Genomic DNA, 243,793 nt, shown 5'->3' with positions numbered 1-243,793 from the left:
GGGGTGTTACCCTTGTACTGTCAGTGTGACTGTCTTGGGCAGGGCAATCAGCTCCCACTCACGATCTATCTGACAGCCCACTGACCCTACTCAGCAATCTAACGCCGTACACCCATCACCACCTTCGGGAAGAAAGCTGGTCGCAGAACCGCACCTGGACTTGGACCCTTTGCTGTGACCTGAAACCCAATCTCCAAACCCCAGACCCTTCCCAAGACAAGAGCTCCTCTCCCTCGCAATGGCAGCCCCCGCTGTGTTTGAATCATGGGGAAAGCACACGAGACAAACAAGAACTTACAAATTTCAATAAAATTTGACACCTAGGGATTTGGATTCAAACTTTTAATAATAAATTGTGCCAGTAGAAGCTTTTCAAAGGCAATGATATATCAATAAATAATAGTTAAGTTGAGTTCCTGAGAAAGAACCTACCACATGAAGGCTGTCAAAGTGTAAATAACAACACAGCGTTACTGCAAAACTAGAGAAACACGGACAGTCACGACACAGCACAGCAGACTCAGAACCTGCCACTCATACACATGTAAACCAGTACACAGGAATCTTCTTCTTCAGTTTAGACATCCATAGACATGTGAGTGTTGCTGCCTAGAGATACACTAAGTAATGGATACATTATGCTAAAAACCTCAAGGAAAAATATGTGAATATAACAAAAAATATGATGCATCAGGTTTTTAAAAAGCAAAAAAGAAATTTAACTTTTTATTCAAATATAAATCACTTTAAATAGGAATCATACTAATTTGAAATAGGAATATTTTGTGTGTTTATCTATATAGTTATATATACATCTATACTCCTAAGAAAATATGTATGGCTTAATTATCTTTTTTTCCCCCTCCAACATCACTTTGAATAGTCCTTGCTGTTTCACAAAGATTAGAAAAATGTGCTTTTAAAACCGAGTTAAGTTGGATCCTTCAAAGCACACTAAAAGCACTGCAGAGAGAACCCTCCACAGGTCTGCACGGTGGGGCTCTGGCTCCCTGTGTCGGCTGGGCCACAGGACAGCATCCTGACTGGCGAGACAGACAGAGGTCCATGGCTAACTTACTTTTTTGGCAGAGCTAAGTGAATCCCTTTTGATGTACACAAGTTTAGTGTAGGACAAATGTCTTTGCCCCCTCAAAGAATCCAGTCACACCCACGACACATACAGTCACATCTCTCAGGTACACATGCATTTCTGCAATGAGAGAGGAGGGGGTGCAGTCACAGCGAGGAAGTCACTCACGATGCGGCATCAGCACACTGTCCAGAACGACTCATCCAAGGACACTCAGTAAAAACATATTCACAGAACCTGCTGTGAATGGCAAGACACGGTCACGTTATATTAATAATAGAAAAACCCTGTTCATGCTCTCTCCATACCTGATGTCTGAAGTCACACCCGCATGATCAACTGCTCACACTTCCTATTATGCTATAATATGCAAAAAGAGAACAGAACAAAACAACAAAAGCAGCTTTTAACATATATCACAATTTTGAAATGTGGGAAAAATATAAAACAAAAACTGTTGTGTGAATAAAATGGTTATCAGCAACATCAGGACATCAGGACAGTGTTATCTTTTTTTTTAAAACATTATTGCACAGAGATTTCTTATCACATGTTCTTCAATCCTTATGTCTTTCCCTAATGTGAGTTAAGTGCTGTGGATAAAATACAAACGTAGAAAATAACAGCAGCATGATTTGTCAAAATTAATCCCTATAATTTAATAAGAAAAATGGCTATAAACAAAATAAGTGCTCTTTCTACTGTACTGATTTAAAAAATATTGTTTTAATGTCGTGAAGGTCCTCAAAGCTAATTCCAGGCTGCGCTGACACCTCCTGCCTCCACCAGAACCTGGAGATGCAGACCTCAGAGGTGAGTCCTCTTTCAGAAGCTTTTCCACTTTGGTTTTGGGTGCAGACTAGACTTTGAGGGGCAACCAGCCAACTGACCTGACGGGCTGACCTCCCCGTCCACCAGTCTACACGTACACAGGCTGGCAGCCCCCAGCCTGCGCCCCCAGGGCCGGACCCACCGAAGTCGGCTGCTCAGCCTCGGTCACGGCTTCAGCCACTGCAGGCTTGGGGCAACGGAACGGGTGGCCGTTGTCATCAAAGAACCTCCGGAAGGTGAACTCGTAAAAGGCATGCTCAGGGTGCCGGCTGCCTGCAGGGCCCAGCGCATCCCAGGCTTTGGAGCTGTCCTCACTGCCATCCTGCCAGGGGCCCTCCTCATCCACTGGGTCAAAGTTGGATGTGTCCATGGGGTGGCTGATGGTGGGCACGTAGGGGGCCGGCTGCCTCCGGATGTCGCTGGAGAAGTCGATGGCGCCCAGGAATGGGTGGGCCTTCAGATCATCAGCCCCATTGCGGCCTAACCGGTGCTCAGCTGCACAGCACAGCTTGGCAATGAGGTCCCGGGCCTCGGGGCTCAGCTCCACCTGCGCAGGGATGTGCAGCGTGCTCTCCCAGTTAATCACCTGCGGGGACAACACACCCAGTGTTCCTTCCTTCTCACTCTCGAGGCCAAAGAGGGCCGTTATAGGACAGAGTGTTAAAGAACATGATTGTTTCTCAACATCACTAATCATTAGAGGAATGCAAATCAAAACCAAAATGAGCTATCACCTCACACAAGTCAGAATGACCATCATCAAAAAGCTGACAAATAATAAAGGCTGAAGAAGGTGTATGGAGAAAAGGGAACCCTCCTACACTGTTGGTGGGGATGTAAACTGGTGCACCACTCTGGAGAACAGTATAGAGGTTTCTTATAAAACTAAAATTAGACTTAGCATGTGACCCAGCAATCCCACTCCTGGGCATAAATCCAGACAAAACTCTAATTCAAAAAGAAACATGCACCTCTGTGTTCATAGCAGCTCTATTTACAATAGCCAAGAAGCAAACTAAATATCCATCAACAGATGAACTGATAAAAAATGTGGTCTATATATACAATGGAATTCTACTCAGCTATAAAAAAAGAACAAAATAATGCCATTTGCAGCAACATGGATGAACTTAGAGACTGTCATACGAAGAGAAGACAGACAAATACCATATGACATAGCTTATAGTGGAATCTAAAATACAAAATGAACTTAATTACAAAACAGAAATAGACTTACACTTGTGTAATTAAGTTCATTTTGTATTTTAGATTCCATACATAAAACAGATAACAACGGCTGACTGGATAGCACAGAGAATTATATTCAATATCACACAATAACCTATAATGGAAAAGAATCTGAAAATATAATCTGAATCACTTTGCTCTACACCTGAAACTAATACTGTAAATCAATTACACTTAAATAAAAATAATTTTAAAAAGATTTTGATAGTTTCAAAATAGGAGAACCAAACAGACATAGGAGGATCTGATGCAGCTACAAATGGCCAATGTGGTTTCAGCAGGAGCCCACAGTCTGAGGCACAGGGTAAGGAAGCCACCCCCAGACAGCAGTGATCAACAACACAAACCAGCCATCCAGATCCTTTATTAAGGGCTTATTTACTCCTGGAATCAGAACAAAGTAAGGTCAATGTAACTGGGAGTTGTGCGGAGGTGTAAGGGCTGGTGTGGGTTTCCTCAGTGGCCCAGCAATAAAGAATCTGTCTGCAATGCAGGAGACACAGGTCTGATCCCTGGGTTGGGAAGATCCCCTAGAGGAGGAAGACATGTCAACCCACTCCAGTATTCTTGCCTGGGAAATCCCATGGACAGAGGAGCCTGGTGGGCTACAGTCCATGGGGTTGCAAAGAGTTGGACACAACAGTGCACATGCACAACACAGATATAAAACTCAAAAGAAAAAAAACATAAGGCAAAAATCTTCATGAGGGACATCCCTGGTGGTCCAGTGGCTAAGACTGTGCTCCCAATGGAGGGGGCCCAGGTTCAATCCCTGGTCAGGGAACTAGATCCCACATGCTGTAACTGAGACCCAATGCAGCAAATAAAATAAATAAAATATATATATTAAAAAAAACTCTTCGTGACATTCAATTTGGCAATGATTTCCTGGATATGATACCTAAAAGCACAGGCAATAAAAGAAAAAAACACATAAAAGTCTTCATCAAAATTTAAAACTTTTGTACATCAAAGGACCCTATCAACAGAGTGAAAAGACAAACTTATGGAAAGGGAGAATGTATTTGCAAAGTATACATCTGATAAGGAATTAATAAGCAGAATACATAAAAAACTAAAACTCAATAACAATAACCCAAACAACCTAATTAAAAAAGGGCAAAGGATTTGAATAAACATTTCTCCAAAGAAGGTATCTACACATGCCCACATATGAAAAGAAATTCAACATCTGAACATCAGGGAAATACAAATCAAAATCACAATGAGACTGATACCATCTCACACCCACTAGGATAGCTACTATTAAAAAATAATAATAAATGTTGGCTAGGATATGGAGAAATAGGAGCTTCAGTATACTGTTGGTGGGAATGTAAAATGGTGCAGTCATATGAAAACAGTATGGAGGTTCCTCAAGAAGTTTCAACACAGAATGATCCTATGACCCAGCAATTTCACTCCTGGGTATATATCCAAAGGAACTGAAAGCAGGGAGCAAACAGATACATACATACTTATGTGCATAGCAGCACTACTCACAAGAGCCCGAAAGGTGCAAACAACCAAAACGTTCGTTGCCAGATGATGGATAAAGAAAATGGAATGTTATTTACATACAGTGGAGTATTTATTATTCAATATTACGTACAATGTAGCAGTATTTAGCCTTAGAAAGGAAGGACATTCTGACACAGGTTCTGACAGGGATGAACCTTGAGGATGTTATGCTGATGAAGTCAGTCAGTCACAAAAGGAAAAATACTGTATGATTCCACTTATATGAAGTTCCTAAGAATAGGCAATTCATAGAGACAGAAAGTAGAAGAGTGGTTACAGGAGCAAAGAGGAGGGAAGAATGGAGTTATCTTGTAGTGGGTGAAGTTCTGCTTGGGATGGTGAAAATGGCTGGAAATAAGTAGTAGTGAATATACTTAATGCCACTGATTGTACTATTAAGTGTAGTTAAAATGGTAAAATTCATCACAATTTTTAAAACTGGGTGATTATCCTGCTGGCAAATTACTAACTAGAAAAAAATTATTAACTAGTTCAGCAATTCAATTAGGATATAGATAATATCAAGTTCCAATTTCATTTTTACTGGAAACAGGGCCTTAATTGAGGATTTTTTAAATTAAGAGGCCATCACAGTAACTATTACTAACATTCCCGGGTCTACCTCGGACTCTGGTGTGTGAATACGTCCTAAAATAGTGTTACAAGAGCACTGTTCCAAGACGTTCCAAAGGTTTCATCAGATTCTCTAGTCAATCTTTCTTAAGGAATCAAATTAATTGCTTCAGAGAGTAAAAAGCCACCATTCTAAAACTGACTATTGAGTATTATTACTTGATAGGATAATCTTTCAATTAGTTGAAACACTGGAAATGTGTATCATAAGTGGCCGAGCCCACAGCTCTTATATTATGCCCACAGTACAGACATAACGTCCAAACCAACCAACTCATCTCCTCAAGGCCACACGGTTCAGACCGGGCTCTGCCTGCTGGCCCAAACGTGCGATCACGGTGCCTCCCCCGCGTCCAGGTCACACACACGCCACAGCTCAGCTCTGACCTTGGGCCTTTACTCACTCAAATTAAAAAACCTAATAGGAAGTAACAAAAATACCTGAAAACTCCTCACTTAATACAGCTGACACTCCTGCACTACCCGGAACCAAAGGCCCAGTGTCAGCCGGAGACCCCGGGGCTTCTCAGAGGCCCACGCCCTATTACCTTCAGCTGGGTCTCCGTGGGCGTCGGCGCCAGGAACGGCGGCTGCCCCACCAGCATCTCGAAGAGAATCACGCCGACACTCCACCAGTCGCAGAGCTGGGTGTAACCTGAAAGACAGCAGGGCTCAGCTCGCACCCGCGCGGCGGCCTCGGACGCACTGAGAGCGTGGCTCTGGTCAGCGAGGACGCCCCCAACGGCGCAAGTGGGAAAGAGCTGCCGCGACTCACGGGGCTCGCGCATCACGCTCCACCTCACGCCTCCGCGGCGCACACGTGACGTTACTGCTTCCTGCACAGGGGCCCGGAACAGACCACTGGAAAAAGGCTGCCGAAGGTCACAGCCTCCACGTGGCAGGAGTGTGGGCACGAGTGTTTTCTGATTTTACAGCATTAGTCTATGATAAACACAGAATGCTCTTATAATAACAGATCTTTTAAATTTAAAAAGTTACTGTTATTGTTAATAACAATACTAAACCAGGAATTTAAGTTCTTAAAGGACACAGACACAAATTAAAATCGTAGAAACTAAGGACTTCCCCGGTGGTCTGATGGTTAGGGTTGTGCGCCTGGCACAAGCTGGACCCCTAGTCAGAGAGCTAAGATTACACAGACTGTGATGCGGCCACAAAAAAAAAAAAAAAAAAACGTAGAAACTAAAAAGCAGAAACGCTGTGACCAGAGGTCACGTAAGGCCTGTGCCGAGGCTCCCTGGGGAGCTTTTGGGAGAAGAGGGGAGGAAACTGTGGCAAAGGTAATGGCTTCCCCTGCCCTGCCCCTTGGGGGCACGGAGGGAGCCAAGCTCCTCACCCCCTGCAGGGCTCCCACAGCTGGGGCTCCGGAAGGACAGCCTCGTAGGGGTGTCAGAGAAGGCTCATCTTTGATTCTGTCCCAAGTCCCAGTCCGAGCCCCGCTCTGGTCCCACTGTCACCGAATTCTTGTCAAATGTGACCTGTGGCCCCTATCTGCCTGGCCCTGGAGGCTCTGCTGGGCTACTGCCCATGGCAGGGTTGGGGGACACCAGTGAACCCCCTTGCAGACCAGCACCCACCCCCACTTTGAAAGGACAGAGTAGGCGTCCTGTACTGGGCAGTGAGGTCAACACGCCCAACAACCTCTGGAGGTACTGCCCTTATACGTGAGTCCCTAAGAGACTGGCAACCTGCCATGAGGCACACAGCTCACAGAAAACACGATGAGGACAGAGCCTGCTGGCTCCAACAGTGGAAACCACCGGTGAGGACAGACAGTCTGGCGCTGTTCAGGTTTCTTACAGGGAATAAGATCCACGCACACTGCCACTGGGGACCCCTACAACTGACCATCAGAGGTGCCTCTCATGTTGGTCAAGCACCTGCTGGATGGGTTGGAGCACCCCATCCCTGAGGCTTACCTTGAAGGGACCTCTGGACCAGTGGGGAGAACTAGAGACACAGAGAGAGAAGGTCTGCATCCTCACACCCACCGACCAGGGAAGATGGTGGGCCCCAGTGAGGACCCTGAACCCAGTCCTGACCCTCAAACAACTCCTCTGGGCTCTAGGGAGCAAGCCCACCATGCAGCCAGCTCATCAGTTTCAGCCTAAGGAGGAGCAAGTGGAGACGCCAGGCCAGCTCCCAAGCAGAGGGGGATACACTGGAGATTTGTCTGCTGACAGAACCCCACTCTCGGGCTCCCGTGGGGAGACAGATGGGGACACTGAGACTCTGACAGTGGGAGCTGGGACCCTCGGAGATCACCCAGCTTGGGTGCACAGCCAAAGCACGCACCTTTCCGGAGGAGCACTTCCGGGGCAATGTAGTTTGGGGTCCCAACCAGGGAGTGAGCCAGACATCGCTGGTGCTGCCTCCGCGCCCTCTGCTCCAGGGTCTTGAGCCGGTCTCCACACCGGCAGTTAGACACATCGTCCCAGAGGTCGCTAGGCTCCATGCTGTCCTGCCGGGAGTGACTCCCTGTCACCCAGGAAGCAGGGCGGGGAGAGAAGAGAACAGAAAACAAAGTCAATTTTCAGTCTTCAACAATGCAATAAACCCAGAGCTCCAAAAGGAAAAGTAACCTGACCCAGCTCCTCACACAGTGAGAGAGAGTCCCCTGGCAGCTCCCAGAATGGCTGTGGTCCCGGGCCTCAGACCCAAGCATGAAGTACACACACACCTCAGGACAGGAGCCACGGCAGGGACTGTGCCCTGTGCTGGGGGCTGTGCTGCTGCTAAGTCGCTTCAGTCGTGTCCAACTCTGTGTGACCCCACAGACGGCAGCCCACCAGACTTCGCCGTCCCTGGGATTCTCCAGGCAAGAACACTGGAGTGGGTTGCCATTTCCTTCTCCAATGCGTGAAAGTGAAAAGTGACAGTGAAGTCACTCAGTCATGTCCAACTCTTAGCGACCCCATGGACTGCAGCCTACCAGGCTCCTCCATCCATGGGATTTTCCAGGCAAGAGTACTGGAGCAAAGGCTAACACCATCTGTTTGTCAGACATGTTTTGAGACAGGCATGGAAAAGATTAAGGATTTCAAAAATATGGACACAGATGATTTCAATGCCAAAAAAAAAAGAATGAATCAAATGATTTATAACTAGTTTTGAGTTAAAAAATAGAAGTCTGAGCTATAGTAATAAAATAACTAGTTCAAAGGATTCAAGCCAGGGCTTCCCTGGTGGTTCAGTGGTTAAGAATCTGCCTGCCAATGCAGGGGACACAGGCTTGAACCCTGGCCAGAAAGATTCCACATGCTTCGGAGCAACTGAGCCTGTGCTCTAGAGACCATGCTCTGTAGAAGAGGCCACCGCAAGGAGAAGCCCATGCACTGCAAGGAAGGGTCGTCCCCACTCCTGGCAACTAGAGAAAAACCCTCACAGCAACAAAGACCCAGAACAGTAAAAAATAAATAAATAAATTTAAAAGGAAAAAAAAAAAAAAGAATTCAAGCTACAAATAAGATGATGACCAGCTACTTCTGGCCCCAAGATACCCTATGGCCTACTGTCCTTGAAACATTTTAGTAAAACTTGAAGCCACTAACTTAAAAACAAACACCTCACACATCATAGTACTTCTTCATGGAGAAAAGGGCATCACACCAAATTATGAAATCACACAGGGACAGGTGCACCACCCAGGATGGGGTGAGGAGGAGAGGCCGGAGGCAGTACCTTTCTGGTAGTATTTGGAGTTGTGGGTCCACCTGAATCCAGTGCAGAGGCCGAAGTCTGTCAGCTTGATGTGGCCGTCAAGGTCTATGAGGATGTTGTCAGGCTTGATGTCCCGGTGGATGAAGCCCATCCTGTGAACGCTCTCGACGGCCAGTGTCAGCTCAGCAATGTAGAAGCGTGCCAGGTGCTCAGGGAACACCTCCATGCGGATGAGCAGGCTCATCATGTCCCCACCTGGGATGTAGTCCATCACAAAGTACAGGCTGTCCTTGTCCTGGAAGGAGTAGTAGAGCTTGACCACCCATTCGTTGTCCGCCTCCGCCAGGATGTCCCGCTCTGCCTTGACGTGGGCCACCTGGTTGCGGTTCAGGACGTCCTTCTTTCTCAGGGTCTTCATGGCATACAGTGCGTGCGTGTCCACCTTGCAGGCCAGGCACACCTCCCCAAAGGCGCCAACGCCCAAGGTCTTCACCTTCACAAACATGGACTTGTCCATCTTGGCCCGCTTGAGCCTATTGTAATTAGACTCCTTCTGGTAGAGAATCTTCCTCATCTGCTCCTGCTCCGCCTCACAGAGCCCGGCCTGTGCAGGAGGAAACAGGACAGGGTCACACTGGACGGGCCCCATGGGGACGGGAGGCCCCAGAGTGGAGGGCACACCATGATCTGTGGAAAGGAGGGTGCAGAAGAACCCGGCCAATGCTACAAGTGAGAAAATGACTGTTGGTTCTCTACATCCACAGTCACAGATCTAGAATCAAAAGGGAAGATGTAAAAATAAGTTGTTCTTTCTCCGGGTTGACTTTTAGGCTCTAAAAACTAAAGACAACTTGTATTACTAAAAATTTGTGGGAAAGGGGACCATAAAATTTCTGGAACTCTTAAGAGCAATGTAATAATTTAATGACAGTTCGGGGAAAATGGGAAACCAAAAGAAAAGTCAAATGAAAATGGAACACCATTTTCACTGGGATCCGATCTTATTTTTAGAACTTTTTAGAATCTGAAATTACCATAGCATTTTAATATAAATAATTTCATTAATAATTAACATTCCTTAACAGCTTAGTGTCAACTAGCATATACTTCAAACATTATTTTAATAACTATAGACTTCATTAAGAATGAACTGAATCACTACTAGCTATACTTCTTTTTAAAATTCCCACAATGTCAATGTGTAAAACCTCAAGTTTCCTTTCTCCTCTTTCAAAGTGTTTCTTTACCAGTTGGAGAGCCTTGATGGATTTGCTCCCCGGAAAGGACACGCAGTAACAAGCAACGCGTTCGTTCACCCGGGGCACATCCGCACAGCCCTCCCCACCCCGAACTGGGACAGAGGACACGGTGCAGGGGGCTTCTCCCACTGGGACCCCAAAACCAGGCGTGCCCTGCGCCCACCTTCGCCATCTCCTGCTCCAGCTGCAGCCGGCGCGCCACCTTCTGCTGGTGGGTCTTGAGCACGTTCTCCACATGCTGCTCCATGAAGAACTTGAAGGCCGACGGCGAGTAGCTCTTGATGCGCGACTCGCGCCTGTCCTCGTCGCGGCCGCCCCTGCGCACGGGCACCGGGGATGTCTGGATCTGCTTCCGGTCTCTGCCCGCCCTGTCGGCCTTGGTGGCCCCGGGGCTCGCGGGGCTGCCATCGGGGGGCTCGGCGGTGCGGCCGCCCCGGAGCCCCTGCTGCAGGCCGGCGCACAGCCCGTCCACATCTAGCGGCTCGGCGCGGGCCTGTGGCCGCAGCAGGTGTCGCGGATAGGGCGGGGGCCGGCCCCGCGCCTCGGCGCCCCCTGCTAGCTCGTCCGCAGGCTCCGGGCCGTCGGGCGGGGGCGCCGGCGCCCAAGCGGGGTGCGAGGGCCCCACAGCCGTCTGGGGCTCAGGCCGCAGCACGCGCACGCTCCGCACCGGGTGCAGGATACGCGCGGCCGTCACTGCCGTGACGGCGTTGGGCGGGGCCGTGGCGCCGCTGAAGGAGCCAGTGCGGCTGGGGCCCGGCTTGGGCATCGAGTCCCGCCGGGCCAGGCCGGCGCCCGGCCAGGGCGGCGCGCCCGGCTCGAAGCGCTCGGCGCCCAGGCCAGTGCGCGCGGGGGCAGCCAGACCCGGCGGGGCGCTGTCGCCGGCGAACGCGGCGCCTCGGGGCCCCCCCGCGTGTCCCTGGTGCGGCGGCTTGGGGTGTGGGGCCGGAGCGTAAGCAGCGCTGGGGGCCGGGAAGGGAAGGCCGGCGGGTGGCACCGGCACGGTCGCACTCTTGGCGGCCAGCCCCGCATACGCGCCGGCCTCTGGGGCCGCCTTGCTTTGGAAGGAGGGGCTGCGCTGGACGCCATAGCTCAGGGGCTCCGCGGGCACCAGCAGCGGGGCTCTGTAGTGCGCGCCCCCGGGGCCCGCGAGGCCCATGCGGGCGGCCTCCCCGGTGGCCGTGTAGCCCTTGGGCGGGTGCGGACGACAAGGAGGCCCGATGCCAGCAAAGAGGAAGTCCGGGTACGGGCGGGGTGCTTCCTCCAGGGCGGCGGGGCCCTCGAAGGCCGGCCCGGCCACCTGCGCGAAGGGCGGGAAAGGCTCGCCCGCTGCTTCAAAGCTCGGCCTCCGCGGCCCGGGGGCTGGCGCCAGGCCCTTCCCTGGGGGCAGAGACAGAGGTGGCGTTAGAAGGCCGCGGGCAGAAGGCCCAGCGTGGCTGGTCGGTTCCCCCCCACCCCCGCCCCCCGCAGGCGTAGATGAAGCAGCAGCCAGGGCTGCCCCCAGGGCCTGGGAGGGGCAATGAGCTGCCACACAGACCCCGAGATCCCAAAGGTCTGGACGCTGTGGCAGCAAGGCACTGCTTAAGGGCGTTCCTCAGTCAAGAGCAGAGAAACGGGCAAAAGTCCGTGTTCTCACTGCTTTCACTCAGTCAGTGCCTGAGACAAGCGGTTAAATTCACCCACAGTGAAAATACATTTTTCTATTGTTCTTTTAATTCTGTCGATTTCTACTTTATATATTTTGAGGATATGTAGTAGATAAATACACTTTTGAAATGCTATGCCTTCAAAAAGAAGAAAAGGGAAACCTGTGTTCTCATCTCAAGGAAGTACAATGTATTTACTACAAAGCCCTTGCAAGTTCCTCACTCAGCAGATGAACTGGGTTTATCCAGGGTCTCCAGGGAAAACTCCTGGTCAATATCCCGAATCCCTTATTACCCCCCAGGGGCCTCAGGTCCCCAAAATGTCTCCATCTGCTCTACCGAGGAAGAGAACACCCACTGACTAGCAGGCAGGGGTGCTGAAGTGACTGCCCTCCCCCAGGGCATGGCGTGGGGGGGGTCCCTCCCTCCCCAGGGGTATGGGGGGGTGGGGGGGGGGTGGGGGGGCGCGGCTTTCCCACACCTCTGCCTGAGGCCCTGGACTCTGGAGCCACCTGCCAGTGCAGCCTGCTCTCTGAGCCCACAGGGTGGGAAACAAGTGTGTTTTAGAAATCCATGAAATAAGCCTCCCCTTAAGAATCCCTCACAAGTCCAGAAAGATCCTGCTGAGTGGCCTAATTTTCATTTTGAATTTTCCTTTTCATGAACAGAACAACTCCACAAACTCCCAGTAAGGAAGGACCCAGCTAAGTGTCAATCTGCCCCCACCCTGGGGGACAGGATGTTGGGCAGGGCAGGTTCAGTCCCCGTGCCCCCACTCCTGCAAGGGAGGTGGGCAGCACGATGGCCACAAGGCGCTCTCCCCAAAGCTGCCTCTCCATAGCCCCCAGCGCGCTCACCTGGAGAGGTCTGCTTGACGACCCGCACGATCTGCTCCTTGCCTGGCTCCAGGTAGCCCATCTTACTGATGAACTCCAGGGCGGCCTCGATGCTGCGGCTGCCGGTCTGCTTGAGGGCCCTGCCCGCCATCTCCTGGAGAGGAGAGCAGAGAGACATTAGCTGGAGGCCTGGGCATAGGTCACATGAAGCTACCAGGGACAGTCTTTCTGTCCTGCACCCGCCTCTGAGCCAGTGGAGCAAGAACTGCTGGGGACTTGTCTTGGGGCTGATGAACCTCACACACACTCAGTTCAGTCTCTCAATCGTGTCTGACTCTTTGTGAGCCCATGGGCTGCAGCATGCCAGGCTTCCCTGTCCTTCACCAACTCCTGAAACTTGCTCAAACTCATGTCCATCGAGTCAGTGATGCCATCCAACCATTTCATCCTCTGTCATCCCCTTCTCCTCCTGCCTTCAATCTTTCCCAGCATCAGGGTGTTTTCCAGTGAGTCAGTTCTTCGAATCAGGTGGCCAAAGTATTGGAGTTTCAGCTTCAGCATCAGTTCTTCCAATGAATATTCAGGACTGATTTCCTTTAGGATGGACTGGTTGGATCCCCTTGCAGTCCAAGGGACTCTCAAGAGTCTTCTCCACACCACAGTTCAAAAGCATCAATTCTTCAGTGCTCAGCTTTCTTTATAGTCCAACTCTCACATCCATACATGACTACTGGAAAAACCATAGTCTTGACCAGAGAGACTTTTGCTGGCAAAGTAATGTCTCTGCTTTTTAATATGCTGTTTAGGTTGGTCACAGCTTTTCTTCCAAACAGCAAGCATCTTTTAATTTCATGCCTGCAGTCACCATCTGTAGTGATTTTGGAGCCCCTCAAAAATTAAGTCTGTCAGTGTTTCCATTGTTTCCCATCTATTTGCCATGAAGTGATGGGACTGGATGCCATGATCTTAGTTTTGTGCATGTTGAGTTTTAAGCCATCTTTTTCACTGTCCTCTTTCACTTTCATCAAGAGGCTCTTTAGTTCTTCTTTGCTTTCTGCCATAAGGGTGGCATCATCTGTGTATCTGAGGTTATTGATATTTCTCCCTGCAATCTTGATTTCAGCTTGTGCTTCATCCAGCCTGGCATTTCGCATGATGTACTACTCTGAATGTAAGTTAAATAAGCAGGGTGACAATACACAGCCTTGATGTACTCCTTTCCCAATCTGGAACCAGTCCATTGTTCCATGTCCAGTTCTAACTGTTGCTTCTTGACCTGCATACAGATTTCTCAGGAGGCAGGTCAAGTGGTCTGGTATTCCCATCTCTTGAAGAAATTTCTACAGTTTGTTTTGATCCACACAGTCAAAGGCTTTGGCATAGTCAATAAAGAAGTAAATGTTTTTCTGGAACTCTCTTGCTTTTTCGATGATCCAAAGGATTTTGGCAATTTGATCTCTGGTTCTTCTGCCTCACACACACTGACCCCACCCAGATCTTTGATCTCTGTTTCCTCTTCCTCACACACACTGACCCCACCCAGATCTTGATGGTGGACCTCGAAGACTTTGTATAATGCTCCTCCTGAGAAAACCTCTGTGACTGGACTGAGACATTCCTCCCTGGTCTGTGGAAGTCAGAGAACCAGCCTTCCCCCACACCAGGGAGGGAGCCAGGGGAAGGGATACAGTGGGTGAGAGAGCATGGGCCCCCGGGACAGGCCCGGCAGGACAGCTCCCTGCCTCCCAAAACAGTCCCGGAAGGACAGGTGCCCCCCCGCCCCCGACCCCCCAGCACTGCTAGCAGGATGAGTTTCCGGGGAAGAGGGCCAGAGGAGGGAGAGGAACCAGGGACTGTCCTCAGGCTAGATGAGGGCACACAGCCGGCTCTTTAAGGACAGCAGGATGTGGGCAGATGGTGGAGAAAAGGTATTCTTGGCTGGTAGTCAGAGCAGGGTGGGGGGAACCATAGACCAGTCAACTGTCCTGAACCTTCTATTCTCTTCACATGTCCCTGTGTCCAGAAATGAGCATAACAATACCTGCAGTCTCATGTGCACAGGCTCAGCTCTGCCCCTAGAATGTTGGTGGCCTGCAGTCTGTTCCAGGGAGCAAGATCAGGCCAGTGCCAGCCGCCAGACTCAGCTGCAGTTCCAACATGTGAGCAAACAGCCTGGATGCTCAACCCCAGCAACATAGCTGGGCAGCCCACAGGATCATAATAAGTAATAAACTATGGTTGTTCTTCAGCTGCTAAAACTTCTGGGATGGTTTGTACAACAGTAGATAATGGGTAACTACTTTTACTGCAGGTATAATCTGAAAAATATGTCCACCTATTAATTTTACCTCAACTCTGAATGGTTGGGTTTGCTAAATAAACTCAATTTGTTAAGATCAGTTTTATGGAAAGTTAAATTTAACTTTAATATTTAATATTTATATTATTTAATATTTATTAATATATATTAAATATATTTATGATATATTTAATATAATCACAAACAGAGATTTAACAAAACACCAAGAAATAATATTTCACCAGAAAATGAGAACATTATCGCAATATTGATTATTAGTGTGAGGAGTGAAGCTTAAGAACCTTAAAAATGTATTTTTATTCCAGTATATCCCATAGATTATTCCAGTTGTCCTGTTAGGAGGCTGATAATAAAGCACGAGTTTTGCTTCTATTTGTCATAATCTGGCTGCACAGTCAGCAGGAAGTACTGCTTTCTACATCATCTTGCAACTTTACAGTCCCTCAAATAAGAATTTTGGTTGGATTCATATTTAACTACAAAACTATTCTTACATCTCCATGATTTGTTCTTAAGGAAGCACTACATTCTTGTATACGGTTGTTATGGTAACTTAGGTCCAACCTCTTTTGAAGAAAAACACATCTTTTTTTTCAGTAATGAATTCATGTGGAATTTGAATTCATTCTTTTTTTTTTTTTTGAATTCATTCTTGTTGGGAACTCTGGTTTTCATGACGCAGATTCAGTCTGTCTCAGCCCACAGTGCCGGAGGAAGAACTGGGAGGCGATGGGCCAGTGTGGGAGTAGCAGGACCCCAGGCCCAGGGCGCACGTGGGCGGCAGGGGATGGGGAGACAGGCCCCGTGGGGGGGGACCGCCTAACCGGCCGGGACAAGTCTGCACCGGGAGACGGGGGCAGCCGGCAGAACAGATGAACCACTGCAGGTTTCATCACCGGTGACGAGCCGGCGTCAGCTCCTGGGACTCAGTGGGCTGAGTGTGGGGGAACTCTCCTGGGCAGACAACTACTACCGTCCAGTCCTACCATTCAGACGTCTCCCTGCAAAGAGCACACAGGACTCCTCACCAAGCATCCTTGTCATAGACCTTCGAGCTCCAGTCCACACTTTTTAAATAAGCAGCTGCTGTGTCTCGTGTGTGTCCACAGTAGCCCCTGTGCAGCCGTGGTCCCACTGCGCAGGGGACAGTCAACTCATGGGCAACCAGGGGCAGGGATGTCAGGATGCAGATGTCATACAGATGCTTCCTTCCCTCCATCAAGACGGGCTTCCAGAGATTGTGCATGTGTGGGGGCTCCCGCTGCATGTCAGCATGTGTGTCCTTTTCTCGATCTACAGATACACGTGACACATGTGCTCTGCTGTGTGTGACCTGGCTACACAGATGCTCCTTGTCGCAGGGAAGCTGTGATCTCCGGCTGGTCCTGTGCCCACAGGTGGCGGGCTGAACCCTGGACAGTAACTGGTCATCCATGGCAGAGCATGGATGTTTTCTCTGAGAAAACCACCAAGTGACCCCATGTGGGGCAGTCTATACACCAGGAGGCTCGGCCCTAGGCCAAGAATTTCAAAATGTGGGCCACTGCAGAGTTAACAGAGTTCCAAAGATGACAGAGCATTCTATTTATTAACACCTGCCAAAGCTCCATGAGAAAATGTTCCAGTCAAACTTTCTACTAGCACTGCTCCCACTTTAAGATGCCCTTAGAAAGTGCCATTAACACCCCTGCTGGAGAGTCTGCATGGAGAGGCTGTTGGCAAGTTTGTAAAGAACTTGGCAGGATGCCAGTGGAGTGAAGGCATGCAGAGGCTCTGTACCTAAGCCCTGTCCTGCCTGCCAGTCACCCCGAGAAATGAGCGCCACCAGCCAAGTGTCAAAGATGGAAAAGCCGAGACTAAGATGGATGACTGCAGCCATGAAATTAAAAGATGCTTGCTCCCTGGAAGGAAAGCTATAACAAACCTAGACAGTGTATTAAAAAGCAGAGACATCACTTTGCCAACAAAGGTCCATGTAAGTCAAAGTCATCTATGGTTTTTCCAGTAATTACGTACATATGGGAGAGCTGGACCATAAAGAAGGCCGAGTGGCAAAGAATTGATGCCTTTGAATTGTACTGGAGAAGACTCTTGAGAGTCCCTTGGACAGCAAGGAGATCCAATCAGTCAATCCTAAAGGAAATCAACCCTGAATATTCATTGGAAGGACTGATGTTGAAGCTGAAGCTCCGATACTTTGGCCACCTGATTCGAAGAACTGACTCATTGAAAAAGACCCTGACGCTGGGAAAGGAGAAGAGGAGAAGAGGAGGACAGCAGAGGATTAGATGGTTGGATATCATCACCGACTCAATGAACGTAAGTCTGAGCAAACTCTGGGAGATAGTGAAGGACAGGGAAGCCTGGTGTGCTGCAGTCCATGTGGTAGCAGAGTCAGACACGACTTGGCAACTGAACAACAAGAAGGCAGATGAGCAATTTACTCAAAATCACAACGATGACAAGGACCGGATAGACGGAGAGGAGCTTGGAGAACTTGTGTCTGTTATAGAGCAATTGATGCCAGCACTGTCACGGTCCCCTCTCTGCTCTGGATGCTGGGGAGGAGTCCCCACCTGCAGGTTCTCACCACCCACCTGCACGCCACCTGGGCCAGTTACAGCAGCTGTGGTGGCAGGTAAAGCTGGGCTGCTCTGGGGCACCATGTCAGTCCCACCTGGACGGAATTAGTTGCTCTGACTTGAAGCCAAAGGATGTTCTCATTTCTTACACTGAGCAATGTGCTCGAGGGAATACTTATTACCTTATAAAAGCAAAAATTAGCGTGTGCTATGATTCTAAAATCTATGCAAAGAGGCTGATTTTCTGTAGACAAGCTCTAAAACAGGCAGGAAAGGTAATGAAAGGCTGTAAGTGACACAAGTCCTGACCTTGGTAAAGGCCATACCAGAATCCTGTCTCACAGATGCCCTTGCAAGTTGTGTTGGAATGTTCTGTTTAGTTACTCTTTGAAATGTCCCTTTCCCTGTCCTTCCACTAAATGTAAACAGATCATTTTAAAGTTAAATAAGGAAGTGGGATTAAAATGCTAGATAATTTAGAGGAAAAAACAGATGAGAAAACAACTATTTTTTTGTCCTCACCACAAAGAATCTTAACTACTGGACTTCCAGGGACGGTGGGGTCTGTGACATAGCCGCCCATCGCTGATGGATGGAGAGGCCTGCCAACCTTCGGAGCCCAGTGGGCAGTCTGCAGCACACAGATGCTGGGGCAGCAGCTAGAGGAGGGAGGCTGGCAGGCAGAGCGCCACCCAGCCCCCATGTGGGATACATGGGGCTCCAGTGCTGCGGTGTAAGCGCCCTGCTCCCTCAGCCAGCACTGCGCCATAAGTGTGCTTCTGAAGGAAAAGCAATTCGCTGGACACTTTCTCAAGTCACCTGCCAGGAAGGCTTTCCGGCAGCGTGAGAGGCTGAGATCCTTGGCAACAATGCACTTCCACCCCTGGGGCAGAGAAACATGAGCCCGGCAGTAACACGAACGCTGCAGGGACCCAGCATGACTGCTCTGAGCCGGAAGGTCCCATCAGAGCGGCAGACCAGACATTACCGGATCAATGAAGGAAGAGTATAGTACTCAAAAAAAAAAACACAGAATGTCTGCTGGGTGGCTTTACAAATTCAATCAAATGAAATCTCCTTTCTCAGAAATTCACAAGTAACACTTAATATTCTTTTTCTAGCTGAAAAACCTAAACTAAACAAAGATCCAATCTGTTTTATAACAATTTAGTTTTGGGAAAAGGGTAGTGAAAATGTAATTTTCGGTTTCAAAATCAGGGCTTCTCTCTCCTTTTCCGAGGAATGTGGAGCCTCCAGGAGTTACAGGTGGCCTGTCATCCTCCAGGCAGGAAAGGCTAGCAGTCCATCTACAGCACACGGCAGTTTTGTCTTCACTCTCACAATTTCATAAGAACAACACTTAACCTTATTTATGTGTGATCTGACTCTGCACTGTTATCAGAGCCCACAAAACCGATTATTCCACTCATTCAAGGATCCTGCTCTGTAGTTGGAAAAACACCTAACTAAAAATGCCTGAGTGCTGTCAGCAGGTGACACCTTATCAGAAGATAACTCCCTTCTTCACAGGAGCCACGAGGGGTTTGGGGAAGAGTCACCCCTCAAGTAGCCTCCCTCCTCTGGACCACCTCATTCACACAGGACCTCCCCACTCCCAGGCTAGCGCATATGTACACAGACACATCAGAAAGGTCTCTGAGGAACTTCCCTGGTAGTCCAATTGTTAAGAGTATCTTGCAGTGCAGAGGACACTGGTTTGAACCCCAGCCCAGGAAGATCGCACAGGCAGCAGAGCAACTAAGCCCATGTGCCACATATCCTTGAGCTCATGCTCCAGAGCCCCTAAGCCACAACTGTCATGCCCATGTGTCACAACTACTGAAACCTGCATGCTTTAGAGACACCACTGCATGAGATGCCCATGCACCCACAACGAAGAGTCGCCCCAGCTCGCCGCAACTAGAGAAAGCCTGCACACTGCAACAAACACCAAGCACAGCCAAAAATAAATAAATAAATATTATTTTAGGAAAAAGGTCTCTGAAACCTTAGACACTCCCTCAGCTCCTGTCAGGTGTGTGCAGAACCGTGTATCATCCAACAAGAAGGTGAGCAGTCAGTGTTATGTGGCAGCCTGGATAGGTGGGGAGTTTGGGGGAAGAATGGATACATGTACACGGCTGAGTCCCTTTGCTGTCCACCTGAAACTATCACAACGTTATTAACGAGCTATACCCCAATATAAAATGTTTTTGGTGAAAAAATAAATTTTACAAGTGAGTCACTGTCCTGATACTGTCACCCAGGTGCCCAAGTGGGACAGTCTGCTCCACACGAACTGTCCCAGGAAGCTACTGCGTGCCTCTGTTTTGTTTCCAACTATTTGTTTTTCCATATTTTGCTGCGCCGGTTCTTGAGCTGTGGCACTGGGCTCTTTCAGTTGTGGCATGTGTCTCTCTGCAGCCTGTGAACTCTTAGCGGTTGCACAGTGCTCAGTGTCCCAGGAGGGACGGAACCCATGGCCCTGTACTGGGAGCGGGGAGTCTCAGCCCCGGGCCTCCAGGGAGGTCCCACAGTCCCTGCGTGGCTGCCGGTCCCGGGTGCGCCCGCTGTGTTCTGGGGACTGGTCAGGAGGTTCAGCCTCCAGGCTGGAGGCAGGTCCCATCTGAGAACCGCCTGGGGCCAGCGGGCGCCCCCCGCGGGCGTAGAGGAATCGCATGTTTAGAAAAACAAAAGTGTGCGGTTTTGCTTGAAGTTTTGAATATTTTAAATAGCTCAAAAAACTAAGCTTGGTTGCCTTCTCATCGGCCCGTCGGCCGTGGGTTTCTCGTGAGCGGTGCCCTCGCTCCGACCCCGCCTCTCCGTCACGACGGCCCCGCCTGGACCTGCGGGCGGCGCTCCCACGGCCCACCGCCCTCCCCGCGGCTTCCTCAGCGGAGGCAACAGGCTGCGCGCCAGGCGCCCCTCACACGGCAGGGCGGGGCGTGGGGGTGCGGCCCGAGCTCGGCCCCACACACCCCTGGTCTTTGACTCAGAGGAACCACCTCACCCGGTGACCCTGCGGTGCCCCTCAGCCCCCCTCCGCCCAGGACCCCACACCCCACAGCGGAGCCTCCGCGCAGGCAGCTCGCATCCCCTTCTTCCGTGCAGCCTCCGAAGTCCGGAGGCACCGACCCGGACAGAAGACCACGGGGCCTCACTGCGTCCACAAGGGAAGCTTCCGGGAGAAAAACACAAGGCTCTGCTTTCAGAGAGGCAGTGGGACACAGCACTTTGACCACGTATTAAAAAATAAGTGATAAAACACTTGTGATAAGTGATAAAACATCAAGTTCCCTCTTGACTCTTCAGCTGGGTGCTTTGCCAAATAGCTGCCCTTTGGTATTCCTCCCACCTGGGCATCCTTTTTTTTCTTTCTTAATTGGAGTATCCTTGATTTATAATGTCGCATTAGTTTCAGGTGTACTGCGAAGTGATTCAATTATACATCTCTCTATTATTCTTTTTCAGACTTTCTCACACAGGTTATCACAGGATATTTAGTAGAGTTCCTTGTGCTATATGCTAAGTCCTTGGTTACCTATTTTACATAATAGTGTGTATATGTTACAAACTCTTGATTTATCCCTCCCCCACATTTTGCCTTTGGTAACCATAAGGTTGTTTTTGATATCTGTAAGTCTCTTTATTTTGTAAATAAATTCATTTGTATCTTTTAAAAAAATCAGATTCCACATATAACTAATGATTATCTTTCTCTGACTTGCTTCACTTAATATGACACTCTCTAAGTTGCATCTGTGTTGCTGCAAATGGCATTATTTCATTGTTTATGGTGGACACATATGCCATTGTGTGTGTATACACACACCACATCCTCTTTATCCATTCATTCACTGACGGACATTTAGGTTGCTGCCGTGTCTTGGCTATTGTAAACAATGCTGCTCTGAACACAGAGATGCATATATCTTTCTGAACTAGAGTTTTTATATTTTCTGGATTTATGCCCAGGAGTGGGATTGCTGGGTCATGCAGTAACTCTATGTTCAGTTTTTTAAGAAACCTCCATACTGTTCTCCATAGTGGCTGCACCAGTTTACATTCCTACCAACAGTGTAAGAGGATTCTGTTTTCTCCACACCCTCTCCAGCATTTATTTGTAGACTTTCTGATAACGGCCATTCTGACCTCTCTGAGGGGGTACCTCACTGTAGGTTTGATTTGCATTTCTCTATTAATTAGTGATGCTGAACATCCTTTCATGTGCCTTAGGAATCTTTTTAAAAATTCTTTTCCCCCGTTTTGGCCACACCTCACAGCATGTTGGATCTTAGTTCCCCAACTAGCGATTAGAGCCACACCTCCTGCATTGGAAGTGGGGAGTCTAAATCACTGGACCACCAGGGAAGTTTCCAGATAATAACTTTGGAACCAGATTTCTCTGAAAGCAAATGTACCCTCTAACCAGGCCAGAAAAAATCTGAGTTGGAAGGTCAGAGTGAAGGTACAGTTGTTTTAAGTCATAAAGTAACACTATACACCAAACTGATGGATTATTTCAGGAGCATTTAAATGTCGGTCCTTTCTGCTAGCAATTAACATAAATTAAATGCTGATGGGAACTTACAGGTACCCCAACACTTCATTTTACTATATTTGTGTTTTAATATATTGGAAACAGTACCCACTTCATTATTTCCTGCACTCCAATTATCACTAATGGATTTTACCACAATGAGATCCCACCTGAATTCTGGATCATTTGCCTGATTTGTTTCTTTATATCACAACTGCAACAACAGCTCTTTTGTTTGTAAGTGACTTCCAGGAGATTTTCAGCTCTGCAGTCATGACGGCTGAGTATCTGCACTCTCATCCACTATTTCCCTGGGATGGCTGGCTCCTTCTGACCACCACAACCATCTCACCTGTCTGTCAGGGGGCAGCAGCTGGCAGCGGATGTCGCTTCACATGATCACAGAGAACGGTTGGGCCTCTGCTGTCACGTGCACTAACCACTCTGCACTAGTTGCTCACAGCCCTGGGCTGGAGCAGAGCAGCTCTCAACACAACAAACCTCATCACCCACAGGAGGGTCCCCGCACCCACAGGAGAGTTCCCGCACGGCCCAGAGGCTCCAGGAAGCCTGCAAGCAGAACCACTAGTCTCACAAACAGATCATCTGGGAAATGTAGGTTCTCTGGTAAGAAACTACAAGAGGGTTGACGGAGCTTTTAGAAGTAAAAGGGGGAGTTGTTTCTTTTCTCCCAGGTCCCAGGACTCCGAGGCCAGGAGTGCATAATTAGGGTATTTCTAAGGAACTGAAGGTGCTTAAGCCCTCTTGAGATGCCCTGAGCACGAACCCTGCTCAGTTACCAAGGAGCAGAAGTGCCCGGCTTCTGTCCTCGTTCACCCAGCTCTGACTTCCACACAACAGGTGCTGGTAAAGCGCTTGCCTTCAGAAACCGTTTCATGAGGCAAGGGCATTTTTACTGGTTACGTGTCACTGATAGCCCATGCACAGCTCAGCATCGCTAGGTGCACCGTTCCCGTGTGTGTTTACGTGTATTTGGTGCCTCCTCCCTGATAGCTCAGTTGGCAAAGAATCCGCCTGCAATGCAGGAGACCCCAGTTCAATTCCTGGGTCGGGAAGATCCCCTGGAGAAGGGATAGGCTACCCACTCCAGATTCTTGGGCTTCCCTGTGGCTCAGCTGGTAAAGAATCTGCCTGCAATGTGGGAGACCTGGGTTCAACTGCTGGGTTGGGAAGAGCCCCTGGAGAAGGGAAAGGCTACCCACCGTATTCCTACCTAGAGAATTCCACAGGCTGTACAGTCCATGGGGTCACAAAGTGTCGGACACAACTGAGCGACTCTCACTTTCACACCACTAACTGGAGACGTCACGCTGTGTTGCACCATTCTGATGATTTCTGAAGCTTTTTATTCTAGTGTTTCTCCTTTCTTTAACATAGTTACATCTCCTCTAACAGCGTATGTGCTATCTTTTAAAACAGAAGGAAAAAGAGTCAAAGAGCCAATTCATGCTAATCAACCTTCCCCCTGAGCTAAAAAACGCACAGAACAAAAACAAGTTAAAGGAAGCCTGTCTCTTTCCCGTGACAGCCCAGAATAAGCCAAATAAACCTTAAAAAGGGCTATGTGGGAAAGCCTGCCAGTCCTCCCAGGGGCACCCTTTGGGGAGAGCTCAGATTTCTGGATCATGCTGGAGAAGGAAAATGGCTCACAGGACGGTTTTGGGGAGAAGGGGACTTGTAGCCCAGACACCCCTCTCCAGGGACATCTGCAGGGCTCTTCTGCACCCCAAATGGGCTATCCCTGGGCTGGGCCGCAAGCAGCCTCTGGGGCCTGTACCCACCTGGTCACAGCCTGCATCCACCAGCTCCTGCAGCATCTGTCGGTTCACTTCTGTGGCAGCCGAGGTGCCCGACTCGTTAGCAAAGGGGAGCAAGGAGTATCTGATCTCCCGCAGGGCTTTTTGATATGGCCCGAACTTCGGGGCACCCCTCATCTGCTGCTGCCGGGCGGTGTCCTTGCCCCCCAGGACCTTGCCCCCTAGGACCTTGGCGTCCAGGGTGGCGTCACTGCTCAGCCCCGCAGGCGGCTGCTTCAGGCCCTCCCGGATCTCCTGCAGCCGCTGCCGGCTGTTCCCCGAGTACGTGGTGGCGGGGAAAGTCTTCGGCCGCATGGTCGCCGCAGGTTCCTCTGACCATAAATACAATCTTCTTAAAGCGTTTTATTGTTTAAGAGACAAGACCAACAGTATCAGTTAGCTGTAAACACACTTTCACAACAGTTTCCTTTTGAAAGTGTCCTTTCCTTCCATTTTTGTAGTTCCTGCAGAGAACCAAACATTTTCCAGGGTCTTCATTTTGAAGATCATCTCCACCTGAAAAGGAAAATCAGAAGGTGTTCATTGGTGTTTCCCATATAATATTAGCAGTACTTTTTGGTGGTGGTTTAGTCACTAAGTTGTGTCCAACTCTTGCGACCCCGTGGACTGTAGTCCACTAGGCTCCTCTGTCAGTGGGATTCTCCAGGCAAGAATATTGGAGTGGATTGCCATTTCCTTCTCCAGGGGATCTTCCTGACCCAGGAATAGAACCCGGGTCTCCTGCATTGCAGGCAAATTCTTTACCAACTGAGCTATGAGGAAAGCCCCTTAGCAGCACTGCTGGTGTTTCCCACATAAAGTTAGCAGTACTTTTTAGGAATGAACAAACTCAACAACAACAAAAAACAAACAACCTAATCAAAAAATGGGCAGAAGACCTAAACAGACATTTCTCTAAAGAAGACATACAGATGGTCAACAGGTACATGTCAAGATGCTCAACATCACTAATTATTAGAGAAATGCAAATCAAAACCACAATGAGGTATCACCTCACACTGGTCAGAATGGCCAACATCAAAATGTCTACTAATAACAAATGCTAGAGTGGGTGTGGAGAAAAGGGAATGCTCCTACTCTGTTGATGGGAATGTAAATTGATACAGTCACTTTGCAGAATTGTATGGAGGTTCCCAGGAAAACTAAAAATAGAGTTAACACATGATCCGGCAATCCCACTCCTGGGCACATATCTGGAGAAAACTCTACTTCAAAACGATATATGCACTATGTTCATAGCAGCACTACTTATTAATACAACAGACAGAATATGGCAACAACCTAAATGTCCATCAACTGATGAGTGGATAAAGATGTGGTACATATACTCAATGAAATACTACTCAGCCATTAAAAAGAATGAAATGCCATTTGCAGCAACATGGATGGACTTAAAAAGATTACCGTACTAAGTGAAGTAAGTCAAACAGAGAAAGACTAATACCATGTAACATCACTTATATGTGGAATATAAAATATGACACAAAAGAGCTTATCTATAAAGCAGAAATAGACTCACAGGCATAGAGAACGGACTTGTGGTTGCCACAGGGGAAAGGTGGGAGGGGGCCTGTTGGGTTAGGAGTTTGAGGTTAGCAGATACAGACTATTTTATATATAGAATAGATAAAAAAGATCCTAATGTATAGCACAGGGAACTATATTCAATATCCTGCAATAAGCCACAATGGAAAACAATATGAAAAATAGTGTATATATGTGCATAACTGAGTCACTTTACTGAAGAGTCGAAATTAATACAACACTGTAAATCAGCTGTGCTTCAATGTCAAAAAATGAGTTTTTGATGACAACATTTAAAAAGTTAAAGCATCTTTCTTTTTAAAGAGAGAAAAGCTCAGACAGGGAAAGGCTGACACCATTAGACTCTGTGTGAACACAGCCTGAATCAGGCTGCACAGCTCTGAGGACCTGGTTCTTCCTCCAGCTGGAGCGTGGCAAGCCTGCCCTGTGTCCAGGGACAACCCCCTTCCACCTGCTCACCACGTGAACCTCAGGGCTCCCAGCTGTAAACCCCTCCAGAGCAGAGGGCCCCTCGCCCACCCAACCTCAGAGACCCTGCTGTTCACCCCCAGGCCCCAGCACCTGAACTGTGAGAACTGAGGGTGGGAGCCGCTGCCCACTGCCTGGAACTGCCTGGGTCTGGTGCTTCTCCTGGGCTGGAGCTGAAACCTGCCACCCGGGGGTCTCGGGAGAGCACTCAGCAGGGGCTGTGCCCCTTCTCCAAGCTCCAAGGCTTCAGATGCAATATTTCTGATGTTTACACAAAACCACTGTAAGAAGCTGCACAACTGCGCTATACTACTCAGCCAGAAAACGTAGTAAAGCTCTGACACAAGCTGGTGTTCAGTCACTAGGTTGTGCTGGAGTCTTTGCAACCCCAGGGACTAATACCCACCAGGCTCCTCTGTCCATGAGATTTTTCAGGCAAGTATACTGGAGTGAGTCACCACTTCCTTCTCCACGGGATGTTCCCGACCCAGGGATCGAACCCACGTCTCCTGGATGGCAGGCAGGTTCTTTACTGCTGAGCCACCAGGGAAGCCGACAGGCTACAATGCGGATGAACCTTGAGGACATTACGCTGCGTGAAGCAAGCCAGACACAGAAGGGAAGCACTATGTGACTCTCATGAGGCAAATCCAGAGACAAGGTGCACTGCAGTTACCAGGGCTGGGCCGAGAAGGTTATTACTTAATGGGTACAGAGCTTCTGTTTGGGACACTGAAAAAGTCCGGATTGTGGCAGTGACTGCAGTGACAGTGTGCATGTATTTACTGCCACTGAACTGTACACTCAGGAATGTTTAAAATGATAAGCATTACGCCAACTCATCTAATGTTCGTATCCAGCGGGCCAGGGTCTGACCATGCTCCCCCTCCAAACACAGCTGTGTTGGGAAAGGCTGGACCTCAGCACTGGTGCTGACACAAGTGCACCCCGCTCACAGACGGAGGTCTGAACCGCCTGGTACCCCCCACCCCACACAGAAGCACAATGGGGAGTGGCTTCCCAAGGCCACACACCCCCAGATACTTTTGAGTGCCTGTGGGTCACACAAACGTTCTGATTATAAAGCCTAGCAGTGCAGGAGAGACCAGACATGTGTGCATTTACACATGAACTTAGAAACACCGGGGGGGGCGTGGCTGAACGGAATCCAGGTCAGACATAGTAGTATCTGTCCTTTCTTTTCCTCCCCTTCAGCATTTCATTATGAAAATTTTCAAACATACAGAAAAGGTGACAGAGTTATTCAGTGACAGCCCCTCAAACTGCACCTAGAAAAGCTCCTTTGTGCAGAGGGAGTGGGAGGACCCCCCCTCCATCCTCTCATCCTCTTCCCACCGTGATCCCCTAGGCACACCTGGCTTCCTCAGTGATGGTGCCAGACACCTAGGGAAGGATGAAACTTTCCTTCAGTCGCACAAAGAATCCAAGTATTTTCTCAGCTTGAGACCTTGTATTTTAGACTTTAGTTTGACGACAGTTGATTTCATGGCAAAATTATGAACTTCTGAAAGCATTTTTCATGAGAATACTCATCAGTCAAATTACGATTGCAGCTGGAAATGAGCCCCTCTGACACACTACAGTATCATTTTAATAAGCTCTCTCATCCAGAATTTCAAAAGGCCCTAAGGGCCCTATGACCTAAGGTCTCAAGAGTCTTAAAAAAAAATGAGGGTGGGCCTCCCTGGTGGCTCAGTGGTAAAGAATCTGCCTGCCAATGCAGAAGACATGGGTTCGATCCCTGGTCTGGGAAGATCCCACATGCCTTGGAGCAACTAAACTGGTGCGCCACAACTACTGAGCCTGTGCTCTAGAGCCCGGGAGCCGCAACTACCAAGCCCGTGTGCTGTAACTACTGAGACCTTGTGCCCAGAGTTTGTGCTCCGTGACAAGAGAAGCCACCCGCACACCTCAACGACAGAGTAGCCCCCGCTCCCCACAACTAGAGAGAAAACCTGCACAGCGCCAAAGACCCATCACAGCCAAAAATAAATTAATAAAATTATACAGGCTTCCCAGGGGGCATTAGTGGTAAAGAACTGGCCTGCCAATGCAGGAAACATAAGAGACGCGGGTTCAATCCCTGGGTCAGGAAGATCCCCTGGAAGAGGGCATGGGAACCCACTCCAGTATTCCTGCCTGGAGAATCCCATGGACAGAGGAGCCTGGTGGGTACAGTCCATGGGGTTGCAAGAGTTGCACACAGCTGAAGCGACTTAGCATACATGCACACACGGGAAATCCCTGGTGGTGCAGTGGTTACAATTCTGTGTTTTCACTACTGAGGCCAGAGAACTAAGATCCCACAAGCCACAGTGCGCCAAAAAAAAAGGTGGGGTGGGTAGCAAACAAAGCAGTCTAATTTCTTAGGTATCATCAACTGACTTAAATATACTTCAAAAGAAACTATAAGACACTGGAAATTTAAAATTGCAATACAACACACAAAACAAAACTCATTTTCAAATCTGGGGCTGAGACGAAGGCTAAGGCCTATCCCGAGTACAGGCGGCTCTGCTAAAAACAATATGAGAGCAGTATTCTAAGCAAACCTTAACGTGGCCCTATCAAACTCAATTCTAGTCTTTCAACCAATCCTGGAAAATGTTATCAGATGTTCAAGAATTTTTATTCTAATTCCTCCAAGTGCTTCACAACCTCACTGGCTGCCAAATACACATTCAGCACCGACCAGGGAACCAATGAAACCCACGTTCTTTGGGATCCACACTATTGACATACGGCATTTTTTTTAAACAGTATTTCTTGGGCCTAAAATTCCAGTTATTATTTAAATTGTATCTTTACTATAATTAACTAGCAAAGCTGAAATGAGATCAAGCAGCCGGGCCAGGCCTCCAGCCAGGTGCTGAACACCAGAATCATAAACCACCACGCTGACGGCTGACTCCAGGGCTGCCCCGGCCAGGAGACCCCATGCCAGGGCGGAATGAGCAGGCCAGGGATAAAAGTATGATCCGTATTGTGCAGCACTCCTCACAGCAAGCAACCCAGCAAATGAGTCTCCTGTGTTCTTTCCACACCCCAGCAGGGCTTCCACTCTTTGAGAAGCCTTGCCTCCTTCCAACAACCCTCCCTTCCCATGGTCAGACACTTCCTGGCCAGGGCTCTGACCACCTGAGCCACTGCTGTGGACAGAGGTGATCGTGACTGTCCCCAGAATCCCAGTGCTCAGGCCTATTCAGAGAAGACCTCTCAGCGAAAGGGTCGTGTCACCAAAGCTGGAAAGGGGAAAGGGCTGACATTGGACGGAGGAAGTGTGAAGCTATTCCTGGAGCCTGGGACTTCCTGTGAAAAGGCTAAAACACAGAAGAGAAAGACCAACAGGGAGATAACTGTGGGTGTGTGTGTTGGGGGGAGGTACCCTCTGAGTCAATTTAATGAAAACACAGGAGTGGCACTCCTGTGAAGCAGGACAGGACTGAATTAATGAGTAAGGAAAAAGCCAGTCCTCAGCACTCCAGCTCAAGATCACCGCCTGGAGTCACTACCCCAAACGGAGACCCACTCCATCCAAAAGCCAACTTACATCCTCAGAAAGGTTCTCACCACCCTAACTGCATTTAGAGACTACAGGATCTGCCTGGCACCACAAAATCGGAACGGTTAATAGTAAATGCAAACCAATGCTACAAAATATGAGTTTTCACTTATCCTGCAGAAAAATTCCTATGAACGTCAAATATTAGCACACAGACAAAAATTAAGTAAAAAAAAAAAAACACCTGTCACTATTAGGTTGACAGATTGCAAGAGATACAAAGTTTTCCTAGAGTGAATGGAAAACATTGAACAATGTCAGAGTCAAATTCCCACCCTAATTTTAGCATTGTAACTGTTCTCTCTCTGTCCAAGGGTACCAACCTTTGTTGGCTTTAAAGCAACCAACATGGAAGTGAGCAGCAAAGCAGGCGACCTCCCTTCAGGCCCCAGCAGCCTCCACAGGTGCTGCTGTGATAAAACCCAACCCCATCTCCACAAAGAGCGGCAGCCGCCTGCACACAATGGGGCTGGGGACCCTGAACTGCCAAGGCTGGAGGCTGGACGGGGATTACCAAATACTCGGTTTCTTTAAAAAGGAAGGAGATTCACATAGTTTTTTTAGAGCAGATTTACAGTCAAAGCAAAGTAAATGCAGTGAATTGATCCTTCTTCAATCCCATCATTCTTTCAAAAATCAGTGAAGAACATTATTTAGAAGTTTCACATTATTATGACCATGAAATAAAATATAAAAGCAGCTTTTCAAAACTACGTTAATCTGTTTTTTCCAATACAAATCGGTACACCTCCCTGTAAAGTTCCCCACATCTTTCCTGTGAGTTTACCGGGTATTTATCAGCTTCAACACCTCTCCCCACCCCCAGCCCACACATGCAGTGAGGTTGAGGAGACCAGGGCTGGCTATTTACAACAAGATATTCAAAATAACAAGGCATCTTATTGTAAACATCCCCCCCCCCCGCCCCCACCAAAGGAAAGTCCCTCCCACCAACCCGGGGATTTGCTAAGGAAAGAAAGAAATATGTACAGCTAAGTCAAAACTACTTCAAGTCAGATGGAGAGCTGCAAGAACTCTCTCCAGTTCAAAAATTCCGAGATTCTAGTAATTCACCTTAATAATTTTTCAGGACAGCTTCTGCTCAGATACGTTATTCAATAAACTGATTGACTTTTTAAGATTTATTAAATGTTCAGCAATTTTAATTTCAAAGGAATGCTGGTATATTCACTAAACAGTGACCAAATTTTATGAGGCTGAATAACAGTTTCTTGTTAATTATAATTTAAAACAGACTTTCTTAAACAGTCTGTGCATTCTTATTTTGAAGATTTTCCTCTTACTGCCTTGTTAATACATTTGCTAAAGAAAAAAAAAAAAAAAAAAAAACTGAAAAGATACAAAGTAGCTTAGTCTCTAGATTGAGCGCTCAAAAATGGTGATCCATCGCAGGGAACGGAGCTTAAATTCAACTGAAAATATGGACCAAAGTCTCCTTAGTACAATTTTCCTAATAATGCGCCAGGAGTTACTTTCTCCATTACTAAGGGAAGGCCTGTCAACTCCTGGGTTAAAATTTAAACTGAACACCTGTGTGAACAACACGCATTTTGTGACTTTCCATTCAAGTTTCTTAGTAAAGTGTGGCCAAACTTTCCTCTGAAAACGTACGTATTTGCTGAGCACTTTGGGAAGAGAGCTGCCTGGCCACTGACTCTACCTGCCAGGTGCTGGACCCCGCGAGGCCCCGGGCGGGGGCTCCAGCCGGGATTCCAGCCCGGCGAGACCCCGGTCCCGCCGCCCGCGGACCGCACGCCCAGCTCACCGGCCTGGCCCGGCCGACGCCCGCGGGCCGGGCAGGTGTGCCACCCAGGCCCCGCCTGCCCCCGCCGGCGCCCCAGGACCGCGAGCCCGTCCCAGAGCCGGGGGGCCCGGGAGGCCCGGCTCCGGACCGGGTCAGGGTGGGGGGCAAGTGGGGGAGGGGGTTGCCCGGGGGGTGCGGCCCGGCCGGAGCGGGGCGAGACCTCGGCGGGGGACCACCGCCCGCGAGGCCGAGGGGCGGGGGCCGAGGCGGCCCGACGGCGCGGACACCCCCCCCGACCGAGCGCGCGGCCCCGCCCGCCGCCCCGTCCCGGGTCTGGACCCCACGGCCCCGCTCACCTCGCGCCGTCTACGCCGTCCGCGGCCGCCTGGCCCGCGGCTCCGGGGCCTCGCGGGGGACGCCGGGCCCGGGGGCGGCCAGCGGGCGGGGACACGGGGCGCCGGCGGGCTGGCGGGCGGGCGGCCCCATCTTCCGGCGCGAGCGCCGCGGCCCAGCGCGCAGCCCGAGCGGGACATTCGCTACATTGTTGGCATTCCTGGGCCGTCACGTGACCGTCGCGTCAGCGCCGCCCCGCCCCGCTCCCCGCGGCGGCGACAGCCACGCCTCTGCCCCGCCCCTCTCCGGCCCCGCCCCCACAGCCGGCCCAGTCCCGCCCCCCGCAGCGGCGGCCCCGCCCCACAGCCAGCCCGGTCCCGCCCCCAGCCGACCCGGTCCCGCCCACGCCGGCCCCGCCTCCCGCGCGTCAGGCCCCGGACTGTCCACGAGGGCCAGCCGGCCCCGCCCGGCCCTCCCGCTCAGCCCCCAGGGAGCGCCTGGATCCCTGCACCTGCGCCCCGCCCAGCCCCTCACCTGGACGCGGACCTCCGCCCTCACCTGTTCTCGGCCTGGGCCGGCCCCCTCCTGGCTTTGTGTGCGGGAGAAGGTCCTTCCCTTGCTCTGTCCTCGACGACAGAGACAGAACTAACCAAGACAGATAGGCTGTAAATAAAATGGACTTTACAATTTATGAGTAAGACACCTAATCAAATTTGGAATTGTTTGCAATAGTGAAAAATCAGGAAGAACCTAAAAGTCTAGCAATGGGGAACAGTGGGGAAATAAAATATGTAAAATAGATCAGTGAAACCTGAGTGTAGTTAGACTTCAAAAATCATTGCAGAGGGGAGAAAAGCGAGGTGCAGAACTATATATACATTACAACAGCATGTTTATAAAAAAACCAAATGTCACAGAGCCTATACTGATCAAGTACTGTATACTCGTACCCACAAGGACTGCAAGACACACACGCGGAAATCATGACAGCTGTGGCCGGGCAGCAGGGAGACTGGAAACTGGACTCAGGAGGAAACTGGGGGCATCATCTTTCTCTCCAGTCTTTCTTTATTTGGAAGAAACTGTCCGAACTTTAAAATTTGTTGATTCTCAGTGATTAGGTTCAATAATGTAAGCTGTGTTATTATTCTTTGTGCCTTTTTTAAAAACACCTTTTAAAATTTTTCACATATACAGGAAACAAATTGGAAACAAATTTCCAGATAGAGTCTCACTTGAGGAAACTGATACAGAATATAGGAGAACAGTTGTGTTTATTGACACAGAGTCAATCATTCTTTTAGGTTTTTGTTTTTGTTTTTTTTTTGCTTTTTGAGGACCTACCACGAACCATTGGAGAAAGCACTGGCAACCCACTCCAGTACTCTTGCCTGGAAAATCCCATGGATGGAGGAGCATGGTGGGCTGCTGTCTATGGGGTCGCACAGAGTCGGACACGACTGAAGCGATTTAGCAGCAGCAGCAGCCATGAACCATGGATTAAACCAAACACTGTTGGTACCATAGTGAGCAGAACTACTTCATTTACCCACTGGCAGAACTTACACTCTCATAGATGCATTCAAAAAACTTAAGTGACAGAATAGCATATAGGATCTAATTTGGTTAAATGATATATGCATTTACATTTAAGCTATTTACATAAAATATACATTATATATCATATAAAATATATAACAGTATATATGTGTGTGTGTATATATACATGTATATACACATACATATGTGTGTGTGATTTTAAGTTCAGAAAATTATCCTGCCAAATATTGAAAATGGTACTCTCTGGACATAACAGTTCTGGGTGACTTTTGTCTTAAATTCCTGATAACTCTACACAGGACAAGTTTAAAAAGACCTGTTTAAATAATCATCCATATAATGCATCCAGTTGAGAAGGGGAGAGAAGAGACAGGAAGCATAAGTTCTGCTGAGAACAAAGTCTGTGGCGGTGGCAACCTCGCTGGGTATAAGTTTGATTAACATATGTATATACTATGTGTGTATACCAGGTGTTGCCCTACACTTGTGTATTATCTCAGTTAATCCTCTGGCTTAAAACTCAACATTCAAAAAACTAAGATCATGGCTTCCAGTCCCATCATTTCATGGCAAATAGATGGGGAAACAATAGGAACAGTGACAGATTTTATTTTTTTGGGTTCCAAAATCACTGCAGATGGTGACTGCAGGCATGAAACTAAAAGACACTTGCTCCTTGGAAGAAAAGCTATGACCAACCTAAACAGCATATTAAAAAGCAGAGACTTGACTTTGCCAACAAAGTTCTGTCTAGTCAAAGCTGTGGCTTTTCTAGTAGTCATGTATGGATGTGAGAGTTGGACTATAAAGAAAGCTAAGTGCCAAAGAATTGATGCTTTTGAACTGTGGTGTTGGAGAAGACTCTTGAGAGTCCCTTGGACTGCAAGGAGATCCAACCAGTCCATCCTAAAGGAAATCAGTTCTGAATATTCATTGGAAGGACTGATGCTAAAGCTGAAACTCCAATACTTTGGCCACCTGGTGTGAAGAACTGACTCTTTGGAAAAGACCCTGATGCTGGGAAAGATTGAAGGCAGGAGGAGAAGGGGACAACAGAGGATGAGATGGTTGGATGGCATCACCAGCTCAATGGACATGAGTTTGAGGAAGCTCCAGGAAATGATGAAGGACAGGGAAGCCCAGTGTACAGCAAGCAGTCCATGGGGTCACAGTCAGACACGACTGAGCAACTGAATAACAACTGTGTTATTAACCCCATTTTATAGAAGACCCATTTTACAGAGAGCCCAACTAACTCACCAGAGATGAAGAGCTGGGAGTCCAGCCTTGGTGGATCTGACACCAGAGATTGGAAACACTGAATTATAAGGTGTATTCAGGTAATCTCAAACAGTCCTGACCTTTTCACTTTGTCCAAGGGGACAGGATTGGTCCCTGTGGAGTGAGCCGGGGGACCCGGGCCCAAGGTGTTTAAGGGGACCCCCCTGAGGCCACTGTGCAATGTGCCCCCCTCCCCCACCCTTTCCCACCTGTGAATGCAAGCAACCTGATTATGACTTAGCCTCTTATACCTTAGTGGCTGGAAAGCAGGCTCTGGTCTCAACACAATTTTTGGAAAGAAAAGTCCTTTTTGTTTGCAATCTGTGGCGGACACACAGCAAATCTGCCTAACTAAGAAGAATGTTCTCTATGGGGAGTAGTGAAAAAGCAGAGGGGTCAGATTTCGAAAGGCCTAGACAAGCAGAAAGAAGATGGGCTACACTGATTTAATTTGTTTCATACCCATGTAGTCTGTCTCCTTAATTAGATTATAAAATTCCTTAAGAACAGGGACCATTTTCTCTCCCTAAAGCTATAAATGGGGAATTTAACTGCTGGTTTGAATGTACTGAATGAAATTTTAAAGGCTGTTTTAACGTCTGAAATATAAAAATTTTAAATATCACCTTTTTCTCAGAATCAAGCACTCTGGGTCAGCCAGGGTGATCTCTTGGTCCACTGTTCTTTGGAGATCTCTGTTCTGCAAACCTGTAGGTACTTGTAGAAAGAGTTAGCAATACCAGGTTTATTAGTTGGGGTATCTACTTTAATGATGAACTGTTTTTTTAATTTCTTTTTATTGTGATAAAATATACATAATATAAAACTTACAAATTTTTCATCATCCAAGACTGACATTCTGTCCTCTTTAAATACTAACTCCCCATTTCCCTCCCCCACTTTTTTGTTCTTTTGAGGGACTTTTTTGTTGTTTTCCTCTGTTTGGTAATTTTCTGACTTTTTTTTTTTTTTTGGTCATGAGGCACAGCTTTTGGGATCTTAGTTCCCTGACCAGGGATCAAAGCCATCCCTCCTACAGTGGAAGCGCCAAGTCCTAACCACTGGACTACCAGGGAAGTCCCTAAAGTTCAATTCTTACATGTATTTTCCAATATTAAAGTCATGAGTGAGTAAATTTTCTCTGATTTTAATTTACTTCTAATTGTTTTGAGCCATTTTGGAAAACAGAGCTTCCTGGAAATTTTGATAAAAACCTCCAGGGCATTCTTAGGGGAAGGCCCAGGGACACAGCAGGGCTTACGGGCTGGCCACCTTGCCAGTCTCTGTAGACCTGCCTCTCCAGCAGCATCCAACACAGAACCCTGCTTCATCCTCTGGATAGCCGCTCTGCTTCTCAGATGAGTAATGAAGTATGTGGTTGCATAAGTCAGAATTGCTCAATAATTTAAGATGTGTTCCCAGAAGACCTCAAAGAAACACTATCAAGATAAAAATCACATTCTGCATTTAAAAAATTCTTAGGTTGACACTTTACGTTATTAAGAGACAATTGCTAAAACAAGTTTTCTTTTCCTACCACATCCTCCGTTTGTTTACCTTTCACGCTGAGTGAGCTGTGACAGCAACACTGGCGATCCACTTACTTTTCTCATTGCATTTATAGTTGGCTGCAACTTCTGTTTCCTTTGCAGACATAGGCAGAATGTTTTTGTGTCTGTAATTGAAAGAAAAATCCCACCATGAAGGTCTGGAAGCTCCTAGACGTTTTAAAACTTTCCTTTAAGATCTTAATCTGGTCATTTGCAGTAAATATTGGTAAAACTTGCTTTAGGGAGGAAGAACAGAGAACATAAGGCTCCAACTCTTGTCTCAAGGAAATCAATTTCTGTAACAAAATTAACACTAAATTTTTTCTGACAGATGATGTTGACCATTTTCGTTACATTTTATTTATTTATTACTGGCTGCTCTGGGACTTCCTTGGCACACTGAGGTTTTCTCTAGTTGCAGCGGAGCAGGAGCTACTCTCTCGTGGACCTAGAGCGTGGGCTTCGTGGTTGTGGTGCACGGGCTTAGCTACCCCACAGCACGTGGGATCTTACCTGACCAGGGATCCAACCTGTTCCCCCTGCTTTGGCAGGCAGATTCTCAACCACTGGAGCACCAGGAAAGTCCAAACCTAACACTTTCAAAGGAAAACAGCTGAGCCAATCTAAATTGACAAGAAATTCTTAATTGTGTAATTGCAAAAGGGACATTTTCACATTCTATTTTTAACTTTTAGTTTACAGTTAACTACTAAATGTCATTGGGGCCTCCCTGGTGGCCCAGTGGTAAAGAATCCAACTGCCAATGCAGGAGATGCAGGAGACGTGGATTCAGTTCCTGGGTTGGGAAGATCCTCTGAAGAAGGAAATAGCAACCCATTCCAGTATTCTTGCCTGGGAAATCCCATGGACAGAGGAACCTGGTGGGCTACGGTCCATAGGGTTGCAAGGGTTGAACACAACTCAGCGACTAAGCAACCACAAAAACAACTAAATGTCATTACGGTTGTTACTGAACATTTGCTTCTAAGACCACTGTGTTTTGCTTTATCAAAGAGATCTGAAAAGAAAACTGTGTGTTCCCTTCAGATGCTGGGTAAGTGGGTTTTGATCCTGAAAACTATGATGAGGTTATGATAAGGTGATTTCACATGCAGAAGTGGAAGACGGCCTATGGTAGACTGACAGGCTGCCCCACTTGAAAGAGCAAAGGGAAACCTATAAAAGTCAGGAAGCAGTCATGAAGGTTGTATCTGACGGCTGGTAACCCCAGGACAAGAAGAGTTTCTGGGCTTGAGGGTTGGAACTTGAAAAGTATTCCAGAGCTACTGGACTTCAGAAAGTCAGAGGTGAAAGGAGGAATTAGAGTTCAAGGTACAGGTATCAGAAGAAGGAGAGAGCAGAAACAAAGGTCTCGGCAGACGGGTGTTTAAGGCAGGTGGAGAACTGGCTCAGGCAATCCGGTGCTGTTGAGTCAACCCTGGTGGGTGGTGGTGGAGGGGGGCGGGAAATGGGCTGGAGATATATTCGGGAGCTCTCACAAGAGGTGAGGTTGGAGGTGAGACGGCTGCAGGGCGGTAGAAGGCATCTTTGTGCCTATGTTTCACAGGACAAAAGGGTGGAGCACGGTCGGTCGGTCGGTCGGTCGGTCGGTCGGTCGGTCGGTCGGTCGGTCGGTCGGTCATCTACAATGAAAGATGACCTCAGGGCAAAACAAGATCTTAAGTCTGTCCACCTTGTCTCTCTCTTATTTTGCATACATGAGACTTCTTGCTGTATTCGTGGGTTACAAAAGTTATAATCTGCATCACAAAATCCCAAGTTTTCATTTTCACTCTTCCAACCACTTACTGGACATTTTCCCTCTGGTCTCTTGATGACCTTTGAAAGTCAAAAGGAGAAATACTTAGTGAGAACTTACAACAGGCCAGGTTTGTCACCCGTTCTAGCAGCACTTAATTTGTTCAATATTATTGGAAACCCAGCTGCTGTCAGCTCTGGGGACACAACAGTGACAGCAAACATCACTGTGGTGCTGTGCTTAGTCGTGTCCAAATTTTTTCAACTTCATGGGCTGTAGCCCACCAAGAATACTGGAGCAAGTTGCCATTTCCTTCTCCAGGGGATCTTCCCAATGCGGACCCAAGGATCAAACCCATGTCTCTTACGTCCATCTCCTGCATTGGCAGGCAGATTCTTTACCACTAATGCCACCTAGGAATCCCCCCAAAGGAAAGACACTACAGCTCCTTGAGCTCTTATCATAGAAAGAGTATGACCTGGTTGGTCTAGGAAATGTGGGAAGCACTTTAGTTGAGATGCCAAAGTGGAGAAGAAATTAACAAGAAGAACTGGGAAAGTGTCAGAGAGCCAGTGAGCTGCATATGCAAAGACCCTGTGTGGGGAGGAACAGGACCCAGCATCTCAAATCCCGGGAGAAGACTCTTATGAATGGAATGCAGAGATGCGGGGAGAGATGGGAGGTGGGGAGGAGGAGGCAGGCATGTGGGGCCTTTAAGGGCACTTTAAGGATTTAAGTCTTAATACTCAGGACAGTGGGACTCATGGCCGTGGGGGGTGGGGGGAAGCAGAGGAACGGCAGGGTCCTGATCAGCTGTGGAGTGGCTGGGAGCTGGGAGGAAGGAGGGGGATGGGCCAGAAGGTTACTAGCTGCAGAGGGAGATGATGGGCTTGAGCCAAGATGGTAACAATGGACAAGGGAAAAGTGGCCGAAATGGAGAAATAATAGTGGTAACACTTTGAGATCCCAGTGGATTTGTTTCTGGAGGTATCTTCTGAGCTGGAGCAGAGTGCATGGACAGAGACCTTAGGAAGACCATGGTGGACACCAATCTGTAGCCAAGGTCTCTAAGTCGATCACAGATGCTATGGGTGAGGTGTGCAGGAAGGGGCCTGATGCTGAGGAAATGCACCATCCACGGTGAGTCTGCACAGGAAACATCAGCTGCAGGGGCCCAAGAAAAAATACGGCCTCTCAGAAACAGAAGGAAGAGTGCTTCTGGGGGGAGGGATCAATCACGGTGCAGGCTGCTAGGAAGCAAGTAAAAGGAAACACCCGCTGGATTGAAGCCCTGCAGCCACCGGAGCGTGGAGCCCACCGGGTGGAGGAGGTGGGAGGCATTGTGGTGAAGAACCAAGACAGCTCTGAGACCTGCCATTGGAAAGGGGCGGGCAGGGACAGGGCAGCAGCTGGAGGCACAGGAGGCCACTGCTGTCAGAATGTAAACAGCACGGGTTGTGGCCTGAAGGAGCCTCCGCTCATTCCATGACGGGAAGCTAGGTCAGAAGATGCCCCCTGCACCTCTGGAAGCTCTTGGCCTGCACCCAGCAGGAAAACAGGGTCCTGGGTCCCACAACCCCAGAGAGCCACGCAGAAGAATGGGAAGCAGAGTCTCCCTGGAGGTTCTAGGATGAAGGCCATCCTGCCAACACCTGGGTTTTAGCCGCGGAGGCTGCACATGGGTTTCTGGCCTCCACAACTGGAAGACAGTAAACCTGTGATGCTTCAGCGGCTGGCGGGGGCGTCGCCGCAGCAGGAAAGAAACCATCACACGCCCCACCGGGGCCTGGCTCTGCGGTGGCGTCTCCCAGAAGCCATCCTGGAGGGTCTCTGCTGGGAATGACCCCTTTCCTTTCCTATGAACTCCCAGCAGCACTGGCTGACGAGTGGTCATTTGAAGACTCGTCCTGGTTCTCTGGTGAGTCTGGCTTTCTGAGGTCAGGGCCCGGGGTCCAGATAGGTACAGTGGCTACCACACTATCTGGCCCCTGGCCTGGTACACAGAAGTCACCCGCTAATTTTTTTACATAATAAACAAGCACGTGGCATCCCCGTGGAGATGGCAAAACCAAAATAACCACAGTAAGTGGGCCTTCCTCACCTGGTTGCCCTCAAGTTGAAATAGAATCTCTCTGAAATTAGAAGCCATTCCTTTGTCAGTGGCCCCAAAATCATTGGAATATTTTCTGTTAACAGGAAATATTATTCTTGTCATGTAAGTAGTTTTAATTAGTTCTGTTTCACAGGGTTTCCTCAGAAGAGGACCTTGGAACTTTAAGGAATTAATAATAAATAAGAATGGATAGAGAGACACTTTCTCTTGTAAATGGCTGCTGACAACCAAGGAATTCTTTTTCTCAGCACTGCTGATAATAAGCTACATTCACACCAAACAGGACTTGGCTTATTATGAAGGACTACGTCTGCATTTTAATGTTTTTCTTCCAGGGTGGAATGATGATGGAGGGAAGATGATGGTGAAAGGAAGTTATGTTTAGATCTAGAAAGAGAAAACAAAACTTTTAAAAAAAGGTTCCCCCCAGATCAAGGGGCAGGTGCATACCCATCTACTGTACACACAACTGAACGTGTGGAGACGCAAAGCATCCTGACGATCCCTGTGATGAATGTATAACGACTCTAGTACTGAACAAAGCTGCAGAAATCTGGAGACACTTTAGATGAAATCTGGCCAGGAAGGGAAGAAGTGGCAGGAGACAGAGGGAGAAGCCAAAAAGCACAGCCGGTGGGGCGGAGGCTGGGAGGCAGACCGTCTGTGAGCGGCTGCAGGCCGGGAACATGGAACGCCGTGGAACACGCTCCCCAAACAGAGGCTGCTGGACACAGCCCCCACCACATACTGCGCACATTTATCAGTCTCTTCTCCAGACTACTTTTTATTCACTAAGTACAAGAAAAACAGTGCAGGATCGCAGAACCCAAACCTTTTTCATCAGCGGGCCCAAGACATCCCGGCCTGGTCCTCACCGGAGGAGACTGTTTCTCCATGCCCCACCTCTGGTCTCTTAGGAAGCCGCATCTGGCCCCTTCAGGGCTGTAGGTCCTTGTCACTGATAACCGCTGGGTACTTGTGCATGCATGCATTGGAGAAAGCAATGGCAACCCACCCCAGTAGTTTTGCCTGGAGAATCCCAGGGACAGAGAAGCCTGGTGGGCTGCCGTCTATGAGGTCGCACAGAGTCGGACACGACTGAAGCAACGCAGCAGCCGCACTTGTACTTTAGAGAGAGGCCAGGAGCGGGAAAACCCTTAAGGTTCACAAGACTGAATCTCCTTTGGTGGAATTTCAGGAATCATAAATATTTTTTTGTTCATTCATCCACCACATGTGTGTTGAATTCCAGGCACAGTGCTAGGCGTTGAGGTCATGACGGTGAGCAAACCAGACCAGATGGGACCCTGTCATCATGGAATTTATAGCCTCCAGGAGGCAAACTTTCCACCGAATCGCCTGGGGCTGGCCTTCCCCAGGAAGGGGCCCTTGCACGCTGAGGGATGATGGTAGCCAGTCCGGCACAGAGTGCGCACAGAGCCCCAGGCCTGAGGGGCAGGGAGCCTGGGAAGAGTTCATTGCTCACAGCCCTCCTTTAGGCAGCACTGACAGGGCCCCCACTGAGGGTGAGTGAGGGCGGGGACTTGTCCCAAGGTGCTTTTGCAGAGCAGCACTGTAGTAACTGAACTGCGTGTTTAGCTGGAGGGGCTAGGGACACGTGATGGCCTGGGTCCCTCTCACATCTCCCGTGAGCCTCAGCACCAGACCCAGCGGCCACAAAAATGTTTTCATTTTTTTTAAATCAGAAGAAAAGTGTGAATGTACTAACATTGAGTGTATAACAGCCAGTCCAGTCTGGATTATGCTGTCAGGTATAGACAGCATTTTAATTTTCATGGAAGAAGGGGACTATGAAGGCAGCACTCATCACACAGCCCCGGAAGAGCTGGTGGAGGAGGGCAGGGGTGGCCGGGCCCCAGGACTGGTAAGGCCTGTGGCTCATCTACCAGGAGCAGTGGGATCACTGAGAAGATCCACACAGAGTGGGGACAGCAGATGGCGGGGCCCAGGAAGGGACGGTCAGCCAGCAGGGTGGCTCTGAGGCCAGACACGTAATCATGTTGATTGCGGCCCACTCTAAGGATCTCATTGCAACTTGACTTCTTCCATGAAGACCCTCTCTCCAAATGGGGCCACAGCCCAAGGTCCTGGAGGTGGGGCTCCAGCAGCAGTTCTGGAGGATGGAGATTCACCCGGCCCAGGGCCAGGGCCCATCGAGCCCACCACCTGTTCTTTCGTGGTCCATGAGCTAAGAACGCTGTTGGCATTTCCAAATGATGAGGGAAAATCAGAAAACAAGTATTTCATGACTCATGAGAATCACATACAATCTGTGTCTCAGTGCCTGTGAGCAAAGCTTTTGGTGGACATGACATGCATCCACTTGCACACTGTCTGTGTTGCTATGACCCTGAAGCAGCTGCAGGCTCAGGAAGTCTGATGCGGGGCGGCAGGGGAGCGGGCTGCTGAGGAGGCATGGACCCAGCTTGGCCTCAGGTTAGGCTGGGTTGGGGAACACTGACAGAAACATGGATTGCCACCCCCCTCAACCAAACAGGTACCTGCAAGGACTACCAGGTGAGGCCCCAGCATGAGGGAGACTTGCCTGGATAGTCACAGAGTCAAAACACTTTCTCAAAGTGTTTTCTTAAGAAAGCACTTTGCTAATGAAACAAAACCCATCTGGAAACCAGACTTAGGTGGATTTGCTCACTGGAGGGGCAGGTGCATGGAGGCCAGAGAAGAAGGAGGCAGGAGACAGCCAGAGTTCTCCCGACCTGTTGTGGGCACCCCTTCCTCTTGTGGCCTGTGGCTCCTCAGGCTCTGTCCTCACCCTGGGGTGCCCATTCCCGCCCAAGTGGAGCTGAGGGCAGGTGGGGAGAGCCTTCCCCCAGCCCCAGGGATGCAGGCAAGGTGGGCGTGCAGAGGACCTGCAAGTACTGGTGTGGGTGTGGGGCGATGGGCAGGTACAGGTGTACCTGGCGGATTGGCGGGCCCAGGCAGTCATGCACAGATAACAGAGCAGTGGACCGGGGTCAGGTGCCAGTAGTAGGTCCCTTCCCATGACCCCCTTCACCCTCGGCCTGCGGCGACCCCACCCTCAGGCAGCTCAGGACAGACAAACCCTCCTCGCACTGCTCTGCAACCGATTCCAGGCTTCTGTCTGAGACTTGTCTTCCAGCCCCGCTTCTGAGGCTCCTGGAAAAGGCGGGGCAGATGGGTGGGTAGATGGAGGTTGTGGAAAGGAAGGCCTTACAGCACTGTTGCCCACGGGGCTGGACCCTCTCAGCCTGAGCCCCATCCTCTGGCCTGGAACAGGGACTGGCATGTGGGCGGTGATCAATAAATACAAGAGAAAGTTAAAGTTAACTGCTGTCAAAAGGGTGATTTTGGGTGCCCAGGAACGCTATGTGTACGCTGTATTTCCATTTATTTTGCTTATGGCTTTGATCCTTAATTCTTTTTCCTACTCACTGCTCTGAAAGTTCCATCCCCCTGATCTTAAATCAGCTCCCCATCCTGCCACCTCCTCCAGGAAGCCTTCCCTGATCCTGGCTTGCAAGCACACAATGTCTGGTCCAAGAGGCAACCAAAGGTACTGAAGAGACCCAACCAGTCTTTGGAGCCAGCTCATCTGGTTACTTGTGAGATTGTGACCAGGTTTCTCATAACTTTTCAGAGCCCTGGTTTCTGCCTTCACAGAGCAGGGATTCATGGCTGTCCCACGGTATCATGAGGACCCAGTGAGAGAGACACAGTTGTGACGTCTCCAGTACATGGTAGGTGTTCCTTGAACCTTTTATCTGAGAAAAAATTCTGAAGAGCTGGAGCTCACCAAATATCATGAGGGAAAACAAAGTTCTATTTAGAAGAAACGGTAAAGCTCATAATCTGTCAGTTTTCCACTTAATGATTAATGTCAAATCTGGGGAGGGAAATGAATTCCTATGGAAGATAACAACACCATCTGCTCCCCGTTAGAGCCTGTAGCTGCGTATTCCTAGGAATCAAGATCAGAAAATCTAAAGAAGTCATTTATGATGATTTTGTGACCAGCATCCTGGAGATAGTGAATTTTGTTTTGTAGAGCGATCTAGCCATATTAAATTTTACGGGCTAGACATACTGAAAAAAACTAGAAGAATTTGGGGACTTTGAATGGAATTTCCCTAACCTCAGGAAGGAACACCATAGGGCGAACACCATGACGGCCAGCCGTGGAGTTAATTCTAAGCCATTTTAAGGCATGACGAGTATTTTGTTTGGCAAGAGCAGAGTGGTGTGTTATGGGGGAAGGTCTCTGAAATTCAGGGTTCTGGTATAGGGATAGTCCTAGTTTTCCTTGAATGATGTTATACAAGGAGAAGAAGGTGGGATGTACAGGTTAGAGCTGGAAATATGCAGATGGCTTTGAACTTGCTGACATGCACAGGTATTATGTCACTACTCCACCTTTGAGTTTGTATTTACACTTATTGCATAATTAGCTGAAATGACCAAAGTTGAGCTCTGTCATTTTTTACACACACACACACACACACACACACACACAAAGGAGATGGCTCAGTTTCAGGAGCGGCCGCTGGTTCAGAGGGTTAGGACTGCGAGGCCACACCCGGTTGGCCTGTGTCAGTGAAAGACTCAGGAAGTTGCGACTGGGGGTGAAGAGCAACAGTCCAGTGATTTCAGCTCCTTCCCCGAGTGGAGTGGTCCCTCCCCCTAGGAGGAAGGTGCAGGGAATTTGCCGTCTCCCTTCCAGGAAGCGGCTCTCCTGTCTAAGAAGCTGATCTCGAGGGCCACAGGGCCCGGCCGGGCACGGCCCTGAGAATCCCCTGGCAGCTCTGGGCGTGACTGTGCTGTGAAGTCGTGACATGGAAGTGCGCAGGCAGGCACAGCGGGCCAAACACTGATGCTCAGACTGCGGTCGTGTGAAAAACAAGTGCTTGCGTCTGCTCAGCTGACAACACATTTCATGCGAGAAGTCAACTGCTGAGCGCTGAGCACAGTCCAGGGACCACACATCACTGCCTTGTTTAAAAGGCCCAGGATCCCACAGTCACGTACCACTCCATTTCCTCTGGTGCACTGCTGACCATGGCAGGACAGACCTGCGCGCCAGCTGAGCATGTCTGTGCCAAGGGGCTCAAGGAGAGCGGACAGAGAGGTGGATGAGAGACCCCCGCATGGGAGAGGAATCCTAATGCGAGGCAATTCATGGAGCAGTGTCACCACGGAAGTTCAAAGCGATGGCCCCGCAGAGTGAGGCTGAGGGTTCAGGGGGTGTCGCAGCTGGGATCTGAGGCTCACACACGGGCCCCTGTGGAGAGCACAGATGGGGTACCAGAGGCAGGGGGTGGGGCGCCCCATAGGCTGTGTGGTTTAAACACAGGCCCCGGGGCTTAGAAACTTGATTCTAAGATCGTTCCCAAGAATTAGGCTCAGAGAGCTTACCATTTCACCCCTCAAATCCGGAAGGCAGAATTAAATATTTTTTCTTGTTGTATTCTAACAAAGGTATCTTCTCCTACTGAATTGTTGTTTCCATGTAAAAAACAAACACACACGCAAAAAATGGTTTGTGTGACTTTGCACAGTTGACTGACATTTAGTTTGAAGACAATTTATACTTAAACATGTGGTACTTAATAGGACAAAAGGCATTAACAAGTGGATACTGGTTTAAAAACAGCATTGGTCCTTTATGCTTCACTTCACAGCCTTTTCTTGGTGGAAGTGGGGTAGATGAGCAGAAATTGGTGAAATTTAACATACTCAAACAACCGAAATACCCACTGATGAATGCATTTCACAGAGAGGAAAAGAAGGCTTAGAGACCTCAGTTTGCCCCTGATCTCCTGGTTACTACACAGCTAAGCCAGGTTTCAAATCCAGATCTGGTGACCGGTGCACGGTACCCAGAGCATGCTGGCCAGCAAGGGCCTGTCTTCTCAGTGTCTTTAAGAGACCTAACAGGGCTCTCCTCCCCCCTCTCCTCTCAATAAACATCGTCTTCCTACTGAGCTTGAAACAGCTTCCAGGTGGGTTTTACAGTCGGCAAAGCCAGGCTGTTTCATGCGTTTCTGAACAGGGGACCAGGTTGAGCTTCATGGAAGACTGTGTAGTCCATCCGTGGTGCATCTGCTCTTGTTCCGGTGCCACGGAAAAGCCCGAGGCTCTCACCAAAGTGAGGACTCTGAAGATGATTATTTTTAGGAGCAAAGGCTGTCTCCTTGATGATGAAATGCTGGCATGTCCCAGGCCCGGGGTGGGGGAGGGCCCTGGACCACTGATGGAGGGGCAGGAACCTGTTCTTCAGCCAGCACTGTCGCCACCTGCTTTTGCCATCCCCACTCCCACCAGTTCCTCTGAGTTCCAGTAATTGTTTAAGTCCCTCTGGCAGAGCCCTGAGAATGGGGTCGTGTGTAGGGGATGGGTTTCCAACCTTTACATGCTTCAGAAATAAACAACATCTCTCAATCTGGCTAAGCAAGATTTTTTTTTTCTTTACCTTTTCTGAGCCAAGAGCCTCTGTAATAGTCTGGGGAAGCCAGTGGACTTCTCAGATTATTTTCTAGGGCATAAAATAAAATACATATGATTCCAAAGCAACCTAGTTTTATTGAAATACAGTTATCAAATATTGTAGCCATCTGGTGATATAGTAATATTTTTTTTTTTATTCATGCATTAAAATCTATTGGCAGACCTAACAACTTCCCTAGTTTTGACGCAGTGGTGACCATAAGTGGTCTTTCAACTATAGGGGCTTCCCTAGTGGCTCAGTGGTAAAGAATCTGTCTGTCAGTGCAGGAGACACGGGTTCCATCCCTGATCTGAGAAGACCCCTTATGCCGTGGAGCAACTAAGCCCATGCACCACAACTACTGAGGCTGCTCTAGGGCCTGGGAGCTGCAATGACTGAGCCCAAGTGCCACAACTACTGAAGCCTGAGCACCCTAGAGCCCATGCTCCACAGCAAGAGAAGCCACTGCAGTGACAAGCCTGCGTGCTGTAACTGGAGAGGAACCCCTGCTCACTGAAACTAGACTTAAATTGAAGAAAGTAGGGAAAACCACTAGACCATTCAGCTATGATCTAAATTAAATCCCTTATCATTATACAGTGGAAGTGACAAATAGATTCAAGAGATTAGATCTGATAGAGTGCCTGAAGAACTATGGATGGAGGTTCATGACATCGTACAGGAGGCAAGGATCAAGACCATCCCCAAGAAGAAGAAATACAAAAAGGCAAAATGGTTGTCTGAGGAGGCCTTACAAATAACTGAGAAAAGAAGAGAAGTGAAAGGCAAAGGAGAAAAGGAAAGATATACCCATTTCAATGCAGAGTTCCAAAGAATAGCAAGGAGAAATAAGAACCTTTCTCAGTGATCAATGCAAAGAAAGAGAGGAAAGCAATAGGATGGGAAAGACTAGAGATCTCTTCAAGAAAATTAGAGATACCATGGGAACATTTCATGCAAAGATGGGCATGAAATGCCCAATAAACAACAGAAATGGTATAGACCTAATAGAAGCAGAAGATATTAAGAAGAGGTGGCACAAATACACAGAAGAACTATACAAAAAAGATCTTAATGACCTAGATAACCTCGATGGTGTGATTACTCACCTAGAGCCAGACATCCTGGAATGCGAAGTTAAGTGGGCCTTAGGAAGCGTCGCTATGAACAAGGTAGTGGAGGTGATGGAATTTCAGCTGAGCTATTTGAAATCCTAAAAGATGATGCTGTGAAAGTGCCGCACTCAATATGCCAGCAAGTTTGGAAAACTCAGCAGTGGCCACAGGACTGGAAAAGGTCAGTTTTCATTCCAGTCCCTAAGGAAGACAATGCCAAAGAATGCTCAAACTACTGCACAATTGCACTCAGCTCACACACGAACAAAGTAATATTCAAAATTCTCCAAGTCAGGCTTCAATAGTACGTTCATGAACTTCCAGATGTTCAAGCTGGATTTCGAAAAGGCAGAGGAACCAGAGACCAAATTTTCAACATCCGTTGGGTCATAGAAAAAGCAAGAGAATTCCAGAAAAACATCTACTTCTGCTTCATTGACCACAGAAGGAAATGCTAAGTTTCAGTTGCAAGTTGGAGAAGATAAAGACACAACTCTTCCCCATCCAAGTTCACAAGCCTCTTGAATTTGATCCACGGACTCCAGGATCTGTGACAACCAGGTGAAGAGCCCCAAGCAAGGGGCCAGCCTGAAAGAGGCATCGTTAATGTAGAATTGAATGTCAAGTCTGATCATATGGGCTTCCCTGGTGGCTCAGAGGTGAAGAACCTGCCTGCAATGCAGGAGCCACAGGAAATGCAGGTTCGATCCCTGGGTCAGGAAGATCCCCTGGAGAAGGGAATGGCAAGCCACTCCAGTGTTCTTGCCTAGAGAATCCCAGGAACAGAGGAGCCTGACGGGCTACAGTCTGTAGGGTCTCAAAGAATCAGACAGGACTGAAGTGACTTAGCATGCATGAAAACAATATACGGCCGGGTTAGACTTCCTTCCATGTAGAATGAACATCCTTGAGTAATCAGTAAATGTTTTGGAAAATCTGGGGGAAAAGGACATGTCCACCTAACAAAAGAAGGCTATGATGAAGCTAACCAGGATTTAAAGGAAGTCTAAAAGCCTTATGTGAATTGCAGTGAATACTCAGGAAAGAATTTTTAAAGTACTGACGGCAAACGGCTGAACTTCTGGTAAAGCACCCACGTGGAATTTCCTAAACTGCCTAGATATCAAGGAATCTGTTCCCTGCTGCTACAACTGGCCTGAGTTGATCTGGTCACGTGAGGCCCTGCTGTTCCTTTTAGGGGATGATGGCTGCCACAGAATTCTCAAGCGGTTGGGATTAGCTCCATGCCCCTCCCCCCAGCTCATTCCTGGGTCAAAAGGAAAGCGAGTCTCAGGCTGAATCCAGATACAAACAGGCATTTATGAGACATTTATTAGCAAAGTAGGCACAGAATAGTACGTACAACCTGCTCCGGAGGCTCAAAGAAGTTCCAGCTCTCGGTCCTCTGCCTGTAAGCACCTCCTTCCCCCCTACCCCCAGATGCAACATTCCTGAGAGATGAAGGCTGAGCCCCCACGAGGCCCCCACAGCCCAGGCCCGGTCCAAGGGGCACAGGCCACAGGCCTCCAAATTCCCATGCCTGCCCTGGCAGCTTGACCAATCTCTACTTAAATACCTTTAATTTCACCATTTTGGGCATTTATCATGCTAAATAACAAGACACCACTTTTCCCACAAAAACCCATTTTAGATAGGGTTATGAGAGAAGACAGGGCTATTGACAGAGACTGGGGGAACAGAAGGCTGAAAAGCCCCCTGCCCACCCCACCCTCCACAAAGGGCGTGCCTTCCTGAGGCAGTGCTGGGGGCTGGCTCCTGGGCTTACACGGGCTCTGCCCAAACATCTCATCATGAAGATTTTCAAACACACAGAAAACTCAGAACTATACAAGGAGCACCAACATACCAGCATCTAGTCAAGCATTCCCCGACTCCAGCCTGCGTTAGAGTCACTTCAAAGGCTTAACACACCGGGCAGGGCCTCCTCTAGCTCTGCCTCAGTGGGTCTGGCCTGAGAACATGCACGTCTAGCAAGTTTCCAGGTGAGGGTGACGCTGGGGGTTCTGGCACAGCACTTAGAGAACTGCAGACCTCGGTTCTCCCATGAACGTTTTACTACACTTTCTTTGTGGCACATCTGTGCACACCTGTGTCTGACTCTCCCTACATCTCACTTCTGATAGATTTCAGGGCAGGTTGCAGGACTCAGCGTGTCACCGCTAAACATACCAACAGGCACAACAACTAGATCCCAGTATTCCAATATGGATTTCTTTGAAGTAAAATTTATAGTAAAATGTGGACTGTGCATTCTTTTTTAAGTTTATGGCAATATAATTTACATACAGTAAAATTTCTTCTTTTCAGTATAGAGTTCTATGAGTTTTTGTTTTTTTTTTTAATCTTTTGGCCATGTGACTTGTGGGATCTCGGTTTCCCAATCAGGGATTGAATCCCAGCCCTTGGCAGTGAAGGCACCAAGTCCTAACCACTAGGCCACGAGAGGATTCTCCTCTGTAAGTGACTTCAGACAAATATCTAAGCTGGGTACCATTGTCAAGATACAGAACTTTTCCTATTTTTCCTATGATATAAAAAGTTCATCAAGCCCCTTTGTAGTAACTTTGAGCCCTGGGTGACCACTGATCAGTTTTTGTTTTTGCTTTCTTGAAATTTTATTGAGGTATATTTGCTTTACAATGTTGTGTTAATTTCTGCTGTATGGCAAAATGACTCAGTTATACATGTATATATATGTTCTTTGTAATGTAAGTTGGTGGAGCCACTATGGAGAACAGTATGGAGGTTCCTTAAAAAACTAAGAACAATAAATGGAAAAAAAAAAACAAAACTAAGAACAGAACTACCATATGATCTAGCAATCCCACTCCTGGGCATATATCTGGAGAAAACTCTAATTCAAAAAGATATTTGCACCTCTCATGATCATAGCAGCACTATTTACAATAGCCAAAAGACAAGGCAGCGGACTAAATGTCCATTGACAGGGGAATGGATAAAGAGGTGGTATGTCGTGTGCTCAGTCGCTCAGTTATATCTGACTCTTTGCGACCCCATGGACTGTAGCCCGCCAGATTATAGGGATTCTCCAGGCAAGAATACTGGAGTGAGTTGCCATGCCCTCTTCCAGGGGATCTTCCCAACCCAGGGATTGAACCCAGGTCTCTCGCATTGCAGGTGGATTCTTTACCACTGAGCCACAAGGAAAGCCCCAAAGATGTGGTATAGATATATAATGGAATACTACTTAGCCATAAAAAGAATGAAACAATGCTTTTCATAGCCATAGATAAACCTAAAGATTATCATACTATGTGAAGTCAGACAGACATGTTTCATGTATTGCTTATAGGTGGAATCTAAAAAAAAAAATAATGCAAATAAACTTATCTATGAAAAAGAAATCGATTCATAGACATAGAAAACAAACTTACCTTTCCAAAGGGGAAAGGCAGGGAGGGATAAACTGAGTTTGGAATTAACAGATATACACTACCATATATAAAACAGATAACCAACAAGGACCACTGTATAACACAGGGAACTATATTTAGTATCTTATAATAAACAATAAGTGGGCTTCCCTAGTGGCTCATTGGTGAAGTACCTACCTGAAAATGTAGGAGACATGGGTTCGATCTCCAGAGGAGGGCATGGCAACTCATTCCAGTATTCTTGCCTGGACCAACCCGTGGACAGAGGAGCCTGGTGGGCTATAGTCCATGGGGTCACAGAAGAGTCGGACACGACTTAGTGACTAAACAACAACAAATAACCCATAATGGAAAAGAATCTAAAAAACAACATACATGTATTATTTGTTTAACTAAATCACTTTGCTGTACACCCAAAAGTAACACAACATTGTAAATCAGCTATATTTCAATCAATGTTAAAAAATAAAACCTAATAATATTCAGACCTGTCACTTTTTTTTTTTTGGCCAATCTGTGTGGCTTGTGGGGTCTTAGTTCCCAGAGTAGGGATCAAACTGAGGGTCCCTGAAGTGGAAGCACAGAGTCCCAACCACTGGACCACCAGGGAATTCCCCAGACTAGCCACATTTTAAATGTTCAAAAGTCACATGTGGCTGCTATACAGGACATCACAGGTGTAAGAGCAACTGTTAACCAGGAGCCCCGCTATGGCTGAGAGGGAAAAGGGTGGAACTGTGGAGAATAATAATGGTAAAAAAAATTGTAGAGCAGGTTTTGTTTTGCAGAGACTTCTCAAACATTATCTCAAGCAGTCCTTGGAGCATCCCCAGGAGATAATTATCTTCGCCATCAACGTTTTGCAAGGAGGTAATCCAGGCTCTGAGGGTAAAAGTGGGTGAGCAGGTGATGGAGCCGGCTCGTCCCCTCTAAGGCATCTCATCTCCACACAACCTCCCACTAAGCAGAGACCCTACAATCTAGGAGCTATGGAAAAACACAAAGCTCCTTTCATGAAGAACATGAGGGCTACCTCCTCAACCAATCTGGAAAATGACACACCAAGAAGGAATGTTCACATTTAAAGTAGTGAAAGGCCAGGTTCTCTCAAATTTTAATGCTCACAAGACTTCCTAGATGGGCTTATGTAAAGTGAAGTTTCCTGGGCCCCAAACCCAGACATGCTTATTCAACAATGCTGACATACGAACTCAAGAATCTGCATTTTTAACCAAGAGCCTCAGGGTCCTGACACAGGTGGTCCTAAAGTCCACAGTTTCCAAGATGACCTGGGACAGTGTGCAGGATCTTGAAATAAGAGTCTTACTAGGGCTTCCCTGGTGACTTAGTGGTGAAGAATCTGCCTGCCAATTCAGGAAACATGGGTTCCATCCCTGATCTGGGAAGATCCCACACACCAAGGAGCAGCAAGGCCTGTGGGCCACAATTATTGAGTCTGTGCTCTAGAGCCCCGGAGCCACAACTACTGAGCCCACGTGCTGCAACTATGGAAGCCTGAGCACCCTAGAACCTGTGCCCCACAACAAGAGAAGCCATTGCAGTGAGAAGCCGGAGAACCACAAGAGAGTAGTCCCTGCTCTCCGCAACTAGAGAAAGCCTGAGCAGCAACTAGAGAAAGCCTGAGCAGCAACGAAAACCCAGCACAGCCAAAGGTAAATAGGTAAAAAAAGAAGTTCTACTGGGGAATTTCATGGCAGTCCAGTAATTAGGACTCTGTGCTTTCACTGCTGAGGTGCTGAGGGCGTGGGTTCAATCCCTGATCAGGGAACTAAGATCCTGCAAGCCATGCAGTACAGCTAAAAAAAGAGAGAGTCCTACTGAAGAGCTGAAATTCATATCAGAAAGTTATCTGACCGCAGGAAATTCCGGAATCCCAGAGAGTGGCAGGTTCACGGAGGAATGTTGCAGTTATCAAACACTCTGCTGCAGAAGAGGATATAATGATGGGTGAAGGTGATTGCTATATACTGGGTTAAAAAGGAGGTAGTGCATTTTTCTGGAGTGTATGTTGATGAAATGTTTAGAAGAAGATTATCAAATAAATGTAATAACGTCATTCCATATTTTCACATATTTAATATATGTGTATCCACACAAAATGAATGAAAAACACCAAAACAGTCACAGTGGTTATTACTATACCTGACAGGGTTATGGATAATTTTTAAAAATTCTTCTTTCACTTTGATATTTTCTTCTGAATTTTGTACAATTATTATTGTGATTTTAATAAAAAATAAAACATTTCAGGAAATAAGCAATCATAAAGAATGGTCTTGAAAGATCAGTCCAACCAGTGATCACTCCTCTGTATAGGTGAGGTCTGAGGAGAAGATGCTTTCTCACCTGGGTGATCCGTGAACATGACTCAGTGTACTTGCAAGTTGAGTGTAGAGCTGAAAATGTGGGATCTGGCCGCTCCTTCAAGGTGGGGAGCTCCTCAGAGGAGTTTGTGTCCTGGGCACTGAGCCACCTGAGCATTCTGCCTCTCATGCCAGGTAACCAGAGAGGGCGGTGCCGAGGCCTCAGGTCTGGCCACATGCCAGGCTGCTGGCACCTGAGGAAGGGAGAGGGCACCTCCAGATGACCTGACATCAAAGCCCAGGGAGCCTCGTGCATCACAGGGCCGAGCAGCTCTGAACCCTAAGGGCAGGCTCCTGAGCTGCACTGACAGGGATGTCAAGTGAAGGCGCCTTGAACCGCACTTGCTGGACCCACTTGCATCCCTGGGCTCCCAGCCGGCCTCAGGGTCTCCACACCTGAAAGAAGAAGAGTGGGACTTACTTCACCAGGTTTTTGTGAGCCTTCCACGCAATAATTCATGTGAAGCGCTAAGCACCCCCAGATGAGTAAAACGGAGAAAGCTTTGCCAGAAATCCCAGCCCTGTGGTTGCCTAAGCACCAACAGCTAAGAGGAGGGAGGGCCAAGCACAGGCCTGGGGGCTTGTCCCCACCCCCATCTCTCCCTGAAATTCACCTGCAGGTCCCAGCAGCGACTCCACTTCCAGCTTTTCTCCTTCTTCTTGGTGTCACCCCTCCTCCTAGGGAGGTTTCGTGGGAAGATGAGCATCCAAGATGATTCGGACGGGACCTCAGGGGCCTTTGCTCCCCTGCCGCCTGCAGTAGGTAGCACAGCTCGGGGAGCGAGCACAAGCCTGTCTCCTCCCACAGCCACGGAACTTGGGGACCACAGGAACCTGAGGCCTCAGGACAAAACAGGCGGAAAAAGAATGGGGAAGAGTTTTGTGAAAATGGCTAAGCCATGTCAACCACTGCAAAACTGCCAGAAAAACTCTAATTTGATGAAAAAGCAGAGCAACTATTCATTCTGTCCAGTGGGAAGGTGCATGTCACTCAACAGAACACAAATGAAACTTCAAAGAAGGAAAAAGACACTTTACAGCACTAAGGAGAGGCTTCTGAAGGAGGCCCCTTCTTCCGCAGCATCACCCATGGGACCCAAGAATTCACACTGCTGGGAAGCCTCGTTCCAGGGTCTTCCCCACTGACCTGCGGCAGCCTGCACCCCTCCCCAGCCCGCCTCCAGCGGGGCTCCAGCCCCAGCTTCACTAGTCTTGCTCTCGCTGCCACAGTCAGGTGTTTCAAGAAGGTGGTCTGAGGGCCCTCAGCAGACAGCATCTGTCTGACTTCGGGATCAGAGCAACACCAGCCTCACATGCTTTGGGAAGTGTTCCCCTTTCCCGCAGCATCTGTGTCAAGTTGGTCTTATCTCTCCCTTAAACAGATGGGAGAATACAGCGGTGGAGTCTCATAGGCCTAGAGCTGTCCACATGTAATAGGGCATTCCTTCTCCTGTAAAGAGGCCTTTAAGTCCTTCTGAGTGAGTGTCCATCTACTCACTTACACAGTGACTGAACTAGAAATGCTTGGGGCTGTAGTGAAGGTCTCCAACCCAACAGCATTAGAACAACAATTATAGGTGACATGGGCTCAACTTCTGAGGCACCTTAAAGATCTTATTGGTCTCTAGATGTTATGTAGTCTTATAAATGACTTGAGGATTGGCTGAAAACAGCTACAATTTTAGCACTGTATAACAGTTTAAAACCCAGATGCCTGGCCAAGAACCGTATGAAAAGATGCTCAATGTCACTAACCACTAGGCAAATGAAAATCTGAACCATAATGAGATATTGCTTTAATACTAGAAGGCCACTATTAACCAAAGTCAGATGGAATAAATGTGACCTGTGGACCATCTGGGTGCTCCCCCGCTGTCTTTCTCCAGCTCACTGGTATCTCCCAGAAAAGCTTCCATGTGTGTCTGGAGCCCCAGTTTTTACAACAGCCTGGCTCTGGCAGCCAATAGGGCTTACACTCACCCTCCCGCAGGCCTGTATATACGGCATTCTTTTAGAAGCTGCTGCCTGAGGGTCTGGCTAAATGGAAAGATATTCTATGCTTATGGATTAGAAGAATTAATATTGTTAAGATGTCCATACTACCCAAAACAATTTACAGATTAAAAGCAATTCTTACAAAAATTCCATAGCACTTTTCACAGAAATAGGAAAAACACAGTCCTAAACTTTCTATGGAACCACAAAAGAGTCCCAAGAGCCAAGCAATCTTAAGAAAGAAGGATGAAGCTGGGGGCATCATACTCCCTGAGTGGCCTATCTGGGACAAATTCCACTTGGTCATAATGTATGTTTTTTTTTATACATTGTTGAATTTGATGTGCTAATATGTGGTAAGTATTTTACATCTATGTTTATGAGAAATATCAATCTGTTGTTTTTCTTTCTTGTAATGTCTTTGTCTGGTTTGGGTATTAGAGTAACACTGGCCTTACAGAATGAGTTAAGAATTCTCTCTTCTATTTTCTGAAAGAGATTGTATAGCATTTGTATACTTTCTTCCTTAAGTGTTTGATAGAATTCACCAGTGAACCCACTGTTGCTTTCTGCTTTAGGTTATTAGTAATTGATTCAATTCCTTGTAATAGACAAAGGTCTATTCAGATCATCTATTTCTTCTAATGAGTTTTTTCAGAGATTTACTTTTTAAGCATTACTTTTGCATTTCTAGAAATCAGTATATACTTAGTATAAAAATGTGGAAAAATATGGAAAACAAAAAAGATGGAAATCACAACTCTCTACCATTACTTTCCAACTTAGAAGAATTTGTAAATTATTTTGAATTATTTCCTCCCCAAATGTTTGTGTATATATGTGCACATATTTTAAAAACATAATGGAATTAATTTATAATATTTGGGGAGAAGGCAATGGCAACCCACTCCAGTACTCTTGCCTGGAAAATCCCATGGATGGAGGAGCCTGGTAGGCTGCAGTCCATGGGGTCGCTAAGAGTCGGACATGACCGAGTGACTTCACTGTCACTTTTCACTTTCATGCATTGGAGAAGGAAATGGCAACCCACTCCAGTGTTCTTGCCTGGAGAATCCCAGGGATGGTGGAGCCTGGTGAGCTGCCGTCTATGGGGTCGCACAGAGTTGGAAACAGCTGAAGCGACTTAGCATCAGCAGAGCATATTTTGTCCTTCCTTTTGATCAAACCAGTCAATTCTAAAGGAAATCAACCCTGAATATTCATTGGAAGAACTGATGCTAAAGTTGAAGCTCCAATACTTTGGCCACCTGATGTGAAGAGCTGACTCATTAGAAAAGACCCTGATGGTGGGAAAAACTGAGGGCAAGGGAAGGGGCGACAGAGGATGAGATGGTTGGAAGGCATCACTGACTTTGAATGGACATGAGTTTGAGGAAACTCAGAGAGATAGTGCTAGACAGAAAAGCCTGGTGTGATGCAGTCCATGGGCTTGCAAAGAGTTGGGACATGACTTCGCGACTGAACAACAACAACGATTCTTCCTTTAAATATGACATTCTATTATTATTATAGTTTCAGTCATCAACAGCTGTTAATATTTTCTAGATTAGAAATGTTAAGTTACATAACATCCCAGTGTTTCCTTTCTCATCTGTAAATTAAGTTTAATAATTTACACATATCATAGGACACTTGTGAAAAATAAATGCGATAATGCATGAAAACATGTAAAAGTGCGTAGTATGTAGATTGTTAAAAAATGGACATAAATTCCTCCATCCTATGTGCATGCCCCTTTGTAGTGTGTCTCAGCTATAACTGGCCAGGAAGTGAAGTCTATTTCTCCACTTTCTTGATTCTTGGCATGGTTTTGTGACTCGCTTTGTCCAATAGAATGTGGCAAAAATGAAGTTGTGTAACTAATGAGTCGAGTGCTTAAGATGCCTTGAAGCTTCTGTTTTGACTCTACTGGTACTCCAGGACCATGATGGGAAAGACACATGGCTCAGACAACAGCCAGAGCCATCAGCTAGACAGAGAAGTGAAGTACCTACCCCACTTCCCCCAAGATGTGCTATCAGATAACCACAATTACATGAGGGAAACCAGGTGAGACCAGAAGAACTGCCTAGCTGAGGCCAGTCCAAATAAAATGGTTGTCTTAAGCTTCCATGTTTTCAGGTGGTTGTTACACAGCAATAAAAAGATAACTGATACAGTAATCATTAAATACTACTATTACTACTGTGACAAAAATCTAAAAGGTGAGAATATGATACTGAGATACTTATCTCAACACTTTAAAATGTCTTTAATCATTTAACGCATATTTTACTGTCTGATATATGTAAAGAAAAGACTTAATTTTTATTCATGCCATTGTGGACATCAATAACACAAATAAACCTATTCACATACATTTCCCAATCCTAAAGAAGCAACATATTATTGGAGATCTTTCTTCATGTGCAATCTTTTCTTTTAATACATATTTTTAAAACTTTATTTGTTATTCTTAGTTCCTTGACCAGGGATTGAACCTGTGCCCTCTACAGTGGAAATGTGGCATCTTAACCACTAGACCACCAGGGAAGCCCCCTCTTCATATGCAATCTTAGAATCAGAATCAGAAGAGCCACCCCAAGTCTCTCCCAAAAGGCACTCCTTACAGATTTTAAATAACTAAACAAAATAATTTCTGTAGCAACTTTTAAAAAAGAAAAAATTGAATAAGCATGCTCTCAGTATTTTGCGTGATTGAAGATTAGTACTCCACCTCCCCCAACCTTGCCGTGCTGTGTGGCTTGTGGGATCTTAGTTCCTGGATCAGGTATTGAACCTGGCCAAGGCATTGAAAGCGCCAACTTCTAGCCACTGGATTGTCAGGGAATTCCCAGGATTAGTACATTTTTATTTGAATGTGCATGGCAGTGAATTTGCAAAAATTTATAATTAAGTAATAATGGCAGCAATGCTATTTTTTTTCATGAAGTTTTCACGAAAACTTTCATGAAATCAGCTACCCTTGAGCAATAGAGGGAGCTGACAGGAAATTAGCCTCTTATTTTGCATCCCCCTTGCCTCACTGCAAAAGGAAACAGAATGGACAAGATGATGGTGGTGACTACCCTGACTCACATTTGTTGAGTGCTTCATACATAGCAGACATTATGCCAACTATTTTAGATGCACTTATTCTTCATAACAGGTTATTTGGTATTCTATTATCCTAATATAGATTACTTAATGGCAGATAGATGGGGAAAACTGGAACGGTGGCAGATTTTATTTTCTTGGACTCCAAAATCACTGTGGACAGTGACTGCAACCATGAAATTAAAAGATAATTGCTCCTTGGAAGGAAAGCTATGACAAACCTAGACAGCATATTAAAAAGCAGAGACATCACTTTGACAACAAAGGTCTATATAGTCAAAGCTGTGGTTTTTCCAGTAGTTGTGTACAAATGTGAGAGTTGGACCATAAAGAAGATTGAGCAATGAAGAACTGATGCTTTCAAACTGTGGTTGCTGGAGAAGACTCTTGAGAGTCTCTTGGACTGAAAGGAGATCAAACCAGTCAATCCTAAAGGAAATCAACCCTGAATATTCCATTGGAACGACTGATGCTAAAGTTGAAGCTCCAATACTCTGGCCACCTGATGCAAAGAACTGACTCACTGGAAAAGACCCTGATGCTGGGAAAGATTGAGGACAGGAAGAGATGAGGACGACAGAGGATAAGATGATTAGAAGGCATCACCAACTCAATGAACATGAGTTTGAGCAAAGTCTGGGACATAGTGAAGGACAGGAAAGCCTGGCGTGCTACAGTCCGTTGGGTTGCAGAAAGTCAGACACAACTTAGCAACTGAACAACAAAAACAACAGAGATCAGGAATCTGTGAGTCAGAGCAGTTAAATGATTCAAGATTAACCAGCTAGCAAGTGACTGTACTAAAGTTTAAGATCTATCTAACTTCAGAGCCTTAATCTTTTTAACTATTAATTAAGCTTTTTAAGTTGCCTTCTACAACTTGCTTCTAAGTTGTAAACACTGCAGACTCTTCAGGGATAGGGTATCTGTTTAAAAATCATTTTCAATCTAATCATTTAAATGCTTAAAATAAGGGGTCACTTTAAAAAGTGAGAGATATTTAAAATCTCTGAAAAGCAAATATGACTTATTCTGTTCCACTGGCTTAAAATGTACCATAAATGAGAAGGTTCTGAGAACCAGAAAAGGGGTTAATAAGCAGATTCCCAAACCCCATATCTCAGAGTGTGCTGTATTTTGAGCAGCCTTGAAAAATGCTACCAACCACCCTTAGCTGTCATGTGAAGAATGACTAGAGATGATGAAACAAGACCACTTAGGAATATCAGGACTGGCTCATAGCAGCACTGCTTGTAGTGCTAATGCCAAGCTGGCATGTATGCTCATTTGTAAAAAATACAGTTTTTAGGGTAATATAAAACAACGTACATTCTCAGTAATAATTATACTGCCTCTAGGCTAAATTCTTCTAGGAATGGTTATGGAAACACATGTATTTTATCTATTCCTGGAAACAAGCAGATGCTTTACTGAGAGTGTTTACATACACATTTTTCTGAAACAGAACCCCACAAATAAATGTTATGTTTACAAATTCCATACATCTGGTCTCCCACAGATAAACCTGAAAGAAAAATTTGATAAGGTTTAATAATGCCCCCAGAGAGGTTCAAATTTATAATCCACATTTATCAAGAGTCAGAAAATTCTATAAAAAATATATTCCATCAAATCTTTTACAGAAACATGTTCTGTATATATTCATGAATACCTATTTTCCTGCTGTCAGAAGCTGTCCTTCTTAATTTCAACAGCAGAAATAGCCAAGGAGCTATAGTCACTAAGAAGTATTCTATAAAACTTCACATTACATATTTCTGACTTTAATTAGGATAATTTACCTTTCTTTCAATTCAAAATGCTGGAATATGTTACAAGAAAAAGAGGGAGAAAAGAGTGAAGACACCTTGATGACCTATTTTCACATACCTCAAATGTTCACTCTTTAAAAAAGTTTTATTGTGGTAAAATATACATAACATAAAATATATGATTTTAACTATTTTAAGATGTTCAATTCAGTGACAGTAAGTGTATTCATAATGTTATGTAACCATCACCACTGTCCATTTCCAGAAATCTTCATCATCCCAAACAGAAACTCTGTACCCAATAAATAGTAACTCCCCATTCCCATCTCCTTCCAGGCCCAGGTAACCCCTATATTTTACTTTTTCTACCTATGAAATTGCCAATTATAGGTCCCTCATATAAGTGGAATCATACAATATTTGCTTTTTTATGCCTGGTTTATCTCACTGGGCATAATGTTTTCTAGGTTCATCCCTATGGTGGCAAGTAGCAATACATCATTCCTTTTTGGGGCAGAATAATAGTCCATAGCATTTATATCCATTCATCTGTCAACAGATACTTAGCTGTTTCCACTTATTATGGTGAACTATGCTGCTATGAACATTGGTGTTCAAACACCCATTTCAGTCCCTGCTGTCAACTCTTTTGAGTATATACCTAGAAGTGTAACACTCATTTGAGTAAATTCTAAAAAGAAAGAGAAAGGATACATACACTTTAATATTATAACGTGTTCAGATCTGAACCTTGAAGGTCAAGTTAGGTAGATTAAGGGATGCCTGAAGAGCTACCTTAAATGTTCTATAATAACGTTGCAGTTCCACTGACTCAAGATATTGGTAAATTCTGTTTTGATGAGACCTTATTATTCGGAAAGGTCCAAAATGGGAGCTTGTACCTAAAAGACTAAATCTACCCTGTATCACTAATTAAAGGTTGTGAGGTTCTTCCAGTTTCAATGTTTTCCACTCATTTCAAGTCTTCATGTTATTCCACTTTATGCTCTTGACATTCAGACTGTTTCTAGTTATTATGAATAAAGATGTTATAATAACATTATTCAGCACATTGCATGGTGCTCAGGTGTAAGTTTCCCTGGGTACAGTGGATGGGAGTCCGCCTGCCTAGTTTCCCTAGGGTATACTAATAGGAGTGGAATACATGCCTCTTAAGGTATTCACATATCCAATCTTTCTAGGTAATACTGGTTTTTCCAAAGTGGATGACAGTAGTCCATAATAATTCCCTTTTTGCCATATACATGTTAGCACTTGGTCATCAGACTTTTCCATTCTGGCCAATCTAGTCGAGTTGAAATGTTACTTCATTGTGGTTTAAATGTACATTATGATTATTTATAAGGTTGGGCATTTTTTCCATGTTTCCATGTAATTTGTATTTTCTCTCCTATGAAACACTTATCATGTCTTCCCCCACTTTTCTATTGGATTGTCTTTTTGTTATTGATTTACAGGCATTATTTAATTTAAAAAATAGCAAGAAATAACATTCATAGAGAACAGTATGTACAACATGAAAGCACTGTTTAAAGAATAATTTAAAATCAAACAGCTGTGTAACCACCACCAGCTCAAAAAATAAGTTGCTAACACTCTAGAAGCACCTCCTTTGCCCCTCCCTGATTACAGTCCCCTTCTTTGCTCAGAGGTAATTACCAGTCAGACTTTTGTGATAATTACTTCACTGCTTTTTTTTTTCTAGTTAAATCACCTGGAAATGCATCCTGAACAATATAGTCTAATACTGCCTGCTTTGGGATGTTATAAAAATGGATTCATACAGTAAATATTCCTTTGTCTTTTGCTTCTTACACCCAGCACCATGTTTGTGAATTTCATGCTATTTCATGTAGTTATTGGTTGGCCATAAAGTTCCTTTGGTTTTAAAGTAAAAATAAAAGACATATTTTTTCATTTTCACCAAGATCTTTATTGAACAACGTATTCATCATTTTGTTCCACTATCTTCTGCCATTTTTCAGGCAACTTCATAATTCCATCTTCCCAAAACATTTTATCTTTTTGGGCAAATAACTGTTCCAGGTGCCTTTTACAATCTTTCAGGAAGTTGAAATTTTTTCCATTAAGAGAATTTTGCAAAGACCAAAATAAATATAAATCTGTAGGTGCAATGTCTGGTGAATATAGCGGATAAATCAGAACCTCCCAGCCAAGCTATAACAGTTTTTGCCTGGTCATCAAAGAAACACTCAATTTGCATTATGCTGATGGAAGAGTATGCATTTTCTGTTGACTAATTCTGATGCTTTTCGTCCAGCGCTGCTTTCAACTGGTCTGACTGGGATCAGTACTTGTTGGAACCAACTACTTGGTTTTCCAAGGAAAGAGCTCATAATAGAGGACTCCCTTCCAATCCCACCATATACATATCACCTCTGCATGAAGATTGGCCTTTGGTGTGGTTGGTGGTGGCTCATTTCTTGTGCTGCAAGATGTCTTCTGTTCCACATGTGGCCAAGGTTTTTGTGGCTTAACTTATGGGGAACCTGAACATCAAAGCAACTAACATAACCAAACTTGATTGTTCTCAATTAATGTCTCCATCTCTACCAATGTCAACTGGTCTACCTGACCCTGGAGCATTGTACAGCAAGAAATCTTCTGCAAGAAACTTTGGAAACCACATCTTTTTAAAAATTTAAAAAAAGAAAAAGATTTTTTTCTGGCCATATTATGTGGCAAGTGGGACCTTAGTTCCCTGGTCAGGACTGAACCCACATCCTCTGCACTGGAAGAGTGTAGTCTTTACCACTGGACCACTAGGGAAGTCCCAAAAACCTCTTTTGACATGTTTGATCAGTTACAACACCTTCTCCATTCACTGCACAAATCTTTGTGTGTGTGTTTTATTTGCATTTTTACCTTTCTTGAAATAATAAAGCATAATATGCTGAAAATGTTGTTTTCCTTCCATCTTCAGGTAGACCAGTTGAAGTTGACAGAGATCCAGAGATGGAGACATTAGCTGAGAATAACCAAGCTTGGTTATATTAATGGGGCATGTTAATAGTTTTAAAATGGCTACACAAAATTCACCATTTTTAAGGTTTTTGTTTGTTTAAAAAAAATTCTGATATGACAACATAATCTAACAAAACTGTTTCAAATGAAGTTAAAGACAACTAAGTGCTGCTAGAGCCACCTTACAGGAAACACCTAACAAACTTTTGGCCCAACTCAATAGTGTGTTCCTTTTGGTTGAAGTATGCTGTCTACTGCTGTTGGGAGTTCTGCTGCTGCCTGGCCTACTACAACTCAGTGAGGTATCCAAGACTTGGACACTTGGGTGGTTTCAGACTTTTGTTCTCATGAAAAACCAGCCAGGATTATTCCTGTAACTTCTGAGAATGTCCTTGAGCCGGCTTTTCTCTAGAGTACACACCATAGAGCGCAACTGTTACATCTGGAGTACAGGCACCTTCACTGTTCCCATGCGACTCTCTGCCCAGGATGGGTGCCCAGTCTACACCGCAGCCAGCCTCAGACAGTCCCCTCAGTCTACCCACAACACAGGTCACGAGACTCACTTTTGTCAAGCCAGCGCGTGTAGTCTGTCTGAAGTGTTCAGTCGCTCAGTGGTGTCGGACTCTTTGCGACCCCATGGACTGCAGCACGCCAGGCTTCTCTGTCCTTCACCAACTCCCGGAACTTGCTCAAACTCATATCCATTGCATTGGTGATGCCATCCAACCATCTCATCCTGTTTTCTTCCCCTTCTCCTCCCGCCTTCAATCTTTCCCAGAATCAGGGTCTTTTCAAGTGAGTCAGTTCTTCGCAGGTGGCCAAAGTATTGGAGCTTCAGCATCAGTCTTTCCAATGGAATATTCAGGGTTGATTTCCTTTAGGATGGACCGGTTGGATCTCCTTGCAGTCCAAGGAACTCTCAAGAGTCTTCTCCAACACCACAGTTCAAAAGCATCAATTCTTCTGGGCTCAACTTTCTTTAAAGTCCAACTCTCACATCCATACACGACTACTGGAAAAATCATAGCTTTGACTAGACTGACCTTTGTTGGCAAAGGAATGTCTCTGCTTTTTAATATGCTGTCTAGGTTGGTCATAACTTTTCTTCCTGAAAAGCCAGTCCCTGTGGTTTTAGCGCGTCCGGGTTAGCCCTGCGCTCCAGAGCCTTCGGTGTTGACCGGCCTCCTGGACTTCTTCGTTTTAAAGCACCTTTCCAACTCTTTCCCCCACTTCCCACCGTGCTTTTCTCCAGGAGTCCAGGGACGCTCTGGACACCAGCTTTCCGGCCACCACACGCCTCTCGGTCGTTTCCTCCCAGTCGGTTTCTCTCTGAAGTTTTGTTTTGTTTTCCTCATTTTAATCTAATCAGGTCTACTCGCCTTTTCCGGTTAGCGATTGTAGTACACACAACACCGCCCCCACCTCCGCCTTGAGGGCCGCCCACTGCAATTCCGAGCGCCCGTTCACTTCACTCTCAGCTTCCTCAGTGCCGCGTCCGCGTCCCTCCGGCCGTCTTTCTGCGCGCGAGCCTCTCCTTCAGCGCCCCGCCCGCGACGTCAGTGCCCGCCCCTTTCCAGGAGCCAGCGCGCAGGCGCGCCGGCCGGGCTCGCGCTTAGCGTAGCTAGTGCGCCTGCGCTGGGAGACGCCCCGCCCTCGAGCCGGTCATATATAAAACCTCGAGCGTCTCCTCGCGAGATGCTTGGTTCTCATGCTCGCTGCCGGGGTCGGAGGTCAGATCGAGCGTCTCGCGGGCCGGAGAAGGAAGATGGCGGTGGAGTCGCGCGTTACCCAGGAGGAAATTAAGAAGGAGCCGGAAAAGCCTATCGATCGGGAGAAGGTGCGGGTCCGGAGAGATGCAGGGGTTCCTGGGGAGGTGGGGCGGCGGTGCGGGGCCGAAGGGAAGGGTAGGGGCCGCGCGTACAGCCTCCTGACTCTCGCCTGTCCCGCCCCCAGACCTGCCCGCTGCTCCTGCGCGTCTTCACCACCAACAACGGCCGCCACCACCGCATGGACGAGTTCTCCCGCGGAAACGTGCCGTCCAGCGAGCTGCAGATCTACACTTGGTGAGTCAGGGGGCCGGGGGCTCGCCTGCCGCCTTCGGGCTCTTCTCGGCTCGGGGCCTCTGGAGGCAGCTCGCGGGCAGTCGATGTTCGGTGAGGAAACGGTGTTGACTCGTCTTGTGGCGCTTTGACCGCTCACGGTGAAACTTCTGGGTTGTAAAGAATTGACCCAGGACTGCTGTCACTGTTGTGGCTGCTGGGTACGGAAGTGACACGTCGGTCGTCCAGTGCCGCAGCGGCTCCCAAGGGGCTCTTGGTAGAGGGTGGCGCTAGAATAATTTGGGGAGGGGAGTGGTGCCGTTGGGTGATACTCGTTGTCCTCATAGAGCACGTGTGCTAATATTAAGCTTTCGGTGCCCCAGCTTCAAACCGGGTGGATTTTGATGTGCTTACTGGAGAAGCTTTTGATGTGTTTATTGACGGTCTCTCCCTGAATGTTTTTGTATCTTCCCTACCCACGTCTGACTAGGGCTATTAGGTGCAGCAAGCCCTATGCAGTTCCTTGGTTTTACGTTACAGTGGCTTTATAGTAGCAGTAAAAGGTGTTTAGTTTTTAAAAATATGCCTAATGTAAAATATGTGACATTTGTCGTTTAGTTTCAGGGTACATTTCGGTGCAACCATTACTACTATCTATTTTTCAAAACTTTTAAATTCCCCACGACAGAAGGTCTGTACCCAGTAGGCAATAATATTAGGAATTTTTCATTGCCCCTGGTCGCCACTATGTATCTATGTGAATCTGCCTCTTCTAAGTATTTCATATGCTGCTGCTGCTAAGTCGCTTCAGTCGCGTCCGACTCTGTGCGACACCACAGAAGGCAGCCCACCAGGCTCCCCCGTCCCTGGGATTCTCCAGGCAAGAACACTGAAGTGGGTTGCCATTTCCTTCTCCAACGCGTGAAAGTGAAAAGTGAAAGGGAAATCACTCAGTCGTGTCTGACTCTCAGCGACCCCATGGACTGCAGCCTCCCAGGCTCCTCCATCCATGGGATTTTCGAGGCAAGAGTACTGGAATGGGTTGCCATTGTCTTCTCCAGTATTTCATATAAGTGCTCTTATATCCTATTTGTCTTATTGTGTCTGGCTTATTTCACTTACAATAATTTCAAGGTTTATTGATGGTTAAGGATATAAAAAAATGTGATTCTTTTTTATGACTGACTGAATAATGTTTCATTGGAAGTCTTTGCCACATCTTGTCTGTCAGTGAACACAGAGGGATTGGTTCCACCTCTCAGCTAAGTTTATGTAGTATGATTCTAGTTCAGTGTTATTCCAGGAAAACAGTTCAGGAAGGTCGATTTAACTTATAGAGAAGAACTTTTATTAACAGATTGATGAACACTTCTGTTCAGATTAGTCTATATTTCCTCCAATAAATTAAGAGTTCCTACTTGCTTTGACTGAAGAGTATAAAGAGGGTTCTGCCCCCTTTCTAGAGTAAATTCAATCTCCAAAAGAAAGCAGATGGAATAAATGGTAAGTAAGACTTTAGGGTGGAGACGGAGGGTGAGATTGTGCCACACTCGCTACTCTCAATCAAGGAGAGAAAAATTACAAAAAATTAAATCCTGTCCTCAATTGTCCTGTCCATAAACTGCAACCAAACAAGACAACCTTATCTTACACCTCAAAATCGTGGCCAAAGACAGACTGGATGTTGGTGAGGGACAGAACAGAACCCTCCTGCCATTCCAGAAGCAGCCATGAGGGAAGATTGGGGATTCTCAATTTGTAGAAATAGATTGAGGGGCCAAAGTAGGTGGCCTTGAGATAAGTCCAGGAAAGAGTAGTGAGGAGCCCAGCAGAAGCTAGTTGAATTGGCTAAAGTCCAAGGCACTGTGTGGAGCTGGGGGAACACCCCACCCCAGCAGTGATAGATCTTATGCCTAGATGGTCACTAAACAGGTTACTGGAAGAGAATTATCTCGATGACTGAAATAGGGTTCAGTGAGAAAGACCAATAGGAGATAGAAGAGCAAGAAATGGCTCACATAGTTTCGGGGACTCCCTAGGTCTGTGGTGCAGGCTGGAACTCTCCAGTATAAGCTGTTGGAATTTCTTCAGGGAAGACTTAGGTCCAGTAGGAAGCCTTTTCAACTGATTGAATGAGGCCCACAGATTGATTGAATGAGGTTTACTCAGATCATCTTGGATAATCACTTTAAAGTCAACTGATGATAGGTTTTTGATCCCATCTCCAAAACACCTACCTTAGTGTGTGTATTAGGAGCTGTAGTTTCCTAAATTGACATATAAAACTGACTCTTAGAGTCACCAGGAACTCTTGTAAAGATTTGAATAATGAGAGCTTAAGTACAGCCTGATGGTGGGGATGGAGAAAAAAATAGGTCTGTCTTTTGGCTGCGCGTCAGGACTTGGAAGATCTTAGTTCCCAAGCAGGGATGAAAACCTGTGCCCCCTGCAGTGGAATCCTGGAGTCAACCATGGGACCACCAGGGAAGTCCTACTTGATCTGTCTTTAGGAGGTAGAAGCAATAGGCTAGAGATGGAAGAACTTTACCACTCTTAGGTTTGTGGCCTGGGCATCTAAGAGGGTGATGGTCATATGGGAAGAAGGGCATGTTTGGGGGATACTATAGAGTTGTTTCAGGTGTATTGAGGATTCAGCAGCAGTAGAGAAGGAAAGGAGATGTGATCATTGTGGCCTTTTGCTCTCAGTGCAGCTGAAGCCATGGTTTTTTACCTGAGTGTGATGTAGTGGAGATGGTGTAAATAGGGAGCTGAGTTAAAACTAGATGACGACTTGGGTGTTTGAACCCCTGCTCGATGCTGTCCCTTAGGGCTCTTCACTGGTGCCTTGCATCCTGGGTCACTGTACAGCACCCTTCAACAGTGCTGCTGCCAAGTTCCTTTTCCTCCATTTCATGTTCCCGTGTCAGGGAAGAAGACAGTTCAAAAACTTAGACTGTTGCTCCTAATACCTGATGCTTATGTTTTAGAAGATTTTTCCAGATTGTGTCATATTGGCTCAAGGTCTATATAAAGTTCTCAGTTCAAATAGAAGTTGGCAAGGCAGGAATATATATTGTGAAAGGAGCCTATGCTTAGCCTTGAAAATTCCATGTGCTTTGTTGGCTTTTCCATCTATTGCAGAACTCATCAGAACATTCAGTCTTAGAAAGGAAAACAACGCACAATCTCAATGAAAATGCTTTCCTGACACATTGATTCTCAGATGCATTCCCATTTCAGAGATGCTAAAATGTAGAAAAGTATGCCTCTGAAATAATGAAAAATAATTAATTTGAGAATTTGGATTAATTTGGACTAGTTATCCTTAAGTGGATAAATCACTAGGCCAGTGAGATGTTACATAGCAGCAAAGGTAGTGGGGTAATTCTGAAATCCCTTTAGCACACTACCAGTCTAGCCTACCTTCATTCATGAAAATTTCAAACACAGGCTGGTAAGGGGAAATAGTGTTTGGGGGCAAATAGTATTATTAGGTGCTTTAAAATTAAGTCAGTTGTGAGACCTTGACAGTTTCTAACAAAGTTGCAATTGAGACACATGTAACTAATTCATTGTATGGCAGTATCCTTGTTACATTATTGCTGATTAATCAAGTGTCTTCTTTTTTTTTCCTTAAAAAAAAAAAAAAAATTCAGGATGGATGCAACCTTGAAAGAATTGACTAGTTTAGTAAAAGAAGTCTACCCAGAAGCCAGAAAAAAAGGCACACACTTCAATTTTGCAATTGTTTTTACGGATCTTAAAAGGCCTGGCTATCGGTAGGTATCTTTTCATTTTTAATTCCTTATAATCTCTTTGATTTCAGTATGTTTTAGCTGCTAGGGATAATCCATATTATCTTACTATCTAGTTTAGATTATTATGTATTACATTTTCATTGTGTTCTAAGATCATGGAGCAAATTCAGCTCCACATTCACTTTTTAGGACACACACAGTGTCATTGCTTAGCCACCCTGTAACAGTTGATCTCCTTTCCTGCAGAGTAAAGGAGATTGGCAGCACCATGTCTGGGAGAAAGGGGACTGATGACTCCATGACCCTGCAGTCACAGAAGTTCCAAATAGGAGACTATCTGGACATAGCGATCACCCCTCCAAATCGGGCACCACCTCCTTCAGGGCGCATGAGACCGTATTAAATTGTACTTGCTTTTTCTTGAATTTATTTTCCAGTCAGTTATGTAAAATAAACTTTCACTTCTTCCTCCCCTCCTTATTGCCATTAAGCCTTTAAACTCTATAAACAAATTGTAATGCATCTATTTAGGAATTAGATTTGGCTTTGTTATGGTATGAATATTAATAGAAAGTCCATATGTTTCAAGTTCTTCTGTAAAATATGAAAAGTGCTCTTAGCATTCTATGTAAAACTGTATTGTTAAATATATGTTGCAATCATCCTGAGTGTGAAAGTTAATGGGGCCTGGGTTTGGGGTTTAATATAATATTGGTTGTTTATATTAAATAATGGAGTTGCTGTGTTTTGGCCCAAATGGGGCAGAACAAGAAAGCCATATCATATCAAATGGAACAGGGGTTTGTCACCTAGAAGCTTGTATGGACTTGGGAAGAGGACCTGTGGGAATGAGGGGGTGCAGCTAGAGTGTTTTGGAACAGTCTGAGCTGAGGCAAGTTGAAGAAGCTGTTTGTGTTTGAAGAGAGTGGCCTGCCTGAATCAGGGTGTGATGACAAGTTAGAGAAAAGGACTTTTATGCTTTAAGATGGGGAAAATAGAGCATTCTGAGGACAGGAAGTAGTATAGAGGAGCAAGGGTTAGAACTTAGGATACGGATAGATTTACCTTGAAGATCTGAAAATGCAGGGAGAACGAAAGAGGAAACTTAAGAGCATGGGAAAAGGTCCGGGATGAGGTCAAGCTGAGTAAGCAAGGGATGTTCACACACCCTCTTCAGTGCTGGGGCTGACTCATGTCTGATTTGAGGCAGTATACAGAGTGGTTAAAACCAGGTGGGCTGAACATTTAAATCCTGGTTACGCTAGGAGCACCTTGGACAAGTTACCTGAATTTGTTTTTGTTTAAAATTTGTAAAATAGAAGTGACAGCCTACAGGACTGTGAAGACTAATAACAAAGCCATAAAGTAGGACTTTATAAAACATAAACAGAATGGGCGTTGTCTCGTCCACAGAACAGTTACGATCTCAGTGTGCAGCATGTGATTAAGGCCTATTACCTTCATTCTGTTGCATAGAAAACTTTGAAACTGTATATCCCCAAATGAAAAAATATATATTACTAGTGAAGTAAGATTGTAGTAATTTGATCTTATACAGACAAACCTTGGAAACCTAACACTTGTGGGATCGGGGTCAGTCAGCCAGCAGGTGACAGTCGTGGGCCTGGAGCCCAGACCTAGGGCTTCTTCTCCACTAAAGTTTGCCCCCAACCCCTCAGTCCTTTATAGAAAGGACTATAAAGACCAGCTAGGCTTGAGCTGAGTCATGAAATTAACTTAAACCTGATATTTTGGAGAAGAGGAACCATGATTAATTACCATCCTGTTTGTGGAGAAGATACAATGTACTCTGCAGATCAAGACAGGAAGTCAATATGGGACTTCCCAAGCCAACAGTGTGAACTCCTCCAGTGGGGCTTTCCTGTAATTATTCCAGGTTACTCTCCCACTGGCTGAAAATAAAGTGGTTTATTTGCTTTGTTCCAACATGGATTTTTTTTTTTTTTTTAGGTAAAATTTGTACATAACAATATATTAGTTTCAGGTATACAGCATAATTCATACACTACAAACGGATGACAAGTCTAGTTACCATGTATTGACCCGCTTTACCGTTTCTGCCCACCCCTCACCATTGATGACCAATCTGCTCTCTGTATCTACGAGTTGGGTCTTGTTGGGTATTCTTAGACTACATATAAGTGAGAGCATGTGGTATTTCTCTAATTTCACTCAGCATAAGCCATCCATGTTGTTGCTAATGGCAAGACTTCATTTTTTGGCTGACTAATATTCCATTGCATGTATGTGTGTGTGTTTGCATGTATGTGTGTGTGTGTAAGTGTATCTGTTGCACATTTTTTCATCCGTCCACCTACCAATGGACACTTAGTTATTTCCATACCATGGGTATTGTATCAATAAATAATGCTGTAGTGAACAGGTGGGTGCAGATAGCTTTTCTTCACACACTTGCCAACACTTATCTCTTGTCTTTTTGATGGTAACCATGCTGACAGGTGATTGTTAATCTCTGTGGGTTTGATTTGTATTTCCCTGATTAGCACTGTTGAGCACCATTCCATGTATCTGTTGGCTACCTGTGTGTCCCAACATGGAATTTTTCCTTTAAAGGTTGTGATCTTCCACCAAAAGTACAGTTAAACAATACCTAGTGAATTTATCATTGAATATAATGCTAAGACTCAAAAGACTTGTACTTAGTCCTTATTTACCTCTGGCTGTCCAAGTATGGCTTTGAGGTAGTAACTGAGCTATCTCATGGTCCCTGTGACAGCACCATGCTCGGCCTTCAGAGTCCTGACTACCTCATGCTCTTGTGGTTTCCCATCGTGGGGTGAACTAGAGAACGCTCATTGCCTGTGATACCTTTTCAGTTTTCTCACAGGGTTTAGGAGCTTGCCAGGGCTTTTTCAATGGCTCAGTGGGTGAAGAATCTGCCTGCCAATGCAGGAGATGCTTGTTGGATTCCAAGATCCTCTGGAGAAGGAACTGGCCACCCACTCCAGTGTTCTTGCTTGAAGAATCCCATGGACAGAGGAGCCTGGCAGGGGGAATCCATGGGTCATACAGAGTTGGACACGGCTGAGTGACTAAAGCAAGCAAGTACAGGAGCTTGGCATCTTCAGTTCCGTACCTCAGTAGGGAGTCAGTGCTAAGTTTATACTTATATTTTCATGCTCATAATGGTCACTGGCTGAGGTAATGTTTCAGATATCAACTCTGTGTTTGTGCCTATAGGGGTAGCTGTGAAGGGGAAAGCAGTTAAAACTGTTAGGCAAACTCTGTTACTCTTAAATAGAGCTGAACTCAGCCTGTTTCTATCACAAATTCCAAACTTAGTTTTAGTGTGACCAAGCAGTTATAATATGAATGCTGAGTGGTGCCCAATCTCATTTCACCTTCAGCACTGAGGTGTAGGCAGTGGCTATATCTTCACTTCAGCTGAAATGGAGGCCTGCTTTAAATAACAGCTCTCAATGTGGGCTGTGAAGCGAGGAGGCCAACAATGGATGACTGGAAACATGTTTCCAGAAATAGTGTGTTGTTGTCTTCAGCTCCCTGCAGGCTGGCGTCCACCCAGCTCCACCGGTCCTGCTCTGGCAGTGAAGCTGTTGTCTGTGAAGACTCTGCTAAGGGACGTCATCTGGAGCATGTGGACCTGGTTCAGTCTTTGTACAAACCAAAATGCCTCTTTAGAAGAAATAATATGGTCATGGCTTCCGGTTTTAGTATCAGAGCAGCCAATGAGGTCTTGTGTGTCCTTGTGTGTACTTTATTGCTTAGATTGTTTAGTTGCTCAGTCGTGTCCGATTCTTTGTGACCCCGTGGACTGTAGCCCTCCAGGCTCCTCTGTCTGTGGAATTTCCCAGGCAAGAATACTGGGAGTGGGTTGCCATTTCCTTCTCCAGGGGATTTTCTTGACCCATGGATCAAACCAGGGTCTCCTGTACTGGCAGGTGGGTTCTTTTACCGCTGAACCACTGGGGAAGCACCATTGCTTCAACAGGTTGTTCTTAAAAATTTCTGTAGTTTCTTGGAATCTGTAATGGAACAACCTTGAAGGAAGTCTATTCTGCTAGGATTAATCATGAACTAGCTAGGCAACTATTTTATGAGGACAGTTATTGATTCCGACCCCCAAATGACCCCTAGGAGGAATAAGCTAAAACCGATCCCTGGTGGCTTAGATGGTAAACAATCTGCCTGCAATGCAGGAGACCTGGGTTTGGAAGATCCCCTGGAGGACCAAATGGCAACTCACTCCACTATTTTTGTCTGGAGAATTCCATGGACAGAGGAGTCTGGCGGGCTATAGTCTATGGGATCATAAAGAGTCAGATGTGACCGAGGAACTAACACATACATACAAAAAGCAATTTTAATACTAAATACCAAAATAATTTTAATAAGAAAAACCTAAAAAGAAAAAGAAAAACCTGCCAGCCTGGGAATGTGAGGAGTTCATTGTATAAGGGTGTCCTAGTCACATGTCCACCTCACTGCATTGTTGGGAAGAGCCAGGGAAAGGGGCCTAGAGGGCCTGGTAGAGAGCGACTGTTCAGTAAATAGCTGTTTTAAACGCAAGATAAAAGGTGTTTGTAGCTCCTCCCTTGCTTCATGCCCTCAGTTGTCAGAATGTCCTACTCCACAGGCTCGCAGGCCAGCCCAGCTATAACCAACTCCTGAGACAGTGTCATGGATAGGATAAAATTAAAACAATTTAAACTGAATCCAAAGAACCATCTGAGGCACTTTCAAAATCTGCATACATTATTGAAAGCTGTCAGAAATTTTAATTATTACCAACTCTTTGCATACTTCCAGGGAAAAAGTATGTGGAATGAATGCTTATTACACACCAGGTACCCTGGGCCTGGGGTGCAGAAAAACCTGACATGCAGGTCCTTCCTCAGAAAGCCTTTGGTGACAGAGGGTATAAGTGCTCATGATCACAGGTGGATAGGAAGGGGGTGAGAGAGAAAGGTTATGCTGAAGATGGCAGGTGAGGTTGTTCAGCACCCACAGGGCTTGCGTTTAGGTTCCCAGTAGATTAAGGGTGTGGTGTCAACAAAGGCATTGAAGCATCAGGTGCTTTCCCGGAGTCTGGCTGGAGATGAAGGTGAGGAGGTTGGAGCATGGTGGAGAATGGAGGGGAAGGGGTACACCCCAGGTGCAGTCAGCAAGGCCTGGGGAGGGAAATGGGACATGGAAAGAAAAGTCCATCATTAAGGCCTTAGCATTCTCATGGGCCAAATGGAAATGCTAGCACCTATTCGCTAGGGGTTACTTTTAAAAAATTCAAAGGGTTGATGAATTTAATGAATGTACCACGCCTAGCCCAGTTAGGACCTTCCAGGCTGGCAGGTGCCAGTGTAACAGTGAACACGGGAGCCAGTGAGCTCCTTGTCCCCACTGAGCTTTGGTCTGGTGGGGCAAGGAACATTCTGTCACAGATTCTACCAAGTTCTATAAAGGATGAGAATGGGGTGCTGACTGGGAAAATGGTTAAAATCTTTGATAGAATGACTTTTAATCTGAGACCTGAAGCAGATAAGCCAACACTGGTAAGAGTTTCATGTAACAAGGAAACGGAGGTGCAGGGTGGGGGTGGAAGATGGATTTATGAACCACTTACCTGAGGAGGTGGAGTCACAAGTCTTCTGTGGGAGCTTTAGCAGCAGCCCCTCCTCAGGTGGACTCACCCCTTGCAGCTCTGGGTGTTCATCTCGGCACACCCAGAAAAGCATGCTGCTCTTCTGGCAAGTTCCCCAGAGGCCCAGAACTGGCTCTTAGATATCATGTCAGTCATGTGCCAGCCCTGACCTGTGTGGTCAGGGACTGTGGCCCTGCTTGTTAGACCTTTGCAAGAGGAGATGGAGAGTGACCGAGGGTCAGGCCACACACGGGCAGTCGTGGAGGCCACTGTGGGACCTTGGGTTCATCTTAGGAGCAATGGGAAAACACTGAAGGGTCATGTTTGAAGCCTGATAAGCCAGAAGTAGCCTAGTTCTAAGGAACAGAAATTAGGATCTCAGGAGGAGAGTGGTGAGAGCCAGGGAAAGAAAAATTCCAGACAAGCTCAATTTGCAAGGCCCTTACAAGACAAGTGGGGACAACCCAGGCCACTGGAAGTGTTTCATATAATGTTTTTTTTTTTTTTTTTTCATATAATGTTTTTTATGTCCCATCTCCAACATTCCTGTTTCACTCACACCCCCTCTGGTTGCCACACCATTTCTTCTCTCCCTTCTTGAATAAAACTCATGAAAAGAACCATCTCAGTTCACTGTCTTTGCTTCCTCACCTCCAACCTCTCTACCCAACTCCAGACACTCATCCTGAGCACTCTGTGAGAATTCATCAATGCTGTCAGTAACAGTGACTTTAACAAGTTCAGTGGTAATTCTGTCTTTTTTTACTTGGATTCTCAACAATACTGACAGAATTGATCACTCTCCTTGAAATACTTTATTCCTGTTTCCCTGGCTGCCTCTCCATCTCTTTTGCTAGATTTTTCTGCCTCTTTCCATCTTCTAAAATGAGAACTCCAGGATTCAGTCCTTAGGTACGTTGTGAATATACTCACTCCTCCTTAAGCAATCTTATCCACTCTGTGGACTTAAAAACACTGCCACAGTAAACAGTGTACAAAAGGTTGATACAGTTCGGGAGTTAGCCTCATATACTATAAGATTGACCAGAACTTACCTTGAAAAGCAAGATTAAGTATCTTGAATTTAACATTTTATTTAGCAAAATTTAAATTATAACTACTCAGTAGTTCCTAGAACAAAGAATAAGTTGTTCTTCAGTGACAATTTTCTGACGAAATGAAGAGACACAATGTGACGCGTCTTCCCATTTGACTTTCAAGGCACAACCATAAAAGAGGATAATCTTTGCTGAATCAGCTTGACTTCAATCATAATGCTCTTGAACTCCATGGACAGGGTAGCCTGGTGCTCTCAAGAGACAGGTCCACAGGCACAGCTGACAGTCCAGAGAGGAGCACCCACTCAGGAGAATGCCGAGCAGCTTCCAGAGGGTGAAGCTCGGGCTCTGCTGGGTGCTAAGCTAGATGGAGGTCTGGGGAGGTTGCAATCATGTACTGGGAAGAGCTGACTTGAGAGGATGAAACTGACAATTTAGAGGAAAACACCCATCCTGACACGACAGCAGGTGAGTGTCTTAATGATCCAAATGTTAGACACCCCCCTTCAGTATAGCTACCTAGGCCTATAAATTCCTTTATTCCTACATCAGTTTAGGCTGTCTTTTGTAAATCACAGTGTCTGAAAGAACATTGTTAAAATAAAAGATGTAGAAGACTTGGGACAGTCATGAGGAGACAGTGGGCAGAGCTAACCCCAAGGAAGAAGTCCAGCTCTAACAACAACTGTCCAGCCCCGAGAAGACTGAAGGTGGCCTCATTTGAGTGGCAAACAGTAATGTTTAAATTTCAAAAATTATTTATCCTGCTTCCTAATATTACTTAAACCACGCAGTTCCATGAGGCAGGGTAAACTTGAAATCAGTGAAATAGTAATGATCTTTCAAAACTGAGCAGCTGAACTGCACAGGTTAGATTAAATCAAACTTAATAAAAAGCACTTTATGCTATTAGTCTCCATACTCATCTTTAACATGAATTGGTTTTTCAAAAGGGGGATGACGTAGGGATGTTGAAAACAAAGTGAGACCAGATTTGCATTCATCTCATTCTGTTCAGTTTCCATAATGGAAGGATGGATCCACTATCATTTCTGTAGGAAGATACAATAAAAAAAAAAAATCAGTTGGATATAACCAGTAGCCTTCAACAAGGCAAATGACACGACACTGAAGACCTCTGTTTTCACACTCAGAATACAATTGGGAATGAACTCCCAGCGACATCGTCCAGGGGGCTAGTGTGGGAGCTGGAGACATAGGGATCACGAACTCTAGGTTGTGTCCTAAGCTGCAAGTGTCAACTCCAGATGTTTACTCACCATCCCAATGTGAACTTTTCAATGTTCTCCTCAGATAACATGGGAACATACTCACCTTCACCAGTTTTCTTTGTTGCTGGCATCTTGCACATTCTGTCCACGATGAGGAAGGAACATTTTGCTGGGTGGCACCGCTCTAACTGCTACTGGAGATGCTAGGTTTGAGTTGTATTTTGATAAAATCTAAAAGAAAGCAAACTCCTTTTACCATGTCATACAAACAACATAAATCTGAAGCCTTTATAAAACAGTCAGTAAAGGTCAAGGAAAATGTGAAAATAGGGGTTATTTGAAGCAGAATGTTTAGCAGCATAGACAATTCCACAGCACAGAAGAGATGGAGACATTAGAGGGTGAGCTTGGGCATACAGGCTGGAACGCTTCTGAATGTACCACAGGTCAAAGGAAGCAAGCACCAGGGCAGCCCCAAGAGCAAATCAAGCCTTACAAAGATGCTCAAAGGAAAGATCAGCAGATGCTGATAAAGATAGATAAAGATGCTCAAAGGAAAAATTATACAAAGAAGAACCTAAAGTATCAACTATGATTTTTCATAAAGAGCTGATAATGTTAAATACAACATTTCCCTCCTTTAACACAGAAATAGAGAGAAGGCACTATGGCAAAGTGGAGACTGTATGACGCTATAGACAGGAAATGCTCCTTCCTCAACTTATTATAATGCCAGGAAAGCAAATGCTTTACTGATATCTTTGCATGAGTCCCTTCCAATGGCATTTGGGTATTTCCCCAAGTATTCTCCTTCTCCATAAGCTAGAAAGGTTTCTAGAATGGTTATTAAGAATTCTATTTGCCTAAGCAATAACTGCTGAACACTAATCTTTATTAAGCAGGGATGCTCAAAGAATCAGAGAGGTTACTTGGTGGAGAAAGTAGTTGTTATAAACCAGCCCAACAGACTGCTGGTAAATTATGTTGTACTAAAGAATCAGATAAAAAAATAAAAAACAAAACAAATAAAGAATCAGATATTCTATGGGACTTCCCTGGCGGTCCATTGGTTAGGACTTAGCACTTCCACTGCTGGAGCTTGGGTTCAATCCCTGCTCAGGGAACTAAGATTCTGCAAGCCATGTGGAGGTCACAAAAAAAAGAATCAGATATTCTAACATATTTAAACAAGTGCTTCTCAAACTGAGGTCCAAGACATCTGGACATCTCAAGTTCCTGATTCAAGTTATTCAGAGTTCTCCAACAATGGAGAACCAAAGGGTAAATGACATTTCTGATCTTGCCAGAAACCTCAGAGGAGACATGGTTACCAAGGTGATCACATTTGAACAATCATTAGAAAATATTTTAAGAATACATTTAAGAACATTAAGGAGAAAATGCCTTATGAGGGCACAAAAGTATGGTGACATTACAGCTCAGCTCTGAAGAGCCTTAGCCAGCTTAGATGGGCTTAACAGGCCAGAATTAAGATTTAGATCCACACCAGCACATTAGCCTGATAAATAATACAGTTTATATCCATTTCAGGTGTTTTTGCAGGAAAAATAAACCAAAACAGTAGCCTAGAAAAATAACCTGACGAATATCTTCTGGAATCACAGTAACTTCTGGAGGTGTAGGTGTTTTGAGCAGATTCTCGTAAGAAGAAATTGTAGGAGAAGAGGGATCTGCAAAATTCTCAAAGCACTCGTCTGAATTTGAAACTAATGATGTACTTTCTTTCGTTTCTAAGTCATTCGATGAACTGTTTGTGGAAACCTATTGAATAAAAAGAAATCATTAAATTATGGGGGTATAAAGTAATATAGTGATAAAAACTGTTCATAGATTGTTAGCTCTGTTGGGATCTCTAAGGAAGCCCAAAGTGACCCCCTCTTCCCTGACTGAGAACTAAATACAATCAAGGACACAAAGAAAGGGCATGGGGAGGACAGAGTGCCATGTTCATTACTCAGGGCTGAGGGAGGATTGCATGTGCAGTCTAAGCAGACTGGCTGGTTGAGCCCCAGATTTAGATGGATTCACCACCTAGACTCGGGCAACTCTATACTGGCCAGGCCAGAGTCGTAGCGATGATGAGCTCTGCCAGGGAGGTAGTGGCCCATTCCCACTGACCTGGCCTGTCTCCCCAGGGGCAGAGGGAACACTGAGGGGGTGCCTTCCACATGGCCAGGAACACAGAGGATTACCACAAGGCACATGGTGCAATTATACATTAATAAAATTTAAAAAAACTGAAAGTGAGTGCCTCAGCTGCACTAGACACATTTCATGTGCTCAGTAGTTGACTCCCAGCTGGAGAGCACACAGTATAGACCATTTTCATCACTGCTGGAGGATCCGCTGACAGCCCCCTCTACCAGACTGGTTTTCTAAGTGTGTGTAACTTGACCCAGGGATGAGATTTTGCGTATGTAGTACATTTGTTCACTGGGAAAATTTTGGAATAAAAGGTACAAGAATCACCCATTTTGGTGTTTCTATCCAGTCTTCTTCCTTAAAATATATGTGTGTGTACGTGTGTACATACACATACATATCACTGTCCACATTGTTAAATTTTTCTTGAAGACATTCTATGTTCTTATCTGTTTTTCAAAAACATGCTTGCCACATGACACTGGATCTAATGGATTTCCTTAATGTGCTTTTTTCCCCTTTATCATTTGACATTTGTTCCCATGTTCTGCTCTTATGAATAATGCTATTACTTTACTGTTATAAATCTCTGCCCCAATATGCCTGAGAATAAATTCTGGTTAAAGGGTGTGAAAAAAATGGAAAGCTCTGGATACATGCTGCCAAATGATCCTCTGGAAATACTAAATACACTCCCTAAGGCTACTGCAGCCTATGTATTCTAAACAGACTGACTGAGTCTGGAAATAAGTGTGTCTGATTCACTAGGGATGGATGTTTACCATAGCTGTGCTGCTCTTTGTAGAAGGGACTTTCAAACCAGGAGTGCAGAATGTAGGTGCCAAGGGAGAATGTGTGTGCTCAGCATCTAGAAGACACAAGGGCATGAAAATACAGATCTAAAAGACTTTAACTTTTATAAAATTTGTCAGTATCAACTGTACACTTTATTTTTAATAACTTAAAATATTCTAACTTTAGTGTGTACTTGACTGGAAAAAAAACTGTCATGTTCACAATCTAATTATCATTCAAAGTTCAAAGTGTTAGTCGCTCAGTCGTGTCCAACTCTTTGCGACCCCATGGACTGTAGCCCGTCAGGCTCCTCTGTCCATGGAATTCTCCAGGCAAGAATACTGGAGTGGATTGCCACGCCCTCCTCCAGGGGATCTTCCTGACCCAGGGATCAAACCCATGTCTCCTGAATTACAAGCAGATTCTTTACCATCTGAGTCACCAGGGATTAGCACTAATAAAAGCTTAGCAAGGTTGCAAGGTGCAAGTGTAATACACAAAAATGAACAGTTCTAGTATAAGCTCTACAAACAATAAAAGCTATGTTTGAAAAAGAATATATTTTACAATAGCAACAAAACTATACCTACATATAAATTTATTAAAAACTGTGTAAGACCTTTATGGGAAAATCAAATTTCTGCAGATGAAACAGGAGGAGGAAGAGGTCAGGAAGGTCACTTGCCTTCCAAGATATTAGGGCTTACTCTAAAGCTATAGTAAGTAACTACAAGTTACTTGATTAGTCAGGGATGGAAAAACAGCCATTGGAACAAAAAAGAGATCCTAGAAGCCATGCATAAAGAGAGATTTGCTGTCTGTAACAAAGTGTGAAAGAAACCTTAAATATTAGAGAGAAAAGTAAATATGTTAGCAAAATGATTATACAGGCAAAATTTTACCTAGTCTAATCATCAAATGCTAGAAAAGATGGGAGACACAGGAATTCAAACAATGTTGGAGAGAGTAAACCAGAACAGCCACTCTATAGTATCATTTTAACATTTTCTAGACTAAGTAAGTGATTCCCAGGTAGCTCAGTGGTAAAGAATCTGGCTGCCAATGCAGGAGATGCAGGTTTGATCCCTGGGTCAGGAAGATCCCACAGAGGAGGAAATGGCAACCCACTCCAGTATTCTTGCCTAGAAAATCCTATGGACAGAGGAGCCTGGTGGGCTACAGTCCATGGGGTCACAAAGAGTTGGACATGACTTAATGACTAAACAACAACTATCCCTTAAGAAACAAATAAAATATGGCTCTATTAACAAGCTTACACTTAACCAACATGCTCTGTAAGTTGAGCTCAGTTTACTATGAGTCAGTTGTATTTTTTCAAACTTGTTTATGCCATCAGTACTTGTTAATTTAGTAAGAAGTCAGTGAAATTAGCACAGAAAGAGAACTTTTCTGAAAATATGTCCAAAACTTTAAAGACTTGACAGGATAGTTACCTTAAAAAGTTTCCCAATAAATTTGGTATAGATTAGATGATTATATATAATTATTCAAAATCATAAAACTCTAGGATTTTCAATTTTATATTTACATAAAAGCCAATGTTTTCATGTTTGCTGGGACAAATGTGAAAACACTAGATGAAAATATTTTTCTACTATTAAAAAAATCCAAAATCTGAAATGATAGCTGATGTATTCTGGGTGTGGTTTATGTAAGAAAGATAATCTAGAACTCTAATCAATCAGCTGAAGCTAAATTCAAACAAAAAATACTATTGGCTCTATATTAAAGATTGGTGAGTGAATATTTATATTTTAAGTTAAAATGTTAACAAACAAGCTCAAAAATACTGAATACAATCAGGAAGAGTGTGAAAAACAGAAAACTGTATTTCTCTTGTATGAAATCATACTGAACCTGAATGGAATGGTACTTTATATAATGGTACTTTATATAATTCAGTATTATGAACCGAGAAGATGCAGAAGGCTATTAGAATGTCTTAGGTGATAGCACCATTTATTGTACAAAGATAGTCTGGAAAGAGTATGGCTGAGAAATAACCTGAAATTCATACTTACCATTTTTTCCCAACGGCTGGGTTATGAGGCCAGGAGTGGCAAAGACATTATCACTGGGCACTGGTTCTGTTTCTATGGTATCACTGGTATGATTCATAGGGAAATATTAGAATTAAAAAAAGTTAATATTAAATCTCTGGAAAATTATTTAACCTTATTATATATCATTAAGTCTGGACATTCAATTATGTTTTATGGAAGATAAATTCCATGGAAATCTTTTTTCTTTTCTTTTTTAAAATGTATATCCATAGCTCAAAAAAGGTTAAGAACTATTTTGTATTGGCAGCTTTGACTTAAAAGTGTTTAAAAATCTTTGACTTAGGGAATTTCCTGGTGGTCCAGTGGTTGGGATTCTGCTTTTTCCACTGCAGGGGGCGCAAGTAAGGGAAGTAGGATCCTGCATGCCACACAGTCCAAAAAAAACACAAATAACTGACTTCAAGGAAAGCTGTGAGTTCAACTCCTTGGTTCAAATATAGAAACTGTTAGCTCTTGGTTTCAAAATCATAAAGTGGAGTTTTATACCAGTATACAGAGATTATGAACATTGTTTAGACTAAGACTGACCCTGCCATCTTATTAAAATTGTTCTAGCCAATTACCCAGATGTCTGAAATATAGTTATAAAAAAGAACATCACTGAATACAATAAAATAGTTCAATTAACAAACTGTCCTACTGTAATTTACTGAATAATCTTTACTTGAAAAACATCTTCAGTATATATTAAATTCTTAGGTAAATTAGAGGCTGTTTCTGGGCTATTCTGTTTCTGCAATAGGTCCATTCTGTCACAATTTGATACTGTTTTACTTATTGTAGCTTTATATATTTTAATAACTAGTAAGTTAAATCCCCTCATTACTGTTATTTTTCATTATTTTCTTAGTTATCCTTACTTTTTATTATTCCAAATCATTTGAATAGTTTTCTCACACATCCCTCATGCTCCACCTTAGAGGAAAAAAAAAAAAACCTAAGGTTTTATTTTAATTACATGATATCCATAAATTAACTTGATATGATTAAACATCTTAGTAATATTCAGTCATTCTGCGCAGGAACATGGTATACTTTTTCATTCTAATTTTCAAAAATGTTCAGTGGTTTTATTCACATAGGTCTTTCACATACAACTGCAGGAGTATTTTACTTTTTTGTTGAGAATTTTAATGACTTTTCCCCTGTATTTACCAACTAGTTACAATAAAATATAGGAAAGCATATTATCTTAAGTAGTTATCTCATACTTATATAAAATAAGTCTTACATAAGCTTCTACAAATTTTAGCTGTGCCTTTCTCAAGTTGCCCAGGTATAAAACATGGCCTAGAAATACATCACGGTAATCTTTATTTCTGTTTTGTATCTCATTACATTGGTTACAACATCAAGAACAATGTTAAAAAAAAAAAAAACAAAATAAAACCAATGATGTTTAATAATGATGACAGCTTCACTATTAAGTCAGATATTCACATTATTACATTAATGAAGTATCCTTCTACTGAGAGTTAACCAAACAATTTAAATGAAGAACAGGTGTCTAATTTCATAAAATTCTTGACATCCATTGAAATTATCCTATTTTTTTTTGAATCATAGGAAACTTGTATTTTATGAGTTTCCAAATACTCCCGTCTCTTTTCTCCAATTGTTTTTTTCTGACACTTTAAGTTGAATGTTTATTTTCCTTTTTTAATAACTACAGTTCTTAAAGATATGCATTTAAGAGTGGTACTTTGATATGTGGTATTTTCATTTTAACATTAATTACCACTTCCATACAGATCACTCCCGTATCTCTTCAGTATAGCATGGAATTCATCACTGGGCTTCAAATTCGTATTTCAATATCTAAGCGTAAGAGTACCTCAAAACCAACATATAAAGAAACTCAACACCTTTACCTCCAAACTGTGCTCAGTCATGGCTGACTCTACAACTTCATGGACTGTAGCCTGCCAGGCTCCTCTGCCCATGGAATTTTCTAGGCAAGAACACTGGAGTGGGTTGCCATTTTTCTCCAGGGACCCCCAAGCTGCAGGTATTCTTTTAGTTCCTGAATGTCATCTCAGGCAACAAATCAGAAATCTGTGCTCTATCCTAGATCCTCTTTTCTTCCCAAGTTTCCATATGGAAACAATCCCCCCCACTTCTTTTTTTTTTTTTAGTAATTTTAGTTTTTATTTCATCCCCCCTTCTCTATCCCATCAAATACCAAGTGTTTTCAGACTATTATTCAAAATCTTCTATATCTTCTAAACCAAGGAAACTAATAGCTCACACTTTACTGATGGGATTGGTGATTCAGAGAAGTTTGACATATGAAGTACCCGGAAACCTTTGAAAGAAAGGTATTGTCTGAGAGAGATTTCTTCTAGGGGGAAAAAAATCAATAAATACAAAAGATTTAGAAAGTTAGATAAAATATTCCTTTTAAGAAAGCTGCTTACCTGTTAGTTTTCACATTTTTAAGTCCAATTGTGTAATCGTCATTTAAACACATAGTATATTCAGAGATACCAAAGTGTTCTAATTTAGGAGTTACACACTCAAAATCATCCATCTTTAGTGCACATTTTGGAGTTTTTACTAGTGAGTATTTGGAAAACGGAGTTAAAATTTTTGGTTCTTCCTTCTGGTTGTTTACTGCTTGGGGAGGGTTTGGTAGAACTTGGGATACGATGTACCGCTCAAGTCCAAAATCAGAAAGTTGTGGACTACGCGGTGACTTCTCAGAAACAGAAGTGCTTGCAGCAGCAGAATCCAACAAATTATCTTTCACGTCAGGCTTCACAGGACGTTCACATTCACTGGACTCTGGTTTAGAATCAGTGACTTCTTGCTCATCCACTGAGAGGAAAAATCAAGGTCATGTTCTGGTCAAATATCAAACTAGAAAATGTCATATACTACAACCACATGAAACAGCTCCATCTGAAATGTCCTGTCAGCAAAAGCTCTCTCCTTATTTTCTAAGGAGGAAATATTCTTGTTTTTTAATTTCAATTGCACCTTTCACTTTCTGATATGTACTGCTTATATCCCCATATTTCATCTTAAGGATACATCAGAGGAGGGAAGTAAACTGTTCAAAGATGAAAAATCAGTACCCACAAATAAAACTGCAATTTCTTAACACTAGCCCTACAGATCCCTGTCAGAATCTTTTGGGCTCAAAGGCAGAGAAAAGGGGTAAGTTTAGGCTGTACATTTACTTGACCAACAGATCCAACAGATTGAGGGAAGTGAAGAGGCACACACTTTTTCTTTGAAGACATTACTTTCCTTGTTTTAACTGGCAGCTGAAATGAACTAGGATAGGATATTGTCTGTGTGCATGATAAGCCACGACACATTAAATCTGAAGGATGCACCATTAAAAAAAATAGGTTATAAAAACTTTGATTTCCTGGCTTTTGGCCCTTGAAGAGCTGCTGATTCAGAATTGTGTTTTGGCATTGTGCTTTCTGTTAATTCTGAGAAACTCAGAAGAACTACCAGAAAAACTACTGTTGAATTGATTACAATGCTGTTACTGATGAGTTTAATAAAATAAAGTCATCACCATTATTACTACCTCTTAGGGAGGTACTTATTAGCAGCTCTATTTCACTAATGAGTAAAAGTAATTTAGAGAAATTACTATTACATGTAATGGTAACTAGTGGAACCAGTTTCTGAGTAACCAAAGTCAACTCGTTCACACCAAAGTCAACTGAATTCTTTCCCTTATACCATGCAGACTGTTTAACTTACCTTTCATATATCTCAATATGTACATATTTGTTGAATCTAATTAATGTTTTATTTACACACAAAGATCATTTTCATAACAGAAATGAAGACACTGAAGCATACTGAAATTAGTTCCTCACAGGTATGGCTATAACACTAACAACAATAGTTAACACTGGATGATTAGGATACAAGGTCCTGTTCTAAACAAATTTTGTCTCATTTAATTCTTACACAACCTCAGAGATGCATATTATTAAATATCTCTACTTTATAGGACTTCCCTGGTGGTCCCGTAGTCAGAACTCAGCAATTGCAGGGCTGTGGCCCTGGTGAGGTCAGAAAAAAAAAATCTCTACTTTAGAGATGACAAATTGAGGTACAAAGTAACTGGTCAAAGATGAATATAACTAGTAAGTAGTGAAATTAGATTTGAACTCAGGCAGTTTGACTCTAAATTCTAAACCACCATGCTCTCCTACCCGTCATCAGCATTTTATAACTAAAAAGGACTTTATGAATTTACATAGCCCAGATTTTCTCATTCTATGGAGGAAGAAACTGAGAACGAGAAAGTGAAATAGCATGGCTTAAGGGTGGTCTCTCAGCTACTTATTGTCAAAACTGACCAACAACCAGCTATCCTTAAGTCACGTAGATTTATCTTGTACCCTTCTTTCATCCAGCACTGTATTGGTTCTCATCTAGCATTTGTAAAGGAGAGCAAGAACTGCCTTCACACTGCACTACCCATCAGCACTGCATCCAGAACACAGGGATTGCTGAATAAACGATCAAATGTCTATCACATAATGGCAGAATCAGAACTAGAAATGATGGCCAACCCTATAGTAGTCTTAATCATGCTGCTTTCTTTAATACTAAAACAAATGCTATAAAAGGCTAGTTATTCACACCTGAATTTTTCTTGGCACGTGGAGTATATCCATACTTCTGGAAAACCTCTTTTATTTTCATGATATCCATTGAATTCTTTTTCATCAATATTTTTGTTGCTTTTATGAAACCAATGTTTTCTTGACTTTCCAAGTTTGCTTTATCAAGAAGAATATTGACATCATCCTTTCATGAAGAAACAAAGTACATTTTAATTTAATGTTTGCCTAAGTCTATTTATAATTTTGTAAAAATTACCACATAAAAATGATAAATTAATATTGTAGGAGTGATACCTTTAGAATTCGTACTTCTGAGTTAAGGTCATGTAGAACTCTCATTGGACAATCTTCAAAGTCTTCTACGAATGTTGAATGGAAAAAGTATAACAAGGAAATGGAGGAAAAAATAGAAAATGTAAGTTTTTTAGAATTATAAAATCTTTATATAGAAAAGTAAAGAAATATACAGTTTGATGAACTTTCAAAGTGAACATATCTACATTGATAAGCAGGTAAAGCTTTATGGAAAGCAATTCTGCTGTATGTTAAAAATCCAAAACCATTCATACAATTGTGTCTTATAGCATTATCTCAACCATGTAAACAAAGTCAAGCATAACAAAGCAACAGCGAAAAGTAAGAATGGTAGAAAAGCTATTGAAAATTAATAGCGGTGTCTTCTGGTGGTGGAGTTACAGGAAAGATTTTCTTCTTTCTACTTTCCCATTACTTCAAACTTTTTGCCGTGCTTATATATTGTTTTCACAGTCACAAGCATAAATGGTTTGAAATGGCTGAAAAACTATCGACAACATTATTAAAGTAAAAGGAATCTGTGTCTACAGGGTGCAATATTTTAAGGCATATTACAATTACGGCACAAACAATAATCTCAAAATCTGAATTACTCTTCCAACAACTTAAAAAAAAAAACCTAATACAAACGTCAGTGGTGGAGAATTCTGCTTTATTAGAAAGCAGTGTTGAGTACTAGCGTTTCTGCAGGCAATACGTATTGCTGGGGGAAATACAGATACTACGACTGTCGGCTATTTTAGTTCAGTTCAGTTCAATCACTCAGTCATGTCCGACTCTTTGCGACCCCACGGACTGTAGCCTACCAGGCTCCTCCATCCATGGGATTTTCCAGGTAATAGTACTGGAGTGGGTTGCCATTTCCTTCTCCAGGGGATCTTCCCGACCCAGGGATCGAACCCGGGTCTCCCACATGGTAGACAAACGCTTTATCATCTGAGCCACCAGAGAAGTCCTATTTGGGTGAGATCAAAGTCACTCCACGTGTCAAGAACAGTGCGGAGAAGCTGCTATGAAACGATACGTTTCCTCTTTTGGTCGTGTTTTTATTAACACACTCTGTGGACTTGAAGCCCGCCCCCGCCCCCCGGGATGGCACCTCACAACCTTCACCGTCCCTCCCGCGGCTCACTCACCGCTGTCCTCTCCGTCCAGCGCTCGCTGCAGCCGGGCCGTCTCGCTGTCCAGGGTGACGGCCAGAGACCGCAGCTTCCCGCAAAAGCCTCGGATCGGATCCATAGGAGAGGCCAGCTCCCTGCCTCAGAGCCCGCGGCCGTTTGAATCCCGGCACCTGAAGCGCCATTGGTTCTCGTAGCCGCGAACGTCCTTTCTCGCGATAGGTGAAGCCTCACGCGAGGAGACGGCTGCGGGCTGGACGGGGCTCTTCCGGCACCGCACTTCCGGCGTCGTTCCCCGGCGTGCGGAGAGCGGCCCTGACGCGGGGCTGGTGAGTAGGGCGGCGCGGGGCGAGGCGGTTTGCGGGAGGTGGCGGGGCTCTCCTGTCCGTTTTCCCCCGTCTGGCGTGCAGTCAGTTCTTCTCTTCCCCTCGGCAGGCACCATGTTCCTGACCGGGCTCCTGTGCCGCGGCCGCATCCCCGGCCGGCAGTGGATCGGGAAGCACCGGCGGCCGCGGACCGTGTCGGCGCTGGCGAAGCAGAACGTGATCCGTCGCCTGGAGATAGAAGCGGAGAACCACTACTGGCTGAGCCGGCCTTTCCTCACGGCCGAGCAGGAGCGCGGTCACGCGGCGGCCCGCAGGGCGGCCGCCTTCGAGGCGCTCAAGGCGGCGCAGGTCGCCAAGTTCCCCGCGCACAGTCGGCTGGAGGACCAGCTCGACCACCTCAACGTCACCAGGAGGTGGTACTGACCGTGAGCCCCGCTGGCCCCCGGCCCCGCGAGCTCCACTGCCCACAGTGGGGGCTCGTTCGCCCCGGGTTACTCCCTCGCCTCCCTGAAGGACGGTGCGGACATGGCCTGCGTCACAGACGACACAAACGTCATTTGTACAAAGCCGTAATAAAGCTACCAACTGTGCTTTTGGAGCGTCAGTGCGAGATTCTTGTTGGGGCTTGATCACGCAGCCGTACCTTCTGTCAACAAGAATTGACTAAACGCAAATGGAAAAAACTAGCTTTTTCAGTTAAACAGACTCATAGAAATAACGTTTTCTGCTGAGCTTTACATCTAATAGTGGACAACTGAAAATTATGTTCAGTAAAAGCTAAATTAAAGCTTTTTTGATAAAGCCATCTATACCTTTGGCCTAGGTAAGCTACAGTGTTGTCACAGTCAAGTAATACTTGTGGTTAACCCAAATTAGTAGATTCTTATTTCTAACTCAGCACTGTATGTTACCAGATTTTCAAGATGGCAAAAATCATAGCTGTTCTTTCATTTTGTAAATATCAGTTTATAACAATAACAACAACTGTTCAAATACAGGACTTTATTTATTAATAAAGTAAATCATCGTCATGATTTCGGGAGAAAAGTTTTAATATGTTCAACCTTCATGTTAATGTAGGTTAGGCCACCCAAAGACAAAGCAAAGATATCAAAGTCATGGTCCAGGGTTACACTCATGAGAAACAAATACAAGACTTATGGGACTTGATAAGTACAAAGAAAGTAAACTGTATTCCAAATTCGTTTATATAAAAACATTAAAGATCACCTTAAAATAGTGTCCATCTTATGGGCATAGACTTATCTGCAATCGTACAAATATGATAAACTCAGCTAATCGCTTTCTGAAGCTTTTAATACAAATACAGTTCCTTGCTGCTTTATGCAACTCAACAAAATATAAAGTGAAGTTAGAAAAATATGGACCTTTCTGAATCTATATTGCATTTTAAATTTAAATTGGAAAATACAGTTCACATATGAAACATGATTTCAGGTTTACATATTAGCTGTATCATAGAATATTAAATATGGTCTTTATCTTGGCTGAAATGCAAAAATATGGTTAATTTCTCAACAGGTTAGTTAAAAATACTTTGCATTGATAGCAGTGCTAGTCCTAGAACAACATGTAAGCAAAACATTTGTAAATCATTTGTCTTCAGCGCTGCAAATATGCAGATCCTAACACTAAGCCCTTATATGCATCTGCTTTAAAGATGATGGAAGGGAATCTCACATAACTGAAAATCTGTAATTTAAGCAACGGGATAAACAGTCAAAATCTGCTTTCAACAGAAATAAAATTCAAGTAAACATTGCATATTTGATTTAAGCTAAGTTCAATTAACTTAGGACACGTTGGGTCATAACCACTAAATATGTAAAAGGATTTTAAAAACTCTTCCATATGCAAAGATGAAACTGCTTTTGTAAGCGGTGCAAGTTTAGTGACCACTAAGTTGCAGCTGCTCTTTGGTTTGGCACAGTGACAGTGGTCAGATGTCTCAGGTACTGAATATTCAAGTCAGTTCGTACCCAGGTAAAACCAAGTTTCCTGTCTTAATTTGTTTTTAATGGCAATGGCAAGACCTGAAATTCAACTTTACTTTCCTTAAATATCACAACTGTTTAAGTGCTTGAAGCAACAAAGATCCTACTAATACATTTTGACGGGGCTTTATTTTGACCATTTTACCCCACAGGTTGGCAGCACTGATCTGTAGCAGCTGAAATACCACGGAGACAGCCTTTCCTTGGTTCCCATCCCACTGCAGGCCCTTGCTGAATAGTCATTAACATGTACGAATAAACTTGGTCAATTATTATTTAAAATGTGGCAGACGTTGGCCATAAATTAATTAAACCAAAGGTAACAAAGGCTTTAGCTGAAAATTTCTGAAAAGGTGTATACTATGTTATTAAAAAAGATGATGTTAAATGACAGAAATTGAAAGAACTGAAAAAGACAAAAACACCAAAAATCACCGAGATAGGTTAAGGGGAAAATTAAGTTTCCTCAGTTGTTAATCCGGTGCATGCAAATCTTTTGACCTGAATATAGAAATGTCCATAAGAAGTACCAGGAGGACATTTCTGAAAGCAGGCATATACGTTTAAATATTTACCATTTCCTTATAATACGCAAACTGCCAGACTAAAGTGATGTTTCTGGTTGGAAACTGATACCCCTTAACTCTCATAAACATTTTCTAGAATCAAGATTATTAAGACTACTGTGTTGAAATAAAGGTAGAAGCCGTATTATAGTATTCCAAATTGTATTTTCAAAGCTAACTCATTCCTCTAGTTCAAAGGGGAAAAAAATTACTTCCTTTTAAAATCTAGTAATATAGCCCATGAAGTTAGACAAATCCTATAAACTAAACCTGTAGTAGATGGCTATAAAATTTATGCTATATTAGGAAATTACAGAGCTATCCCTAGTATACTGTTTGGCGTCCAAAAATATTTGTTGGGCAAATGTAAAGTAAGGTATTGTGCAGAATTATAATCAAAGAATGTTAAAGGTTGTCCCATCCAAATCATTCATAACAGCCCTTCCCCTACTCCCATTTTACAGAGAGAAAACTGGGCTATTTATAGATGCTGGTTAAAATCTACCCACTTCCAGCAGCAATCAATCATTTTAGTTTTGACTAAACAGTATAAACAGGATGGTACATTGTTTCTCCTTATAGGATATGAATTCTAATCTTTAAAGTTAACGCAGCAATTTCTGTCGCGTAGATTAGACTTCAAAAGGAAAAGGGGGTAAGTGTCTAGGCAGAAAGGGGTTGCTGTTAGGAAGTCAGATTTAAAATCCTGCATATGAAAGTGAAATCCATCTCAGAATGACTGCTTAGGTGAGAATTTGTTTCTTGACAGTGGCTAGGGTTAATTGTTATACTGAACAGTTTTACCCTCCATTCAAATGCATTTTAAGTTGCTGTCTAAGCTGTTATGGGATTAATGTAAAAAGTTTCAAAGCAAATTTCAGTCTTAAAATTGAAATTTGAAAAAAAAAATTGAAATTTGAAAGTCAAGTCAACAGCAGGTAACACTCTGAAAACATATTTTAACAGCTTACTTATAGCTTCTCTTTCTTTTTCCTTCTAGTCACTTCAACTCAATCCTGTATTGAGTATTTCTATAGCACATGTCCAGCTTTTCTATAGCTTTTCTATAGCATGTCCACATTTCTATAGCACATAACCTTTGTTTCCCTACCCGTATAAATACCCACGCAAGTTCAACAAAAAAGTGCATTAAAAGCAGACACAAATAAAAAATTTCTTACACTGCCAAATTTTCTTTAAGCCTTGGGCACAAAACTACAATTGGTTTAATTAATGCTTAGAACTAAGCCTTCAATGAATTATACAAATGTGCTCCAAATGATTATATTTAGGTATCTAAATCCCTCTGAGTGTTATTTTATAGCCAACAATAAAAAAATCTGTTAAAAATGTTGAAAAGTATAAAACAGTAACTATAAATTAGCAAACACCAAATTTTTTTTTTAAAAAGCAGTTATTTTCTTTCTTACACAGTACAAGCAGCAGTAATTTGCATATTATTATTCACTTTCAGCCACCATACTGACCTAGATGTACTTCACTTAAGTTTTTAGCTTGTGTTTCTAGAGTGAAAATTTATATGGATACTAAGAAACAACTCTAATAATGTAACCCAGGTATCAAAAAAATGCATATGTCATGTTAACATGTGACCTGATAGCTCATATTATGGCATCTCATGTTATTATGAGAAAATGTTACTTCCAAAGGAAAATGAAGTCTCTTTTGTAGCTGTGAGTCAGTGCTGAACAAATGGGCTCATTTAAGATTAAGGCATCTTCCCGCTCTGGAGCAGTGCTTCTGTGGATCCAACAATCCGTACAAAGGTTTCCTTTTTTAAAAAATATATCTTCTTTTATACTTCAATTATTTCATCCCATTGATCAGAAAACAAAATATCAGTCCACAATATGTTTTTGTAAACCTACAAAACCAGAGACAATTTAATTATTAAAACTTGATTTTATATTTCTGAAAATAAGATTGATTAAACAGTTCTCTGGGCTAAGGTATAAAGCTGCTAATATAACAAGAAAGGAAATACTTTAATTCTACTAATATACTCTTAATAATAATAATAAAGGTTTTTAGAAGCTGAAGACAAGGGCCAGATCACGGACTGTCTCCCTGAAGCCATCACATGAGCATTTTAATAGAGACCGAGGCTTACACTTTTCCCTTACTGTTAACCCGGGCCTAAGCTGAGGAGACTGCTACTGGATGTCTGTGGGAATTTCGGTGAGGATTCTTAAATAGGAGCATGAGCCATCATTCCACCTATACGCAGAAGAGCAGAGCCAGGACCAGGAGCCCTGTCTGAGGAGGATCAGCTCTCCCTGGGGCAGCCGGTGACATGTGATTATCGCCTGTGGCTCAGGCTGCCCCCTGCCTGCTGGGAATCCCAACGGGCTGGTGATGTGCACATGGGCTCCAGGTCCTTGTAAGGAACTGAATGCTAATGACAGACACCCAGGAGGCAGCAGATGTCCCTAGGTGAGATTACAGGTAAGAAAAGGACAACTGGGGTAATAGAGGTGTGCTGTCTTACACCGCTCAGTGTGTATACTTTGTTAGGCAGCAACAGGGAACCAATAAACACCACACGCGGGTTTTAAAAAAACCTAACAGCTGCACGTGATGCTTCTGAGCCAGTGAGCTTAGCTTCCAGCTGACACGTGCACAGCTGTCTTCTCGAGGGCTCAGTGTCCCTGCGGGTCAGTGTCAGCGTCAGCACTGCCCTCACAAGGGCTCCTAGTCCTATTTAAGTCAACCTCCTCTGGCTACTGTTGCTGGGCACAGAGACATCACTGGCCTGGGTACAGACAGAGAACTGCTTTCTGCTGCATCTTTTACCAAGTAAATAACATCAATGAACCTCTTAAGTCTCACTCACTCTTTTATGGATCAAATTTCTTCAGCACTGGGCAAAAGTCACCTTTTCCCCTTAAATAAATTGATAAGGTACCATTTACTGAAAAGGTTAGTTGTCCATATACCAATCCTAAACAATTTTTCTTCATTTCTTCATTAATCTACCAATAAATACTTAGTAAGACTGTGCTAGGAATGGGAAGAAAACTGGGAGGTAGGCAGCTGTGACCTTTCAATCTGTCCTGAGCTATTTGATACTATAATGGAAAGAATGAGAAAGACTCAACTGCAGACTCTCTTGAGAGTATGACATGCAAATAAAGGGCAATTTTTGGAGAAATTACCTTTATACTGTCTTACCTTGCTCTTATTCAATTGGTTAGTTATGAACTAGTGGTACTCAATTTTCTATTGCCACTGTTACATGGTTATTTGTCCCTGTAAGCACATAATTATATATGACATGACAGAAAAAGAAGTATTAGGTTCCTAGCTAAATGTTAAAATTGACGATCACAGTAAAACCAAGTCTTATGTAAGCACTAAATAGGTTTCTGGTACCAACCATCTGTCTGCTGTTAGAACCCAGAAGGAAGGAAAGCAGTGCTAAGATTTGCAAGTCTGGTTTTCACACTAGGTGAAAATGTCCACTGGCTCTAAAGATGTTTAGCAGCAGTCATTTCAAGTCCAAAAACCTGATTTTCCCTTGACTTCATACTGAGGGGCAAATAACCTGGATGAAGGCCTTAATGATGATCAGTTAAGAGAATTTAAATGCTGCTGAAAGCCAAAACAATAAGAAGTCAGAAATTCTGACAATAAGTTTTCAAGTTTTAGGCTCTTTCTTACAGTTAGTTACAAATTGATTGTTAGTTACAAATAGATCTGAATGTCCAAACCATTTTCCTAGAGTGCAAGAAGAATATTATTACTAGTGTTATTAAGAACCACAGACATGTATAAAGCTAGTAAATGGTCAGACTACCTATTACAAACTCAGGCCTGACTCAAAATCCCACTTCTATCTTACCAACTGTTCTAGAACGTATCCACAAATTCATGAAATGATTAAGAGTCATCACTAAAAGGTTAAAAATATACTCAGTGAACTCTTTTTATACTAAGAAAAGACAGCCATAGAGTACAAGGCATTCCAAAATTATTATCTTTTCAGGGACTTCCCTTAGGGTCCAGGGGTTAAAGACTTCACCTCCCAATGCAGGGGGTGTGGGTTAGATCTCTGGTCAGGGGGCTAAAATCCCACATGCCTTGTGGCCAAAAAACCAAATCAAAACAGAAGCAATCATAATGAGTTTAATAAAGACTTAAATTATTTTCAAATAAGCGAAAGCTATGACCCTAAAGAATAACCTTGTTTAAACATTATCCAGAATATTGTGCCTAAACAACTTTCCACATCTGAGGTGATGAAATACATGGCTGGATAACAACAAGGAAAAACAAAAAACTGTGAACAGAAAGAAAACACTACACTTCCTCACTGAACCTTCACCTCCGTGAAAGCTCCAAGTCAACACTAACAACCCACAAAGAAGACATTTTATTAAAAAGTTTCAAATATTCTAGTATTTTAAAATATCACATAAGTGTATTTTGCTTCCACTACACTTCCTCAATGAACCCTCGCCTCCATGAAAGCTCCAAATCAACACTAACAACCCACAAAGAAGACATTTTATTAAAAAGTTTCAAATATTTTAGTATTTTAAAATATCACATAGTGTATTTTGCTTTTTCCACATTTATTAAGTCTGGTGGCTTTCATTTTAAGCAGATGAAGCAATGTTTTCAGATGACAAGCATTACCTGATCCGCCAACACCTTCTTCAGATCCACTCTCCAGCCACTGAGAGTCACTGTCCAACAGGCGGTTTTTTGATTCACTAAGCGGTTTGATAGGAAAGGGCTGATTTGAGCCAATACTGAAAGAAGAGCAAATCATTCAGTAAAGAGTTTAATGCTCGCTAAGGGTACTTAATTAATAAGCAGCAAATTAGTATTCCTTTTCCTAAATACGTAAGGGCAACGCATGAGATCTCAGCACTCTGAAAAAACTCCATCTTCAAAAGAAAAATATGCCCCCAACCCCCGATTAAATGGCTCCCTAGACCCAAGAATCTGTACTCAGCACTGCCAATGAAAACAATTAGGCAAAAGAAAAATAGCTTCAGAGGCCAATCTGAAATGTGTTTAACGTGTTAATGTTAATCAAGAGCTGTAAGGTAGCACAGAACAGGTGAGGATCTAGGTCTGTGGCTAGGACAAAAAATTACCTGTCATTTCCCAAGTTTTCTGCTTTCTACCTCTGCAGTATAGATCTAAGGGGGGAAAAATGATTCAGTGATTCAGTGCAGACTTATTTTTCTAGCTATGAGATCCAGGGAGGGAGGGAGTGGAGGAACACAAGAAGGAGGAAAAGGGAACTAATATTTTGGGGTACACACTATGGGCCAGACACTGCGCTGGGTGCTTTCATAATCGCCAGCTTCACAACAACCCCGGAAATAGGAGGAATCCTTCTTTCAAAGAGCTGGCAGTCGAGGCTCAGACTAAGTAACTTGTTCAGGCCCACAGTAAATGTTAGAGCTGTGAGGTCCCAAGGCCTTAGGTTCTAGGTTCTAAGGCCATATTCTAACAAATGTAATCTGTGACCCCTTCTCCTCCACAGTTTATTTCTGGAGTAAATACGTTTCAAGTGTTTCACTTTGACAGAGGTACCTCTATCTACTTTAAAATTTCATCTAAAATGAACTATTTCTCTGAATTTATGAATCAGTGTGCTTGCCATACAAACTCTCAGAAAATATCCTCTAAGATGAATAAGAAAAATTTTTGTATTTGTATTTTTGAATCCTCATTCATATTATTTTCACAGTGCAGTTAAAATCTGTTTATCAAAATAAAATGGAGAATAGTACAATGACTAACTTCTTTGAAAATAATTGATAGAAACCAACATAATCAAATCTCAAAAGAGTCTCTGTTTCCAGGAAGACGCAGCACAGGTAGGGAAGCCATGCTTCCTTCTCTGCCCAGACACTTCCAGTGACATAAGCCTGTCTTGGCCCAACTACTAACAGCAGGCATTCATTTTCTTACTCTCAAAGTGTTCCAGTTTGAATGGTTACCAAGCATATCAGCTGTATGCATACACTGACCCTCAGTTAAAAACCTGAACAGAATTTATCTTTCCTGTCTCTGCCGGCTTGTCACATTCCTACTGGATTTATCTAAGTGTAACACACACACACACAAAGATTGCTTTGTAATGAATTCTGAAAAACTTAACAACAAGAAGCACACCTTCTGGCACTTTCACTTTGGTTTGAGACAGAAGCTTGCTCTGGATCCGTCCCCACAAGGCGAGTTGGAAAACTGCAGCCGTCACCCTGGCTGCATAATGAAAAATACCAGTGATAATTTAATCATGTCAAGTTAAATCAAAGTGGTCAAATTTAACATCTATTTTTCAAAAGCATGGTATAAAGAGATTACTGTAACTTGTCATTTCAGAGAGTTATTTCTAAGATTTCTAATTCAGAGGGTTATTAAACTTCACTGAGGAAGTAACTCTTTTATAATTTACATGCAATTAAAAACAATATTTTCTATGACTATTAAAATAACAATGACTACTAAAGTTATGATACTTTAAACACATAGATTCAAACATCTGGATAACTGACTTGCCTGTCACCATCACTTAAGATATCACAGATGCTCAAACTGAAATTCAAGATGTAAATTTCATATATTTATTCATTCAACAACATTCATTAAATAAATATTTACTGGATGGTTTAAGTACCATTTTAAATGCTAGGGACATATCACTGAATAAAAGAAAAGAAAATCTAAAAAAGTACAGCTATGCCTCACTTCCACATTCTTAAAACATCAAAACTATGTCCAGCAGGGAGTTCCACTTCCAGCCAAGATGGATTAATGGGAAGATGTGACCTGCTGTCAAACAGTTGACAGACAACTGTTTTCCTAAGAGGCCGCACAGAACCGCAGTGTCTAAGAGAAGTGAAGCCAGCCAAGGAGTCACAGTTTCTGCCAGAGCCTGAGCACCAGCGGGTGGGGGTAGGGAGGGGCTGTGCTGGTGAGCAGGGCAAGGTCTCGCTGAACTGAGGGGACAGAGCTGAGCAAGAGGAAGATGTGCAGAGAAAGGGCTCCATCAATCTGCACGGCGCTCTACTTGAGCCTTGAGATGAATTCTCAGCCATGCGCATGAATCTGGGAAAAGAGCAACTGCAGAGTGGAGCTGCAGCGCACGGCCAGCCTATCAGCTGTATGCATCCAGCTCTGCTGGACCCGCCAGAGCAGAGAGACAGCACTGAACACGGGGATCTGGTGGGGGCCCAGTGGGCTCTCACCTTTGTTGTAGGATTAACTTGCCTGAGAGAAAACGCTACTCTACACCAACCTAGCAAAGGTTAAAACAAGCCTCACGAGGACTCAGCTGAAACTCAAGTAACTTGACAGTCTGCCAAAACAAAATCCAACATTCTTTAAAGGGAGACAAATTTTAAATCCTCAGAATCTGAAATGTCCACCATCCAATCAAAAATTACTAGCATTAAAAAAAAAAAAAAGTCAACAGAAAAGGTTTAGAAATGACCATGAAAACCGGAAATATAGACTTAAATGAAGAGAAATGTAAGATATGAAGAATGAACCAGATCGAACTTCTGAAGCTGAAATATATATATATATCTAAAATCTGAAATAAAAAACCTCACTGGATGAGCTTAACAGTAGACATTACAGAAGAAAAGATCAGTGAACTCACAGACATGTGCCAGTAGAAACTATCCAACTTAAAGCAAAGAAAGAAAGATGGAAGAGGGAAGAGAGGGACAACAGCAACAACCAGTGGGTCTCAAGGAATGTTTTAAGAAGAACCTGAAAAGCTAGTGGGGGGAGGGCACCAGAAGAGGGAAGCAGGCAGCAAAAACAATTGAAAATTATATCAAAATTACTCAGACTTGATGGAAACTAAAATTTCATAGATCCAAGAAGTCTAATGAACTCCAAAGAGGATAAACATAGGGAAAAGCATACAGAGGAACATAATAAGCAAACCACTTGTAACCAGTGATACAGTCACAGTCTTAAAGGAGCCAGAGAAGGGGAGAGACAAAGAGTAATTTACAGGCACACCTCATTTTATTGTGCTTCATTCTGCTCTTGGCAGATACTGTGATTTTTTTTTTTTTTTTTTTTTGGGACCATAGTCAAGGCAAGTCCAAACCCCTGGATTCAACCTTCAACTGGTGATGGATGGGGAGCTGGGAGCTAAATGCCCCAGTGCCTTTGTCTGTGAGTTGGAACAATTCTGTCTCCCACCACTCTAAGCAGCCAAGTTGCCTAAGCAGTAACTTGTTAACACAGTTTTCATTGGCTTCCTTCCCTCTCTGTCTCACTTCTTCACTCCCTACAAATATTTTCCTGGGATGACTTATAAAATAAAACTCCTTCCACTCAAATCCTTCTCAGAGTCTGCTACCAGGGAATCTAAACTATGACACTTACCAGAAACATCCTTCTAATTACTGAAAAATATATTTACTCCCTGGAAATGGCAACCCACTCCAGTATTCTTGCCTGAAGAATCTTCATTGACAGAGGAGCCTGGCAAGCTACAGTCCATGGTGTCACAAAAAGTTGGACACAGCTGAAGTGACTTAGTAAGCATGAACCCATAAAATTCCTAGCTAATACTATAAACCCTGGATTACCCCATATGGTAGCACTATCTACATGCATGACAATTTTGAGGACTTGAAATACATCTGGCCCAAATTTGAGATGTGCCATAACTATAAGATAAGATACACAATAGATTTCAAAGACAGCAAAAAACATCATTTGTCTCATTAATGATTTTTATATTGTTTATATGTTAATATAGTATTTTGGACACACTGGTGTAAAAATGTCTTACTGATATTATCTTCCTTTTAAAACAGCTACTACAAATTTACCTTTACAGATGTGGTTCACTTTATATTTCTATGGACAGGACTGCTATAACCAAAGGCTCTGGCACCACAAATCTCTCACATTCAAGAAAGTGAAAGGTTGTTGCTGAACGATAAGACGCGGGATTCTTGGCCTCCGGAGGAGATGAATTCAATCCGGGGCCAGAGACGAGGCTGGATCGCTCAGAGCTTTTGTGTAATAAAGTTTTATTAAAGTATAAAGGCGATAGAGAAAGCTTCTGACATAGGCATCAGAAGGGGGCAAAAGAGTACCCCGATACTGTGATTTTTATAAATTAAAGGCTTGAGGCAACCCTGCACTGAGCAAGTCTTCCAGTGCCATTTTTTCCAACAGCATTTGCTCATTTTACATCTCTGTGTCACATTTTGGTAATCCTTGGACTATTTCAAACCCTCCATTAGCAAAAAGATCACGACTTGCTGAAGGCTTAGATAACGATTAGCAGTGTTTAGCAATAAAATATTTTTAAATCAAAGTATGTACATTGTCCTTTTTTAAAAAAGATCTAATGTTATCAAACACTTAACAGTCTATGGTTAGTATAAATATTGCTTTTAGATGCACTGGGAAACCAAAAAATTCGTATGACTCACTCTATTGTGATATTCGCTTTATTGTGGGGGTTGGGAACCACACCCGCACTATCACTGAGGTGTGGCTGTACAAACAGTGGAATAAAGGTATTAATAACAGGGAGGCTGATTTACTGACACAAACAACACAAGCCAGAGGATAAGGGAACGATATCTTTAAAGAAGAGAAAAAAAAAAACCCAAAAAAACACAGGAGCCAATAAAACCAATTGCCAACACTGAAATTTCTGTTTAGGAGAAAATAACCTTAAAAAATGAGTCTGGGTTCCAATCAGTCAAGAGTGGCCAAACCTGAATATGAAAGACAACCGATAAAGCACACAGAAGACGCTGGTGTGCTTCAAGGTGAAACAGGAAGACGGAAGGAGAAGTGAGCTGCCCACCAGTGAGCCAAGGTAGAGACCCCGCGGGCCGCAGACATGCAGCTGTGGGAAGGGGGTGGCAGGAGAAATACTTGAAGAAGTAGTGGTTAAAGGTATTTTTCCAAATTTGATGAAAGTTTAAGTTACAGATCCAAGAAGCTCAACAATCCTAAGCACAAGAATCATGAAGAAAATAACATCATTTGCATGAAACTAGTGATAAACAAATTGTATCAAACTAGAGGTAAACAAAATCTTAAAAGTGGGCAGAGAAAAAAGTCATATTACACAAATAGAAAAAAGATAATGTCCACAAACGTCTCTTCAGAAAAAATGCAAGCAACGTCTACAATTCTATACCAAGCAAAAATGCCTATCAAATATGAAGGCAATTGAGAAATTCCCTGGGAGTCTAGTGGTTGGGACTCTGTACTTCCACAGCCAGGGCCCAGGTTCAGTCCCTGGTCAGGGAATTAAGATCCCACATGGTTTGGCAAAAAAGAAAAAGAAGGCAAATATGTCATTTCCAAACAAATAATAAGCAATACAGTTAATTAAGGGAAAAAAGAAAAAGGAACCCACAGCACTTATAAATATGGTACTTGAATTTGAAATACTTTTTCCTTTTTTATAATGACTTTTGTGTATGGATGGCCTAGGATGGCTGAAAATTTGGGAGAAAAGGAAATTAAGAATCACTTTGAGCATATATTCTCATTTAAATTTGAGGTAAAAACTGCACTATGTGTTGGGTCTTCTTTAAGATACAACAGATTATATAACCTGTACTGGAAAAATCTCTGAAGATATGGCTAATACATTCTTATGATTCTTTACTTTAAAAACTTATTTTCATTTTGAAGGATATGGAGTGATTATTATTTTCTATGAATCATCTTTTTCCCCCTAATTCTCACTCAAATACATGCCCAAACTCTCCTTTGTCCATAAAAAAATATGAAAAACAAAATATTTATGTAATCAAGATATTCTGAGTTTTCATTCTCAAGGCTCATAATGTTATAATATACTGGATTCTCTGAATCCTAAGACATGTAACCAGAGAGAGACTGTCACAGATTCCATAATATCTGAGACATGCATTTTAGAAGCTACCTTGAAAATATTGGAAGCAGCCAATATTTCTTTTCATCGCCAAAGACTTGTCTCCAGTTTTTATTGCATCCAAGTGAGAAACCATTTCCATCAGCTCCATATGAAAACGTGGGTGCACGGAATGATTCTGTTTAGATATATTTAAAAAAGAAGAGTTAACCTATTTGAAAATTATAAGAGGGAAGAAAAGTACCAATTTTTTTTGCTTTATATCTGATATTAAAAACTATAATTTAAAATAAATACCATATTGTAACACTTAAAAATGAGTTTCTAAAACTTTTCTGGGAAAACATATAACCTATGAATATTTCATCACCTTTATAAAATCTACTAAAGTATGTTCAATATATCTTACATATATATATATTTAAGATATTCTATCTCTTGCAACTTCACTCATTCATTATGTATGAATTTCCTACTGTGTGTCTTATGGCACAGTTCTAAAGTTTTGGGATTCCTAAATAATTATAACTTACGTAACCTACTTACCTATGGTTGTTCTGTTTTTTCCAACTAGCCAGCAGTGGTAGCTGAGAAGTGACAATACGCTGATGAAGAACATCGTAGACACAAAGAAAAGAAAAAGTACGTGGAATTTTGCACGTGTATCTGTGAGTTCATTCTGAGAAAAGAGAAGAGAAGAATTACTTAGAGAATAGTCAACCTCTAAAATATACTCTTATTATTTGGTTCTTTTTAATGACTATTGAATTCACCAAAAAAAAAAAAAAAAAAAAGCCAGGTATGAGAAGTAATAAAATAAATTAGATAATACATCCAAAAGCAACATGTCCCAAAGCAGACAGCTGGTACTACCAAAGGGGCTTGCTTACATGTCAGGAAGAGTCACTTTAAAAACTGCTGTTAACAATAAATAAAAAAAAAAAAAAAAAAAAAAAAAACTGCTGTTAAATTTTAGCAACACTTTCAGTAATAAAAAGATGAACATTTTACTCAACATTTTTCTTTTACAGTTTATACATATATTTAAGCTTGCCCCCAAATCTAGCATACATGAAGGTTTTCTCCATCTAAGCTAAAATATTTGCTTGTGGTAGTTATGTATGCTGCTAACCAGAAGCTAGCTGTGATAAAGCTCTTGTTGGACTTCCCTAGTCTCTGTTCTTGGAACAAACATACTGGGAACAGGCTAGCCCTGGAGCTGCTTCCATGCCTACCTTTAGAGTCCTTGTGCATTCCTACAGAGCCTTTCCTGGTAATTCCCAGTTCTAGTATATAAATTTGCCACAAGGTATTAGTGAATGAAAACAGCATCTCTGTTACCTATCCTAATGGTCATATTCATCTCAACGGAAGCACATATTCACCTAGAAGTGAGGATCTAGCAAGGGGAGAAGCAGCAGCCTCGGGTAGTCCCTCTCACAGTACAGGCCAACCACAGCCTCAGAGAACACGAGCTGCTCCTGTTTGACTTAAATACTGTTCATAGGCTAGTGAAGTGAAAGTGTTAGCTGCTTAGTCATGTCTGACTCTGCGAGCTCATGGACTGTAGCCTGTCAGCCTCCTCTGTCCATGGAATTCTCTAGGCAAGAAAATTGAAGTGGGTCGCCACTCCTTTCTCCAGGAGATCTTCCTAATCCAGCGATCGAACACACATCTCTTGCACTGCAGGCAGATTCTTTACCATCTGAGCCACCAGGGAAGCCAGGCTAAGTGGCACGTTTTTAGCGTTAGGTATTTCTGACACCTATCTTTTCCTCTTGTCTTCTAGAGGAAACACAACTCCTTTTAAATACAAGTGATTCTTCTACCTCCCCATCTTGCAAAGCAAATGAGTATTATACATATTCACTATAAATGTCACAAAAAAAGATGGCAAGAATGTCAGGGCAATAATGTATTTTACCTTTGGACAACTCTCTGTAGATTTCCTGCGGCAAAGCTTGTACAAATAGAGACAGTGTATTAAGAAACCACTTTTTATACAAAATTATCCTGCTATTGTTGTAAACCTTTCATGTCTTGAAGGGTCACTAAGTTGTAGCTCTTTAAACGTCACTGATGACATTTTCTCAAAAAACCACAAAAGACAAGGACATTCCGCTCTCCAAGCACATTTAGGGTACACTTTACACACCCCTTCACAAAGTTTTTAAAACAGATTTGTATCCAGGAAAGAATAAAATTAATTTTGCTTAGCACATAGCTTTTTAGCAAACTTCTGATGAGCGCTTTCTAAAAATCAGACCTGGTCCCTTCTGTCCCGCCTCACTGGTGGGCAGCAGCCTTGGGAGAGGTGCCCTCACTTACCATCTGGTCTACTTCCTGCACAGCAACCTGAGGAGCCCTGAGGAAGTCAGATGGCCTCACCCCTCTCTGCTCCCCACTCTGACCCTGGAAACACCCCTGAAGGCCCTCTCCCCTGGGGACTCCTCGTGGGCTGCACAAGCCTCCCCCTGGCTCAGCCTCACGAGCCTCCTGGCACTGGCTCCTCCTCTTGGGCTTTGACTCTCTAAAGTTTACATGCTTCCTCTGAGACGTTCTTCTCTCAGATATCCACTAAGTTCCATCCTATCTTTGTCAACTATTACCTTCTTACTGAGGCCTAACATGACATTCCATTAGTTTTAGGAGCTCAACATAACGATTTCACACACGTCTGTAACTGTAAAACGATCACGACAGTAAGTCTAGCTGACATCCAACACCACACAGTCACAGAATTTGTTTTCTTCTGAATGAGACCTTTCGAAGTCTAACTCTTAAAGACTTTCAAATATACTTACTGATTATAGTGACCATGTTGGACATTACATCTCCAGACTTATTTTGACCACCTTCACCCACTTTACCCATCCTCTATCCCATACTTCTGACAACCACCAAAATGTTCTTTTTGTCTATGAGGCTTCTTTTTTTTTTTTTTTAATTCCACATATAAGTTAGATAATATGGTATTTTTCTCTGACTTGATTCAATTAACATAATGCCCTCGAGGTCCATCTGAGTTGTCATAAATGGCATGACTTCCTTCTTGTTTTATGGTAGAAGAATATTCCATTGCACATTTTTAAAATTTTGTTTCTTCTTGGTTGTGCTAGCTCCTTGCTGCTGTGCACGGGCTTTTCCTAGTTGCAGTGAGTGGGGGCTACTCTTCACTGCAGTACACAGGTTTCTCATTTGTGGTAGCTTCTCTGGCTGGGGAGCATAGGCTCTAGATGTGTGAGATTCAATAGCTGCAGCACATGGGCTCAGAAGTTGTGGTGCACGGGCTTAGCTGCTCGATGGCATGGAGCATGAGTCAGGGATTGAACCCGTCCCCAGCATTGGCAGGCGGATTCTTATCTACTGGACTAAAAGTGAAATTCTTCACAGCATATTTATACCACAAGTTCTTCATCCACCAATGTAAACTTAAGTGTTCTCATGTCTTGGCTGTTGTAAATAACCTGTGACACAGGGGTGCAGGTATCTTTGTCAGTGTTTTCGTTTCCTCTGGATGTATTCCCAGAAGCAGAATTTCTGGATCATGTGATACGACAGTTCTAATTTTAATTTTCTGAGGACTCCTCATACCATTTTTCATAATAGCTGCACTAATTTACATTCCCACCAACACACAATGGTTTTGCCAAAACTTGTTATTTCTTGTCTTTTTGATAACAGTCATTCTAACAGGTATAAGGTGATATCTTGTTTTAAAAAAATACTTTCACTTATTTATTTGGCTGTGCCAGGTCTTAGCTGTGGGATGCAGGATCTTTAGTTGTGGCACGTGAACTCTTAGCTGCAGAATGTGGGAACAAGTTTCCTGACCAGGGATCAAACCCGGGGCCCTTGCATTGGGAGTGTGGAGTCTTAGCTATTGCAACCTACAGGGAAATACCGCTGCTGTGGTTTTGACTTGCACCTCCCTGATGATTAGTAACCCTGAGCATCTTTTCTTGCATCTGTCGGCTATCTGTATGCATTCACTGGAGAAAGGTCTATTCAGACCCTCTGATCATTTTAAATCTGGTTGTTTTGTCTCATTCTTGCTATTAAGTTGTGAGTTCTTTATATATTTTGGATATTACCCCTTATCAGATACATAATTTGCAAATATTTTCTTCCATCCAGTAGGCTTTTTATTTTGTTGATAGTTGCCTTTTCTGTACAGAAGCTTTCAGTTTGATGTGGTCTCACTTGTTGAGTTTTCCTTTTGTGGCTTTTATGTTTGGTGTCAAATCCAAACAAGTCACTGCCAAGGCTGATGTCAAGGAGCTTGCTCCCGTGTCTTCTAGGTTTATGATTTCAGCTTTCACGTTCAAGTCTTTAGGAGCTGATTTTTGTCCATGATGGAGGATTAATGCTTAGTTTCATTATTCCACATGTGGCTGTACAGGTGTTCCAACATGATTTACTGAACAGACTTTTTCCCATTGTATATTCTTGGCTCCCTGTCATAAATTAATTGATGCTTGGGTTGATTTCAGGGCTCTCTTATTCTGTTCCATTGATCTATGTGTCTGTTCTTATGCCAATAACATACTCCTTTGATTACTATAGATGTGTAATATAGGAAGCAAAATACCTCTACCTTTGTTCTTCTTTTTCAAGACTGTTTTTGTCATTTGCAGCTTTTTGTGGTTCCATACAAATTTTAGGCTTGTCCTACTTCTGGAAAAATGTTACTGGAATTTTGATGGGGATTGCAATGAATCTGCAGATTACTTTGGGTAGTATTTATATATGGTATTGATATTTTAAACAATATTAATTTTTCCAATCCATGAGCAGAGATTATTTTTCCATTTATTTGGGTCTTCTTCAGTTGCTGTCATCAATGACTAATACCTTCCAGTGTACAGATCTTTCATCTTTTCAGTTAAAGTTATTCCAAGGTATTTTATTCTTCCTGATGCAATTGTAAATGGGACTGTTTCCTTAATTTCTCTTTCTAAAAATTTGTTATTAGTGTACAGAGAGGCAACTGATTTTTGTACATTGGTTTTGTATCATACGACTTCAATGAACTTGCTTATTAGCTAACAGGTTTTTTTTTTGGTAGCATCTTTAGGATTTTCTAACATAATATGTCCTCGGCACACAGAGACAGCTTTACTTCTTCCTTTCATATTTGGATGCATTTTATTTCTTTTTCTTGCCTAACTGCTCTGGCTAAGACCTTCCGTACTATGTTGAATAAAAGTGGCAAGACTAGGTATCCTGGTTTAGTTCCTGATATGAGAAGAAAGCTTTCAGCTTTTCACCACTGAGTACGATGTCAGCTGTAGGCTTGTTAATATATGGCCATTAAACTGAGGTACGTCCCCGCTACACTCACTTTGTTGACTGTTTTTACCGTAAGTGGATGTTGAATTTTATCAAATGCTTTTTATGCATCTATTGAGATGATCCTATAATTTTTATCCTTCATTTTGTTAATGTGGTGTGTCACACATACTGCTCTGCAGATGCTGAACCATCCTTGCATCCCTGGAATAAATCTTACTTGATCAGGGTGCATGTGGTCCTTTTAATGTATTGTTGAATCAGGCTTGTTAATATTTTACTGAGAATTTTAAAAAATCTACGTTCAATGGGGATTTTGGCCTGCAATTTTCTTGTGGTGACCTCGTCTGGTTTTGGTATTAGGATAATATTGACCTTATAAAATGAGTCTGGAGGTGTTCTCTTGTCTACTTTTGGAAAGAGTGTGAGTTAGATCAGTGTAGGCTGTTCACCTGTGAAGCCACAGGTCCTGGACTTTTGGAGGTTTTTGATTACTCAATTTCTTCACTATTAATCAGTCTGTTTGATTTTCTCTTCCTTCATGATTGGTCTTGGTAGGTTGTATGTTTCTAGGAATTTATCCATTTCTTCTGGGTGTCCAATTATTTGGCATATAATTGTTCATAGAAGTCCCTTTGACCCTTTGTATTTATCAGCTGTAATGTCTCCTCTTTCGAGTCCCCTCTTTCTTTTTCTTCTTGGTGAGACCAGCTGAAGGTCTCTCTATTCTTTAAGAAACCCAGCTCTTAGTTTTAGTTACCTTTTTAGTTTCTATTTCACTTATTTTCACTCTGGTCTTTGTTATTTTCTCCCTTCTATGAACTTGAAGCTTTGTTCTTTTTCTAGTTCTTTGAGGTGTAAAGTTAGGTTATTTGAGATCCTTTCTTACTTCTTTAACATAGGTTTATCTCTATAAAGTTCCCTCTTAGAACTGCTTCTGCTGCATCCCAGAACTTTTTTTTTTTTTCCCCAGAACTTTTTTTATGTTGTATTTCCATTTTCATTTGTCTCAACAGTTTTTGATTCCTTCTTTGACCAAATGGTTGTTCAGCTGCATGTTGTTTAATCTAAATATATCCGTGAATTTTCCAGTTTATTTTTCTTAAAATTGATTTCCAGTTTCATACCATTGTGGTTAGAAAAGATGCTTGCTATCATTTCAATATTCCTAAAATGACAAGACATGTTTTGTGACCTAACACATGACCTATCACAGAGGATGTCCCATGTGCACTTGAGAAGAACATGTATTCTGCTGCTTGTGGATGGAGTGCTCTGTCCATTAAGCACCTCTGGACTAAAGTGCCATTTAAGTCCAATACTTCTTTATTTCATTTTGTCTAGATGATCCATCCACTGATCAAAGGCCCTTACTGTGATCTTGCTATTTCTCCCTTTACTTTCACCCTTTATTTCTGCCTACTGTCTTGCTCTCTCATTTCTCCCTTTACTTCTGTTAATATTTACTTTATATATTTAGGTGCTCATTTGTTGGGTGCACAGATAATCTTCTCTAGGATATCCACTAACTTCCTTCAAGTCTCACTCAAATCTAATCTTCTTACTGAGGTCTACTGTGATAAATCTTTTTAGTACTATAACTTGCCCACTATACCCACCTGCCCCACACACTTGCTAAGTCCTTTACCCTGATCCACTTTTTTCCCACAGCATATAGTTTCCAATATACAATACAATTTGCTTATTTACTATGGTTACTGTTTGTTTAGTCCTTCTCAAAAGTAAGTTCTACAAAGACAGAATTCTTTGTCTGCTTTGTACATTGATATATCCAAAGTGCCTAGAACATATGTGCCTGGCACATAGTAACTGTTGAAGAATGAAGAGAAAAGCAGACTTAAGTTATTAGTCTTTCCTTACTCATCATGAATCTTAAAAAGTTTGACAATATTTACTTTTCATTAACAAATCATTACATGCAAACACTGCTGAAGTTTCTGATAAAGAAATGTGACATTCTGTAATTTGGACGTCATTCATCTGGTTCAACCTTCACTTTATTTACCTAACTCTTCCAACCTCAGTTTACAACTCTGAAAGCTGGAATAATAAGAGCTCCTTCTGCATTAACTATATTTTCTTCTTCTATGCAGCCTGGGATCCGAGCATCTGGATCCCAGCTGACTGGGGAGAGAGTGCCTCTCCCAGGGCTATCTATTTCTTAAAGAGACAGCAAGGAATGTACTTCTCAAACTATATACAAACTAATCGGTCCAGAGCCCACAGTCCAAAACACCTCTGGTTACTTGACTCTCACAGTTCAGTGGGCAATACTACCCTGCCCTACTCACACCAAACAAGGGACTGCCTGGAGCCCCAGAGACCACTGAGGTTACTCAAACTAGCTAACCCTATGTGCACTTACCCTGCCTCACTGTGCCTCTCCCATGGACACTTGTGAAGGCTCTGGCCCTCGTGCCTTCGACTTCCTGAGCGACTCTGGTGCTTCCCCGTGTGGGCCTGTGTAGTGTGGTGGGAACCCTCCCTTGGAACTGTGAGTAACAAGCTATCTTTTCAGAGGTTATCACCTCCTGATCTGTCAGTTTCACCACACCTGAATAAAAATAAAACCTACATTTTAAAATACCTTCCTAGGGTTTTTAAGAAGAGTAAATACAAAAGCACCTTTTAACCACAATAACCCCCACCTTCAAAATCAAAGACTTAAATGGAGGGGAAAAAAAATGCTAAAAGAAAAGTTGGATGAATATTTGTATAAATTTACAGTGACTAGGATAAAGTAAAAAATCATAATTAAAAAGTACTACTTTAAAAATATAAAACTGATTTAGTAAAAACAAAATGGAGTTATAAGACATCAATCAAAATGGGAAAACATTTGCCACTCACAATAGGAAAATGATTAATATCTACAGAGACAGGAAACAGATTAATGATTATCTGAGGCTGGGAGTTTCAATTTTATTACTGTAAAAACTTCAGTAAGTCTCATCAACTCAAATGAAAGGAACCACTTCCCTAAAATTGATAGCCCATTGTTAAGAGTATGGTTGAAAACAGTCTGAATTACTAAAAGAAACTATGTCCTGTGTAATACTCATTTATTCACAAATAAACATGTATATAGGAAGGGAAATTTTAACCCCATTTGTCTTCTGAGCCATTATAAATCCTAACTGGTACAATTAAGTACATCTACTTATAATACAGAATGAAGGAATTATTTATGACCATCTTAAAAAATCTTAAATATAGGTTTTAAGATAGAAAAAAGACTTACCGTCCAAAATTTTATAAAGTACTGTAAAACTGTTGTAGCCACGAAAAGGCAATATAACAGAGAGTAGAATAAAAAGAGCAGGAAGAATTTGTAATTAGAAAATCCCACACAGTTATTCACCCTAGAAGAATAAAGAAAATCACATTGTAAAAACAAGACAAACTTAGAGAAACAAAACTAGAATGGTGTCTGCCAGGGACTTTCCGGAGGGGAGCAGGGAGCTATTTAACGGGGACAGAGTATCAGTTTTGCAAGATGAAACAGTTCTGGACACTGGTTGCAAAACAATGCAAACAGGCTTAACACTGCTGAACTTGTACACTTAAAAATGGCCAAGGTGGTAAATTTAATTTTTTTAAAAAAAATCATGATGAAAACAAATAGGACATATCAAAAAATGTAAAATCATTATAACTATAAATGGTTCATTTGAGAAGAAAGGGGTAGTGTCTTAATTGTGGATGTGAGTTTTAAATTAATTCTGTAAGAATTTGGAATTTCAATGTTAATTTTTAGTATACAATTTTTTGGGTTAATAACACCAGAATATATTTTTAAAGAAAAACATGTAAACAGAAACATAAAACTACATCAATCTTGATATCTATGAGTAATTAAATTGATCTTCAAAATTTAGGAACACTGAGATCAATCACTCTAAATAAATACCCTCCTTCCCACTTCCCCACCTCATGTCATCTCCTTTGTGTTTTATACATACCAAGGACAGTGATGGTCCATCTTAAGAATACACCTAAGAAACAAATGAGCAGAAGAAAATCCATGTAGAAAAATTCCACTAATTCTAATTTGATTTTTGGTTTTTTTGGACTTAAAATTTTCCCTTTCACAATACATCTTAGGAAAACCAACCCAGTAGAACGAGGTTAGAGACAATTTCTGTTATTTCACATAGGTAAGAGGCAGTGATTTTTCATACTGAGAATTGAGCTGAACATGGCCGGCTGCCTTGAACCACATCAAGCAACACTGTAATAATACACAGGTAAGATGCATATAGCACTTGGAAGAGTAGCTAGATGTAGTTTACAGAGTCAGCTGAGGAAGACAATAGGGAAAGTTACTTTAAACATATGCAAGTCATAATAACACAACTTTGGAAAAAAAAGTCTTCAATAAATGGGCTTGTAGGTAGTCTGTCTTCCTACAGATATATTACAATTCTATCCCATGTATAAAAACCACTGTATTTTATACTCAGAAAAAAAAAATCCCCACATTTGTCCCTCCATCAGTATATGCAATGTATATTTGCACAAAGTTAGACAATAAGTAAGATTAAATGGCCCGCCTCACTGAAGTTCAAGGACTCACTGGGATTCCTACACTAAGAGTCTTTCTTTCAACACACCACCTTCTCACAAGAGCATAAGAGATAAAATCTTCCACATTTTAGGGGGAATAACTTCACAGGTGGTAATTGAAAGTAATATTTCTGTGGTTTGTTAGGCTTTAATACCAACATTAATAATAAAAGCAAGAAAACTGTCATGGTCTTTTTAATTCAGGAAATAAAGTTTATCTTTCTTATGGGGGTATTACTTACTTGCTCATCAATATTACATTTAAATATAAGCAGAAGAAGTACACATACTCAAAGATCTAAGTGGTGCAGGACTGTTACCTGCGGTGACTTCAGCGAGTGTTCTGGCTCGGGCATGGGCTCCTGTCAGCTCTGCACACACAGCAGTGCCGGGAGCCGAGGCAGCGTCCTGGCGAGTTTCTGCCCCCGGCCTCCCCACACACCAGCTCCGGTCCCGGGCTGAATGACAGCCAACGAGGAGTACTTACACGTCACATGCTGAGCAGTGATGCGCACGGTCAGGCTTAATCAGCTGACACCTTTCACAATATCTGACGGCTACATTTAAGAATTAAAAGGAAGTTGTTGAAGGATATGTTTTAGAGTTGAGTTAATACGACTATAAAATCTGCTTTCACTTTTTATAAACAACTCTGGGAAACTGACAACTGATAATTTAAAGATAATACCAATAACTAAACAGACTTTTTGAGAAGGTTTTTGCAGGGTCTTAGATGACTGAGTAGACAGAAAAACTGATGTAAATACAGCAATCAGAAAAACTGCAGTTTCCATGGTGTTTTGCCAGAAGAACGATGTTGCTGTGACAGAAATGAGGGGGTGAGGGGGTGGGTACGGGAGGAGGGTTCGGTTGTTTTTCTTGCTCAACAAGCATTCAGAGTCTCTACTCTGAGACAAACACTGCTTCATGCTGAGAATATACAGTTGAACACGACAGACTTCCCTCCTGCCCCCAAGGTGTTAGGTTTTGTCTGGCTTGAATTTGGACAACAGGTCACTCAGGAACCACTGTCCTTTAGAAGCTGGAAGTACGAGAATGGAGCTCGAGTGGGCACACATGCCAAGGTGAATGCGAAGCCCTGACAGTGGTCTCCAGGGGCCCTGGGGGAGGGCTGGGCAGTGCCCTTCTGAAACCCTCACTCGCAGACGTGGTAGATGTGTGACCCCGAGTGCAGCTGCCATCCCCTGCCACCTTACAAGTGAGTGCTAGGGTGACCACAGCCTTGAGTCTGCTAACTTACATGAAAAAAAGGTTTAACTCAGCTCTGAAAACTATTCAGAAAACAAATTATTTGAGACACAGTAAACTAAACACCACAATATTGTGGTGTCAAAATCCCATGGCTGAAAACAGTTGAAGGAACTGTAGGAAAAGAACGGGACAAAAGCACCTTGTGAGGCAGGGTTAAAAAGTGCAGGAGGAAGAATAAACATTCAAGAATGCAAAAACAACTAGAACAGAAAAGTACAAAGAAGAAAAATTTTTTAAGCAATTAGACTGACAAAAAGCCACTAAGTATGGTTAGGAAGAATGAAAGCCAGTTGCCTGGAACCTGCTGGAAAAGAAAAGAGGCCGGGGTGCAGACAAGTTACAAAGAGACCTGCAATCATGGGGAAGAGAAAACAGAGTTGTAGTTGGAACACATCAGAACCTAACCTTTGTTGCTGTTTTTAAGAGCAGATGTACTCTGAAGTATACCTGCAAGCAGAAGGAAGAAAGAGGCTGGAAATTTTTAAGCAAGATTTTTAGGAGCAAACCGAGGGAGAAGGAAAGACAAAGGTCACCGATGTCTATGTAAGTCTCATAAAAAGACAAGAATGCAGACACCAGAGGGAGAGGCCTGCGGACAGCTGAGCATGGGCAGGGCAGCCCCAAGTCCAGAGGCAGCCAGACTCAACCACCATGATTCACACTGGTTCTCTCCCACTTACTCCCTTGTGACCTTGACAGTAACTTACTTGCTAAAAGACGCAATTTCTGCTTTTGTTAAATGCAAATAATATCAAGTGTAGCAGACTATTGTGCAAATTAAAAAAAAAAATCTTCTGGAACTTATCAAATTCTCAGTAAAGCAATTATTATTGTTATGATAATATTATTTCTGATAAAACATGAAGTGAAGCTCCAGGATGGGAAAATTAGCGAAGAGGAGAAAAGGGAGCTTTTTCAAGTGTATATATAAACAGTCATTACAGAGAACACCCAGGAACAGCTTCGCCCCACAAATGCCTACTGAGTGCCTGGGGCAAGGTGCTCACTGTGTTAGGACGAAGGGCGGAGCTCCAGGGGCCAGAACTTCAGGACTGAGTCAGGTTGTGAGGACAACAGAGACAACCACCAGACAGTGAGCTGGGATCAATAAGGTAGGAAGCTGAGAAGTTTGGAGAAGACTGTAAAAATCACTTTTTGTTCAAGTGAACAGAAATGGCTGAAGAGGTAGACAGCAAGTTAAAATTTTAAAGTACTGACAGAGTTAGAAAACAATGATTTGAGGTAGACAAAAAGATATAAAAATAAAAAGTGGGGAAGGAGAGTTTTAGTACAGCTGACCCAGGTAATGGTGCAGGACGAGCCAGAGAGAAACACTGGCCATATCCAGACTGTGGACGGGGGAGCTTAGGAAGACTCATTTTTGAAGACGTCCACATGGTTCTGCTTCTGTTAGGCACATGGTTTAAAAAGCACAGAAAGGAATTCAGTGAAAGTCGCCACCCCCGCTGTGAAGGCAGAGCCATCACGTTCACTATCTCTGGTCTAGGAAAGGTCCACTTCATACAATGTGTGGTTCTATATTTTGTTTTTTAAAGGATGTATGGTATTATTTCCATAAAAAGAAAAAACCCAACGTTTGAGATTCTAGGCAGTAGAAATGGAGTATAAAACAGTGCTCAAGGGCAGACTGTCTGCAGTCAGAAGATAAGGTGTGAATCCCAGACCTTGCCACTCAGGGACTTTAGGGACCTCACCTGTGTCACCCCTTCATCTCTAACATGGGGACAAGTGTGGTGCTGTCTCAGGGTGGCTCTGAGGGGTAAATGATCACCATAAAGTGCCCAGTATAATTCTGGTGTAATAGTCAACAGATGAAGGGTATTTTTCAGATTAGTAGAAAGTCATTATAATGAATGAAGAATAATAAAGATTTAAGGGTAAAGATTTTACGTCAGTGGCTTTCAACTCTTTGGAGTTACTGCTCTGAAAATCAGATCTTGCCATGAACAGGCTACTTCAAGAAGTACCTATAACTCTGTATATAATCTCAGAGCTTTGTAAATCTTCTAGAATCTTGGTCTTGGGGTTAAAAACATCTAGGGAATTTCCTGGCAGTCCAGGGTTAGGACTCTCAGCTTTTATTTCAGGATGGCAGGGGACACGGGTTTGATCTCTGGTCACAGAACTAAGATCCTACATGCCTCCCAGCATGTACACACACACAAAAAAAGTTTAATCTATGGAACTACAACTACTAACAACTGCTGTGAACTAGACATTTTATAGTTAAACATAAGAAGGATTATTTTAGATTAGCTTTTATGTACTGAAAGTGTATTACTATACACCAAGATCTACACTCAGTGCTTGTCTCATTTACGAACACCTCTGGAGATTTAGATGCTAGCATTCTCATTTTAAAATGAGGAAACCGGGCTTAGAAAGTCTAAGTGATTCTCATGGCACTAAGAACTAAAAAGCTGGGGTTCGATCTGAAATCCATGGTTTCATTCTACACAGTAACATACTGGTTGTGCAAAAGGACAGTCCAGGCACACCTGGTTTCATTGTGCGTCATAGACCCTGCGTTTCTTCACAAACTGACAGTCTTTGGGGACCCTGAACGGAGCAAGTCAACTGGTGCCGTTTTCCCAGCAGCATGTGCTCGCTTTGTATCTGTGTCACATTTTGGTAATTCTCATGGTATTTCAAACTTCATGATTATTATATTTGTTATGGTGACCTGTGACCAATGACCTTTGATATTACTACTGTGATTTGCTCAAGGCTCAGATGATGGTTACCATTTTTAGCAAAAAGGTATTTTTAAATTAAGGTATGTTCGTGTTTTTCTGACATCGTGTGATTGCACACTTGATAGGCTGCCTTACAGTGGAAGCATAACTCACACGCACTGAGCAACCAAACAGTTCATGTGTCCCGCGTTACCGCAAGACTCGCCTTACTGCAGTGTCTGGAACTGAACCCACAGTATTCTTCAAAGGGTGCCTGTATTAAACGCATGAAAACTTAAATGTTGGTCAAACATCCCCTCCTAAAATATAGCACGGATTTTAAATTTTCTTAAGTCAGCATATGTACAGAACTACACAAAGGAAAAAGCTCTTTTTATTTCCCCTTGGAGTTGAGCAGCAGAGTGGGTTTCAGAGGCAGGACATCTTTCCCCACACTGTCTGTGTGACCTTTACTAAGTTACCTCACCTCTGTTTCCTCATCTGTAAAGTGGACACGACAGCGTCTCCCCACAGGGCTGGTGTGAAGCTCAGATGAGCTCGTATGTGTAAAGGACTTAGATCGGACTAACTGTCAGCTGTCAACATTATCTGGTATTTGAATGAATTAATGAGGTATATAATACATAATTTTAAACAACTTCCTACAACTAAATAACCAGCTGGGCGACTCACAGACCCGTCGCCCTCACAGGCCTGAGTGTCGGTGGAACGCAAAGAACAGAAGCACCCACAGCTTCTAAGCAGACAGCGGCCTTCCAAGTCCGACCCTCTGAGGGGTAGCTTTACAACCTTAACCAGTTTCTTCCCGTCTGTGGCTTTTATTTCTCCCCATTCTAGGTTAGCACATTCTTGATTTTTTAAATATTACTCAGGGATGACACAAAATATTCAAATTCAAACCAGGATTTCCAAATGACAGTTTACTAAAAATTGTAAATGAAATTTTTAGCCATGAAGGATGAGCTAGAAAAAAAATGCAGAATAAGAGAGATCGACATTAAAGTGAACCACATAAAAAGTCTGTATGAAACTAGACTTTGTATCTGAAATACCTGTATCTCAGGTAAATCTATCTCAAATACCTGAGATAGATTTACCTGAGATAAATACCTGTTTTCATATAAAGGTACACACCTGTATCTGAAATACCGTATAAGATACAGAACACAGAAAAGTCTTGTTTCTGCAGATGCCATTTGTGACAACCACAATACCCACTTAGTAGTCAAATCATGCAAAGATATTTTGGCAAAAATAACCACATTTTCAAAATTCTTTGGAGAGGGAACTATAAGATTTGTTTTTCTTACTCTTTGAAGCCGATGTGGTGTAGATAGGTAAGTCTCTTGCTGCTCTTCTCAAAATTTCTTGTTGTCTTTCTTGGCTGAATTCCTTTTCATAACGTTCCTTCACAGAATTGGACAAACAGAACTATAGAAGGAGAAATAACTATCAATTCTTTTCAATCCCATGATTATTAACTATCATGCTCAGAAAAATAAGCTTTATCCAGAACAGAAAAAGACAAATATTTCCTTCTATAAAAGCAAAATTTTTCTTCAAATTTGTTTAGGAAGTTAAATCAAGCACCTTTTAACAAAACTACATGCCTTTGACAGACTGAAAATATATGTCCTCCATGCTAATGATGGCAAAGAACATGAACTAAATATTTTTGCATCTTTGTTTTTTACAGAAAAAATTAACTTTCCCCATCAAAGAGGGCTTAATATACATTTTGTGCTAGTAAAAGATTTGCTGTTTGAAAGTGTCAAGAGATTATGAATCTTTGGGAAGATGTTCAAAGACTCACTTGCTTGGGGGCAAATCACAGGCAGGGGTCCTGCTTCTTTTCTGGCCAAGTTTCTCCTGAGGACAACTTTTACTGCTTTGTTTTTGTTTTTAAAACGCTAACCAATCAGGGAACTTTCTCCAAAACTATTAAGGACTGTCAAGGCAAGCACAGTCTCCTTTTCTCAAGGAGTTCTTTTGTAGGGCTGCTTCCAGCTTCCATTTCTCAAGTTTTAATTCCCACGTGGTGGGTACCATTTCCCTACAAAGGACGTGTTTCATTGCTTCTTTTCATGTCATCCCTGTATCTCAAGGACCTCAGTTTCACGACTCTATTTCACATAACCAGGAGCTTTTATTAAATTTCTCTTGGTTTTTATTTCATAGATTTCTTTTAAAAAACAAAAACTGGCCTGAGACATGCTCTTGATCATGTTTCATACAATATTGTTCCTCAACTATTATTTACTTACAGAGTTTTGCTTGAAAAGGCCTAAGGAGTCCTAACTGGAGCTTCATCTTTTAAAGTTTGAGTATTTGGTCTACCTGCTAACTCAAGTATCAAAACCTGCCCACCCTCAATGACTCGTCATCAGTAACGGCACTGCCTCTTCTGTTAAAAACAGAGGACAGCACAGCACAGATTAGGAGCCCTTGGGATAAGGAACCTGTGATCCCACGCATCTCAGGGCAATTTTCTAAGACTGCATAATTATTGGCAGAGCTGATAGAAAAACACAAGTCCCTTGAGTTAGTTCTGCTCTAGGATGTTTCTCTCTATGCCACTAATGTGAAAAGATGTTTTTGCCTTTTACAGACTTGTTCCTCTAACCTAGGCTAAAACACAGTGGCTGAGGCAACAGAAGAGTCCTTTTAGATCACCTAGCCTGGCTTCCACCACCAAGCCACAATGGCACAAGCAATCCCCCAATTACTTAGGAAGGACAAGGAAGAACTTGGACGTATGAACTGGACAGAAAAAATACACACCATCTTAAAGCTGACTCTGGAGGTCACCTATGTAAATGCCCAGGCACTTCTGAGATCCATCCCCTCCCGAACACTTTCAGGTACAGAACACTTCCCTACTCTGTAAGATGGCCCACTCTCCTTTAAGAAAGCTAACTTGCTAGAAAGTTCTTCCCTGATAAGATACATTTCTGAAACACTCAAAATAGAGAATAAAGATCATTAAGAGGTGAAGTGAAAGTTGCTCAGTCCTGTCCGACTCTTTGCAACCCCATGGACTATACAGTCCATGGAATTCTCCAGGCCAAAATACTGGAGTGGGTTGCTGTTCCGTCCTCCAGGGAGGATCATATGGTATAACGTCAAACACATACTTGGAAAAAAGATGCTCTCATCAAATTTTGCAGTTTCCCTGTAAAATCTGAACAGACTTCCCTGGCCTAACTGTTTCTAGGCAGGCCTCAAAATCATTACTTTTCCTTACGAACTATGGTTAAGAATTATGAAAAGTTTAAATCAAATGAAAATATCAACAGATACCAGGATTTTAGATGAGGAATGGAACAAGATAAAACTTAAAATGAATTTAGAACTTTGAAATTATTACTGTTTTTCATTAAATACTACTGAACAGAATTCAAATTATGAAATGTCATTATCTTAAACAGTGTTCAGATGTTTCAATTTAAGTGTATGTTTGGTACTGTCCTGGGTACCAGGGATTCAAAGATGAATAAAAATATAGCCTTTGCCTTCAACAATAGATTCCTATAGTCCAGATACGAACGTTAAGAATTACAAATGACAAATTATCAATTCTTTACCAGGTGTGATCAAAGGTCCCTCAGGAGGGGTGGGGGCTGTCCATGAATGTTTCTTGGAAGAAGAGGTACCAATCTAAATTGGGTTTAGAAAGATAAACAGGAATCGTCCAGGAAGGTAAAGCAGGAAAGAAAATCTTGGCAAAAGCAGCAGCATATGGAAAACAGAGATGCGAAATGATATATTGAGGGCAACATGTTACTTGAACACAGACTTCCAGGAAGAAGTAGTGGAGATAAAGTGAGACTTCAGCTCCTGAGGGACTATAATCAGGAAGCGAACAGACCCCTGGCAACAATGTGGGAGTGGATGGAAAGGCTTAGGTGCTGGGCTGAATGCTAACTGGGTGCAATATCGTAAACACAACAGCCAAAAAAAGAAAAAGTAGCAGTTAGATGGCACTTACTATGTGCTTGGCATTCTTCTAAGCACTTCCATATAGCAGTAACAATATGCTGTAAGTACTACCATTTATGTGTGTGTGTGATCAATCTATTTAACCCATACAACAATCCAATGAGGTGTGTACGACTGTCACCCTGACTTTACAGAGGATGGCTCTGAGGTCCAGGGCCGCGGCCCCAGTGCCCCGCAGCCAGTAGAGCAGAGGGAGGAGGCAGACGGAGCTTGTACCTCTGTAATAGCCTGCTTCTCAAAAGTAATACCAACTGTTTTCCTTATTCTGTTTCCTGTAAAGACTATTTAGTTTTATACATGATATGTTTCCAATAGCCATCACATTACTGGTAATCCTTTTCAATTTAAGAGATTAAGGTATGGATGGCAGCTTGTAATTAACTTTAAGGGCCAAATAATTATTAGCAAATGCCTGAAGAATATATTTGAAGCAACAGTAAGCTTGATTAATGGTTTACATTATCCCTTAAAACAAAAGTGCCCAACAGAAACAATGGGCTAATGACCATTTGGCATCAGACACTACTGCTGACTGTACAGGCAGAACCCAGCAATTCTTCCGGGCACCTGCCCCAAAGAGCTACATGTTTGTGTGTGCTAGAATTGGACAGCAGTCCTACACCCAAACGCCCATTAACAGGAGGCCAGATAAGTAACCTGTGTCACACAGCACAATGGAGGACTGAGCCACAGCTACGTACAACAGCACGGAAGAATCACACACAAGGAGAAAGTTCACGGAAGGCATGCAAGCAGACGTTCTGTGTGACTCCGCCCACATGAAGCACAGAAGAAGGGAGCCGGAGGGAGCACAAGGAGGCTCACGGGATGCCAGGCACGTTCTGCTTCTGGAACTGGGTGCTGGTTACACGCATGTGCTCAGTTCATGAAAACTCATTTATTCATACATTTACAGTATGTATAGTTTCTGCATAATGTTCTTCTACAAAAAGTTAAATGGAAGTAGATGTCTTTAAACCTATATCTGTAATTTTTAATGCATTCTGATGAATTTAATACAAAGGGAAGTAACTATATTATTATGTCATCTAATATTTGAGTGCTAACCACAAGGCAGGCCCAATGTTAAAAGCTTTCCATGAATGAATCTCATTTACTCCTCACAAACATCCTACAGGGGCGGAACGACTGCTGGCTCCACCTTCCTTGGATTCATTAAAAAACGTGTTGGAGCAGAAGATCAAACTCAGACAAGTCTAACTCTGGAGAGTGTGTCCTTCTCCATCCAGCGTGCCCCTCTCTGTCCGGCGTGTCCTCTATCTAGTGTGTTCTGCTCTATCTAGCTATGCTGAACTTGAACTGAAGAGAATCCAGTTGGCTGTATCAGGTGAAAGGGACACAACGGTCTTCAGTTTTACTCCACATACGTGTATACTTGTGTTATTTCCAAGTGAAACTTCCAAGCAGAAAAAACACTAGCCACACTAAGTGTCACAAGCAACAGCACAGACGATTTGTTTCCCATAATCAAAACACTTTATTTACTTGCAGCTTATTTGTTCAGGCCTGAGAAAAAAAATAAGTGTTAAGAGAGTTTCTAAAAATAAACTCTATTTTCCTAACTCAATTCTGTCCCTTAAGATTTTTCACTCCAGTGACATAAAGTACGTCTTTAAGAAAACACAGCATGGCACAGCTAAACCGTAGTGCCATCATGGATCTTTTACGAAGGACATCAGTGGGCTGTGTCTTGAGAGGCTGACGACTCACATTCACAACGCAGTTACCGAGCAGTTTATGAATGGAAACAGAACAAACGCTTCATGTAATAGAGTTTCAACAAAGGTAACACAGGGAAAACAATCCCATCATCAGTGAAAGCATTTGGTAATTTACCAGCATTAAATTTACCTCTTTGGAGGGGGAAGCGGGAGATGTGAAAATTGTCATCCAATAGGACCATACAAACATAACAAAGAACAGATGGAAAGCCACAAGGTAAACAACGGCCTTTCCTGGTAAATAAAAACAAACAACGTTTCATTGAATCCAGGTGAAAACAGGAAAAAGCATCACATGTTAAAACACAGTATTTAGAGTCAGCAGGCTCAATCCAATAAAAAATTTAATTAAAACATACTAAGAACATCAAATATATACACTCTTTTATCTGCATGATGTAACACCACAGATATGAAAAAACACTCTGTTCTTGCATTTAAGGGTTATCGGCCTGGTTTATAAGTAAAGATTTGATTTTATTAAGTTGCTGAAGGTTTAAGTTGAAATCTTAAAAGCATCTCCTTCAAAAGCACTTCCTAAAATTTAAGATTTTAAATGAATTAAAAATTATTTAAGACAGAACATTAAATCCAAGGAATTATAACACTGAAAATAAACAACTCAATTCCTGGATTATTCACAAAAGTTATCCTAAATGTTATTGTCCTTTTCAATACAGGGTAATGTAAAAGTTTAGACACTCTGAATCTCTCCCATAACTGTTTCCTAAGTGGATTAGTGTAACATTCCAACATCATTAACTCACTGATATAACTAAAAACTTTTTGCTGTGTTCTGTAGTTTTTCCATCTGTAAGAAGATAGAAAGAAGCAAGAACTATCTATCAAGTGCTTAAATCCTTTTTCAGTTTGGAACGTAGTACCACAAACTCACTGAGGAAAACAAAGCACAGACAAGCATAAAAGTTTGAGGTTCTACTCAATTTTTAAAGTTCAGATCAAATGTTACTTTTTCCAAAAGGCTCCTCTATTACTTTCAGAATTTCTCACTCCTTCATACTATTCTCCCCAAATGATTCACTCGGACTTCAATTAAAGCACTTTAAATGAGTTTCTTTTAATCTAGCTGCCTAATACTAAAGAGTGAATAAATGGAAAACATTTAGAATGGTGTCTGACACGCAATAAATCCTCAGTGAATACTGGTTATCGTCATCACTGCTATCCAAGCCTATCAATTCCTTCTTCTCAAAATCTGTGTTTTTCTGTGCATTCCCTATTTCAGTGTTTCCCAAGTTTATGGACTAATCCGAGTTTTCACTGGTCTGCAGTTAAATGAGAAACACTGAGAACAATGCAGTTAAGTTTTTAATAAAGCTAACGTATTCAATTTGAACAACTGTCTTTTTTGCCCTGAGGTTATTCTTCCTTAAGTTTTTGGATTTTAAAAAATGCTTTTAAATAAAATGATGATAAAAAATTGATCCCAACTTGCTGAACCCCAACATTTCCTTCTGCAATTACACTGGTTCACACTGGTTTAACACAACAGAAGCCTAAGTCACACTGGTGATCGAAACAGGAAGCCAGGGCTTGAGGACTCCTCAGTACACGGCTGGCTAATCTCACAAAATGCGTACTTTACTTTCTAGCTCCCAAGATCTGTGTCAAAGTAAACATCTGTCTTCTCACTGCCAGGGCCCTAGTTCCTTGACTGCTGCTCGTCTCGTCTGGGTCACTGCACAAGCCAGCAGGTGTCCTTGCCTTTACTTTCTATGGTTCCTGGTTCATCTCAACGGTCAGTGGAGAACATGTGGCTCAGAAGTTTCTTCTGCCCACTGTCTGTGAAACTCCTGAGAAAGCGCTCCACCTACATGACTAACAAATGCATGCTAAAACTCCGGAGTTTCCTAGTAACTGAATTTAACCGAAGAGCCTCAATCAGCCCTTCCACATGCTGAAAGTCTCCGAGGAGACATAATGTAATCCTTACTTATAACCCTCATGATGGTCTCGTAGGTATCCTTTCAGTTCACAAAGGTAAAAACAAAGGCTCAGAGAACTTCATACCTTGCCCAGTGTCACTTACTGACTAAATGATAAAGCCAGAATTCAAACCTGTATATGCTTGATAAAAATCCAAGGTCTTTCCCACTATGTCATATCTAAAATTTTCCTCTCCATTTCTCTATTATCTTAGCATCACTCCTACTTCAGAGACAGCCAAGTCCCACATGAAGTCCTAACCACAACTTCCTTCTATTTGCAAATACGCTTTCTTTTCATGATCGCAAATATTGTCTTCCTCATTGAAAACTCTGGTTCCTCAAAACTCTGCATTCTCTACCACTTCAGCTCCCTCTAGGCTAAACCCTATGGTCTAACCAATGGATTTGGTATCATTCCTTCATTTTTTTTTTCCCTTTGGGAAAAAATGCTAGATCTCAGCCTCCTACTGTTACATGAACACAGAAGTCCTTCTTTACCAAGTCTGCAATTTTATCTTCATCTAGCTCACATCACTTATTATTGCCTGGCTCCTATATTCAATCAAGTTTATCAATCCTCAATTATATATTATTGTAGAGCTTTCAGATAAATGGTAACCTTGAGGTTACTTTAAACTTCTTAATCATTTAGCTACTTACAACTAAGGCTAGAATATAAAACAATACACTCTTTAACACTGTTAAACATTTACTCTTTCTTTAGAATATTTCTGCTCTCCATAAGAACAAAGACAAATAGTTTTTCCCTTAAAAAATCTTTACTTTCAGATAAAGAAATAAGAGCTTAAATAAATCTTTTAGTATACTGCCTGGAATATAGTAAGTGCTTAATAGATGGTAGTTATCAAATTATAATATTATTTTTAAATAAGTTCAAATTAATGGGATTACTAATAATCCCATATATATGCTATACATTATTTATAAGTAATACTTAAAGTAAAAGTTAAAATTAAATCAAGGCTGAAAGAAAAAACTGAATCTATATCAAAAAAGTCTGACTCAAAAATCACCTGTAACTGAATTAAAAAAACAAATAAGCAAACAAAAAAACTTCACCAAAAGACTCTTTGAAAGACAAGGGGAAAATAGCCCCCTGAAATAATGATTCAAGTAAAAGTTCTTTTATAAGAACTTCAGAAATTCTCTACTTTCTGTACCTGTGCTTTCAACATACAGGAAATAGTTTTAAGCAAGAAAAACAAGCCTATCAAGATTGTCTCTACTTATTCTATTACTGAGAAACTAGAAACCAAGTCAACTTGAGATTTACATGCTTAAGGTCTATTTTCAACAATAAGAACATTTATTAATAATTTCTAGGAAATTCCTGGTGGTCCAGTGGTTAGGACTCCCTGCTGCCACTGTAGGAGGACATGGGTTCAATTCCTGATCATTTTAATAATAATAATTTCTAACTATTCTACTGTTTTAGAAGCTTTGATTTTTGTATCTCAAATTCAATTTTACTTCTGAAATTTGATATCAAAGGACATAAAATTTTATTTCAATGAAATTTTGAGTCATGATTCTTCTCTCTATACACTGTCTCCTTGACTAGTCATAAAAACTTTAATTCCATTTCAAAATGAAGTAGTACTATAATTTACAAATTCAGTCTGGTTATTTAATTATTAAATGACTATGAGTAGTAAAGTACTATTTTAAACAAAAAGAAAAATGAGAACAAAACAAACCAATAAAATTTAAACTTTAAGAATGTATAGTTTCTTTCTGAAGACCAAAACAGTCATCACTAAAGTAACAAGTATATGGGTTGCAATTAAGACACTATGTCATCTACTTGAGAATAAAAATTAAAAGTGCCTTACCGTTTTCTCCATTTCCAGAAAGTGTAACTAGAATAGAAGAAAACACAGGGAATAAATATACTTTAAACACTTTTTTATAAACTTTATTTCAGGCTGACTATTCATCTTAATATCATTTTCATAAACATAAAATTTAGTTACAAGATGTAAACGCTAATGCAAATTCAGAATTGCACACTCAAAAAAACCCTGAAAAATTAAAATTCAGATTCTTCTTTATCATTAACACTGTAATCATATTAAAATTTTTTTTCAGACCGTTGTCAATTTTAAGTATGTCAATATGATTATAGCTATGTTTTCTTTCGCTCTTTTCTTAATGTTGTCTACATAATAAATAGGATTTTCCTCTGTGGCACTCAGGAACAGACGAACTTACCCCTGCAGGGGGTAAGCATTTTTTTCTTTCCAGTTTTTGAAACCCCGAGAACAGCTTCTGGACAGTCCAGTGGCCTCTGGGTACTATAGATTCTACTACCTCAGTCTCTTCAAGTACCCCACCCTCTCTCATTTCTCCTATTGCCTTCTTTCAGGACTTTCGCAAATTCAATGGCTTAAAGCTACTCTCTACCATTAGTTTAATACATCCTCACTACCAGTAAATCTAAAGATCAAATACGCTTCAACACCCCTGGTCACTTTACAGAAAGAAGTCCAAAGTCTTCAGAGCAGCAAACACTTATGCCCTCTGTGATCTACAATCTGATATTTCTGAGGGACACTGATAAAAACCTGAACAAGTGCAGGGGCTTCCATTCTACACAGAAGAGTCATCATTAACACGTTCTCCTGAGGTTAATCTCATAAATTTAGTGTCATCTCAGTGAAAATACTTTTATTTTTTTAACTAGTCAGATCCCAAATTTCATTTGTGGAAAAATAAACTTATATGATGAGGTAGAAAATTCTGAAAGAGATGAAAAATGAAGTAGTAGTCATGCTAAATACTAGGGCACAGTATTTTAAAAATACTACAAATGCTCCAATTATTAAAAAACAGTTGTACCAGCTCATGAATAAACGGATCAATAGAACAGAACAGAAAGCTCCCAAATGGTTGTTGTTCAGTCCCTAAGTCCAGCTCTTTGCAACCCCCTGGACTGCAGCATACCAAGCTTCCCTGTCCTTCACTATCTCCTGGAGCTGGACCCAAATACATGTAAGGATTTACTATGATAAATACAGGATTTCAAATCAGTGTGGATAGAGCCAGTAAGTAGCATTAGGACACAGGAAGCCATGTGGAAAGATACCACTGAGACTCACAACACATACCAGGATAAACCCCAAATGTACACCAAAGACTGAAATGCAAAAAATAAAAATAAAACAAAACCATGGGTATACTAGATGAAACAGGAGGAATCTAAAAATATATACACTTTTGGAGCTGAGTAGGTGTTTCAGTTTATGACACGAAACATAGAAGCCACAGGAAAATATCAATATATTTGATTTTATAAAAGTAAATGCTTAAAAAAAAGTAAATGCTTGAAAAAAATCACTAAAAAGCAAGAAAAAAAAATAGTCACAACTGTTACTATAGACTAAAAACTAATTTCTCTATTTAAAGAGTACCTACAAATCAGTAAGAATTTGTTAAAAAAAAAAAACCAAAACACTACTTTTTCACAGAAAAGGAAATATAGACATCTCAAACATAAAAAAGATGGTCAACCTCATTCATAACAGAAATCCAAAGTAAAACTACAGAAAGATAACACTTTTAATAATCACATTAGTGAAGATCAAAAGCTAGTAGCCTACTTGTGATCACACTGTCAGAGCAGAGTTCTGGTTTTGACTGCATCTGGCTGACAGCGTCTGGTCTGCCTCATTCAACTCCCCCCAGAGACAGCCACGCAACTGCAGGATTCAACAGAGCTGCTGCGCCCCAAACGAAGCTGGACAAACCCAGACTGAGCAGAGCTTACTTCTCCCGGAGGGCTCTCTTGACCACAGAAGCTGGCTCAACACATCGCCTGGGCACACAATCCTACGGCACTCTAAAATTCCCTTATCATAATACCACTGACACTGGTACGCAATTGCGAGTTTCTAGTCGGCAGCTCCTTCCAGATTTCTCCTGGAGCAAAGGACACAACTGAGTGACCAGCACCCGGCATGGGTGGTGTGGAGACAGCCCTCCGTATCTGCCAGCTGCCCACAGATTACAGACACAGGCCTGTTAGAAGCTGTCTGCAGAGCCTCTAGCCTCACACAGGCGTGTTCCGTTTTCCAAGGATCCCAATACAGGTGAAAAAATTCTTCTGATAATAAATCCACAATTACAAAAACACTACATATACCTAAATGGTTACAGGTGCCTTTTAAAGGTATAATGAATGTTTTTCACTTGATCATGTCAGTGACCATGTATCATCTCATTTCCAGATAATATTAATCTAAACTTAAGATTTTTTGTGAACATGAGCGCTTCCACATGCCCTTCTCCACTTAACGGCCCCCCTTTCTCATCTCTGGCTTCCGTGGTGGCTCAGATGATAAAGAATTCACCTTTAATGCAGGAGACCAGAGTTCGATCCCTGGATTGGGAAGATCCCTGGAGAAGGGAATGTTTACCCACTCCAGTATTCTTGCCTGGAGAATCCCATGGACAGAGAAGCCTGACGGGCTATAGCCTATGGGGTTGCAGTCAGACATGACTGAGCTACTAACATCCTTTCTCACCTACCTCCCCCCTTAACTGAGACTGAAAATCCCAGATACTCTCACTTTACCACCATCCTCTGTCTCTACTCTGGCCATGTGATATATAGCCATGGCTGATGAATATGTCTTTGGTAAAGGAGAAATCATGGTGGGAAAAAAAGCTTTCTTCCTTGACAAGTGAGAACGTGTGAGGAGACAGCCGTATTACTGCCTTCATCCAGCCTTTGCCTTGGATACTTAAAATGAAGGGGATGCTGACATCTCGAACAGCCAACCTTTGCTAGATGTGAGATTCTGGGTTGATAGTTCTCCTCTAACACTTGAGAAATGCCACCACACTTCCTTCTGGCCTCCACAATTTCTGATGAAATGCCTTCTGTTGTTCTAACTTTCCCCCAGAGGTTAGGTTTACTTTTGGCACTGTTTTTGACACTCAGCCGTTAGTTCTCAAAAGTCTGACTATGCGTCTTGGCATGGACTTTGCGTGAGTGTCCATGCGTGAGTGCCATCAGTGAGAGCAGTGAGGAGGGTGGACGACAGCACTGACGAGGTGCTGCACAGGGAACCGTCTCCAGGGGCAGATTACTCCACCTGGGGCACTTGCTGACGTGGTGACTTCAAGCCTCTCCTTTGTAAAGGTTCACTTCTCACTTTGACACTGAAATTGTTTTGTAGGGTAAAAGGTTAAGGGTATGTGAATATCTTCTTCCCCTAAAACTTTCCACATAATGGTTTTAGCATCCACCGGTAAGCCTGGCCTGAACCTATTATTTTGTAGAATTAGAAAAGCACCATTAAACACGCCTATTATTTATTTCCATACTTTTAGGCTGGCATTCTTCTGCAATGAACTTTCCCTCACTGGAGATGAACTAGAGTCATTCTAAAAAGGCAGTACAAAAATATAATTATTTCCCTTTAATCACCCATTTTCAGAATAAGATTTTGGTATAATATTCACCTCCACTGTTAGCAAATAAATTTACTTTTTCCCTTTTTGAATATCAATATAGAATTTTACAGATTTTATTTACTCAATGTGTCATCAACCACACTCACTTCCTATGTTCAAATTATCTCAGCTTGGCCTCTTGAATCGTCCTCGTTGGTCTCTGAGCACTTCCTAACACAGCACAAGATGTCTAGGCTCACTGTACATCCTCCTCCTCTGGACCTGATATTAGCCATTTCTCCAAGGGGCACTGGTTCCTTTTAATGATATTTAATATAATTTTGTTTATTTATTTTTGGCTGTCCTGGGTCGTGGTTGCTATGTTGGCTTTTCTCTAGTTGTAGCAAGCAGGAGCTACCCTCCAATTGTGGTGTGTGGGCTTCTCGTTGTGGTGGCTTCTCTTGTTGCAGAGCGAGGGTTCTAGGGCACTCAGGCTTCAGTAGCTGTGGCTCCCCGGCTCTGGAGCAGAGGCTCAATAGTTGTAGTGCACAGGCTTAGTTGCTTGGTGGCCTGTGGGATCTTCCTGGAGCAGGGATCAACCCATGTCTCCTGACTGGCAGTCAGATTATTTACTACTAATCCACCAAGGAAGCCCCTTTCAATGACATTTAGAGACCAAGCTTTGAATTCAAGTGGTGCTTAGAGCTACTGGTGTTTCATTGCTTTTAGGTCCTTTGGATTACAGAAATAGTACTATACATTAGAAGTAGTGTTATACATTTATATTTATATTTCCAGTTCAAATAGAACATTGGTTTTTCTTAATTTTTTTGGCATTATATTTGTATCTTTTTACTTTCACAATAAAAATCTCAGTTCCTAATTTATTAAATTTATCCTAAAATATATAATAAAATAGTTTAAAAACTACATACTAGTTTAAGATTTCTTTGAAGCTTTGTTTTATTCTGTTTTGGCTTTAAATGACAACCAGCTAAGGAGTACTATGTTCAAAAGTCACTTGAAACAATTCTTTCTTCTGTGTAGTTATAATATTAACTTTTAAAAATTAAGTTCATTTGTTTCGTGATTTCAAATTTTAGTTTGCTTTTACCTCCTCTTTATTTTGGATATATAACAAATGTTAATGTTTAAAAGCTAAGACTATATAAAAAGATAAGAAAGGTCTAAAAAAAAAAAAAGAAAGGTCTAGCTTTATTCCTTACTCCCTCATCCGAGGTAATAATTTTTATTACTGTTTTATCCTTCCACCATTTCTTTCAACAAAATAAGCAAGTAAGTATGTATTTCTAATTTCTTCCTTTATATCCTGGTTTGTTGTTGCTGTTCAGTCGCTAAGTTGGGTCCGACTCTGTGACTCCTTGGACTGCAGCATGCCAGGCTTCCCTGTCCTTCACTATCTCCCAGAGTTTGCTCAAATTCATGTCCATTGAGTTGGTGATGCCATCCAACCATCTGATCCTCTGCCGCCCCTTCTTTTGCTTTCAATCTTTCCCAGCATCAGGGTCTTTTCCAATGAGTTGGCTCTTCCCATCAGGTGGCCAAAGTATTGGAGCTTCAGCTTCAGTCCTTCCAATGAATATTCAGGGTTGATTTCCTTTAGGATTGACTGGCTTGATTTCCTTGCTGTCCAAGGGACTCTCAAAGAGTTCTCTCCAGAACCACAATTCAAAAGCATCAATTCTTTAGCACTCAGCTTTCTTTACAGTCCAATTCTCACTACTCGAAAAGCCACAGCTTTGACTATATGGACTTTTGTCAGCAAAGAGATGTCTCTGCTTTTTAATATGATATCTAGGTTTGTCATAGATTTCCTTCCAATGAGCAAGCGTCTAATTTCATGGGTGCAGTCACCATCCAGTGTGACTATGGAGCCCAAGAAAATAAAATCTGTCACTGCCTCCACTTTCCCCCCTTCTGTTTGCCATGAAGTGATGGGAACAGATGCCATAATCTTAGTTTTTTGAATGTTGAGTTTCAATCCTTGCTGTTTTCATTTATACCCTAGAAATCACTACACATTGGTACATAGACATAACCATTGTTTGCTTTTTAGAGCACTGCATGGTATTCCATTGTGTGGCTGTTCCAGTTACACAACGAGGCCTCTATTGATAGCCATCTGGGTTGTCTCCAATTTTCTGCTGTTACAAACAGTGCAGCAATGAATAACCCTATGCATCTGTTGTTTACTGGTGGAAGTTTATCTTCAGTGTAGATTCCTAACAGTGGAATTACTGGACGAAAGCAAATCTGTCTGTTTTCCTCCAAATTCCTGTTATGGGGCTGTACCATTTTAAAACTCCTACCAGCAGCGTATGAGGTGCCTGTTTCTCTACAATAAAGAATTTTCAAACCTTCAGTGTATGAGGGTAAGAGTGTTCTCACATAAGTCATTTCCATTCCCTGCCCCCCGTAAACTGTTTTTGTCACATCCACTTTTTTTCCCCTAAACAGGTTTTCCTCACTCCCTGGTCATAAGATCATCCACCTATATGTTTCTTCCTAGTACTTGAAGGCTCTTATTTTTTAATGTTCAGATTTGGTCAACTTTGAAATGGCAGGTTCCAGGGGCAGGAAAAATATCAAATAAGCTTGAAAAAATATCTTGTGGTGCCAGAAAATGAGGGAAGAAAAATGATGGGGACATGTCAAAAAGACACAGAACCCAAACTGCAAGGGTTCCTACCAGCTAAAACTGGGACAATTTGAGAAACAAAATAAATGACAGATTATAACCCATAAAAGAAGAATCCATGAGAACATGCTGATATAAATGAATGAAACGAATGAATGAGGGGGAGGGAAAGCTCTTCCTTTCAGTAGAATCCTAACTACTAAACGCAGAAGAAATTATAGAATTAAAAGAAAATCACCATTTAGCAACCAGCACAGTAACTTGTTCCAAGCAAGAATCCTCAAGAGATGATAAAAAAGGTAAGTCCAACAAAAGATGGAGAAATATACCGTGTTCATGGATTGGAAGAATCAATATTGTCAAAATGACTGTACTACCCAAAGCAATCTATAGATTCAATGCAATCCCTATCAAGCTACCAACGGTATTTTTCACAGAAGTAGAACAAATAATTTCACAATTTGTATGGAAATACAAAAAACCCCGAATAGCCAAAGTAATCTTGAGAAAGAAGAATGGAACTGGAGGAATCAACCTGCTTGACTTCAGACTGTACTACAAAGCCAGTACGGTACTGGCACAAAGAAAGAAATATAGATCAATGGAATAGCATAGAAAGCCCAGAGATAAATCCACGAACCTATGGACACCTTATCTTCGACAGAAGAGGCAAGGATATACAATGGAAAAAAGGCAACCTCTTTAACAAGTGGTGCTGGGAAAACTGGTCAACCACTTGTAAAAGAATAAAATTAGAACACTTTCTAACACCATACACAAAAATAAACTCAAAATGGATTAAAGATCTAAATGTAAGACCAGAAACTATAAAACTCCTAGAGGAGAACATAGGCAAAACACTCTCCGACATAAATCACAGCAAGATCCTCTATGACCCACCTCCCAGAATATTGGAAATAAAAGCAAAAATAAACAAATGGGACCTAATGAAACTTAAAAGCTTTTGCACAACAAAGGAAACTATAAGCAAGGTGAAAAGACAGCCCTCAGATTGGGAGAAAATAACAGCAAATGAAGCAACAGACAAAGGATTAATCTCAAAAATATATAAGCAACTCCTGCAGCTCAATTCCAGAAAAATAAATGACCCAATCAAAAAATGGGCCAAAGAACTAAACAGACATTTCTCCAAAGAAGACATACAGATGGCTAACAAACACATGAAAAGATGCTCAACATCACTCATTATCAGAGAAATGCAAATCAAAACCACAATAAGGTACCGCTACACGCCAGTCAGGATGGCTGCTATCCAAAAGTCTACAAGCAATAAATGCTGGAGAGGGTGTGGAGAAAAGGGAACCCTCTTACACTGTTGGTGGGAATGCAAACTAGTACAGCCGCTATGGAGAACAGTGTGGAGATTTCTTAAAAAACTGGAAATAGAACTGCCATATGACCCAGCAATCCCACTTCTGGGCATACACACCGAGGAAACCAGATCTGAAAGAGATACGTGCACCCAATGTTCATCGCAGCACTGTTTATAATAGCCAGGACATGGAAGCAACCTAGATGCCCACCAGCAGATGAATGGATAAGGAAGCTGTGGTACATATACACCATGGAATATTACTCAGCCATTAAAAAGAATTCATTTGAATCAGTTCTAATGAGATGGATGAAACTGGAGCCCACTATACAGAGTGAAGTAAGCCAGAAAGATAAAGACCAATACAGTATACTAACACATATATATGGAATTTAGAAAGATGGTAACGATAACCCTATATGCAAAACAGAAAAAGGGACACCGATGTACAGAACAGACTTTTGGACTCTGTGGGAGAAGGCGAGGGTGGGATGTTTAGAGAGAACAGCATCGAAACATATATATTATCAAGGGTGAAACAGATCACCAGCCCAGGTTGGATGCATGAGACAAGTGCTCGGGGCTGGTGCACTGGGAATACCCAGAGGGATCGGTGTGTGTGGAGGGGGCGGCGAGGCGGGGAGAGGGAGGTGGGAGGGGGATCAGGATGGGGAACACATGTAAATCCATGGCTGATTCATATCAATGTATGGCAAAAACCACTACAATATTGTAAAGTAATTAGCCTCCAACTAATAAAAATAAATGGGGGAAAAAAAAAAAGGTAAGTCCAAGTAACTGTGAACAGATTTTCCCACAGAGATACCTATCTTAGGCTGGGTTCTCCAGAATCAGCTGCTGAGACAAAGTCCGGGATGCAAGAAAACTCATGAGGGAACAACACATGTGAAAGGAAGTGAGGGAGGTCTTCCTGAGGGGCAGGCCTGTCTAACCTTGGGCATAGGCAGGGAGCTCATGTCATCCATGGCCCAGGATAGCTGTGACCCTGGGTGAGCCGAGTCATGGTCAAAGAGCTGACCGTACCCACCACAACTGACCAAGTCTTTCCTCAAAGAGGGATGTATGTGGGTTGTCTGGGTCTACCAGAATGCTTACTCATTTGGCTGCATTGGGTCTTAGCCTAGCACTCAGGACCTTTGTCATGGTACATGGGCTTTCTTTGCAGTACAGGGATTCTCAGGCTATGGTGTGTGGGCTAAGTTGTTCCACGGTATGTGGGATCTTAGTTCTCCAAACAGGAATCAAACCTGGCTCCCTGGAATTGAAAGGTGGACCTTTAACCAGTGGACCATCAGGGAAGTCCCCAGAATATTTATTAATTACAAGGAAAAACTATACCTTTACAGGGAAACTTGGTGATACCACCTTAAGTGATGACCAAAATAAACAGTCCCCAAGATAGTACAACCAATGACACAGCATTCCTTTTGTGGTATTCATGCTAAAAACGTATACACAAGGAAATGTCAAACCTACCTAATCTGAGGGACATTATACACAAGAAGCCTGTACTCCTCAAAAATGTCATGGTCATAAAACATAAAGCTAGACTGAGGAACTCTCCAGATCAAAGGATGCTGCAGAGTTGACAGCTCACTGCAAAGTGTTAACCTGGCCTGGCCTGTGGATCAGAACAAGCGTTCGGTGGGACCCTGGGGAAGTCCCAGTGAGGCCTACAGATCAAAGAATAGCATTTTGTCATGCTCATTTCCTGATTCTGATAACTCTGATAATGTAAGACAATGTTCTTTGCTAAAGACTGCATGTCTGTGTTCCCCCAAATTCCTATGTGAAATCTTAACACCCAGTGTGATGGTGTCGGAAAGTTAGGCCTTCAGGGACGTGATTACTCAGGAATGGGATCTGTGTCCGACTGAGAGAGTGATCCCTCACTCCTTCCATCATATTGATAAAATGGTGAAAAGACGGCCAAACCAAGAAGTGTGTTCTCACCAAGACCTCTGCTGGCACCTTGATCCAGGACTTCCAGCCTCCATAAGCATGAGAAATGTTTACAGACGCCCAGTCAATGGTATCCTATTATAGGGGCCTGAACAGACCAAGACATTCTTGTTCTTAGCACATTACACTGACATGCATTTATGTGTGCGTGCTAAGTCACTTCAGTCGTGTCCGATTCTGCAACCCTATGGACTCTAGCCCACTAGGCTCCTTGGTCCATGGGATTCTCCAGGCAAGAATACTGGAGCGGGTTGCTGTGCCCTCATCCAGGGGACCTTCCTGACCCAGGGATCCAACCCTCATCTCCTGCACTGCAGGTGGATTCTCTACCACTGGGCCACTGGGAGGCCCCTAACACTGATGTGTTTACAAACAAAGGGATATGAGGTCTGCAACTTACTCTCAAACACTTCAGAGACAGAATAAATAAATGATAAACCGTGTAGCAAATGATAACCTCTAGGGAATCTGGATGAAGGATAAAGGAAAATTCTTTGTACTGTTTTTCACAAGTCTAAAATTATTTTAAAATAAAAAGTGTAAAATATTAAAAAAGAAGAAAAAATAAGGTTTTATCCATTTGTAGTTTATCTTGGAATACAGTGTGAGATACAGATCCGATTTTATCTCTTATCAAATATCTATCCAGTTTTCCCACCTTCTCTTCTGTAATTTGAGGAGATGCTTCATTCTAAATTTACATAATTAACTATTTCTGAACTTTCTACTCGTTCCATTGTCTAGTATGTCTGTCCACACCTTATACCATACAACTGGAACACAATTTTTATAAGACTTTATTTTTTAGAGACGTTTTAGGTTCATAGCGAAACTGAACAAAAAGTAGAGAGTTCTCATTTACACCCCATGCTCTCAGTTTTAATTATAGACATTTGTGGCTTAACAATCAGGTAAGGTTTGGCCTCTTCATCACTCTTTCAGGGGTTTCCTGGTTGTTCTTATTTCATTTTTCCATGTGACCTTTAGGATCAATTTGTCTAGTGCCAGAAAAATTTTAAAAAACAACTTTATTGGGACTGGAATTTATACATTAACTTGGGGAGAACTGAAGTCTCTGTAATCCCAAGTTACTCTATTTATGAATGTGAAATATGAACTGTCTTTACATTTGTTCAAACCTACTTTTATGTTTTTCAGGAATGTTTTCCTCCTATAGACCTGGTATTTTTCTTGAGTTTATTCTTAAGTATTTCATCTTTTTGATGTTTTTGGGAATGGAGACTTCTCTTTGACCATATTTTCAATTATTCATTATTGTGTATATATACAAAGTACTGAGTGTTGTTTGCTAATTTTATACCCTGCCATTTTACTCAATTCCTTTTATTTAAGTGTTTGTTGTTACTGAGACTCTTGGCTTTTCAATATATACTGTCAACTATTTGCAGTAGAAATAGCTTTCTCTCTTCCTTTCTAGTGCCTGCGGTTTCTAATTATTCTCTCTTGATTGAATGTGGTAGCTGGTTTTGCCAATACAATGTTACATAGCAATGGACACAGTGATAAGTATTTACTGCTGGTTTTAGTGCAAACTGATAAAGTATTCTTGTGTGTGCAACTCTGTTTGAAAAGTATCCATTTACTCCTATTGTGTGTGTGTGTGTGTGTGTGTGTGTGTGTGTGTGTGTTTATTCAGAAATGGACAGTGGATTTTTAAACATCTTTTTGGTACCTACAGGATAATGATTTTTCTTCCTAAGTGTATTAATACAATTTAGTAACAGAGTAGAAGGAATCAGTAACTACCCTTCAGATCAACTGGTAACACCACTTCCTTCAGAGGCACAAGCCTCTTCAGTCTTCATCTCTCACCACCTTCATCACCACTAAGGGAGCTTTCCCGAACGTCAACAACTGTCCAAGTCTAAAAGGATTTAAACAGATGTTCCATGAAAGAATTCTATGGCAAAAGAATCTAGAAAAATACTGGATGAAATAGTTGGATACTCAGTTACAGCAGGACTTCTTAAAATGAGTAATGTGCAAGTGAGCACTGTGGTAGTAAACACAGAGACTGTTGTATAAAGTCCAAATGGATCTGACCATGTGCATTTACCCATTTTTGAATTTCCAGCCTCAGTATAGTACTGGGAACACTGTAAGCATTCTATGTTTGTTACATTGCTGAACTAACACAGAGATGTTTCTAAGGTCAGGAGAGTGTGTGTATTTGAAATTGTGAATTGTGGGTCATCTACTATGTGAATACATCCCAGTTCTCCCTCTTGCACTAGCAAGGCAAATGGCAGCAACACAGTCAATTCACTCATTCAATGCATCTATCGAGTACACATTACAGAGGGCCTATGTTCAGTTCCAGAACATGACTCAGGAGAGAAACACAAACGACGGCACGTCAAGGATTAATAAGTGCTATGAGGAAACACAGCAGGATCTGGGAAGAATGACGGAGGAACTACTGATTCCATGCTTTCCTGACCCACAAGGGTGGTCAGGAAAGCCACTTTGATGGGGGCACTCTGAGCAAAAACCAAGATGAAGTTAGGATGTGGATGGGGAGGACAGCATTCCAGGCAGAAGGAACAGTCGATAGAGAGTTCTCAGGTGGGACCATGCAAGGCCTGAGAGATGCAAGGAGGCTGCAGTGCTGAGGAAGGAGCCAAGGAAGGGATGAATCAGCAGCACCAGGGCCTCCCAGGCTACAGGGATCTCTGGATTTCATCAAGAGCGAGGGAGGAAGCTGCTGGAGTACACAGGAGTGAGCATTTTGCCTCAGGCTTCAGAAGATTCACTTTGGCTTCTTGGAGGGTGGGGGTAAGTGTGTGCAGTATGGAGGTCAATGCACACGAGAAAGTCAGGCGGGCCACGGTCACGGCCCCCTCGCTCCTTTCTCAATACTGACACCCCACGCTGCTAACACCCTGGTGTGTCGGCACTAGGACCTTCAGGTGCCGATGACCGTCTTTCCATGCAATTAGTTTAAGAAGCGGCCCTGAAGACTTTACCTTTAATAGGCTCATGTCTGTTCAACTAGTATGTTAATAAAAACTATTCTTCCTATGATTCCGACTGGGTGAGTCAAAGTTCACATGAGTGAGTAGTAACACAGCACTGGGAAGAGTGAGAGAACAGAGAGCAATCATGTTTTAAAAACAATTTTTATCCTCAAGATCTGTGGGTCTGTCTCCTGTCTTCATGAAACCGGAGTTACCACTGCTCGTGACTCTTCCAGTCACTTAGGTGTAGGCGCCCATCTGCTCAAGATGATGTGCTGCGTGTGTCAGCACATCTAAATCTGTGCAGCTGACAGGCTTACACCAAAGTCCCAGGTGTTAATCCTCGGGAAGCCCCAGGTGGCACGGTGCGGAGGGGCCCCCTCTCCCAGACAACCACCCCCCCACACTCACGCTCCCGACATGACCAACAGCTCGAAAGAAAACAGGAACTCACTTGTGCAATATGATCTTCAAATGCAGCAGTTAGAAAATCTGTGAGAATGTGTTCCTTCACTCACTTCAGGCTATGTGTGGGCATGGGGTGTGGGGGTGGTGAGGGGAAATGTCACTTTAAGAACTGCAAAACAAAAAACAAAACTTCCTGCCAGAAAAGGAAAGGCAAGAAAAAGTACGCCAGTGGCTATTTAAGTCTTCTCCCCAGCACCGGTAACATCTGAAAACCTACTCTGCTGAGGACTTCCCATGACTCTGTAAGAGATATGACTCCCATTTTACAGCACAGGAGCAAACTCAGAGAGGCCAGGTAAGGTATTGAGCTCATTCAACAAGAAACATGGAATAGCAAGGAGGCCAGCCTGGCAGCTGGAGAACAGCTGAAAGGAAGAGTGGAGAGGAAGTTATGTCACTGGGGAAGAGGCCACGGTCAGGAGTGTCACTGAGTAAGACAGGAAGCCAGCCACGATGTTCATCAGAGGAATGACGAGTCTGGTATCCATCTTAAAGGGCTCATTCTGGCCGCTTCATGGAGGATACATTCAGGAGGAGAGGACAGGGATGAAGTGAGGAGGGAGAGGCACGATAAAAGGGTGTTGCTTCCCAGGTGGCACTAGAGATAAAGAACATGCCTGCCAATGCAGGAGAGGTAAGAACCTCGGGATAGATCCCTGGGTCGGGAAGATCCCCTGCAGTAGGGCATGGCAACCCACTCCAGTATTCTTGCCTGGAGAATTCCATGGACAGAGGAGCCTGGTGGGCTACAGTCCATGGGGTTGCAAAGAATCGGACACGACTGAGTGACTAACACTTTCTGGCTTACTTTGTATGACAGACTCTAGGTCCATCCACATCATCTACAAATGACCTTATTTCATTCTTTTTAGTGGCTGAACAATATTCGACTGTATATATGTTCCACATTTTCTTTATCCATTCACCTGTCATTGGACATTTAGGTGGTTCCATGCCCTGGCTATTGTAAATGGCGCTTTGATGAACACAGGGGTACATGTGTCCTTTTGAATTATGGTTTTCTCAGGGTGTATGCCTAGCAGTGGGATTGCTGGGTCACATGGTAGATCTATTTTTAGTTTCTTAAGGAACCTCCATACTGTTCTCCACAGTGGCTGTATCAATTTACATTCCCACCAACATGTAGGAGGTTCCCTTTTACTCCACACCCTCTCCAGCATTTGTTGTTTGTAGACTTTTTGATGATGACCATCTGACCAGTGTGAGGTGAGGGATAGAACTCACATCTCTTGCACTGGCAGGCAGATTCTTTACCACTGAACCACCAGGGAAGCCCAGTTCTGATTTTTCATTTCTCTAGGAACTAGCGATGTTGAGCATCTTTTGTCTGTTGGCCATCTGTATTTAAATCCTTTAACTCTTACCATCAGATATCTGTGCTTTTCACTTTTTAAAACAGTACAGTCATTTTGAATTCTTCCCAAATCCCCTTTATTGCACTGCCAGTAGGGAATGAACAATTTCATCCCTAGTGCTGAGGAGCCCATGGCCCACCTGAGGTTGAAGCTCCAGCTCTCACCCATCACTCCCACCATGTTTTACTGGTCACAGCAAGTATAAAGCCAGCCCAGATTCACTGGTGGGCAAATAGGCTCCACCACTTGGGAGGAAGTGCAAATTCCTGTGGCCATATTTTTCAGAAGACCGAGACCATGGTGGCTTGAATACACCTGCAGTGGTAGTGGTGCGAAGCAACTGGATTGTGATACAGGTAATGACAATATTTGCTGATCAGTGGGATGGAGAATGACTTTTCAACCAGGGAACTCAAAGGATGAAACTGCCATTTACTTAGCTAAGATATGAGGAACAGTTAGGGAGACAGAAAAAAACTCAAAAGAATTTTGTTTTGGATGATTAGTCTGCTAAGTTTTCTTCTGGACGATAAGTTGATAAGATATAACAGAGATGTCAAGTAGACAGATATTAGAGGCTGGAGTTTAGCACGCAAAGTCTTCTTTGCCACAAAGTGGAAGTGACCAGAAGAGAAGCAAAGTTTTATCTACCCGACTAGGGCATAATTTAGTTCTTCCAAATAGTCTGACCCAGTTTCTAAGTTGTCCAGTACCTCTTCCATATTTCTTAACTTTTTAAGAATATAATTGCATTCAGTTGAACACTATCTATTGAAAGCCTACTAGTCGCTATGGAAAACAGTGTGGAGATTTCTTAAAAAACTGGAAATAGAACTGCCATATGACCCAGCAATCCCACTTCTGGGCATACACACTGAGGAAACCAGATCTGAAAGAGACACATGTACCCCAATGTTCATCGCAGCACTGTTTATAATAGCCAGGACATGGAAGCAACCTAGATGCCCATCAGCAGATGAATGGATAAGGAAGCTGTGGTACATATACACCATGGAATATTACTCAGCCATGAAAAAGAATTCATTTGAACCAGTCCTAATGAGATGGATGAAGCTGGAGCCCATTATACAGAGTGAAGTAAGCCAGAAAGATAAAGAACATTACAGCATACTGACACATGTATATGGAATTTAGAAAGGTGATAACGATAACCCTATATGCAGAACAGAAAAAGAGACACAGAAATACAGAACAGACTTTTGAACTTTGTGGGAGAATGTGAGGGTGGGATATTTCAAAAGAACAGCATGTAAACTATCTTTGGTGAAACAGATCACCAGCCCAGGTGGGATGCACGAGACAAGTGCTCCGGCCTGGTGCACTGGGAAGACCCAGAGGAATCGGGTGGAGAGGGAGGTGGGAGGGGGGATCGGGATTGGGAATACATGTAAATCCATGGCTGTCATATCATATGACAAAACCCACTGGAAAAAAAAATAATAATAATAAAAATTAAAAAAAAAAAATAAAAGACTCAAATAGATAGATCAAGCTAGATAATTAACATCTAGCAGAAAATTTGAGTATAGATTCAAATACGTGGTACTGACCAAGGTGATTAGATTCACTTATTCACTATTATCAAATAAACCATCAGTTCTGTTCAGTTCATTTGCTCAGTCATGTCCGACTCTTTGTGACCCCATGAATCGTAGCACGCCAGGCCTCCCTGTCCATCACCAACTCCCGGAGTTTACTCAAATCCATGTCCATCGAGTTGGTGATGCCATCCAACCATCTCATCCTCTGTCGTCCCCTTCTCAAAAAAAAAAAAAAAGAAAGCCTACTAGTAACTAGATACTCTAGTGGATACAAAGATGGACAGGAGCCAATCAAAGCAGGATTTTTAATATACTTAAACATAATAAAATGCATGGTTTTTATTTATAGTCTAATTCAATGCACAAGTGATTTGTGGAGGCTTACTGGAAATATGTTTTTAAATAAACTGAATTTTAGAAAAAGAAAAATACAAATTTGAATGTGAAGTAGATCATAAAGGGAGAAATACTGATGTACACTACAATACAAATGAACCTCAAAAAATGTAATAGACACCAGGCACAAAAGACCACTTACTGTTTGACTTCGATTATATGAGATGTTCAGAAAAAGCACACAGAGACAGAAAGGTGATTTGTGGTCACCTGGGACTGGACGGGAACAGAAATTAACCACAATGGATGCAAGGGCTCTGACTGGGGTGATAAAAAAACATAATAAAAAGGATGGTTGTAATGACGGCATAACTTGCTTTAAGTGAAGTGAGAGTTGCTCAGTCATGTCTGACTCTTTCTGATCCCACAGACTATACAGTCCATGGAATTTTCTAGGCCAGAATACTGGAGTGAGTAGCCTTTCCCTTCTCCAGGGGATCTTCCCAACCTAGGGATTGAACCCAGGTCTCCTGCATTCCAGGCGGATTCTTCACCAGCTGAGCCACAAGGGAAGTCTAAGAATATTGGAGTGAGTAGTCTATCCCTTCTCCAGGGGATCTTCCCAACCCAGGAATCAAACTTGGGTCTCCTACATTGCAGGCAGATTCTTTATCAACTGACCTATCAGGGAAGCATAACTTGGTAAGTTGTCTAAAAAAAAATCGTGAATGAATAAAGTAATTTTGGCATTTTAAAAGTATTTATTTTTGGCTGCACTGGGTCTTAGTTGCAGCATGAGGGATCTTTCATTGCAGTGAGGTTCTCTCTAGTTGCTATGCTTGGGCTCAACTGCCCTGAGACATGTTGGATCCAGTTCCCTGACCAGGGATTGAACCCATGTCCCTTGCACTGAACCAGATTCTTAACCACTGAAAGCTGAAACAATTTATCACCAACTGACTTGCATTACAATAAATGTTAAAGGAAACCCTCAGGCAGGTGAAAATGGCACCAGTTAGAAATCAGTCAGTTCGGTAGCTCAGTCATGTCTGACTCTTTGCAACCTCATGGACTGTGGCACACCAGGCTTCCCTGTCCATCACCAACTCCTGGAGCTTGCTCAAACTCATGTCCATTGAGTCGGTGATGTCATCCAACCATTTTTCGTCCTCTGTCATCCCCTTCTCCTCCTGCCTTCAGTCTTTCCCGGCATCAGGATCTTTTCCAATGAGTTGGCTCTTCCCATCAGGTGGCCAAAGCATTGGCGCTTCAGCATCAGTCCTTCAATGAATATTCAGAACTGATTTCCTTTAGGATTGACTGGTTTGATCTCCACACAGTCCAAGGGACTCTCAAGAGTCTTCTCCACCACCACAGTTCAAAAGCATCAATTCTTCGGCGCTCAGTTTTCTTTACAGTCTAACTCTCACATCCACACGACTACTGGAAAAATCACAGCTTTGACCAGAAGGACCTTTGTTGGCAAAGTAAAGTCTCTGCTTTTTAATATGCTGTCTAGGTTGGTCATAGCTTTTCTTCCAAGGAGTAAGCATCTTTTAATTTCATGGCTGCAGTCACCATCTGGAGTGATTGTGGAGCCCCCCCACCCCCGCCCAAAATAAAGCCTCTCATTGTTTCCACTGCTTCCCATCTATTTGTCATGAAATGATGGGACCGGATACCATGATCTTAGTTTTCTGAATGTTGAGTTTTAAGCCAACTTTTTGGCTTAAAACTCTCCTCTTTGACTTTCATCAGGAGGCTCTGTAGCTCTTCTTCTCTTTCTGCCATAAGGGTGGTGCCATCTGCATATCATGAAATTATTGATATTTCTCCTGGCAATCTTGATTCCAGTTTATGCTTCATCCAGCCTGGCATTTTGCATGATATACTCCGCATATAAATTAAATAAGCAGGGTGACAATATACAGCCTTAATGTACTCCTTTCCCAATTGGGAACCAGTCTGTTGTTCCATGTCCAGTTCTAACTGTTGCTTCTTGCCTTGCATACAGATTTCTCAGGAGGCAGGTCAAGTGGTCTGGTATTCCCACCTTTGAAGAATTTTCCAGTTTGTTGTGATTCACACAGTCAAAGGCTTTGGCATAGTCAATAAAGCAGAAGTAGATGTTTTACTGGAACTCTCTTGCTTTTTCAGTGATCCAACAGATGTTGGCAATTAGCTCTCTGGCTCTTCTGCCTTTTCTAAATCCAGCTTGCACATCTGGACATTCACGGTTCATGTACTGCTGAAGCTTGGCTTTGAGAATTTTGAGCATTACTTTGCTAGTGTGTGAGATGAGCGCAGTTGTTCAGTAGTTTGAACATTCTTTAGCACTGCTTTTCTTTGGGATTGGAAAGAAAACTGACTTTTTCTCGTCCTGTGGCCACTGCTGAGTTTTCCAAATGTGCTGGCATACTGAATGCAGCACTTTTACAGCATCATCTTTTAGGATTTCAAATAGCTCAACTGGAATTTCATCACCTCCACTAGCTTAGTGGTGCTTTCTAAGGCCCGTGTGACTTTGCATTAAAGGATGTCTGGCTCTAGGTGAGTGATCACACCATTGTGGTTATCTGGGTCATGAAAATCTTTTTTGTATAGTTCTTCTGTGTATTCTTGCCACCTCTTCTTAATATCTTCTGCTTCTGTTAGGTTCATACCATTTCTGTCCTTTATTGTGCCCATCTTTGCATCAAATGTTTGCTTCGCATCTCTGCTTTTCTTGAAGAGATCTCTAGTCTTGCCCACTCTATTGTTTTTGTCTATTTCTTTGCATTGAACACTGAGGAAGGCTTTCTTATTTCTCATTGCTATTCTCTGGAACTCTTCATTGAAATGGGTATATCTTTCCTTTTCTCCTTTGCCTTTCATTTCTCTTCTTTTCTCAGTTATTTGCAGGGCCTCCTTAGACAACCATTTTGCATTTCTTTTTCTTGGGGATGGTCTTGATCCTTACCTCTTGTACAATATCACGAACCTTCATCCACAGTTCTTCAGGCACTCTGTCTATCAGATCTAATCTCTTGAATCTATTTGTCACTTCCACTGTATGATTTTAAGGAATTTGATTTAGGTCATACCTGAATGATCTAGTGGTTTTCCCTACTTTCTTTAAGTCTGAATTTTGCAATAAGGAGTTGGAAATACAGATCTATAAAAAAAGAATGAAGTATACTAGAAATGGTAACTACGTAGTTAAACAGATAAGATTTGTTTACTTATTTAAATATTTTAGGACAGACTTAAAAAAAAAACAAACAAACAATAAGACTTAAAGTTACCCACATCAACAACCACATTAAAATGGTCAAAACAGGCCAATTAAAAGGCAGAGATTGTACAGCACAGTGACTACTGTTACATTTGAAAGTTGCTGTAAGAGTAAATTTTATTTTTTAAAAATATTTTATTATTTGAACGCATCAGGTCTTAGTTATGGCAAGGGGGATCTTTCATTGTGGCACATGGACTCTCTAGTCGTGGTGCATGGCTTCCAAAGCATGTGGGCTCAGTAGTTGTTCCACACAGGCTCACTAGTTGTGGCAGGTGGGTTAGTTGCTCCACAGCATGTGGGATCTTAGTTCCCTGACCAGGGATCAAACCCACGTCCCCTGAATTGCAAGGCAGATTCTCAACCACTGGACTGCCAGGGAAGTTCCCAAGAGTAAATTTTAAAAGTTCCCATCACAGGGAAAACACAGTTATAACTATGTAAAGTGACGAATGTTGACTAATCTTTTTGTGATGACCACTGTGCAATATATGTGTATCTGAAATCATTATGCTGACACCTGAAATGAATGTAATATGTCAATTATATCTCAATTCAAAAAAGAAAAGGGCAAGTATTTTCAGACTAGGTTAAAAAAGCAAGACCCAATGATATGCTGCTTATAAGAAATGTGTTTTAAATAAAGATTAAACAGGTTAAAAAAAAATAAACAGGTTAAATTAAAAGTAAAAGGACATACCATGCTAACGCTAATCAAAAGAAAGATCAATGGACATGTTAATATCTGCCAAAGTAGATTTCAAAACAAACAATACCACCAGGAATAAGTCATTTCATAATAACAGAGTCAATTCATGAAGATGACACAACAATTCAAAATATTACATGTGCTAAATTAGAGAGCTGCAAAATACATAAAGCAAAAACTGAGAGAACTATGAGGAGAGATAGACAAATCCAATTATTATTTTATACCTCTCTGAGTAATTAATTGTTAGAACAAATAGAAAATCAGCAGGAATACAGAAGATTTGAACCACACTATCAACCAACCTGCCTTAATTCACGTTTATGGAGCATTATGACATAATAGAACACCCAGCACAAACAACAAAATTAACACTGCTGAATACAGAATACATTTTCCTGAAATGCACATGAAACACTTCCAAGACTGACCACATTCTGGGCCATAAAGCAAGCCTGAATACATTTTTAAAGGACAAGTCGTACAAGGTATGTTCTCTGGCCACATGGAATTAAGTTTGAAATCAGTAACAAAAAGAGAAAAAATCCCCAAGTAACTGCAAACTAAACAGCATACTTATGAAGTGAAAATTGAAACCAGAAAATAATTTTAAGTGAATGAAAATGAAAATACAATATATCAACATTCATGGAATGTGAATAAAGCAGTATTTAGGGATAAGTATAAGGGAGTAAACATCTAAAAATGGGCTCAAATCAATCACTTCAATTTTTAAATTCAGAAACTAGAAAAAGAACAAGTTAAACCTAAAGTGAAAGGGAAATATCAGATAAGAAATCAATGAAATAGGAAAAAAAAAACAGAAAAATAAGTGAAATCAAAGCTGGTTCTTTTGAAATCAATAGAACATGTTGGAATCAACTGTGTGGAGACAGTGTGCTCAATGTTGATGTTTAAGCTATTTATCTTGTCTCTGAAGAAATTACACAGGAGACACAGGAATTATTAGATATGTAGAACCAGAGGTTACAGTTCTATCCTACATATTCTCTCTGAAAAAAGGTAAAAAGGAATATCTGTCCTTGGACACACCATATAGCTCTTCCAACTAATAGTTTTCTCAGAAGTAAAATAAAGAGACCGAATTAGGTCATCTCTAAAATCTCTTTAAACTCTCAGATCCTCTAAACGCCAAATAAGAGTTACTCATCTACTGCTAACAGCTCCAAATTTGTGGGGGAAGCGCTAATTTGGAAAAGTTGGTCAATCCACACACAGCTAACCTCGAATGCTCAAATATTAGCCTTGAGGGAAAATCAAAGAATTTCAGCTTATTTAAAATCAAGGACCAACATTACTACTCAATCATTATTTCTCTGCTTATCACTCCTGTGATGGCCATCTCAGATGCATTACTTATTACTCAAGTTTATCCTCAATATTACTCCTACCACTACTTCTGTGTGTGTGTGTGTGTGTGTGTGTGTGTGTGTGTAATTACAAAATTAAGAAGTTACAGAAGCTGGGCTGGAACAAGGGCTTCTCATAAACAATTTATTTTTTCAAATGCCCTTCAGTGGGCCACGCCTTTTTACTCTCTGAGATATTTAGCAACCTTCAGCTGCTACCTTTCAGGAGAAAACTACTTTCTATAAATAATTACAGATAAGAATGAAATCTGCCGATTGTCTAGATCTGGACAATCAAGTACACTAGTCTTGCATAGTAGTTAAACACAAAAGCATGGACTCTGGAGCCAAACCACTTGAGTTCCAATTCTGGTTATGCCATTTACTAGTTGTATGACCCTGCACAAATCACTTAACTTTTGTTATTTTGAGGACTAAATAAATTAACACGTGTTAAGATACAATTATCATTCTCTCCCATGTAGCTGACTAAAGAACACCAGAAACAAAATCCTGTAAAAATTACTGAAACAGCATTTTAAGTAAAACTCACACTCACTGAATTTAAAGCTTCTATAAAGTTAAACATTGGTATATCTCAGTAGGACAGTCTGTGCTTATGAAAACACGGATTATACACAAGTGGTTTAAAGCACAGTTTCAATATGATAGTGTTTATGCTCCACCATAAAGTCCAGTGACACTGTAGACATTCCAAAAGCTCCCCTAGTTCAAGGCTGGTATGTTGGTAGTAAATGCAGGCTCTATGTAAGACCTTTAATCCACTGAATATCTGAAAATTCTGCCAAGCACTGGGCCTCAGTTGTTGCAGAATATTTTAACTTGAAGAAATGCTGGGGTGTGGTCTCTAAAGGGTGGGCCTAAAGTCTTACAGCTCTCCTATAAGGGCAAGCGCCTAGCCCCGCCCCAATTCCCCATTATGGACCAAACAATCACAGTTCCAGGGACCCTGGCTAGCTCACTAAATTTACATGCAGAGTGGAAAGATGTGGGTCACTTTCCTGTAGGCACTCAACAATCATGTGACCAACCAAAGGGCCTATTGCTGTTTCATTTCCTCCATTTGTAGGTAGGGACATCTATGCTCAGAGACACTAAGATTAAAGGAGAGAAAGATGAAAAGTTCCCTTTATCCCCACCAGTACACGTTCATGTTCCTTTCCTGTTTGCTATCACCTTTTGATATTTTTGATCACTATCTATACGTTAAATTTGCAATTTCAACATAAACACACATTTTCAAGTAAAGTTTCAGAACCTTTACTTCAAAATCCCTAAGGAATGGGGAGAGGGAGGGAATTATCTTCTGACAGAACTGAGTAAGACTGGTCCAACTTTTGGAATAAATAAATGCCTACCTCGGAGCCCTGAGGTAAGGGAAAGTCTCACCGCAAGCTGATGAGAATCCAGTGATCATGATCACCTTCTGGAAGCAGTAGCTTTAAGAAATGCCTAAGCTAGTCAGTTTTATAATGGATTCGAACATCCTTTACGGCAAACATTTTGGTATCCAAAAGGACAAAACTAAACAATCACATTCAACAGACGAACTCCACCACTGTTTGATATGTATTTCACAACTAATTTATTATGGATCTACTTGCAGGAATTAAATGTTTCACAGGTACAAAACAACTTTCTTGAAAGTGGACATGTTTGTTTCAAAACCTTCCCTCAAACCTTCTGAACCAAACTGGTCTCTCCCTCTTGGGAATGCTGTTTTAACCAAGTTATTACACGCGAGCTCGCCTGCGCGGGTCCGCATCTGCGCTTCGGGGCAGAGAACGCCGCGGGGAACGGGTGCCGCGGCGTCCCCCCGTTCTCGCCGCCAGCACCCAGTCCGGTGCCGGGGCTCCCCTCGAAGTGCACGCCGAGGGCCCTCAGGCAGCTGTGCGCTCGCGACGGACTGGGTAGTTCTGGGGGACCCCGGGGCCGGGGTCGCCAGCAGCGCGACGCCGCCGGCCCCGAGTTTCCGGGAAGGAGCGGCAGGAGCTGCCGGCGGCTGAGCCAGGACCTCGGGTCCGCACCCGCGGCGGCTCCGCCCGCGCCCAGGGCCCGGGCGAAAAGAGCCCTCGGAACCCCGGCGGAGGGCACGGCAACTCCGCGAACAGCCGCCAGAAAGGCCGGGCCGGGGGCGCCGCTCCCTCCACCTCAGAAGCCGGACGCTGTCCCGAGACCCCCGGGCCGAAGCGGGCCCCGCGGCCGGGCTCGGGCGGACGCACAAGCGGGCGCTTCGAGGCCGTGCCAGGGGAGGCTGAGGGGAGGCCGAGGGCTGCCCGCCCGGTACTCACACACGCACAGCTCCACCACGTACGCATAGTAGGACCACACGACCACGAAGGTGATGAACAGCACAGGCACCCAGCCCACGGTGCGCTGGCAGCAGCGCCAGAGCGTACTGGGCGCCATGTTCCGCGGGCGGCCGTGGCACCCACCGGCCTGGGCTGGCGGAGCGCGCCAGGGCCCCGACGGCGTCGGCGGCGGTGGCTACTCGGGAGCTCCCGCCGGCTCGGGGCCCGGCTCGGCGTCCCGCCCCCGCCTCCGCCGCGACCCCGCCCCGCGCCGCGTCGCGCCCAGCCCCGCCCCGCTCCGCATTGCGTCCGTACCCGCCGCCGCCAGGGCGTGGTCTGCCGTGCGGGCGGCGGAAGGGGCGGGGCAACATCGGCGGAAGTGAGTGGAAGGCGCTCGCAGCGCCTCTAGGCGGCCAGTTGGGCCCGAGCGGGCGCAGGGATGCTCGCTGCAGCGAGGAGGCTTTTGTCCAGACTGCGGCCTCAAGGACCCCGCGTGCATCTCAACTCCGTACCCCCGCGCTTTGGAGTAATTTGCTCGTATTTCAGGCGGGAATCGTAGGTGCGTGTGATTTAGGGCGGACCCGTGTAGTCAATTTGATTTGAAACCCGGGTTTAAGGTTGAGTTGTGAACGGGGGATAGCCCCCTCTCACCGCCCGAAGGCTCCTGAAATTTCCAGTTTATTTATAACTGGCGAGTACTGGTAAACAATGACTGTGGGCATAGACGCGCCTACAAGTATCACTTTACTGCAGTTTCTGGGGAGACAAGATCCTGAAGTGAGTTGGCATAACCTTGGCCCGGGGATGGGCCTTATCGCCGAGGGACGGGAGGTACTCGTCCCCGCCTAAGGTGTGGACATTCTTCACTCCCTGATAACGCAGTCTTTTCTTCAGCGGTTCAAGCAGATGGACAACGCCTGTTTGGCCCTGTGACTCGTGTTCTGGTGCAGGTAAATCGGCCAGATCATGTCCCAGCCAAGATGACTCCCTGGTACCCCAACTTGTGACTCCTCTTTCCCTCGGGATCGTGGCCTTCAGCAGAGCCTGGTGGACAACGGGCTGCTTCCCATCCCGGATCAAGGCCAGCTGCCTGAGGACCGCATCCACAGAGTACCCCCCGTTGCTATTGCTGGTTAGCAACTCCCAAAAACGCCACTTTGGGTTCTGGTTCTGAGCTGAGGACTGGGAAAGAATAAGGGCAGCTCAAGGCAGCTGTGAAACCATTAGAGGGATCTGTGGAAGCCATGGAGCTATAAATGTGAAAGATTGAAGAAGAAAAAAACCCACAAACTCATAAGTTTAGAACCAAATTGTTGTAGGAAGAAGGACCCCTTCCAGGGCCTGAAAGTGGGCTCTTGTCTAACACTGGGAATTGAATTGTGGGAGGAAACACACGTGCTGACAAAGCAAGAGACTTTAATGGGGGAGAATAGGAGGGTAGGGGAACCCAGGAGGACTGATTTGCTGCTGGCTTGCAGTCTCAGGTTTTATGGTGATGGGATTAGTTTTCACATTAGTTTTTGGCCAGTCACTCTGACTCAGGGTCCTTTTTTGGGTTGAAGAATTGAAGAAAGACTTAAGTCCTTGAAACCTAGACACAGAGTAGTGAATCTATTAAATATTTAGAATAAAGAGAAAAATCTAGGATTTTTCAGATTCCAGAGATAGAAATCAAATTACCAATGGAACACTAATCAGACTGGCAGCTGACTTCCTCTCAGTTCACTCGCTCTGTTGTGTCGGACTGTGTGACCCCGTGGACTGTAGCACTCCAGGCCTCCCTGTCCATAACCAACTTCCAGAGCTTGCTCAAACTCATGTCCATCAAGTCAGTGATGCCATCCAATCATCTCATCCTCTCATCCCCTTCTCCTCCCGCTTTCAACCTTTTCCAGCATCAGGGTCTTTTTCAATGAGTCAGTTCTTCCCATCTGGTGGCCAAAGTATTGCTGCTTCAGCATCAGTCCTTCCAATGAATACTCAGAACTGATTTCCTTTATGATTGACTGGTTTGATCTCCTTGCTGTCCAAGGGACTCTCAAGAGTCTTCTCCACCACCACAGTTCAAAAGCATCAATTCTTTGGTGCTCAGCTTTCTTTATGATCCAACTCTCACATCCATACATGACTACCTCTCACCAATAACAGATCCAAAAAGACAACAAAGTAGTATTTTCAGTCCAGATAGAAAGTAATATCCCTCAATTTTATAGCCAGAGAAATGGTCACTTACAGGGAAAGTGAAAAGGCAAACGGTGGAATGGGAGAAAGATTTACATATCATATACATAAGGGATTGCTATGCAGAAAGTGTAAAGAACACCTACAACCCAACAACAACAAAACCCAACAACTCTGTTTAAAAATGAGCAAAGGATTTAAATAGACATTTCCCCAAAAAGACATGCAAATGACCAATAACCACATGAAAAGATGCTCAACCACACTGATTAAAGTGCAGTGAAAATGTTTAGTTGCTCAGTCGTGTCTGACTCATGGACTGTAGCCTGCCAGGCTCCTCTGTCCATGGGATTCTCCAGGCAGGAATACTGGAGTGGATTGCCATTCCCTTCTCCAGGGAATCTTCCCAGCCCAGAGACTGAACACCAGGTCTCCCACATTGCAGGCAGATTCTTTACAATCTGAGTCACCAGGAAATACAAGTCAAAACTACAATGAGAACATATCACCCCCATTAGGATGGCTACTACAAAATAAGAACAACCACAAAGCAGAAAATAACAAGTTTTGAGGATATGGAGAAATTTGGAACTCGTGTTTTTCTGGTAGGAATAGAGAATGATGTGACTGCTGTGGAAAATTATGGCAGTCCCCCCCCCCCCCCCCCCAGATTAACCATAGCATTATCACATGATCCAGTAATTCTACTTCTGGTACATACCCAAAAGGAATGAAAGCAGGAACGCACAGGTATTTGTACATCCATGTTCACTGGAGCATAATTCCCAGTTGTCAAAAGGAAGCAATCCAAGTGTCCATTGTCAGATAATGGATAAGCATAATGTGATGTGTATATGCAGTGCAATATTCAGCCTTAAGAAGGAAGGAAATCTTGTCATAGTTTACAAGATGGATGAATCTTAAAGACACTAAGTAAAATAAGCCAATCATAAAAGACAAATACAAAGACATCATAAAATACAAATCATAAAAGTCTTGTTCCTTGACCCTGGAACAAGAGGGTTAATCCATATGTAAGTTACAGACATCCTTTCATATCCAGGGCTTCCCCAATGGCTCAGTGGTAAAGCATCTGCGGGCAATGCAGGAGACACAGAAGATGAGACTTTAATCTCTGGGTTGGGAAAATTCCCTGGAGGAGAAAATGGCAACCACTCCAGTATTCTTGCCTGGAGAATCCCATGGACAGAGGAGCCTGGAGGCTCCTGTAGAGCCTCCTGTAGACCCCTGGAGGGCTACAGTCCACGGGGTTGCAGAGTTGGATGCGATTGAGTAAACTAAGCATTGACTTCATATCCAAGGGTCCTCTGCATCTGAGGACTGAACCAACCATGGACTGTAATACTGTTAAGATTTACAGTTGACAAATATCCATATATAATTGGACATGTGCAATTCATAGCTGTTGTTGGGAGGGTCAACTGTACTGTACAACTACACTTCTAAGAGGTGTGCAGAGTAGTCAGATTTGTAGAGACAGAGGATAGAACGATGGTTACCAGGTGGTTGTGAGAGGGCAGGTGAGCAGAGCGGCTGGGAGCTGTTTCAGGTAACAGAGCCCTCATCTGTGGCTGGAGGCCCACTTCCTTGGTTCACTGTCCTGTGGGTTCACCATGGCTGGTGAGTCCTGGGCTTGTATTGTCCCTCCTGCTTCCTGTCTGCTCTCCCTTCCCCTCCATGCTCAGGCATGGCCTTCCATAATCCATCTTCACATTTGTTCCTTCCTTTATTCACTCTCTGCACCAGGCGCTGTGGTGAGCCTGGGGAACAACTTCTTGGCTCACGTGCAGCTTTTGTTCTTTCTCTTATTCTGTTTGCCTCTATCCTGGGGTTGCAGGAAACCTGAGAAAATCAGATACATCTGTGCAAACCATTACAGTATTTAGTAAGTCTCCTGGGGGAGGTCCTTTGAGGCTATACAAATATCCTGCTTCTCTGAAGTTTCTGCCACTAATTGGAGCATCCATCAGTGGACCTTGGCTGTACCAGGCCGTTTTCGTTGCTGCATAGTTGACTAATGATCTGTTTGTTGACTAATGAGATGCAGCCAAGAAGGGAGTTCAGAGGTTTAGCTGTCACGGTGGGATGACAGAGTCCTGACTCTGATGATTGCAGGAGTTTCTGGTTTGGTTAGATCTGCGTTTAGACGTCTGGAATCTGTCCCCAGAAAATGTCCTGGCCATTGGTTCTAGGATCAGTCCAGGCACGTGTTACTGATTGCATTTAAACTGGGAAGGCTTGGGCTTTGGCAGCTGTCACTGGGAACACTGATTGACTCCCCACCAGAAAAGAGCAGGTTTTTAGGAAAAATTACACAGCTGTACAGTCTCCATGGCTGTGATCTGTGACTACTTTGGATTGAGAACTGACAAATTTCTGCCAAACAACGGCAAAATGGACACACCATTCCAGGCAGGAGAGGGGCACATGCCAAGTTCTTGAGAGTATGTGTGTGGGGTCAGCATTTGAGACTGCCCTGGAGGTCATGCAATCTATGTTAAACCCCCATGTAATACACTCACGGCCTCTCCTCGGTAGGATTATTTAAAGACAGTTTCCCCAGTCTGCTGATGCCAAAAGCTCAGCTTTTCTGTATACTGGTGCCAAATGGAATCTCAGAGTTTTGGGTGAAATAGAAAAGAAGGGCTTTATTGCTTTGCCAAACAGAGGGCCACAGCAGGCTCCTGCCCTCAAAACCATATGTCCCAACTTGGAGAAGATAGTGAGAGGTCTTAATGGCAGTTTTTCAAAGAGGGCATGATTAGCTTGTGGACTGTCTTCTGATGGATCAGCCTTCAAGTCCAGGTGGTCTGGGGTCTACGTGAGCAGCATACCATGGTTAATTGTTAACTTCTCCCACCCAGAGTGGGTTTCAGTAGGTGCAGAATAGCTCAAAGATGCTGTTGTATGTCTCCGTTCATGGGGAAATAGGACCTTGCCTCAAGGCTGCTCTTGACTTTCTGCCTGGTCTCTGCATCCCCTCCCTTCCCTAATGAATAACTGCTTGAATCTGCCCCTTGAACTCAGGAAAGGGCATGGAAGCTGAATGAAGGCTCCTTGATTACAGGAGTAAATAAAGGGGTGGGCGACACAAAGGCCTTGTGCCAAGGAGCCCCACATTCAACTATAAACTTTCTGAAGGCGGGACTAGGTTTCTTTTGCTCCCAAGTGAGCCCAGCACATAGCAGGCACAGAAGAGGCACTGAATCGAATACTTGAATGATAAGTAACCTGGAATTAGTGGTGTCCATGGAGATGAAGTTTCTATCCTTGGGTGGGTAAGATCCAGTGGAGGAAGGTACAGCAACCCTCTCTAGGATTCTTGCCTGGGAAATCCCATGGACAGAGCTTGGCGGGATACAGTCCTCAGGGTTGCGAAGAGTCAGTCAGACACAGCTGAAGTGACTGAGCACGCACGCACGCTTTCCCGTTTTCTCAAGCTTCTTGTAACTCTGATCACAGAAGCAGTCCTGTATAGCACAGACTGCTATATACAGCAGTGACGGTCTTAGTGTTATTAGAATAGTTAAAGCTTGTTTATATTATGACATGAAGAAACATGTGCAGACCAGCCTAGGGATTGAACCATGAAACACTAGGAAGGATAGACTGACTTAGGCAAAAAAGATGGGTTGTGGTGTCAGTGATTGTGGATTCCAGCCCCAGCTTCCTCACTTGTTAGCTGAGTAATACTATGGGACTTCTCTAAGTTCCCTGAGACTCAAGTTTCTTTTGTCTCTCATGGTGGGAGGGTTAGATGACATTTTATATACATAGGTGTATGGACAGGTATAAATGTAGTATATGTAAAAATGTGTAGTACGTACTTGTATGTATATATGAACTTACAGCTACCTGTGTGCATATAATCTAGTGTGAATATTATCTAAGTTTCTCTTGTGTGTCTATAGTTCCTGGCATCTGGTCACTTTATCAGTCAGGAGCCATTTTAAATATTTCAACAGAGAAAACATAATACAGGGACACACATAAACAGGTGTTAGTCAAACAGCCAGAGGAACTGAGGTCCCAGGGCAAGCACTTGCAGGAAGAGCTCCCTCCCTGAGGCAGGGTGTTAGGGTCCAGAAGCTTGAAGGCAAGGCCCGGACTGCCCAGGGAGGGGCACCAGCCGGCAGTGCTGGCTCGCAGGAGGACTCAAGGAGTTGGTTCTGGGAGCACGAGGACATTCACAACAGCCAGAACAGGGGAAGATTGGTACTGAGGGCTGCCATGGTGCTGGCTGGGGTCTGGGGACTCTGGCAGGACAGTGGCAGATGGAGCAGGGCCTGCCCAGCATCACAAGGCAGTGTGTGTGTGTGGTGGGGAGCTGGAACAGAGACACCAGCTTAGCAACTAGCAGAATCACGGAACTTAATCGGGTGCATTCATGATGGTAAGCGCTGTTGGAACTCCATGGTGCAATCGAGCACAATTGATTTATCCACTTCCATGGTGTGGCACGTTCAAGCTACTTCCAGATTTGCATATTTGAAATGATGCTGCAATGAAAATTCCTTCAATTCTGTCTGGACTGAAAAATGTTGTCATTGGGGAGAACTTATATGATAGTTTATAAACCATAAAGGACTTATTTATGAACACTGTTTCTCCCAAAACTGAATGTCTAGATATATGTAAATCCAGACATCATAAACAGTGCTGCTCCCATTTCATCCTCTTGGAAAGAAAGCATGCCCACAGGAGGACCAGTGTCTGGGAGAGGGCACGGGACAGAGCAGGCTCGGCCAAGGTTTGGTCCTGATGCTGCTGAAGACATAACCCACCCAACTACGTGTTACCTGGAGATTTTGCAAATTAACTTCCTTCATCACTGGACACAACCGCAGACTGCAAGTGAACGGTTACCATGGTAGCACCTGTGTTCATTTCCCTAGGAGCTGCTAAATGTTTAACTAAGGTATGTCTGCACAGAGCCTCCTACCTTGCTCCTTCAACAAGTCAGTCATTTTTGAAATGTTCTGTGATTTTCTGGGTATTTCTGTTCTGTTCAAGATCATGCTTGGTGCGCAAGGAAGATAAAGTATTTTGGAAAAGCGAGAGTGCCATCTTGTGGAGCATCCGCGCTGCAGTGCTTTTAATTTAAAGAAGCAGGGGTATTTACATTAAAAAAAAAACCACATAGTTTTAAACAGCACATATAAAACAAAATGGGGCTTCTCAGGTGGCGTGAGTGGTAAAGAGCCCTCCTGCCAATGCAGGAAACCTAAGAGATGCAGCCTCGATCCCTGGGTTGGGAAGATCCCCTGAAGAAGGAAATATCAGCCCACCCCGGTATTCTTGCCTGGAGAATCCCATGGACAGAAGAACCTGGTGGGATTACAGTCCATGGGGTCGCGAAGAGTCAGACATGACTTAGTGACTGACCAACCAACCAACAACATAAAATGGACCTCAGTAATTTTTTTTATCTTTATAAGTACTTTATAGTTGCCAGGTGGAATACTGAAATTTACATATTACTTTGAAGACAACTAATTTACAGCTCACTGAAATAAATATACAAGAAGTCTCAGACATAAGGGACAGGTAGGAAACCTGAAATGCTGCCACTTAATCTACCTCCAGGAGCTTTGGGGCTCGCAGGTTGATCTGACCTTCAGTCAGTTTAGACACTGTGCATGACCAGGTTGTCCATCTTACCAAAGTCAAAGCATTCTTTAATTCTAGGCCTTCTGACAGATGCCAACATCTCTTTTCGTTAAAGAATACTTTTTTCGTCTTATGAAGTTCTGCAATGAAATCTTACTAAGAAATGACTGAATCAGAAAGCAATACAAGGCATCTTTATATTACAAACAAAATCAATGAAGACTTAGGAGGATAAACATCTAGCATTCTAAGAAATCCCCAATTCTGATTGCTCAGAGCGATAGGATTCCCACACTCTTTTTTTCTATTAAAGATCTTTTCCTGCTTGTTTCCAGACTTCTTTCACTCCTTTAATGCTTTCTTTCTTCACACATTTCCAGTATTCTTGTATGCCGAGCTGCTGTGGCACCTGTCAACAAAAACGAAAACTCAGGGTCAGTGTCTGCAACCTTTAGCCCCGTCGTTTCCATGTACTTGTGGTGCCTGTTCCCCACCCACCTCCAGAAAGGCCTGGAAATGATGACACAGAAAATGCCTGCAGCACAGGTTGAAAGCCAAAGGGAAAAGGTGAGATGTGAAGTGAGGCAAGGGTGGCCTCAGGGGAACCAGAGAATGGAGTTTCCTCCCCAAGAAGGGAACAGTGACTGTATGTTGATTTTAAAATGAAATTATTTCATAATGTTTTCTTTTCATAATATTTCATAATGTTTCTGTTTTTCTGGTGAACTTCATTTAGCTATGTGGAATAAAAATGATAAACCTAAAACTTTGACTTAACCTTGACTAAAACCAAAAAAGAAAGAAACCGCAGGTCACCATATACTTGATGAGAAGCCTTAGGAAGAAATAACTCAGACAAGTACTTTGTGGTTACTATTTATCTCAGTTAAATGAGAAAGCAAAGGTTAGAAAACACTTGGTTCCTTGTGCCCACAGAGCGCAGCACTGCTGGAGACCCACCACTGGAAGCAGCAGTTGGTTTCAGATTATATTTACGGCCTTTTCTGCTCACTGACTTGAAGCTCTTCTCTTCAGTATGTTTTTGAGAAATGGCAAAGACGCTGCAGGGTATGTTACATGTTAACTGGAAAGGCTGGTTTAATTTCTATGAGTATGATTATTAACTGTGAGGTGCTGCCTGTAAATCACTAGTAGAAATCATATCTGTTCATTTTCTATAAATAATGTTTGTAGCAGGAAGATCAATATGCTCTTCTCAGTTGTAAACGAATAGCATTGTTGATGTAAGCTCACCATGGTCTCTCCTATTCTCACTCCTGCCTCCTCTGGACTAATTCCTACTTACCCCTGGACCCTTGTCTTCAACTTGCCGATGTTTCAACCTGCTTTCACAAGTGTTTCTAGCAGATTCAAATCTAAACAAAATTCTAAGTTTGATCTGTCCCTCAGTTATAGACTAATATGTGAATCTGAGTGAATCATGTTAATAGTGGACATTTACTTCAAGTGTTTCAGTCACTACATTAAGTATTATAATAATTCTCTCCAGTAGATTGTATTGGTTCCTTGTTGTACAGATGAGGAATCTGAGGGTCAGAAAAATTAAGCAGCTTTGCAAGATCTGCTAGTTAATACACGATAGGGCTAGAGCTTGGTCTTGGTATCTAACTACAACATCCAAATTAAAATTTGGAATCGTGGTTCCTGATTCAGATTTTTTTAAAAAGAAAAGAAAAATGGTGGATCCCATCTGTAGGAGATACTTTTGTTGTAATTACTGCTTATAATATCTTTAAAAATGTTGAAAACTCCCATTTAAGACTATACATTAGATCAAATTCTAGGTTTAGTTCCATTCATTTAACTACATATAAACATGCAATTTAAAGACTCAAAATCTGTTACCCATAAACCTCGATGCATCCTGTTTTTTAACACCCCAAGAAACTCTTCATGACTCAGACACTCATCACCATCTAAATCAAAGATCTTGAAGACGGTGTCCAGAATGTTGTTGGACAGCTCCTGTCCTGTTGCTACTTTGACTGCTCTCTTGAACTCCGCTGAAGGGAGAAAATATAAAAACTCATCAACTGCATAATATAGTCTAAGTCTAAATTTTTATTATTTGAGAAGTAAAAACAGCTCTATATATTTATCAGTTGGGAAGTAAAACAACACAAATACTCATCAGGAATGTGTTCAAATAATAAATCTGGCTGAGAAACGTCAGCAGGCTATTTTAATCTAATCAGTGTTTTGAATATACATTTAAATACTTCCTTCTCCATCTCAGGGAGAAAAATAAGAAAGTAAAAGCAAAATTAACTGTTAATAAATTGGCAAATGGTTGTAAATCTAGAATAATCACACTGGATTAACTGAAAGGCCAATCAATTGTTTTTCTGTTAAGTGGTCCCTGGACTGCTATCAATCAGTTAAAGAACAGGATGACAGTGTTCATACATAGTAAAAATTAAGTGAGTCACATAACTTACCTAGTCTGACAGGACGATGAGCTAAACTAAACATCTGCATGGCAATAGCGAAGTCTTCCAGGTGGGTTGCAAAATGACAAAATGACTTGAACTCTTCCAAACTAATGCTCTAAAAGAACAGTGAATTTTTATTACAATTTTGTAAATTTGTTCAACAATGTTATGAATATAACCGTGAGTCCTCTTTTCTATCATGAAGTCTATGAATGTACACTTTCGAAGTCTGGGATGGACCCAACTGAGCACAAATGTTTGGATTTTAGAGATTAGGAGGAACCCTCAGAGATTAAGTGCAGGGCCCTGGATGTGCCTGTGCAGACTGAACATGTTGTGAACATTTGAGTGCAAGGCTGGGGGCGTGTGTCACAGGCCCGCTGTCTCCCCTCAAAGGTCCTGAGTGAATTAAACACTCTGCACATCTATGTTCATTGGGTATGTGTGGATTTCTCATGTCCCTGCTGTGCTCTGCTCCGGTGTCTGAGGGGCTGCCAGGTGACCTGATGCTGGAGGGCAATTCTCCGTGGGTCTTCCGAGCTTCTCACATCTAGTAGACAGAGGCCCAGCCACTGTTCTACTCCAGGGTCTTTCCAGGATATCTGCACAGTGAACAGCCTGCAGCAGACAGAGCTGTCTCCCTCAGAGCAGGGGCAACCGCACCTACTGTCCCTTATGAAGGATCCAGGCTCCTCGGCTGTGGCGCAAACCCACTTCGTGGGCCCTGGGAGACAGACGTGGTGCCTGGGTGGCCTCCACACTACAGACAATAACCTTCTCTGGCTCTGACCTGGCAGGTTTGGGTCTTCTGTTGGCACCCAGGAAGTGACATAGGCTAACTTGCAAAGAGACACAATCTCAGCCCCATTAGTAATTAACACACTGATATCTGAGATCCCATTTTCTACATTAAATACGGTAGAATGTCAGCCCCTTCCGCGGTCTTGATTTTTAAAGATCTCATTATAAAAATTAAAGAAATTGGTCTATTACTTGTGATGCCAGTAATTCCCCCATTTTGTTAATTTTTCCTTTTGATTTTGATAATTTGGGGGGGAGTGAGGAAGGCAACAGATTTCTATATTTTATGCAGTAATTTAATCAATTTCAACAGAAGGCTTTTGGGTTTTACTTAGTACATATACCCACTCTCAGAGATTGTTTCCAAGTTTTCTTCCATACTTACTCAGTTTTCTCTTTAACTTTAGTTCTTTGATTCACCTCAGGTTTATTTCTGAGTCATAAGTGAGGCAGAGGTCACCTTCATTTTCTCCCTCAGATACCCAGTGAATTACCCCAGTTCCATTTATTCAATTTTTTTATGCAACCAATTTATAATCTGAGTTTACACATATTAAATTTCTGTATTTGTATCTATCTCTATTTTCTGTTCAACTGATTTGTCAAATTCATTGTCAGTCACACTGTTTTAGTTCTGATGTTTGGTGCTGTATTTTAATAGCTCAGCTTTCTTTTTTAAAAAGACTTAATTTTTTTTAGAGCAGTTTTGGGTTCACAGCAAAATTATAGGGAAGGTGCAGAGGTTTCTCTGTCCCTTGGCCCCCTGAGCAGTGTCACACAGACTTGTGGCTTGTCTGGCTCCCTCCCAAGAATCCGAGACTGTTTTATGGATGTTGGTTGGTGGTCATGGTACCTGGTGCTCCCCTGAGCCCTGCGCACTCAGGACCACACAGCTCTGCCTCCCTTCAGTTACTAGGCCTTCAGGCCATCAGTCCAGCCAGTAGCTCAGTGTGACATCTCCAGGCCTAAACATTTATTTGCTGGAACATGGTTCACTCCTTTCTTTTCTGGATGGTTTCTGGCAGATGGTGGTACTCCTTGGGGGCAGAGCCTTGGAGAGTCTGGTCCCCGAGCAAGGATATGGGCAGTTCTCCTACCCTTAGCCCACCACAGACGAGCAGCATGACTGAGGAGGTCACTCTCCTGTGTCGGCTGTGGGGTGTCCAGGGCTGATGTGTTGGTGCAGCAAACCAAGGCCGTGCAGATTGACCTGACACTGTACTTAGGGGTTATTTAAGGGACAACTGCCATGTCCATAATACTTAGAGGTTCTGTTCAAAAGGAGGGGATGTCTCTACTGTTAGATGAGTTATTTCTATCCAAGTTTTAAAGGTTTTTCTATATATTTCTTGTTAAATATATTTCTAATTGTTATATATCTCTATTGTAATTATAAATGAGACCTTCATTATATTTCGTTATATTTTCCCTCATCACAGAGATAGCTTTAAAAAAAATTATATAAAAACACATCCCCCACAGAAATACAGAACAGACTTTTGAACTCTATGGGAGAATGTGAGGGTGGGATATTTCAAAAGAACAGCATGTATACTATCTATGGTGAAACAGATCACCAGCCCAGGTGGGATGCATGAGACAAGTGCTCCGGCCTGGTGCACTGGGAAGACCCAGAGGAATCGGGTGGAGAGGGAGGTGGGAGCGGGGATCGGGATGGGGAATACGTGTAAATCCATGGCTGATTCATATAAATGTATGACAAAACCCACTGAAATGTTGTGAAGTAATTAGCCTCCAACTAATAAAAAAAAAAAAAAAAACACATCCCCATGTCAAAAAATTTTTTTTTGGAACAATAAAGTAAAAAAAAAAAAAAAAATCACTTGAGGGTCCCTGGTGATCCAGTAGCTAAGATTCCATGTTCCCATTGCAGGGAGCCTGGGTTTGACCCCTGGTCTGGGAACTAAGTTCCACATGCTGCAACTAAAGATTCCATATGCAGCAACTAAGACCTGGCACAGCCAAATAAATAAATAAAAATAAATATTAAAAAAAAAATCACTTGAAATCTTACCACTGTTCATTAATCATTACTAGCAGTTTAGCAATCATCATTTCATGCATCATATAATTACGTAACAGAGAGCTGCTCAGTCTTGATTAATTTGGAAGCTACTTTACTGAATTCTATCAATACGTCTGACTTATCATTTCATCTTCATCACAAGCACTATAAAAAGGCACACCAACCTCTCCTGCTGACAGCTTCTCTCTCACATTTTTCCAATAAACATCTTTATTTTCAGTGTTAGTGAAAAAAAGGAGCCACTCTGCAAAGTCTTCTTTTCTCATGAAACTCAAACCTTTAGAGAACTGAAGGAACTCCATTTCTTGGACTTCCGCCTGTAAGTTTTCCATAAACCTAAATGTTGGAATACGAGATGGACGTCAGGATTTGTGGCTTCACCTTAGTGCTCTAACTAAGCGTGCGCCCACTCAGGAGCGTGGGCACCCTGAGCAGTATCCCATGAGTTTTAATATACGGCAGGTCTCCAACCAAAGTTTGTTCATCAGATCACACTTAGCAAACTGTCAAATTCAGCACTGGAACCCAGGTTTGTCTAAATCACAGATACTTTTTCAAAATACAATACTGTTTCTTTAAATGAGAACACTAATATCTACACTAATACCGTAATTAGCTACCACAACAGTGTCTCTTGGTGTCACCTTCCTTGTCTTTCCTGGAGATGTACAAGCTGTATGTCTTTATGAAACAGTATCCTTCATCAGACAGGCTGTAAGGAGGAGGCCGAGACAAAGGGCAGAAAAGGCGACATCTTTCTAAGGAAGATGTTTTATAGAAACATCACAGTCCTATAGAAACAAAACTAAAAGCTCCACACTCACATCGAAAGAGCTTCTTGTGGAATTTCTAGGATTAATTTGGGCAGTTAAAAAATTACATGTTTATAATATATTACACACATATATAACATATAATATATGGGAGCTATCTTCTGTTATTACTTTACAACTTATGAAAAATTTTAAAGGCTTAAATTTTCAAGATTACTGAACTCTAGCTCAGTATACCCATAATTTTAACTTTAGGGTACCCTACTCCATCCAACAGACAAGTTCCTGAAAAACTGCATTTAAAGCAGTCTCTGTTTATTGCATCTTTTTAAAAAACTGCATAATGGTATAACAAATTTCACAGGGTCCACTACTTACAGAAACTCTAATTCAAAAAGTTTAAAGAATTCTAAGTGAAATTATTCCCTTTAAACAATCACCAAGCCCAATGATTTTATCTCCTAACCGTGTCTTGTCTCTCACAGGATCCCTCCTTTGCTGTTACCCCTGTCTTGCCAGAGTAAGCCCATCTGACCAGCACCTTCCACGGGCCCCCTTCAGGGCCTCCCTCATGGGCGTAACTCAAGCCCTAGGCCCCAGGGCCTCCGCCCTCACCTCCACCCTTCCCTTTTATTTCTCCCAGACGTAGTCTCTCTGATTCCTGCGCAAGGCACATGTTCTCATGTCTCCATGTCCTTCCTTGCAGTTCTCTGTCCTTCAGTCCCTCTCTGCGCAAACCATTTCTATCTGGTTAACTGACGTATTTTGAGCATAGTAACTTTAGTTTACACTTCATAGGTTCTGCTCTCAGAGATGCTATAGACCCACACACAGTATCTGGTCTTATGGTATGCAGTTCTGGGACATAAATACATGTACTCAGTTGTTTCTTTACTTCTAAGCTATAAAATTCCCCTAAATGAACATAAATATTTGCATTACCTTCGAAATTCTTTGTAATGAAGTTTCCTTTCTCCTCTTTTTCCAAAGAAACGTATCTGAAGTGTTGTGTCAATTTCAGGTTCTTGCACTGTTTGTTCCTATAAAAAATGACAGAATTTGAAGTAAATTATAACCAAGAACATAAATGGATCCTGGGACCTGGACAATTCCTAGGATAATACCTACAAAAGATTTCTGTAACAACAATAACAACAACAAAGTGAATAAAACAGATGCAACCCTTCTGTCCCTCACTCCACATAACACTGTTCTGTATCACCTATGCTCAAGAGGAGGTGAACACCCACGGCTAAACATTGAGGACTCAGGAGGTCTCTGCAGAGGACAAACTCTGGATCAGGCCAACAACAGAGCTTAGAGCAGTATTAGTTATTTCAAAACGTGCCCCCTGGGCACTTTCTAATGAAGCAGGACTGAGAGAATTAAAGCAGGGAAGTCTGGAACCTTTTGCGGAATGCTAGAAATCTGAAAAAACACTAGCTTTTCCTCATTACAAGGTCCCCAGGTGAGGAGTCCATTCAAGACAGCGAGAAGCAGGTTCAGAGACTCTTCCTCCTTCACAGTGTCAATAAAACAAACAAAAAAAATAAAAAATCAGAACGGCTGAAAAGATGATCAGCAGCAACTAAGCAACAAAGGGGCTACACATTTAAACCAAATCATCTGAAAAAGAACAGCTAGAGAAAGACAGGCTGGATACAGGTGTTCCCCAATCCTGCCCCCATCGCCCAGAATCAGTGGCAGGCAGGTGACTGTTGTGTGGGAGTGGGAGAACTCGTGAGAACCTGGCCTATAGAGGGGCAGGCAGCTGGCGTGGGTGGGCCAGCTCCCGTGACTTCACATCTTCGGGCACCATTCAGCTGAGGGATAGTCGGGACCCAGAGAGAAAAATGTGCTTGGAGGGTAGATGGGGCTGTGGTCCAGGGCCTTAAATGGGAACCCAGGAGAGCGAGTGCACTGAGTCCTCTAGTGAGCACTGCAGGACAGGGGTCACAACCCCACACCTGCAGCTCAGAGCCAGAAAGGTAACTGGGTTCAGACAGGGTGGGCACAAGGACAAGTTCACCAACGCTCCGCCAGGCAGAGAGTTGGTCAGCCAGCCAAGCCCTGGGCCTGTCTTCCAGCCCAGGGTGTGCTGTCCCCATGGCAGAGATCACACGATGCAGGTCGCTAGGTGTCCTTCCCCAGGGTTGGCCCAGGGGAAGTGGCGGCAGGTGTTGAGAAAAGCCTGAAGTGGGGACATAGACCAGGGTCACTAGAGGAGGGTTCTGCCCTGCACACATACTCTGGGTGACTCTTCTGAGCTCTGGATCATGTGAATATGGCAAATCTATTTAAAATACTTAAAAAAATCAAGTTACTGGTAATTTTCCCAACTATCTGGGAATCCTTATTTGAAAAAATGGGATGGAGAAGCTACTCTAACAACATCTGCTTGGAAATACTCAATTTATTTTCAAATACCTGGCATTCCGTTTCATCGGTTATTGCTGTCTTCAAGTCATCCTGTTTACTTATGATCTTCTGCAGCTAGGAAGAGGGCAAATAGGAATTCAGGTGCAGGTCTACTGGATTTTTAAAAACAACCTAAAAGACACATACTAAGTTTCTATTATAAAATGTATACTAGTTATTTGTTAAATAATAAATTATTTTTGCCTTATGACTCCTAATAGCTTTTCTCAAGAAACAAAGATGAAAATGGATATGCAAGTATTAATATTATTATGTTTATTACAATTTGGATCATCTTTTTTCCTAAGAAAGCTGGCTCACTTAATAAATACACAGTCTAAAAGCGTCATGTTAAGGTATAAAAACACGATTATCCTCATCTCCATGAGAATTTTTATTCTCTTCCTATCTCCTCTGTCTTTTCTCTATCTCCTCTCTTCTTTTTCTATCTCTGATGCTTCATGGACACATTTCAAGTACCCAGCTCTTAAAAAAGCTATTCATATCCTATAAATGTTCTTCCCTTTTCTCTTAATGCATTTATAAAGCATTAAAACTATTTAAGGGCCTACATCTTTCTACTAATTATAAAACTATCAATAGTACCTTCAGACTGAATACATTTTAAAAAAACCTACCTACCTTTCAGAATCATTTGTACCAATCCTCACATGGAAAGCAAATTAAAAAAAAAAGAAAATTTTTTTTTTGGTTTAATTAAATGTAGACAAAATCTCATACTATGGATCCAAATCAATTAGGAGACAAACCTTTGCCCATTTTTCCCTAGGCCATTTCTTTGTTAGTAGTTTGAAAAATGCTGCCACTAAATTGCAAATTATCACAAATGCAGCTGCTTCTATGAGATTTGTTTTAGGCATATGGTGTATCTCTAGTTCTCTAAAGCCCTTAAACTTTGCAACATTCTCCCCCCGCCCCCCACTTATTTCAGGGAATAAAGCTGAAAAACTTTTGTTTTATCCTTTGTTTTTAAATTGACAACTGACATACTGCCAAGTTCAATACCCAAACACTTCTTGCTTTGTTTCCCACACCTCCTGAGGTTTTTACTATGGCCTCCCTGATAGCTCAGTTGGTAAAGAATCCACCTGCAAGGCAGCAGACCCCGTTTCGATTTCTGGGTTGGGAAGATCACCTGGAGAAGGGATAGGCTACCCACTCCAGTATTCTTGGGCTTCCCTTGTGGCTCTGCTGGTAAAGAATCTTCCTGCAATGTGGGAGACCTGGGTTCGATCCCTGGGTTGGGAACATTCCCTGGAGAAGGGAAAGGCTACCCACTCTAGTATTCTGGCCTGGGGAATCCCATGGACTGTATAGTCTGTGGGGTAACGAAGAGTCAGACACAACTGAACAACTTTCACTTTAACTTTTTCATGGAGAATTTCAGACACAGCAGAGATTCCTGTAACAACCCAACATACATGCATTATGCAGCCTCCACAGTTAGCTGCATCCAGTCATTCCTGGTCCAGATGCACTTCTCCTACCCACTCCCTGCCCCACCCACCCCACTCCTTGCCCTACCCCACAGTCTGAAGATACTCTCTTACAAGCTTTCCCTGAAGCTTCTGGTTTCAGTTTTCATGTTTACATGTGTATCTCAAATAAATTTTTGTGTATGGTGTGAGGGAGGGGTTGTGGCTAATTTTTCCATGTATATATCCTATCCATTTGTTCTACTGTCATCTGTTGAAAAGACTTTGCTTTTCCCATTAACTGATCTGGTGTCTTTGCTAAAAATCAAGGGATCATGTACGTGTGGACTCTACCCTCCACTGTCAACCTGTCCATCCTTTGGGCAATGTCATAGTGTCAGTGTCACTGTAGCTCTGAAGTATCTTAAAGTCAAGTGGAGACAGTCATCGGATTTGTTCTTGATGTGGGTCATGACTGCAGAGGACTAGGTGCTGCTCAAACGACTGTTCTAAGTGCTGCAACACAGTGGTCATGGACAGACAGCGTCCCTGTTCTCACTGAGCTTAAGTTCTAATGGGCCAGAGGTAACCAACAAGCAAACGAACAAACAGGAGAATTTCAGACAGTGTCAAGTGCTGTGACCAGAAAAATGAAGTAGGGTAACAGGACTCAGAAATACTGGGCAGGGGCTTCTGTTAAGACTGACTTCTTCTGAAGAGTTCTCTGTGAGGACACGACATCTGGGTGGAGCTCTAAGTAACTAGCTATGAAAGGAATGGGGCAAGGCCCTCTAGGCAGAGGAACAGTTTCTGGTAGAAACAGAGGTGCTTTGTTAGACAAACAAAAAAAAAGTACTTTTTTTTTTAACATTAGTGGTGAAAAAAGCCAGGAGGACACATTCAAACACACATTCTGAATGTCTAAGAAAATACAGTTAAAATGACCAACTTCATACTGATCCATATTTTCAATTTCAGGCTGAAAATGAAGAAAAGTGTAACACATAGGTCAATTTAACTTATTTTTGCTTTCAGGATGGATCATGAGAATTTAAATCCTAGAATACGAACACTATTCCAGAATCAAGAAGATTGAATACCACTGAATGTCTTTGCATTTAATAATATCTTTAGCAGGAATATGTAGCATTCTAAAATGATAACCTCACTGCATTAAAAGCACAGCCCTTCCCACCAGTGTGGGAGAAATGTGAAGTCAGAGGACCACCATAAGGAGAAATTCACACTAATAAACAGACTTGTCATCAACCTATTGTTTAAAGAAATTGCACTAAAATCCTGGCACTTATCCCAATAAGCAGATGCACCATCTATCAAGGCAAAAGACTAAATTGCTTTACTATTACCAGCTTTGATCAGTAGTGGTGATCACTAGTTTGTTACTATCTGACAGAGTGGGTACTGGCTCTACTGGCTTATACACAGAGTGGCTATTTTACTCACTCTTGGGATGAAGGTGTGAACAATACACCAACCAACACAGCCAGGAGATCAGGATGGTAGTAAGACAGGGGTGTACCACATCACACAAGTCATAAACTAAGATTTTATATTTTGGGACATTTTCACAAGACTTTATATGAATCTATTATTTTCCATCTGCTGTTCCAAGTCAGTCTGTTGTATTTATGTTTAGGGTATTAAAGTAATTTTCATTACTTTTCTAGCACTTATGGTGGGAAGAGGAACAAGTAAAATTCACTGGAGAAACATTCAAGTAAGGTGGAAGAAGGAACAAACACACAAAATCCTGCCTTTTAAACTCTGCTTTACTGACCTGGAAAGAGTTGTTAGTTCTTTCAATAAAATTTCAAGCAGAAGATGCTATATACCTAGGCTTCCTAATACAATGATCATGGAAATGAAATAATTATTCAAATAATTAATGTAAGCATGGTTTTTTCTCCTCTACACTGTTAAGTCAACAAACTATCATGCTCCATGGGTTATCAAGTTTAGTGTTTTATTCCTGAGATCAGCACAAAGAACCTTTTATGGGTTTAGAAGGTTGAGCTTTATAAACTGGAAAAAAACAAAAACAAAACCACCAGTGATGTATTCTAACATAATTCTTTTTCTTGTTTTCTCAATTCATGGAAATGCTAAGGATTTCCCAAACATCTAAGAAAAAAAATGTAGTGTTCAGAAAGTGGTTCTGTAAATTTAGAGTGTTGAACTATTATGTTAAAAAAAGTACTTGGAAAAAAAAAGTACCTGAAAAGCTTTCAAGGTGAGTGTGCTCTAGATGAGATATGGTGACACAAGCAACTGGATGCTTCAAACAGGTGCAAACGGGATCCCTCAGGAAATCCCTGTGATAAGAGCCCATCCACAGGCTTCACAAATTTACTAAACTAATTGATTTTATGTGTAAGAAACTCTCAAAGATTAGAAACAAAGGATATAGCAAGAAAGATCTTAAGCAGGGAATGCACTGATAAATCAGTTGGGATCCTATAAAAATTAGGTTTACAAATATTTAACATCTTTAGAAACCATCTGGGAGAGGGTGTACAGTAGGTGAATAAAGTGAATGCCATGAACGTGTGAGTGAGCAGGCAGTGAAGCTGCAAGTGAATGGCCCCGTGTTTCAGTCACAAATGCAGCCAGTGTCAGTAGCTGCTCAGTTATTTTAAAAAGTCTATTAACTGGGGGAATTATTTGAAAAAATAAAGATACCAACATAACAGATACTTTAAGTAACATCCATTTTAGAACCAAAGCCTTTTCTTCAGAGTGAAGCCAATGACTGAAATTGTTATTATTCTTGTATATAAAAGACAATTTATCATCTGCAGTTTTTAGTTTCATTTTCATTAAAGTGCAACAAAAATACAAAGAAAAACAGGTGAAATTAATATCTCAGAATTATGACTTTATCACATATTCCATATAAAAATCAAGGTACTTAACATTCCTTTCTTTTTTCTTCAAAATCCAATGTGTATTTTACACTACAAGACATTCAGGTGATGTATTCATAGGAAATACAGGCATACCTTATTTTATTGTGCTTTGTTGATTTTGTGTTTTTTTACAAATTGAAGATTTGTGGCAACCCTGCATTGTCAGATGATAGTTAGCATTTATTAACAATAAAATATGTTTAAGTTTAAGGCATGTGCATTGCTTTGATTGGAGATATAATGCTATTCCACACTTAATAGACCACAGTATAATTTCCACCTTCCCTAAAAAACTGAAACATTTGTGTGACTTGCTTTATTTTACTGAGATGGTCTGGCACCAAAACCCACAATTTCTCCAGGGTGTACCTGTACTTGATCTGCATTTAGGTTTCATAAAAAAGCAAATAAAAAGTAAATAAAGGTAAAAATTTAAAAGTAGATTCACATACTCAAGCTGTTTCAAACATACTTGAGATTCTGCCAATACCTGAAGTGAATGTCAGTTTTTCAATGTAAGTTTTAAATGAACTAAAACTTAGAAACTCAGGTTTCTTAGTCACAGTTACTATTTCAAGGGTTTAACAGTCCCACATGCTACTGGCTACTTAACTGAATGGTGCAAGTACAGACTCCACTTTTATATATAATTTCAACAAGCTTTGTTCTCTCTCTTCCTAGTACATTGGAAGAAAAGCACAGACAAAAGAGCTGAGGTATTTTCTCCATAAAGTGCTCCTCTAGATGAAGAAAACCGAGCTCTGCCTGGCACACTCCCCACTGTTTACATGCACTGACGCACTTCTGAATGTTACTGCCAACTTCCTTGGAGTGGAGTGAGATTTACTGCTGCCATGTTACAGAGGTATGTCTTGAGAAACATCATTTAAGCATATTTTCAGCTTTTCAATTATGAGCCTGCACAAATTCCTAGAAAATTCGTACCAATTTATACCTACTGTGGCTTTTTCATCTTCCCTCATATTCTTCATGAAGGCTTCAAGTTTTATTTTTGTTACTCCGTTCTTTTGGTGGGATGTAACAACAATTTTTTACTTATCTATGAAGCCCTTTCTGTTGTATTATCATTTGCTGAAATCATAAAAATAAAACTCTACAAAATGCAGGCACTTCAGCTCATTTCCCCTGCCAGAATCTTATCCCTGTCCTGTAACTGTTTCCTCAAGGCTGTCTTACAGAAATTTTAGTATTTTTGAATGTATATATAATTTTTTGACACTTCATATGTTGGCAGTGGATATAATTTTCATCTTAACAGAAATGTAGAATTACCATGCAAGCCTTCAGGTGTTTCATGATAAACCAAAAATAACTAGAATCTACTTACCTTAAAAAATTCCTTTTTCTCAACCATCTCGTCACCATCTGCATCCAGCATTTTAAATGCAACATGAAACCCAGAATGGGGTTCTGCAAATGAAAAATGAATCATCATATAAATGTTGGTGTATGTGCTACTAAAGTGAGCACGTCATTACATACATGTTGGTGGAATGCAAGTATATGAAGACCTACAGGTCCTCAAACTTGAAACAAGCCACCAGAAACAAACAAGCACCTAAAGTAAACAACAATCCCTTCTCAGGATGGATGACAATTCTCAAAGGCTGGTATGTGTCCATGGCGCGCTGTTCTGCTGTTAAGTGTTCTGCCCTTCCAAAGCAAAATCCAATAGAGAACTTCATTTATTTCTTCAGCTCTGCTAGAGGCTTTCCTATGTCCTTATAAACTTTGGCTATTTTCACACTGATTGTCATTTGTGCCATGTGCTCAGTATTGTCTGACTGTTTGTGACCCTGTGGACTGTAGCCTGCCAGGCTCCTCTGTCCATGGGATTCTAAAGGCTGGAGTGGGTTGCCATTTCCTCCTCCAGGGGATCTTACTAAGCCAGGATCAAACCCACATCTTGATTACTACTCTATTTCCCTTTCTCAAGAGTAGGGTTTTGCAAAAACTATTTTGAAATAACTTTAGACTTAGAGAAATACTGCAAAGCTGGTCCAGGGAGCTCTCAGGGGCCCTTCACGCAGCTTCCTCTAAAGTTAGCATCTTATGTAACCACAGGATATTTGTGAAAACTAAGAAATTCACGCTGGTGTGGCATTCTTAAACTAAACTACAGACTTTATTTGGATTTCATGTTTTTTCTATTCTAGGATCAAACACAAGAAAGCCTGTTGCATTTAGCTGCTACATCCTCTTATCTCCTCTGAGCTCAGAAAGTTTCCTAATCTTTCCTTGATTTTCATGATGTTGGCACTTACAGGAGAGTTACTGGTCAGGGATTCTGTAGAATGTCAGAGGAGGCATGTTTCATATTCCTACAGGAAGGCTGCATCTGACTCTGAGACAGCAGTGGGGGGATAACCTCCCAGCAGGGCTGCCTTGCAGGTACAGAAACTGCAGCACCAGCGACACCCTTAACAATAGAAAGGTGAATCCAAACCTCCTGCACCAGGAGAGAGGATTCACATGATCAATAAGCAAAACTGTGGGGCACTTACTGGTGAGAATCGTGAGCAGAAAGAGATACTCAGTGTAGGAGATCAGCCCTGAAAGGGAGAAAACACCAACATCAGATAATCAGCTTTAGATGGTTTCAATTCAGTTCAGTTGCTCAGTCGTGTCTGCCTCTTTGCAACCCCATGAATCGCAGCATGCCAGGCCTCCCCGTCCAGCACCGACTCCAGGAGTTTACTCAAACTCATGTTCATTGAGTCAGTGATGCCATCCAGCCATCTCATCCTCTGTCATCCCCTTCTCCTCCTGCCCTCAATCCCTCCCAGCATCAGGGTCTTTTCCAATGAGTCAACTCTTCGCATGAGGTGGCCAAAGTACTGGAGTTTCAGCTTCAGCATCCGTCCTTCCAGTGAACACCCAGGACTGATCTCCTTTAGGATGGACTGGTTGGATCTCCTTGCAGTCCAAGGGACTCTCAAGAGTCTTCTCCAACACCACACTTCAAAAGCATCAATTCTTCAGTGCTCAGATTTCCTCACAGTCCAACTCTCACATCCATACATGACCACTGGAAAAACCACAGCCTTGACTAGACGGACCTTTTTTGGCAAAGTAATGTCTCTGCTTTTTAATACGCTATCTAGGTTGGTCATAACTTTCCTTACAAGAAGTAAGCATCTTTTAATTTCATGGCTACAATCACCACCTGCAGTGATTGTGGAGCCCAGAAAAATAAAGTCTGACACTGTTTCCACTGTTTCTCCATCTATTTGCCATGAAGTGATGGGACTAGATGTCATGATCTTAGTTTTCTGAATGTTGAGCTTTAAGCCAACTTTTTCACTCTCCTCTTTCACTTTCATCAAGAGGCTTTTTAGTTTCTCTTCACTTTCTGCCATAAGGGTGGTGTCATCTGCATATCTGAGGTTATTGATATTTCTCCCAGCAACCTTGATTCCAGCTTATGCTTCTTCTAGCCCAGCCTTTCTCATGATGTACTCTGCATATAAGTTAAATAAACAGGGTGACAATATATAGCTTCAATGTACTCCTTTTCCTATTTGGAACCAGTCTGTTGTTCCATGTCCAGTTCTAACTGTTGCTTCCTGACCTGCATACAGGTTTCTCAAGAGGCAGGTCAGGTGGTCTGGTATTCCCATCTCTTTCAGAATTTTCCACAGTTTATTGTGATCCACACAGTCAAAGGCTTTGGCCTAGTCAATAAAGCAGAAGTAGATGTTTTTCTGGAACTCTCTTGCTTTCTCAACGATCCAACAAATGTTGGCAGTTTGATCTCTGGTTCCTCTGCCTTTTCTAAAACCAGCTTGAACATCTGGAAGTTCACGGTTCACGTACTGCTGAAGCCTGGCTTGGAGAATTTTGAGCATTACTTTACTAGTGTGTGAGATGAGTGCAATTGTGCAGTAGTTTGAGCATTCTTTGGGATTGCCCTTCTTGGGGATTGGAATGAAAACTGACCTTTTCCAGTCCTGTGGCCACTGCTGAGCTTTCCAAATTTGCTGGCATATTCAGTGGAGCACTGTCACAGCATCATCAGTAACCAAACACATGCTTCTTGGAGCCTCCACCCAATCAAAACACACACACATTTTTACTTTAAACTACCTCTCTTTCTTAAAGTGGAAAGTTTTTGTAAGAGAGTTAAATATAGTACTAATGCTTAAAAAGAAGGAGAGAGGTTTATTAGGACACTGTTACTAGGAAGGAGAGGAATGGTCACTGGCCAACAGGTGAATGTGTCCACTGGAGGTTTCATCTGCATGTCACTTTGTGTAATTTCTACTTTAATTTTACTACTAATAACATTTCAAGTGAAGCAAATTCACAAATTCAGGAGAAAGCCAGAGATTTCAATACACCAAAAGTCAAACTATATCTTTAAAATGAAGAAACTAATCTCTATAGCAGTAACTTGATTTTCATCTATAGGTTCTCCCTCACCTTTTTTCCCCTTCAGTTTCAGCTTAACTGTTGAAGAAGCCTGGTCCTTTTTCCTGTAAAGTTTAAGTGTTTAGAAGACTTTGTGAACTCCATCTTTTTGCGTCATTTCACATGTTCCTCTAATGTCTGTATTCGCGACAAACTGGTATTCAGATCCAGAGCTGAGCTGAGATTCAAGTTTGGCAGAAATTCTTACTATACAGTGCTATGTACTTTCACCAGGAGGCCAGAAGGCAAATGTTTACAGGACATACTAAAAGCCACCAAGGGACGCAGACAGTAAAAGCTATACAGGGTTTAAACAAAAGGTGAAGTTGTTTCCAGAGCTGAGATGATGGGAGAGTCAGAGAGAAAGTAGTTCTAACGGTGGCCTTTGAATGATGGGTAGACCTGCAGTGATGCCGGGGTGGGGGAAGCGGACGCGTGTGCACAGGAGAGATGCAGCTGAAGTGAGCCAGGAGAAGCGAGGGCTTGTCTGCGAGGGTGTGCCTGCCAAAGAGTCCCCAGGAAGTGCAGTGGCAGCCTGGTGGCTTGGAGATGAGGAAGGGAGGGGGGTGAGAGTGACAGTCCGGCACATCAGGAGACTGTCCCCGAGGGCCCCAGAGAGCACAGCTGAGATGTGGGGTGAGAGCCATGCAGAGTAAGGTGGCTGAGGGTCTGACCACTTAGGTGGTCCACTGCTTCAGCTCATAGGCAACTTCAGGTATATATTTTAAATGCTCTTAATGACTTAGAGGTTTTTACATCACCAACTTTTCTGATGTTTTTATTCTGAAGCAGGTGTACTTCCCTTTAATAAAAAAGCCCACAGTAAGTCTCCAGGTATTTTTTCCTAAAAACATTCAGTGTTTACATGAATGGAGAATAAATTAAGTGTGTTTTGTCATATCTCATACCTGAGAGAAATGCTCTAATCTTAGTTGAAGGATCAAAGTATTTCATCCCTTGGCAGCCTCAAAAAAAGTGAACAGTTTTTTTTTTCCCTCTCTGATTTTCAAAGGAATACAGCAATGTGAAAAAATGACCAGGCTGATGGACTGAGCTGGGCTTGGTGCCAAAGGGGAACCTCAGCTTTCTTTTCTTGAGACACAGGTATGTGTCCTGTGTTTGGTGGGGAGGGGGTTTTTCGAAAAAGAAACTTCCAGAGTCTTTCTTTGAAATACTGACTTAAATAAAATGCTTGAATAAACACAGTTGAGACAGTGTAAAAACAGCAGCCTACACTCTCAAGACAGATTATAGACAACACAGCTCTCCAACAGCATTCTAGGCAGCTGCCTCTGAAAATGCTTTTAAGGAAAACTGACACTTCTGAATATTTATAGGAGAAACTGTTTAATATATGTTTGTTATACTGAATGGTAAAATAAATGCTGTTAAATGGCAATGTTTCAAAACTGCATGTCAAATAGAAATTTTAAATAATTTACATTAAAAAATTTATTAAAGAATCTTTAAGGGCCACTAGTCTCAAGAGGTGATTAAGTTCTATTAGTTACTATGCCTCTCTACAAATATTTTAAATTTGGAATCATTGAAAAATACGAGCTGCTACTGAAAGCAATTTTGAGAACTCTGTTCCCCAAAGAGAAATTACTACGTGAATCATAGGAACATATTTGTATCTTACAATATACCTTATAATTTATATTCAGTATATTCCTGAGGATGGCATTATATTAAGAATTCTCCTCAATTTTAAAAAATACATAATTATAACTTATAATTTACTTTTCTTTATAATAATGCCTGGAGGTGGACTATTTTCTTACCTCAAAAAACTGTAGTATACTAGCAAAAGTACATTATCTTTTGCTAGTTACAGTATAATAAGCATTTTGATAAGTTTTTTTAGGTGGTAAAATAGAATATTTCAAATTGCTCCAAATGTAGCTAGATTTTACATTCTGATTTTCAAATGACTTCATTCATATCAACAAAGGGGTATATCTGGAAAAAAGCGTATCTGTTGAATCTTTCCTATAAAATGTTCAGTGCTTTAAGTTGGAATGTGCTTCTCAACTCATGTATTTCAGAGAAAAACAACAACAAAAAAACTGGTTGAAGTCCTTCTCTCACGACATTTTCTTGTTCTGTTTCCTGTTAGCTTCTCTAAGAGGTAGGAGAGGAGAGGATGAATTCAATCAATATTTAGGAGGCAAAATTAGAAAGGGGTCTGTTTGCCCATGAAGGATGGGCGGACAAAGAGAAAGAGCTCAAAGCTGTTTCTGAGTTCCAGTGAGAGGGGTGAGAAGCACTAATGCCCAGGAGTGAAAGTAGCTCAGTCATGTCTGTCTCTTTGTGACCCCCCCGGACTGTAGCATGCCAGGCTCCTCTGTCCATGGAATTCTCCAGGCAAGAATGCTGGAGTGGCCAATTCCCTTCTTCAGGGGATATTCCCAATCCAGGGATTGAACCCAGGTCTCCTGCGTCGCGGGCAGATTCCTTACTGTCTGAGCCTCCAGGGAAGCCAACGGTCAACAGAGCCTGGGGTAAGGGTGCTGGCGCCTGGAGAAGTGGCAGCACTCGGCGGGGTCGCGGTTGTTCTCACTGGGCCTGTTCATGCTCCTTCCCATTCCTCACCCTCATGTGTTTCTGCTTACCTTCCTTGTCACCAGCCAATTCTATTCCTTACTGTTGGCTGTTTTTGAGACACCCCCGTGTGGAAGGCAGGAAGTGAGGTTTCTTCGCCTCCAGCCACTGCCCAGCGCACCTCCTCTCCCACTCTGACGTGAGTGCTGTCATCCTCTTCTACCTCTTCTACTGTCCCCTAGTCCTCCCCCTCCCTTTAAAGCCCCTCAGCTCCCTCCGCCCAGAGGGCTTTCTCACAACACCCCACCCACACCCCACTGCTCTCAGGACAGGCCCAGACTCCCTCCCTCTCACCCCCGGAGTGAGTCAGGTCCGCTCATGCCCAGCTGCCCTCACGATCATAACCCACTTGCCAAACAGCCTTTGTCCTTGGCTGATATGCCTGCAGCTGGTCTTTCTTCCCCCTTTCTGACTCAACCCACCGCACAACCTGCTTCCACACAAACGCTGCTGTAGATGCTCCGAAATCCCCCTCCTCAAGAAATGCCTTCGGCCGAGTCCTGATGCACCTAAGAGCTGGTCCTCAGCTAAGGACAGTGGAAGGCCCGCCCTTCACGGAATGAGAGCTGGTCCTCCGCCAGGAAGGACCACCCTCCTCCGAGCTCTGCAGACCACCTCCCCACCCCCACCCACTCCGCAGAACCCCACACACCCAGAGAGGCCTCCAGTCCCTTCATTCAACACAGAGCAAGGCCCCCTCGGCTTCCATCCCCCAGGGCTCCCCGCCCCCAGGGCCTCCAGCTCACACCAGACGCCCTTCTCCAAGTGCTGCCTCCAGGACCTGCCCCAGCACTAGACCTGCCCTCGCTGACGCCCTAGGACCACATCCCAGCCTGCTCTCAGTGAGGACCCTTCCTGGCTCTGGCTTGGGCTGGTTCTCTGACAAGGCCTCCGAATTCTCTCCGAGGTCTTCTCTTCATACTTCAGGTGCTCTGCCTCATCCTTCCCCCAGGCTTAATAAAATTGATGTTTAAATACTTTTTCTGTAGTTGCTCTAAGAGTTTATGAAAATTACTTCTGATGTAATGAGTACTTTATTATGATTTTTAAAAAATCTATTAAAGAACACAGTGTTATAACATCGTCTCTGTAGATTCTCTAATATATATTCTCCAATTTATAGGTGCAAACCTCATAACTTAACTCCTTAATAATGTCTCTGTTAAATAAAATGCAATTGGAATTTTAACAACAAACCAAAGTTACCTTTATCGCCGAGGTCTCTAAAAAAAGTTGATCCACAACCAGCTTTTTTGATTCCTGCTAGTGTATCCTCGATATCCTTTAAATACACATATTAAAATCTTTCATAAATTAAATAATTTATAAAAGTTAATTTTCCATCTTAAAGAGAGATCTCCCCTCCATTGCTTACCTTATCTGTCAGCCTCTTGACAGAACTTTTACCTACAGCAAAGAGGAAATATTATTGAGTGCCCATATATTGTAATACCTTGGTAAAACTCAGCTTCCATTAAGAGAGAAAACTGCTTGAAAGACAAAACAAGTTTATAAAAAATATAAGTCTGGCAATTTTAGCTAAGATCTTTAAACAGAAGTTACAAGCCAGAGAACTCTAAACACGAACAATGCAGTTGTATGTCAGACTCATCCTCACTGTCACTCCGCTCCAGACACATGGGGTCTTCTAACGGCCTCTGACCTATCATAGCTGTCCAAGAGAAATAAATTTGTGCCAAACACAAATTCTTTCCTTACATGATTATTAAAATCTGTCTCCTTTTGCTTTAATTGATTATAAACATATACACACATTTCAGAATGCTACCTTTTTAAACCCTGCAAAGTTCTTAAGTTCACAGCTCCCCAGTCAGATCTAAAGGGTGGCCAGCACGGCTGTTCATTCTAAAGTGATGTTACTTTTAAGTTTCCTACAGGGTAACAGATTAAAACTCAGGCTTTTAACCATCTTCTTTATACTGACCTCATTTTCTCTCATTTACTGTAAATTCTAAAGCAATCACATTGCCTGTTTGGTTGAAACTTTTTCTGAAGACAACCTCAAGTCATTTTACACATCCAGAACACTGAAAAGTATGTTGTTTATTTCTTCTGTAAGATATGTGCATCACTAACTTCCCTTCTTGTTCTCAAAATTATCTATAAAGGCCCTTCAGTACAATTACAAGTGTATGAGAATTCACAAGACAGGTTAAAAAAAAAATACCTTTAGATGTGCCTTTTTGCAGTTTGGGATGCTTACATTTGGATTATAAATCTACTGGGGACAAATTCTATTATCTATTGTTAATAAATTACCAAAATTTTATTTTTGCATTAATAATCAAAAAACACTAGCTGTGAATATGACTATATAAATTTCAGAAACATCTATGACCATGTTGGTAAGCTTAGGTGCCACTATTTTGGAATGATTGTTTGTTGCTGATAAACTAGTGTTACCCAATGACAACCAGATTTTAATACTAGGTCTATTATAACATGAGATCATCAAACACATAAAACGTCCCCTGTTATTTCATGTTAATTCCAAGTTTTGCTTGGTACTTGTATAGGTATCTGATTATCAAAACTGGAGAAACCATGTATTTAATGAACTTCTTGCAAACATTTTTTCAAAACAGTATCACTAATTAGAAAATGGTAAAGAAATTATCTTGGCTGATAAAAAAGTTTGGGGTACATTCTGTTACAAAAAATTCATTTTCAGGTTAAAAAGAAAAGGCAGAGCTCCTAGTAGAACACGTAGTCTCACTTCCTTAAACACTTCTCTTGAGTCAGAGAGGGGATTGTGGTGTTTCACACCCAGCGCCTCTCACCCAGGCTGCTGGGTTTTACACCCTTTGTTTACGGGCTCCCCCAGGAGAGAGACCGGGCATCAGAGTAAGAGATGTGAAGTCTGATGTACATGAGGGGCATGACCACTGTCCACCTGACAACAGCAACAACACTGGGACGCGGGAAATTCACTGCAATATAAGGATTCTTTTTCTGGCAGTCCTCTTCCCCCACTTTTTAAAAACGGAGGTAGAGTTGATGCACAATATTAGTCTCAGATATATACCACAGTGATTAATAATTTGGATAAGATATTGGCTATATTTCCTGTGCTGCACAGTACATCCTTGTAGCTTATTTTATATGGAGTACTTTGGACCTCTCAATCCCCTACCCCCATCTTGCCCCTCCCTGCTGCCCTCGCCCCCCTGGTAACCACTAGTGTGTTCCCTGTGCCTGCGAGTCTGTTCCTTTTCTGTTATATTGCTTTATTTTTTAGATCTTCATATAAGTGATGACGTAACAGTATTTGTCTTTGATTTATTTCACTGAGCACAATATGCTCCAGGTCCATCAATACTATTGCAAATGGCAAAAGTTCATCATTTTTGATGGCTGAGTAGTACTTCACTGTATGTATATGCCATATCTTCATCCCTTCATCTGATGGACACTCGGGTTGCCTCCATGTCCTGGCTATTGTAAATAGTGCTGCTACATATGTACAGATCTTTTCAAATTAGAGTTTCTTTCTTCTTTGGATACATGCCCAGGAGGAGTGGGATTGCTGGATCATATGGCAGTTCTATTTTTATCTTTTCTTGAGGAGTCTCTACTGTTTTCCACAGTGTCTCCATCAACTTACATTCCCACCAACTGCGTATGAGGGTTCCCTTTCCTTGACAGCACTCGTTATTTGTGTTCTTTTTGAGGATGGCCACTCTAATTGGTGGGAGGTGATACCTAACTGTGGTTCTGATTTGCATTTCTGTGATGATTAGCAATGTTGAGCATCTTTTCATATGCCTGTTGGCCATCTGCATGTCTTCTCTGGAAAAATGTCTATTTAGGTCTCCTGTCCTTTTTTTTTTTCCCCTTGAGATTGAGCTGAATGAGCTGTTTATATGGCTTGGAATATTAACCCCTAATCAGTCATATTATTTGTTAATATTTTCACACACATAAGAAATTCATTCTTACTGTTTTCATAGCTATTTCATACATATTCACGTTCTCATAAAAAACAACAGCCAAAAAGGTAGATTCAGAGGTGAGGCTGTCTTGCTTTGTGGTGCGAGTGTGAAAGGATGGAAAGTACACAGTGGCTTTTCTGGGCAGGGAGGGATAAATCTTCAAGCACTACGATGGAATTTTGGCTCAAGAAGCAGAATGTTCTAAAAGCCTCCACCTACTCTGGAGATTCCAGCACGTGGTTTTCACTGTTTACAGAGGATTTCTGAAGTTGAAAACCAGGAACAAGCACACCATGTTACAGGCAAACAGCCATTTTAATACTTAAAATAAGTAAAACTGCACTACTACATATTAAGTACAGTTACAGGTCAAATAAATCTTTGCCTGTAGCCAAAATAAAGTTATTTGATAGCCATAACTATAAAAACATTGCTAATGGTATCTAATTCAACTTCATTTTGCTAGAGATCAGCAGACTCTCGACACATAAAAATGAGATAATAGAGACACTTACATCGTTTCATATCTTTTGCATAAATACATGGAATAGCTCTGGCATCAATATCAGGATTGGCGTTAAGAGCTGATTACTCCAACACTTGCTTGAATTCGGTCCCAGCAATGATGGAAATCACTGCATTGCATGCAATTCCACAGAATCTCATACTTAGAATGCTTTTACAAAGAATATCAGAAGAATAGTAATGTGCTTTGGGCTTAGATTATAAAAAGAGCCATGTTTAAAAGATTTCATTTATTTCATTTCACACTCATCTCTTTAATGATTCCTTTTTACATCAATCAGAGAACAACAGTAAGAAAGTTGATAAAAAGCCTACGAGTGTCTAAAGACTGTAAGAGTGGAGGGAAACTGACCTTCCTGAATGTTTTCCCAAGGAGGAGAAATCTGTCTTTAAAGAAAAAAAAAACAAAACCACCATGGTCCATGGGCTTTAAACCTGCTCTTCTCACACTGGAAAACGCCTCCCTTCCAGTTAGGCTGGGATGGGGGGTGGTCATGGGCCAGGGGACAGATGAAAGTTTTGCCCCCCTGCTGCTTGACACCTATGGACATGCTTCTTAGGCCCATCTGGGGGACGGTGTGCATGTGTGTCCACAAGAAGGCCTGCAGGGGAGAGCGTGTTTCCGTGGGCGGATGGCACAGTGCTCGATGCCGCCAGGGCAGACAGTGCTCACGGCCCAGTCTCGCCCACGTGCTGACTCTGCTCCACTGCAGGGCGGGGAAGGAGACTTCTCAGTGAGTCCTTGGAAGACCAAAGAGCCAATATTTGGAAGTGAATTTATCAGAAGCTTTACGTATTTAAGACTTCTGCATTGACTCTTACAAATCAGCTCACTTTTCTGACAGAATTGCATAGGTGAAAATGTTTTGGTTTAGAACCAACATGAGGAAAGCATATAGAGTCACATTTTTATTATTTTAGTCTCTCCATTTTTTGCAAAGTATAATAATTTTAAAATTAATATTTTAAACTGGCAACAAGGATTAGTTTTATATATACATTTTTATAGCTTTACTGTCACATTTTACATACCACAGAGTCCATTTATTGAAACTGTATAGCTCAGTGGTGTTTAGTATATTCAGAGTATATTATATTAGAATATAGTATATTCAGAGCGGTACAACCATCACCACCATCTAATTTCAGAACATTTTCATCAGGCCCCCCAAAGAATGAAAACTCATCAGAAGTCACTCTCCTGCCCCTACTTCTGGGCAGCCACTAACCTACTTCCTGTCTCTGCAGACCTGCCTGTTCTGGCCACTTCATACACATGGAATCAAGCAATATGTGGTCTTTGAGACTGGCTTCTCCCATCCAGCATAACCTGCTCACGGTTCACGTGTGCTGCCGTGTGCGTCAGCAGGCAGACCTCGGAGGAGTGTGGGCTCAGTGCTCAGCACCCTCTGCCTCTACTACAAAGACATGACATCTTTCATGGCTCTTTCACATTTGTCCTTTAACTATTTCTCAAACTTGCTGATCAAAATGATCACCTGGGAGTGCCTGTTAAATATATGGGAATATAGGACAGGCAGCCAGATAAGGACGAGAGGGTATTACTGATTCCATGACCCTATCTCAGACCTTCTGAATCAAAATCATGAGGGTAGACAGGGGAAGGACTTGAAATTTTAGCAAAAGGCTCTCTCTGAATTTACTGTCAAGTAAGCTCGGGGAATTCTGTCATCACCTGGATTAGAGAGAATGAAATGGTACCCAAAATTACAGAGTGGGAAACCTCAGAGATGTGGAAACTCAGCCCCAAATCAAATAGCTACAATAGTGGCAAAGATACAAAGGATCTCTTTTACCTGCAACAATTTTAAAATTTAAGATTCATTTGTAGAATTTCAAAAGTCTTAAGATAAATTCACCAAGACACACACTCACCCAGCAATTCTGGCACATGCACCCAACAAATTCTATGGTCGCCGTAATTACAGTCCTTTTCAGAGTAAATTGTTAACACCAATGGGTTAATCTTAATTTGGATTATTTATACCCTTACGTATTTATGTGCAACAAAATCTATGTTGAAGTATAAGTAAAGGCACAAAATGTACAGAGTCCAGAAAGATAAACACCAGGTAAAAATAAGTTTAGGGGCTAATAAATTTCAGACTGGTGTATTTCTTTCTGTTTATACATGAGGATCATGGGTCACTGGGCTGGCTCTGTGTTTCCTTGTTTTTCTGTTCATCATGATCCACAGGAATGCAATAGAGATTATTCTCCTTCTTATCCACAATGAAAAATGAAGTACATCATATGCTTAAAGGATGTTTTATTCGGCCTTCAAAATTACTCAATTCCTGATCTAGCTAAATGCCTTCTGATAGAGTTTAATTGTATTCCAATGAAAAATAAAGTGGAAACATTTTAAGAACCTAAGTTGGTTGAATCAAAGGCAGCATAAAAACAAGAAAGAAAAAAAACATGTAAACTTTAAACATCATTAGAACAACCTGGACTACGGCTAAAACCAGGTAAAGTAAAACTTGGGAAAATTCTTTTGTTTTTAAACTTTTTATTTTATACTGGGGTATAGCTGATTAAGTGGATTAAGGCTTCCCAGGTGGCTCAGTGGTTAATAATCTGCTTGCCAATGCAAGACATACAGGAGATGTGGGTTCGGTTCCTGGGTTGGGAAGATCCTCTGGAGTAGGAAATGGCAACCCACTCCAGTATTATTGCCTGGAAAATCCCATGGACAGAGGAGTCTGGTGGGCTACAGCCCACAGGGTCGCAAAGAGTCGGACATAACTGAGTATGCATGCGCTCACAGAGCTGACTAACAATGCTGTGATAGTCTCAGGTGAACAGTGAGGGACTCGGCCACACACACATGTATCCCTTCGCCCCCAAACTCCGCTCCTGTCCAGACTGCCACACACATTGAGCAGAGTTCCACATGCTGTACAGTATGTCCTTGCTGGTTACCCATTTTAAACATAGCAGTGTGTACACGTCCACCCCAAACTCCCTAACTTACCCCTCCCCCACAACCCTAAGTTCATTCTCTAAGTCTGTGAGTCTCTTTCTGTTTTGTAAGTTCATTTGTATCATTTCTTTTTAGAGTCCATATATAAGGGATGTCATATGATATTCTTGTCTGACTTACTTCACTCAGTATGACAATCTCTAGGTCCATCCATGTTGCTGCAAATGGCATTATTTCATTCTTTTTATGGCTGTGTAATGGTCCATTGTCTCTGTGTACCACATCTTCTTTATCCATTCCTCTGCTGATGGACATTTAGGTTGTTTCCATGTCCTGGCTATAGTAAGCAGTGCTGCAATGAATACTAGGGTGCATGTATCCTTTCGGATCATGTTTTTCTCTGGATATATGCACAGGAGTGGGATTGCAGTGTCATATGGTAGCTCTATTTTTAGTTTTTAAAGGTGCTCCCATACTGTTGTCCATAGAGTGGCTGTACCAATTTACATTCCCACCAATAATAGTGTGGGGTGTTCCCTTCTCTCCACACCCTCTCCAGCATTTATTGCTTGTGGATTTTTTGATGATGGCCTTTCTGGTTGGTGTGAGGTGATACCTTATTGTAGTTCTGATTTGCATTTTTCTAATGATTAGTGATATTGAGCATCTTTTTATGTGCCTTTGACCATCTGTATGTCTTCTTTAGAGAAATGTCTAGAGCTGCCCATTTTTTGTTTGGGTTGTTTTTTTGATATTGAGCTATAGAAGCTGTTTATATATTTTGGAGATTAATCCCTTGTTGGCTGCAATGTCTGCAAGTATTTTCCCCTATTCTGTATGTTGTCTTTTTGTTTTGTTCATGGTTCATGGTGTGTTTACACACACACCACAGATTCAAGAAGCTCACAGAATACCAAGCAAGATGAACACAAAAATAAACTCAAAATGGATTAAAGGCCTAAATGTAAAACTGCCACTATGAAACTCCTAGAGGAAAATAGAGGTGACAGAACACTTTCTGACATAAATCATAGCAATATCTTTTTGGATTTGAATCCTAGAATAATGGGAAAAAAAAAGGGGGGATCTAATCAACCTTAATAGCTTTTGCACAAAAAAGGAAATCATGAAAAATCCAGGAGAGGATTTTTTTAGATCTTCACTGTGAGGACTGCTGGGGCCCCTCATGGCTAGATTTTCACAAATTTCTATCTTTCATGGTAGCCCATGCTCAGATTCTAGCAACTATTAAAACATTCCTGCCAGATGCTGGCTCTGGCAGTGGCTTCCAGGCAGCATGCACCCTGGGTGGGCTCTGCGTCTCTGTGTCTGTCTTCTTCAGGGTTCAGGTATGTGTGCCCTGTGGTCTCAATTCTCTCGTGGACTTAAGAAGAGCTGTTGATTTTCTATCTTTCAGCTTCTTTTTTGCTGTGAGAACAGGAATTGATGACATCCACGCTCTTTACCTGTTGAAGAGGCTAACCTACTTTTTAAAAGAAAATTTTGTATCTCTCCAATTACTTAGACTAATTTTCTACAAGTGAACTTATTGCATCGATATAAGTATTAATAAATGTTGCAAAGGTGTCTGATACATACTGTCAAGCTTTCTCCAAAGAAGTGTACGTCTGGAGGCTAGGGTGGGGGTGCTCACACACACAACACCCATGTCCACGCATATCTCAGCAAGAAGAAGAAATACTTTCTCCTGGCCAGGCAATGAAAAGTCACTGCACTTCAAACCCCCACTTTCCTCCAGTGGACTGTTTATTTATATTTTTGGCTGTTCTGCATCTTCATTGAGACAGGTGGGCTTAGTTGGCCCGACACATATGGAATCCTAGCTCCTGGACCAGGGACTGAATCTGTGTCCCTTGTGCTGGAAGGTGCATTCTTAACCACTGGACCCCCAGGGAGTTCCCTGGAGTCCTTACTGATAACAGGCCCCCAGAGCTGCCCTCTCTTCTCTAACAGTTTCCCCAGAGTTGTCCTTTCTCTTCTCTAAGACAGTTTCCCCAGAGCTGCCCTCTCTTCCATAAGACAGTTTCTCTCCATCACTTGAGGTTGCTTGTGATTTATCACTGATGCATGTCCCAAACTGCAATTCTCTACTTCTCCCAAATAAACCGTTCTGCTGGTAACATAACTGGCTGGCTTTTTTTTTTTTTTAATCAATTTATATGAATAGAAGCTTACCAAAATAATTTAAATACACTGTTACCACACTATTTTCCTTCTTGTAAGCCTTCACTTCAGTCTCTCTCACAGGTTCAAGATGAACCCCCATCCCCACCAGAAACACATGTCTATGGCTGGTGAACAGGGTCACCATAATCTCTACATCTGGCCCTTGTTGTTTTTCATTTGACCTCTCACTTCTCCCCAGGACCATCATCTGGTCTAGCTTATAGGTGAACTCACTGTCCCAAGAACAGGCCGTGACCACTCATTTGTTCAGGTCATCCCTCAATACCAATAATGCCTTCCCAGATCTTCTCAGTCTCCCAATTCGACCTTCACATCTCACAGCTCACCCTGCCCTGGCCCACTCCGTCTGTTCCATGTGCAGCTACCCACAGGGCAACACTGTGGATGGTGTTCATTCTGCAAGGTGTCAGGAAGCCAAGAACTTTTCACAGAACACTTTGGCAATACAGGGGACAGAGGGGGGCCATGTCTACTCTCTGCAATGTTTAGATAAATGAAAATAAGGATTGCTAACAATTTGGGATAGCTGAGAGTTGACAGTTTATGAAATAAAATTATTTAATTATAGGTTTTGGAGTTCTGCTTCTTAATGCTATTTTTGCAGGATTTTTTTTGCATCATGACTCCATTATATGACCCTCCTAATTGCTTTAGCCTAGTTTCTTTTTTTGCCCTCAAAAGAAAATGTTTTATTGATTTAAAACCTAACATCCTGGATGAATCAGTTATCCTATTAATAATTTATTTAGTAACATTTAAAACCTTACTTTTTTCTCTCTTTAGAAAAATCCATGAACAAGCAACTATTTCTTAGATAAATAAGTTTAGTACTACAAGGGAGGAAAAGTTTAAATAATTAAGCACACGCATGGTACAAAGAATGATGATAATTAAAATGAAGAAAAAGTTGTTACAATTCTGAAAAACCAGAGGTCTTTCAGCCCTAACATTTGATTCCTTAACTTCAAAACCAAACCACTTACGCTGAATGTGGTCGAACATGACAGAGAAGAGGAAGTCCCGGGGTGTCATGTAGTACTCCCCGCCATACTCCAAGGACGAGAACTGCATGAAGCGCTGTTTACGAGGAGACGGCTTTCCTGTAATCTCTCCGGAGTTCACACTTCTCTAAAAGAAAAAGAAATCACAATTTTAGGTTTTTTTTCCTGGCATTAGTCCCCAGCTTAGATACTTCTGAATAAATGACCTGGGTTCGATTCCTGGGTTGGGAAGATCCCCTGGAGAAGGGAACAGTTACCCACTCCAGCATTTTTGCCTGGAGAATTCCATGGAAAAAGGAGCCTGGCAGGCTACAGTCCACAAAGTCACAAAGAGTTGGACACGAACAATCTTTAAAGAGTCGGAATACCATTACACGCCAGTCAGGATGGCTGCTATCCAAAAGTCTACAAGCAATAAATGCTGGAGAGGGTGTGGAGAAAAGGGAACCCTCTTATACTGTTGGTGGGAATGCAAACTGGTACAGCCGCTATGGAGAACAGTGTGGAGATTTCTTAAAAAACTGGAAATAGAACTGCCATATGACCCAGCAATCCCACTTCTGGGCATACACACCGAGGAAACCAGATCTGAAAGAGACAAGTGCACCCCAATGTTCATCGCAGCACTGTTTATAATAGCCAGGACATGGAAGCAACCTAGATGTCCATCAGCAGACGAATGGATAAGGAAGCTGTGGTACATATACACCATGGAATATTACTCAGCCATTAAAAAGAATTCATTTGAATCAGTTCTAATGAGATGGATGAAACTGGAGCCCATTATACAGAGTGAAGTAAGCCAGAAAGATAAAGACCATTACAGTATACTAACACACATATATGGAATTTTAAAAGATGGTAATGATAACCCTATATGCAAAACAGAAAAAGAGACACAGATGTACAGAACAGACTTTTGGACTCTGTGGGAGAAGGCGAGGGCAGGATGTTTCAAGAGAACAGTATCGAAACATGTATATTATCTATGGTGAAACAGATCACCAGCCCAGGTCGGATGCATGAGACAAGTGCTCGGGCCTGGTGCACTGGGAAGACCCAGAGGGATCGGGTAGAGAGGGAGGTGGGATGGGGGATCAGGATGGGGAATACATGTAAATCCATGGCTGATTCATGTCAATGTATGACAAAAACCACTACAATACTGTAAAGTAATTAGCCTCCAACTAATAAAAATAAATGAAAAAAAAAAAAAAAAAGAGTACCTTTAGTCTTTAGGTCTCACAACTTCCAAACTTTGAAGTCATTTACTGAAAAGAGATTTACTGGAGCACTAGAGACAAAGCAAAGATGCGGTGAACCCACAGCCCCAAATAGGAGAGCAACAAAGAACAAATGCAAGAAATTCTGTGAGGCAGTAAGATGCACCATGAAGGGGGACAGAGCCAGATAAGGAAGTGCTAAGGAGAACATGTCACACAGGATGTACAGGGAAAGGTGACATTCAGGAGGTGAAGCAAGGCAGCTCGGGAGCCAGGTGCTCTGGGGAGGGAGCACTCTGCAGGCAGGAGGTGAAAAAAGAACAAAGGCCTGAGGTGGGAGCAGGTATGGTGTGCTCCAGGACCGCATGGCGGAGGAGAGGCTCAGAGAGTAAGGAAGGCAGCAGATCAGGTGAAGATAAAGCACAGCCTGTCTGATAAGGGGCCCTGTTTCAGGAGTGTATTCACACAATGCATGGAAAGTGCTGCAAGAACAGAAACAGGTAAAATACTGTCACTGGAAGAGTCAGTATTTTAGGCCACAGAGACAATATGGAGACAGCTACTGCTAACCTGCCGCTGAGCACTTGCTGTGTGCTTCATGCTAAACTATTAAGTATTCTCCAGGAATTATATTTGACCCTCACAGTCACTGAACAGCAGACACACAGTAGGTATGAAAATTGTGGACAAAATGGTAGAGATAAGTAAAACCATGTGTGTCCAACTCAACAGTGTTTCTGTCTCCTCAGCACCACACTACCCTCCTACCCACACGGGGCACCCCAGGCAGACTGGAAGAGGGTGACAGACCAGCAAGCACAGCGCAGATGCCAAGGTCAAAACAGTAACCCTGACTCAGATGCGTCATCTGTGAACTATGATAGCACACGGCCCTCGGGATGCTTCCTGAAGGCCGTGCGCTAACCTGGACCACAGTGTCTTCCGAGACATATCACTTCCTCTTCACACTCACATACAAGTCATGCTCATTGAGTGCTGACAGAAACTGAAACAGAAAAAACAGCAATTCCAGTTGCTTAAACCTCTCCAGATTCAAAGCCATCAATAGCTCCTTATGGCTGAGCTCATTCCTCTGACCAGTATTAATTCTCTCCCTACAATGTGATAACTGGTTTCCTTGAGCAGCTAGTTTTATGCGTCTCTAGGGCTTCTCTGGTAGCTCAGTTAGTAAAGAATCTGCCTGCAATGCAGGAGACCTGGTTCGATTCCTGGGTCGGGAAGTTCCCCTGGAGAAGGGACAGGCTACCTACTCCAGCATGCTTGGGCTTCCCTGGTGGCTCAGATGGTAAAGAATTTGCCTGCAATGTGAGACCTGGGTTCAATTCCTGGGTTGGGAAGATCCCCTGGAGGAGGGCATAGCAACCAACTCCAGTATTCTTGCCTGGAGAATCTCCATGGATAGAGAAGTCCTGTGGGCTAAGGTCCATGGAGCTACAAAGAGTCAGACACAACTGAGTGACTAAGCACAGCAGAGAGGTGCCTGCCAAACACTGGGCGCAGACAGGACACTCAGTAACACTGCGTGACAGCACCCTGTCTCCTTGAGAACCTGCCTGTTCACGTCTTTCCTTTTCTTCCCCATGAAATTACTACTATCAAAATACCTCAAGAGGCATGTCTTAATCACACAAGTCCATTCTAGTCATCAGAAAATTGAATTTCATTCATATTTTCTGAACATTTTATACATGAGGCAGATACATTATCATTTGATATATTATCAAGTGGATAGTATTTGTAGGAAACTGGCAGGAAACAAGACAAACACTAATTCCTACTAGAGTGATTCACAGAGTGTCTACAGATGGGACACAAAAGGGAGGGTGGGCAAGAGTCTTGTCAGTAAACATCACAGCACTGGCAAAGTCTGAGACAAGAGACAACACAGCATACTGAAGAGTTGAAGTTACATGTGGACACACACATTATTAGCTAAAAGAATACTTACATTTATTATATTAATGTTAATATACAGTCTACTAAGAGAATTTTAAAAAGTAAATAGTGTGTCAGAAATATGTATATGTATTTCCAAATCTTTAAATAAACACTGGCTCTTTTATACTATCTAACACCTAAGTTGTTCATAATGAGTTAAAAAAACACCTTTTACCTAGAACTGCCATATGACCCAGCAATCCCACTCCTGGGCATACACACCGAGGAAACCAGATCTGAAAGAGACAAGTGCACCCCAATGTTCATCGCAGCACTGTTTATAATAGCCAGGACACGGAAGCAACCTAGATGTCCATCAGCAGACGAATGGACAAGGAAGCTGTGGTACATATACACCATGGAATATTACTCAGCCATCAAAAAGAATTCATTTGAATCAGTTCTAATGAGATGGATGAAACTGGAGCCCATTATACAGAGTGAAGTAAGCCAGAAAGATAAAGACCAATACAGTATACTAATGCATATATATGGAATTTAAAAAGATGGTAACGATAACCCTATATGCAAAACAGAAAAAGAGACACAGATGTACAGAACAGACTTCTGGACTCTGTGGGAGAAGGCGAGGGTGGGATGTTCTGAGAGAATAGCGTTGAAACAAGTATACTATCAAGGGTGAAACAGATCACCAGCCCAGATTGGATGCATGAGATGGGTGCTCAGGGCTGGTGCACTGGGAAGACCCAGAGGGATGGGATGGAGAGGGAGGCGGGAGGGGGGATCGGGATGGGGAACACATGTAAATCCATGGCTGATTCATGTCAATGTATGGCAAAAACCACTACAATATTGTAAAGTAATTAGCCTCCAACTAATAAAAATAAATGGAAAAGAAAAAAACAAACACCTTTTACCAACAACTTAGTCCCTTTTCTTGTTGTTGTTCAGTTGCCAAGTCGTGTCTGACTATGACCCCATGGACTGCAGAATGCCAGGCCTCCCTGTCCCTCACCATCTCCTGGAGTTTGCTCAAGTTCTTGTCCATTGAATTGGTGATGCCATCCAACCATCTCATCCTCTCGTCCCCTTCTCCTCCTGCCTTCAATCTTTCCTAGCGTCAGGGTCTTTTCGTGAGTCGGCTCTTCGTATCAGCTAGCCAGAGTATTGGAGCTTTGGCTTCAGCGTCAGTCCTTCCAGTGAATATGCACGGTTGATTTCCTTTAGGATTGACTGGCAATCCTTTTTACATAAACAAATTCTTCCCAAATGCCAGCCAACTGAAGGGGCTAATTACTTGTTTATCCTCCTCCTCGAGTGGTCTCCTAACAGGATGGATGGTATGTCTCTGCTGGCTTTCAGACCATCCTTAGCCCCGAAACCCCGTCCCTCGCTGCAGTCACTACAGGCCTGTCGCCGGACTTCCTCCCATCCTGCGGCAGCAGAGGCTGGCATGGTCGGGCAAGGAAGACACCGTGTCCACAACCACACTGACCAAGACGCCAGCAACCCCGTCTGAGGGTATTTCTCTAAAGGGCTGGTACCCCAATGGGGGACAGAGTGAAACCCAAAGGCCACCCCAGGGGATGGGGTAAGCCCCAGAGGGGCAGGAAGGCAGGGTGCCCAGAGGAGAGTTGGACACGGCCCTGCTCCTCCTCCAATCCCTCGGGCCGCTAACTGAACCATAGTCCTCGGAAACTCTGCAGCTGAGATTCTGGTGTGAAGACAGACACTGCTCAGCTCAGGACAGAAAGAGGTCAAGCTTATATATTCACACTGTCTTGGCAAATAACGTATCTGGCTAGACCATCTGTTTAAAAACTGATGTTGGGCCTATCCAAATTTCATAGGAAAATGAAGATAGGAAACTACAATAAAAATCAAATTCTGAAAGAAAGCAGGGAAAAATCAGAGAAAACAAAAAATGATGGACTTTATAAAACACTGGAGAGCAAAGATGAAGATGACAGACACCTGAAGGGAGCCGCCCAGCTCTTAATAAACAAAAGCAGCAGAGGAGAAAAATGGTGGGATGAAACTAAAAATTTTAAAAAGCAGTAAAGACTAGAATCAACACTGCAGAAAATATACAAACTAACGATGGGGGGGAAATCACACAGAAGGCAGGAGAAATGCACAGAGGAAAGCAATTAGGGATACCCTTAATGCTGGGATGAACCTCTTAAAAGCTATTCTCAGAGAAGGTAATACACAAAATGATGCTGTGAAGGATTAGGCAAGACGCATTCCTGCAGTAATTCCTGAAGACATACATCACGCTTGTGGATGTACTCTGAGGAAAAGAAAGGTAGTAACATGCTCAAGCATGTTGGGTAACATGTTACATGTTACCCAAGAGGCTGGAGAGAATTTTTCTGCCCATCTTCACCCTCAACTAATTTACTGCAGTTTCAGAGAACTACTCCAGTAGGTCGGACTGAATGGTACCAATCCTGACGTTTATCTGAATGAGATTTCCTAAACACCTGGAGTCAACCCTGTTGGCCATCGCAGACTGTTACACATAAATAATGGAAAGCCTGGCGGGTGGCGGTCTCTCAGGAAGACAAGAGCGAGTGGAATGTGCTGCTGGAGATCAAAGCGTGGCCCTCCAGACCCACCGGGCTGGGCTGGAGAGTGACGGAGCTGGGATGCGCTTCTCCAGCCTGCATCAGAAGCCAAGTGTATGGGAAGGGAGGGGGTGGAGAAGCTGGGGTGGAGCCAGCCTCAGCCTGAGAGTGCCATCCACATGGTTCTGGTTAAACGTAAAATGCTCCATGGCTTTCAAGGATTACTTGTAATGCAGTAAAAAATGTGACAAAGGAATTAAGAGCAATGAGTGATGTGGACTGGATAAAAGAGATCTTTGAAAGCTGATGACTTCTGTTAAAACATTTCACGAGTTTATTGCCTTTAAAGCAACAGGTGCTGCAGCATTCTGTCTCTACTTTTTTATCCATGAAGTGACAAATTGGAAAAAGTGCTCTGTTCTTTGTTGAACATTCTTTGGTTTCTGCATTTCTCGGGAAGAAGGTGGGAAAAGAACAGGCCTTCTTTACAATGCTTTCAATATGTCCAATATATATACACTGCATCAGACAAAATGTAGTAAAACCCATTCATTTGGGGGGGTCTTTACTCTGGAATTTGCAATAATCTGGATAAAATGTAACTGTTTTGCTGTCTTTGAACTTTCTGTGGTATAATTAAAGAATATCTTTTCTTCTTAGAGAAAACTTTACAACTGGAAACTTTCAGTCATTAGAACTTTTCCATTTTGTTCTGAATCAAGATTTTATTGTACATGAAACAAAATACTACTGGACTAAATTAAAAATACTATGTAAGCTATGCTTCATGATAAATTCTACAAAATAACAGAGTATTAGTGAGGGAGATGAAGGTCATTCCTGGCAAACCTGCAAGCTCTGGGAACTATTCTCTGTGGCCTCTGGATATTGTTTTCTCTGTGTGTTCAGTTGTGTCCGACCATTTGAGACCTCATGGACTATAGCCCACCAGGCTCCTCTGTCCATGGGATTTCCCAGTCAAGAATACTGGAGTGCCATTTCCTACTCCAGGGGACATTTCCAATTCAGGGATCAAATCCGTGTCTCCTGCACTGGCATTCAGATTCTTTACTGCTGAGTCATCTGGGAAGCCCATTGTTTCCTCTAGTGATGGCCTGGTTTAGAGAAGTAAGCTAGTGTGCCTTTTCCTTGATGAGCACGGTGAAATGAAATGATATATGCCTATATAAATGAGTTAAAGAAATATCTCCTAGGACCGCAGTCTGTCTGAAGAGGAGGGCCCACTGTCAGGATGCTGAGGAGTAAAGAAGGAAGTGTCAGGACTTCCCTCCTGGTCCAGTGGCTAAGACTCGCACTCCAAATGCAGGGGATACGGGTTCCATCATCCCAGTCAGGGAACTAGATGCCACAAGCCACAACTAAGCATTCACAGACTGCAACTAAAGATCCTGAGTGCTGCAAGTTAAGACCTGACTCAGCCAAATAAACAAATAGTAATAATAAAAGCCAGCACCTTCTCTATCTTGATATCACTGAGCAGAAGAGCATGTTCCCTTCCTCCATAACTGCTTTTCAGGAGGCACATTTTTGTTTATGTTCTAAACAAAACATGTAAAGTAGGTTTCAAGGGATTAAAATAAAGGACAGGAGCCCTAATTGAACATCTCAGGGCCTTTATACAGCTTCCTCAGTGTCACTCAGTAGAGCCACAACATGACACTTCCTGAAAAATGACAGCGTAGATTCAGCTCACTGCCCTACTCACAAGGGAAACACCCTTGTTACAAACCTCCAACACCAACTTACTTAGTAAGTATCACACATCTCCTACGACCAAGCCGTGTATAAAGTGACACAGGAACAATCAGCCTCTTTCTAGTGGGGTAAGAGCTGGACCAAAGTATGAAAGGAGCATTTAGCAAATGTGAAAGCCCCACAACGATAAATCCCAATCTCTGATAGTTACTTTCCCAGTGTTACTTATCAGCCATGACTTTCTGACTTCTTTCTTTTCAAGTGAGAGAGAGGTGCATGTATCTCAATGTTCACAGCAGCAGTATTCACAACAGTCAAGAAATGGAAGCAACCCAGAGTCCACTAGCAGAGGAATGGATAAAGATGTGGTATATACACACAATGGAATATTAATTACTCAGACATGAAAAAGAATCAAAAATGCTATTTGCAGCAACATGGATGGACCTGGCGACTGTCATACTGAGTGAAGTGAGTCAGACAGAGAAAGACAAATGCCATATGCTATCCCTTATAGGTGGAATCTAAAAAGTGACACAAAGGAACTTATTTATAAAACAGGAACTTATTTATAAAACAGAAACAGACTCACAGACATAGAAAACAAACTTATAGTTACCAAAGAGGAAAGAGGGCAGGGATAACTTAGGAGTGCAGGATTAACAGATACACACTGCTATGTATAAAACAGATAACCCACAAGGCTTTACTGTATAGCACAGGGAACCCCCCCCCCCCCAAAAAAAAGGAGACAGAGAGGCACCAGAGTAATATTTTTCATTATTTCAGTCAGTTCAGTCGCTCAGTCGTGTCCGACTCTTTGTGACCCTATGAACCACAGCACGCCAGGCCTCCCTGTCCATCACCAACTCCCAGAGTCCACCCAAACCCATGTCCACCGAGTTGATGATGCCATCCAACCATCTCATCCTCTGTCATCCCCTTCTCCTCCTGCCCCCAATCCCTCCCAGCATCAGGGTCTTTTCCAATGAGTCAGCTCTTTGCATAAGGTGGCCAGAGTATTGGAGTTTCAGCTTCAACATCAGTCCTTCCAATGAACACTCAGGACTGATCTCCTTTAGGATGGACTGGTTGGATCTCCTTGCAGTCCAAGGGACTCTCGAGTCTTCTTCAACACCACAGTTCAAAAGCATCAATTCTTTGGTGCTCAGCTTTCTTTAGAATCCAACTCTCACATCCATACATGACCACTGGAAAAAACCATAGCCTTGACTAGATGGACCTTTTTTGGCAAAGTAATGTCTCTGCTTTTTAATACACTATCTAGGTTGGTCATAACTCTCCTTCCAAGGAGTAAGTGTCTTTTAATTTCATGGCTGCAATCACCATCTGCAGTGATTTTGGAGCCCCCCCAAAAATAAAGTCAGCCACTGTTTCCACCGTTTCCCCATCTATCTGCCATGAAGTGATGGGACCAGATGCCATGATCTTAGTTTTCTGAATGTTGAGCTTTAAGCCAACTTTTTCACTCTCCTCTTTTACTTTCATCAAGAGGTTCTTTAGTTCTTCACTTTCTGCCATAAGGGTGGTGTCATCTGCATATCTGAGGTTATTGATATTTCTTTCCGCAATCTTGATTCCAGCTTGTGCTTCATCCAGCCCAGTCTTTCTCATGATGTACTCTGCATATATGTTAAATAAGCAGGGTGACAATATACAACCTTGACGTACTCCTTTTCCTATTTGGAACCAGTCTGTTGGTTCATGTCCAGTTCTAACTGTTGCTTCCTGACCTGCATACAGGTTTCTCAAGAGCTGGGTCAGGTGGTCTGGTATTCCCATCTCTTTCAGAATTTTCCACAGTTTATTGTGATCCACACAGTCAAAGGCTTTGGCATACATTATATAATTAAATTTACATAGAAGACTACTATCTTGGTCTGGTATCAGTAAATTTATCTGGGTTGTGACCTCTCTTTGGGCGACCGAGGAGTACAGTAGCACGTAACAAGGAACATTTTGTGATATGAGCTATGATCTAATTGCAGGAACCCTGCACACTCATGCAAAAAGGTCTCCTCAAAACTGAGAACTCTAAGTAAGCCTGGGCATAGTGCTATCAGAGGGCTGAGTCAGAAAGAGAGGTGATCATGAGGGTGACAACTGAGGAGACTGTATCTTACAGCATGCAGTGTAGAGCAAAGATGGATTGATTAAGGGACTCTCTCCCCTCCCTTCATGGGAATAGCTGCAGTCTGCAGCTATAAGTATTTTATAGCTTGGGATTTCAGGAGGAAAGTGAGTCATTCGTAGTCTCCTCCACCACGCCCCCACTTTCTCCCTGACCCACTCAGAGTCCCACACCCCCAATCCCCAGCATGACTGTCTTGCTCCACACTTCCTCAGTTCACAGAAGCACAGAGTGAGGGTGGGTTTCCACAGCTTGTGGGTCAACATGATGGCAGTTTGCTTCTCTATCGCCAAATCCCTTAAGCCCATACCCTGACCCTACACAAAATTTGGTATTAAAAAAATAGGATTAAAAACACCCACCACCACCCCTCAAACAGCAACATATTGCTTGCATACAAATTTAACCCAAACAAAAAACAGATTTTTTTGAAAATCTTCAGGTAAAAGGAAAAATAATGAAAGCTTTAACAAAGGGGCAGATTTGCAATTTCTTATTAAAAACAAAAATTACACTTCTATCTTAAAATTCCATTGACATCATTATCTTTATGAATTGGCCTTGACCAAAACAAATACTGCACTAATTTAAAGCATCAACCCTAGTTTTGCTCATTGCCAACATCACTTTCCTGAAACTGACTGGGTCTGCTGGTATGGCCTGAGTTTCAGTTGTTACCTGGCTCCCTCCGATGAGCTTCAAAAACCTTTAAACTGCAGCTCTTTCCAGGAGACAGAGGAAGTAACCACTTGGCTTCTGACTGTGATTAAGAAACTTCACAATGGTAAGCATGTGAGTTGCTTCTTGTCCCTCTCTCATTTGTTAAGCGTTTGGGTTGTCTCCTCCTCTAAGAGTCCTTCCCCGAGCACTTGTGTGGGTTAGGTATTTTTCAGAGTGCGCATGTGGAAGTCGGAGAGCGTTCACTGAAGCCTGGTAACTGGACAGAGAGAGTCTGCCCGCTATGTGCCTGCCTCAAGGACTGGATCTCTCTCTTCTGTGGTCCCAGTGCCTATTATATGGTTAATACTGTTAAATGTTCAAAAAAGTGTGCCAGAAATGAATGAACCTTTATGAACGGAAACCAATTCCAAGTGTGATGTTCAAAAAGTAATTAAAAAATAGATTTCAGTCTTTGAATCAACAGGCAAAAGGGTTTTGTGCTGATATAGTTTAAATCCTGTTGTTGTTTTTGTTCAGTTGCTATTCTGTCTGACTCTTTGCAACCACATGGACTGCAGCAGGCCAGGCTTTCCCATCCTTCACTGTCTCCTGGAGTTTGCTCAAATTCATGTCCACTGAATCAGTGATGCTGTCTAACCATCTCATCCTCTGTCGCCTCCTTCTCCTTTTGCCTTCAATCTTTCCCAGCATCATGGTATTAACAATTTATTAAACTATCCTTGGGTAACTAGGTATGTACTCTATCATGTACAACTGCACCTAAGTGTGCACACAACAGAAATAAAGACTGTTTGTTTCCTTTTATTACAACCACAAATTACTTACTGCATATTACTAGTGATTATAGATTTTAAAGATGCCTTCATCAGAGGAGCACAGAGGCAGAGCTGTGGACAGGTGGTGGCAGTGGCAACTGGACCCAAAGTGTGTTGTCGTCTTCTGTGCTGCTATGGAAGTCACGGAATCTCGGAAACGGAGGCTCTGAAACCGCGCTGAACCAGCTGCCGCACACCTTCTGTCCGTAAATCTGAATGATCCAGTGGACTTCAGGCTTTATGTCCTGTTTGGTTTAGACTGCAATGGATTTTTTCAGCTTCCACTTGGAGTTAGTGGATATAACTTAATACAATGTGTCTAAGATAAAGTTTTGATTAAAATGTATTTGTAACAAATGAGCAGGGGATGAGGTGAACATTTTATCAAGCACTGGCAAAACAGGTAAAGTTACTGCTTTAACAATAAAAGTACTAAGTCACGTGTCATTTATATTCCTGTTGATGTTTATAAGTTAAATCACCAGCAAATGAAGCAATACATAGACTACATGACATGAAAAGGAAAAGTAATGCACAGATGTGATTACATAGTTTGGCAAATTAACTTAATGTTCATTAAAGCTTTGTTTTGTACCTGTGAAGTAGAAACATAAAACAAATTATTTATTTTTTAAAAAGTATTTATCTATTTATTTGGCTGCGCCAGGTCTTAGTTGTAGCATGCAAGATCTCTGATCTTCGTTCATGCAAACTCTTTAGCTGTGGCACGTGAGATCTAGTACCCTGACCAGAGATGGAATCCAGGCCCCCTAAATTGGGAGGGTGGAGTCTTCGGCACTGGAACACCAGGGTAGTCCCTGTTTGGGTGCATGTTAAAGAATAATCTTTATCTTGACCCTTGAGACTTTTAGACTCTTACATGAGAAACAAAACTAATGAAAACTTAACTGTTTATTGTAAATTGTCACATACATACTTTAAGGGTAGGCATGGACAGAACTAGCACCTGGGTAGTTAAAAAGGTAATCCTGCCCTTTTAACGTTTATTTTCACGTCAACTTACTCCTCTACTCTTCATAATCAGGAGAATAATTCTAGTTAAATGTGAGAACAGAGTAAAGGAAGGAACATATACGTATAGGCTAAAATATGGCCTGAAGTTCTGAAAAGACTCAGGAAACCCTAAGAGCCAAACCTGAATTGCTAGTGAAATTCCAAAGAGTTGCTCTGAATATCTGAAGACTTGGATAACTTTGCCACTTTGTTTAGTGCAAAAATCAGTTTCTACATATTTATGGCTGCTATTTAGATACTCCTTTATTAATGACTTTATATAGTTATATTATTACCAGTATTAAACATGTTACTATGAAACCAAAAGTAGACTCTTTAGGTTCTGAGTTCCTGAATGACCCACCTCACCTGCGAGCCAGAGGGTGAAGAGAATAAATGTTAAGACACTCTCTCAGGCGACGGGTCTTTATGGTTTAAAGGAGAGGGATGTGGAAATAGAGGTATCTGTGTGTTTACAGAGACGTTAACAGATGAGCCAGCATAACAGGGCCAACAGACAGTACACTGGGCTAGAGAATGTACAGTCAGCACACAGTGAAGGACTGTTCAAAGAAAAGAGCAAACATGCAAATTATTTGATCTGAGCAGAGAATCATCCAAAACCAAAGACGACAACCACTCACTCACTGGGTGAGTTGTTGGGAGGTGTCAGCTGTTCATGCTTCTTCCATGGCAGCCACAGCTCAGGGGCGCCCACCCCAGCCCGGCACCCAGAGCAGGAGCAGCCACAGAGAGGCTCCCGACCCGATTTTGGCCCCAGAACTCCCCAGGACCGTGGGTCTGAACAGAGGCAGAAACCCTATCAAGGGACCTGCTTCTGATATAAACTGGCTCTAATTCGGTCAGTTAGCAACAAATGTAAACTGGAAAAGATTCCGCCTTTAAAACACTAATAGTGTGATTTAATCTCTTGATATTTATACATTGCACACACTCAGAAACACAGACACCAACTCATTTGTAATTTCTTATTATGCATAATCTTCTAATTGTGTACACCAGCAAAAGAGAAACATGATTGATCTTCCCAAACAGTGGAGAAGTTAAGCCCATCATACTTTGCTTGGGAATATCTACAACAGTTTGTGGAAAAAACATTGTGCTTTCCTACTTAAGGTTCATTCTGTCTAAGTTTAAAAATGGTTTGCATTTCGGGCACATAGCAGTCCCATGATGGAAGACCTAGGAGGAAGACGCCTGGAACTATGTTGTGTGACAGGAAACACTGAAGGTACACAATTGCTAGTATAGGACACACCAGCCAGACAATATACATGCGGACAAAACTAAAGATCTTATAAGGCCGTATTTCTTAATGAACAGAAATCACAAATTTTATTCTGCAATACCCCACGTTCATGAAACTTCTACAGATGTCAATGAAAAATGTCTATATACACCAGGCTATGCTTAAATATAGGATTTGCTATTGTTGTTCAGGTGCTAAGTTGTGTCTGGTTCTTTGTGACACCACAGATTGTAGCCCCCTATCCAAAGGATTTATCAGGCAAGAATACTGGAGTGGGTTGCCACTTCTCCTCCAGGAGTTCCATTAAGTATTTTTTCTATGTTGAAATTATTCATAATCTGAAACATTTAACAATCTTTTTTTATGGAGAGCAGATTATTAAGAGAATATATTTGCTATCATTTATGTTACCAAATATTTATCACTTTTTAAACTATAACTTTTAAGTTCATATACTGCTACAATTGACGACTTCAGGTATGTTTATGCACTGGTATAATTAATAAAGCTCCAAAACTTACAGTAACAAAAGCACTAATTTGAGGACATTATCTACCAGAATACATGCTTCATAGAATGAGCATAAATAGTAATTTTTTACTTCCAGGTTCAGCTAAATAAACATAACTACAAAATGACAGATTAAAAATGCTTCTGCTTTTACAATTTGTTTTCCTTCCTTTCTTGCTCCTCTGTCCCCATCTCCCCGAAAAGCACCTCCAAAGAGTTACAGTAGGATACAGAGATAGTGTCCTACCACACGAGGAAGGAAGGAAAGACAAATTCTTATTCATGCAGGACAAATAGTTTTGCCCAAAGCACAAACTACATCTAATCACAGGGTATAACTCTGTCATCTCTCTTTTCATAATCTGGCCACTTACACACTTTGATTTCTGACTTCCATTTGGGTTAATTAACATCAAAGCTTTGTCATCACTTATCTGTTTCCAGACACATTTTTACCTGAGGCAATAAAGTATAAAAACTTCTTTGCATTCTTGCTTTACTGTTGCAAGAAAGCTTTCGTGTTCATTAGGCTTACAGTGTTTCACAGTTATTAAACCTCTGTATGCTGCTATCAAGTTCATTGCCCTTGGCATAACCAGCACTATCATCAAATCCAAGGGACTGTGCACAAACAACCCCAATCCCAGCAGACGCCAATATATTCTTGTTCTACCTTGCTAAGATCTTACTAAAGTCCTTTCCTCCCCCTTCACAAAATAATGACCACAAATACAGTCAGACAACTTGAAGTAAAATAAAGCAACGCCAATTTAATTTTTCTAACTTTTTATTTTATATTGGAGTACAGCCAATTAACAATGCTGTGATAGTTCCAACATGCCAACTTAATTTTATGAATTGTTTAGAGAGCTTATAGCAAATTAAAATATTAATAGTTCCATCTCATTAATTACATTGAGTTTTTAAAATATTCATTGATATGCAATAGAAAAGGAGTCCTGCATCTAGTAACACCTGCAAAACTGTTTTCCAAGTTAACATATTTCTGACTTCGAACATGAAGATCCACACTCCTTGCTTTTATTTATTTAAAATGTGTGACCATTTGTTTTAGTCAGGCTCTACTCACAAAACGAGTTCAAAATGTGAATTTAAATAGTATCGAAGAAAAACCACCTTTGATGTTCTATTACTATTTTACAATTTAATTTTAAAATGTAAAGCCGTGATGCAATATATTATTCACATTAAACTCATAATCAGCCTTCTTAAAAATAATGCTGGGTAATATATTCTAGCTATAAGGAAAAATCCACCAAAAGCAAGCCATCAGAAGTCCGTGGCCACTGGCCCAAGCTCTCTTCTTCATGAGTGTGTGAACCCGTCTCCCCCATCCTCCACAGCCTTCCTCTCCAGCAGTAGTCATTAGGAGCCCTCTGACTCACCCAGTGTCTCTGATTCTACCTCCTGATTTTCCAGAGCAGTTCACCATCAGGTGTATAGCCAGCTGCTAGGTTAGCCACACCCTCTGATTCCCCTCCCCATTAGGATGAAGGAAAATTTATTCATCTCAGAGCCTGACCTTTCTTTCTGGGCTCGGGCTCCAGGAGCTTCTTTCCTTCCTCAAAGATGCCCACCTCTAATTCCCCCACAATCAGAGCTGGACCAGGTTTTGCCTCCTGATTACATCACTCTCCCAACAAGTGTTTCTTTTAATACCCTTTCAGCAACACTTCTAGAAAGAAGCATCTCTATCACCTGCTGCAAAGAACTGACTCCTTGGAAAAGACCCTGATTCTGGGAAAGATTGAAGGCAGGAGGAGAAGGGGACGACAGAGGATGAGATGGTTGAATGGCGTCACCGACTCAATGGACATGAGTTGGGTAAACTCCGGGAGCTGGTGATGGACAGGGAGGCCTGGAGCGCTGCAGTCCATGGGGTCGCAAAGAGTCGGACACGACTGAGCGACTGAACTGAACTGATTTGCTTTCTTTGCTTCCTTATTTCAGTCTCTCCTCAACACACTCCAATTAAACTGCCCCCAGTATTTCACTGAAATGCCATTTTTCAAGGTCAGCAACAACTCCCCTATATCAGCATGCCCAAAGTTCAACTGTCTGTCCTGTCAGTTGCAACAGACCTAGAGGATTTACAGATTCAAGGAGCTCTCTAGCAAAATCCCAATGACATTCTTTATGGAAATAGGAAAAAACAGTCCTAAAATTCCTATGGAACCACAAAAGACTCTGAAAATGTCAAAGCAGTCTTGAGTGAGATAAACACACCTGGAGGCATCACACTTCCTGATTTCAAAATCTATTACAACACTACAGTAATAAAACCAGAAGTGGCAGGTGCTGAAAAGTATGGTACTGGCATAAAAACAGGCATATAAACCGCTGGAACAGAAAGAGATGTAAATTCACACATTTACAGTCAACTCACTTTCAATAAGAAAGCCAAGAACATGAAACGGGGAAAGGACAGTCTCTTCAACAGTGTTGGGAAAACTGGATGGCCACATGCAGAAGAGTAAATCGGGCCCTCATCCTGCACCTTACACAAAAATTACCTCAAAATTAACTCAAAATGGGTTACAGACTTCAGTGTAAGAACCGAAAACTATGAGATGAAAACAGAGGGAAAACTTCTTGACTTTGGTCTGGGCAATGATTTTTTTGGTATGACACCAAAAGCACAGGGAATAAAAGCAAAAATTATCAAGACTACATCAAAGTAAAAAGCTTCTGCACAGCAAAGGAAACAATCAACCCATGGGAGGGGAAGAAATTATTTACAAACCACACATCTGATGAGTTACTATCCAACATACACAGGCAGCTCAGGTGGATGGCAAAAAACAAAACACCAAAGTCCTGATTAATCAAGCAAAGGACCTGATCAACATTTTTGAAGAGAAGACCTACAAAAGCCACAATGAGGTACTATTTCCCACCTGTGAGAATGGCTATTATCAAAAAGACAAGAGATAAGCACTGGTGAGACCGTGGAGAAAGGAGAACCCTCTTATACCACTGGTGCGGATGTAAACTGTGAGGCCACTGTGGAGAAAGAAAGGAGGTTCCTCAAAAAATGAACAATTTCACTTCTAAAGTCACTATCTCTAATAGAAATCCGAGCTTCCAAGGTCACTGCTCGTTATTCACAAGAGTCAAGGTATGAAAAGAACCCAGGTTTCCATCAACAGATAATGGATAAAGAAGATACTGATAAACAGGATAAACCCAAGGCGAAACACCCCAAGACACATATTAATCAAATTAACAAAGATCAAACACAAAGAACAAATACTAAAACCAGCAAGGGAGAAACAACAAATAACACACAAAGGGATTCCCATAAGGATAACAGCTGATCTATCAATAGAAACCCTCCAGGCCAGAAGGGAATGGCAGGACATACTGAAAGTAATGAAAGAGAATAACCTACAACCTAGATTACTGCACCCAGCAAGGATCTCATTCAGATATGAAGGAGAATTCAAAAGCTTTACAGACAAGCAAAAGCTGACAGAATTCAGCACCACCAAACCAGCTCTTCAACAAATGCTAAAGATCTTCTCTAGACAGGAAATGCAGAAAGGTTGTATAAACGTGAACCCAAAACAACAAAGTAAATGGCAACGGGACCACACCTATCAATAATTACCATAAATGTAAATGGGATGAATGCCCCAACCAAAAGACAAAGATTGGATGAATGCATACAAAAACAAGACCCCTATATATGCTGTCTACAAGAGACCCACCTCAAAACAAGAGACACATTCAGACTAAAAGTGAAGGGCTGGAAAAAAATATTTCACGCAAACGGAGGAGACCAAAAGAAAGCAGGAGTCGCAATACTCATATCAGATAAAATAGACTTTCAAATAAAGGATGTGAAAAGAGACAAAGAAGGACACTACATAATGATCAAAGGATCAATCCAAGAAGAGGATATAACAATTATAAATATATATGCACCCAACATAGGAGCACCACAATATGTACAGCAAACGCTAATGAGTATGAAAGAGGAAATTAATAGTAACACAATAATAGTGGGAGACTTTAATATCCCACTCACAACTATGGATAGATCAACTAAACAGAAAATTAACAAGGAAAAAAAAAAAATTAACAAGGAAACACAAATCTTAAATGACACAATGGACCAGCTAGACCTAACTGATATCTATAGGACATTTCACCCCAAAACAATCAACTTCACCTTCTTCTCAAGTGCACACGGAACCTTCTCCAGAATAGACCACATCCTGGGCCATAAATCTGGTCTTGGAAAATTCAAAAAAATTGAAATCATTCCAGTCATCTTTTCTGACCACAGTGCAGTAAGATTAGATCTCAATTACAGGAAAAAAATTGTTAAAAATTCAAACATATGGAGGCTAAATAACACGCTTCTGAATAACCAACAAATCATAGAAGATATCAAAAAAGAAACCAAAATATGTATAGAAATGAATGAAAATGAAAACACAACAACCCAAAACCTATGGGACACTGTAAAAGCAGTGCTAAGGGGAAGGTTCATAGCATTACAGGCTTACATCAAGAAACAAGAAAAAAGCCAAATAAATAACCTAACTCTACACCTAAAGCAATTAGAGAAGGAAGAAATGAAGAATCCTAGGGTTAGCAGAAGGAAAGAAATCTTAAAAATTAGGGCAGAAATAAATGCAAAAGAAACTAAAGAGACCATAGCAAAAATCAACAAAGCTAAAAGATGGTTTTTTGAAAAAATAAACAAAATTGACAAACCATTAGCAAGACTCATTAAGAAACAAAGAGAGAAGAACCAAATTAACAAAATTAGAAATGAAAATGGAGAGATCACAACAGACAACACTGAAATACAAAGGATCATAAGAGACTACTACCAGCAGCTCTATGCCAATAAAATGGACAACTTGGATGAAATGGACAAATTCTTAGAAAAGTATAACTTTCCAAAACTGAACCAGGAAGAAATAGAAGATCTTAACAGACCCATCACAAGCAAGGAAATTGAAACTGTAATCAAAAATCTCCAGCAAACAAAAGCCCAGGACCAGATGGCTTCACAGCTGAATTCTACCAAAAATTTAGAGAAGAGCTAACACCTATCTTACTCAAACTCTTCCAGAAAATTGCAGAAGAAGGTAAACTTCCAAACTCATTCTATGAGGCCACCATCACCCTAATTCCAAAACCAGACAAAGATGCCAAAAAAAAGAAAACTACAGGCCAATATCACTGATGAACATAGATGCAAAAATCCTTAACAAAATTCTAGCAAACAGAATCCAACAACATATTAAAAAAATCACACACCATGACCAAGTGGGCTTTATCCCAGGAATGCAAAGATTCTTTAATATTTGCAAATCAATCAATGTAATACACCACATTAACAAATTGAAAGATAAAAACCATATGATTATCTCAATAGATGCAGAGAAAGCCTTTGACAAAATTCAACACTCATTTATGATTAAAACTCTCCAGAAAGCAGGAATAGAAGGAACATACCTCAACATAATAAAAGCTATATATGACAAACCCACAGCAAGCATCACCCTCAATGGTGAAAAATTGAAAGCATTTCCCCTGAAATCAGGAACAAGACAAGGGTGCCCACTCTCACCACTACTATTCAACATAGTGTTGGAAGTTTTGGCCACAGCAATCAGAGCAGAAAAAGAAGTAAAAGGAATCCAGATAGGAAAAGAAGAAGTGAAACTCTCACTGTTTGCAGATGACATGATCCTCTACACAGAAAACCCTAAAGACTCTTCCAGAAAATTACTAGAGCTAATCAATGAATAGAGTAAAGTTGCAGGATATAAAATTAACACACAGAAATCCTTTGCATTCCTATATACTAACAATGAAAAAACAGAAAGAGAAATTAAGGAAACAATACCATTCACCACTGCAACAAAAAGAATAAAATACTTAGGAGTATATCTACCTAAAGAAACAAAAGACCTATACATAGAAAACTATAAAACACTGATGAAAGAAATCAAAGAGGACACAAACAGATGGAGAAACATACCGTGTTCATGGATTGGAAGAATCAATATTGTCAAAATGGCTATTCTACCCAAAGCAATCTATAGATTCAATGCAATCCCTATCAAGCTACCAACGGTATTTTTCACAGAACTAGACCAAAGAATTTCACAATTTGTATGGAAATACAAAAAACCTCGAATAGCCAAAGTAATCTTGAGAAAGAAGAATGGAACTGGAGGAATCAACCTGCCTGACTTCAGACTATACTACAAAGCCACAGTCATCAAGACAGTATGGTACTGGCACAAAGACAGAAATATAGATCAATGGAACAGAATAGAAAGCCCAGAGATAAATCCACGAACCTATGGACACCTTATCTTTGACAAAGGAGGCAAGGATATACAATGGAAAAAAGACAACCTCTTTAACAAGTGGTGCTGGGAAAACTGGTCAACCACTTGTAAAAGAATGAAACTAGAACACTTTCTAACACCATACACAAAAATAAACTCAAAATGGATTAAAGATCTAAATGTAAGACCAGAAACTATAAAACTCCTAGAGGAGAACATAGGCAAAACACTCTCCGACATAAATCACAGCAAGATCCTCTATGACCCACCTCCCAGAATATTGGAAATAAAAGCAAAACTAAACAAATGGGACCTAATGAAACTTAAGAGCTTTTGCACTACAAAGGAAACTATAAGTAAGGTGAAAAGACAGCCCTCAGATTGGGAGAAAATAATAGCAAATGAAGAAACAGACAAAGGATTAATCTCAAAAATATACAAGCAACTCCTGAAGCTCAATTCCAGAAAAATAAATGACCCAATCAAAAAATGGGCCAAAGAACTAAACAGACATTTCTCCAAAGAAGACATACAGATGGCTAACAAACACATGAAAAGATGCTCAACATCACTCATTATTAGAGAAATGCAAATCAAAACCACAATGATGTACCATTACACGCCAGTCAGGATGGCTGCTATCCAAAAGTCTACAAGCAATAAATGCTGGAGAGGGTGTGGAGAAAAGGGAACCCTCTTACACTGTTGGTGGGAATGCAAACTAGTACAGCCACTATGGAAAACAGTGTGGAGATTTCTTAAAAAACTGGAAATAGAATTGCCATATGACCCAGCAATCCCACTTCTGGGCGTACACACTGAGGAAACCAGATCTGAAAGAGACACGTGTACCCCAATGTTCATTGCAGCACTGTTTATAATAGCCAGGACATGGAAGCAACCTAGATGTCCATCAGCAGACGAATGGACAAGGAAGCTGTGGTACATATACACCATGGAATATTACTCAGCCATCAAAAAGAATTCATTTGAATCAGTTCTAATGAGATGGATGAAACTGGAGCCCATTATACAGAGTGAAGTAAGCCAGAAAGATAAAGAACATTACAGCATACTAACACATATATATGGAATTTAGAAAGATGGTAACAATAACCCTATATGCAAAACAGAAAAAGAGACACAGAAGTACAGAACAGACTTTTGAACTCTGTGGGAGAAGGTGAGGGTGGGATGTTTTGAAAGAACAGCATGTATATTATCTATGGTGAAACAGATCACCAGCCCAGGTCGGATGCATGAGACAAGTGCTCAGGCCTGGTGCACTGGGAAGACCCAGAGGAATCGGGTAGAGAGGGAGGTGGGAGGGGGGATCAGGATGGGGAATACGTGTAACTCTATGGCTGATTCATATCAATGTATGACAAAACCCACTGAAATGTTGTGAAGTAATTAGCCTCCAACTAATAAAAAAAAAAAAAAAAAAAAAAGAAGATACTGATACACACCCATACCACAAGATGACAAACAATCTTCAACCTTGGACAAGGAACCCTGCCATGGGTAACAGTACGGACGAACCTGGAGGGCATTAAACTCAGTGAAATAAGCCACATACAGACAGATACTACACAGCTCACTTATCTGTGAAACTGAAATAGTGAAACTCATAGAACAAATCAGATTTGTGGTTGCCAGAGGCTGGGGGGATGGGGAGATGCTGGTCAAAGGGTATGAAGTGTCAGTTATGCAGGCTAAGTCCTGGAGGTCTAATGGACAGCATGACAATGCACATATATTATACTGTACATACAATACTGTGTCGTGTGCCTGAGGTTTATTAGGAGGGTAGATCTAAGTGTTCTCGCCACACACCCACACACCACAATGGTAACTTCGTGAGGTGGTGGATGTTAATCAGCTTGACAGTGCTGACCATCTCATAGGGTATACAAATAAGGCATCAAGTGGTACACCTTAAATATATACAATTTTTATGTCAATTACACCTCAATTAAAACTGAAGGATAATGCAAAAAGCCCCTTCCTGGAGTGCTGGTAATACCTTGGGCATGGGAGGAACTGCATTCTCACTGCCTCCTCTCTGGGCATCACTTCCACTGGCCCCTGCCTAAGCCACAGGAGCCGTGTGTGATTCTGCCTGAGCCTGCAATTCTACCAGACTCCAGACAGGTGGGAGGCAGGGAGATCAAAGGTTGTAAGGGGATTTACCCTCCAGTCCAGCTCCCATCTCCCCTTTGGTTTCTGTGCCCAGACTTCTGTGCCTCTCTTACGCCAGCCACCTGCCCTCACCTGTGGAGTCCGAGCCACACCCAGGTCCTTAGGACGCTGACTCTTCCAGAAACACTGACCAGAAACACTGATTGTGTAAACCAAACCATTCTCTCCCTAAGAGGAAATGAGTCAGTTGTTAAGACACAGATCTTGTTGTGTGTAAATTGTTAGTGTAATCAATAGTATACAAAAATGTGTGCCACACATTTAACATCAAAATAGTTTATTGATACAGTTGCTTTTAGTGTAGGTCAGGGTTATTTTCCAAATTTAAAAATAATTTAGGACTTGCCTGGTAGTGCAGTAGTTAAGAAGCCGCCTGCAATGCAGGGAACATGGGTTCCATCCCTAGCCTGGGAAGATCTTACAAGCCTTGGAACAACCAAGCCGGCGCACCACAACCACTGAGCCTGTGCCCTAGAGCCAGGGACTCGCAACTGAAGCCCTTCTGTCCTATAGCCAGGGCTCCTCAACAAGAAAAGCCACTGCAATGTGAAGCCCCTGCTTACCACAATTAGAGAAGACCAACAGAGCAACAAAGACCTAGCGCAGTCAAAATAAGTTAATTTTAAAAAATTTATTAAACTTGAGGTTTACAAGTTGAAGGATCTCAATAACTGGAATGAAAATACATTTTATTTTACTCTAAAATTAATTTTGATATTTTAATGTGATGGCTCCAGACAAAAGCTTGCTGTATAAAGACAGGTTTAAGTATTAACAACATGAATTAAAAATTAAATCTCGTACACAGTAATAGGTGGAATGTTCTGAGACAAAGGAATATCTATTACTGTCTCATAGATTTCATCAGCTCATTTACCCATTCAATAAATACTTAGCACACCTACTATGCACAAGACTCTTTTCCAGGTCCTTGGGATTTGGCAGAATACAGCAAAGCTTCCTATGTACTTAGGTTTCCTACTGGGAACACGGCATATGTCTCTATAACCCTAAGTGTGTAACTGAATATACACATGACATTTAGTAACTCAGCTGAATCTGAACATTTCTGGATACTGCTGGTCTATTATTTCTACAAACGCTAATCAAATCAGGTAGACAAGGTCACTTTGTTACAAAATGCAGTTCATTTATTCACTCTTTGGGCAAACATTATGTAATTGTGAATGTTTTATGCACCAAGAATACAGAGATGAAAAAGATAAGAGGCTATCCTTCTAAGACAGAGACAAAAGAAACAAGTAAATAAAACAATTTCAGGAGGCAATAAGTTCTATAAAAGAATAACAGATTAAATGTTAAGGAAAGCGTCCAAGAATTTATAAATACAAATAAACAGTATCAAATGGTATCTGACATGTATAAATCTATAGAATAAGGAATTTGGATTTACACAGAATAGAAAACATTTATATAGTATTACGGACTAGGTAGGGCTTCCCTGGTAGCTCAGACGGTAAAGAATCCGCCTGCAGGGAAACCTGGGTTTGATCCCTGGGTTGGGAAGATCCCCTGGAGGAGGGCATGGCAACTACTCCAGTATTCTTGCTTGGAGAATTCCATGGACAGAGGAGCCTGGCAGGTTACTACAGTCCATAGGATCACAAAGAGTTGGACACGACTGAGCGACTAAGCACAACAACAATGGACTCAGTTATACACAATAATTTTACTTTAAGCATAGTGGACAAATTTTTCATTAAAAAGCAAACCCCAAAATCCTACCATAAAGTCAGGGAAACATACTCGATATCACACATAACTTGAAAATTGTAAGGCCAAAAGTGTAAAAATTTAGAGGATAAATGAAATATTCAATCAACAAATCAGTAAGAACAAATAAAACATAACCGTTCTCAACTTCGAACTGTAAAGAATTTTGACTTTTTCTCTTCCTCCTTCTGGTTTTAGGCCTTATTATAAGCATAATGAAACCATAATCACAGAAAACTAGCCAATCTGATCACATGGACCACAGTCTTGTCCAACTCAATGAAACTAAGCCATGCCGTGTGGGGCCACCCAAGACGGACGGGTCATAGTGGAGAGGTCTGACAGAATATGCTCCACTGGAGAAGGGAATGGCAAACCACTTCAGTATTCTTGCCTTGAGAACCCCATGAACAGTATGAAAAGGCAAAATGATAGGATACTGAAAAAGGAACTCCCCAGGTCGGTAGGTGCCCAATATGCTACTGGAGATCAGTGGAGAAATAACTCCAGAAAGAATGAAGGGATGGAGACAAAGCAAAAACAATACCCAGTTGTGGATGTGACTGGTGATAGAAGCAAGGTCCGATGCTGTAAAGGGCAATATTGCATGCTGCTGCTGCTAAGTTGCTTCAGCTGTGTCCAACTCTGTGTGACCCCATAGATGGCAGCCCACCACGCTCTGCCGTCCCTGGGATTCTCCAGGCAAGAACACTGGAATGGGTTGCCAATTCCTTCTCCAATGCAATTGCATAGGAACCTGGAATGTTAGGTCCATGAATCAAGGCAAATTGGAAGTGGTCAAACAGGAGATGGCAAGAGTGAATGTCGACATTCTAGGAATCAGCAAACTAAAATGGACTGGAATGGGTGAATTTAACTCAGATGACCATTATATCTACTACTGTGGGCAGGAATCCCTTAGAAGAAATGGAGTAGCCATCATGGTCAACAAAAGAGTTCTAAATGCAGTACTTGGATGCAATCTCAAAAATGACAGAATGATCTCTGTTTGTTTCTAAGGCAAACCATTCAATATCACAGTAATCCAAGCCTATGCCCCAACCAGTAACGCTGAAGAAGCTCAAGTTGAACGATTCTATGAAGACCTACAAGACCTTTTAGAGCTAATACCCAGAAAAGATGTCCTTTTCATTATAGGGGACTGGAATGCAAAAGTAGGAAGTCAAGAAACACCCGGAGTAACAGGCAAATTTGGCCTTATAGTACGGAATGAAGCAGGGCAAAGGCTAATAGAGTTTTGCCAAGAGAATGCACTGGTCATGGCAAACACCCTCTTCCAACAACACAAGAGAAGACTCTACACATGGACATCACCAGATGGTCAACACTGAAATCAGACTGATTATATTCTTTGCAGCCAAAGATGTAGAAGCTCTATACAGTCAGCAAAAACAGACCGGGAGCTGACTGTGGCTCAGATCATGAACTCCTTATTGCCAAATTCAGGCTTAAACTGAAGAAAGTAGGGAAAACCACTAGACCATTCAGGTATGACCTAAATCAAATCCCTTATGATTATACAGTGGAAGTGAGAAATAGATTTAAGGGACTAGATCAGATAGACATCGTGCCTGATGAACTATGGACGGAGGTTCGAGACATTGTACAGGAGACAGGGATCAAGACCATCCCCATGGAAAGGAAATGCAAAAAGGCAAAATGGCTATCTGAGGAGGCCTTACAAATAGCTGTGAAAAGAACAGAAGCAAAAAGCAAAGGAGAAAAGGAAAGATATTCCCATTTGAATGCAGAGTTCCAAAGAATAGCAAGGAGAGATAAGAAAGCCTTCCTCAGCGATCAATGCAAAGAAATAGAGGAAAACAACAGAATGGGAAAGACTAGAGATTTCTTCAAAATTAGAGATACCAAGGGAACATTTCATGCAAAGATGGGTTCGATAAAGGACAGAAATGGTATGGACCTAACAGCAGCAGAAGATATTAAGAAGAGGTGGCAAGAATACACAGAAGAACTGTACAAAAAAGATCTTCACGACCCAGATAATCACGATGGTGTGATCACTCACCTAGAGCCAGACATCCTGGAATGTGAAGTCAGGTGGGCCTTAGAAAGCGTTACTACGAACAAAGGTAGTGGAGGTGATGGAATTCCAGTTGAGCTATTTCAAATCCTGAAAGATGATGCTGTGAAGGTGCTGCTTTTAGTACGCCAGCAAATTTGGAAAACTCAGCAGTGGCCACAGGACTGGAAAAGGTCAGTTTTCATTCCAATCCCAAAGAAAGGCAATCCCAAAGAATGCTCAAACTACTACTACTAATGCTCACACAATTGCACTCATCTCACACACTAGTAAAGCAATGCTCAAAATTCTCCAAGCCAGACTTCAGCAATATGTGAACTGTGAACTTCCAGATGTTCAAGCTGGATTTAAAAAAGGCAGAAGAACCAGAGACCAAATTGCCAACATCCACTGGATCATCGAGAAAGCAAGAGAGTTACAGAAAAACATCTATTTCTGCTTTATTGACTACGCCAAAGCCTTCGACTGTGTGGATCACAATCAACTGTGGAAAATTCTGAAAGAGATGGGAATACCAGACCACCTGACCCAGCTCTTGAGAAACCTATATGCAGGTCAGGAAGCAACAGTTAGAACTGGACATGGAACAACAGACTGGTTCCAAATAGGAAAAGGAGTACGTCAAGGCTGTATATTGTCACCTGCTTATTTAAGGTATATGTAGAGTACATCATGAGAAAGGCTGGGCTGGATGAAGCATAAGCTGGAATCAAGATTGCTGGGAGAAATATCAATAACCTCAGATATGCAGATGACACCACCCTTATGGCAGAAAGTGAAGATGAACTAAAAAGCTTCTTGATGAAAGTGAAAGAGGAGAGTGAAAAAGTTGGCTTAAAGCTCAACATTCAGAGAACTAAGATCATGGCATCTGGTCCCATCACTTCATGGCAAATAGATGGGAAACAGTGGAAGCAGTGGCTGACTTTATTTTTTGGGGCTCCAAAATCACGGCAGATGGTGACTGCAGCAATGAAATTAAAAGACGCTTAGTCCTTGAAAGGAAAGTTATGATCAATCTAGATAGCATATTAAAAAGCAGAGACAAAAAATAAATAAATAAATAAAAAGCAGAAACATTACTTTGCCAACAAAGGTCCATCTAGTCAAAGCTATAGTTTTTCCAGTGGTCATGGATGGATGTGAGAGTTGGACTGTGAAGAAATCTGAGTGCTGAAAAATTGATGCTTTTGAAGTGTGGTGTTGGAGAAGACTCTTGAGAGTCCCTTGGACTGCAAGGAGATCCCACCAGTCCATCCTAAAGGAGATCAGTCCTGGGTGTTCATTGGAAGGACTGATGCTGAAGCTGAAACTCCAGTACTTTGGCCACCTCATGCGAAGAGTTGACTCATTGGAAAAGACCCTGATGCTGGGAGGGGTTGGGGACAAGAGGAGAAGGGGATGACAGAGGATGAGATGGCTGGATGGCATCACCGACTTGATGGACATGCGTCTGAGTAAACTCCAGGAGCTGGTGTAGGACAGGGAGGCCTGGAGTGCTGCGATTCATGGGGTTGCAGAGTCGGACATGACTGAGCAACTGAACTGATAAGCATTTATAATATCAAAATGATTCAGACAAGTTCTACCCTAAGTCTGATCTTACATGTCACTAGAGATTTACTTAGTGACATAGAGATTTGTTTTCATCAGTTTTGGTTTACCAAAACTGTTTTGATTTGTTTCTAGTTTGCAAAAACAAAATACAATAAAAACTAAAAACTTTTACATATTATTGAAATTCCAGCAGGAAGAAAATAATTTTGCCATTGCAACTCAAAAATTCTAGAGTTCCTAACTGCTTTCCCCATGAGGTAACTATATATATATGGGGGGGGTGTGTGTGTGTGTGTGTGTTTAACATAATCAAGGCTTATTAAGGACTTCTATCCTTTTAAAGCAGAATGGCTTGGAATAATAAAATAATTTTGTCTTCTCCCTTCTATCATGTCTTATCTCATTTTACTATGCCAGAATCAAATACAATACTTAAAGAGCATTACTACTAAAACCTAGAACAGTTTTCAAATATACTAAAGTGTTTCGGAGGAAGCAGCTTACATAAATGTGACTGGTAGGCTGACATGCTCTGGAGGATCTCTGAAAGAGGCAATATTATGTTGTCGCCCAGATGTCACCACTGGTACAGGATTCCTGTAGGAGTCGTTTGCTTCAGGCCACGTCACTTTCACCAAAGACCTACACTGGTACTCTTATCTGCTAACCAAAAAAAATCTGAAGAGGAATTTTGCTTTTATGAAAAAAAGGCAAAAATCAAAAGTAGTGCTCAGCCTTTTTCCATGAACCGTCACAGGGGCAGCGCACACCCCAGGCAGCAAGAGCGGCCCCGCCAAGCTTCCTCCCTGGAACTGCACTCAGCATCTCAGCATCAGGTGCCAGAGCTCGAACTGTGTCTGTGAACATCTGTGACTCAGCTCCATTTATTCCATGTATCTGTGAGCAAGATGTGTTAAGGTAACTGCTCTTTCATTTTACACCATTCCAGCTTACAAAAGATTTCAAAGGAATGCTCTACTTTTAGATAGTGGCGGGGGGGGGGGGGGGGGGGGGGGGGGGGGGGAGGGGAGTGAACCTGTATTATTTTCTGAAACAATTACATTTTACACAAGATTCCAGCAACTCAGACTCTGCAAATTTATCTTTAAACGTCTTTCCAATTCATCCACTAATTGAGCCATTACCAACTCTCCTGAATTACTGCAAGTTTCTGATCTCACTTTCAATCCACTCCCTTCAAAAAAGTCTCCATACTCTTTTTTCCAAAGGTGAAAGCCAAACTTGCAATATGCGTAATTCTTGATTTATGCACTAAATAACATGAGACAGTGGCAGGCTGAATAAGCTCTCTAATTTCAAAGAAGCATTACGTTGAGATATCTGTAACAATGGTATCAGAATAGGAAAATATCTGAGATTGCTCTTGATGACAGCTACTGTTAACACTTCTGCATCTAGTTGCCTACACTCACAATTTAAGAAAATGTTAAGTTTATAGGTCACTGAAAACAAAAATGTCATCTTTTTCTATTTAAGTTCATGTGCTAAGTTGCTTTAGTCGTGTCTGACTCTTTGTGAGCCCAAGGACTGCAGCACTCCAGGCTGCTCTGTCCATGGGATTTTCCAGGTAAGAATACTGGAGTGGGTTGCCATTTCCTTCTCCAGGAGATCTTTTTGACCCTCGGATCGAACCCGTGTCTCCCACATTGCAGGCAGATTCTTTAATGTCTGAGCCACCAGGGAAGCCACAGACTCCCTGAATTCTAGGCCTGTATTCTCCGGGGAACATTTCTGACCATGAAGGTTAGCAATCTCCAGGATGGCTGCCTGCTATCCTCTAGATAAAAACTTTTTTCTGACCTGATGGTACCCCACCACTGGTTCTGAACCTCATCTTCTATAGCCCAGGTCTTACCAGTCCAATCCTTCTCTCCAGACCGTGGCAATGCTGTCCCTGTGCCTGCAATGCTCACCCCCTTCTCCCTGCCCTGTGAACCCTGTTCATCCCACAGGTCACCACTTCAGGACACCAGGCTTGGTGTGCAGGGCTCTTCCAGATGCCCCCAGAGCACCAGCATTTATCACCCCCTCACCCTGTATTAAGGGAGAAGGCAATGGCAACCCACTCCAGTACTCTTGCCTGGAAAATCCCATGGGCAGAGGAGCCTGGTAGGCTGCAGTCCATGGGCTCTCCAAGAGTCGGACACGACTGAGCGACTTCACTTTCACTTTTCACTTTCATGCATTGGAGAAGGAAATGGCAGCCAACTCCAGTGTTCTTGCCTGGAGAATCCCAGGGACTGCAGAGCCTGGTGGGCTGCCATCTAAGGGGTCCCACAGAGTTGCACATGACTGAAGTGACTTAGCAGTAGCACCCTGTATTAAAGTTTTTAAAGTTCCCCCCTCACATTAAACTGTGAGCACTTGAAATGTGTCTTGAACTCCCAGCTCTTTGCATTCTGCCTGGCACAGAAGCAGCACTTCGAGGATTGTGGAAAGAAGAAAGAAGGGAAATTCCAATCTATCTGCTATTTCATGACCTCGAATTCAAGCCTGAATTCCTGACTAACCCTCACAACTGCAAGCACGGGTCACAATGGAAACCGGAAAAGTGCATGAGCGAATGGATATAAATTCACTTTTTTGGAGAAATCACTTAATGTGATGACTAGAAATGAAGGACATCATGACTATTATTAAAACCATGTTAAGAATTACCACCTCGCCACACTAAGTAAAATAATTGTATAATACATATTGCTGTGTCAAAAGCACGTGTAGCTCAGTAGTTCTAGACCGTGCACAAGTGACTCCAAAGTGGTGGTGGTGCTGCGGCTGGCAGAGCAGCAGTCGGGGCAGCAGAGGGATGGACAGGCCCCTTGTTTCAAGGACGGAGGAAACAGGCAGGTGAAGCTCGATGCCATACTGTGACTACAGAGGGCTCAGAATAACAAAACTTAAAAATGTGGATTTTATCCTAGAAGCATGAGGCTCTAATGGTTTCTGAAGAAGGGTACAAGATGTGGTTAAAGTGACACTCTTGGGAAGATTAACTAAACAGGATGAACTAAAGGGATGAAACAGAAGCAGAGAAACCAAAGATGAACAGCAAACTGAACTGCTTGACACAGGATGAACAAAAATGCTACAAAACGCTGTTAGATTCTTCCTCCTGGGATCAGAAATGGTATGAGGATGGGGGAAGAGTTATTGCACGTATTCACTTTGTGGCATCTTAATTTAATACAAGTAAAAATACTGTCAATATTTAGTTTTAAGTCACGAGGCCAGCTTTCCTCTCTTGTTGAATCCTGACTGTTGAGTCTATCAGAACTCAAGGCCATTAGAAAGAAAAAATGTAAGTCTAACCACAGAAAAAGATTACTGCTTTTAATTTTCAAAAATATTCACACACAAACTTTACTCTCAAAGCTTCAAATGTTTTACGTGGAAAATTAATGCGGAACCAGGGAATATGACCTTTACTTTCACACACGGCAGTTTTAGAAGAAACGTCTTTAGGTTGGTACTTAGAGCCCGTGGAAGCACACAGGTTTATAACATGCAGCAATGTTCCTGACAGTTGACCACGAAACCAGCAATCACGAACCGACCGACTTTTAGGGCGCACGCTTTCATTATTAAAGAGTTACTGCTGGCACAGGTCGACCACCTGGCGGTCCTGCGGGCCGGGGCGGCCTGCACCGGACACGCCCCCACGTCCCCGCGGGTAGACGGCTGCCCCAGGGCCGCTCCAGACGCCCACTCCTCATCCCCACCCTCCTCGTGCCCGAGGAGGCTGACTAACCCTCACAACTGCAAGCACGGGTCACAATGGAAACCGGAAAAGTGCATGAGCGAATGGATATAAATTCACTTTTTTGGAGAAATCACTTAATGTGATGACTAGAAATGAAGGACATCATGACTATTATTAAAACCATGTTAAGAATTACCACCTCGCCACACTAAGTAAAATCACGTGAGGATGGGGGAAGAGTTATTGCACGTATTCACTTTGTGGCATCTTAATTTAATACAAGTAAAAATACTGTCAGGCTGAGGGGCGCGGCGGGGCTGCCGGACTGGGCCCGTCCCGTACCTGAGCTAGGACGGTGAGGTTGCCCTGGGGCGCCGCCACGTTCACGCGGCCGTGGTACCACGCCGCTCCCGCTCCCGCCACAGCCACGCCGGCCACTGCCGCCGCCACGGGCCCGGGGCCCGGCCAGGCCCGTCGGCCGGCAGCGAAACCCCGCCGCAGCCTTTCGCCCAAGGCAGCCAGACGCGCACCGCCCGCTGCCGCCATCTTTGCGGAAGCGCTCCGAGGCGGCGCTCGCGCCGCTTCCCACGGCGTCCCGAAAACTCGCGCCTGGCAGCGGTGTCGCGAGACCGAGGCACTCTCCGCCCCGCCCCCGAGCCTGCGCACCTTGCTGTGGGCGGGGACGGGGCGGGGCGTTCCCGGGGGCGTGTCCGAGATAGATTAGGCACGCCTCCGGGGCAGGGACACGGTGAGACGCGTGAGGTCCTTGCGCGTCCGGTCAGACCCAGCCGGGCCTGGGGTCGCGAGTCGGGGCTGGGGGTCTGTGGTCCGGCGCGGTGGCTGTGGCCGCAGTGAGACGGAGCCTCTTCCCGGTGGGCGTGATCAAGGCGGTGCTGTGAGCGGAGGGGCGTGCCCTGCGGGTCGTGGGGACTGAGTGGGCTCTACCTCCTGCCGGCCGCTGTCCAGAATATCCTGAGTCAGAAAGCCACCCAAGCTCTGCAGGCTTCCGCACAGGCCTTCGGGCCTCAGAAACATTGTTTCTTGTAAGAAACATTGTGTTCTGTTGTCTCTCCGTGGCAGTCAAACAAGCTTTTAAAAATGCGTATTTTTCAGTTGTGGTGGAATGTGTATGCCACTACCATCTGAACTATTTTTTAGCGCACAGTTCGGTGGCATCAAGCACATTCATGTTGTGCAACTGACACCACCATCATCTCCAGAACGTTTTTCATCTTGCAAAACTGACAAACCAAAAAGTATCTTCCCGTCTTTTTTTCATCCTTCTTATCCTTACATTCTTGTCTGCTCTTCAGGTTTTGCTAAATCATGTCCCATCCCAGCAGTCTAACTTTGATGAAGTAATTTTTAATGAGGCGATCACTCTTTGCTGAGTGTTGGATTTAAACTCTCCGAACCGAATAAAGTGTTTGATGATGTGTATTACTCCACCTGGCCCCAACTCAGATGCTGCACACCTCACGTGTCCCTCATCAGGGACCCAGGTGTTTCCCTGAGTCCAAGGGCAGCCTTGGGGCAACACCTCAGTCCTGGCCATTCCCCTGCTCATAAGAAATGATTTAGCTGAGGCAGATGACTTGGCTTTGTTTTGTGGTCTCTGATCCTCCATTCTTTGGTCTTTACTTTTGGGAGTAGATTTACTTAATAAACTTGGGTTCAGCCTCTGAAATGTCCCTGAGCCATCGGAAGCTTTACTTGGGCATGCAGTAACTTACAGCCCACAGCCAAAGGTGCCAGGATTCCTCATCACATAATCACTGCCATCTTGAAGTTATGCAAAACAAACCCCAAACCAAAAATAAAGAACAAGTGCCACACTAAATCTAATGTGACCACTTAATTCCTTGGATCCTCTTGTCGTGATCTGCCCTTGGTTCTTGCTCCCTCTTCCTTTGCGAGCTTGTCTCAATTGATCTGCAGTTGGAGCTTCTTCACTTTTCCAGCTGCTGGAACCACTTTCTGCGTCCTTCCCAAGGTGGGCAGTGGAGGGGACTCGAAGTGCACAGCTGTGTGGGCCAGACCACAGGGTTTGCTTCCCGCCTTTGCTGGGATCATCACTGTGATTTGGGACGAATTACCTAAACTCCTTGAGTCTCAGTTTTCTCAGCCGTAAACAACTGCCCCATGGTTTGGGGTTGGGGTGGGGGCATTGCATGAGCCGTCCAGGGGAGCGACTAGACAAATGCCCTGCAGACTCACCCCATGTGTCAGCTGACCCTCTTGAAGATTTGGCTCATTTTCGCCTTCTGATCACAAATGAGCTTGACCGAATGTCCATGAGTCCAGATGAGTCCATAATCCAGGTTAGCCTGGCTAACTGGGATCCTTCTGCTCTTCCCTATCTGACTGACTCCTACCAGACCTCTGGGCTGGTTTTCACTTCTAATTCTGGTAGCTCTTGATAATTCTGGTAGCTTTCTGGTAGCTCTCAGGAAAGCATATGTCATGCTTTTCTGAATCATTGATGTCTAGCTCGTTTCTGTCCGATGGTAATTGTGTGATTTCTAGGATATATGTACATCCTGAATATACTAAAGTTTATGCTTGATTTCCAGGAGCCACAGTTACAAAATGTAGTTATGTATATGAGAGTGAAAGTCACTCAGTCATGTCTGACTCTTTTGCAACCTCATGGTCTGTAGCCTGCCAGGCTCCTCTGTCCACGGAGTTCTCCAGGCAAGAATACTGGAGTTGCCATTTCCTCCTCCAGGGGATCTTCCCAATTCTGGGATTGAACCTGGGTCTCCTGAATTGCAGGAGGATTCTTTACCATCTGAGCCACTAGGGAAGCCTCCAAAGTGCTGCCTAATTCACAGTTCTCTACACATTTAATGAAAGCTGTTATACAGTCATGGCCCCAAGCCCCAAGTAAGTGCTCTTATCTTCCTATTAGAGTATTTGGTGTGTTTAAAACCATTGTATTTCTGCCATAGTCTGACATCTTCATGGGTGAGGATATCTTATTTTTCTGTATCCTCAGAACAGAGCACCATGTCCAGCACATATTAGACATTCAGTGAAGGAATATGGGACTGAGTGATGAGTGAATGGGGCAAATGAAGCTCTGTTGTGCCAATTTCCACTCTTTGGGGGTCAAACATACAGAAATATACTGTTCCCTTTGTGTAATTTATTTTCCAGGACAAAAACCTCATTTTTAATTTTTGTTTTCTTTTGCTGAAAATCTTTCAACTTATTTGAAAAACTGTGTTTTGTGATTATGATGATGATGATTTTTTTTTTTCATTATGTGCCCAGACCTCTAGAAGTCTCATTAAAACTTAATGCATTCAAACTTTTCTTCTGCAGAGGAAACACGTTCTTATAATAGAGCCGATCTCTAGCCGACTAACCATTCTAAGTATGCAGTCTTCCCTGGCAGCTGCCGACATTTGTCTGAACACATTGAATGTATTGGTCTTTTCAGGCTCCAGCTTTGTTCATTTCTTCTTCACCAGCTGTAGAGAAAGTCCTTGGCGGGGATGTATGTTCAACCTTGTAGTTTATATACCAATCCCCAAATACAAGCCTGCTGCTAAAGCTATCAGGTTTATACTATTTTAAATGGGACTTGGAGAAAAACAGAGTATAAACACTGTTTCAAAATATCATTCTTTTTTAAAAAAATTTGGTGGTGGTTGTGGGAATGCGTGGGGTGTAGCACTTGGAATCTTAGTTCCCAAACCCAGGATCCAACCCATACCCCCTGCAGTGGAAGCACAGAGTCTTAACCACTGGACTGCCAGGGAAGTCCTCAAAATATTCTTAATTCACTTCCTCTGTGCTCCTTTTTTGGTAGGAGGAACAAAAGTTTTATGGCAGAAAAACTGTGCTCAAGGGGGGTTTCTTTCACTGATGAGACCAAGCCTGAATTTCTAAACAGGGCAGGGTGGCCATGGACTGTTGTACTGACCAGAGGAGGAAGAGGGTGGTAGGTGTGAGCAGCGAGGAAGGCGTCCAGGGAAGTAGATGACTCAGTTCGGAACTCAGGAAGCCAGAGTGTTTGGATAGGGAAATCCTCCAAGACCGGAGGAGCACCAGGTTGAGAGCCTGGGAGTAGGGTAGATACAGTGGGTGGCTTGGGGCCCAAGGGCTGGTTAGGGCTACCTTGGAGTGGCTTGAGGGCCTCTGGGGGGTCATGCAATAATCTCCACCAATATATAGACCAGTGGTCAGCTCTTTTGACCCCTCTACATGTTTGTCTTTGGAGTATCCATGCCTCCTCTCTGGTATCCCTACCACCTGGTCTCCTCTGCAGCTCAGATCCTCTCTGCCTGGAGATTGTCTTCTGCCTGTCCACATTCTTCCTGGCCTCTCTCACCCACTGTCCCATGGGCCTCTCTAAATTATCTTCCCTCCTGCCTACAATCAGACTTTGATTTTCTCTGGGTTGCTGGCCTTGAACAAAAGAGATCACCTAGCTCTTCTTATTGAAGGCATTTGTTCTATCATATTTCCAGTTAAAAAGATGAAGTTATTAACTCAAATGCATCTTTAATCCTAGCATGTGTGGGGAAGAGAAACAAAAACTGTTATCCTGATTCTGAAAGATTGTTTACTGTGATATTATAGAATAATGGGTGCAAAGATTGACTATCTCAGGCGGAGGAGAAAAAAATATGGAGGGTCTCAAAAGATAAATGAAGGAGGTTGGACTCAGTCCTATAGTAATAGAGTAAACAGCATTTGAATGGACATTATAAAGAGCGATTGCTTGGAATAGACAGAGGTTAATCTATATTTATGGTAGATAATTATGTAGCAGAAGGCATGAATCATCCTCAGAGGCCCTCGATGAGTCAAAAGAATCACTAATTATGTCTTTTTTGTATGGTTCGGGGCCGTGGGTAAAAATATCTGGGTATCGTGATTGATACCAGCATGTGTAGAAATAGGTCAAGATTAAATCTTTCTGACAGTGAAAAAGCGGTGCCAAGAGTTGCATTTTCAACGTCTTTCAGATCCTCCTCTGCTTCTCATTCCCTCCCCATCACCACCTCACGCTCTCCTTACCACGGGCTTTGATGCTCGCTGGGGTCTCTTACCAGAGGCTGTTGCTTCTCCTCTTTTTCTCCTCTGAAGCATCCCATAGATCTATGTCAGACCAGTCTTCCTCAAACATTTCTTTCACCATACTCCCATTAGCTGTGCAACTTAACCTTCCTAGACCTCCGTCTCCTGGTTGGAAAATGAGGAGATTACTTTCCGTTTATTTTTCCAGTTCTAAAATTCTCACCGTATGCCACTCCAGAGTGGCTTTGCTTTTTCATTTGGCAAATAATACTAAGTGTGGAATACATGCCAAGCAGAGTGCCATGCCCTAGGCATGCAGACACAGCCCCTCCTGGTGCCTGTCACGGGCAGGGGGTCTCCACACACTGATTTGCGCCCCTGTGCTGAGAACTTGTGAAAGCATGTTCCCCCCATTTGTGTATGTTTGTTTCCTAAATCTACATATTTACAACTAAACGTTAACAGGTTCACCTAATAAAAATTTAAATGATCATCTAAACATGAAATAGTATTTATAAAATTTTAATTTTATTATTAAAGATGCAGTGAATGTTTTGCTCTCTCTAAAACTGTTAATATTATTTTAGTGAGATCAGTATGATTGAACTGGATTCATTAACTTAGAAAGTCTTGATTTAAGTTTAGAAAGTCTTGATTTAAGTTTTATGAGCTAAGAGATACAAAGGTCTAGTATTCTCTTCAGCTAATGCAGACATTAGTCTTTAATGACTGTCATAGCTCAAAAAGATATCTCACAAAAAAATATTAGTTCGAATGGAAGAAGTGAGTGTCTTATTAATGAAAGGGATGAAGTCATGATACTTGTGTCCTTTTAAGCTTTTATTATGAAAAACTCAATATATATATATATATATAAAATTAGAATAAAATAATGGACCTCCCTGTACATGTAACCTGACTTCAACAGTTACCAACTCATGACCTATTTTATTTCACCCATATCTCCTCCATTTCCCCAACTAGGTTATATTGAAGTAATTCTCATGCTCATATAATTATATTGTACATAATTCATCATGTATTCTTATTTTTAAAATATATATATATATATATATATATATATATATATATATTTATTTGGCTGTGCCAGGTCTTGGCATGCAGGATCTTCCATTGAGGCTCTAGTTTCCTGTCCAAGGATAGAACCTGGGCCCCCTGCATTGGGAGTGCAGAGTCTTAGCCACTGGACCACCAGGGAAGTCCCTCATCATTTATTTTTAAAAGATGAACACTCATAAGGAGTCCATATACCAATTTTTTTTTTCATTTTGTATTTCTTAATAATGTTTGTAATCCAATGAACACACAAAACTTTACTGAGGAAAAAATGCTAGGAAGTTAGGGGACCCCAAGGTGATGAAAAGAAGAAGAGTGAGTAAAATGTCTTGTGCAAGCGTGTGTCCCAGCTCCACTGGCCAGGAAGAGCTGAGTGCAAGTGATGAAGTGTAGTAATGAAAGACTGACAGCACAGTATTTGAAGTTGCGAGCGGGGTTTTCTCTAGAGAATACGTTTATGGAACAGACTGTCCATAAACTGTGTGTCTGGGATATTGTTTTCAATTCAGTTATAATGTCTCCGAAGTTCTGTATATTCCACCGAGAAAGAAAACCAACACTTGTTTTTCCTCTGCCCCTTTTCACCTATAAACTGTACATCTCAAGCACATCAAAGATGTTGACTGGAGAAGAGCTGAGAAAGAGGGCATGCCCACACAGATGAGCAAGAGGAGGATGGGGACAAGAACAAAAGCCTCAATGAAGTATTCCTTGACCCCAAGATTTCAGCAGAAATTTCCAAGTCTGTGATATGTATTTGTGTGATCAAGGCACCCAGAAACCATAGATGTCTTCAACTGTGTATTAACAAAAAACTAAGGCATTATGTTACTACAAAAGCTTCGCTACTATTATTGTTTCAAAATAAAAAATATTTCAATTTCATTATGCTTTCCCATCCCCCAAGGGCAGGTCTGTTGTTTCTCTGTCTTCTGGCTATGTGACCGTGTGGCCTTGTCCTGTGGAGGCCGGCGGGACGCAGGGTGGTCACTTGGCCGTGGAGTCGCAGGTCCTTTCAGAAGCTCCCTTCCCTGACTGACTAGATTTTCCGAGTTTCCTTTGTCCTTCAGGGACTCAGAAAGATACACGGAGGGGGTCAGTGTTCAGCGGCTTCCCTTGATATGACAGTGACTCCAAGGGGTCAAGGCATGTTGGGAACCCGCTAGGGAGGGTGGGAACGAGGGGACAGGTGACCCTCGGTAACTCATCTTGAGCACAGTGGACTGATGGCTGGACACGTGGGGACCCACTTGACCGATGGGGAGGTGACACAGGTGGACTTGAGTGATTGTGCCTGGCTGACTACGCCTTCCTGGCCGTCACCACCGTAACCTCCGCCAGTTGTGAGACTTTCCATGGTGACCTTTGGGTGTCCCCCCGCCACACCATGGGGCCGTCTTCAGAATCTGAGCCAATAACTCAGGTCTGTGAGGTCCCGTGCAGAGCAGCCACTCATGTGGGGCTGGTTGTCAGGATGGGGGCAGTGGGGTGTAGAAGAGCCTGCCCAGGGGGAGGATGGGGCTGCTTCTGGGCTCCTTGGGGGAAGGGGTGACCCCGCAGGCCTGTCCTCAGGGAGACAACCATGGGTGGGGGCAGGCTTGCCAGTTCCCGCCGGGCTTTCTGAACTAAAACACCAGGCTCAAGAGGCTTTTGTGCTGTGACTCTTTGAGGGTCTGTCTCCTGGGGTGCCTGAGATGTTTGGTGAGTCTTGGCTGGCACGCCTGCTGGGTGGACGGGGTGGGGGGGCACTTGCCTTTAGTAGAGGGGCTGGGGTTGGGAACCCCATCCAGAGCTGGAGGGGCAAGTGAGCCAAGTCAGCAGGAGCCCGAGGGTGTGAATGCTGAGCCACGTGGGAAGGCTTGGAGGCTGCCATGTATTTCCCATCGTTGGGATGACGGTCGGGGTGATGGCCAGGCTGGCAGACACTTGGCAGCACCGCTGGCCGGTGGTGTCCGTGGGGGTCGTTGGCTGCCCTGGGCAGCTTACACACGGCCCCATGTGGACAAGCTGTGAGACCATGGCTGGGGCCTGGGGTGAGTGAAGATGGGGGGCGGGGAGCTTGGCTGACTAGCGCTGCTGGCCACCCCGCCCGGGTCCCACTGTGACACAGCAGCGTCCCACCTTCACCCAGCCTGCCGGGTCTGGTCACCATGCACAAAAGGCCAGTGTGCTGACCCCAGGCCACAGCGACGGGCAGGGCAGTCTTATCACAGGGCCGGGCAGGGGCACTGGTGATGTGAAGCCACGTCCCCCTGGGACTGTGGGACTCCCTAACTTTCTGTTGGCTTGAAATAAAGCGGCACACGTGCTTCTGTGTCGTCTGAGCTGTGGGCACTCTCCTTTGTTACAGCAGGTCCAGCGTCGTAGCCTGGCATTCCCAGCTGTGGCCAAGACAGTCTTACAGAACCACCGAATCCCGTGTCTGTCCCCCACTGGGTCATTTGGGCAATGAGACGTGGTCAGGCCTGTGTGTCTGGCCGACGCTGTGTCAAAAGAGCTGGTTCGTGACCACTCTGAGCCAAGGCACTTGAGAGCCAGGGAACCATACCTTCTTGCTAAAAAGAATAAAAATAAATCACTTTTTAAATGTTTTTTAAATACCTCAAATACTTTCAGATAAAGGATCTGATATAAACATATTTAAAAATATAGAGACTTTTACTGTTATCTGTCATATTTTTCAGTTAGGATATAAAACTAAAGTTTTAACAGGTTTTCTAGGTTTTCTGGTAGCTCTCCTAATAATATCTAATAACTATTTCTTGGTTGAGGAATAAAGATGCCAGTATTGTTAGTGTTGATTTAAAAATGTTAAATTTAAAATGGAATCAGATGGGGAAAATGGAATAGAAGTTAGGGAAAGGAAAATTATAATACTAAATAATTAAAGACCAGACACAAACTGTTAAGTATATTATTTAGGGTGCACATGTATTTTGTTATATATATGTTTTTCTGTATTTTAGTTCAAATGATCTCAGTGTGTATTGCAATCTTCTTGCAAAAGAAATATTTTGTTTCTCACTCAAACATAGAATGTTGAGAAGCATAATAACTTATTTAGGCAGAAACATAGTGTTTACAGATTTCATTAAGTATCTTTTTTATGAAGTAAAAAGAGAGAAGTTTTGAGATAGCCCATGGGACATTTTTTACTAATCTAAGAATTAAGTATGTTTTTCCCTAGTGCAAACATCAAAATCTTAATGGCTCCAGAGAAGCAGATACTGAAATTGTGATTTTTTTTTCAAAAAAGGTGACAGCAAGGATGAGTTTCACGTCACAATGAGTGAAAATGTGATCTGTGATCTGACAGTAGCCATATCTGACCGTCGATGCTCAGGTAGCCGCGCTCAGCTAGAGTCAGGGCCGCTAGGACAGACAGACAGGAGGTGCTGCAGACACTTCTTTCATTCCCTGGATGGTCGTGATGTCCCTTGGGGCGGGCACTGAAAAGTAACGCTCTGGGTCCCTGTTACCTGCTAAGTCCTTAAAGAGCTGCCTGCAGCTTCAGAAAGATACACCATGTTTGAAAGCTTGGCTTTTGTGAATTGCCAGAAAACAAGTATATATGACCATGCAGTATGTGTGTGTGTGTGTGCACAAATGTGTGTGTGTGTGCATGAGTGTGTGTGTGCAAATGTATGTGTGTGTGACATTTACTTATTTGTGAATAAACATGTTTGTTTGAATTTGTTTGTGTAAAGTATCTTTTTGTACATGGTAATATAATGTGACTAGAGGGTGTCGAATTCAGGAATAAAGGATTACTTATCCGTATATAACACAGAATATAAAGCCGTAAACTGGATAGTATAGATCTGAGGCATTCTTGGGGGAAAAAAAAAGAAGGTACCCTTTGTTAAAATTTCACAGTGCTTCTTTCTTTAGGAAGCCTTATCAGCGTTCTAAATCCTTTTCCTAGCATGTGTGAGATTCTTCAAAAATACTTTCCTCAGAGATCAGAATTCTACATTTCAGATTGGGTTAAATACATTTTATAATTCGTCCTGCAGCTGTCGGAGCTATAACGGAGTAAAGTGAGAATTGCTTTTTAGGGCGTATTTCTCAACAGAACAGTTTTGAAAATGAAACCAAATCTTCACGCTGCACTTGACATTGGAATTTGAAGTTATTTTTACAGGCTCCACTGCAGTCTCTATGTGAAACATTAAAAATGTATGAGAAAATAGTAAGTAAATAGTTAAAACAATTTTCTTTCAGCATCTCATTCAGTAAATAAAAACCAGCAGTACAAATGATACCTTGCTGTTTCTGTATTTATGCTTTAACCAAATAACACATTTTCTTGTGTAAAATGTTTTCCCCCTTTTAATTATAGCCAGATTCACAGCCTCTGCAGGTAGAGCTTTCCTTAACTTGAAAGAATGTTTGTTTTAAGTGGGGATATGTGACAAACCTTCAAGGAAAACCACATTTTCTCTGAAATGCAGAGGGGCGTCTAAATACAGCTCCAAGTCCCAAGAACATTGAGGGATTGGAACATTTTCAGGTGTCCCTACTGGGGACAGATCTGCTTTCAATTTTGCAAAGCAGTGACTGTATGAAATCACTGAAGCTGGACCCTCCTGCTCCCACCCGAAAAAAAAAAAGTCTTCCAATTCATGGTAAAGCCCAGGAAATAAGGACAGGCCACAGAGCCGTTGCAACAGAACTGGGTCCAGCCTCGTGTTTGTCTTCGACTTGCAAGGCCTTTGACCTTGGGCATCCTGGGGAAGCAGTGCACAGCGTTTTTGTCTCCTTCTCCATCCTCCTTCTGTGACCCCCCCCACCCCCATGAGCGCCTGTCCCTGAGGGCCTGGCCCTCTGACGGCCAGCTAATCCAAGGGAGGGATCTGCGAAGGGCTCTGTTCAGAGAGGGGGGTCTTGCTGACCCTAATCCCCACGACTCTGAGGAATCAGGCTCAAACTACAGCTTACGGATAAAGGATTTAGGTTCTTTTCCAGTGGAGACTGTTAAATGTCAGCCCCATGGTAATTCCGGAAGTCTTATAAAATAAGAGAATTTCTTCTGTGTCTGAGACAGCTTTGCTCTTGACATTAATCTGGCTGTGAACAATCAGTTGAGATAACTCACTGCCTTCAGACCAGCCTTGACATTAACCTGGGAATTGAGGATGTTGTAGCTGTGAGTCCTGGGTGACCCTCTTGGGCTTAGATGTGTGTCTCCATTGTCAGGCACAAAAGATCATTTGGGGACTGATCATTACTTTTTTGTGAAATTCTAAAGAGCCTGTGAGTCCCAGTTTTGGGAGCGACAAGTAGAAAGTCCTCGTTTTATATACTTACATGAAAAGTGATAAAATAACTGAAATCTAACGAAATGAATGGCTGGTCCAAAGTTATAGCACAAGATAATGGTGGCATCAAGAATAGAAAATTCAGGTTTTCTATTCAGTCCCAATGGAAAACTCTTTCCACAGCAATATACCACTCTTCAAATTTACACTGCAGTCAATTAACTGATATATGGAATCTAAAAATATGATACAAATAAACTTATTTACAAAACAGACTCATAGTCATAGGAAACAAACTTTGGTTATGCAAGGGGGAAAGGCTGGGGGAGGGGTTGGATAAATTAGGAGTTTGGGATTAGCAGATACACACTACCATATACAAAATAGAGAAACAGCAAGGTCCTACTGTACAGCACAGGGAACTCTACTCAATATCTTGTAATAACATATAATGGAAGAGAATGTAAAAAAAGGAAAATATTTATTTACATGTATGTATAGCTGAATCACTCTTCTGTATACCTGAAACTAATACAACACTGTAAATTAACTACATGTCAATAATAAACTAAAATAATGATTAATTAGTCAATTTATGAGCTTTTTACAAATGATCCTCTGGAGGAGAGCATGGAAACCCACTCCAGTATTCTTGCCTGGAGAATCCCATGGACAGAGGAGCCTGGTGGGCTACAGTCCATGGGGTTTCAAAGAGTTGGACTGAGCATGCACATATGAATTCATCTGATTTTTAAAAAATGTATATTATTTCTTTCTGAATGATATATCTTCCACAGTCCTCTGGACGCCCCCCCGGCCAGCTCCTTTTTCACTTTTTATAGAATATCTAGAAAATCCCTCTGTAGGTAGTAGCTGTTAAGAAATGCCAACTCCCTGTCATCACAGGTCATTGCAAATACCAGATGGAAATTCCAGGAGGAACCGGATCATCCAGTCTTGTGATAAAATTCCTTTCAGTAATGGATTATCCGAATGGCTGAACGGTGGGTTTCTCTGCAACTTCATCAACTCCCCCAGACTCGCCCCTTCACTGCCAGGGGATGTTCTGCAGGTTTTGAGGCTGGTGGACAGCAGAGTGTGCACAGACGGATGGCTGTTCACTGTCTCCTGGTCAGGCCAGAGCTTGAGGGTGAGGAAGTGGGAGATGAAAGCCATGAACAGGCCTGGCATTCTCTCAAAAACAGTCCAGAGCTGTGCTCTCCTGTACAGGAGACCCTGACCACTTGTGGCTGATTTTTTTTTTTAATGTGGGCCATTTTTAAAGTCTTTATTGAATATTGTTACAATATTGCTTTTGTTTTATGTTTTGGTTTTTTGGCCCTGAGGCATGTGGGAATCTTAGCTCCCCAACCAGGGATCGAACCTCTATTTCGTACCCCCTGCATTGGAAGGCAAAGTCTTAAACACTGGACCACCAGGGAAGTCCCCAGTTGTGGCTGTTTAATTAGCATTAAATGAAAAATGTAAATTCAGTTCTGCAGTTACACTGAGTACGTTTCAGGTTCACATGGTTAGTAGATTCTGCCGGGTTAGAGGTGCAGATATAGGATATTTTCATCATCCCAGAAGGTTCTGTTGGACCCAGGGGGCAAAAAAGGAATGGAAGCTCAATTCATGCGGTGGCAGGAAGTTATTGAAGAAATGTTCAACTAGACAGATTGCTTGATGACAGCATTTTAGCTGAGAGCAGGGTAATGAAATGGGGCAGGTTTAATTTGGGGAGAAAGGAGAGGGGGGATAAAATTAGTTGCTCATATCATAACCAATTATTTTGACTTTTAATTTTTTTATTTTAAAATTTTTTATTGGAGTACAGTTGATGTACAATATTAGTTTCTGCTGTACAACAAAGTGATTCAGTTACACATATACATGTATCCACTCTTTTTCAGAATCTTTTCTCATACCTGTCATTACAGAGTATTGAATAGAGTTCCCTGAGTTAGAGAATAGGTCCTCAGTTATCTGTTTTATGTGTAGTAGTGTATATATGTCAATCCCAATCTCCCAATTTAAACCTCCTGGCCTTACCCCCAGTAAGTATGTAAGTAAGTAAAGTCACTCAGTTGTGTCTGACTCTTTGCGACCCCACGGCCTGTAGCCTACCAGGCTCCTCTGTCCATGGGATTTTCCAGGCAAGAGTACTGGAGTGGGTTGCCATTTCCTTCTCCAGGGGATCTTCCCGACCCAGGGATCAAACCTGGGTCTCCAGCATTGCAGACAGGTGCTTTACCGTCTGAGCCACCAGGAAAGCCCTACCCCCAGTAACCACAAGTTTATTTTCTACATTTGTAAATATACTTCAGTTTTGTAGATAAGTTCATTTATAGCCTTTTAAAAAAATTCCATATATAAGCGATATCATATGGTATTTGTGTTTCTTGGTATGACTTACTGCACTCAGTACAAGAATCTATAGATCCATCAGTTTTGACTTTTTACATTTTTCACCCTGAGCAGGGAGTACACACTACTGATCTGTCCCGGGAACCATCCACTTAGGAAGACATTTAATTTCCTTGATCATATAGGGCTTTCTGCAGTGCTGTCATGTATTACTTTACGCATATTTTACGTTATACAAACAGCTCTTGACTTGGTGAATCTCTAGTCTTAAGCCTGTGCTCTCGTGTAGCTCAGCTCAGCTTGTGAAAGCTTTTTATGTTGGCAGATGAGAGGCTCTGACTTTATGTCTTACGATGTCATCTGATAATTCTATTTCCATTTGCTTCACTCATTCACTTGATGAGTGCTTATTAAATACCTACTAGGTGCCAGGCATTTGTTAATTCTTCTTCTTTCTTCTCTTCTTCCAAGACAGCTTCTTTCTTCCACTGGAGATTTTAAACAGTGTTAAAATGAAATTGCCTAGCTAGAACAACTTAGTATTACAGAGTATTTTCTAAGTAGAGCAAGCCACATTCTTTAGCCATCTGGGTAAATGGGTTAACTTTGATCTTAGGAGGAGACGACTTTGACAGCCTTCTTCTAGGGTCTGAGATTCCCTCCAACAGCTTGGCGTCCTCAGTGCCTGTACTGGTTTCTCGGGGCTGCCATACAAAGTACCACGAACCGGGGGGCTTCAAACATCAAGAGCGTGTTCCTCACACTCCAGAGGTCTGAAGTCAGGTGTCGGCAGGGCCATGCTCCCTCTAAGGCTTCAGGGAGGAGTCCTTCTTGCCTCTTCCCACCTGGGAATCCTGGGCTAACAGCCATATCCTCCAATCTCTGCCTCCATCATCACGAGTTGTCTGGCCTCTGTGCATCAGTGTGTCTGTGTCCAAACCTCCTTCTCTTTTCTCTTACAAAGGCAGCAGCCACTGGCTTTGGGTCCATTTCAGTCCACTGTAACCTCATCCTGTGACCTGGTTACACCTCAAGGACTATTTCCAAACAAGGTCATGGTTGCCAGGACTGGAGCCTCTTGTTGGAGAGCACAAAGGCTCTTCCTGGTGGCTCAGTGGGTAAAGAACCCACCTGCAGTGCAGCAGACACAGGTAGACATGGGTTCAGTCCATCACTGGGTTGGGACGATCCCCTGGAGGAGGAAATGGCAAACTACTCCAGTATTCTTGCCTGGGAAATCCCATGGACAGAGGAGCCAGGTGGGCTACAGTCCAACGCAAAAGAGTTGGACATGACTGAGCACACACAAGCAAAATTCACTCCACAACAATGTGCAGGTTGTTGATTTTAGCCCCAGTAAAAGCATCAAGGAAGCAGGACTCCGGGGAGAGCTGAGGTTCGACCAGGGACGTACTAACATTGCTCTGACCCTTGGTCCCTCCAGCTTCTCCAGAGAGCAGATGGGATGAGCTGCTAGGAAGATCAAAGCCAGCCGGGGACCAGAGGGCAGAGCGCTGAGCGCACTGGACACCAGCCGGGTTGTAAATCACTTCTGGTCCTTTCATTCTCTCCCACCACTCTTCCCCAGCCCGTCGCTCTCCTCCCCTCCTTCCTTTTCCTTTCAGTCTCTCTGTCATCCCTTTTCTTTGAGTCCAAAAACAAAGAAGAAATATATTATGTGACTGCAGAACTTCTGAGGGACTCTTGCATATTTCCCACTAGGTTCTAAGTATTTATGAAATTTTTTCTTTTACAAGGGAAACAACCCAAATCCAGCATTCTGGAGAAGCTAATAGAGAGGGTTTGTAAATATTTTTTACGTTTGTCATCAATCAAGTTTTGGTGGAACTGATTTTCTCCACCAGTTTTCTCTTTTCTCCTGTCTTATTAATTTCCACAGCACACAGTAGCAATGTACAACATCTTGTTAATCAATATATAGGCTTAAAAATATAAAAAGAAAAACAAGACATCTTTTCTTAACATTTCCTAAAAAGCTGATTCATCTTATAGGTTAGTCTACTCTGAATTTCATGAGACTTTTGTCCATTCTTATCACAAATACTTAAAAAGCACCCACTATAAACTATTTTGCTAGAATTTGTGGTCGATGCAGAAATAAATGTGACATAGTCTCTGCTTTCAGGAAGTTTCCAGTTTGAAGGGAGAAAGACTCAGATATGAAATAAATAACTGTGGTATAAAGTAAGATAGGACAAATGCTGCAATCCAGGTTCAGATGTTTGGGGAATGAGGGTTGATGATAACCAGGGGTACCTTGGAAGAGGTCAGGGGTTTGCACCAGGAATTCAAGAAGGAGAAGGTATCAACCAGAATCAGTTCCTCGAAGGACGTGGCCCTCCGAACACAGGGGCAAAGGTGCTGATCTGGACAGAGCAGGGCAGGTCCTGGGAAGGCGGCAACCAAAGAGTTAGACGGACAAGGCATGGAAATAGGGCTGGAAGAAGCCCGAATGATTCAGAAGAGAAGAGTTTTCTTTGAATTCCAGATGGAAGTGTTAGGATTTCATCGCATGTTGCATGAAGAGACAGCAAAGTGTCTCACTGGAGGACCAGAAGGTCAGCTGGGAAGCTGCTGAAGTGGCTCTGAGTCAGGTATGAAGGAGGAAATGGCAGCCCACTCCAGTATTCTTGCCTGGAGAATCCCATGGACAGAGGAGCCTGGTGGGCTACAGTCCATGGGGTTACAAAGAGTCAGCCGTGACTGAGCAACTGAGCACAACGTAACAGGTATGAAGATCTGACCTAGGAAGGGGAGGAGGACGTGAGAACAGGGGAAGCAAAGACAAAGCAGACATAGACCCAGGAGAACTTGGCCATTGATGAGCAGGAGGGTGTCCTGGCAGCACCGTGGAGATGCCTGATGCCCTGCAGGACCCTCATGCAGGAACAGTGAGCTGGCCGTGGATAGTCCACGTGGGCTTCTGGTATTCTTGAAACAGTGATGTAGGGAAGTCCAGGGGAAAAGAAACACGCATGTTTGGAGTCATGAAGAGCAGTCAGAGCTCAAGGATGGAGGTTATCAACTAAGGAACAGATTTTACAGACAAAGTGGATACCGAGTCCTTTACTGCAGGAATATTGTATTATCCATGCTTAGTGCCAACATCTGCTGGGTCATCAAAAAAGTAAGAGAGTTCCAGAAAAACATCTACTTCTGCTTTATTGACTACGCCAAAGCCTTTAACTGTGTGGATCACAATAAAGTGTGGAAAATTCTCTAAGAGATGGGAATACCAGACCACCTGACCTGCCTCTTGAGAAACCTGTATGCAGGTCAGGAAGCAACAGCTAGAACTGGACACGGAACAACAGACTGGTTCCAAATAGGAAAAGGAGTATGTCAAGGCTGTATATTGTCACCCTGCTTATTTAACTTATATTCAGAGTACATCATGAGAAACGCTGGGCTGGATGAAGCATAAGCTGGAATCAAGGTTGCTGGGAGGAATATCAATAACCTCAGATATGTGAATGACACCACCCTTATGGCAGAAAGTGAAGAAGAACTAAAGAGCCTCTTGATGAAAGTGAAAGAGGAGAGTGAAAAAGTTGGCTTAAAACTCAACATTCAGGAAACTAAGATCATGGCATCTGGTCCCATCACTTCATGGCAAATAGATGCAGAAACAATGGAAACAGTGAGAGGCTTTATAAAAAAATAGTCTCAAAAAAGGGCTCCAAAATCACTGCAGATGGTGACTGCAGCCATGAAATTAAAAGACGCTTGCTCCTTGGAAGAAAAGCTATGACCAACCTAGAGAGCGTGTTGAAAAGCAGAGACATTACTTTCCCAACAAAGGTCCATCTAGTCAAAGCTATGGTTTTTCCAGTAGTCATGTATGGATGTGAGAGTTGGACTATAAAAAAAGCTGAGTGCCAAAGAATTGATGCTTTTGAACTTTGGTGTTGGAGAAGACTCTTGAGAGTCGCTTGGACTGCAAGGAGATCAAAGCAGTCAATACTAAAGGAAATCAGTCCTGAATATTCATTGGATGGACTGATGCTGAAGCTGGAACTCCAATACTTTGGCCACCTGATGGGAAGAACTGACTCATTTGAGAAGACCCTGATGTTGGGCAAGATTGAAGGCAGGAGAAGAAGGGGACGACAGAGAGATTGTTGGATAGTATCATTAACTCGATGGACCTGAGTTTGAGCAAGCTCTGGGAGTGATGGACTGGGAAGCCTGGCATGCTGCAGTCCATGGGGTTGCAAAGAATCGGACATGACTGAGTGATTGAACTAAATTCTATACCACCACATAAAAAACTAACTGCTGATAAGATTTTTCTTTAAACTAAAATCTTGGTTTTTTACTGTTAAGAGAATAACAATTAATGGACTTACTGAATACATTTGGATCTTCTTTTCCTTATGTAAAATGTAAGGTAATGTGTACCGGCTCAATCATTTTCAATATTCTTGCTCTGTTCTATGATATTACACATAAGAGTGATATATGACTTAGGTCAAGATTTAAATAAATGTGAAGACCCAAGGTACAACTAAGTATTTAACATTAAAGTTTTAAATTTAATCTTTTCCATTTTCCCCTCTAGATATAAGTTCACAAATTCATTTTGAATCTATCCTAATGTCAAAGAACTAAGGTGTACGGTGTACTTTAATTGTTCCTGAATTTCCACGGTCTTTGGAATAAAAATATATTGCTTTGAATATATTTAATATTTACATTATTTGAAGACCTTCTGCTCATAAAATATTTCTATTACCTACTTTTCCTGCTTGCCTCAGATATTTAAGATTAGCAATTCTCCTTAATAATTTCTCCAGGATTATAGTTTTTATCACATGTTGTTGTTCTTATTTGCTTTCTTAGTCATGTCTTTCACGACCCTGTAGACTGTAGCCTGCCAGGCTCCTCTGTCCATGTGATTCCCCAGGCAAGAATACTGGAGTGGGTTGCCATTTCCTTCTCTAGGGGATCTTCCTGACCCAGGGATCGAAACCTGAATTGCAGGCAGATACCTTACCCTTGAGCCACCAGGGAAGTCATCTGTTTAATAATTTGATAAGTTTTGCAACCTACCTTGGGATACCCATCAATGATGCAAACTACTTTAGAAAGTGAAGCATTAAAGAACCACTGATTTGTGTACTTTAAATGAGTGAATTGTATGATCTGTGAATTACATCTAAATAAATCTGTTACTCAAAAAAGAAAAAAAAAAAAAAAACAAAACTCTTGCTACCCATGTAACATAGGGCGGTAAAGGACTTGGTCAATTTCTACTTCTTTTCTAGAATCTTTCTTTACGTTGTGTTACTTGTTACCTAGCTTGACAGCTTGGCAATCAACATCTTCATTTGTACATGTATCCGTCGAACTACATCGTAAGGCACTTGAAGCCAAGTTACATTAAAGCCCTTACATATGAACCTCTAAGTTGTAAACTTTCAAAGATGGGGATGTCCATTTGGTTCCAGCGAGGAGCCACACCTTGCCATCAGCATCACACGTGAGTGACACTGCAGTTTGCCCCCTGTCTCCTACTGCAGATGGCCCTCCAGCTCTGCCATCTCCCACCTCCTCCAGTCAGTGACTCTTCTTGCCTGTTCACCCAATACCAGCCCCTGTGTACCATCTGTTGTTCAGAACTACTGTACTTTTCAGGGTACTGTAATATAAGATTAAAAATGTTTTCTTTATCTCCTTTTTAAATGTATTATTTGTGTGAAAAGTATTATAAACCTATTACAGTACAGTACTATATAGTCAATTGTGTTAGGTATCTTGTTCAGTTGCTAAGTCATGTCTGGATCTTTGTGACCATATGAACTGCAGCACGCCAGGTTCCTTGGAGTTTGCTCAAACTGATGTCCATTGAGTTGGTGATGCCATGCAACCATCTCATCCTCTGTTGTCCCCTTCTCCTCCTGCCTTCAATCTTTTTCAGAGTCAGAATCTTTTCAAATGAGTCAGTTCTTCCTATAAGGTGGCCAAAGTATTGGAGCTTCAGTTTCAGCAGCAGTCCTTTCAGTGAATATTCAGGGTTGATCTCCTTTGGGATGGACTGGTTTGATCTCCTTGCTGTCTAAGAAATTCTCAAGAGTTCTCCAACACCACAGTTAAAAAGCATCAGTTTTTTGGAACTCAGCCTTCTTTATGCTCCAATTTTATGGTTGGATACCTGGGCTAACTTTGTTGGACTTAACGAACAAATTGGACTTGAGAACGTTCTCTTGGAACAGAACTCGTTTGAATGTTAAGGGAATACTGTATTTTCTTGTATCTCTCACTAATTCTGCTTTTCTCTCTTTTCTCTCTCCTCTCCCCCACAACCGCCCTCCACCCTGCAGCTCCAATTCGTCTGATCTCACCCACCCCAGCTTGATCCCGATCCCCTTGGAGTCCTGCTGGGAGTCACAAAGGACCGTCTAATCTTTATGGAGGATGTGGCTTTGCCACCACTCCCTCCAGCACCTTCTTCCAGATTTTGTTTTACTTTCTTATCTATTGACTCTCATTATTACCTGGGTTTACCTTTTTTTTAAATTTATTTTTTTATTGAAGGCTCTTGATGAAAGTGAAAGAGGAGAGTGAAAAATTTGGCTTAAAGCTCAACATTCAGAAAACTAAGATCATGGCATCCAGTCCCATCACTTCATGGCAAATAGATGGGGAAACAGAAACAGTGGCTGACTTCATTTTCTTGGGCTCCAAAATCACTGCGGATGGTGATTGCAGCCTTGAAATTAAAAGACACCTACTCCTTGGAAGAAAAGTTATGACCAACCTAGATAGCATATTAAAAAGCAGAGACATTACTTTGTCAACAAAGATCCATCTAGTCAAGGCTATGGTTTTTCCAGTGGTCATGTATGGATGTGAGAGTTGGACTATAAAGAAAGCTGAGCACTGAAGAATTGATGCTTTTGAAGTGTGGTGTTGTAGAAGACTCTTGAGAGTCCCTTGGACTGCAAGGAGATCCAACCAGTCCATCCTAACGGAGATCAGTCCTGGGTGTTCATTGGAAGGACTGATGCTGAAGCTGAAACTCCAGTACTTTGGCCACCTGATGCGGAGAGCTGACTCATTGGAAAAGACCCTGATGCTGGGAGGGATTGGAGGCAGGAGGAGAAGGGGATGACAGAGATGAGATGGTTGGATGGCATCACCGACTCAATGGACATGGGTTTGGGGGTAGACTCCAGCAGTTGGTGATGGACAGGGAGGCCTGGCGTGCTGCGGTTCATGGGGTGGCAAAGAGTCAGATACTATTGAGTGACTGAACTGAACTGAATTGCTTTACAGAAATTCGTTGTTTTCTGTCAAACCTCAACATGAATCAGCCATAGGTATACATATATCCTCTTCCTTTTGAACCTCTCTCCCATCTCCCTCCCCATCCCACTCTTCGAGGTTGATAATCTCCTGTTGAGTTTCCTGAGCCAAACGGCAAATTCCTATTGGCTATCTATTTTACATATGGTAATATAAATTTCCATGTTACTCTTTCCGTACATCTCACCCAGTTTCTCTTCAGATCGTGTAAATCTTTCGCCTTTTACCTGGATTTACCTTTTAGCAGAGTCTCAGAAGGGAGAGAAGATATATGTGTATGTGCAATCTGTCTTCAATAACTGGATTTAAAAGTGCTTTTACAGTTATTTTGGTTAGGATTTAAAGACATTAACTCAGATTCATGATTCTTAAAGCATGGACAAGCAGCACCACCACCACCTGGGAGTCTGTTAGAAATGTAGAGTCTTGGGCCCCTCCGGGACCTACAGACTCATAAACTGTGGGGATGATTCTGAACAGTCCACATTTTAACAAGCCCTACATGTGATCTCTTGCAAATTGAAGTTTGAAAGCCACTGATTTAGATAATTGGATAAGAGGACAATTTCTTTGTTATCTTCTGTGTTTTCTTATTAAGTTAATATTTATTTTGCTCTTTTATTTTCCCTTCTTTCTACTTTGTTTCATTTCTATTTTTCCCTTTTTACTAACTGAACTGTACACTTAAATTTCAGTCTTCATTCTTTTCTAAAATAAGCATCTAAGTCTTTAAATTTTCATGAATTACTGCCTTTGTTATATCCCAGCAGGCTTTCAAATATGGTATTTCTATTATTTATTTATAAACATTAAAAAAATTCCACTATGGTATCTTCCTTGACCCATTTTCAGAAGTCTTTAATTTCTAAATAGAGGGACTTTTTTTTTCTTTTGTTAACCCATTGTCTTCTTTAGCAAATGTGACTTATATGTTATTTCTGTAAAATGTAAAGGCTTGTTTTATATTACTTTTTGTAAATGTTCCATTTGTGCTTGAGGAGAACATTTATTTTTTAATTATCAAATCCATCCTACATCCATCAAATAAGTCATGCTTGTTTGTTGTGTTCAAATTCTTCCATAGCTATAGTTGCTATTGTTTTTAGTTTTGTTTACTTGACATGTCTTGTTTGAGAAGGATATGTGGAAATCTTTCCACTTTGCATATATATTGTGCGATGGTAGTTTTACTTTGTTCCTGGAGTTTTAGCAATATTTGCTTTTTACATTTTGAGTGGTATAAGTTTTGAAATTGGAGTAACTTTTTGGTACACTAAACCTTATCATCATGTATCCTTAATACTGGGATTTCTACGTGGCTCAGTGGTAAAGAATCTCCCTGCCAATGAAGGAAAAGCAGGAGACATGGGTTTGAACCCTGGGTGGGGAAGATTTCCTGGAGTAGAAAATGGCAACCCACTCCAGTATTCTTGCCTGGAGAATCCCATGGACAGAGGAGCCTGGTGGAGCCTGGTGGGCTACAGTCCAGTTCAGTTCAGTTCAGCTGCTCAGTCATGTTTGACTCTCTGCAACCCCATGGACTGCAGCACGCCAGGCTTCCCTATCTATCACTAACTCCCAGAGCTTGCTCAAACTCATGTCCATTGAGTTGGTGATGCCATCTCAACCATCTCATCCACTGTTGTCTCCTTCTCTTGTCTTCAATCTTTCCCAGCATCAGGGTCTTTTCTAAGGAGTCAGCTCTTCCCATCAGGTGGCCAAAGTATTGGAGTTTCAGCTTCAGCATCAATCCTTCCAATGAATACTCAGGACTGATTTCCTTTAGGATGGACTGGTTGGATCTCCTTGCTGTCCAAGGGACTCTCAAGAGTCTTCTCCAACACCACAGTTCAAAAGCATCACTTCTTCAGGGCTCAGCTTTCTTTATGGCCCAACTCTCATATCCATACTTGACTACTTGAAAAAACATAGCTTTGACTAGACGGACCTTTGTGGGTAAAGTAATGTCTCTGCTTTTTAATACACTGTCTAGGTTGGTCATAGCTTTTCTTCCAAGGAGCAAGCATCTTTTAATTTCATGGCTGCAGTCACCATCTGCAGTGATTTTGGAGCCCAAGAAAATAAAATCTGTCACTGTTTCCATTGTTTCCCCATCGATTTGCCATGAAGTGAGGGAACCAGATGCCATGATCTTAGTTTTCTGAATGTTGAGTTTTAAGCCAACTTTTCCACTCTCCTCTTTCACTTTCATCAAGAGGCTCTTCAATTCCTCTTTACTTTCTGCTATAAGGGTGGTGTCATCTGCATATCTGAGGTTATTAATATTTCTCCCAGAAATCCTAATTCCACTTTGCACTGCATCCAGCCCAGCATTTCACATGATGTACTCTTCATATGGGGACTTCCCTCATAGCTCAGTTAGTAAATCATCTGCGTGCAATGCAGGAGACCCGGGTTAGATTTCTGGGTCAGGAAGATCCCCTGGAGCAGGAAATGGCAACCCACTCCAGTATTCTTGCCTGGAGAATCCCATGGATAGAGGAGCCTGACGGGCTACAGTCCATGGGGTGGAAAGAGTCGGACACAACTTAGGGACTAAACCACTACCACTGCCACTCTGCATATAAGTTAAATAAGCAGGGTGACAATACACAGCCTTAACATACTCCTTTCCCAATTTGGAATCAGTCTGTTGTTCCATGTCCTGTTCTAACTGTTGCTTCTTGTCCAGCATACAGATTTCTCAGGAGGCAGGTAAAATGGTCTGATATTCCCATCTCTTGAAGAATTTCCCACAGGTGGTTGTGATCCACAGTCAAAGGCTTTGGCATAGTCAATAAAGCAGAAGTAGATGTTTTTCTGGAACTCTCTTGCTTTCTCTATGATCCAATGGATGTTGGCAATTTGATTTCTGGTTTCTCTGCCTTTTCTAAATTAGCTTGAACATCTGAAGTTCTTGGTTCACGTACTGTTGAAACCTCACTTGGAGAATTTTACAGTCTATAGGGTGGCAAAGAATTGTACATGACTGAGTGACTGAGGATGCATATATATATATAGATACATGCATACATATACATACACACATATACATATATATGCATATACATACATACACACATACGTGTATATATATATATATACACACACACATACGTGTATATATATATATACACACACACATATATATTTGTCTCTAGGCTCTAAAATAAACTTAATGAAGAAGCATAATAAATCATGTCAGGTTTAACAATGTTAATTGATATATTTTACTCCAAACTCCAGAAAGATTTATTGTGGTCTCTGGATATAAGCCTAATGTGAATTACAGAGTTTTGGGTAATTGCTATGTATGCAGCTGGAAGAAACTAAGTAGGAAAGAAATCTATTACGTCACTATTAAGGATATAAATACAGAATTACTAGTGTTTAAATCTATTTTCAGTATTTCAAAATTGTATGTTTCATGGAAATGCTAAACTCAAAGAAGCTCATTGAGTCTTTAGTTTCTCTGTGTGAGCAGCTGCCAAGGGCTAATGATCATAATTAGCATTATTATTGTTAATAGTAATAATTAATAGTAAAGTCTATCTTAAAATGTGATGCTTTTAAAAAATGATACTGGAGATGACAAAAAGTATGTAATTTTTTCCTCAATATAGTTTAAGATTGTAAAGCTACATCATAATTATTGTTTCCTATAAAACACATCATATTTTAACTGAGATTATTTCCTGTAGTCAAGA

General features: G+C 42.6%; 6 protein-coding genes and 1 long non-coding RNA gene across 10 annotated transcripts; 2 read left to right on the top strand and 5 right to left on the bottom strand.

The window, feature by feature from the left end:
- Positions 1 to 327: 327 nt before the first annotated feature.
- LATS2 (large tumor suppressor kinase 2) lies at positions 328 to 31,831 on the bottom strand. The gene is made up of 8 exons (XM_061133721.1): positions 31,740 to 31,831; positions 23,987 to 24,517; positions 12,764 to 12,896; positions 10,427 to 11,640; positions 9,026 to 9,608; positions 7,640 to 7,822; positions 5,872 to 5,978; positions 328 to 2,507 (listed from the first exon to the last, which is right to left on the bottom strand). The coding sequence occupies exons 2-8, from the start codon at positions 24,314 to 24,316 to the stop codon at positions 2,010 to 2,012; spliced, it is 3,048 nt and encodes a 1,015-aa protein (XP_060989704.1). The 5' UTR covers positions 24,317 to 24,517; positions 31,740 to 31,831; the 3' UTR covers positions 328 to 2,009.
- A 21,255-nt stretch (positions 31,832 to 53,086) lies between these two features.
- Positions 53,087 to 64,830, bottom strand: LOC133049534 (uncharacterized). Of its 2 annotated transcripts, none has more exons than XR_009691355.1 (3): positions 63,835 to 64,830; positions 53,993 to 54,219; positions 53,087 to 53,774 (listed from the first exon to the last, which is right to left on the bottom strand). It is a non-coding gene; the product is annotated as an uncharacterized LOC133049534 (long non-coding RNA). The 2 variants fall into 2 exon arrangements; XR_009691356.1 differs by having other exon boundaries at positions 53,993 to 54,212.
- A 120-nt stretch (positions 64,831 to 64,950) lies between these two features.
- Positions 64,951 to 69,732, top strand: SAP18 (Sin3A associated protein 18). Its single transcript, XM_061133606.1, has 4 exons — positions 64,951 to 65,108; positions 65,225 to 65,334; positions 68,967 to 69,089; positions 69,315 to 69,732. Exons 1-4 carry the CDS (start codon positions 64,980 to 64,982, stop codon positions 69,469 to 69,471), a joined length of 519 nt encoding a protein of 172 aa, XP_060989589.1. The 5' UTR covers positions 64,951 to 64,979; the 3' UTR covers positions 69,472 to 69,732.
- Positions 69,733 to 75,774: 6,042 nt separating this feature from the next.
- On the bottom strand, positions 75,775 to 88,288 carry SKA3 (spindle and kinetochore associated complex subunit 3). The gene is made up of 9 exons (XM_061133006.1): positions 88,091 to 88,288; positions 86,934 to 86,998; positions 86,658 to 86,823; positions 84,456 to 84,855; positions 81,997 to 82,079; positions 79,942 to 80,027; positions 78,596 to 78,778; positions 77,100 to 77,227; positions 75,775 to 76,816 (listed from the first exon to the last, which is right to left on the bottom strand). Exons 1-8 carry the CDS (start codon positions 88,191 to 88,193, stop codon positions 77,102 to 77,104), a joined length of 1,212 nt encoding a protein of 403 aa, XP_060988989.1. The 5' UTR covers positions 88,194 to 88,288; the 3' UTR covers positions 75,775 to 76,816; positions 77,100 to 77,101.
- A 6-nt stretch (positions 88,289 to 88,294) lies between these two features.
- Positions 88,295 to 88,990, top strand: MRPL57 (mitochondrial ribosomal protein L57). Its single transcript, XM_061133009.1, has 2 exons — positions 88,295 to 88,401; positions 88,508 to 88,990. Exon 2 carries the CDS (start codon positions 88,513 to 88,515, stop codon positions 88,819 to 88,821), a length of 309 nt encoding a protein of 102 aa, XP_060988992.1. The 5' UTR covers positions 88,295 to 88,401; positions 88,508 to 88,512; the 3' UTR covers positions 88,822 to 88,990.
- A 395-nt stretch (positions 88,991 to 89,385) lies between these two features.
- ZDHHC20 (zinc finger DHHC-type palmitoyltransferase 20) lies at positions 89,386 to 149,403 on the bottom strand. 2 transcript variants are annotated; one of them, XM_061133007.1, is made up of 13 exons: positions 149,198 to 149,403; positions 125,273 to 125,299; positions 121,601 to 121,704; positions 117,040 to 117,160; positions 112,228 to 112,297; positions 111,137 to 111,169; positions 110,416 to 110,536; positions 102,408 to 102,540; positions 101,913 to 102,039; positions 97,136 to 97,225; positions 95,639 to 95,754; positions 94,172 to 94,249; positions 89,386 to 92,864 (listed from the first exon to the last, which is right to left on the bottom strand). In XM_061133007.1, the coding sequence occupies exons 1-12, from the start codon at positions 149,313 to 149,315 to the stop codon at positions 94,212 to 94,214; spliced, it is 1,098 nt and encodes a 365-aa protein (XP_060988990.1). In that variant the 5' UTR covers positions 149,316 to 149,403; the 3' UTR covers positions 89,386 to 92,864; positions 94,172 to 94,211. The 2 variants fall into 2 exon arrangements, with proteins under 2 accessions (XP_060988990.1, XP_060988991.1); XM_061133008.1 differs by lacking the exon at positions 94,172 to 94,249.
- Positions 149,404 to 156,815: 7,412 nt separating this feature from the next.
- On the bottom strand, positions 156,816 to 219,582 carry MICU2 (mitochondrial calcium uptake 2). Of its 2 annotated transcripts, XM_061133567.1 has the most exons (12): positions 219,364 to 219,582; positions 187,516 to 187,660; positions 178,275 to 178,306; positions 178,106 to 178,181; positions 172,390 to 172,437; positions 171,213 to 171,295; positions 165,511 to 165,576; positions 164,026 to 164,123; positions 162,475 to 162,646; positions 159,469 to 159,577; positions 158,876 to 159,033; positions 156,816 to 157,418 (listed from the first exon to the last, which is right to left on the bottom strand). In XM_061133567.1, exons 1-12 carry the CDS (start codon positions 219,565 to 219,567, stop codon positions 157,317 to 157,319), a joined length of 1,293 nt encoding a protein of 430 aa, XP_060989550.1. In that variant the 5' UTR covers positions 219,568 to 219,582; the 3' UTR covers positions 156,816 to 157,316. The 2 variants fall into 2 exon arrangements, with proteins under 2 accessions (XP_060989550.1, XP_060989551.1); XM_061133568.1 differs by lacking the exons at positions 178,106 to 178,181; positions 178,275 to 178,306.
- Between the last annotated feature and the right edge of the window lie 24,211 nt (positions 219,583 to 243,793).

The sequence above is a fragment of the Dama dama genome, chromosome 30 (assembly GCF_033118175.1).
Source record: "Dama dama isolate Ldn47 chromosome 30, ASM3311817v1, whole genome shotgun sequence".
Taxonomy (NCBI): domain Eukaryota; kingdom Metazoa; phylum Chordata; class Mammalia; order Artiodactyla; family Cervidae; genus Dama; species Dama dama.
The sequence above is the reverse complement of the archived record's forward strand: the minus strand, read 5'-3'. Positions and strand labels throughout refer to the sequence as shown.

Bases quoted from the DNA above. Each gene is read 5' to 3' on its own strand.
- ZDHHC20 (XM_061133007.1), bottom strand. From the start codon at position 149,315: ATGGCGCCCAGTACGCTCTGGCGCTGCTGCCAGCGCACCGTGGGCTGG. The intron at 111,170-112,227 runs GTAAGTACTCCT...TTTGTTTCTTAG, and splicing joins CACTGCTCAGCATGTGACGT to GTGTATTCTTAAGATGGACC. The intron at 94,250-95,638 runs GTAATGCTTGTC...ATGTGCTTACAG, and splicing joins AGAAGGTGTTGGCGGATCAG to GGACAAATAACCATGTAACA.
- SKA3 (XM_061133006.1), bottom strand. From the start codon at position 88,193: ATGGATCCGATCCGAGGCTTTTGCGGGAAGCTGCGGTCTCTGGCCGTC. The intron at 84,856-86,657 runs GTGTGAATAACT...TTTTCCTCTCAG, and splicing joins ACGTGCCAAGAAAAATTCAG to TGGATGAGCAAGAAGTCACT. The intron at 77,228-78,595 runs GTTATTTTTCTA...GCTTTCTTTTAG, and splicing joins TTCCAGAAGATATTCGTCAG to ATTTTATCAAAATACAACTC.
- LATS2 (XM_061133721.1), bottom strand. From the start codon at position 24,316: ATGCGGCCGAAGACTTTCCCCGCCACCACGTACTCGGGGAACAGCCGG. The intron at 11,641-12,763 runs GTGAGCGCGCTG...CTCTGCCCCCAG, and splicing joins CGTCAAGCAGACCTCTCCAG to GGAAGGGCCTGGCGCCAGCC. The intron at 7,823-9,025 runs GTACTGCCTCCG...CCTGGGTGACAG, and splicing joins CTCCAAATACTACCAGAAAG to GGAGTCACTCCCGGCAGGAC.
- MICU2 (XM_061133567.1), bottom strand. From the start codon at position 219,567: ATGGCGGCAGCGGGCGGTGCGCGTCTGGCTGCCTTGGGCGAAAGGCTG. The intron at 178,307-187,515 runs GTAAGTGGTTTG...TCTTTGCTGTAG, and splicing joins CATGTTCGACCACATTCAGC to GTAAAAGTTCTGTCAAGAGG. The intron at 165,577-171,212 runs GTAAGTAGATTC...CCCTCTTCCTAG, and splicing joins AGAAAAAGGAATTTTTTAAG to CTGCAGAAGATCATAAGTAA.
- MRPL57 (XM_061133009.1), top strand. From the start codon at position 88,513: ATGTTCCTGACCGGGCTCCTGTGCCGCGGCCGCATCCCCGGCCGGCAG.
- SAP18 (XM_061133606.1), top strand. From the start codon at position 64,980: ATGCTCGCTGCCGGGGTCGGAGGTCAGATCGAGCGTCTCGCGGGCCGG. The intron at 65,109-65,224 runs GTGCGGGTCCGG...TCCCGCCCCCAG, and splicing joins AGCCTATCGATCGGGAGAAG to ACCTGCCCGCTGCTCCTGCG. The intron at 65,335-68,966 runs GTGAGTCAGGGG...AAAAAAATTCAG, and splicing joins GAGCTGCAGATCTACACTTG to GATGGATGCAACCTTGAAAG.